We start from the raw sequence: 243,688 nt of genomic DNA, 5'->3' as shown, positions 1-243,688 counted from the left end.
TCATTTATTTATATTTTTATATATTCGTTCATTATATTTATATATATAAGTTAATTTATTTTCATTAATGATCTAGATAAAGCATTTTAAAATCTTAGAGTTAATTCAATAATATAAGTTACGCGTTTACAATTCTTTTACGTTTTTTAAGAACGTTTAAATAATTTATTTATTTCTTTATTTATTATTTTTAATCGTGACGTACATATATGTACGATTATATTCTTATGATCGGAAATATTTTTTTCCAAAGTTGGAATTCAATCTCTTACATCTTGAATTTAATCATATATAATCATTATATTCGATATTACGATCGGATTACGATTGAATTTATGAAATAAGTTTTACAAAGTCCTAAAACAAGAACAAAACATAAAATTAAAAATATGAAGTACTTCGTCGAATTTTAAATAAAGTTTTAATGAAAGAGAGTTCGATAAATGATTATAATATAATATAATATATCATGACGTAATATACCTCAGATGTATAAATATATATATATAAATAAGCACACATTTACAAGCACGCACACACTCATACTCATGTATGTACGTATTTCTTATAAGCGCGCAAATATTAAAAATCTCGTTACGTATTTTTTAGGTAATTATCAAATTCAACTAATAAGACATTTTTCTGTTTTTGTTTATTTCTTTAACAAAGCTTTATGAAAATAGAAGACAAAATCAGATTTAATTTTAATTTCCAATTATTCTTTTTCTTTTTTCACATTAACAGAACTTTATTGTCTTTCTTCTACTACCGATTATATATTAAAATTTGTTAATAAGGGAAGAGCGAGAGAGGGACTAATCTCATATGACCGTAAGTAGATAAACAAATTTCAAATTTTCGCGCCCAGCGCGGGATTTCAAGATGGACGCCGTCTCGATCGGTATGTCAGAATATATGTAGTCGAAGCAGCATTTACCGATGATCGTTCTCTATTTTGTTGATTATACGTCGATATACTAAGGTAACTACTACTACTATTATTGATAAAATGGTTGGTGTTAATGATAATTCCAAAATTCAATTAAAATTTCTTGAATGATAATTAATTTAATGGTAGCAATAGTGACAATAAAAGTAACAATAAAATAATATATTAATAATGATGATAAGGATAAGAGTGGTCGCTTATCAATTTTTCTATACTCGATTAGCAAAAAAAATGATCTATTTTTTAAAAGTTTTTCTTTTTTTAATGACTCCTCGCAAGTGGAATAAAGAGAAGATATATCGCGAAAATTTCTAATTGCAATAATAACACTAATCCTAATGCTATTTATAATAATAGTAATAATAATAATATAATAATTATTATTATAATAATGATAATAATAATAATAATGGCAATAATAATAATAATAAAAATAATGATGATGGCGATGATGATGACGATGATGATAACGATGATGATGACGATGGTGATGATGATGATGATGGCGATGATGACGAAGACGATAATGTTTAAAATAATAATTTACATAGAATTTATGTCATATATAGTAGTAAGTAGAGGAACTATATCATCGTAATTTTCATTCGAACTAGGTTATAAGTTTCTTCTCTTTTATTTTATTTTAATTTTTTTTTGTTTAATTATATATTATTATTTCTTTTGGATATTCGAAGCAGTCGTACGCACTAATTTTGTTTTTATACCGTTGAATATATATATTTTTTTTTTTCTACTTTTTTTTCCTTTTCAAATATACGCTGTCCACGTTAAAAACGTACATCATCAACGTATTTTAATTCGAACAAGAGTGCGGTAATATTGTCGTATAATACAAGTACATCCGAAAGAAGAGTGCTTCGAAAGAATATTAGACATACATGCATAACATCCATTCGGAAAATATCGTTATAGAAGAATTATGACGCTCATCCTCCCACGAGTATACAACACTGATACAAGATAAGGAGTTTATGAAGGGAAGGATATTATTTTTCAATCAGACAAGTACGTGCCTTTTAATAAAAGTACATTGTGCTTTCGTACTTCGATTAATCGTACTTTTATTTTTGAGTTAAAAAGTAGGAGAAAGAGAGAAAGAGAAAAGGATTTTTACTTGGTTTGCCCGGATAGTTCGTGCCTATTAAAAGAAAAAAACAAATTTAAAAAGCAACATTTCTATTTTAATATAATAATATATATATTAATTTATATATATATAAAATTATATATCGAATATATATTTATAATTTACGAGCAACCCAATATATATATATAAGTTATCCAAAATAATTATAGGATTACTTGTTGCAGTTTTAAATCGCTTTTAACGCGACACACAATCTATGGAATTTTAAATGCTTACAATAAAGCGACGAAAAATGAATTTACAGTTATCCTAGTCACATATTTTGTTCTCCCTTTCCCCTTCCCAAGTGATTCCCAAGTAATACAACCAGTAATTAACAGTAATGATCCTCTAATCGTTTAAAGTAGTATATTTATTCATCGATTTTTATCATATTTCATTATTTCCTTCTAAAGCTCTTCGCGAATCCAATTAAATAACATTTGACTCGGCGTGGCGAGTTCTCGAATCGTTTTACCTCGAGTATAGAAGGGTATATATCCACGTTGTAAGGTTTCTTCTTTTTCCTGGAACAGTTTTGAGACTGTCAGGAACGTTAATCGTTTGACCACGACAACGAGAAAATGCCGGCGACGAGAACTCGAAGAAGTTTACATTCCAGAAATTTGTGTTCTCGTGGGATAATCAAAGAAAAAGCAAGAGGGAGTTCGCGGAGTCTGAGAACAGTAGAAAGAGAAAGAGAGAGAAAGAGAGAGAGGGAGAGAGAGAGAAAGAAAGAGAAAGAGAGAGACGAGTATTATTATTGTGACCGATAAATTCCTCTCGTGAAACTTTTACCTCGGATCTCGACCGTTCGTAAAGTGTGTGCGTTGTTCTTTCTCTTTCTTTATTAGTCTTTATATTTCTCTCTCTCTTTCTCTTTCTAATATACTACGTTCGAAGAGATCGACGAACCATAATTCAATCGGCCGCGAAATATGCGTTCCTACTTGCAAATCGTCGTTTTTTCAAATGTTACTTTTACGAGCTACGAATAATAGGATAATTTTCGTGATATTTTGTTGTTGCTTAAAATCGATTCGATCGTTTCTCTCTCCCTCTCTCTCCCTCTTTCTTTTTTTCATCTTTATTATTCTCGTGAATATCATCGTTATACACAAAAAAAAAAACAGGTAGAAAGTGGCCCTCAGGTGCGTCACTATATGTCAGAAGACGAGTTCTCATCGTCACTGAAGCACCAGCATCCTGGGCGTCGCTAAAATTTTCAAACATCGAAATCTCATCGTTACTAATAAATTAAGTACGACGGCGATACTACTGTCATCACACACAAGAGAAGGAAGTGGAAGAAAGGAAGGAGGATGTGGAGGTGTTGTACTTACTTTGGACGATCGAAGTTGAGAAAAAAAGAAAAAAGAAAGAAATAATGAAAGTTCCATCTGCTCGCGTCAATTCCGTGCTCCGTACAGTTAAATGACGTATCTTAATTTACAAGTATATAAATATAATTTATAACGGCAATGAGTTTAACAAGAATCATCTAATATAGCTGCCGGTAATTATATATTAATGAGATTTAAGTGAAAAAAGTTGAAACAAGAAAAAGAAAAAGTAATTTTACTTTTTAATTTATTTTATATTACAATTATTTGTATTATAAAATAAATAAAAAAAAGTATAAATTATTTTACAATTTTCATGACTTATAATCTATTGTTATTACGATCAGGACATGGATACGCAAGATAATATATTTTATTGAATTAAAAAAATAACGATGATTTACTTTGATTTAAAAGGATAATAAATAAACGTGCGTGAATCGTCGAATCCTTTTTATTGTTAGAACAAATTTTCTTTTTTTTTCCTTTCGACCGTCCAATTAGTAAGTCGAGCGTCCATCCTTGTATAATAAATTGAAAGAATAAATATTGACTCGCGCTAAAATTACTCGTCTATCTAATGTTAATAGTAAACATGCAGCTAATCATCCTCGATAACAATGTTTGGACGACGAGGACGATGTGGGAGGAAGAATAGGGTGCTAAAATTTAACGCTTTCTTCGCGATCGATCATCTTCACATCGTGAAATTCGTGAAATTCACGTTCACGCGATATTTCGAACGACAACGACAAAGATAAGTGAATTTTAAGAACGAACAAGTATAGTATGTATGCGTATGTCAGCGTTAAATTGTATTATTCGTAATCAGTTAAATCGTGAAACATCAGGTTTTACTCAAAATAAAATTAAACATTTTTTCGGGAAAGTATATATAAATAAAATTTTGTCATACCTTTCAGTTAGTTGTTTTATATGAAATAATTGGGATAAAATATTAATTCACAAGAGACGAGTAGTTGAAGTATCAAATTGAAATTTGATCCGTCTTTAAAGTCTGTTTTTCTTGTTACAACAATGCTTTTAGTTATTTATTCTTATATCTTCCTGTAGTTTGAAAATAAATATTCTGTCAATCGTGCTGTTTTATCGGATTTCAATTTTATACCTTACCTATTCGCTTCCTTGTATATAAATTCATATATTACCTGGTTGAAATATATCATTCCGCCTTTTTTCATATTTAAACAGATCAGTGTAATTATTTTAGGGTTTAGGTAGTCGTTTCACGAATTAATGGATTTCACAAAATAACGCCAATATATATATATATATTACGTCGAGAAGAGTCATCGGTGGGACACGCGTGCGATACCTTTTATCGTCACTTTTATTTATCATCCTTCGTATTTTTCTCAAGCAAGTTTGTCGCAATTGAAGAATTCTTTCTCGTGGTGAATGGTGGTTGGTGGTGATGGTGGTGCATCGTCGCCTCATGACTCGACTTTCTTAAGATTTTATTTTCGGTGGGTGATTTTCACTTCTTCTTCTTCTTCTTCTTCTTCTTCACTTTTACTTTTGTTTCATTTTTCTTCTTCGTGTGTCCACGTTATTTGGGGATTTAAAAGAAGAGTCTTTTTAAATTTTCTTTCAAAAATCAAACGAGATCCTGTTTTTCTTTCTCACCGTATGAATATAACGCGAACTTCTCTTCAAGAGGCATACAAACTTACATACATACATACATGCATACATACATACATACATACATACATACATACATATACATATATATATATGTATTTTATATTTTCCCCTTTCACTCGTATCTTTTCTCACCGATATATAAATACATACTACATGTATACATCTATGTATGCGTGTATATGTATATCTCTATATACACACATATATACATATCGGACATGCATAGTCATGGAATTTTCGTGAAAGGGATCATTCGAGTCTCGAAAGAAGGGACAACTTTTATCTTTCCGATTCATCATTCGTTAAGACGATTCGACTTGTTTGCATTTTTATCTATCCTACCATTCGGGTTATGGTTGTTTAACTCGAACCGCGCTACGTCGATGCCAACGTATGATGTTGTTGGAAAGTCTTAGAGGATTCTGAATCTTCCTCCGAGATTTTTCTCTCCTCGTCTGCCAAATCTACGCCATAGTTGCTCGACGTGTTGTCCTCTTCTGTAACAAAAAATTTCAACATTTCGCCTCTTTATATCGATATTTCACTTGTTGTTTCTTTTACGAATGTAATAAAATATAATGAAATCAACAAGAAAAAAAGAAAATCCCTCTCCCTCCCTTTCCCTCCCACAAACAAGATATAAATAAATATAAATCGGGAAAATTAAATGAAACTAAAAAGAAAATAACGAAAAGAAGGATATAAGATAAGAGAGAATGAAAAAAAATATGTATAATAAATAATTCCGATAGAGGAAAACCTATAGTACTGTATATAGTCTCGTTGAATAGGTTAACACACGGATCCTAATCGCGTCAGACGACAAAAGAAATAGTCTATTATGAATCGATGCACGAACGACTTTCCTACTTCCGTGTTACACGCGCAACAGGTCCTTGCATCTCTCACCAACACACGGGTTCGCACCGGCGCGCAACGAGTGCGCTAGGTTGCTGTTAACAAAGTGGAAGGGGGTAGGGGGATGGGTGGGGGTGGGTGCTGGTGGGGAGGTGGAATGAACAGCGCGACGACTATTGTTACGTGTTTTGTCGTGCAAATCGATTTCCTACCTGTTCGTCCCGCGCTTTATTCGCCGATTGAAAACCTTCAAAAGATGTAGAATTAAAAAAAATAAAAAAAAATAAAAGAACAAAAACGCATCTAACAAAAGATACAAATAGATGACGGAAGGATAAACAAAAAAAAAAGAAAGTAAATCAAAGAAAAGAACGGAAATGCGTTACGAATTCGAATCCGATAGGTATAACGATTTAAAAAGAAACCTATTATGTATGACACGTTACGTCACATTTGAAAGATTAAACTAAACTCGTTAAAGGACATTGTGAACATATTTTCTACATTTCTATTGTTCGTTTTCACTTATGGTTAGACGAGCCTTTAAAAACAGTTCCCTTCGTTCTGTGCTCTAAACATAATCAATTGTAGCATATATTTTACAATTAGATTGAGTAAAATCCTTTGAGTATTTCATAGATTGACTGGGCAATGTACGAGAAGAAACATGCTTAAAAGATATATATTGCCAGATCTTAGCGGACAATTCTAATAGAATGCCTGGATTCTTTTACATTGACCGTAACGTATACACAGGTAACATGCGGAAATATTATTATCCGCAGTTTTGCGAAATGTAGGATACTTAAAACAAGATGAAAAAAAGATATATTAGCGAAAGTATTTGAGAAGGGGAAAAATCTCAATACGATTTCTTTTCCGGTTCTCCGATCTGGGTGCTGATTTGGACGTTTGGTTATTTCTTGGTGTTTCTTAGTGTGCGTTGCCTGGTTGCGTGGGCGCGTTTATTTGCAGACGCGACTTGAGCAAAGCGAATTCCACGCTGGATTACCCTGCCGATCGGTCGTTCGTTCGAGAGAACGGCGGCGCTTGAATGGCCCACGCCATATTCTGAGAGTACTAGAGTAAAGAAGAAGAGAAGAGAAGAGAAGAAGAGAAAAAAAGAGAAAAGAAAGAAAGAAGGAAGGAAAGAAAGAAAGAAGGAAGGAAAGAAAGAAAGAAAGAAAAAAAATAAATAAAGAAAGTAAGCAAGCAAGCAAGCAAGCAAGATGAATAGATCGATGATAGTCTAGGACCGAAAGAGATCTAGACAAAAACCCGAAGAGAAGAAAATTTTCTCGCGGCGATAGTTGGTGGTGGTGGTGGTGATGGTGATGGTGGTGATGCGTAGTGGTGGCAATGGCGATGGCGAAATCTAAAATAAACGATTCGTCGTCGTCGATCCGAAACGAGCTGGATAAAAATAAACTAATGTAAGCGTCCTTTATAGTTGAAAGCCTAGAGCACGGAAAATCGACGATTCTACGAATAGAGTCTTTACTTATCTTTACATGTGTATATGTATATTATACATATATACGTGTAAGTACGTGCTTGCTAGTAGCGTTCTAGCGTACGTGCGTGCGTGCGTGCGTGCATACGTGCGTGCTAGCGTGCGTGAGTGTGGGTAAACGTGTAGGCTCGAGCCTCGTTTGGATTGGTTGCTCACCGATATAAAGGGGAGATGTGTCGTAGGCGTTGCAGGGTCCGGCATGTCGCGTCTCGAGAACGAAGCCGGTGACGCAGGCGTCCTTGACGATGTGACACCAGCTGGGATAGGTGATGTTGTTGGTCGCGCACAGCATGGTCGTCGATGGATCTCGATCCCGATCACGATCGCGGTGCGTCCGGTTCCGGACGCGTTCCCGCTTCCGGGGGCAACGGTACGTGCAAGTCACGCAACGCGGCCGACCGGACTTTATCTCCGTCAGGCAGGTCTGCCCCTCTCGACAGCGAATCGTCGTGCAATCCGCGTTCTCTGCGGAACAAACAGGAAAACGCGCGACTCGTTAACCGTCAACACCTCCCACAAATATCAAATGATCTACTATCCTCCTATATTCGATCATTATTTTCTTTTTCTTTTTCTTTTTCTTGTTCATTCTATTTCCTACTTATAAAAAGACGCGAACTTTATAAATGTTTGATAATGTAGAATAAGAGAAACGGTCACCGATCAAGATTGTTCGTATCTCTTTATCTACGTACTCTTACGTCGTAATTTAAACGAGGTTTGCCTTACCACGTTGTAGCGTGTAGACGATTGCCGCAATAATAAGTCGTTACACCTACTTGGGTCAATAATCTATTTCTCACGGAGAGTAAGTATGAGAAAAGGGGGGGGGGTTGAGCTAGGGCTGGAGCTAGGGGGGAGGGTTTTAAGAAGGGAAAGGTTATATACTACGGTTTCTATGAGAAAATTTCTCGGTCATCATTTGTTTTCCTTTTTTCCTTTTATAGACGATTTGTCATTCTCGATAGAGATTGGTTGTTTGGAAAGGAAAAGAAAAAAAAAAGAAATACTTATTGATTAATAAATATTCTTGATAAAAAAAAGAAAAGAAAAACAGAAGAAAAAAAAAGAATTTAATCCGTGTCAGAAAGAAAAGAATAACTACTCGATCTTCCGACCGAAAGACGCCTAGTTCTAATAGAAAAATCGTTAATAAACGACGCGTGGAACGACCCTCGTCATCGTGCTATACTCGATTAGCCTAATGCTCGGGTTCTATGGTACATACGTCTAACGACCGCGAGATCGTTCCTAGCTACGACGTTATGCAATGGCTTGGAAAGAGGGGGGAGGGTCATTGAACGTTCAATCTCGCATGACATTGACACAGCATCGTTAACGTCGATTGGACTGCGGGTGGTACCACGAGCGTTGTTTCCTTTTCAATCGCGTGATTCACACAAAGGTACAATTCATTCTGACATGAGAGGGAGGGAAAGGGGAGGGGAAATGTCTTTATCTCCAACCCCTCGCTGTATAGCGTTCGAAAGAGAGAAGGAATTCGAAAGATCCGAAAATCTGGAATAGTAAACGTGTGCCGACAATTGTGATGAACGTAATAATTAATTATAAGTTACGAAATTGAAAATAAAATTTCATTTTTTTTTATATGATTTATTTAAATAATATATCATTGTAATGTCATCGAATAATTTGAAAAATCAATTTTTGTTTTATAGAATATTAGCTCACTGTCGTAATTATCGGCACATTATAGGTGGGGGAAATAGGAAGAAGAAGAAGAAGAAGAAGAAGAAACAAAATGAAAAGAATAAAGAGAAAAAATAAAAGAAAAGAAAAGAAAAGAAAACGAAAATTGAAAGAGGACGAGGAAATCACTCGACGCGTTCGTTGATGATGGCGGGTTATCCCTCGAGTGGTGCGAGAAGAGAATCTCGATGAGGGAAGAGAGCAAGAAAAGAGCCGGTGTAAGAGAGTGTGGAGTTGGAGAAGGAGTGTCCGAAAGGAAAGCTCGGATGGTTCGTTCCGAGCACATATTAAAGAAGGTATATTTGCAGACACGTGCACTTTCGCGCCTTGGATCTTCGAGAAAGACGATTATTTGCACCGCGACACCTCGTCGCGCTAAACCGGCTGTGGTTTGTTTACTCATTTACGTTAGCCTCCACTCTGGCGAAGTTGGAGAAAGAGAAAGAGAGAGAAAAATAGGGCCCTTTAGCGGAGAGGAGAATCTTTGGGAAACGGTAAACGAGCATTTCTTCTCTTCGAAATTCAGCAATGTTCATACGAGTAAACGAGCGAATTACAACAAGGAACGAATCGTATGATATAAGTTCTTATTTTTAAATTCGAGCATAAAACTTTTGCTTGGTATCCGTATCGTATTATTATATAACGATCGTTTCCTTTCACCAAAGAGCTTCCACCTTGTTTCCTCGAATCGTCTGTTCGAATCGTTTGCTTGGAGATCGGTTCACGCGCGTGCTCGGAATATCCTTCAACGTGGTAAGAATCTACTATTATTTTCGCATACTTGATACTGCACGTAGGGAAAGAAAGAAAGAAGAAGAAGAAAAATAAATAAAGAAAGAAAGATAAAGAAACAGGAAAAGGGAACAGACGCAAGAGCGACAGGGATAGGTAGTTCGATAGTCGGATAGTTCGTGAACGGTTTACGCTCGACTATAATAAATGCGAATGATCATTTTTTATTTCTCTTCCTCTTCATCCTGTTTCTCCTATTTTAGTTCCGTTGGTAGGACGACGACGACGACGACGACGACGACGACGACGACGACGACGACGACGACGACGACGACGACGACGACGACGACGACGACGACGACGACGGTGGTGGTGATGGTGGTGGTGGAGGATACAAGTACGAGGAGAAGCCAACGAGAAAGGGAGTGTGCAACACGGAAGAAACTAATTTTCGCCCGATAGATACGTCTGGTGATATTTGCCGAGCTGTCTAACGATCGTGCGACCGAGACCGAGCTCGGAGAAACGTTTCGCGGCTATGTCATTAGCTAAAAGAGCAAGAAAATAATACTGCGAGACGTTGCGAGACCCTGACGCAGGGTGCATCGACCTACCATCATTTCTTTTCTTTTTTTTTCTCTTTTTTGAAAAGTTATTTCTTTTTTTTTTAACAAGTATCTAGTATGCCGAGCGTACGCCTATGCGTTATTCTATTTATTTGTTTTTTTCTTTTTTTTTTCCACTTTTCCTAATCCATCTTTATTGTATTTGGTGTTTGAAAAAAAAAAATACATCAAATTTATTCGTTAACCGTTCGTCATGGTTCAGTTAAATCGAAAATTTCAAGTCGAACGTATTATTCCGTAACCCAGGACTATATATGTAAAACATGATCACGGAGAGTCCGATGCAAGCCATGGTTTGCATACAGCCGATACTTTTCTTTTCTTTTTCTTCTTTTTTTTTTCCCCCGTAACTTGTTTACGGTATAGACCGCATCCACGATGCACCGATGACAACGACAACGCGATTACTGTTCGGCATATGGAAGAAGAATTGAAAAAAGATGCGTGGAGTTAGGAGGGGGGAATTAAAAGAAATAGGAGAAACAACGCGAGGAAAAAGGGGGAAAGCAACTCGACACGCTGTTAAGAGCTAGCTAGGCTATTCGACTCGGAGGTATGCATCGATTAATGCGAACGTCCAAAGAATTCGAAGATGGCTGAGAGCACTCGGAGAGAAGGAAAACAAGTAAAAGAGTGAGAAAGAGATTCGTAAACCCTAATGTAAGATGGCTCACCTGTTTCTTTCTTTCTTTTTTTTTGTTCTTTAGAAAACGAATGGCTAATTTAACAGGTTTCAACAACGAACATATCCCGGGTAAGGTTTGTTGTCTTAGAAATATTCGTATTACCACAGATCTTTTGAAATCTAAATCGTAGATCGCTTCTATTATTCCCTTCACTTTGCATTAGAAGATCTGGTCATTTTCACGATACCATAACGAATGTGCTTTTAGTGTTGCAGCTACTTTTCTTGGGTATTTATAACAAACATTTTACCCTTCTATTTTATTCAAATCGTTTATTAATACTAGCTCGTAGATAATTTATCCGTTAGTTCTGTATAACGTAACTGACACGTTATATACAATATATATATATCCTATATAAATCAGCGTTTATGTGATACTATAATATAACGGATCACGAGAAAATAGAAATTTAGAATATAAACGGAGAGAGAGACAAATGAAAATTCTTGAATTTTATTGTGAAATATATTATAATACTTTCGATGCATCGTGTAACGTTCTTACGTTGCGTTTTTCGATATATTCCTATTTGCGATTCGATTTTCGTATCGTGATCATGACTTGATCGATGTACCCCGAATTCACGAAACGCACCGTCGTTATTTTTAGTTTGGTGGGCTGAGAGGTGGGCGGAGAAAGGGACAAAAAAAAGAGACTGTAAGAGAAAGAGAGAGAGAGAAAGAAAGAGAGAGAGAGAGAGAGCCGTTAATGTCGTAAACATAAAAGAGTGTGTGTACCGGGCACGAAAGAGAGAGAAAGACAGAAAGAAAGACGCGAGTTGCGTGGGCGCTTGCCTGGTACGTGCGTGCGTGCGTGCGTGCATTCGTGCGTTCGTGCGTTCGTGCGTTCGTGCGTTCGTGCGTACGGTGAACGACCGTAGGGCAAGGACGTCACAAGGACACGCCCTTACACACGTTCGTTTGGAGCTCGCTCACGTTTATTGCGACGCGTTTGTGCACAAATATATGTATACATATATAAAATATTTATATATATATTCTTTTTTTTCAATAAGAGAGAGGAGTAGTCGATTGGCACGTAACGACATTTTTTCGGGGGGGGGGGGGATTTTTGTTAATATCAATCTGCGTCAAATATATTTTGAAGGAAATTATTTACATTTTATGATAAATAATATTAAAAGATATTAAGTTAAACGACGATAATATTAATTATAATAATAATAATAATAATAATAATAAGGAACAAACGATTTCTAACGATGATCGAAGTGGGAAGATTTTTGATTGTAAATGGATGTAAAATATCGGTTTATCGGTCGGTCGGTGGTTGAGAAGAGGTCCACGCATTTAAAGCAAGAGCAAAAGCAACAGCAGGAACCGCTTGGGTCCCCCATTCTACCTCTGTCAGCGCCAAGTGCAAGCACCTCGCGCTCGCGATTCTTAAAATAACGCACGCATACGCTCGCGGCTGTTACATGCGGCACCTATCGAAAAGAACGAGATGAGAGAGGAGGAAAAAAAAAGAGGACAAGGAGAAGAAGAAGAAGAAGAAGAAAAAGAAAAAAATGTAGTGGTAAAAGAAGAGGAGGGAGGAGGAGGAGGAGGAATAAGAGGAGGCAAACGAAGTCGAAAAGAAGAAGAAGAAGGAGAAGAAGGAGGAGTCTTATTTTTTTCTTGCTTCTTTTTTTTTTATTTCCTTCCACTTTTTCTTTTTCTTACTTAGCATCTTCTACAGTACGAAGCGATAGGTTAAGAGTCGACCAGCTGCTGCCTTCTTGCCATTTAAATACAATGACGACGACTACGTTCACGACTTTAACTAATGTAAGACAACGACGATGATGATGAGGATGACGAGGACGAGGACGAGGACGAGGACGAGGACGACGAGAATTTAGCTGCTGCTATTGCTGATGCTACGAGAAGAAACGTAAGCGCGACCAACCAGCGTGGGCGGGGTTACGCGAGTGTAAGAAACCTCTTGGATTTTTCTTCTCTTTTTTTTCCTTTTTTTTTCTCCCCCCCTACGTTCTTCTCTCCACCTCCTCGTCTTTCTCATTATTAGCATTCCGCGTTACTCGCGCGAATCGGCCATCGAAACGGCCACAGGATTATATAGCTCGGAGGTTATAAGGGAGTGTGCAGTTATGCGAACCCCAAGATTTGTTTGCACCGTTCGCGATCGTTCGACGGTATGTCATTGACGCATCTTTTTTGTTCTTTATTTTCATACCTTATTCACAGTTTTGATCATGTATCATTTGCACGAGTCCATGGGTAACACACTTTAACTACTAGGTTTACATACGTATTTCTATATCCATTTCTACGAACACCATCCTCTGCGAATGGATAAATGAAAATACGCGTATTTTGTGAAAGAAATACGTCATAGAATTTTGCATAATTAAATAACCCAAGGGAAAAATAATTTTAAATGTATATTCGTTTCGTTTGATTATTATTAATAATAATAAAAAAAAAATAAATAGGTAAAGCAAAAATTGTTGGAAAGTAATAATAACGATTCGTGTCATTTTATTCCACGCGAAATTTGAACCCGTTCAATTGGACGGTTCCCCGCGATAAACCTAATGTTTATTATTAATACAATTTATATTTATCGAATTTCAAAGATAATTTTTACAAATAGATTCGTCAAAAAAGAGAATCGACTCGAAACTCTTTATTAGTAACTCACAGTGGAGGTTAACGAACGCCTTCTGACACTAGTCACGCGTACGGCTATCAGCTGTTTCGACTACGCCAGCTGGGACCGTTGACATGCATTTCAATTATTTCTGTTCACGATGGCATGCGCTTTATAAATAGGACTTGGTAATATTCCAGACCTTGATGAAATTATCTGGAGTTTCGATTTTGGCGCCCGGAAACAACGAGATCGTTCTTTCCAGAAAAAAGAAAAAGGGGGGTTCAAGATTAAAAGATATATTCACGATTTATACGAATTTGTCGTTGTTCTGTTATTTTTTTCTTTTTTAGTTCGTCGTTAATATTATACATACGTTAGAAATTAGGTCATGAATAGAAGCAACGAGTAAGTTGAAGTATTCGTCAATCTCGAGATATTCACGTATTAATATCTACTTTTCGACGCAAATAAATATTTCAAAGAATATTATAAAAATAATCGACGTAAGTTATTATCGTGCAAAAAATTCTATCGCGTGCGCTATATTGAATTTCTTACGAGATATTACGTAATCTTTTTTTTCTTTTCTAGTCAAAAAAATTTAACTGATATTTCAGTCAAAGAATCTGATTAAAAAAACCCGTCGATCTACAATACCTTTTTTTTTTCCTGAGAAGGATGTAATTTTGTTCGAAAATTATTTCTACGAAAAGAGAGATATACAGAGAGGCAGAGAGAGAGAGAGGAAAAAAGAGAAAAAGAGAGAAAAATAAAACAAGAGAGTTAAATACAGAAACAGGAAGAGAACAAGGGAGTATAATAAAACGAAAGGATCTACGGACGAGTGACAATTGTATCGCCAATGGCAAATAATTAACTAACGCGGCATCCGATCGGAAAGCTTTGCGTGACCGCGACGAACTGCATCATGATCTGGAATAGGAATACGACTATTCTATTTCTGTCATAGCGATTTCCAATAATTTCTATGGTTAATACGGAAGATCTCGAAAATTATGCTCATCTTACTACTACGATTCTTTTTCTTTTTTTCCTCCCTTCCTCCCTCCCTTCCTTCCTTCCTTCCTTCCCCACCGTTTCTGTCTTTATTTTTTTGCGTGCATACGTTTTTTCTCTCTCTCTCTCTCTATCTCTCCCTCCCTCTCTCTCTCTCTCCCTCCCTCTCTCTCTCTCTTTCTTTCTTTCTTTCTCTCTTTTTATAATTTTTTTGTTCTCCCTCACCTACCCGCCTGCGGATCGCGACTCGGTCGACGAACTTCCTGGAACGATCTTGCGATTGCCTCCTGATGTTTTTTACCACCGTCGTCTTCTCTTTTCCCTTCTTTCCTTTTTGGATCCTCGCGCGGGACGTTGGATACTCGCGGAATGCACCGGACCGACGTTCATAATCGCAGATTCCTCCTCGCTGCATTACTTCTCCTCTCTCTCTCTCTCTCTCTTTCTCTCTTTTTTTTTATTCCGAGCCAGCGTATCTCATCCATCAAGGATGGATGATCGTTTTAAGAACATATCCCCGCTCGTAAAAATATCTTTCCCGTTGATCTTTGTGTTTACTCGTTCACGCGAGTTGTTGCAAAGTAATACATACGCAAGCAGCAGCAGCAGTAGCAGCACCAACCAAGCGAGCGAGCGATCATTTTTTCTGTCCGTAAGAGTCGTAATAAGGCAGATAAAAAATTACGAATGGAAATGTTTCGAAACGAATCGACCTACTGGTGTCAATTTTTGAAAAAGTTAAGAAAATGTAGAAGGTAATAATAGATGATTTTAGATAATGATAAAGGTTTGTTTGTAGGGAAGATAAGGGATAAGAAAAAAAAGAAGAAAAAAATAAAACAGACGGATAAGAATTAATAAAAAACAAAAAAAAAGGGGGGTGGTAGTAGTATTAGACTCACGTTTTCAGTGGCCCTTATAGGCGACCGGAATGCTGCGCACGCATTAGATCATTTTTTCTGTCCGTAAAAGTCGTAATAAGGCAGACAAAAAATTACGAATGGAAATGTTTCGAAACGAATCGACCTACTGGTGTCAATTTTTGAAAAAGTTAAGAAAATGCAGAAGGTAATAATAGATGATTTTAGATAATGATAAAGGTTTGCTTGTAGGAAGGATAAGCGGTAAGAAAAAGAAGAAGAAAATAATAGAACAGACGGATAAGAATTAATAAAAAAACCAAAAAAAGGGGGGCGGGTGGTAGTAGTATTAGACTCACGTTTGCAGTGGCCCTTATAGGCGACCGGAATGGCGCGACCCGCGCGGCAGGCGGCGAGTCGCAGGTGGCAGGCACTCTTGTAGGTGTTTCCGTCGGCCCCGCAAACGGGCCGAGCGGTTGTGTGTTGGTGCGAGGGCGCTTGCGGGCACCTGCGGGCGCACCTCACGCAGTGAGGACTTAGGTTCTGGTCCAGCAGGCAGCTCCGACCTTGGCCGCACCGGACCCGTGCGCACGAACCTGCTCGACACTTTACACGTTATTACGCACGGTCGTAAACTGGCAGTGTCATCCTAGAACCATCCTCCTCGTTCCTTTTCCGTTACAATTTATACATGCATACATACATATATATATATACTTTGTATAAATATTTTTAAATCTATCCTTATGTTAAATTTTAACTTTAACTTCCTTCCTTCCTTTCTTACTTTCTTTCTTTCTATCTTTATTTTTCTCTTTACTCATTGTCAGTAAACGTGTCGTCGAGAAAAATGGATTATAGAGTCTGCGTCTCTCAATGCAGGTGAAAATAACGAGCCGGAAGGCCACGACGCCTCGACGACGTTAGCCGATTATCCCTTTCAGAATCATTGATCTTACTGGGCTTCGAGGCTTATGCAATTTGCGACGCTCCGTTTCGTCGAAACCACCGTGCCGCCGTTTTACGCCTTCTTACTATACGCGACGCGACCAACCAACCAACCAACCAACCCCTCGAGCGTCATAACCCGATATGCCTGCCGCATTTACTTTACCCATTTATTCCCTTTTCTTTTTTTTTCTTTTTATTTTCTTTCCACCGTTAATCACTTTTTGCTTTCTCGGTAATATCATATACCATTTTTTCTATCGCGTATTCGAATAAATTGCGAACAAATTTACACAATGGTTTTCTACGAAAATTCAAAGGAGTACGCGTTATTTTCTTTAATCCTTTTGACTGCTATGGACGCATATATGCGCTTGGTAAAAGTTGCCAGTGTAATCTATCGACGCTCATACGTGTTTGTTAATATTAATGTAAAATAATGTAATATTCGATTATTGTTTGGAGTTTCTTATCAAAAACTTTAATTACTAAATATTAATTTATTATCAAAATCTGATGAATAATATCAATCAACACTAACAAACAGTCATACTTAATAATAAACTATTCCATCTCTATAAAATACTTCAGTATTCAGCACTCAATAGGATTAATATAATCTTTTTGTTATTTAATTCCAATCGAAATAGATCGTACTCGATCGTACTCGTACGATGGACGATAGAATGGTCTTATTAAAAAATAATATAATATAATGTATTTGTAAAAAAATATATAAAAAAAAGTCTCGGTTTATACATACTCACTTTGGCAGTGGCCGGTGTAGGCAACGGCAAGCTCGTGGCTCCCCTTCTTGCAAGCTCGCTTCTTGAGCCTGCACAAGCTCTTGTAACTCCTTCCGTCCGTTCCGCAGACCGGGCCACCTCCTCTCGGAGCTTTGCATTCGGGGCTACAGACGCATCGAGGCCTTCCCCTCCGCACCACGCACTTTTTCCCTTCCTCGCATTTCACTTCCGCGCAACTCTCTGCGAACAAACGATACGTGCCCTTTTCTTTCTCTTTCTCACTCTCTCTTTCTCTTTTTCTCTCTCTTTCTACCTTTTTAAAGATCATTCCTCAATTCTTCGATTCGTCGTATTAAAATTTTTCTAATTTTTTAATATTTCAAGTTTATTTATATATATATATATATTATTTTTGTCTACTTCTCTTTCTTTCTCTCTCTTTTAAAGAATATTCTTCCGTTTCTTTCCGATTTGTCCCATGCACAATTTTCCAATTTCCAATTTCACAAATTTATTTTTATTTTATTTTTATTTTTATTTATTATTCAGATTTGATTTGATTACGTTGTAAATAAAAATTTTCTTTTGTTTACCTCTGCAAGGTCGACATTGGACACCACCTCCGAGAACTCGCCAAAAGAAAAGACTTCCACTGTCCAAATCTTCATCCGAGTAAGCCGTTGCAGCAGCTGCATTCGACGCGCAACAATCCTCTCTCGTGACACCTTGAGACAATAATTCTTTGCAGCGGCCATTGCTGATCGATGACCAACAGATACCACCTGTAATAAATCAACGACCGTTGTGCAGCGATAATGTAAGAATTTTTCATTTCAATTTTAATTCTTTTTTTTTTTCTTTTTCAAACACCTCGTTTGACTATCAAAGCGATCTTTCATAAATTCAATATATCCGTTTGATCATTTTTACGAATATTTTTCTTTCTTTTTTTTTTTAAGATAAAAGATCTGTCAGATATTAAACATTAGACTTTACTCTTAATAGAAAGTACAACACCACCACCTCATTGGTCTAGCAAATGTCACAAAAGAAATCATACAAAACGTTTGAAATAAAAACGTGGAAAAAGTGGAGTACCGGTGAACGTATTAATAAAGTAGATAGATAATAATCTTTCGTAAAGTAAAAGCACACTATGCAGTCCCAAGTTATATTGGTAACTTCCTACGGTTCAAAGTTCACAGACAGAACTCTCATAATTTTACTCGGAGCAATTTATTCGTTCACGTTCATACGCGTTCAATAGATTTATTTACATGGTTTCACCGACCATTTACTTGCTAATAAGTATTCTTATTTTAGAATCTATGAAAAAGTAGAACAAGGTTCTATTCTCGCCTTCCTCGAGTATATGTTATAATAGTATTAGGTTAGTAACAAAAATTATCTATTGTATAATAAGTATGTTGGTTCCATTCTCTTTTCCCATATATTTCCTCATTATAACGGATATTTGTTATTTTCATTTGATAAAATACTTTAATATAATGATAAGTAATGAGCATAATATTTCGAGAGAGAGTAGATAAACAAGATTTTCGATTGCCAAGCTTTGAGTATTTTTCTTCTTCACACGTGAAGTAGCCATACACGGATTGTCATGCAATATTCTAACCACAAGTTCGGAACAGACGACATTGTTTACCGAACTCTTGAGAAAGAGTAGTCTTTAAGAATTCCTATTTCCGATGTACGTAAACGCGCGTCAAGAAGACACATTCGCGACATTCCTATGAGAATCGTACAACGTCGTTTAATGTCGACATGTTTTGTATTTTTTAGTCGATGTATTATTACGATGATCAACAGAAAGTATTCAGAAATATGTTAGAAAAGTTTTCCTATATTTTAGAAAATATAATCATTGTGAAATAAACGATGATCCATTGCATACATTATTCCGATCAATATATTATACATAGTTCATTCTTATGACCCTTTTCGTAGATGTTAATCGATTGGTCGTGTATTCCAATGGGTTAATTCATTGGAATTGAAAGGAATAATAGAAAAATAGGTCGGTGAATAAGCAGTCGTGGTAATTGAAATGATTACGTCGCGACTTGACATGTTTCACGTATGCAACTAATGAAAAAAGATGTTTGAAAATTTTCACATGTTTTTCAAAAGATTAGGAAGATCGTTAAGGAAGATCCACGAAAGATTCATTTCGACTCGTTCGCGTTAGATTAGCGTTTTCCAAACTATATTAACACTGAACGCCGTTCCGTGAAAAATGTTTATTTTACTATTAACATTTGTTTTGTTTAACCTAATGAAAATTTAAGAATAAATATTTGTTTTCTTTTATCTTAACTTTTTTTTTTTTATATTTACTCGTTTAATTTATTTACAGTAGACTCTCGAGTTCGTACAACGCGTTTATGATTTTCCGACAATTATATAATACATTTAACGAGCTAAATAATAAAATAATTAAATTCAACAATTCAATTTACTTTAATTGATCACAAAAAGAAAAAACAGACAAAACTTCGAGAAAATACAATCGTAAGGAAAACTTTTCAAATTTTTCATTAATAAATATTACAAAACATTGCTCTCACAATAATTGATAACCAATTCGCACGAGTCAAATAAAATTCACACAAACAGACACAGAGAACAATGATTAATGCAGATTAACCGATCATAAAACCAATCAATAATAAAATATGTCTCAAAATAATTCATTAAAAAAATAATAATCGAAATATTATTCTCAATTATTCCGACGAACTCGAATCGACAATATCGAAAACTGAATAGAAATTATTCTACAGAAGTCTATGAATGATATCATTTTCCCGGACTCGAAGTGCTGGCGATCTGTCTCGAAATGTTTTCGAACGTTGGTGTTGTTCCTTTGAGAAACCTTCGTGAAAAGGCCGCGAAATGTCGGCGGAGAAAAATAAAAGAGAAGTCAGAGCAGCGCCGCGACGTCCCTGAGAGACAATGGAACACCTCGGGCGACGATTAATCACCGTGTACGATAATGCAATCGGAAAGCCAACGTTCCAAGTGTACGAAAGAAAGAGAACGAGAGTCTCTCGATGCGGTTTGCCAAAGCCGGCTTTATGTTGCACCGGCAAAATGTACGTAACTTTGTCCGTGACTCTTCTTTCTCTTTCTCTTTTTCTTTCTTTATTTTTCTTTCTTTCTCTTTCTCTGACACAATCTACCTTCGGGATAAAACTATCTCTTTCTCTCTTTCTGTTCGAGAATCAAGCATGAGTGGTTGTTCGTTCGTTTCTCGGTTCCCGATCTAGTCACGATCCGAGCGATTGGTTTAGCACGCGATCGGTACTCGATCATTCTTCGATTCTTCCTACGTTCTTGTTTTTCAAAACAATCCCTTCTTCTTTCAGGGGAAAATACGATCGGAATTTAAAAGAAACATTTACCCACCCCTCTTTTAGATCCAATATTATTCTTTCGATAACTCCTTTCTTCTTTCGATGTTTCATTATTAATAACCAGTTTGCATCGTGATTTATAAAATATATTATTAATTTTATCGATCGATAATCGATTATCGTTATCGAGTAGTGCATTTTATTTTATTAAATAATAATTTATACGTTTCTCTCTTTCTCTCAATTGTATTTAGATTTTTATTTTCTCGTTAAAAATTGTTCGATTCAATTTTACGAACGGGAGGAGAACGTTTGAACGTAAATTGACGTGACGTTAGGATTTAGAAGAAAATCGAATGCACCGGATGCATGTAAAATTGTAAAAACTAATTTAAGGTTTATTCATTTTTACATTATAGTCATATTTTTTATTTTATTGAACGGTAGAAAAATATTTCTTTGTATTTTCCAGATAAATTGATTTGAGATCGTATAATTTTAGTAATATTAATCTGATCTGATTTATTTTTCTATTAAAATACGAAGAAAATTTGTCACTCAATTTAATACATTATTTTGCTAACTTAATAAAATAACGTAAAATAAGGAAAAATATTTTACGCGTAAGATTTATTAATACTTTGACCACACAATGATCCACATTGACGTGATCTAACGTGCAAGTGTGATTTTATTTTACGTCGGTAATTGACGATTACCTAATCTCATCTAAACTAAATCTAAATTTCAATTATTTTATTTTTCTTTTTATTTTTTTACCTGCTTTCTATTGTTAAATGAAATTAAAAAAAAAACAAGTATTGTATAATAAATAATTGATATTAATATTCCGAGTAAATCGGTATAAAATATACGAACAAACATGTAACAGTTATATAATTATGATGATCATTAATGAGTCACAAAAAAAAAAGGTAGAAATTTTAGGAACGACTTGATAGAATTTTTTTACCGTTAAACATCAACACTACTAAATTTTTCTATATAATTATACGTATTGTTAACAAGACGGATTATTATTTCGTGCACGGTAATAAAGTGATAGTCATCGTACACGGATTATTCTGCTTGCGGATGCAAATGGGAATTAAAATCCGAAAGGATGTTTGTTTTATTACGCAAGGGTATTCTTCCTTTTTTTTTGATGGAGATAATAATAATAATAATAATTTAAAAAAAAACCAGAAAAAAGAATAGAGACTGAGAGAGAGTGAAAAAAAAAGAAAAAAGTAAAAAAAAGAACGTTTGAGTTAGCTCGCGTGCGTTAGTTTTAACGGTGGCGATAGGATGCCAGGGAACGAATATAAAACGGGAGCGAGTTTGCTGGCTCGACGCCCGTTTTTGCCACTGACCTCTCTTAACGCATCACGAGAATCTTTTCGCACGGTCGAAAACCAACTGGCCAAACTATTTTTGCATTAGTCGAAGCGTAACGAATGAGAGAAGCGTTCTTTGTTGTCCGTTGTTTTATAAATGGGGTTTTATCTCGAGATTTTTTCAATTTTTCTATTTACAATTTAACCTTTTCAATGCTATGGGCGCATATATGCGTCCACAAGGAAAACAATACGTGTGGATTAAGGACGCGCATATGGGCTTATCAATTTTTTTCTTCTACCTATTACCTCGGTTCGAAATTCTTTTCTCTTTTTTTTTTATCAAAATAGTTATCAACATTAGCAATAAAATCATTCCCGTTTCCAGCGATTGCAATTGTTAGGCATGTTCCGGTTAATTCAAAGGGTTAAGGGCTCACTCGCATACCCCCTGCCTCTCATTTGAACCCTCTTTACCAAGTAAATTTGAAAAATTATTGTTGGCTAGAGAGGTTTTTCTTTTTAATTTTTTACTTGAACAATTTTTTGTATAAAATTATTAAACACTAATTAGAATATTTCAAACTTTGGTATACAATTTTGAAAGATGTAAACAAATTAGTTGATTAATTCATTATTATTCATTATACACAGGGGATGTATGTCAGCCCTTAATTCATATTACAAGTATAACGAAACATGACGAGAAAGATTATTGGGTTTATAATAACGATAACTTTTAATTAAGAGTTTGAGATGATAAGTAATTCTATTATATTAATACGAAAATAAAACGATATTATCGATATCAATTTATTATACCGTTTAAGATGAGATATTATAGTAAGCGACTAGTTGCTTAACCACTTGGCGCGAGCATAGATCGAAGCCTATTACTTTTTCCAGACACGGTATTGTAAACACAACTGTCTGGCTTATGTTAGGATGCCGATGTGCGTCGTCGCATGGACGTTTATAAACGTTCCGGATCTTTTTCTTCTTGACGGCTTTATAAAAATTAAAAAAAAAAAGAAATATATATATAAACGTAATATAATTAGCATTAAAATATACAATGATTTTCATTGTAAGCAAAAAAATAAGTTTGTGTAATTTTAAATATTAGGCCGAACCAAAAGTTCGCGCGTTTTTAAATGAATATTTCACTTGCGTATAAAAAGTAATTTTATTGAATTGAAAAAAACAATTACACTGTCTGAAACAACACAATATATTCACGAACTTTTGATTCGCTCTAATTACGTTTCTTATTTTTTTTAAATTCGATCGGCAGAAAGAAAGAATGCAGAATTTGTAAGCTTTTTTTCGTTAAGTAGGAAAAATCAATAGTCAATAATAAATGATTTAAATCTTTCTTACGAAAGATTCGATAAACGAATGGTAAGATAGGAAGGAAGGAAGGAAGAAAAAGGTTCGTCCACCCTCTCGTTCGTTCTCCTTGCACAGAGCATCGAGCAGCTCGTAAATTATGCCAACGTACGTGGTGATTCACGCACGATCACACCGTGTTTAAGGTTTAACAGTTAGCTTAGCCGGTTGCGCAAGACTAAAGCACCGTTCACAATGATCTCATACTATGATCGTATATATATATAGGTATACGTATATATGTTATAAAAGAGAAACATCTCAACATTCTCTCCCTGACGTTTACTAATTTTGAGAGCAACACGAGGAACCACCGTCTCATCGCGAAGGAGAGAATCTTTCAAGGATCCTTTTCTTGCGCAAGAACCAATTCTCCCATCATCATAATCTTCACATTCGCCTACACGTACTCGCGCGCACAACTTCGATCGCGATATTTCGAGATTTACCTCGTGTTGAACGTTCCAACGAGTTTTCGCTTTCGATGTAAGCTAAATTGGTTTCTTTCTTTCTTTTTTTTTTATTTTCTCTCTTCTCTTTCCTTTCGTATTTTAACGTGTTACGATTTATCAATCTTTTTTTAAGAACTTATTAATCGAAATTTTTGCTCCCTTTTTTTTTATTTATTTATTTATTATAATATTTTTATAATAATTATATAATATTTTTATTTATTTATTATATTATATATTTATTTATTTATATATATCAAACGTGTCTTCTCTCTCTCTTTCTTTCTCTCTCAAAAAAAAAAAAAAATAAGGTAATTATAAAATTTCCTATTAGTATCGCGTGCATGACGATAAATGAAACCGTTGCTCGTAAGAGAAATTATCGGCGTCTTGTTACGATCGTCCAAGCCTTATTTGCCACAACTACTCCTTATGTAATAATCGATACGATCGATCACAATACGATCGGTACTCTACCGATATTTGAGATACTGATGAACTTGTATTATATATTTAAAAGAAAAAAAAAGAGGAGAAAAAACAAATAAAAGAAAAAACAACAACAACAACAAATAACAATCATAACGTTCGACGAATCCGAGAAAGAAAATTCATTCTATATAATAAACTTTAACTAATGTAAATGTGTTTATATATATATATACATATACCCGATGATATAAAGTATCGTGTTTTATGCTTGCTTAACTACTCATTAACCCTTCCAAACTTTTTGTCATTCCACTTTGAAATCCATAAAACGTGTATCGACCGAGGTTTATCCCTCGAAAAAGTAGTCACCCCTTAAACGGATTTACGATGTAATAAAAGTTTGACAATTACTCCTTGGGCTTTATTTCGGGAAAAGTAAATTGTGAATTACAACGTGATTCGTTATCGTTTAGATGAACATTATGGTAGTTAACGTACCAACCTTGTCAAATTGTTACGATGTTCAACTTATGAAGAGTAACGAATGTGTGTACGATGAGTAGATATATATATATGCGACTTATTACTATAGTACTTTCAAAATCTTCCCTGTATCTCTCTCTATGAAAAATAGAAACTTATCAATTACTCTGTACATTATTTTAAACTTTATATTCTTCAATTTCTATATGAAATTTCCAACATAAGTATATATGGATACACAACTATGCTATAATATAATAATATTTTCTAAATTTTCCTTGTATCTATAAAAAAGAAAAAGAAAATAGAAAAACGAATTTTAGTTTTGCAAATTTTCTGTACCAAGACTACACACTATAATAATAATAATAACAATAATAATAATAATAATAATAATAATAATAATATCAAAACCTTATTTATATTTTATAATAAGAATAAAAAATACCCATACGTAAGATCATACTTTGAACGTGATACTCGAGTTCTTTATTAAACAAAATTAAAAAACTATATCAATAATTGATTTAAAGTCAACTGAAAGGAAACAAAACGAGGTTAAAATTTGGAAAAAAAGGTGAATGACGATGAGTTCCTGTCCATCGTTTGGAAAATAACTCGAACATAACATCACCACGTAGGTGGAAGGAAGAAAGGAAGAAAGGAAGAAAGGAAGAAAGGAAGAAAGGAAGGGAATACGTCGTGTGTAGCGTGGCGAAGGTGACGGAACTTATACACCTTGTTACGGAGCGAAAAGGAAAGTCTGGCAAAGGCGAAGCATTAATTCCCAGCCACGCGGCGTGTCTAGACCGCGACACAGCCACCGTTTGGCCCAGTTACGCCCTTCTTCTTCCTCCCCCTCCTCCAACCTTCCCCTTACTCCGTCATCCCCACTCCTAAGTTCTCTCGCACACGCACCCTTTTACTCTCCCAGCCTCTTCTCTTGGCTACTTGGCTACTCTATCTTTCCCGTAGCTCACACAACAGACTGACTGACTGACTGATTGTATGCGTGTGTGTATCCCTGTGTCTCTGTGTGCGTATGAGAAAGAGATCAAAAAGAAACGAAGAACGTCTAAGCATACTTCTTCTTACTCGTCTACTAAACGTTCCTTCTCATCGAAAGGTTTCTATTTTTTAACCGTCTTTCGTAAAATCCTCTTTATCTTTACTCTCTCTCCCCCCACCCCACTTCACCCCCAACCCCATATTCAAATTCATTTTCTTTTAGACTCGTAACAAGAAAGAAATCATTTGAGAAAATAACTATCAAACGGATAGTGCAGTTCCTTGTTCGACAATGTTTTAGCATAATAGATAACTTAGTTGGTCGGGGGTAATACCTTTGGAAAAGGTAAATGGTGAATAAGGTCCTTTGAAATGCATAAGGATATCCATCTTTCCCAGGGTTGACGTTTAAACGTATGACGCCCACGTGTTTCGAATACTCGAGAGAAACGATTGTCAAGGTCGAACCATTCGTTATCGCGATTCATGGAGGTACATATCTACGTGCGAAACAACCGCTTTAGGGTCGTTTAAAGGAGATGGCGTCGAACGGGAAGAGAAGGTTCTCAACTGTGTGTTGTCTTACGTTACACCTCGAACAATGATCTTTTTCTTATTTTTTTTTCTATTATCAATAATGTTACAATATATCGAACGCAAATAAGATTATAATAGAAACGTTAGGTATATTGGGTATATTACGAATCGTACGAAAGGGGATCGTTATTAATTTGACAATTGATTTTAATACGATTGTTTAATGAATATAAAACAAGCAAGACAATTTTGTGTTCATACTCGTATAGTGTATAATACTTTTTTACGATTCATTTAATGCAACGTTATTGAATATGCAATTGACGTGATATACAGACGTATATAACAGATACGGGGCGCTAAAGGATGTTTTAAAAGGCACGTTTAAGTTTGTTCATCGAGCGTGCGTGCATATCGGTGCACCGAAGCACACCGGTGGCGACGAGACGACGATTAAATGCTAAACACGACGATTCCTTTTTCCCCTTTTAGAAAGCTTTACGCGTATTCTTCTTCTTCTTCTTTTCTTTTTCTTTTTTTTTTCTTATTCTACGACAATACCGATGAAACATTCATTAGGATTGTTTCGGGTGGTACCTAAATATCCAGACCTTAAACCTGCGAACAATTTATGAACATATATGTTTCTAAATAATAAAACAATCATTTTGTTGATGCGTTAAAAACATTTCAATGATAAATTTGATTAAGCAACGTCAATATCGTTGGCCTCGAATAATCCTCGATTACTTTTTCCGTTAAAGTCAGATGTTAAGTTGATCGATCTTGAGAATGCGTTTCGATAGCTTGCAATCCAACATTGCGGTTAAACGATCTATCCTATCCTATTTATCTAGATATATACCAAGCATACAGTTGCATATGCATGTATAATAGAAACGTGTGAAACCAGCTTTAGATATGCATATATATATATAAAAAAAAAAACAAATAAATGGATAATCTTATGCGTAGAGTGTGGAAACGAAACGATGTAATTTTAATATGAAAAAAAAAAGAGAAATAAATAAAAAAACATGTAAGTAAGATAAAGTAGTAAATATAATTCTGTCGTAAATATATTAGAAAACCTCGGCTAATTGGAACTAGTCTTGTCCAGTTGAGGAACACGAAAGCGAAAACAAGTATTTCCGGGGGAAGTATCGAGTCATACTCGGTTGAGCACCTGCGTCTTCTCGTCCGAGAACCGCTTTATCGTAAACACGAGGATAATGCGAGCAGTAAAGAAAAATGCACCGGAGACTTATGGGTCTAGACTCTTGAGGCTCTAGGCTCTAGCTTCTAGGCTCTTACAGGCACGTCGGTATGCAAGATACAAGCTGCCGATTAAACTGCCTATCCGTAGTTCATGCTCTTCTCCTTTTCTTCTTCGTGAACTAACTATCTCTCTCTCTCTCTTTCTTTATATATTTTCCTTTTCCTTTTCCTCTTTCAGTAACGTGACTTTCGTAGATCCTATATCCGTTCTACTCTTCTTCTTACCCTTAACGAATTTTTCTTTCAATAATATTATTTGATCGTGGGGTATTGTATTCTTGTAAAAAAATAAAAAAAGAAACATGTACGTTTAGTTAGGTTCGATGGTATAGTAATATTTAAAACATTAGTTTCGTCGCACGAAACACCGATTTCCAAGAAACGAGATTTTCTCAAACGGAATGTTAGAGCAGTGCGTAGCAGTATTTCCTTTCTCCTCGTAAAAGAGCAAACTCAGCGAGCCGTGTTCGAGATGATGATATGAACCACGAAACACTATAAAAAGTCTACTTTATACAAGGTTACAACTGCTTTTTTTCTTCTTCTACTTATTCTTCTTATTCTTCTTCCCATCTTTATCCATCTTCTAAGAAATTCCATAAGAATTGTTGTTTAACAATAAGATTTCACGAAAGTAGTAGAACCTGGACAATGTTGAACGACTTGAAAGAAAGAAAGAAAGAAAGAGAAAGAGAAAGAGAAAGAGAAAGAGAGAGACCTTCCTTTGGTCGTCACCCTTCGTTGACTTTCTCGGATCAAGACTCGAACACTGGTTTATAAAGTATTATCGCTTTGTGCCTTTTTCTTCAAGGACAAGTTAATAACCGTGATTGTACCTATATCGATATATATATATATTATATATTACATTTTCTAAAGGATCATTTTACCATTACGATTATTTAACAAATCTATAAAAAAATAATGAAAACGTAACGCTTACGACGAAATTGAGAGAACTCAAAGGGACAAAAGAATTTACGATTGGAAAGTCAAGAAAATATTTGATATCGTGGATAGAGAAGGAAAGATACGAAAGGCAAAGGAGAAGAAGAGGGTGGTAGGAGATGCGTTGGTTGTCGATGGCTCGACAGCAGGTGGTAAAAAGATCGGTACTCGTTCGAAGGGGAGCATCTTCAGGTTGGTGGAGACATTCGCGACGTGCCACAAGAGGGAGGCAAGTTTCTTGCCGGTACAAGACGACAACCACGCGGTTAGTCATCAAGGCCCGGAGATTGTCCCCGTGGACGGCGACCCGACCGGTTGACCAAAACCACAAGCTTCTCTCTTTCTCACACTCGCTGTATTTCCCTCCACTTTTATCTCCTACTCCTCCTCCTCCTCCTTCTTCTTCTTCTTTTGCTTCTTCTACATGTTCTCTCTCTCTCTCTCTCTTTTTCTCTCTCAGTTCTGTCTCGTCGTCTCGAAGCCGATCCCCTTCGTCGTCGTCGTCGTCGTCGTCGTCATCGTTGTCGTCGTCTTCTTCTTCGTTCTCTTTACCCTCCCTGTTGCCTCTTTGCCGGTGTTGCTGTTGCTGTCGGTTGTCTCTCGACTCGCGATCGAGTAACCTTAGAAAGTCCACTGGGTATTGGGAGGGTTATTCTGTTTCCATCGACCAAACTTGTTGCTCGAGTATACGCTGATGGTTTCCGAGGCGGTCGAACTGTTTCTCACTCTTTCTCCCTCTCTCTCTCTCTCTCTCCCTCTCTCTCTCTCTCTTTCTGTTATATACCGCACACCAAAGAACTTATAAGACTGTGCAAATCATGAACGACTTGTGGACTCTCTTTGTGACTCTTTGCTCGATTATTTTCCGATTCCGATGGTTATCGATTTCAATCGAGGATCGTATCGAAATAATATTCAAATGAAATTTTTCATTTATAAACGAATGGGAATTTAAGTGTGAATAATTAAAACGAGTGAATTTTTCTTAAGATATAATTCAAAATAATAGAACTCGAGAATGTATCTTCATGACTATGTCTTATGTATAATTTTTTTGACTTATGTATAATTTATGACTATACTTAATGTATAATTATTTAATAAGGCACAATATGTATTTAGGTATACGTATTATAATATACTCGATTATTTCGCCACTCATTGTGCTGATTTTTGTTCGAATGAATGAACGGTGTACTTATGTCGGAGCTCGTTTACTTCGTACATTCTAACCCGCCTACACGTAAGCACGATGCATGCGTACTCCTCGGTGGGTTACCATGTATTTGCATTGTAACGAATTACATTGACCAGTGATCCGAAACGTACGACACGCGAGCGCACGGTAAAAGTAGATAGAAAAAAATCATCTAAATAATCAATACCCCGTGACGCTGAAGGACACATCCGTGACAAGAGGCTACGTTCAGTAGTACCACCCAGTTGTTATTTTCTTTCTTCGATCTAATGAAAAAAATCAGATAACCTAGCTCGAAGTGTTTATTATGTGGAATGGAAACTACGAGATTGAGCAAACAAATAAAATATAAATAAAAAAGGAAAAGAAACTGCAACAAAAATATTTTATATCAAAGGTGCAAATTTAACGCAAACCCTACCGCGTTACGCTGTAAATCATATACTCATTGACGGTCCTTTCGGTGGACGTATAAAATTTATTCAACGGATACTCGAGAAGCATACTCGTTGGAGTTATTTCCTCGGGCATATGGCAATGCGCGTACAACGACGGCATTGGTTTTATCGTACCGGTCTCTTCGAATAGTCATTCTCGTTGTTGGAATATGAAACCAACCGCACGCGCGCGCATAACTCGAGTGTTTTATCGCAACCTCACCATCACCGCAGACTGCGCCTTCGGCCATACTCGTCGGGTTGTTTTTGCTACGATGTGACTCGCACTTCGCTAAGGGCGACAAAGCCGAGGCGTTAATCCGATACACGTATTATACAAGTATGTATACGCGACGCAGTTGTGTGTTTCTCTCTCTTTCTCTCTGTTTCTTTTACTTAAATAAGGTAGGGAGGTAGTTAGATAGGTAGGTAGGTAGGTAGGTGGGTAGGTAGGTAGATAGGTAGGTAGGTAGGTAGGTGGGTAGGTAGGGAGAGGTAGGTAGGTAGGTAGGTAGGTAGTTAGGTAGGTAGGTAGGTAGGTAGGTAGGTAGGTAGGTAGGTATGTAGGTAGATAGGTAGGTAGGTAGGTAGGTAGGTAGGAAGGTAGGTAGGTAGGTAGTTAGGTAGGAAGGTAGGTAGGTAGGTAGGTAGGTAGGTAAGTAAGTAAGTAAGTAAGTAAGTAAGTAAGTAAGTAAGTAAGTAAGTAAGTAAGTAAGTAAGTAAGCAAGAGTACGATGCACGAAGGCGTAGGTGTACGAGCCAAGTGCCGCCCTAGGAGGGTTTTGCAAGGGTCTCCGCGAGACGGCCATCCGAGGGGCCATCCGAGAGGCCATCCGAGGGACCATCCGAGAGGCCCTCCTGCTCGAGCGCTCTCTTCTCCTCTGCGGCCCCCCTCTCTGTCCCTTGGCCTCTCGGACAGGAGGCTTGGCTCCCCCTCGACGACCACGTCGTCCTTTCGCTCGGTGGCATCGTCCGCGCGCGTCTGGTGGCTGAAGCTCCTCTCGGTGATGCGGAGCACTGACCCGCAAACTGGTTCCTCCATTACACCAGACTTTCTCCCCCACCCCTCTCCTTCTTCGGCTCCTTTCCTCCTTCTTCCTTCTTCTTCTTCTTCTTCTTCTTCTTCCTATCCTTTCCCTTTTCCTCTCATTCCACCATTCGCGTCTTCGCCTTCGCTACTCGTCCCGTTCCGTCTTTCCTCTTCTCCTAAGTCCAAATTTTTCTTCGTTTCTAGTTGTGATCGTTCGAATAACAACACCCAGTGTGGGTGATCCCGTGAATAGAAGAAGAAAATCGAAAATGACGATACAGAAATACGTACTTCGACGTAATTCGGGATTATTATTATTGACAGTCTATAATTCGTATATCTCCTTTCTCTCTCTCTCTCTCTATCTCTCTCTTTCTCTCTCTCTCTCTGTCTCTCTCTCTCTCTCTAGTATATAAGTTAAATATTTGAATTTCGATTTTTTTTTGATATCGTGACGAGGATTCAGCCTTGAATGTTACGATATAAAAGGAAAGTATCTAGTCGGACGAGTATCCTCGATTATCCCTGGTGTGTCAATTAAATTAGTCGCGTCAACGTCGAGGTTTGCTCACGCGGAGTGATGCATATAAAACGACGATCGTTCTCTCGTTGTCATCGCTCGTTTTCGTCGTCGTTGTGTCGTATTCGTCGTTGTTGTTGTCATTGTCGTCGTCTTCGTCGTCTTCGTCGTCTTTGGCAACGTTGTTCGCCTTCGAATGAACGATAAACGCAGCTCAGTCGCTATCCAGACGTAGCCCAGACGCAACTCAGACGATAAAGTGCGAATTAATTCAGCGCTAATTCCACGTCTGGCATCCGACAAACGCCGAAGGGGAAAACCGCGACACATCGCGCCACGAGAAAGTGAGACAGAGAGGGAGAGAGAGAAACAAAGAGAGAGAAAGAGAAAGAGAGAGATAGAAAATACGTACATCAGCCGACTCTAAAACTTCATAAACGTCTCCGGGAAATTTCGAAACGTGTTTCTTACCCTTTTCGTCGCATCAGACATGCAGAACTTTACTCTAACTATCAACGATTATGGTACCAAGGGAGTTTTCATTTGGTACGACTAAATCCTCTGTAGTAGATTTGAATAACGGTGAGCATTAATATTTCAAAATAAATATACATGTATATACATACGTTAAAATTGATTTATTTGATTAAAATTTTATCATTGTGATTTGTATCTATATCGAATTACTTTACGATCTCAACGAGGGAAAAATGTGTTCGATAGATATTTATTTTTATTTAATTGGCGGAAGGGGGAAGGGGGAAGGTAACGAATTTTGTTGTTTTGTTAATTAAAAAAAAAACATTTCGACGAAGTTTAGATTTAGTTTAGAAAAAAAAACTGTGAAATTTCTATGGTAGTTGGCGAACACTATCGATACCTTTTCGAGATATCAAATGTCATCATGTTGGTTAAGCGATTTCATTGAGCTCGAAGCTCGCGGTGATCATATTGGGAATAATATAGTTTGGACAGTAATTTTGCTGTCTCTTGGACAAATATGTTAGACGAGTAGTATGTCTCGACACGTTGGTTGGTTGGTTGGTTGATTGGCTGAAGGAAGACTCGCGTACTCGACTTTCTTCGTTATGACGTGATAATCGTTGGCGCTTCTTCGAAATATAGATAGATAGATAGATAGATGGACATTGAAAAAAGTTATATAGAAAGAGGAAGAAGAAGGTGATGCATAATCCTTGAAAACGTACATAGGCAGGGTTGCTGCTCGATGACGAGAGAGAGAACGATGACGCACGGATTTCCAATGTCATCGTAAACGAGACGACGGTTCTCTTACATAAGCACGAACAAATCAGCGCGATGACATTCATCGAGCGATTATAGCGAGCGTAGTTTATGAAACTGTGCGTTGTGTGCGTCGTAGAAAAGAAGAGAGAAAAAAGAGAGAGAGAAAGAAAGACAAGTCATCCAATGCCGTCGGTGAATATCGGGGAGAGACATGCGCCTCTTTCGATGCCTTTTACCGCGCGTATCCTATATACAAAAAATTTATCGCGTTTGACGCGTCCGTCTTCTATCATAAAACTACTCTCTTCGTATATGACGTTTGACGTACGAAAATAATAAAATAATGATAATCAGGAAATTCTAATAACTCGTTAGCAGCGAACTTGTTCACGAGCAGTGATCGTTTGCTTTAAACGTGGGGGTACGACCAAAAAATTGCAAATTTAAAATAATTTTTATATATATATATATATATATATATATATATATATATATAGACATATAGGTAATAGTTCATATAGTTACCTATCTCTGTATACTAACGTAACTATAATTAAAAATAAAAAATAAAACAAATAAAAAAGGACAAAATGGAGAATATTTCATTGACATGGGAAAAGAATCGGTGAAAAGTGTATTCGGGACTTACCGGTGGTAGGGTTTATCCGTAGCAGCAAACCAATGAGGGATAGGAGGACGAAGGAAGTCTTGTAAGCGGGTGCCGCGAAGGATCGTCGCAGGGCCGTCATTTCAGGCGGCCCGCCCCAGTTTCGGCCGTGACGTCTCGTTGCCTCGACGATCACCGGCGACCCTGTCTCCGGCTTTGCGACTTCCGCTAATTCTACTCGGACTTCGACTTGGACGACGGCGGTGGTGGTGATGGTTGTGGTGGTGGCGGTGGTGGTGGTGGTGGAGGCGGTGGCGGCGGCGACAGTGGTGGTGGTGGTGGTGGTGGTGGTGGCAATGGTGGTAGCAGCACCCTCCTGTCCTCGTACTTCACATCTCATCTGCCTTCTCTACTTATTTACCTTCCGCCTTTTTTATTCCCCCGTTTTTATCCCCTCTCCTTGGTAGATTTTCACGTTTGCAGCCTATCGACACCAATGACACAACAAACGTGACGATTTTAATCGTAAACTCCGAGTTTTCTTTTTTCTTTTTTACACAAATCAGCGCTAACGCTCCCTCTCTTAGCTCTGGTTTTCCCTTCTCCCCTCTTTCGATAGGAAAGTCTCGATCGTATTTTTCCCCGTCACATCTCACTCTCGAGCGAACCGATCTGCCGATCGATAAAGTATTTTTTATTCGATTATTATTATTTATTATTATTATTATTATTATTATTATTATAATTATTATTATTACTCATTCATTCATTCATTCCCGTCGTTTCTCACCGAGTAGTTTCGCTATCATTCGCCTCGAGTTTTCTCAAAGAGTAACGTCGTCGTCCTCGACATACTTTTTCTCGCGTAGACAAGACCGGAAGACGGAGCAGATTTTTAATACGAAAGGAAGGAAAATCCGGCGGATATGTTGTAGGATGGACGAGCATCGCAAGATCGCCGGCACATGGGGAGGAGGTGGAGGAGAATGATCGATATATATCTCTCTCTTCGGTTTTTCTAACGTTTCTTCTTCCCTTACTTCGAGTATATTCCACGATTATATGAAAACAATACTTCCTTCATCGATTGACGCACGCCACGTAGCGAAAAAAGAGGAAGAAGATTCTTCTTGGTGCTAGAGGAGGATTCATCGCTGTGCCGACACGTGGAGCACGTGACGTGCAACACATCACCGGTCCCTTCTTCTTCTTCTCCTCTCTCTCTCTCTCTCTCTCTCTCTTCCTTTTCTTCTTTTTTTCCTTTGGTATTTTTCTTATTATTGGTCTCCTCTTCTCTTCTCTTTTCTTCTCTTCTCTTCTCGTTTCGTCTCTCACCGATCCTAAGCAACTGTTTTTCTCCTCTTCTTCTCCAAATACCTCACGACATTTTTTAACGTAAGGAATAAGATTTGATTGAAAAAAAAAACAAACACTATTTTTCTCGTTTGTTCCCCTTTGCTTTTTAAAACCCTCGTTCTCTCTCTCTCTCTTTTTCTGTCTCTCTAACAGAAAAGCAAGCGCGCGAAATTAGTGCGCGCGCGCGCGCGCGTTAGAGATCAAAGAGATGCAATTCGTGGAATATATACGCTTTGCGATGATATTTGGGAATAAGCGAGGTAACGCGCGCACGCACGCACGCACGCACGCATGCACGAGATCGGCCGGCAAAACTGATGTGAAAAAAAAAAAGGAACGGAACGACGACGACGACGACGACGAGTCGGTCGTCAGTCGACCGACGACGACGATGAAGATGGCAGTCAACAGGAGCACCACCAGCAATAGTAGCAGCAGCAACAATAATAACAATATAACAGCAACAGCGGCAGTAATAACAACCAACAGCAACAACAGCAATAGCAGCAGTAAAACAGCAGCAACAGCAGCAGCAGTAACAGCAGCAGCAGCGGCAGCACAGGCGGACGTTTCGCCGTGTGCCAAGCGAAGCTCTGCAAAAGCGGCCTGCACACGCGGCCGCGCGCTCTCTGTTATGTGTCCCCACTTCCCTTCTTCGAACACGGCGGCAGCGGTGGCGGCGGCAGCACCGAGACTATCTGCCCGTGTGCCGGCCTCCAGTCTGCATGCCTCTCTCCCCTCCCATTCCTCTGCTACTTTGCCTTCTTCGTCTTCTTCCTCTTTCTCCTTCTCCTTCTCCTCTTCTTCCTCCTCTTTTTCTTTTTCTTCTTCTTCTTCTTCTTCCTCACTTACTGCTTCCTTCCTTCCTTCCTTTCTTTCTTTCTTTCTTTCTTTCTTTCTTTCCTTCCTTCCTTCCTGCCACTGCTTCTCTACTTGCCTGCCTTCTTGCCCGTTTGCTGCCTGCCTTTTCTCTACCTCCTTACAGGATTGCGCTTTTACACTTTGCTCGGGACTTCCTCCTCCCCTCCTCCTCCTTCTCCTGCTTTCTTTTATCTTTTCTTCAACTCATTCCCCCCATCTCATCTCATCTCGATTATGACGTATATACTCGATAATCGATTCGATCTTTGATCTTTGAATAATTTTTGCATAAACTATTATACGCGATACTATTATATCTATATCCCCTTCTCCGTCTTCCCTCTTTCATAAGTGTGCGATCTTAAACTAATTGCAAGTGATCCCTTTACAAGAGTTCGTTATATATATTATAAGACTATAATAATGATCATGCGTCAAGGAACGATCGCGTTAAGTACGAGATTCACCGCAATTTTTATATAAGTACTTTTGACCGCCTTTTGAATTATCGGAAGAAAACTATCTCACATCCGGGTACTTGCCTTTAATCTTTCCAAGGTGTATCAGATCGAGCGAAATCGAAATAAAAGCGCGTTAATATACGCGGAAACGAAAAGGTGTGTAATAATAATAATAATAATGCGAAGGGGAAAGATTGAACCAAAAAAAAAAGAAGAAGAAGAAAAAGAAGGTGTCTTCTCGTAGGATATAAAAAAGCACGCGGAAGATTTTCCCGATTCTACGTTGGCCGTCGGCAAGGTGCAAGCGTAATTGGTGGATGCATCGCGGGTACGTCTCTCTTTTATACCGTAGAGCAGTCCCGACAAAGCGGTACCGCCCCCTGGGCACGTGACGATACCTTCGGTACCGGACCCACCACCCAACCACCCACCACAGGGGCTAATGGATACTCTACGCGCTCTCCTTACAGCGCACACCCTTACGTTTGCTGACAGAGAAACTACCCCCACTACCTACCCCCTAAACTTCCTTCCTACCTATCCTCACCCTCCATTTCCTTCTCCTTCTCACCCTCCTCCTCCTCCTTCTCCACCCCTCGACCCTCTTCTCCTTATCTCTATCCTCCTTCCTCTTTTTCCCTTACTATTTCGTCGTCCGAGAGATATGCTAATTGATATCGCACCACTACTCATTTTTCTCTTCTTAATCGTCCCCGTTCTCTTATTGTTTTTTTTGTTTTACTTTTCATTGACTGACATTTTCGAGGTGGAGAGGAGGAGGGTAGTAAGAGTTATTATCAGTGGTAGAACTTTGAACGATTCTTTCCGAATGGTGGGATCCTTGCTGCTGTTGCTGTTGCTGCTGGTGCTGGTGCTGCTGTTGCTCTTGCGAATGACTAAAAAAGATCCTGCTGGGATGTTAGGCCGCTGCATCCGGCCATAACTGACCTTGGATTCGCTTCGAACCATTCTTTGGCAATTGGTAGCAACCACCAAACACATCATTGACTATTTCGATGTTTACCACCTGTCGTGATGTTGCCGAAATGGCTACAGACCGCAAGATCGTGCGATCTAATTCAATCCCCTCTCCCTGCCCGTCCCCTCCCCCTCTTACAACCCAACCCAATCCCTCGAGTTCGAGGACTATATTTTCGTGTTACTTTCCTTTCCTTAGCGTTGTTCAATAAAAATCATCGTCGTTGGGGTTTGAGAAAGGGGAACACAACAAAAAATATCAGTAAAAAGGATCGTATTGAAATATTGGGAAAAAAAAAGAAAAAAAAGAATAAAAAAAGGGGATGACGACGACGACGACGATATTATTATGATCGAGTGAAAATAATCGAAACCAAAAAAGAAAAGAAAAGAAAAGAAAAAAAAGGGAGGTAAGAAAAGTACAGCACGGCGGTAAAAGGGGATTATCAATCGAGTAACAAAAATCGAAAATCCCGCCGCCGCCACCGCCGCCGTCGCCGATCAGTGGCTGGCGATCGTGGCCAAGATTCGTTAATGCTGTAATTTATCGGTCCGCTTTGGATTTCCGCCTGTGCGGATCCCATTAAGAGAGCTTCGGCGAGACGACGTGCGTTATATATCACGGTGCATCGATCAGTGCCAGGAGCATTACACGAGCGGTCGTATCTTTCAGGACGATATATCTACCTTCGAGTCTGATTCTCCGATTATTTTTCCTTTCAACGAACCTGCATAACTCCCCGGGACGCCGGCGTTGGTACCGAAAGGGGTAGGGTAGGGTGGGCTGGGGTGGAGTGGGGTGAGGTGGAGTGGAGAAGGAGAGTTGGGACGGTGGAGCGGACCGGCGGGGGGAAGGGTGATTCTTCTACTTGGATAAACGACGATCGGTATTATAAATACGATGATGCGAAAGTAAAAGTAAATGTGCAACGATGATAGTAGTAATACCAATATAAAAGGTCGTATATAGGTATACTATATAACGAGCTTTGATTATTTTCATTCGTTTCGCGTTTGAGATTGCGCGTAGTAGTCGTGGAACCGTCGTCGTCGTCGTTGTCGTAGTGTAGATGGACGACGGACAACTTGGATGTAGAAAAAGACTCACTTGGTGAGTGTGTAAGTGTGAGCGAGAGAGAGAGAGAGAGAGAGAGAGAGAGAGAGAAGGAGTGAGAGAGCAGGACGACGGTGAAGTGAATCTAGTCTGTATATGGTCGGGCCCAGGCCGTCTGCCCGGCCACGTCCAGTCAATGGATGTAATTCACTGTCCGCCAACGGAGTCTTAGACAGCAGACGACGGACGACGACGGATGGATGGCAGTCAACGAAAGGGTGACCAACGAAAGGAGGAGAGAAAGAGAGAAACCACCGAGCGAGCGGTTGGCGAGTGCTGATGAAGGAGAAGAAGAAGAAGAAGAAGAAGAAGTAGAGGAGGAGGAGGAGGTTGAAGAAGAGGAGGAGGAGGAGGAGGAGCGAGGAGGTAGGAGAGGGGGACAGTAGTAAAAGCACAAGACCGTTGGTCCGCGACTGCGAGTGATTGTGACTGGATATAGAGAGAGTTCCTCTCTATCCGCGTCTCTGCAGAGTGTGCGCGCGAGAGCGACCGGATGAGAGAGAGAGAGAGAGAGAGAGAGAGAGAGGGGAGAGAGAGAGAGAGAGAAAGAAAAGGTGCTCCTTCCTTTCGAACGGAATCTCGCCTTCCTTCGATCGTAGCGTCCGCGACGAACAAGAAAAGAAAAGAGAACGATCGATCGATCCATCTCGAGTGGGGCCGGGGTGGTGGTGGGGGGTGGGGTTATGCCCAGAACAGGTGAGCTTCTTTTAAAACGCACACTCTCTTGTTATATACCTTGAGAAGAATTTTCTGAATGAAGAGAACGAGAACGACGACGAATCGTTTCCCTCGGTTTGTCGTCAAAGAATTACTTCCCCTTTCGTTTCTTCTTTAAATCAATCGTTTATTCCGTATATACGTTGATTACTAATTCAAAATAACAAACGCGTTACTTTTTTTTTCTTTTTTCTTTTCTATAGGCACGTAGAAAACGATAAACCGTTGATGAATCATTCGAAGTGAAATAAAAGGTATATATATATATATATATAAATAAACTAATGCTAATCATTTTAGGTGATTTATTACGTTTACCCCGATTCGCTTTTCATTCGTCGGTGAATGATTCAGCGTGGTGCGATCAAAAGGGGAAGCGTGCTTTTTGCTTCTCCATACCGCTTAAAAAGGAGGGCTTAACCACATTTCTCGTGCTATACGGGAAGGATATATAAGGGTGAAAGGAATTAAGTAAGGAAGAAAAAAAAGAAAAGAAAAGAAAAGAAAAGAAAAGGGAAAAAAAAGAAAAGGGAAACTCTCACTTTCGTCGTTATCCGTTACTTATTCGTTGATCGTTCACATCTTTCAAGAGTCCCATTTTCTACATACACAACAAGATCTCTCCTTACATCGGACTTTCCTTTCCTTTCCTTTATTTCTTGCGAGCTCATCATTTCGTTGCTTTCTTTGCCGTAAGTAGGAAAAAGAATAAGAATAAGAAGACGATGGTACGAAAGAGAAAAAGAAGGAAGAAAACGGGATGGGATAGTTCGTTTCAAAGGATGAAGGAGAACTCCTCGATGGAAGAGAACTCGTCGATCCATTCATACTCGCTGAGAACAGAAGCGCGTTCTCTTGATCGGGCCCACCACTCGATATGGTAGTCCTCCGGTCCACCAATCTGTGCGAAACTTGGCAAAAAGTTGGTGGAAGCGGCAGCCAGGAATGGGACGGTGGATGGAGACGGGCGTACGTCGTACGAGGCTACGAGGATGTCGCCGATTTTGTCGATTTAAGCTGAAAGCAAAACGAAAGACAGAGAAAAAGAGAGAGAGAGAGAGAGAGAGAGAGACTGCTTGGACTGGATGCCCCTCGGCACCGGTGATCCTGAGCCTCGGAGTAATTACGTCTCGTGCGACGTTGCTCTTAATACTTGGAGCCAAGCAAAAACTCGACAGAACAGGACGAAACGGATACGTATCTGGCGTATTCGTCAATTTGCTTCGTTTGCGCCGCGGGTTATTCTCTTCTTCGTAAAGAGAGACTCGTGGAAGGAGAAGAAAGAGATCTCGCACAAACTACTCTCCCCGAACGTTCATATCGACTCAAGTTCAGTCCTTCTTCTCGATTAACACACGAGTTACTTACTTTATTCGTTCAAGTATATATATGTATAATATATTAGATTTACCGGAAAGTTCTATACGTTTTTTTAGAATAAAACAAAATAATATACATTTTTCATACCCCTTGAATAAACTTTATTGAATATCATTATTTATATATGACTTTGACTAATCGCCAATGTGATGGCAATTTGTATATCTTATTTTTATAAAAATATCTTATCTCTAGAGGCCCCAAAAATTGAATCAGTGTTTGTCTGAAAACGGACAAAACTTTCCGATAGATCTAAATATATTTTTTTTATTCATGAAATAACTAGGTTTTTTAGGGAAGGTATATAAAAAGAATTTTTGTCTTACATTTAAAGTAATTGTTTTACGAAGTAACTAGGTAATGAATTCATGAGAGACGAGTAGTTACATTCGATTGAAATTTGATTCGTCTTTAAAATCTGCTTTTTTGTATTCTGCAACAATGTAATCGCGTAGTTATCCATTCTTATACCTTCTTGTACTTTGAAAACCAACGTGTTCTATCGGATCTAATTTCAATTTCGTATCTTAACTACTTGTCACTCGTGAATTCTTATATTATCTAGTTAAAGTATATGATATTGTTTTTTTTTCATAGTTTAACAGACCAGTATAATTATAATCCTCGATTGAACATATTATTTTACGAATTATTTTACGGATTTTTCACGTTTATGACGATAGACCAAATTTTTCTACGCGCGTTTATTATTGACTATAATATATACTTTTGTTATTTTCTTGAAATTATTATGCATAATATTTTAACACTATTAAACGACGAAGCCATTTAAATGTCGTCTGTTTTCGAATAGAGGTTCTGATTGTGAGTCAGACTCGATTGTCGTGGGCGATGCACGCGAATAGAAATTTTCCATGACTAGCGTCGGAACGTATCATTCGCGGAATCATAGGCGTGTATTGATGCTTTTTTTTTTTAAATAAATTTGACTCTCACATTGGCGAAGGTTGATTTTCTTTTATCATCTTTCTCTCTAATTTAATCCATTCGAAATAGAATCTTCCGCGAATAACAACACGATACGTAATTTGAAAGTTAAGAAAAGGGATAAGAAAATGGTAATCTAAATCACCCAAACTGGATCCGTGCGATGCATTGATCCCAAAGTAATTATTTTAACATCTTGTGTGTGTATGTGTGTGACTAAAAACACGAACTAAAAGTGTCGAGAGCGTGCACACCTCGGAAACCCTTTTTCTCTCCCTTCGATATTACCGTGACACCAAATTAGAAAGAACCATGCGGGTTGCAACCGGACGGAGAAGAAGAACAAGAACAAGAACAAGAAGAAGAAGAAGAAACGTAAAAACGGGATGGGGAAAAAAGGAAAAAGAAAAAAAAGAAAAAAAGAAAGAAAAGAAAAAGAAGGAGAAAGAAAACGCGAAGAGAAAAATCTACCTACGGAGTATCGAAATAAAATAAGAGCCGAGCGAAGAAACGAGCGTGCCACAAAATAAGATTATTTTTATCCTAAAAACTATTAAACGCGTTACATAGCTTGCATCGTAATAATAGTTTATCGTAAGATTTTCATATTTTTAGAATATTTCTCATTCTCTCCTAGAAAAGATTTTGATTTATTTTTCCATGAAATTTCTTATACATATATATATATCCCATTCGTGAAACTTTGAATAAAAACAAAACCAATTTCATTCCGTTGACAGTTTACATTCTCTTTCGAATCGAAACTAGTACTTATCTTTCTAACGAAATAAGAAAATAACAACAACAACAATAAAAAACAGAAAAAGCTGGGAATAAGAAACGAGATGGAGAATGAGAAGAAGAAGAAGACAAAAAAAAAAGGAAAAAAAAGAAAAAATGTAAGCGGAAAGAAATCCCATTCACAGATAATTTTCTTATTACTGTTATTATTGGGATCCGCGAAGGCAACGGCCACGTTGTTACATCCGGCGTATAGCGGGCCGCTTAAAGAATCTAGGCTCTCACGGTGTCGGCCCGGAAGTGACGACGTGCGTACACCGGAAGCTGTCGCTAAGAATGGCCGGCTCGACAATCTCGCTCCTCGGGTCTAGGCAACAACATAGACTTTATTGCTCTCGCTCAAACTGGTGCAGGACCGTCGTCGTGTACATTGCAGCTGCGTTTTCTACCTACCCCCCTCGCCCCTCAACCCTCCTCCCGTCCTCCCTCCCTCCCTCCCTCGCTCGCTCGATCTCCTCTACCCTTTCTCTTTTTCTCTCTCGACCTGCCCCCTATCCCCCTGTCCCCCCTCTTTCCCCCATCGTGCTTTGCCCGATGCTCGTGAGCTGCATCGCTGGTATTCGTTCGTACGCGATATGCAGTTGCATATGAGCCCCGTTTAGATTTTATTCTATGCGTCTCTTTCGTCATATAGAAATTCAAATCGTCCCGCTGTATTCTTCCTCTTCTCTCTCTCTCTCTCTCTCGTTCTTCTGTCTCTTTCTCTTTGTTTTTCGTAGGTACCCTTCTTTTTTTATAAATCCCTTTTCTCGTCTTCCTTTTTCTACGTTAAATACGAAACGAACGTCCTAAGCGTGGATTATATATATATATATATATATATATATAAAAAAGAAGAAATAAGAACATTCGAGCAAATAAAACATAGATTATATATCGTTCATATCGATGCAGATGCAATTCGGTAATATAGTCATATCTCGCGTTGCGAGAGAGAGAGAGAGAGAGAGAGAGGAAGGATTCGATTTCGCATCCGTAAATCCGACGTAACGAGGGTTGCGCGCGCTGATTGGAGTCTGGGACGCGTTTCGGTAGCCGTTGATAGGCAGGCACTGCTGTTACATTACATATTCAGCGTAGTAGTACTCTCTGCATACGAAATTGCAAGCGTGTAATCGACGAATTTACGTCGAGACTCGTGAGTAGCCTGGGGCGAACATTATATACCACAGCACACTACCAATACCGTTGCGTAATTATGTTCGCGTTCAAAACCAGAGATAGATAAATAGATATATACATATATATGTAGAGACAGATAGAGATAGATAGATAGATAGATAGATAGATAGATAGATAGAGAGAGAGAGAGAGAGAGAGAGAGAAACTGATATACTCTTTCAGCGTTTACTTTTATTACCATAGCTATTAATTTAACGACAGGATATTTCCATAAAATCTAACAATTAGAATATATATTTTTTTTTTCAAAATAACTTAGACACTCTTATTAGTTTTAACGATTTCAAAATTATTTACTAGAACGCGAGTTGTTGGTTGGTATACCGTGTTTTATAAAAAGAAAAGAAAAAGAAAAGTATCCTTTCTCAAGAGTAAGAAAAAGAATCGTAAAGGGAGAAACAGAGAAATAGAAGGAGAGAGAAAAAGAGAGAGAGAGAGAGACGACGTTCACTGGCTCATCCACGGTCGTTCTTCCACCACACGACACGCGGTATACTCGCATCACTACGGTTTAGAGATTTACGTTGCACACGTGCGCAAACAATACTTTGACTACGTATGCTTCTTATGCGTCCTCGGTGCAACAAGACGACAGAACTCTTTATAAGGTCTGGAATGCGGAGTTTAAAAGCACGATACGGGAGGTATGACGCTATTCCGTATACTCGTCCAAGGAAAATGGAACTCGAGGTTAATAGGAATAAAATAACAATCGGTTCTAGGTTGATAACAAACTGTATCTACATGTCTTTTTTTATTGTTTTTTGTTTTTTAGATAAGAGAAAGGATAAGAGTATCTAGGATAGATAATTGATCTAAGGTATTAGATAAGTTTTACTTTTATCGATTATAGGTCCGGGATTATCTTATCTCATCTCTACTTTTGATATTTAACAAAAATAAACTTAAAAAAATGAACTAATTAAATCCTTTTTCCGTTCGTATTATTACTACTACTAGAAGTACGTTGCCCTAGTACGATCTACGATATGGTTTGTATTATCGCACGAAGTAAATCGAAGTCGGACCGAGTCGAAACATACGTAGGAATAAAAATTCGGAAACAATGCGGGTATCGTTCTTTCGACGCGGTAAAGCGAAAAGGGCCGACAGACGGAAAATATACCTTTACGTTTCAAAGGTAAAGCTTAAATGCAAAACGATCGTAACGGCAGTTTGCTTTTGTAGCGAAGTTGTTATGCAAATCTCAAATTCTCTGCGCGTCCGTAGAATGGAAAGCAGCAGCAGCAGCAACAGCAACAGCAGCAGCAGCAAAACGAACGTTTGCCTCTTCGATAGAGCCGCCTTCTTGGCAAGTAATGGACGTTAGGACGAGGAGATGCCAATCTCCTCGTCGTTGTCTTCGTCGTCGTCTTCGTCGTAGCTGAAACGTAACTGCAAGATATTACAATAGGAATATCTATCTATACATTTCGTTTTCATATACCATTAATCCCGTCGATTACGTACGATATAATGAATTTAACCGTTTCATTAACGTTAATACTAATATCTTTAATATTAAATTCGACTAGTTTAAAGAAAATATAAAAAAGAAAAAAGAACAAAATAATAAGAAATAGAGATAAAGTATTATCTGTGTTCCTAGAATTATCATCGTGCAGCTTCCAAGAAGATCGTTCAGTAAGATTGATAAGACAAGGGTAGGAGCAACATTGATTTTAAACTAACGTGACGTTGGATCTGATACGCAAAACTGCGAAGCCTCATCCCACATGCATAATGCATTGCCGTAAGAGGGGGAGGAAACGTGGCGGAGGAGAACGAGAGGGAAAGAGAGAGAGAGAGAGAGAGAAAGACAGAAAACCAATGGCAACAACAACTTACCTCTCTTACCTACCTACCAGCATTTTGCTTCGTACCCCTTCTCTCTTATTTTTATTCCCTTACTCTCTCTTTCTCTCTCTCTCTCTTCTTTATTGGCGTACCTTACGACACGAATTATTGCTCCTCCGCTTCTTTCCCGCCTTTTCACCCTTTTCTTACTATGGGAATCCCGTTTCCACTCGTAGCATTTCTTCTGTATTCGTTGCTGGTCGCGTGCAAGCGCGTGAATAAAGAAACTTCGTGGTCTGCTTTGACGAAAGGTGTACCGTCGAAACCACATGTTGACGGACACGTAGAATCTCTCAAGATCCTCTCTCTTTTCTCTCTCACTCTCTCTCTCTCTCACTTTCTTACTCTTATACAAATTTGTAAGAAAATATCTCTAGAAGATTAACGGATTTTTTATTTGATATTCGATTCATCGAAATATCTTAAGAATACTTGGAACGTTATACGATTTACTTTTATTTCGTTAATTAAATAATGATGATAATAATAATAATAATAATAATAATAATAATAATAATACTTGTTCATAGGATATATAATTATTTTTCTAACGATTTTTATTCGTTTATCTTGAATAATCGATTTCTCATTTCTAATATACGGTTTAATTAAATATATATAATTCACACACAATGTTAAGGTAAAATCGTGTAACAAAATCCATTCACGTATCCGTTCTTTTTTGTGGAAGTGTAACCGTCGACCGGTCGTCCGGTCGATTGATCGGTCGGTATCAAACGAGGTAAAGCCAGGTTGTATCTAGCTAAAGAAGAAGCGAGGGTCTCACCTGACTTCTGGCTTTCGTCGTTTTGCCAAGTCTGCCGACAGTCTAGACTCTTTCTCTTTTTCTCTTTCTCCTTTTCTCTTTCCCATTCTATCTTTGGGCCACGAGAAACGTTTTATCCGCATATGCGTCGCAACGTCATCCGATGAATTCTTCTTTAGGGCGCCGATAAACGATCGCGAATTGTTTTGTTGTTTTTGTAAAACCCCTCGGGCCCGCGGGGCCCCAATACCTTTTTATTCTTTTATTTATTTTCGATCGTTGAAGAACAGGTACCCCGGCGTTGGACATCCTGCAGAGTTTTATTTCTTAACGAATGAATTTAAATGTCAAGCAATATTATTATTTATTTGTGGTCTACTTTTCTTATCGTATCTTTTAAGATTATTATTATTATTTTTCTTCAAATGTTATATATATATTATATGATAGATAAAATGTTAATCATTAACAAAAACGTAAACGTTATTTTTGAACTTTGCTAATCTTACGTTAACAAATAGACCATAAGTTGTTGTTTAGCCTGGATCAAAGATATCTGTACATAAACGATATTATAGATTATTATTTTTCTTCAAATGCTATATAATATCTAACATATATAAGATAAAAAAATGTTAATCATTGTCAAAAACGTAGACGTTATTTTTGAACTTTGCTAATCTTACGTTAGCAAATAGATCATAAGTAAACTTTGTTGTTCAGCCTATATCAAAGATATCTAGATAAACGATATTACATGGGTCGTGATAGGTGAAGGAACGAATATACACGAGAAGAAGTAAAAGGCATCGCAAACTAGTCGGTGCGTCCTTCCATCCTTAGGTGCGGCCGCGAGTATATATCGTAGTCCTTTTGCAACGTCTGCCGGCAGTCTAGACCGGTGCTCGTCCCTCTGTCTTTCGATTCAGTCTCGCTCCTCTCAACGAGTGAACTAACCTTTAAGTGCGAGCACCATTCCAGACGCTATGTCGGAACGATATAAAGTGGAAGGACGAGAAGGAAGAAAGAGAGAGAGAGAGAGAGAATACTTGGAGAAATCTTAAAGAGACCAAAGATCCAACCGGCCTCCCCTTTTTCGCTGAAACTTGCGTTCGGTTGTGTTTTTCCCTTTTTTATATTCCATTTAAAATCATTCAAGTATTATCGGTATCACACGGGGTGGGGGGGCCTACGAATTCGTCGTTGTCGTCTTACCATTTTTCCGTCTTCATTGAGGACAAGAATTTAGAATGGTTTTAAGTAAAAGAGACAAATTAGAGATCGTCCAGATGGCGGACAATTGGAAAATCGTTTACGGGACGTGTTTTTGTAGAAGAAAAACCTTTACCCCCACCACCACCACCACCACTACCACCACCTCCCTCGTTTTCTTCACTCCTTGGCAAACTCTCTTTCTCTCTACCTTCTTTTATTTCCTTTACAAGGGTTAACGACAAAAAATGTCATCCTAATTCAGACTCCCTCGCGTTTAGTATTTTTCCTTAGATCATCTCTTTGTATACCTATCAAGTGTAGGTAAAGATTCCTTGGAAAAAGGATGCAAGAGTGAAGAAGGATGCAAGGTGAAAAAGAAAAAGAGAAAGAAAGAAATAAAGAAAGAAAGGGAAAGAGAACGGAAGGATATTAGCAGGGTATCTTGAAACGATGATGATGATGATGATGATGATGATGATGATGATGATGATGATGATGATGATGATGATGATGAAGAAGACGAAGGCGACGAAGAAGAAGAAGAAGAAGAAGAAGAAGAAGAAGAATAAAACGATGAAGGTGAGGAAGATGAGGAAGACGAGGACAACGAGGACGAAGAGACGGTGCACGCAGCCTCCCAGCTGCATCGACGATGCACCTGCCTCCCCTCATTTTGCGCCGTACGGCTCGCGGAGAGACTTTCCAAGAAACCCGACCACTCTCCTACCGTTTTTCATCAATTGTTCTTGCTGGCACATTCATGCATCCTTTTCTTTCCCCACTCCAACATCTCCTTCTTTCCCCACCCCCTCCTCTTGCTCTTACGCTCTTTTTACTACCTGTCACCCTCCTTATCTTACAGCTACCTACCTACCCCGTTCTCCTCTCTTTCTCTCCTCTCCTCTTCTTCTTTTTTTTTCTTTTCTCCTAAATGCGACCTCGATCCGCACGGCTCGCTTCGAGAGAATACTCTCTCTCTCTCTTCTTCTCTTTCTCTCTCTCTCTTTTTCTCTCTCACTCTCTCGCAATGATATTTCAGGCGTACGAACGGAAGCTCTACGATCCGATGATACGGCGAATTAGTCAGCCATTATAATTATGTCGGTTTTTCTAAGTTTTATTTGGAAATTCGACGCGGCTTGGTCGTCGTCACTCTTGAAAGATCGACTCCCCTCTCTGCGATCAAAAGAAAAGATCGATTTACGATTTTGTCCAACCGATCGACTGATCGAGTCGGAGATCATCGAAGCGTCTCGTCGAGACAGAACCATAGCGTGAGTTGATGGAAAATAATAAGGAAAGGTAGTACAAGAGAAGGGATTGAAGACAAATCTTGAACGTTGAATAAGGGAGAAGAAGAAGAAGAAGAAGAAGAAGGTTGATTGTTTGAAAGAAGAAAATAAAAAAAAGAAAGTTAGATCGTTTGGAAAACAAGTCAGTAGACAAGTAGACGAGTAGCAATATTCGTATTCGCGCAACCGCGATCAGATATTACTCGCCATTGACAATGGTTGTGTTGGCGGGTGGCATAAGCTACTACCGCACCGTACCGCACCGTACCTCACCGTACCGCATCGCACTGCACCGCACCCGTGGTCCTTCGAACGAGACGGAAGAGAAACGCGGAGACGGGGAAGAAAGAGAAAGTAAGAGAGAGAGAGAGAGAGAGAAAGAGAGAAACGGACCCTCTCTCGGCTCGGAGATCCTGAATAGTAATGATTATAGCAAATTGCTCTTGCTTGGCTTGGGGGTGCCTAATAGCCACTCAGTGGGCTTGTTGAAACCGTGCGCCCCCTTCGCACAACCTTTGATCCCCCCGCCCAAGTCAACCAACCCTTCAAAACTTCATTGTTTCTACCCTGTTTCGAGCGCGGGTGGTGGGACCCTTGTCCTCTCGGAGCCGTGCCCCGAGCCGATCTTCTCGATACCTCTCTCTCTCTCTTTCCTTCCTTCCTTCCTTCCCTCCCTGCCTGCCTGCCTGCTCTAGTCCACCCTGCTCGTTCGCTTACTCGTTCTTACCGCTTCAACTTTTCTCTCTTCTCTTTCTATTTCTATTTCTCTCTTACGCACGCACGCGCGCGTATTCTCCCCATCCGACAAGATATTTTCTTCTGAACTCTGTTACGCGTAATCGAAGAAAGAAAGAAAGAGAGAAAAAAGAAAAAGCAAAAAAAAAAAGAAAGAAAGATAGAATGAAAGAAAGAAAGAAAGAAAGAAGGGAGAAAATACACCATCGAATTTACAAACCGCTCCATCACCTCTGAATTCTCGTCGTCAGCGTTTCCGCTCGATCTAGCAGAATTGGCAGTGTGTTGAAGCATTCGGAGAAGCGCCCGCTGGCTTCCAACGAGAGATACCGAAGGATTGAGTATAGAGAAAAAGAAAGAAAAAGAAAAAGAAAGAGAGAGATAGAGGGGCGGACAAGTATGACCCGAGAGAGAATATAACCTACGACGCGAATTGCACGACACCAACTTGCAAAATGTCCGATCTCACGGTACGTAAATTCGCGACAGGTTGGTTGGTAGGTAAATCCTGTTGGTGAGCAACATTTTGAACGAAAAGTTGGCTACGCCACGAAGGAGGAGACGACGGCGTTCACCAGTGACGTTCCGACGGACATTGAGATATTAAACGTCGCTGAGCCCTTCGGCGGTGAGAGTCGTACATTGTAGGTAGGTAGATAGGTAGTTAGGTAGGTAGGTAGGTACGTACGTGTTATCGTGATCGGTCGGTTGGTCATTCCTTCGAATTTCCTGCTGCCGTATAACGCTGCTGTTACGCTCGAGTGTACGATCCATGTACATACGTGTATATATATATATATATATATATATATATATATATATACATACATATATAAAGTTTTCCCTTTCGAATTTCAACTTTTCACGTTGCTTTCGTTTATGCTTCTTTTTTTCTTTTTTTTCTTTTTTTTCCCCACTTTGAAAAAAACATCGAACCACTCGGCGAGATCTCAACGTCGTTATTCAACGTCGATTTGCGAAAGAAAGATAGTATCAATGAGCCGATATGCGTGACATTGTTGATGATTGCTCGTTTTAATTTGATTAATCGCATATACATGACGTATAGTCGATAGAATAAATTAATTATCTATAATACAGTGTTACGTAAATATGAAATTTATATAGAATACTTGTTTGCCTTATGTAGTATATACTTTATATATGTAATCATATCTACAGCTTACGATAAAATTTTAGCTTCGTTCCATTTTTTAGTTGTAAAAAATGTTTTTATTTGTTTCAAAAAAAAAGTATCCTCGTACCTATTCAATTCGAAATCACTCCCATAGTATATTTTATATATATATATATTCTACATAAATTGGAGAATGTCAAGATTCACACAGTGAAATGTCAACACATATCAAATACGTCGGTGAATGATCGGATATTTGAGTTTATTCTTATACAATGATATTTCAAACATATACCAAGGTGAATCTTGACATTATCCAATTACGGTATTTCACGGTAACATATAAGATATAAAAAAAATATTAGCGAAATATCGTATTAAAAACACAAGTACGTACGAGAAACCGGTGATGATCGGTGTCAGTAATTTTTCCAATCCAGTGATTGAAAACATATTAAATAAAATGAACGATTATACCATAATACTTGATTCGACTACGTGACTTATTGACAGCAAAGCTTCCAAATTAGAGTATAGATCAAAATAAGAATATGTAGGTAAAGGAGGGGGGGACGGCAGTGACCTAAGAAGTGACCGATGTGTGTCGTAAGAGTGAGTCTTCCGGGGCTTCGACTCGTCGTCAGTGGAATAGCCTTTTCGAATCGTAGGAAGTAGAAGTAGAAGAAGAATAAGAAGAAGAAGAATAAGAAGAAGAGGTGGAAAAAGACGATGGAAGGAGAGAAAAAAGTGGGAGAGAAGGAGAAAGAGGTAAACGAGACGACTGCAAAAGAGAACTTGCTTGCCTCCAGGGGCCACGGTCGTTGCTGCCCACGCCATGGCCCATGTATCCACGTCCAGTACGGCCACCTGCGCAACTTGACAGCCAGCCAGCCAGCCAGCCTCTAACGATGCGCGTACCTACTCTCTCTTTCTCTTTCTTTCTTTCTTTCTTTCTTTACTCTCACCTCATTTCAAATACGTTCTTCGTTGAACGTTAAATGTATCCGAGATTATCCTTCCAAGTGTTTTGACGTGTTACCCGTATTATCTGAAAGATAACGATATTCTACAAATAGTTTAACATTCTTTATTCATTGATTTCAAAATATAAAAGAGAATAGGAAGAGAATTTAGGTAAGTTCAAGTAAAGACCGACATTTATATCTAAATGTCTAATCTCTTTCTCTCTCTATGGGGAGTTTTATATTATATAACTGAGAAAAAATAAGCATTCGAAAGTTCGACTTTACTCGGTCGAACAGTTTGAAGATGACTTGTGCTCTCTCCGGTACAAGATGCACGTAACATGCTGACTAAAAAACTGAAAAGCACTTCCACGATCCACGGGACAATGGAATCTTTCTCTCTTTCTCTCTCTCTTTCTCTCTTTCATTCATTCGTTCTCTTTCTCATTCGGCGTTCCTCTCGGCGTCCAGTGGCCGAAGGTTTTCAGCAGCACCCTAGTGGTCAATTTCCCACTCAGACGGAATCATTAGTCTACGGGCCAGTCACCGGCAAGCAGCGGGGTTGCATTCGCGCTTTCTGCCTACCATCAGAAGTACACTCGATATGAACGAGAAGCCCGCGGTAGCACGACTCGAGCGTGACTAAAAGCAAACTTATAATCTACTATCGAGCTAAAGGGCCAAACGTTTCGATTTGTTCCGCGACGACAACCTAAGCGGGAAAATCGCGTAACCATGTATTATAGATATATGAATACACACACACATGCAATGCACACATCTCTACTTATTTCAATCCTTTTTCAACATGTGAACTTCAACTCGACATAAATATTATGAAAACCACCCGAGGAAGTGGTCATCATACTTATCGCGGTTATTTCTCATCTATACCTATACTAATTACCTTACCTTTTAATTTAGATTTATAATTACTCGATTATCAGATAAAGATATCTTATTCAGATATCGATTCTTGTTCTATGAGCGCGTCAGCGACGCGTTTAACATAGTTTCTATTCGTCTCGTGCCAGTTGTAAGTGAGAAAGTATAGTTGGAAAGGGAGGAAAAAAAGGAAAACTACTGATATACGCTGATTGGCTTTCAAGCATGCCGTTTACGTATGAATATCGAATGAATTACTGGTCGGATTAACCGATGAATAGACGTGTAATTTTCTTGTCTGTCGGATGATAAATCTACTTTAGCTATTGCATACGTACGTTTATTAAAACAAGCTAATATAAATTAAATTGCGAAGATAAGCGTCAAAAAATTCGTTAAATTCGATATAACGTCTAAGTACAATTAGAGCAATTAAATGGATCGTTGATCTTTCGGCATTAACGTAAATCGCACGTGTCACGATAACGTTTCGTTCAATGGATTTAATTTAAATATATAAATTGTAAGAAAGTTTTAAAAATTAGTCATGAAATCCTCTCTTAACGTTAGTCGATTATTTAGATCGTAATACACTATAAGATCACACATGGTTATTAATCGAAACGTACATACGTCTTTTCTAACGTCCCACACGTCAATTACATTCTAACACGCGAATAAAAGGATTCGAGGAAGAGAAGATATATTATCCTTAAAAGATAAGGAGAAAAAATATGCTCAGGATAGAAACGAGAAAAGACTACTCGCGTAAGTTGTAGGGTAAGCGTGTCCTTAGAAATAATTACGATCATTATCTATGTAATAGTTAAAGTCGTGCGAGTATACGAAGTATAGTAACGTGAGAAAACAACTAATAAAAATATAGAAAGATAAATGCTAACCTGCTAACTGGTTTTACGCTTCGTACGTTAATAAGTAACATACATACGTACGTACGTATTACTCGATCTAAAAAATGAAGAAAGAACAAAATAAAATATCAATCAAAGTAACAAAAAGAAAAGAAAGGGTTGGCAAGATAGTCTAAGGAGAGAAAGTAAACTAAACCGGTCACATCGTATGTAGCTTCTTCGTCTTCGCGATCTTATTTCTTTGGCTTGTGTCCTTTGTAATTCGCGTGAGTACTCTTCTTTCACGCTCTTATTCTTTCTCTCTCTCTCTCTCTCTCTCTCTTTCTTTATGTTGGTGTTCAAAAGAGTAAGATATTCATGTCCATCCCCTCACGCAAGGAGCACGATACGCGACCGAGAGAGGCAGGACTTTGGGATATTCGATTGGTCGGATAAAGAGAAGGAGACCCTTTCAGCCGGATCACGTAGTAAGAACATACATCTATCCGTACAATCCATGTATATACATATATACATAAATACATGTATGCATATACTATACATACGTATACAGGTATACGTATAAATGTACAAGACTACTTCGCAAACGCTGTTGCACAATTAAAGAAAGACGAAGAAGAGTAGAAAAGAGACACGTACAGTAAACACACACAGCACACATACATCCATACACATGTACACATATATATATGTAAACGTAAAGCGAGAAAAAAAGAGATAGAGAAAGAAAGATAGAGAAAGATGCGTGTCTATGTGTAACTCGGAAAACAGTGAACGCACGCGCGCGCGCGCGCGCGGGCACGTAAGCCAGTGCGTCCACGTAGGCCCGTCTAGACGGCCGTCAGACGTATTATTGGGTTCGCGTAACTCTGCGCTACATTGCTATCGTGTTACGCGCACGTACGCGCACGCACACGCGTTTCCTAGCGAGGGTGTCGCGTCACATTCTCTCTCTCTCTCTCTCTTTCTTTCTTTCTCTCTATATATATATATATGTATATATGTACATGGTTGTGTGTGTATGTGTATGCGTGCTATTTGCCCGAGCTACTCGTCAACGTATATGGACTGAACTACGGCGAGTTTAGCTGACATAACCGCCGCTAATTACCGGCTGGCCCGGACCGCACGACTAGATGTGTCCGTCGCTCGATGCGTTAGTACAAGCTCGTATCTATGTAAATACGCTTGTGGGTGTGTGTGTGTGTGTGTTGTTGTTGTATGTGTCTCTCTTCGTAAATACGTGCGTGGGTCGGAGCGCAAACGACAAGATTAGGATGCAGACGCGGACGCGCTCGTTTGTCCTTCTCTCTCTCTCTCTCTCTCTCTTTTTGCTGTATGTGTTTATCCGTCTGTTTCCATATCTATCTATCTCTCGTACTTTCCAAATCGAAAGAAAGGATAAAAAGGATGCTGTTTATTATTGATAGGATAACCAGATCGACGATGATACTTTGGTCAAAGAATAACTTGTAACAACAACCATCGACGAGGACATTCGCACGGAAGGAGGCGGCTATGCACAGTCCGTAATTATCCTCTCCTCCAATTTGCAAACTTATATGTAATTCAAATCGGTGCATGGCCGCCGGCTAATGCAATAATAATGACTTCGTGGAAATTACCGCGAGCTCGCGCGCGCCCGCAACTCTGTCGTATATATGTATGTATATATATATATATATATATGTAATCCTTGCGAAATACGTGACACGAACGCCCCTAGGAAATTTTCTCTCTTTCAATGTAACCCACCACCTGCAAATTCTTTTCGATTATTCTTATCGTAACGCTCGAGTGTCGCGAATATAATTTGTATCAATCGTGTTTATCGTGAAAACAAGAAGAAACAAGAAATTCAGTTTTGTAATGAATCCCTTTTTCCCTTACGTTTCTTCGTTATTTTCGATTAGAAAATGATAACGTTCGAAAGATATCTTTTTCTCATAAGGAAACCAGTCATCTGGTATGTTTCTTCTCTTCGATCACTTTACGCTATATTTTCGTCTCTGACAAAAGGGCACGGCAATCGTGTGCAATCTCTGATTGTTTTTCAAACTTTGGTGAATGGCTGGATTTAAGCTGAAGGATTTACTTTAGAACATCTACTATGAAAAGATAAATACTAGTACGCGTACGTAGTATCAATATTAAATTTAAAATATCTTTTTTAAACTAATGATTTTTCTCTATACCTAGGTAAAGATTAATTTATATCATTTGTTGTGCGTTTTATTTTATTTATGATTATTTATTATATTACTTGCGTAATATAATGTTGATTTTTTAATAAAATAAAAACGTTTGCAAATAAAAGAAATTTAACTAAGTTCAGTAATACAAATGTATCCTTCTTTTTGATTACATTACCTATAAAATTAATATAATTATACTCTAGAAAAAGAAATTTATATAATCAAACATACTTTATAATAATGAAACTAAGGAATAATAAAATAAAACAAAATTTTCCCCATCTATCCGGATTCAATCCGACGACATCAGGGACACGAGACCACGTTGCTGCTCGGTTACACTACCGAAGTAAAATAACAAGTGAACGTAAGCATTTTTTCGAAATTTCCAACCCCCTTTTTTTTCGCATATGGTTGCTTACAATTCAATTTTCAAAGCTTGCAATGTATATTTCTCGTAAACCGTTACAAGTGTGCAAAGTTTGACAAAAAAAATCAGAAATTGTACATGATTGCCGTGCCCTTGTGAGAAATAAAATAAGAGAGAAAGAGAGAGAGAAAAGAACAAACAGAAGAATCGTGTCGAAACTCGAATCTCCTCTCTCGTTTCTTCCTGGAACTTGTTTCATTCAACCGACACAAATCTATTTATAGTCAAGCTCACGGAGATGATAGAGAGTCATTCGTTTGAATGAAAGCGTTACCTATTTACGAATGTTCGAGCAAACGAACAACACGTTAATCTCGAAAGATTCGTTAAATCCTCCTTTAACATTTTATTCATATCATTTTGAACCGATAAATCATTGAACAGGAAGATTCTTAAGAACTCAATACTAATCGACAGATTCGTCATATGAGATTAATTTTAATCGCGATTGGTTATCCCCCCTTTGGCATTACTCAAAGAATCTACCACGACAGCAGAATGAACGTGGCAAAATTCCAGTTCACCCTTTTCTTTTATTTCCCTCTCCACCCCTCCTCCACCCTTCCCTTTCTCATCTTTCTTCTCTTTTCTTAGTTTCTTTTTCATTCGCATTTTCGTTCGATCTTTTTGCTCGACACTTTAATTGATACTTTAACTGCTTCTCTCCTCTTACTCGTTTCGCCCTTTTTCTATCTTTCCAAGAAGGAAGAGCGATGAAGGTGAGTGATATTCCTCGTCGTTCCTTCCTGGCAAACGACTTTATAATTGGTCCATTATTATCTTCCTCGTATATTTTATATCTTGATGAATATCAACGTTAAGCCATTGTATCTATCTTGGCATGATCGGTTCTTTGGTAATTATGATGCAACGAGATCGAAATGATCGACGAGCGCGACTTTACTATACCAAATTCGAACTTTACTCCTTTTTAAACAACTGGTAATTACCTATATAAGTTTGTTCTCTTTATTTCCCAAAATTTATGTTTCTTACCGTAGTTGCTCTCTGTATGTGTGTGTACAAAAAATAGGGAAAAAAAAGAAAAGAAATACTTGCGGTTGAAATCGATACTGCGACAACGTCGTTTGCACACGACAATCACAAGCTGTGGGACACGAGAGGTGGTATAGGCACGGCCAAGGATTTCCTGGAAACAAAATTTCCAAGCAACAACATTCCTTTGAATGCCCGAGCTAGTTTACTCGCATATCTTATTATCTCGGAACGAGTTCGCGAATGTTAATACTTGAAAATTGTTAGCGAGATAAGCGCGAGTCGTTAGATACGGTGGTGAGTCGATTTGTCGTTTAAATTTCGTCAAGCGTGTGTACATTTAGAACAAAGTCATTCCTAGAGGAGGATAATATTATGTTTTATAAAAGGTCTTAACTTACGACAAGGTATTGAACGTTCCACGTAACTTCAAGATTTCCTTTCAAGTAGCTCATGTGTTATTCGATACCTCAGATGATTGTGAATAATGCGTTATTTATTATCTCGCATCCTCTTTTATTATTGTTCAACGTGTCATGGATATTTAATGTTTTGTCTTTCAACAGACACAATTAGCTGATATTACAGTTGACACATACTCAGGATTACGATAGGCATCGATCACGTTCGCATTCTAATGAACGCTAACACCAAGATTGGATAACCAACTAACCACTTTGGAATTTACATAGTCTCGAACGATTCTCGAGTACTGAAACATCGATTATTGATCTTACGAATTCCAATTCTTTCGATCTGGATAGTTTCTCGTATTCGTTTACATAAATAACAGAAATGTTCTAACGATTAGAATGATTTAGATAAACATGATATAAAGATGTAACAACGAATTTATAAATTGAAATGTTATAAATGAAACAAATCGAACGAATTATTTTTATTAACATTATTATCGTCGGAATATGACAAACACGCGTGTGTATCTATGTATTCCTAATTGTCGCGAATACGTCACGTTTTACCAAACTAAATCGCGTAACAAATAAAAAACTTGACTCGAAGTAGGTAATCGATTTAAATCCGAGTGATACAACATGCAGATTATATACTTGACAGAATCGAAGACGATTCAACTTATTAACTCTATTTGTCGTTTCATTTGCACGCACTCGAGATGAAAGCACACGTGTCGTGTTGTGCTGTGGTTGCTGTTAAAAGAACAAGCCCTTTGAGCAAGAGAAAGAGAGATAAAGAAAAAGATAGAGAAAGAAAGAAAGAAAGAAAGAAAGAGCGATAGAACGAGGAGAGAGAGAGAGAGAGAGAGAGAGAGAGAGAGAGAGAGAGAGAGGGAGACAGACAGATAAAGAAAGATATTTGGTTGCGAGACAAAATATACGCACGCGTACGTTCTAGTTCGTCGTACAAAACAGGAAGAACCACTTGTCATAGATTAGGCGTGCTCTCCTGTCCATAGTGAGAAAGAGAGATAGTACACACGTGTACGTATCCTATGGGATACTGTTCGCCTACACGTTCTCCGTCGAAAAATTCGATTTAACTATCGTCTAACCTACTTTCGAGGATGTTGTTGCTCTTCTTCATATTCTTCATATTCTTCTTCTTCTTCTTCTTCTTCTCCTTCATCTTCCATCTAATCGAGAACACGCGCTTCTTTCTCATAGCTCTTTGCTTGCATACGGTAGGAATCAAAGAACCGTGCGATACATGCATATTAATATCACGTACGATCGATAAAGGAGTTTAATACGCGTACTACTCCTTCTGCCGAACGAGCGTGTTGTTGTACGTACGTACGTCATTACAGGTTGTGTATCTCTCTTACGTGCTTACCTTCTCTATGAAGTCTTAACTATATATGTATATAAGTATATAAGGACTATCAAGAAAATACTCACGGAAATACAATCTTATCGTTTCTTTTCTTTTTTCTTTCTTCTTCTTCTTCTGCTGCTTTTTTTTCTACATACACATCGTTTATATTCAGTCCATAGTTATTAATTAACATTAAAATGCTGATTCGAATTATTGCTTGGTCAAATAAATTTCGAATAAAAAAAAAAATTATATACTTTTTTACGAGGTAATGGTTAAATAAATTGAAAAAAAGAAAAAAGAAAGAAAATAAAAATACGATTAGTCATTTTTGAATGAACACGAGGAAGAATAAATAAAATATATTTGTTTTTTCTTTCTCTCGTAAAGATATAATCAAACGAAATAAAAAAAAAAGTTATAAAAGTAATGACAACGGGCAGAGAAGGGGGAAGGAGTGGGAGGAGGAGGGGGAGGGGGCGGAAAGAGTCTCTCGACTGATCGAAAGTTAACGTGACGGATGCTCGTTCTCGCGTACGTACATACGTACGTACGACGACAAGCAGCACTTGTTTTTGTAACGTTAATTAGAGCGCGGTTTACGCGTGTTCCTAGAGCAATGTTACACACATAGAGAGCAATAGGTTACACACATAGAGAGAAACTCGTGCGCTCACGCAGCAGCAGCAGCAACAGCAATAGCAATAGCAACAGCAATAGCAACAGCAGCAGCAGCAACAGCAGCAACAGAGACTCACAAACAGAGACACGCTCGAGTAAAAGGCTGGCACGTATATACGTATCCTGAGTTCTATCTCTCCTCTAGCTTTGTATGTACCTCTGCGATGGTGTGGTTGCTACTTCATGCGTGCGTCCGCATTCCTAGCCTTCAATTACGTACGGCCGTAGTTACGTATGTACCTTCGGTACATGCGTGTACTCTTGTCTATTAGAAGAGAACGCCGGGGCCACGAGATTATTATTCAACCAGAAGTACCGCGGACAGCACCAGCAATAGCACCAGCACCAGCACCAGCACCAGCACCAGCACCAGCACCAGCAGTCCGCACTCGCCCGGTTCGGTCCAGTCCGTTCCTGATGCCGTTGCTGCGCCTTTGTTGCTTCTCTCCCTCTTTCTTTCTTTCTTTCTTTTTTCTCTCTGTGCTCACAACTACGACGGGGCCTAACGTCCCATTTTATGTGCCTGGCCTCTCTTCCTCCTCTCAAGATCTCTCCTGTGTTTCTCTATCCGGCTTTTCCACGCTCGAAGAAGCTCAAGATCGGAAGTCTTATTCTTCTTCTTCTTCTGTAGGAATCGATTTCACAATTTCTCTTATCCCGTTCCCCCATTTCTAACGATTCGTGTTGCATCCTTACTGAATAATGAGATTCTTTTGTATCCTCGTCGTTATCCTATGCATTACGATAAACTCTGACGAATGTTGGTTACAAGATTCGTTTGTGGTTCTTTTTTTCTCTCTCTTTCTTTCTCTTTTACAATTAGATTAAATTGTAAGAAAAGAAAAGAAAAGAAACATTCGTTCTGATAGGTTAACGTAAAACCTTAAGATACGACGTGGCGAAAGGGATTTCTTCTTTTCTTTTTCTTTTTTTTTCCTCTCAATGGATCGGATCCACACACACACACACACACAATCGATCAGCTTTTAAATTATACACGAGAGAATATCGTGTCGATGCGTACTCGAGCGAGACGTTCGACGTGCAGTAGCGATCAATGAATTTGACCCGCGGCAAAATGGATTTATCGTGACGTAATGATCGTTTTACATTGCCTTGGACGATTAATCGATCGAATAAAATGCATCTAGATACGTTGTCAACTACACGAACTACGAACGCTTATATGAGCTATATATTTATAATCTCTCGGTCGAATTACAGTAAATAACTACTCCCTTAACACATAATTACGATTTCCGTTATACATATATCTGCCCATAATTATAAAAATGGTCTAATCGTAAGACAAAATTACAAAAAAAATGAGTTTATTAGTTATTTCACACCACATTATTTTAAACTAAATTAATTCAATGTAATTTTTACGATAATATCAAAAATGAATCGTTAAATAGGGTTTGTTATTTCAATATTATATAGAATTCATTTAGCGTTCGAAACAAGAGATATATGACTTAAACCATTTTTCATTAGGGTGAACGAAAAGTTCGTGCGTTTATTGTGTTGAAACTATACTGTGAAACTGCATAATGGATTGTTTTTGTTTTTTATTTTTGGTAAAATTTACTTTGGAAATATTAATTAAAAACACACGAACTTTTGATTCACCCTAATATATACATATATATACATATATATATTATAAATATATATACGTAAATATTTATTATATGGAATAATCATTGATTTTTCTGAATGGAATCATAAAGGGATGCACCAAGGTATATTCGTTCTGGCGCATCTGCCAGTACTACTACCGACTTATTCGCCGACTTCGTTTCCACGCACGGAAACGCATAATTGAAAGGCGAGGAGAGCCTCGTAAATAACTGCGCTAATTATTTCTAGCCCCGCCAATTTCCTGCCTCCTCCTTGCACTCCCTCTCGTTCTTCTTCCCCCTTTACCTTTCCCTTTCCTTCCTTCCTTCCATTCTCTCTCCCTCCTCCTCCTCCTCCTCCTCCTCTTCTTCTTCTTCTTTCTTTCTTTCTTTCTTCCCTTCTTATAGTTCTTCCTTTTCTCTCTCTCTCTCTTTCTCTCTTTTTCGAACACTGTTCCCTACCTATATGACTTCCCACATTTACGCGAAATATTTACACCACCGGTTAGATTAGTATTATATTTATCATTTTACGAGAGTCCCTTTCGTAGGATTATTCTTACCGTTACTGTCAATTTGAAACAATTCATATCTGATTGTAATACAATGTTTTCTAATTTTTATACGAAGAAATCATATTTTACGATTATTAATTTTATTACAAGAAAAGTATAATTTGACACATATATATATATATATATAATAAGAAAATTGTTCTCACAAGAGTATGCTTAAAAGTTAAAGAAAAATGTCAGCCGAGTATTATTCACAGAAATAATAATGGTATTTTTTTGTTATCTCCTGTAGATACGAATACTCTTATAAGATCAATTTTATTATCTTTATTCTTATTCTTTCTAAAAATAAAATGTTTCTCTGAAATCAAATTGAAAGTCGAATAACCCTAAAATAAGTATCTATGTATATTAATTTTCAAAATGTTTGCATTACAAATGAATATCAATTATTTCAAATTTATATTAGAATTGAATACGAATACTCTTTTGACTCACTAAACATAAACTTTTTCAAAATTTGCATCATTATGTTTTCGCTATACGAATAATTGAATCACTAACATGCTGGTAACTTTATCAGAGAAACAAAAATTCCTATAAACGTTCAATTTTCGCGATGTAAAGTATCGAATAGAAAACAACAATAATTTCAAACGTTTTATAATAATCGAAGATAAAAAAAGGTATTTAAATAAAATTCGCGGTTATATATATTCGCGAACGTTTACCATTGGACGAGTATAGGTTCGTCGTTAGTATCGAAAGGGTTAAAAACAAGAGAAAAGAAAAAGAAAAAGAAAAAAGACCAAAGTACAAAAAAATTGTTAAGAAGAGTCTGACAAAAAAATATATTAACGACTGTTGCCGATTTCAGTGACGAAGTATATATATATATATATATATATATATATATATATATATATACATACATACGTCGATAGGCGTACTTGAGACCGTTGCTTTTTATTTCTTCCTCAGCTTTATTTTTTGAGGTTAATGAAAGGACCTTGACTGATTTCACGAGCATACGCGCACGCACGAGTATCGCGAAACTTCTCTCTCTCGAGGGGAGAACTCGCGAAAAGAAAAGGGAGAAAAAGAAAAATATAGAGAAAGACTGTGCGCAGAAAGAGCAAGAGTAAAAGAGAGAAGAGGAAGGGCTGGGGGGAAATCGGAGGGGGGAATGGGGTGGGGGAGGGGGAGAGAATGAAGGAAGCAAAGAAAGATGGCGGTTGAGATTATGTGTGTGCTGTTGCCATGCAATTTGACTACCTGCTACGGACACGTGCGCACGGCTAACTTTACTCTCTCTCTCTCTCTCTCTCTCTTTCTCTTTCTTTTTCTTTTTACCCTTTCTTTTCTTTTTCCTTGACATCTTATGCGCTTTTTTAATTAGATCGTGTCGATGATAATAAGGAAGATTATTACATTTGGATCGCATTGAATAGATCTTTTCTATTAATTTTGGATATCGATAGTTCTAACAATTCCTAAATTCGTTAAAAAAGAAATTCGTCGACGCGATTAGTCCGGTTACCCGGTAGAAAAACGAGGGATGAAGAGTGCTTCGTCGAATGAGAAGACTCTCATCGCGAGTCACTTATCGTCTTGTTCTCCCTCGCAAGGTACTCTCCGAACCTGAGAGGAGGACTCGGTGCACCTCGTCGAGAGCTTCCCTACCTACCTTCCTATCTATCTATCTACCTACCTACCTACCTACCTACCTACCTACCTACCTACCTACCTACCTACCTACCTACCTACCTACCTACCTACCTACCTACCTACCTACCTACCTACCTACCTACCTACCTACCTACCTACCTACCTACCTACCTACCTACCTACCTACCTACCTACCTACCTACCTACCTACCTACCTACCTACCTACCTACCTACCTACCTACCTACCTACCTACCTACCTACCTACCTACCTACCTACCTACCTACCTACCTACCTACCTACCTACCTACCTACCTACCTACCTACCTACCTACCTACCTACCTACCTACCTACCTACCTACCTACCTACCTACCTACCTACCTACCTACCTACCTACCTACCTACCTACCTACCTACCTACCTACCTACCTACCTACCTACCTACCTACCTACCTACCTACCTACCTACCTACCTACCTACCTACCTACCTACCTACCTACCTACCTATCTATCTACCTACCTACCTAACTACCTATCGTCTTTCCTCTATTTTCGCGCGTATCCGTGAAAAGAAAGAAGAAGAAGAAGGGTGAGTGAGGTCGAATGCTGTTTACATAGAAATTCTTAGCGTGAAATCCTGTCAAATGGCAAGAGAAGAGAAGAGAAGAAAAGAGAAGAGAAGAGAAAAGAAATAAGAAGAGGAGGATAAGAAGAAGAAGAAGAAGGAGAAGAAGGCAAGCGGTACCTGACTCTTGCTCTCCACCGTCTCCGGGACCCCGTGCTGGCGTGGTGCCATTTTTATAAGGCCCATAAAGGCCGTGAACGACCGTCGAAAATAGTTTTGGATGTTCGAGCGAGACCTGGTAGACGCTATTAACTGTTCCTCCAGGTACCCGGTGGTGGTATAAAATTGACTTTTTATCGTGACTCGCGAACTCGAAAGACCGAGAGATATAGGAAGGAGAGGACGGAGGGGGGGAGAGGAAAAAGAGAATAAAAAAGAATATTTAAGGAAGAGAGAGAGAAAAGATGCGACTGGAAATTAGTCAGCGACGTTTTCGAAGATTCCTGAACGTCGTCGCCGTCGCCGTCGCCACCGCCAACCGTCCCAATGCAAGCGTGTTGTTCTTTTGTTCTCCTTTTGCGGACCCAAATACCGTTTTACCGTGGGCATACCGGTGCATTCGTGGCATCGTCCCTTCTTCCTTTCTTCCTTCCTTCCACTTATATTCGTTCCCTAGACGACTCCCCCTTTCCCCTTTACCATTATACTCATTCCCCTTCGCTACTTCCTTCGACTACTCTTCGTTGTCGACCACCACCACCACCTCCTCTTCATCCTCCTCCATCTTTTCTACCTTTTCGTTACTACATCGCAAAATTGGTAGGAATCCTTAATTCTTAAACGTCTAAACTAAATGAATTGTAGAAGTATTATATATGTTACCGGCAAAGTTTGAGATCCGGTATTATACAGAATGCCTAAAACTAGCCGGCAATGTATGAAATGTATTCATATTTCACACATTTCCTAGGCATTCTATAGGATGCCAAATGAGAAGCCGGCAAAGTATGAAAATACATCCCCGATTCGTTTCGAATATCACGTCTCTTATCATTTTTTCAAAATATAACAGTTGTATTTTTATTTTTTATTATTATTACATATATTATATTATATATATTTTTATTATTATATATTTATATTATATATATTAAATATTGATTTTTTCAGAATAAAACATTTGTATTTTTGAGGAATACACGTTATTTATATAATAGCCTTATCAATACCTTCTTTTCATACATTGTCGGTAACATATTTCATTAAGCTTATCGATAATATAATAATAAAAACGATCTTCACAATGAATTTTCTTAAAAGTATAATATTAGGGTGAACCAAAAGTTCGTTTGTTTTTTAAAATGAATATTTCACTTGCATATAAAATAATTGTATTCACTTCAAAATATTGCACTATCTTGCAATAAACGCACGAACTTTTAATTCATTCTAATACATTAAATCGTATATATTGTTGAAATATAAAAATAATGTTATAAGAAAAATTAGAAACTCTTCGCGTAGATAATAATAATGATCGAGAAAGGATCGAAAGAGAGAATAAAAAGAGATAGAAAATGCCCGTAAGAGATTTGGAAAATTTTCGTCGATAAATCATACCGTCATCGGTGTTGTTATCAAAGTCATAAGTTTGACCGTCGACGACGACGACAACTGCAACGACTACTACTACGACGACTACTACTACTACTACTACTACTACCAGTACTACTACTACTACTACTACTACTACTACTACTACTACTACTACTACTACTACTACTACTACTACTACTATTATTACTACTACGAAGAAGAAGGATCTACGTCTCGAGGACGTTTCGTTGATAGATGTATGTTCCTCCAACGTATGCGCGGTTATTATCGCAGATTTGTGCATCGGTGTGCCTCGTAAATTCTCGCGTAATTTCCTTCGGAGATGTTGACTTTGGGTCGGATAGAAGGAGAAGAAGGGAAGAAAAAAAAAAGGAAGAAAAAAACAAAAAAAAAGAGAAAGAAGTTGGCTCGAATAAGAGCCCGATTAATGCACCCGCCAAGTAAATCCGTGGAATGATGCACCGCCTGCGGTAGCTTAACCGCCTACGCATTGCAGCGCTCGGAAGCGCGGATCCGAGACGATGGCAACAGCGATGATGATGATGATGATGATGATGATGATGACGATGACAATGACGACCGGCCAACCGATCGACCGGCCAATCGACCATCTGATCATTTTATTTTCTTTCATTTTATTTTCTTTTATTTTGTTTTATTTTATTTGATTTTCTTAAAGACCTGTTGTACTTCTCCTTCCCTTCCTATCTATCTTATTCTAAAACCACGTTATACATCTATTGTGCGTACGAGCTATTGCCACTATGATTTGTGTGACGGTTAACTCGTTAGCTGTCCTAGTCTTGCACGATGAGCCTTTGAACAGCGGCTCAAGATGCTTTTGTAGTACCGCAGAACGTTCCACTCGACTCAAAGATGTAGTAGTACTCTACTTGTCCACGTGGTACTTTAAACTCGAACGAAAATAACATCATCGTATGATTTTAGTTGTTAGTTGGAACAGATTTGATAAGATGAGTTCGATACGGTTCGTTTAATGGGACTTTTTAGCGATAAAAACGGAGAAAAATATAAACCAATATACTTTATAGTTTTCCTAATTCATTATTCTGAGAAAAGAATAACAAAAAGAAGAAGTAGAAAAAGAAGAAGAAGAAGAAGAAGGTGGTTAATTAAAAAATAAAGTAAAGAACTTGAAGGCATTAACAAAGTGACCGAGTTCGACGATTAAAGCGTCCAATCCATTTCGTCGAGGCTGTCAACGCGCCGCTTCCTGCCATTTGTCAAGCAACTTTATGGCTTTTCTGCGCACCGCCGAGCAAGAAACACACGGGTACGAGCATTCGCGCGAGAAAACGGTATTCGCACGTCCCCGGTTTCATTAATTTTCGCGGACGAGGCCCCGGCAGCCGCATGACTTCCAGCAAGTTCATTAAAAACGGTATGCGTTGTCTCTACCTACTACTACGAGACATATCTTATTACTCTTGCGAGAACGAATAAAATCCAAGCATAGGTCAACAACTATGTTCCATTAGTCAACATTTCAATCTCTGAATTACCAATTAATTTCTCAAATCCCGTTGAAAGAATAATATACGAATACGTCATCGTTACAGCGACAAAGCTTAAATATTTGCACGATCAATTTAATAATATGGTCAAGATTGAAAAGATTTTGGAAAATGTGTAACTTACTGTATGCTTTTGGATAACGAACAATTAGGAAAAATTGTTAAGTATAGACATTAATTGGAAAAAAATTATAAATTTTTTAATTTATTTATTTAGGGATTTATGTTTAAAATATTGCCCTGATGTGAACAATAATTTATTTCCCTTTACAAAAATATAAAGAGAATACCTAACAAGATAAGGAGTCTTTACGCTTATGTAATGAAAACATAAAATGTTAGAATTCTTTTCTCAGTAAAAAACAAAAAAAAAAACATTTGATACGTCAGGAAATGCAAATGCACGAGAAGTTAGTCGGATTGTTTGCTTTGAACAAAAATATAACAACAGGAGTTACGATGCGTTAAGAAACACGCTGAAAATAACTCAGAAATTGTTGCAAAACGAAATTAATGTTGTATTATCCAAAAAAGAAAAAAAAAAATCAAGTATTAGTAAGCGTTTTATTCACACTTTTAATGCCGCGTCCTACGCAAAGGATATTAATACTCGACCTGCCGTTTGACGGCAGTCTTTGAGAAAGGTATTAATATCTTTCTCGATGAAAGAATGTTAACTTTTCCAATGACCGTAACAGGTTTTCATGGACCGGATGATTACTTTGGTATAATGTCTAAGTCTCGTATCAGATAAGTAACGATTCACAGTAGTGTTCCAAGCTTAATATACAGACAATAGTTGTTGTGCCAAAAGGATAAATCTTTTGAGTGAGAAACCAAGTTGTAATAATAGCAAATACGAAAAGTAATCTAACGCGATTACTAAACAATAATAATATCAAATAAAAAATCAAGATAGAACAAATAATTTATCGCGTTTCAATTGACTTTTATCGTCTTTTTCATAGTATCACGACGTATAAATTCGTTGTCCTTGGTTTAAAAGGATTAAAAGGTTGAAACTAAATTTACAACTTATTTCAATTTTTTCTCTTCCAAAATTATAATCTCAAAATGATGAATTTGAATTATTGTAAACAAATCAATTAGGAGAAAACAACAACAACAACAAGAAAATGAATAAAATACAAATTTGTCGAATGACCGTAATAGATTTTGATGGACCGGATGATTCTGTTACGGTGTCGGAAAAGTAACGATCCACGGTAGTGCTCTGAGTTTATTATGAAGACAGCGTTGATGTGCCAAAGGAGTTAAGGGCTTGGCCTAAACTTACAGCTTACTCCAACTCTCTTTTTCTCTTTCTCGCTCGCTCGCTCGTACTCCCTTGCGAGGTCTTTGCACCGCCAAGTTTGCTTTATAAATATCGTCAGAGAACGGGCGCGGACCTACTAGAGAAGAAGCTACGTTCGTTATGGATTCAGAAGCAATCTCTTCTTCTTCTTCTTCCTCGTCTTCCTCTTCTTTTTCTTCTTTTCCTTTCTTTTCTTTTACTTCTACCTTCCTCTTATTTTACTACTTCTTCTCGTATTCTTTTACAAATTAAAAAACATCTTCTTCGATAAAGTGTACGAATATTCGAAAGTTTTCCCCCGTTTGTTTTTTATTATTTATTTATGTAAAGAAATTTAACAATTGTCTTCATTAAAATCTCATTAATGAAAAAAGAAATATATCTAAAGAGAATCATTGAAAAATGCGATTCCCCTCCCCCTGATTTAGCGATAAGATTAAGATTGTTCGTTTTAGTCAAATTGATTCTTTTATTCCATAATTTTATTGTATCGTTGTTGTGTTTTACGCCATCTTGCCTGTTTCTTCTCAACGTTATAATCCAACTCGATCTTAGGAAAGTCAGCTTTAACCGCACCGAAGCCGCTCTTGTTTGGATTGTTCGATATAGCTATCTGAAAAAAAAACAAATCGAAAGAAGAGAATGGTTAGTTATTAAATAGACAAAATTATTATACAAGAGAGAAATGAACGACGATATAAATTGCAGTCGAAAATCCGAGTCGAAAGGAAGAAGAGTAGACACCAAAGGGGAAGCGGGCTGGGGGGTGGGGGATATCTGGGGTTAGTAAGAGGGCGGAGTAATCTCGTCGGTGTAAAGGGGGGGAGGGGTTGGAAGGCGCTAATACGCGCCAGCTGTAAAATAGAATGAACCTCAGTTCTTGAATATCTATGCAAATCCTTTCCTACTTGGACGAGAGACGTAGTTCGTCGGGGGTCTTGATAAACTGTCTGGGCAAGTTTGCACGATCAAAGTATTCGTCCGTCTGCCCTGCGATAGAAAATGCAAATCGTATCCCGACCTTTTTCCGCGAATGCGACTCGGTAAATTTTTAGTATCAGCTAGTTCCCTCGACTCTCCTTCCTTCCTCCCCCCGCCCTGACCCCGCCCCGCCCCATCGTAAGTTTCGTCCTCGTTATAATCTTTACCTCTACCCCCTATCCCTTTCCCGCCCCGACCCCCAAAGAACAGCAGCCAACGAAACTCGAAACGAACGGGGTTTTATCGACACGGCGGAGAGTTACGAGCTTGAAAGTTTAAATAAATTTCCCGCTCTTCCCGGTGGGATTTATGCTAATTCGAATTAGAGAGAGAGAGAGAGAGAGAGAGAGAGAGAGAGAGAGAGAGAGAGAGAAAGACTATGGTTATTTCATTTCAGACGGTCACGCTTCCGTGGATCATCCTCACGAGGCACCACGAATCTTATATCTCGGAGTTTGAAGAATTCAGCTCTGGTGGAAGAGAATCGGGTCTTCTAAAAATCATAGATTAAAAGAGAGAGAGGGAGAGAGAAAGAGAAAGGGTTCGTGTCTCTTTCGGCAAGGATTCTTATCGTCAAGAGGGAACCGTTTCCAGATTTTAACCAGCTCTACGGTGGAACCCACCCGGGTACATTCTCTCTTCAGCCGGTATTTGGGCCAAGTGTTCTACCTCGTCTGGGCTGTAAATGAGGCCCTATTCCACCGGCGCCGTCACTTGACTTACTTGGCTAAAAGGAAAGAGAAAAAGAAACGCCTAGTAGAGAAGAGCGCATCGTGGAAAATGAGAGAAATTATGGGTGGTGGTACGCCTGCTCCCCCCTACCCCTCCACCGCCTCTTCCTCCACCTCCTCCTCCTCCACCTCTTTCTCCTTCTACATCTCTAAAAGCAGCAGCAGCAGCCACCAAAAAAGCTCAGCCGAGAAAGATTTCGAGTACGTCGAGCACGTCGCAGCGTACAATGCCCTAGGATTAGAATTTTCTAAGCGAGTAACTCGTTATTTCGTTGGTAGGTAAATGCAGTAGTTTTCTTTCCCCGGTCAGTCTTGAAAACGTCGCAAAAAAGCGAGATACTACTCCCAAAACGAGACCAAAAACTTTGCCATTTAGTCCGCGAACTCGTTCGCGTCTCCTAAGTAATAGTATGAATAGTTAATTAAAAATGTTAGCTTCGGTAGACTAAGATAAAGATTCACAGGTAAAGAAAGGGTGGTGGTAGGGGAGGAAAAGAGATTAAAAAAATAAAAAGAAAAGAAAAGAAAGGAAAAAAAAATTCATTTCGGAGCTAGGTACCCTGGCAGTTTTAAGCCGACGAAAAGTCTTTCTAGCGTATTTGGGACAAGTACTGTACCCGTCTGGCTTGAAAATGAGGCCCTGTCTACTGCCGCCGCCATCACTTGACTTACTTGGATAAAAGAGAAAAAGAAGGGAGGGAAATAGGAAAAACTAAGGTAGTAGACGGAAATGGAAAAAAGAAGGGAAGTGGAAGAAAAAAGAACGAGACGGCGAATGAACTCGTCGCCTTTGATCGAGAAAACGAGAAAGAAGCTTGAAAGAAGAAATTAAATGTGCGACTGTTCTCAAGAAAAAAATCGTCATCGCTAACTAAGAATTAACAAGGTCCAATTTGTTCCTCTGAACCGCGTTCGAGAATAAGAAAATTGAATGAAAGATAATACGAGGGAAAAGAGACACGACGGTCAATGCGGAAAACCACTTGTTTCTTGGCAAAGATAACCAAGTCGTGTCAAGTAGCGAAATAGTCGGTATGGCCGACACTGACGTCGACACTGACGCACAAAACCGCCAACAACGAGTCAACGAGTCAACGGCAACTACGACGATGATACATACATCTCATCTGGATCGTCTAGACCACTTATATGCTATAACACATTATTGTCGCGGCCGCTCGTTATAATCTATGCCGTGACACAGTCGGCGTACAGTCGAATCACGATGAAGAGAAAACGGACCAGACTTTGTTCTATTCGAGACGAGACGAGACGAGACGAGACGAGACGAGACGAAACGAAACGAAACGAGACCAGACGAAACGAGGAGAAGAGAGGAGAGGAGAGGAGAGTTTTCTGCGAAAACATAATCCACCTTTCGAATGGAATTACGTTGAAACTTTAATACCTCGTCGGTTTGCTCTTTTCCTCTAAAAAGCTGACGAAGGAGATTAAAATACATGCTCCGTCTCCGGTATAGTGCACGAGACTAACGAGCTACGTTCTCCTAGCTTATATATTTACGTGAACCCGAACGAGAATAAGAGAGAAAGAGAGAGAGAGGGAGAGAGAGAGAAAGAGAAAGGACGATCGATTTTGTATAATAATAATGTATGATATATCTTGATATACTTTTCTTTTTCGGAAACGATAGAACAAACCAGACAACGTCTGGGTTACCTACTACGTCGATCGATCGATAATGCAAGAATTGCAAGAGAACAAGTATATAGATAGAGAGTCAAAAGAGAGGGAGGGGAATAGAAATAGACGACGAAACCGTCCTGATCGTAGTCGTCGTCGTTTCAAACTTTCATACGAAACGACGACCAATGTTAACCGTCTGCAGAGCAAAACTATTCTCGTTCCTTCCAGGTGTCACGACCCAGATCTCCTCTCTACGATTGTACCACGAAATAGGTTTTATCCGAATGAAGTTTCGAAAGTTCGGATCAGTCGGTCCTCTTAGGAAAATAGGCAAATAGGGCAAAACGTTTGGACGGGAAGGCAATGCACTGTTGACGATTACCGATTAACGCCCACCAACAACTGGCCCAATCGGCAAGTTACACGAACACGGCGCGACGTCTACACTTCTCGACATTTAACACTCGACGTCTAACTCCGCTAGCATCGTTTAATCTTCGTACGAGCTCTCTTGATGCTTGCGCGTATTCGAATGCGTACGACGCTCATTCGTCGCCTCCGTCAATTCATCCTTCTATTTATTCTCCATCGTCAACCTTGATTATGTTCTTCCTTTCTTTATTTTTTTCTTTCTTTCTTTCTTTCTTTTTTCCCCTCCCCCATCAAACTATAAGAACTTATTTCAAGTTTTCTCGAATCCTTTTTCTGTTTTTTTTTTTTTTGAAACGTTTCGATTAAAAGACCGAATATTTCTTTCAATATGCAAAAGTATGATCATCTTCGATGCAGCAGGACGAGCGGAAGAAGAAAATTCTTGGATTGGAAGAGCAGACTCTCCCTCTCTCTCTCTCTCTCTCTCTTTCTCTCTTGCTCAGTTACATTTGTTCTACGATAGACATTGGGCTTGGACAGACAAAACGGTGCCGACAGACGTACAATAACATATTGGAAATTCGCGGGTTCTTCTTCCGGAGGAAAAAGAAGAAGAAGAAGAGGAAGAGGAGGGGGAGGAGAAGAAGGAGGAGGACGATGGTAGTGTGCCAGACGGTCTGTGCCAGTTCGAAAGTTTGTCCCGGTTTGCCCGTCTGGCATTACCGGAGACGAGGGTGTAAGAGGTGGTAGCAGCACGTGTACACCACTACTGTGGTCCGTAGTAGTCGTAGTCGTCGTCGCACCTTGACAGGTTGAATGTGGGCTCCCATGCGGGGAGACAGCATATTGGGTTCGAAACTTTGCTCGTTTACAACGCCGCCGGTGTGTCCGCCGTCGCCTCCGGTAGCTACCAAGAGCCGTCCTAGCTCTCTGAAATAAACGTCACAGGCTTCTCTTTGCTTTAACTCTCTCACCCTCTCCTACCTTTACTTTCTCTCTTTCTCTCTTTCGGTATTTCAACCGACAACTCTAATTCTACATTCTACATTCTATCCCTAACATCGTGTCTCATCTCTTCACAGAACACTTTTCACCTTACACGAGTTTTAAATCAAAACCTTAGATTCTCAACACTCGGAATCCCTTACTACAATTAGTGTTCCTTGATAATCTCACATAAGAGACAAAAGGGAAAAGAAAAATAATAATAGTTTATCTATGCATCTGAACAAGATTAGCTCGGTAGGGCTTCTTCTTCTTCTTTGTGGGTGTGTGTGTGTGAGAGAGAGAAAGAAAGAAAGAAGACAGTAGACGGAGCTAATCGAGAGATCGTTCGGGAGATTACTGTGAATACGAATGGCAAGACTAGAGGAGAGAGAGAGAGAGAGAGAGAGAGAGAGAGAGAGGAGTCTATCGGATAGAAGGAGAAAAGGGATCTTCCGCTTGCTTAACGGCGTCCTCGTGTTTGCAGAGAATTAATTAGTATTTGGCTGTCTGTATAGAGTGTAGAATCCCGTAGACTAAACTAGACACATACATAGAGGATAGCATACGGCGCGATCGTCTGCGAGTAGACGAGGCTCCGAGAGATAGAATAGACAGAGAACATGTGACATGGAAGATCGGGTTAAAGGGAGAGAGAGGAAGAACAAGAGAACAGATAGAGATAGAGAGAGAGAGGGATGAAGGCAGACGGGTACAAGAGCCCATAGACGTATCGGAGACGCCAGGGGAACACGTTCCATATACTTCCCGAGGAAGAGGGGCACGCGTGTTACCACCGCGGTCGTGCGATAATCCTGTGATGGATGTCCCTAGATGCTCGTCGGTGAAACCTCGAGCATCCTGCGCGCTCTAACGTCGTTGAATATGTGTGTGTGTGTGTGTGTGTGGGTATACGTTTGCTACTGCTGTTGCTGCTGCTGCTGCTGCCGCTGCATGTGTGTTTACTCAGCGGAAGCCGTCTGGCGGCGATAGGGCAACCTAGATGACGTATTGTACTCGTCGTGTCTATTCGTTTCGAAGCTACTTCCATCGGGGGATGAACCTAAGGCTTGAGGAGAATCCGTGTTAGCCGAGTGGAAACCATCAGACGTCATCATATTCTACCATATACCATATCGAACAAGATTCGAACGAATCGACAAAAATTTGCGTCAACCAACGATAGGTATATGTTCCTATCTCTGGCGACGGGAAGCCATAGCGGCTTGCACTAATAACCACGCGATATTCCTCTTGTCGTTTTTCGTCCCGTCGCATCCTCTTTGCTCGACACTATTACTCTTTCAACATCTTTTACACAGTTACCTCTCTCAACAACCTACGTCAAAGTTCAGTTGTCCGGAACTAAGTAACATCGAGTGTACCGATCTATGTATCTCACGTACATATACATATATACGTAAAAATCTGCTCTTACGCGATCTTACAATGAACCTACATATGGAAATAAATTTTGATCCATCTTATTATTATCGACGAATCAATGATAATAATCTAATTTATAATACAAATTTTTTAAATAATCAATTTTATTCCTTTTAATATTACGAATAAACAAGTCGTTATATATTAACCCCAAGGATTCATATATGAAAGACAAGGGGTGGACGTGGGGGTGAGGGATCCTAATGAGCAAATGAAAGAAATAAAAGATCCTTTTTTTTTATTCTTTTTTTTTTTGTGGAGAGCAAAGAAGACAGGGTTAACGCATATCCGATTATCTATATATCGGCGGATCGTTTAATTAGTTTGGCCTGTCTCGACATACGTTCGACCACAGTCGGTGCGTCATGTACTGCTGGCGCGTTGTAATTAATAGATATCTCTCTCTCTCTCTCTCTCTCTCTCTCTCTCACTCACTCACTCACTCTCTCACTCTCTCTCGTACTAACCTTACCACCCATTCCCTCTCTCATTGTACATATTTGTGTGTCGGGTTCGGGCGATTGTTCGCGCAACGTGCGCTATGCGGAACGTGTACGCACACCTCGTCTAGACCGATCGACCGGGGGTTTGCTGCTCCTACTCCTGGATCGTATATTCCTAGTTAGTTAACGTTATGTGTAGCCGATGGTGTACACGTACGGGGCGGCGGCGGCGGCGGCAGCGGCTATGGATGGAACAGACGAACGAACGGACGGAAGGACGGATGGATGGATGGATGGACGGACGGATGGATGGACGGACGGACGGACGGACAGATAGACGGACGTTAAATCGAGACACGGTTATGCGCGCACGTGTGCGCTTACCCTCTTGTGTACACAAAACATTATACATCCGCGTTCTGTCTCCACTTCCACCCCTTCCACCCCCCGTCACGCCATGCAGCTCCTCCTCCGCCTCCTCCTTCTTCCCCCTCTCCTTTTCATCCTACTCTCTGACCACTGCGAATCTATGTTCCTACCACACCACACCATCATCACTATCAACACACCACCGTTTCATTTTCTTCTATCGCTTTGTTGCACCAATCGAAAGAATAAAAATACTTTGTCCCCTTCTATTCAGACCTATGCACTTATCTCAGCATGAAACGATAAGGATGAATAAACATTTTTATCCCGAGTGGCCTTATTTATCAAGATTAATATATATATATATATATATGTATATATGTGTCTTCTAAGGAAATGATCTATCTGGAAAATTGATCCGGTAGAATCCGGTTATGATCTAACGAACGTTTAACCACGCCGACACGTTTGACGTATCTCTTTTCTGTTTTTCTTGTTTTCTTTTTCTCACTATCTCGAAATAATACAATTATTGCTCGCAGATTCTTTCGATTTATTTTATGAAATTTTGATTCTGCGCTTTAAGATCAAAGTAATCGTTCGTAAAGGATTATCCAATTTTTGAACAAACAATGTTAACACTATTTTCAATCATTTCGTCTTCTCTCCTTTTTTCTCTTTCTCTCTTTTTCTCTCTTCGAAGAATAAGATTGGAATAAGAAGATTGGAACAAAGAAATGACACGGTAATCTTGTATCCACGGTTAGTCAGCGGATCGTCGTCTAGACGTTAGAGACGCTCGTGTTGGATTTATTTGTGACTGTGGATTCCCACCTGTTGCCTCCCGCACCCCTTTAGAATAGCTTGACAACGAAGAATCTTCTCTCTCTCTCTATATATATATATATCTACCCATCTTTCTCTTCTTTTTCATTAAATACGAACGTTCTTTCACTTTCTTTTTTCCCCTATAGTCGTTCTATTTTTTATATTACAAAAAATCGAATTATTCTAGAAGAAAATGATCCTCGAAAAAAATAATAATGATAATAAATATAAACATCTATGCCAAATTAAATTAATTATTAAAAGAAACGTGTTCTATGTAGTAAAGTTATAAGAACGATCGCTATAATGTTATAGCGTTGTTAAACTTGTGTATGCACTAATTTTTAGACGTGAAATTAATTGATTTTTTAATTATCTATCCTTCTTTGACTTTCAAAATTCGTTTGCAAAAGATAAAAATGACCCGTGGACTGATAAGAGAAATTGGACGACGCTGTTATAAAGAAAAAGAAAATACATAGATCGATCATTTGTTGATTCTTTACGAATACATTGAAGAAAAGATATTTTTTAGCATAATAAATACTTTTTCGACTAACAATAAATTTTAAGAAAATTGAAAATATAATTTTATCTTGTGCAAAGGAATATAAATTCGTTCGAGAAATTTTTGATAATTTGACTGGCTGCGAAATGATAGAAAATTAGAATACAAAATTTTGATACACACTCGTTAATTGGTCGGTCTTCTATTGATCACGTTTTATAATTAAAATATTGAAATGCACAAAGTTATATTTGACAAAGAAATAAATTCAATTTAAAACGTCTTACCGTTAGTTTACTCTCGGCAAGATTACGAACGAAAAGAACTTTCGTCGCTGACCTTCTCAAGACAACTGAAATGATCTAACTATTTCTAAACATCTGTTTACTTTTTTCTCCCGAGTTAAATGTAAACACTTGAGACAGTTACAGTTCGGCCGTCCTATCGTAAACAAGTCGAATTCAATACGCGTGTGCCTCGTAAGAATATTATTCAATTTAATATTTCAACGATTTTAAATGAATTATTTATAATTATTAATTGTTAATTATTATCGCAAGCTCATTTATCTTTCTCTCACCGTTTTCTATTAATTTCTTATCAAATCAAAAGAGTGAATTTTTCATAAACAGCCGATTTATTTTCGAAATTTTATTTAATATTTAATCCGATCATTATAATAATTACGTAGATTTTTTTCTCGTAGTATTACTTGAACTCCTCATCATCGTCGTTGATGATAAGAAAATCAAACGAAAATTTATTTTAAACAACAGATTAATCGTCCAAAAGTTTATTAAAAATATATAAAACGAATATAAATCTATAAATATATTTTTGTTTTTTTACAAACTTTCCAAACAAACCAATACGTCTCCACTTCATATGATATCTCAAAAATAAGTATCCCCCACAAATGCGTTAAAGCAAAGTTTAAGTTTCAATTTAATAAATCCGAAATCAATCGATATTATCAAATTAATTTCTTTAATGAAAAATAATAATAAAAAAGAAAGAAAAAAAAAATCTTGCGATTTAATCGTACACATATATATTTAAACGACGATCTTACTTTGTCGAACGAACAACGTAACAAAATTTTAAAAGAAGACAATGAGCGCGTTTTAGCCTCAGGGTAAGAGGAAAGAGAAATACAGAGATGAATCTTCCACGAGTATCCTTGCATATCATCCATAACTATACTCGAGGTCCTCTTTTCTCTCTCTCTCTCTCTCTCTCTCTCTCTCTCTCTCTCTCTCTCTCTTTCTCTTTCGTTTTCTCTCTCTTGTGGCATTATGTAATATCGAAACGACCTTGCATTTCATCGTACCGCCCGCGGCAGGGCTTTCCATGGATGCATAGTCATTGACTTCCGTTGAGTTCTCCAGACCCTTCCTCTTTCCTGCCCTTCTGGGACTCTTTTCTTCTTTTTCCTCTTCCTTCCTTCTCTCTTTCTTTCTTTCTCTTTCTTGTTTTGCTTTCTTTCTTTCTTTCCTCCTTTCTTTCTTTCTTGCACTCGCCAAAAGAAAAGGAAGAACGATCCAATGGAAAGTGAGAAAGACCGAAGAAGAAGAAGAAGGCAATGCTTGATGTACACCAGCAACAGGTTCGGCCGAGAAATAAAGTCGCCTTGTCAAGATCCACACTCTTCTTCTCTTTCTCTATTCCTTCTTCTTTCTCATTCTTACCAATCCTTACTACACACACGCCTCTTTTATTCACATCTATTTGTTTACTTCTTGTTTGTTGGTTTGTTTCTTTTTTTCTTTTCTATACGAAATACGTTGAGCAGCAAATCGTAAATATCGTCGTTGCATTTAAATTTCGATTGATTTTACGATTTAATTCGTAGATATTTTTCAATAACGAAATTTAAAACGTTTCTCATATTAATAATTATCTTTTTTATTTTTTTTTTGTATATATTACGTTAAATTATTTATATTATACGATATCGACCGAGAAAACAAAATTATTTCTTTTATATAAAATCGAAAGATGAAATCGTTATTTTAAAACGAAAATTATTTATCCCTGCCTATTACAAAAATAAATAGATATAAATAAAAATAAAGAAAGAGAGAGAGAGAGAGAGAAAAAAGAAAGAAATTTTATGGAAGCACCAAGGTACGGATTCATTGTTTTCGTTGAAATACTTTAGATTATTTACAACGTCATTAATCAAGCACCTTTTCCAAGATTCAAGCTGTAAAATGCCGAGGCAATATAGAAGTGGATGTAAATCGTAAAAAAGGGTGCTATCGAAGATAGAAACGACACTTTCAACGTCCTATCGGATACTGCACGTAAATGTCTATAAAATGAAATTGTTGTAGTTAACGAATGCAGTCTCGAATCAGATCTACTATTCGTTACGAAAGATATATTTATATATATATTCGATTCAATTCTAATACAATTTATTTTATTAAATACATAAAAATAAACTTATTTTTTTATTGAATTAATTCTAAATATCGTTTCATTGTTTAATTTTGAAATATATTTAAAAAAAAATAAAATAAATACAATTTATTGCATTAGAATATTTTGAATATTTGTTAATATTAAGTATTATATTAAAATTCGAATATCAAAAAATATAATTAAAAAAATTAGCTAACTCGATGATACTTAAAATAATTAAATGAACGATTCAAAAAGTTCCCCCCCCCCGATTCCAATAGAAATTTCTTTTTCTTATTTGTTAATGTCGCTTACTATGGAGACTATAAAGAGAAAAAAAAAATTTGTTTTTCAACCGAAGCACTCAAATAAATGAACCCTTCAAGGAAATACCGAGGAAAGTGTTGCCCTTTTCTGTTAAGGGCGATCTCTTCTCCCTTTTCACGATTTTATACTTTATCGCGTCTTCTCGTAGTTTACTGGCAATCGTTATTCCTCGGCTTTACAATGTCCGCTTTACGGTTTTCCTGAAGGAACACAAACTCTTCCCAAGAAGATCTTATTCACCTCTTCTTCTTTCAAAGAGTTACTTCTTCCTACATTTTCCGTTTACGATTTAGGTCAGAATTGTGCGAAATGCATTCGCGAATTCGTTTTCGTCTTATTACTCGATAAATAAAATGCAATTGTTGGTTTATGATAAATATATAAGTAAAGTCCCTTATATATGTAAAAACGAAAATACATCTTTGTCTAATTTGTCTAATAAAAAGAAAGAAAAAAAACAAAAATTGCGATTAAAGAAGAAAAAAAATGGTTAAAAAGACATTATTAATTCGATTAAATTACGTTTCTTCGTAACTCCAATCTCTTTGATGGTTTTTAATTTAAAGAGAAAAAAGAAAAATTTTTTTTTTTTAATTTTATTCTAAAGTACAACGGCACATCGTCAAACTCTCGATCTCGCGAATGAACGACGAAAAAGAAAAGAATGCGACGACGAGGCGACAAGCTAAAAATACATTCTCTCATTTATATGCCCGACCTACTGTGTTGTACATCTTCGATCGTCTTAAGGATCCACTGAGTTTTACGAGCAAATAAGAGGACAAAAAAAAGAAGAAAAGAAGAAGGAGGTGGGAGACAGAGAAAATACCGGTACTTTTATTCGTCGTCTCGAATAAACAAAAGTTTTCGTACATAATAACGTTGTTGATAAAAGATCAAATCGAAGAAACCTTCAAAATATGCAAAAACAAAAATCAACAAAATTAGGTTCGCGATCATGACGTTCAAGAGATAGAAGAGAGAAAAAGAGAAAAAAATATACAACTTTTCATCCTTTAATTCACATTCTTTCCATCGAGTAACCAGTTAAATTCTGCCGACGAAGAGTAAGCAAGCAAGCGAATCAGAGAAAAAGAGAGAGAGAGAGAGAAAGAGACAGAAAAAGAGATGGTCGGGGTGCAATAGAGCATACGATGCGTCTAGACAAAATAATGATTTGGATTTCAATACATTTGCATTCATTTCCAGAGTCCCTCTCAACACTACCGTTCGTCCCTTTAACATCAGGCACTCACTTTCTCTCTCTCACCTTACAGAGAGAGTAGTGTGTGTATGTGTGTGAGATAATTCTCTTTCCTCTTCCACCCTCTCTCTTTCCTGCACCTATTCTATACGTTTCACAGGAGTTACGCTCGTTATCATACGAATGCTTTGCTTGTACCGTCGGAACTCGTTTTGCTGCCGTCGTCATTGGCACCGTTGCCGTCATAGTCATCCTTGTCGGAGGAGGAAAAAATAGAGATAGATAGGGAGAAAGAGAAAGAGAACAAATATACAGTTCAAATTAAATTTGATCTACAAATGTGATGAGGATACATGACCGAAGGAGCGAATTTTTGTATTAAGAAATTAGATCATAGCTTTTGCATTTGCGGATTTTACATCAGGGGAAACATTAAATTGTTATTTATGTTTAACATACTGACCTATATTCGTTTTTAATTATCTATCATATTCCATAGGGATAAGAGTATAATTTCCTTTTTTTTCTAGGTTTCTCTCTTAACACGTTGGCTGCCTTGTCAAATATTTAATTATGAATTAAAATGAAATAAATATCGACAACTAAAATATTTTAAATATCATAGCTAATTGAACAGTATCATGAATTAAGAAATTTACTATTGGATACTTATACATTTTTTATTTAAAATATATATATTATATTAGAAAAGTTAAGTATGATTTTGTGACTTCCTGAGAACATCTTGCAAATCTAAAGTGTCAGTCAACGTGTTAAATTAAAGTAGTGTCGCTAGTACTATTTATTTTCAGATTATTTATTCTTACGCTTATCTCTTGTTAATTTACCCCACTATTTTATGATTCAATTTATTCAAAAAGTAAAAAGACTCACCGGTTCGGTTCTACCATCGCCATCTTTCCCTAAAGAACGACCTTCGGACCATCCCATTTTAGATAGTAACTTGAATCCTCGATTATCTTTTGCTATCGATCTGTGATAAAAATACGCAAATAAGAATGATATTATTAATTCATAATTTAATGTAACATTTAATCGTCTCACTCACGTTTCGATAGAGCTTTGTTCAGTCTTGGCATGATGATTTGATGAACCAACACGCTGTCTACGAGCTTGAGCTCTATCCTGATAACCGGTTGCTAATTGACTGGCAGACGCAGCATTATCTTTTTCTACTCCAAATTTTGTTTTTAATCTTCTTAATTCTTGCTTATGAATATTCTTTCTCGAAAATACATTTTCTTCTGTATTTGCATTGTGTTGAACTAATCCTGGTTCGCAGTGACCGCATGTTTCATTTCCGTTATGTATATGACATAACAGTTTTGTATTACCCACTTGAATTATTGAACCATGTACTATCTCATATGACTCTGACTCTTGTTTAGCCACAGACAATCTTTTCCCATTTAAATATGTACCATTCCTCGATCCTGAATCTACTATCCAATAAGAATTCGTTTTCTCATTGTAGAGGAATCGTGCGTGATACTAAAATTATTTATCATTTCATAAATATTATATAATCGGATTGTTATCTTGTTTGTTTAAAATAATATTTCAAATCTTACTTATTACGTACCTTACTAACATTTATATCTGGTATTATAACAGAATGATCTCCTTCTTTACCCATTGAACCACCTGTGTATGCTACGAGGAAGAGCGAGCCAACTTTTAATTTTGGAAGGCTTGTTTCTTTGACTATGATTCTCATACATGGTGGATACGTCTTTGCTATATCTGTGTGAAAAAAAAAAATTTATATTAATATATAATTATTTATTACTACATATTTTTTGAATGATAAATTTTTGAGAATAAAATTATTATTTGTATCTTAGTAAATATATTTAAACGTAATACGAAAATCGATAAAATAAAAAATAAAAAAACTAATAATAATTCAACCTTGTTCTTCCTCATTTTCAATCTCACTATTAGTGGACAATTCTGGTGTAATGTTACAAGAGCTCTGTTCACTATCGCTGTCCGAGCATTCACCCTCTTCAGACTCATCTCTTAACTTCTCTCCATCTTGAGCGAGCTTGCGTTTTTTCACCGTATCCTACAAGAGAGATATGTGTGCATATTAAAAGCTTAAGATAATTACCTAGAGCATGACGTCTGTATCTTTCAATTTTTATATTTGAAAGTCCACTTATTAACTCATTTATCTCATCCGAAACCTGAAACCGAATAAAAATCAAATATATACAGCAGATGGTAACTTTTACATTTTTACAATTTTTACTCTCTCATATTGTTGTATCTATATCATTGTTATTAAATTATTTATTAACCTTGTTTGCCTTTTTGCTATCTGATTTTTCTTCCGTTTTGATTTCTTGGGAATGTGCAATATTATTCTCAACTGCATGCGCATGACTGTGAAACTTGTACGTTTTACTGCTTTCATCGTAATAATAATATATTCCATAATTTCCATCATAATAAAGTCCTTGTTTCTATAAAATATATATTTAATATATATTAATTCCTATGTAATTAACTATTAATATGACTTTATATAATAATAACTAACAGCGTCATAATAATATCCTGTACTATAATCGTAATATAATCCAGAAGTTTCCTCATATACAAAACCATTCTGCAATAAAGCAGATTCTGCTACTTGCTTTACTTGCTCAACAAGAGTATTTGATTTTGTATTATTACTTAGATCCCAATTTAATGTTAAAGATTTGTTTTCGCATTCTAAAGGATCTGTTTGAGTACCATATTCTATAAAACTCTTATTCCGCATTTGATTTCGATTTTTCTATAAAAAAAACAATATTAGTAAGTAAGCGATAACTAATTAGATAGATTACTTTTAAGATGCTATCATTATGTTACGCATACCTGTTCTTGTAATTTATTACGTAATTTTTTTATCTTTTTACGTTGCCACTTGATATTCTCACGCATTTTACGTATAAGTTGTAATACATGTGGTAAGGATTGCAATTCTTCATCTAAATCTTCTCCAAAATCAGATTTTATTTCTCCTTCATCGCTTTCACTTTGCATACCATGCTCCATCATCCTTTTCTCTTTTTCTTCACCGCAATAAAAATCAGATATACTGCAGACAAAGTCTTATAAAATTACAATTATACGAGTATAAATATTATTTTCTAATAATAAAATCACTAAGAGCAATGCTTAATGTTATAATGTCAAAATAAACGATAATAATAAAATCATTTCAAAATCAAATGCAATTTGCTTGGATATTTACTTAAATTAATTAATAATAAAACCGGACAAATAAATATTATTTCCTAATAATAAAAATTAAGAGCAGTATTTACAAATCTTGTATAAAGTTGAAATAAACGATAACAATAAGATGTTTTTAGAATCAAATGCAATTCGTTCGCATATTTACTTTAACTTGGTTAACAGTGAATCTGGACGAATTTTAATGGAACATATGTAGCGACATCTAGAAACAGCTGTTTGTTACACCCCTGATTCAAGATGGCTGCTCCCAGGCCAACGGAAGTCTTGAGAATGACATTTGTTTGTTGAAAGCGCAAGAGAACGCGTTAAGATTTCATTAGTTCGCGCAGTTTAATTATTATCAATAATTACTGAAATTTAATTGACCTTACGTGTTGCACATCCGTATTATAGTATAAAGACTCACATACGATTTTTTTATTCCTTTTGCGAATGTTCTCTAATACTACTTGGCAGATGCAAGTATTGGGCAGTGTTTTGTTAAAATATTATTTAAAACTGTATCTTTGTTGCATCTTCAGGACATGAGACAATGATGCCACTAAAGGATAACCAGGATGTTGCATGCTTTCTGGTCACCAAACACTCATGGAAGGGAAAGTAAGTCTATAGTAGAATTTAGATTGTTAGATTTATTTTCTATTATTTCGTAGAGATTGTTTTCAATATTCATTCTTTCAATTAAATTATATGACAGTGTAGACAAATTATTTTTTACAATCCATTTTACAAAACTTTGTCAGCACGTATATTTTGTACATTATATCTATTCTATCATATTCAGATAAGGTAACATTTTATAAAATGTTAACTATGTTATTAATATTTAAATATTTGACAAAAATTATACGATATAATAATGTTTAATTGATGAAACTATTGAAAGATTATATTTTTGAATGTTTAACTTCTTTTAATTGGAAATTCATATAAATATAAATTATTATAAAATTTATATTAGGTACAAACGTATTTTTTCCATTGGATCCATGGGTATTACGACATATAATCCTGGGACCTTAGAGGTCACTAATAAATGGGAATACTCTGATTTTATTAGTGTACAACCTACAAACAAGCATCAGTTGGGTTCCTATGAATTTAGTATAACTATGCGCAAAGAACGTAAAGTTGATACAATGAAATTTAGTTCTGAACATAGAGCACATTTGTTAACAGAAGCACTCAAATATAGAAATCAGTTTGCAGAGAAATCAAAAGAAATTCTGGTGAGTCATCGGTTCTATATGTGTTTTCCTATACTTTAGCCATATGGTCATTGATATACCTACGTATGAGATAGTATCATTTACTATCAGTTTTTTATCATTGTGAATACATACATAAGTATATACATACATACAATTTTTTCCATGAACATACATTACTCACCCTGTTATATTAATATGTGATGTTTTATATAGCGAAAATTAAAGATTTCCAAATGGCATACTATAATTAATAAAAATTACAATTGAATATTAATAAACTTACTTAGTAGTGAGATATCTTCCTTATTTATAGAGATATCAAGCTTATAAATGTCATTGGTCCGATACAAGATTACCAGTAGTATTAGAAGTAACTCCATACAGTCTTGATCAACTGGATCCTGCAACGAATATGGTACTCTCCAGTTATTGTTATAAAGATTTTGAAGGCATTGCAACGATGAAAGATTATCCTAATGGATTTGTGATTGTTTGTGGTGGATTTGGACGTTTACATCTTTTTGCATCTATTCATATGGAGGAAATAAAAAAGAAGCTATTGGAATCAGCAATAAATAATTTAGGAATTAATATAAAAGTCTTAAAGGAACCAATAAAATTAGATGATTTTATTGCACAAAGATTAGGGAAATTTAGTAATGATGAACATATTACAAGTGGTTCAGAATTTACTGTTCATAAAATTTCACCCAGACATTCAGAACCACAAAAAAGAACGCTTTGTCTTTCCGATAGTTGTTTATTGGAAAGGGACCCACAGACATATAATATTTGTACACTAAGACCACTGTCAGATATTTTTGCCCTTATTCGTGATAATGCAAATCCACAATTATTTACGATACAATATTTAAATGGACAAACAAGAAGTTATACTGCAACAGACAGAGATTCTTTGTTAGCTTCGTTACTTGACGGTGTAAGAGCATCTGGAAATAGAGACGCTCATGTAAGAATGTATCCAATTGCAAGGGGAAAGAGGCTAGGACCTCTTAATTTACCCGTTGATGAAGAAGTAGAAATATCTCATGTTAAATTTTTACAACAACCACCAGGAGGACGTACTTTTGCAGAAATTCTGGAAAGATTTAATGCCAATATACCATATAGTGGTCTCAATTATTCGATTACTCAAGATGTAAGAGAACATTCATATTGATAATTATAATTAAGATATTTCTCAGTAAACAGTTTGTCTTAATATTTAAACTAACAATATAGGCCTACAGTACATTGAAGCGGTTACAATTGATCAAGACGGAAATATCTCGGAACCTATGCCTATATCAATAATGACATGGGTACTAAATAATTTGTAATGGGAAACTGCTATTACTAGAAACATAAATATCTCTGTGACATCATTAAAAAAATTGAACTGAGGTATTTCTGTCTGATATCAACATAGAAAACATGCAAACTGAGATTTTTTCCCTTTGTTCAGGATGGTACACCGCTTGAATGGACTGTACCAAGCTTACAGCTTCAACTGTACAGTGTGATGAATAACTACTTACAGGGACTTTTTACTGAGAATAAAGAGAAAATTATACTTGCTGCCTTAAGCACATTAGTCAATAAAGAACTAGAAGGGAATGATGAGATCGAAGCACAGTTTCATGCCATACGAAGATTGGTAGCAAGTAAAGTTGGATTCAATGCGTTCACCTCTTTACCTGGATTTAGAGAAGCTATCGGTAATAGAGTTGTAAAGGCATTAAAAAGACAAGATTGTGGCGTTACGCAGGCTGCTATAGATTGCATATGTGCACTTATGCAACCAATGCACGATGATTGTGACCTAAGGCAAGAACAATTAAACAAAAGCAGTCTTCTTAGTAGTAACAAATTTTTAGAAAGTTTACTTGAAATGTGGATTAATCATATTGTAAGTACTCCAATATATATGTATATATTTATATATAAAATATATATACATATATATATATGTTATGTACCTTGTTTAGTCTTGAAATTTAAAAAGAAACTTCAAGTATATACTTTGAACATTTCAGAATCATGGCACTGGTGCTTTAGTAGTTTCTGCCATGCTTGATCTATTAACTTTTGCATTATGTGTACCATACAGTGAAACCACGGATGGCAAACATTTTGACAACCTTTTAGAAATGGTTGCAGCAAGGGGTAGATCACTTTTCAAATTATTCCAACATCCATCATTGGCTATTGTAAAAGGGGCTGGTTTGATAATGAGAGCGATCATAGAAGAAGGTGCACCTGAAGTGGCTGCAAAAATGCAAGAATTAGCTCTTGCCGAAGGAGCTTTACCAAGGCACCTTTTATATAGCCTCTTTACTATTGGCAATGACAGTAGACTTCTAACGCATAGACAACTATGTAGACATTTAGTAGGATTATGGGTGACAGGACATCCTACTGCTATGGGATTATTAAAACGAATTATGGTAAAACTATTATCTTATTATAATTAAAGCAATTACTAACTTTTGTATTTGCTTTCATGCATTTATATTGTTTACAAAACTTATATTATTTATATATTATCTTGTATAGCCCGTTGGTTTGCTAAATTATTTAGACTCCAGCGAAAAAGTTCCTGATTCATTCCTCGAAGAAGAAAGATTAAATAATCGTGATAATTTAAAAATAGCAATAGACCATGCATCGAAAAATAAAAAAAGTCCGCAGTGGATTATGATCGAGCGTCAAATGCGATTAGTTGAGAAGCATGTGGAACATGCTCTTCAGCACTGGGGTGCACGTGTCGGTATAGAAAGACGAGAAAAGATCAAAGAACGTCCAATAGTCTTAAGAAAACGCAGAGAAAGAATTAAGTCTGAAGCAAACTGGAAATTGTTTTATTATAAATTCAATCAAGATCATTCGTTACCTAATTTAATATGGAATCATAAAACAAGAGAAGAATTAAGAACTGCTCTCGATCATGAAATACGTGCATTTACCTCGGATAAAGAATTAGCAGGTGGAACCTTGATTGCATGGAATTACAGAGAATTCGAAGTGCAATATCAGTGCCTATCAGATGAAGTCAAAATTGGAGATTATTACTTGAGGCTGTTACTAGAAAAAGATAGCCCAGACAGTCCAATTCGAAAATCGTATGTAAATAAATATACAAAAATAATGTATTAAGATGTTTTTCAAATGTAAGATTATATAGCAATAAAATATATATTAACTTATTTTATTTTTATAGGTATGAATTTTTTAATGACTTATACCATAGATTCTTATTAACAACAAAAGTCGAAATGAAGTGCCTTTGCTTGCAAGCAATGACTATAGTGTATGGACGATATTACGAAGATATTGGACCATTCTCAGACACAAAATATATAGTAGGAATGTTGGATCGATGCACCGATAGGATGGAGCGAGATCGATTAGTTATGTTCATAAAGAAACTCATTCTACACAGAAGAAACGTTAAAGAAATAATGGATCAGAATGGAGTACGATCGCTCGTAGATCTTTTAACATTAGCACATTTACATACTTCTCGTGCTGTGGTACCCACGCAAACTAATGTCATAGAAGCAGGTCCACAACAAGAGAGGATAATGGAAAAAGAATGGTATTATAATGATGGTGACACGCGTAAGGGTCCCATAAGTTTAAAAGATCTAAAAGATTTGTATACGACAAATAAGATAACTTATAAAACAAAGGTTTGGGCACAAGGATTGGATGGATGGAGAATGATATCTCAAGTACCACAATTGAAGTGGACTTTAGTTGCAAGAGGAATGCCAGTAATCAATGAAAGTGAATTAGCAACTTTGATTTTAAATATTTTAATTAAAATGTGCGAATACTTTCCAAGTAGAGATGCGGACGATGCTGTGATTAGGCCGTTGCCACGTGTTAAACGTCTTTTGTCGGATCTTCAATGTTTACCACATATTGTACAACTCTTACTAACCTTTGATCCCGTCTTGGTCGAAAGAGTCGCTACATTATTATGCGAAATAATGCGCGACAATGCAGATGTCTCTAAAATTTATCTCACCGGTGTCTTTTATTTTATATTGATGTACACTGGTTCCAATGTTCTACCTATAGCAAGATTTTTACAATTGACACACACTAAACAGGCTTTTAGAAGCGATGATGTATGTTTAATGATCATATTATCACAATCACTTTTTTCAATCTTAATGTACATTATAATCATATTTCTAGAACATATCTTCCGATATTATGCAACGAAGCATTCTTGGCCAACTTTTACCTGATGCCATGGTCAGCTATTTAGAAAATCATGGTGCAGAGAAATTTGCACAAATATTTCTAGGTGATTTTGATACTCCCGAAGCAATTTGGAATGCTGAAATGAGAAGAATGCTTATTGAAAAAATAGCCGCACATATTGCCGATTTTACTCCGAAATTAAGAAGCCATACAATGGCCAAGTATCAATACATAGCTATACCTGCTGTGAGGTATCCACAATTGGAAAATGAATTATTTTGTCAAATATTTTATCTTCGACATCTATGCGATACTGTCAAATTTCCTCAATGGCCTATACCTGAGCCTGTAAGTCGAGATTATGCATTTCTTTACATTATATTGTGATACATATACTATCTATTACTACTGATACAGGTACAATTATTAAAAGATGTATTGGATGCGTGGAAAAAAGAGGTAGAGAAAAAACCGCCCTTAATGACAGTCGATGATGCTTATAAAGTATTAGGTCTGCCTGTTGGAGAACAACACAATGAAGCAAACGTTAGGAAATCATATTATAAATTAGCTCAAATATATCATCCAGATAAAAATCCTCAAGGCAGGGTAAATACATATTTCTAGCATTAAAAAGTATGGTTTCTATAAGAATCAAAACTGTACGGTATATAATATATATATATATACATATATACATATATTTGTTTGCTTTAGGATAAATTTGAGGCAGTTAATCAGGCATATGAATTTTTATGTAGTCGCAGTTGTTGGACTATCGACGGCCCGAATCCTGATAATATAGTACTTATTTTGAGAACACAAAGTATTCTTTTTCATAGGTATTCAGAAGAACTTAGGCCATATAAATATGCTGGTTATCCTCAGTTAATTAAAACGATCAAATTAGAAACAGACGATGAACGTTTATTTTCAAAGTCTGCACCATTATTGGCTGCTGCTAGTGAACTTGCATATCATACGGTTCATTGTTCTGCTTTAAACGCGGAAGAATTACGAAGGGAAGGTGGTTTAGAGGTTTTACTTGATGCCTATACTCGATGTGTTTCGGTTTTGAACAAATCAAGTAAACCCAATGATATTGCGGTACAAGTATGTATGCACATTACCAAATGTTTTGCTGTTGCTGGCTCATTTAGAGGATGCAGAGATAAAATCATTGAATTACCACAATTGGTTAAAGATTTATGCAGAATATTACATTTCAGAGTAAGTATCTTGATAAATATATTCAAAATTTTAGAATATCTAGTATGATACAGTTTATAAATTATTTTAATATATTTGAATTTAATGATTATAAAATATGATCTAACATTGAACTGAATATTTTTGACAGCATTTGACAAAATTATGTTCGGTTGCTACCGAATGTGTATCATCACTTGCTACAGATAGCATTCTACAAATGCAGCTATTTCAATCTGGTGCTTTGTGGCATTTGTTACTATTTATGTTTAATTACGATTATACATTAGAAGAAGGTGGCGTCGAAAGAACTCAAGATGAAAATAGACAAGAAGTTGCTAATAACTTGGCAAAATTAGCTGTCAAGGCATGCGCTAGACTAGGTGGTTACATGACAGGAGAAAACGAAACACCTACTAATCCTGTCACAGTGGCAGCTTTAGAAAGTCTTTTAACACCTTATCTTGCTCGTCGGCTTAGTGAAGACAAGCCAGAGGAAATATTAAAGACATTAAACTCTAATTGTTCAAACCCCTATTTAATTTGGGATAATGGAACTAGAGCCGAGTTAAACGAATATTTAGAAGTTAAGCGATTAGAAAGATTGAACGGTAATGAAAACTTTGAACATGATTTCAGTGATTTTAAGTACAGTGCTCATGCTGGAGAATTGCTTATTGGTGAAATATTTGTTAAAGTATATAATGAACAGCCAGTCTTTCCTATAGAGGTAAAATTACTGTAATATGATTATTATCTACTATCTCATTCTTTTTTCATATGCTATAATTTATAAGATTTTAATATTTTTTCAGGATCCGAAAAGCTTTACAATAAATTTGCTCGAGTTTCTATCCAAATCATCGGATTATTTAGCTTCTCTTGGAAGTATTACTTTAGGCAAGGAATATAAAGAAAAATTAGAACACGTTGTAATGGCTCTAGAAGCATTGAGAAATGTAATTAAAAATAATCCTGGAATAGAACTACAGTGTATGGGTCATTTCAAATTATTATTTGGATTAGTTAATTGTAACAATTTCAAATTAGTGCAAAAAAGTGCACTTGAAGTAATCAGTAATGTAACTAAAAATCAAGAATGTGTCAGTGATATCGCAGCGAACGAAGTGACAGTACATTTACTATTATGCTTGCACAGTTTAAAGGAGTATCAACTTCTCGCATTAGAAACTTTATATGCACTAATGAGTTCAACAAAGATCGTAAAGGAAGCATTGGCCAAAGGTTGGTGTACACACATTTAAAAACTATACAAAAGTACATAAATATATTAAATGTATATAAATTACTCTTTGATAATGAATATTTTTAGGAGCTGTTGTTTATGTCCTTGATTTATTCTGCAATTCAAGTAATATTCAGGTACGAGAAACAGCGGCTGAACTGCTCGCCAAAATGTCTTCAGATAAATTGGCTGGACCAAAGGTGAAATTAGATCTATCTAAATTTTTACCCAGGTTATTTAGTGAAGCAATTCGTGATGCACCTAAACAATGTGTACACATGTTTGAAACGAAACACGAAAATCCAGAATTGATTTGGGACGATGAATCCAAAGGACGAGTTTCAAGAATTGTTGCAGAATTAAAAGATGAGTATGTTCTATATAATTAAATTATAATATGGATCATTGAAAAAGCTATATACTATTTAATATCTATAATCATTTTTTAAATAGATACTTCGCATTGCAAAGAAGAAATCCTAATGCGATATTGAAGTTACCAGACACGCAAAATAATATTGATGTCACTACAAATGAACCTGTAGTGGGTGGCGTATACCTCAGATTATTTATAGCTAGTCCTGCATGGGCTCTTAGAAAGCCTAAAGAATTTTTAAGCGAACTTATGGACACTATTCTAATATTTATGTCTAAGGAAAAGACTGACGTAAGAATTACAAAATAATTAACTGGAAATAACAAGAATTATTTTATCTTATGTAAAAATCAATGATTAAAATATATAGTTTAGACCACTTTCATTATCATCACCAAATAATATATGAGTGTGCTTATGTGTGTATAATAATATATTTTTTCAGTCGGAAATGTTAGAGCTTACAACACAAGCTTTGGTATGTTTATTACAAGCGCAACCCATGTTAGCAGATCAAGTACCATCGTTAGGCCATATACCACGACTATGCAGACAAATGGCAATGCAGAATAATCAACCTTCTGTATACAAAACAGCAATATTAATATTACATCAATTAGCTACTAGCGAGGTAAATTCATTTGATATTAAAATATAACGATCCTAATTAAAATCATTGTATTATTTATATTTTTTGTTTTCTTTCATTTTAGATTTGTATATCATCTATTTGTCAAACAGAATGTATAAGTCCATTAAAACATGCTATGCAATCCAGACGGGATATGATAGCAATAGCATGCGAAACTTTAAATAGATTATTTTCAACGAATGAGGATAGACTTATCAAACAGGTTTGCTACATTGTTTAAGCATAGATATAAAATATACTTTATAATTAAATAAAAAAATTAAAATAGAGTCTATGTTGAAATTGTATTTAGGCACTGGAAGCTGAAATGGTGCCATATCTCTTAAATATATTGGAGGGTCGATTAGATGCTATCGATAATGCTGCTACGACAAAAGCGCAAATAGTGAAAGCTTTAAAAGCAATGACGAGAAGCTTACTTTTAGGTGAAAAGGTTAATGCTATATTAGAAAAATCTAGTGTCTGGGCAGAATACAAAGATCAACGACATGACTTATTTTTAACAAATGCCTCCAACTCAGGCTTCATAACAGGTGAGATAAGTTTTTGAGATCTGTATTTATATTTAAATATAAATATAAATATAGTTAATAAAAAAATATATTTTTTAATTATTATCCAGCTGGAACACCAGTATCCGCTGGTTATTTAACAGCAGGACCCAGTACAACAATTACCACAGGTCCACCACCGGTTGACAAGGAAGATAGTTTAATTAGAAACGATAGCATCTGATATAGGTAGCATCGAAAGTCGTACAAAAGGCAGTGAGATTATCAATGATAAAATTCCTGTCGGTCTATCTTACTGATATAGAGACTATGTTGTCTGTGATTTTTGGCTATTTAAAGAAAGGAATATATTAATTGAATAATATTCGGTTGAGCTACTTTTTCTCATCGTTACTATTTTTTAAGAGCACGTCATTTATTCACTCTATAAGAGTTAAAAATAATGTATTATTATAATTTACGTAGTTATTTTTAAAATTATTTGTTTAGTCAAACTATGCCAATCCGTATAATTATATCCATTTGTTATATCAAACGTTATTCGAAAATAACTTTCATGCCGTACTTGATAGTCACATAATATGATTTATTTTTATTCTAAGCGAATGTATACTTACTAATGATCGCAAGTTATGATCTTGTATGAAATATTTATTAATAATATTTCTTAGATAATCGCATATCTAGAATTGGAAATATTATTGATGAATAATATTGAAAATATATATGAACAAAAATTTTGGCCTGTCCATTCTTCAAAGTTATCTCTATGCATTTTTAATTATTTGCAGTAAAATCAAAATAAAAAAAAAATTATACAAAAATATTTAAAAAAAAAACATAATCATTTGTAATACAACAATTTCCTCTGTGATACCATTCTAACAATAAAAAGGAAGATTGAAATTCACAGATTATAAAAATACATTTAACGCAATAACATTCCAATAATACGGAAAATGACATATTTTTTTCAGCATTGGTGTAATTAAAAATTTAATTATGTGAATGTAGAATCTATGTTATAAACATAGAAGAAATCATAAATTGACCTAATTTACAGTTATTAGATATTATAAAATATCTATAATACATGATTAATATTTATTTTTACGGCCACTATCACTACATACTACCATCATCGTTATTTGTATTATATATAATATAATATTTGTGTTGAGGTCTTCTTTAACATTTTTTTTACGAAATAGTCGCATTTTAGGCGTTACAAAGTATTCTCGTTATTCCTCATTGTAATTATTTAGATGTCAGCATAAATTTATGCGACATAGATTTATATTATATTTGATTTATAAGTTTTTAAAGTTTAATAACATATTTGATAACTTTCAAAACGAAGTCCAGAAAAAAAAGAAGGAAAAAGAAAAGAAAAAAACCTGAGCATAAACGAGAACACTGCTGTCTATATTCATTTAATACATCTGATGTATGATTGACTTTTTTTTAAGATATTTTTTTTTCTTTTTCTATAAATATAAAAAAAAATGTACATTTTTAACTGTATATCGTAGAACTTATATAAAAAAAAAAGAAAGAAAAAAAAAGATAATCGTTGCATCGCGAAAAAGATATCCCATGTAAAACAAGCCTAACGATTGATTAAAGGAATTTTCCAATTAATAACTGTACATAGTTTTAAGGAAGGATAAAAAATATAAGATTCGTACGGGATATTGTAACTATTGTTCACAGATAAGATGTACTTCTCTCTCTCTTTCTCTCTTTCACTTTCTCTCTCGGCCATGCTACGAATTTTTTCTCACGCGTTGCGAACAGAAAAAACATCTTAACATTAAAGAAAATTTGGAGTTATATATATAATAAATTTTTTATATTATTCTCCAAATATATAACTCCGAGATTGTGCGTACAAAAAGTAAGAGGGATATCTTCTATTGGTGATAAGATCTGCTGTCCGACACATATTCAGACACGATCTCTGTTTCATATCAATTATTAGTATATTGTAATAAAGCGATATATTAAAAAAAAAAAAAAGAAAAGAAAACATGTCCAACATATTTGTCCGTACTTTAAAAGGTACCATATAAAAATACGCGTTACTTATTCATTTGTCATCTAATTAATAACGATCCTATTCTTTACTTCAGATTGATTAGTCGATTTGCGTGGATTATTTAACTTTTCTTTTTATCTCTGAAAAATGAAAACGCAAAGTTCCTCTCGCAATAGCAAAAATGTGCCTAGCTGACGCAGTTCATGTTGTATACATATAGAAATGTTATATCTCTTAAGTATTTAAGATACAATGTTATTGTACGAATAATCGAATTCTTTGTAAACATTTTTTCAGCTTTTTATCTTTTTTATCCTGCATCAATTATTTTGTTGTCTATCTGAACGTAGAATCGACTTTTCAATCTTAATGTTATCGTGAAGAATAAAAAATATTAATCACATCATTAATTAATAAAGGAAAATTTCAGATAGTAGCGCGTATATTATGTGTGTAATGTTATTAAAAATTGCACAATTGAAATTGAAGAAGTACGAAATAAAATTTAAAAGTTAGTTACATTTTTCGTCAATGTATATTTGAGTTATCATGATTAAAAAATATTGTATATATATATGCATATATATATATAAACATAATATTATGAAACATATACACTCACGCTCTCATACACGAAATCATACACACACGTACTCACGTATATGTGTAAGGGATTATATCACAGATTATTGTACGTAAAAATTCTTACGAAATAAATGATTTTGCACATGGTATGTATAACTTTCTCAAAAGATAATACATAGTAATAACTTGAATACTCGATGGTAATAGTTATTCTTATTTTTTTTGTTATAATGATAACAAAAGAACTATTTTAATCATTTATATAATTTCTTTTAGTTTCTTGTCCAAAAGCACTGATCTTTTTTTTTCAAGTTCTTGTAATATTTAGCTCAAATTTAAATATTTATTATCAGTATAATTATTAAGTAACATATCCAGATCATTCTTTAATTCCGTAAAAGTCGGTCTGCTTTGAGGTCTGATATGCCAACACGAATACATTATATTATATCTAGATAAAAAATTAAAACACTATGGTAATAGTCTTATTAAACAATTAGATTAAAATATAATATGTATGTATTTCATATAAACTCACAAATTTTCTCCACAGTTTGGTGGCTTTTCCATTCTATATCCTGTTTTTAAAAGCTTCAAGATATTACTTGTGGGAACCCCAGGATATGGTGTGCAACCTAACGTGATTATTTCCCATAAAAGAATACCAAAAGACCACCTGCAATTAAAAAAATACTTTGAAGAAAAACAGTTGTAACATTTTTTCCTATTAACATCAATTATTTTACGATAAAAAAAATATTGGATATTATTAATATAAATTAGTATTTCATAAATTAAAAGTATTACACGTCACTGTGAGTTGTATATATCTGATGTGTCAAAGCCTCGATTGCCATCCATTTTAATGGTAATTTTCCGCTTCCTTGTTTTTTATAAACATTTTCTTGATAAATATCACGACTAAGACCAAAATCTGATATCTTGACAATATTGTCAGAGCATACTAAAACATTTCGTGCAGCCAAATCACGATGTACTATTCGATTGATTGATAAAAATTCCTACAAATAATGATTTAGTGTACTATGTGATATAAATAATTAAAAAAAAAAAATGTTAATATTTAAATAGATTATTGAAAGTTACCATTCCATTAGCGATTTGCCTTGCAAAATTCAATAAATCGACCGCAGTAATATATTCTTTAATCAAATATTAAATAAATATTTATTTCATTATGTGATATTTAAAATCATAGTTACATATTATATTAATTCGACTTACCCTGTCGAATACCATATAAATGATTTTCAACGGTTTGATCAGTCTGATCATTTTCATAATTATGAAAACACTGTTCGAATTTAAATTGCGATTTATAATCAAGAATATCGTTTATCGTATTTTTCCATATCTGAAAAAACATGAAAAAGAAAAAAAAATATTTGTATTTAATTGTTAATACTAAATTTTTTCTTCTTTACGTACTCTAAAAGAATACGAAGAAAATATTTGAAGTCTCAACCTTTCTCAAATACGTTTGCAGATCTCCATTACAGCAATATTCAACGATCAACAATGGTTTGTTATACATCGTACAATAACCAATTAATGAAACTATATTTGGATGTTTACCAGCTGATTTCATTATTTGAATTTCTTTATAAAAGTTATTTACGTCATCGACAGTTGGATTATCTTTATAATGAATAAATATATTGATTAGATGATTAGATAAGTTTATGAATTTACGAATATGTAAATGAATATGTGACGATAATTGTGAAGCCAAAAAATTGAAAAATATGATTTTATAATTTATTTTATATTATAAATTAGAAAATAAATCATATAAATAAATAAATTTTTCAATTTTTTGACTTATATTAATCTACTGTCACAATTACCAACACTTATGTGTATATTTATTAGATATTTTTAGATGATTTGAATACTTTTAAGTCCTTTAACTGCTACGTTAATAACAGCACCGAAATCATCCCGAAACAATCCAAGTCTAACGATTCCATAAGCACCACTTCCAAGAATATCTTTTAATTGTAATTTTTTCGGAGATAATTCAAACTTATCCAATGGTAAAATAATTTTATTATTGTTGGATATGTCCTTATTTTCTTCTAATAATTTAGGCACACTAGTAGGAAATTCCTTTTGATTTAAAGCCTACATTCGTACATACAAAGAGAAAATATAAAAATCGTATTATTATATTCGTATTTGATTTGCACACGTGATTTGTTAAAATATTACCTGAAAATGCGTGTATTGTTTATGACATAAATTTTTTCTTCCTTTAAACAGAAACATACAAATTGTTACCAATATAAAAATCGTCATTATAATCACTAACGGTATCATGATGTTTTGAAAAAGACTGTATTCATTAACTAAACGTACCAAGAAAGCAAAAGAAATAAACGAATTAATAGTTAATTAATGAAATAACATTTTATTAAAAAATGAAAATCCATTTTATTTACCTAACATCACATTACAATCAGTTATTATTTTAGATACCGGACTAGAACCACCAATAGAATCAGCTATAATACTGACTTTATATTGTTGTTCCAATTTGATATTAATAAAACGAGCCTCGGTCGCATTCTAAGTAAAAAAAAATTTCTGAAAATTTTCTAAATAGTATTTTAACGAGATCCAACGAAAAGAAAAATAGGAATTGATCGTAATACAAACCCCAGGTACTATAAGTAATATTTTATCTTTCCGAAAGGTTTCTAATTGGATCGTATAATTATCTGGTTCTTTGCTAGGTTTATCCCAGTTAACGATAACATCGTAAAGACCATCATGTTTGTAAATATCTATCATGCGTAGTCCCTCGACCTTTTGCGGAGCTGTGATAAAATATCGTAAATCAAATTTATTTTATACGACACGATCAACATCTAATAATATATATATATATAAAATCGCGTTAATATAGTATAAATGATTTAATAATCTATCGTTTACTAACAACAAATCTTTAAATTATTATGCATTTCCAAGCAAGAAGGTGTAACAAATGTTAAAGTTGTTTGATCGCTGACGTTTTTATCGATACCATTCACAGAAGAAATATATACCGTTGTGTTCCGATCAAATTCTAAATTACGAAGATGGAAACTAAAAGTAGGAGCCTGGAACAAATTCCCGTGTAAGTAATCAAAAATAAATTACAATCTAATTTTATATTACCTTCCGGATTGTTAAGTATTTTAAATCGTGTTCGTATTGCCAATACAAAACATTATAATAACAACTTAAATCTGAAATATAACAAATATTATTCTACATACTGTGTTTGTGTACTAACATGTATATACAGAGTGTCTCAAAAGTTTCTTTAATAAACTGAAAAATTATAAATTACTTTGGCAAATATTTAGAGCGAGGGCAGATCTTGGGCCAATATTTGTTCTAACAACATTCTAACTGAAGATTGATATATTGATATAAAAAACATCGTAAATCTATTAATCAACCAATATTGATTTTTTATTATTCCTACTTCGGTAATGCAACTTTTGAAATACCCTTTATATATATATATATATATGTATATATAAATAAATGTACACAATGTCATGTTTATGTCATTACATTTAAATTATTAATAATAAAAAAAAGTCATTTGCATTTATAACACGACATATAAGTACATTAGCATTACCGTCCGCTGGTTCAAAACGAATATCTGCAGAAAGTTGACACACATTGGTTTTATCTATTTCCATTTTCAACAAAGATACGTTAGAAACTTTCTTCGGTACATAATCAACTGAAATTCCATTGAAATATACATTTGTTAATGGAATTCAATTCAGACTGACATGTACTTGAAAAATAAACAAAAAATTGGTTTACCATTGTAAGTTGAAAACCAATCGGATATTTCTGGTCGAGATATACCTTTCTCTGTTAATCTTCTCATACGAAATCTATAAGATTTGTTTGATATTAAATTTGAAAAGAAAGAAAATTTACCTTTGCTCTACAAAAATAATAAATATATTATTCATTGTGGTATAATTTTTTTTATATTTGTTCTTATCAAAGTATTATTAATCTATTTAATTACTATTTTTATTGTTTTCCAAATATGATCATTTGTACTTTGCTCGATAATATACGTTCCTGTATTATGCTTGATCATAATAGAATCCATTCCTCTACAATTTAAATTGATGTTTGCATTCGCATCTTCGTTTATCTGTGAATATAAATTATATCAAATTATAAAAAAAAAACTTTTAAAATCAGCTGGATCATTTCTTCTTGTGAAAATAATTTATTAAAATGATTAAATAATGCAAATAATAACAATAGTATCTCAATTTTTGAAACTAAAGAAAAACGACGAGGAAAAAAGGGAATTATTAACTCAACTATGTTTCGAAAGAACGAATATACTTTATATCTTGTCGAAAGCATAGCTTATCGCGACCTTCTTTTAAAACAGCGTACCTTTTGAATATTTATTATGGTTCGTAGTCCCCATTACTTTATATTGTTTTGTTTTGTTTTTCTCATTTTTTTTCGTCTATTGGAAAACATGAATAGAAAAATTAAATGTTACAATGTATTGCCTATAGACAGTTCGCGCAGATCTAAAAAAAATTCAAAATCAATGACAATATATTTTGATATATATATATATATGTATTTAAAAATATATCAATATATATATATATATATATATATATATATGTATATTGATAAATCGATAGAAATTTTCTAGACAACCCAATAAATTTTTACAATTTTTTTACAGATAAATATATACTTGGTATATTTAATATTATATATCGATCACATGAAAAGTTAAATACGATCATTAATAATAATAATGTCCTTTTTTCTTGTCTCTTTCTGAACAAAAAAATTACGAACAATAAAAACGTACCTTGTGGTAACAGGAATTTCCACACGATTCCTGAAAAATAAATAAAAGGGCTCCGTTATTGGTGATATCTATGATAATGATAAATATTAATAAAAGTAGAGAATATGAGAATAAGATGTACATATATATATATATATCTAAAGTAAAAAATTATGGAGATAATATAATTTTTCATCGTTGTCCTACGAGACACGTTTCGAGATAACGATTTCAATGACGAAAGATATTCGAAAGAAAATATGAAATTTCTTTTTCGTCGTAATCTAATTTAATTCTTTTAATGTATTTTTTGTTTTTTAAATTTTATTTTCTATAAGAGAAAAAGAGATCATATTTGTGCAAAAAAATATCGACGAATTTCATAGCATTTTTTTCATTTTTAACTTTTTCTCTCTCTCTTTTATTCATTGATTCTTTTCTATGTATATCCACATCGTGTATGTAAAATATAAAATATGCATTGACGTCGAAAAAGCCGTTGCATTAATGGATAGAATATTTAGTACGAAAGATTTCTCGTCTGAGACAATAAAATTTACAATACATTTAGTTGCAAAAGCTGAGAAAAATGATGCAGAATCATATATCTCTTACACAATATTTTCTATTATTAAAATATATATATATATATATATATTTTTTTTTTTTTAATTTTTTTTCTTTTAAGATAAACAAAAGATTGCAATCATTGTCAAATTTCAAATCCTTTTTAAACAAAATGTTGAACTATATCTCGTAACACAATGTTTTTTTTTATGAATTTCAATAACTTTTACAATTTAGATGAATTTCAATGAAAATATAGGAATAAGAATTTTATATAGAATCTTTTATTCTACTGTTTTAATATGTTATTTTACATGTATATAAAAATCATTTTTAAGATGAAATCATGATTGATTCGTTGTAAAAATAATCATTTCTATGCATATTAAAGTAAAACTTAATTTTTTAATTTATGTCTACATTATTTTAATATAAAAAGAATTATCAATATAAACACGAAATAAAAAGTTTAGATTATTATACTTCTCGAGACGAAATCATTACGCGTATTCGATACGTCCTATAAAACGATCTTTTTCCATACAAATTCAATCAAATTCTATTTTTAAATCTTAATTTTGATTATATATTTTGATATAAAAAAAAAATCCTGACTCCTCCTTTTACGTCAAAGCAAACAAGAAAAATGATCAGACTATTTGACTTATTGGATTAACGCGATCGATAATTCGTTCGAATAAAAATAATAGTTCAATAAATGTTAAAATATCCATATGTTCGTTGTTTACACTTTCGATATTTAATAACAACCAAGTCACGTGACAAAACAATTCTAAAAGAATGATGTTTAATTTTTACACGTGTACCGATAATTATGATAGTTTATGTAAATAAACAAAAAAAAATAAAAAAATTGATTACACGAATTATTTTACAATATGAATAATTGTTGACTTAACACACTATCATAATTACATTATAACAATAATAAATTATTATTATTATTATATATTTATTTATAATTAAAATGATATTAAATATAATTTATATATTATTATTTTATAATTCCGATAAAGTAACGATAACGTCTGATATCGACACTATTTAATATGCGATACTTTAAAATGTTTCTTCATCGATCCTAAACGATCTACGATCTATTTACATATGTAAATATACAATAATTGATCTGTTTTACAGCTTAATAAACAATAGAATAAAAGTTTTCAAAGATTCCAAGACGGGTTATGTTGACGCAGGTGTCGAAGTGCAAAAACAGATATTTTATAAATCGTATTTAAAAAAAAAAAAGAAAAAAAAGTAAGAAAAGGTACGGAATAATATGAAAAACAAACTAAAAGAGACAATTATTATATGTTATCCGTGGAAAAATTATTTCTAAATTTCTGAATAATTCAATGACCGTCTTTTAACTTGATATCGAAAAATATTTTACAACGAAATTTTCTTAAATTCAATTTAATTGAAGAATAATTATTCTCAATAAATTCGAACTTTTTTCTTCCTTTCTTCTTTATAGTTTTTTCTTACACCTTTTTATTTCATTAACTTACGTTTAAACAAAGTGCCAGACAATCATTAACTTCAAAGGCATTCACGAAAGATGATGATGGTTGATAATAAATCAGTATAGTCGTCGATAGGAATATCAAAAGAAAAATATTATTATTCATCATTGTCATCAATATGTCGTCGTTCTAATTAATGATCCAAAAAGTAATATATTAACTCGCATTTGTATTTCCATGCGAACACCATGACTCGAGTTACACAAAAAGAACGTGTTGGGAGAAAGAAAAAAAAAAAGAAAAAGTATAAACAAAAATAGAAGTAAACAAAATAAAAATGATCGGTGCGTGTGATTTATCGATTTTACTTTGATCTACCTATACATTAAAACTATCTATTTTCTCTCGTTTAATAATTTAAAAAAAAACAACATTCGTAGACCGTTTTCCGTATATCTCCTTTAACGCGTGAATGCTTACAAACTAAAAGGTATTCGCGTATTTCATGCAAATTAAGAACGCGATTCCCCCTTTAAAGAAGCACGAGCAATGTTTTATTCGAAAGTATGTATTTGTAGTAGTTATCCCCTACTACATACTACGCTTCGTAGTATTACTTTTAAAACACTTACGTGTTAGAGCTTCCTACATGTGAAAACCAAATGAAGGCTATTTTTTTTTTTTTTTATTTATTCCTTTGACGTATTACCCTTATTTATGCGATCTTGATATATCCTTACTTATACCATAGTTATTCTTATTATACCATTGTCTTTATTCATCTTAAGAATATTCAGTCAAAATATTATAAAATTTATATGTATCTTGAGAGAATCAAAAATAAACCAATGGAAAGTTTGAGCTAACTATTGATCATTATGTTGGATAAAATATTTAGGAATATCTGTTACCTTTACGTCATCTGTTATTATCTGTTACCTAACGTCATCACTATGAGTATTAAGTATAAACTGTAAGAATTATTCTCATAAAGAAAATGCTAACGTATATATATATATTTTCATTAGTACATTTATCTTTAATAAATAAGAATATTATAATTATAAGCCATGTTAGCATATATGTCAAATTGATTGAAATACTCTAATCGATTTTAAAATATCAAAAATAGGCAAAATTGATACAGTAATATAAACTATTATATCATTTAATGTAGAAACGTCAAAAAAATTCTCACTTAGTGGTGTTAAGTTTAATTATTCCGGAAACAAGTTTTAGAAACAAAATGTTAATTATTGACTAAGTGCTTTGATAATAAAATTCTTGGAATAGAGTTAATCACTTTAACTTGGCCACGACTCGCATGATAAATATATTTACGGAGTTGCCTAAAGTAAATAATAACGTATAAATTATAAGTACATTTCATTTTAAATAAATAAAAATATGATAAATATATAAAATCCATAAATTATATATGCTAAAGTTAAGTCTGTATTTAAATAAAATATGTTCTATAACAGACTAATGTTCCCAGTCGAAGATCGATGAATTTAATTGTTAAGGGAAAGAATAATATAAGAATAAAATTTATTAATGTCGTATTATATATTATCAAAATGATTTACATCGTATGAAATCTAATGAGTGGTCTGCATAATCATCGACTAACCTATAAACTGTTATAATGTAGTCTCTTGAAATGATATATAAATATGCCCACTCATTTTGAATAATTCGCATTTATGTAATGAAATAGAAACACTAGACAAAATAGCATAATCCCAAGCATGTTACAGAAAACAGTAAGTTGTACATCGGTTATCATCTGAAAGAAACAAATACTCTGATAAAACTGATTTACTATTCTAAAAGAATATTATAAGTAAAGTATATATAATTTTTTAATATAATTTATCATTTAAGTCACAATGTAATATATAACATTTAGATACCTTGAATGTGATATTATTTACAATTTGTCTAATGTTTTTTTTCTATTGTCTTTTTATCTTTTACCAAACTACACGTCATAACACAAACGTACATTAAGAATGATTTTCATAGAGCTTATGATGTACACGATGAATGATACTTTATTTACGACCTGTTAATATACTGAAAAATGATTAGTCAAGAATAAAGAACGTTGATTGGTTCATTACACTTGACACTACTTTAATGTTCGAATCAGATGCATTCACGAACGCATTTACCTATCTTGGCGTTGGTCGCACAAACTATTCAATTTAAATTTTGTAACGGAAAAGTTGTGATTAAACACGCGTATATTATTACAGAAAGAAGGTCTTACAACAGAAAGTTTATAAATACAGAAGGATTTATCAAACGGAAAATCTACGATTATTAAAGGTTAAAAAGATGAATGAGACGCGCACTGGAAAAAAGGATAAAAATCAACATATACAAGTGTTTGTACGAGTCAGGTGCGCGAAAAAAAAAGATAATATTATTTTATACAAGATTTATACTAATTTTTACTTTTATTTTTATTATCGTGTATAATCATTTATTTTTATATTTAATCAGGCCGATAAACAATGCAGAACGAATTGGAAAATCAGTGTCAGTGGTGGATGTACCATCAAATAAAGAAGTAATAATACGCGAAAGACCACAAGACAAACTTTCAAAAAAGTTTACATTTGATGAAGTATTCGGTCCATCATCAAAGCAGGTATGCATATTGTTTTATAATTTATGTTTTCTTTTTTTTTTTTTTTTAAATATTTTATCATTGCAATTAATTTAATTTTATATCTAATTTAGATTCATGTATACAATGCTATTGTTAGTCCTCTATTGGAAGAAGTTTTGGCTGGATATAATTGTACGGTGTTTGCTTATGGACAAACTGGTACAGGAAAAACATTCACTATGGAAGGCGTCTGCAATGATCCAGCTCTACATTGGCAAAGCGTAATTTATTTTATTATTAAACATTAATTACTTTTAATAATTTATTTACTTTATTAATTGAGCTACTCATTTGCCTAATTGATTAACTATGTAAAACAAAAAGTAAAGAAAATTTATAAAGGTTCATATAAAATTTTATTGTATTATGGTGTTAACATATTAAATGCTGGTTCTTCCGGACCAGCTTTAGACTTACCGTCCTAGCTACATCAGTTATCAATGGCCAACATTCTTATATTTCCTACGGCTGGCACACTACCATGGCCTAAATGAATAGCTCAACAAAAAAGACTTGCTGCTGAATATGTTAACTTCATTATTAAAGAGATTAATTTAAAATATGAAAAGTTAAGCATTGATTAAGTGTTTCAACATGCAAATTTAAAAAAATTCTAAAAATGAATCTAATTGCTTTAGCTTGTAAAAAGCTCAATTAATTCATATACTATTTAGGACACAACTGCTGGAATTATACCGCGCACTTTAAGTCATTTGTTTGACGAACTACGATTATTAGAGGCTCAGGAATACACAGTACGAATCAGCTTTCTAGAACTCTATAATGAAGAATTGTTTGATCTTTTATCACCCAACGATGATGCTTCAAAAATAAGGTAATTGTAATACGCTTTAATTTATAAATTTATATATTTATATGTTTTTATATGTTTTTATTTTATATTACTATATTGTTATTAGATTATATGAAGACACATCAAGAAAAGGTGCTGTTATCATTCATGGTCTAGAAGAAGTAACTGTACACAATAAAAGTGAAGTTTATAAGATCCTTGAAAAAGGGTCAGAAAAAAGACAAACAGCTGCAACATTGATGAATGCTCACTCAAGGTTGGTACAATATTAAGCGTTGTTATAATAATTGTCTTACAAAATTTATGATTTCTTAAAAAAGAAATGCTTCTATTCTCTATAATTTGAAATATTAATAATCTTCATGATTATTTTTTAGTCGATCGCATACAGTTTTTTCAATCACAGTACATATCAAAGAGAACACCATTGATGGAGAAGAGCTTTTGAAAACAGGAAAATTAAATTTAGTAGATTTAGCGGGAAGTGAAAATGTGGGTAGATCTGGCGCAGTTGATAGAAGAGCTAGGGAAGCTGGAAATATTAATCAATCTTTATTAACTCTTGGACGAGTCATAACAGCATTAGTAGAAAGAGCACCGCATATACCATATAGGTATTTATAATTAAAATAATTAAATTCTATGTTGCATTATTACATTTAAATAATTTTCTTATTCATATATAAAAATGAATGCTTTAAACATATAGAGAATCTAAGTTAACGAGACTTCTTCAAGAATCATTGGGTGGACGCACAAAGACATCTATAATTGCAACGATATCTCCTGCCAGCATAAATTTGGAAGAAACCTTATCAACATTAGACTATGCGCATAGAGCTAAAAATATTACCAATCGTCCAGAAATTAATCAAAAGCTTTCAAAGAAAGCATTACTTAAAGAATATACTGAGGAAATAGAGAGATTAAGAAGAGATTTATTAGCAACACGCGAAAGAAATGGTGTTTATCTTGCACAAGATAATTATAATGAAATGCAAAGTTTAATAGATTGTCAAGGTAGAGAGATAGAAGAAAAAATCAATCATATTAAAGCACTCGAAGAAACAATGCTAAATAAAGAGGTAACTAAACTATTGGAAGTAACATATTTTTAACTTTTTTATAAATGCATTATATCTTTTATATATTTTCTTTTATTTCTCAACTTACAGAAATTATTCAATGATTTGCAAGTAGAACACAGTATACAGACAAATAAGTTGCAAGAAGTGGAAAATAATTTAACTAACACAACCAATGTATTAAAGTCAACTAAAGATCATTTAAAGATGACTAAACAGGAAAGAGATGAACAGAAATATCTTGTAGAAAAACATGCATCGACTGAAAAAATATTATTATCCCAAGCGAAGACACTTTTGAATGTTGCAAATGTAGCAAGTACAGATACTTATAAATTACACGATAAAATTGGTCGTAAGACGTAAGTACATAATTAATATGTGTTTGTTCTTTTTTTTCTTATATAATAATTATTTGACAAAATTACATTTGTTTTATATATAGGAAAGTAGAAGAAGAAAATCAAAATCTTAGTCAACAATTCCAAAATAATATTAAAAATCGTTTTCAAGATATTGAAAATGATATATCTGTTTACTCACATGAATTGGTACAATTTTGCATGTCTCTGAAGACACAAATTGGTAAAAAAACAATTCTTTATTCATCTTAAATTGTGTTATAAAAAATGCATGTACTTATGTAAAATTTTTGTATATTTAGAAACAGTTACCAATGAAGGACTAACAGCAACCAATCTTCTTACTAATAAATTAGCAAAAGACATAGACAATTCTGTAAGTTATATTTAACTGCATTTCTTAATACATTAAATAGAGTAATCATTAATAATACGTTTTTTAGTATAATACTTACAAAGAATGGTTAAGGAAAGAAATAGAAACTGTTACCCATGTAACCGAAGATGAGCGTAATCGATTAGATGAATTTTCTAGAAAATTAGTATCTAGAATTGAAAGCTTAGTAAATACTAAAATTGCTGAAAACTTAAACGTTTTAAATGAAAGTGTTTCGCAAAAGCTTGATCACTTAGCAACATTAGCAAAAACATCTATAAACGAAATGTGTGTTTATCGACTTGGGGAATGCAATCAGTTATGTGAGAACATAGAAGAAATAAAACAAACCGTTCAAAATGTACTTCATAGTCAAGATCAAACTATACAAGAAAATCGACAATTTGCAAAGGTATATTAAATGACATATTTATGACACTTTTTTGAAATTTATTTATAAATATAAAAATTATAAATACATTTCAACAATTGTTTTAGATGTTCGAAGATGTATATCTTCAATTCAATAATTTGTGCAAAAATGAAAATAAAAGGTGTACTGAAGTTTCTGATATGTTAAGTCGTGTAAATGAAACATGCAATAAAATTAGTAATAACGTTAAAGATGAATGCAATAATGGCATAAAAAGGAAACAAAGTTTACAAAACAAATTAGAAAATGATATTTCAATAATTGGAAATGATGTTTTCGCGAGTACAAAGGAGGTAATATTAAATAAAGTTTAATTTTATAAAGAAACAAACTTTTTTAAAATAAAAATAAGAGATACGATAATATTCTTTTATTATAGAATAGGACATTGGCAGACCAAATTTTAGAGCAAAGTATTGTTTTAACGGAAGAAATACAAACAGAATTATCTGCAAGGTCTACTGCGTTAGAAAAATATAAAAATCTTTCGGAAGATCATGCGCAAGTATTGAAACATCAAACAGAGAATGATAGAACTGTTCTTTCCACTTCAGTTAAAGTAAGTTCAATGATTAATATATATATATATATATTACAATGAAAAAATGTATATAATTTTTATCCCTATATTTTTATATAAAGTTGCAATAACTTGTTCTTTTTTTTTTGTTTTTTTTTTGTTTTTTTTTTTTTTTTTTTTTTTAAATAGGATATCAACGAAACTGTAGAAACTACATATGCTAATACACAAGTTGGAAATAAGTTGGAAGACCGAAGTACAGAATCGATAGAGTGCAATAATAGGATAATTGCACAATTGCATATGACAGAGCATGAAATCGAAAAATTCCTCATTGAAGATTTACGGCATGACATTGCAACAGGTTTTTACTTCTCTTTCTCTTTTTCTACGTATCTTAAAAATATTAAATTTTTTTAAATAACTTTTTACGATCATTTATTGTTATCCTCCAGGTACAACACCTGCAAGAAAAGAATTTCAATATCCTCGCCATTTGACTTCAACTTCTCCTCATGAACGTATTCTTCAAAGATTTAGAGAAATTAGAAAAAATATGGACACATCGGAAAGTGATGTAAGTTATCATTTTTAATTATTATTTATATAATTTTAAATAATTTAATTTAATCATAGTAATATATATGTGTATAGGTATAAGAGACGTAATATTAATTTAACATACAATATAAATATATATGTTAGCATTATTTTGTGAAATCCGTTAATTCCTGAAATAACTATACCGACCAGGTAAAGTGTGAGATAAGGTATATATATATATATACACATATATAAATAATTTTATTAATATCATTACAGGAAGATACGATTATGAACAAATCACCCAGAAATGAATCGATCGTTTCATCGACTTTATTTGAAGACGGAACAATTACTTCGTCATCACCAATTTGCAATACAATCGAAGAGTCACCAAACAACCAGAATGAAACGATTAAATACAACATTGTCAGGGCTGCTTCAGCATCAGATATTTCCTTAATTCCAAGGCCAACTTTTGAAACCAATATTCAATCGGAACCTGATTTATCTATAAAGGTGAGCATTTATTATTACATTTAGAATAAACGATTGAACCTACTTTTAATTATTAATTATTAATTATTAATTATTAATTATACAAAATTGTGTATACATATACAGAGCCATGATAAGGAAAACGACAAAGATGAATTTTTAAAACCAGACATGATGAAAAGCAAACGATTATCAAAAACTAAACTTACGAATCGAAAAGTGCTTGGATCATACAACTGATAATATATTTATACATACATTCTAGTAAAGTGAAACTGAATTACTTGAAATAAATGTTTTGTAAAAAAAAAGAAAAGAATACTACGAAATCGTACAAAATAACTTTGTTTTTATCTTTTTTTACATATAGAGAAAGTTAGATATATTTATATATATATATATTGTATTTCACTAGAATTGATCGTATATAATCCTTCTTGAGCATATGTATTGTTTTTAATTGATTTGTACTTTTTCATCATATTATTATAACAAATATAGTACATATTAGTGTATGTGTACAGGTGGATGATGTCAATAAATTAATAAATTATCATATACGCGAAAAAAAGATATTGTATTATTGTTAGACATAAAAATAGTATTTTTCTGATTTTCTATAAGACAAAAAATAATAATACTAAAACATCATTGTTATTATAATTTCCTGAATTCTACAAGATGATAAATAAAAATCGTTAATTTATTAGAGTTTGTCAAACTTTTTGTTAAATAGATAAATTTTAATTTCAACAAAAAGAAAAAAAACAAGAATTTTAGTGTTTTGCTATGTATTTTTTCTATTTTCTTATAAAAAACATAATATATATATCATTAATGTGTTAAACACTCATCAAAATCAAATGTAAGGTGATACACATATATATAACAAAATTGAAAAATATTTATTTTAAAAATCGACCATTGTCTACATGTCAATTTGTAGTTTATTCCAATTTCAATATTTCTTATTGAATGCTATTACAAAATATGTTCAATGTATATCAAATTTAAAATTGCTTAATGACTAAATTTAATATGGGCATTTACAAGTTCATCCTACCTACCTCCCCCCTCCTACTCTTTATTATAAATCAATATATCAATTTCTTAACGATAAAATTTAGGAAGATACCTTAGAAAATTAGGGCAGTAATTTACAAAGCACTGTTCTATGAAACTTTCAACTCTAGAGAGAGAAATAGAGAATATCTGAATATAAATGGAAAGTTAATAATATTCAGAGCTCTTTCATAATGTAATAATAAGCGTAGATAGCTAATTTACATTATGTAATTGGAATATTCGTCAAAAAAAAGAAGAAATAACATTAGTAAAATATAGATTATATCTCTAAAGAAATTATATATATATATATATATATGAATACCGAGTTAAATTATTGACAATTTTTACTATAAATAAATAACTTTTTTACGTTACAATTTATTCTTATTTTTTTTCTTTCTTTTACTTTTTTCTTTTTTTTCCTTTTTTTGTGTTTTAAATACATAGAACATAAATTTAAATTATTGCGTGTACACATGAGCGCACAAAAAAGATATAAATTTATCATGGATCATCGAGATTAGAAAAATAATATTTTTCTTATCGTCATGAGTATGCGAAAGTATATAGCACACTTGCGTTCGTCTAAAAACAAAATAGGGGACTTTCTTTATCGAGCCTCTTGTTTACTTATTATTCAAAAATCCCACGGAGTTAAAACGCATACAAAAAAAAAAAAGAATTAGCTTAGCATTTTAATAAAATATAATTTTTTGGCACAGGCATTAAATGCGTTTCCGAGGATGACTTTAAATAATTTATTCGTGTCATCCTCGTTGCGCGTACACCGCGTCGTTGAACATATTACAACGCAATGCTCACCAAAGTGTATCAACGTTTTATTAATAATAAATAAACGTCTCAGTTCTATTGGACAATTCCGGTAGTATGTATAAGACGATTAAAGATTATTCACTGATATGATTTGATTTATCCAACCGATGAAGGCGGATACTTTAACATAAACACCAGGAACATCCAACCTTCCACAGCCAAAGCCCCATGATACTAATCCAGCTAATTCGTAAAAGCCATCATCTTGACAAACTAATGGACCTCCTCCGTCACCCTATGATATTCGAGGACATAACATATTAACAGATATACCAAAAACATGAATATTGTCATCATATATAAATATATCATATACCCATTGCTCAAAACAGTTAAAAGATTTCGTAATTAAATGGCATATCATTTCTAATATTTAAATGTGTGTATACAATAAAGAGATAAAAAATTTAATTCAATTTTCTAGATAAATTTATTCTTTGTTTTCTTTTGTTCCATTCACTTTGTTGTTAGAATAAAATCAGTTCACACAGTAGTGATCCTTCAATTGTTTTGAACATTATATGAGCCGTTCAGTGCACACATCGATTACCTCTATAAAACAAAAAGTTGAGAAACGCAATGAAATAATGTACATTGTTTTTTAAAATTCCTGTTATAATATAGATTCATATATATAATGTAGAATGCATAAATACAGATATAGCTTTCATTTAATGGTGTATAAAATTAACAAGAAAGAATAGCCAAAAAATAATCAAAATGGTTTCTGAAATAAATTACTTATTTTTCAATAGCCACAAAAATTTTGCCGTTTAATGGTGTTAATCTTCATTATTCAGGAAAGTTATTATAAATATAAAAAGTTATGATTATACCAAGTGCTTTGACACATAAATTTAAGATTTTTCAAAAAGTGGAATTAATCGATGTGTGCACTGAACGACTCATATATACATATATATTGTTATAATAAATCTCAATTATAGTTTTAACAGTGTACATACCTGACATGCGTCATTACCCTGTTCTCCACCGGCACAGAAACTACTAGCTGGAAGTATGAAGATTTTTTCCGTCACTGCGTTTACTTTTCTAATGCATTCGGCGTCGCTAACGATCGGTATTTCTGCTTCACGTACTCGTAGAGGTATGGGGCCAGCTGTAAAAGCAAAGATACGATGTTGCAAGAGAAAGTAACGGAATATCATAATAGATATTTAGGTTTTTACCTTCACCCATGTATCCATAGCCAGTAACCGTACATCGTTTACCAGCTGTATGACTAACTCCTCTAGCAGGTAAACAAACTAGACAAACTCCGTCTTTTAATTCCGCTTGACCGTATAATTTAAGAAGAGCTATATCATTATCTAAAGTCTGACTATTGTGATTGTGATGAATGTAAGTCGTAGCGACTCTTAACGTTTGCGCACCTGGACTACCATACTTGCGAGTTAAATCATGATCTCCAACTCTTACGTAAATCGCATCACCCGATCTCACGATACTGTAAATACCATTTATTTTCATTACTCTCATGGAATGGAAATATTATACACATGCTAGTAATTATGACAGTGGACTAAATCAAAAAATTCGCACAATTTATATGATATAAATATAATTGTAATATAATTATATGTACCGATCACAAATATTAGGTTGATCAATAAAAATAATGCCGATATTATCAGTGAAATATATTTAACACAATATTGTTTATTTCTATATACAAATTTGGGCATTATTTATTGACCAGTCCACAATAGAAGAATTTATATAAAAATATTTTTACTTACTTTGTGACACAATGCGCTGCTGTAAGTACCCATTGAGTACCGATAAGAGCACCACCACAAAGGTACTGATTAAGAGAATTAATAAGAGCAACTTGCCAACACCATTCGTTGGCATCTGCATCTTCTCCACCAACTACACGAGCATTTCTTTCGAAGCTACGAGCTTGAATCGGCCCACGAGAGGTTCCTTTTACACCGCATACATATTTACTGTACACCGGACTCTTCGTAGTCGTTGTCATCGCCATTGTTGTCGTTTCATCTGCCGAAGAATTTTTGGAAAAAAAGTTTTTGAAAAAACATTAGAAAAAAAAAAAAGAAAGAAAAAATTCTTTCTGCAAAATATAATAGCTTACAAATTGTCGGAGCGAAGGTTGTTGTATGTGGTCTAACCGTAACGATATTGCTGTAAGTATCATTCCTGTTAGTCAAAATCGGTTCACTGCTATTACCACCGTGAAGTTCTCTGATTAATGATTTCGGTGCGCAACATTGATGTCCCTGTTTCTTGCACTTGAACAAACTCGTTAATTCCGCATTTCCTATGAATCAATTGATGAAAGGAAAATGTAGATTTCTTTTTTTTTCTTTCTCTTAATAAGAGACAATGGTAAAAGATGATATTTACTTACTAAAGCAAGTGAAGGATAAGTAAGATACGATGCAAGAACCAGGACACTCCGGACGTGGATCAGGTGGTAAAGTAATGGTGGTTGTTGGTCTCGTGGTAGGTCTCGGTCGTGGTCTTGGAGTCTAATTTGGAAGAAGTCGGTCGATGAGTCTCCTTTTTGAAAAGATCGTGTTATCTATTTAACGCTCGATTCATATTACATTTTTCCGAAATCTTTACTTGCCTCGACTCTTATCTTCCTTTGGGGAGGAGGGGTTTACCGTAAAAAAGAAATAGAATCACCTGCGGCGGACTTTTCGTGTTGTCACAGCAGATCGATCCAGATTGACATGTGGACGTTTTAGCGATAATCAAGTTTGGTCGTTCACAGAATGCTGCCATGATTGTCAACAAGCAGAAGCCAGGGCAAGGTTGTAATTTAGGTTGAGGAGGCGAGGGCCTTGTTGTAGTTGGACGGACGGTTGTTGTTACTTCCTAAACATAAATTTTATATAAAACTTATTCTTTTTGTTTCTAAAATAATTAACAAAACAATTAACTTCACTTTTTTTTTTAAATAAACGTTTCAAATAATTAGGCTTAATATTATTCAAGGGTAATACAATTGCAATTTGATTTATTATTGATAAATAATAGGATAATTTATATAACTATAAGTGGAATTAATCGATTATGGAAATGAGTGGGTCAAATAAAATCTTTTTTAAATTTATGTACCTCTTTTACAGGTAATTCAGTGATACAACAAGATCCATCTCCTGGACAATCAGCTTCGGTATCAATGTTATCACAGAATAGAGCATATAGGCCGCTGGTACATTCGCCTTTGCACGGTTTTCTCAAAGTAGGTTTTGGTCTTGTTTGCATCGTCGTCGTACTCGTCGTTGTTGCAATAGCCGTTGACGGTCGTTTAGTCGACATCCATGTAGTACTTGTTGTCGTGGTCGTGGCCATTGATGGATTCGTCGAGTGAATACCAGGTCTTGTACTCGTTTGAGAAAGTATACTACTCTTGTTAGACGTATTGTTTCGACTGGAATTAGTACGATCGATAACCAATAATTCTGCGGGCGGAGAATCACCAAAGGCATCTCTCGTGACGCAACATTTGTGTCCCAATTTGCATAAAGAATCTATGACAAGTATGGCATCGCAATAATCGGCTATTCTTTCCGGCATACATATTCCCGAACACATTTGTCCTGTTAATTACACGATAATTGCGTGAGAAACGTTTTTAAATTCCCTTTTTCCTTTTATTTAAACAAACATTCGATTTAACGTACCTTGAGATTTATCTGCCGGCTCGTTTTGCTAGAAAAAGATTCAGTTATCTGAATTTATTAGGTAACTACGTTTGATCGAATATCGTTAACATCGATATCGGTATCAATAAACTCACTTTATTCGCAGTAGTAGAAGCCGTAGTAGTAGTCGCTTTCGTCGTTGTCGTCGTAGTTGCCGGTGTTGTTGTCGTAGTCGTCGTCGTCATAGTCGTCGTTGTCGTCGTTGTAGACGGGGTTGTGCTCGACAATACGACAGGAGTCGTAGTAGTTTGTTCGACGAAATTTTCATCGGAAGACGATGAAGAAGAATTAACCGGCTCAATGACACAGCATCGCATGCTACTTGTTGGACATTGAACATCCTCTAATACTTCATCGCACATCAATGTTGCAAGTGCGTGCACGCAAACGCCAGGACAATCCGCACTTTTAGCCGTGCTTGTTATAGAATCCAAGAGACCTAAGTTTTTTTAAATGGAATCATTTTAAACAAGAAAATAATATTCCTCCGAAAGTATAACGAAAAGGTAAAAACTATCAATGTTATGTAGTAGTAACCATGTACATTTCCCTTATCCTAAATCCCAAAGTTAAAGGTAACTGTATATCGGGTGCAGCTGTCTGAACACCATAGGCTGCGAAGAAATTCCTGCATACGTAATTCTACGATCGGCTTACAAAGTGGTCAAGGATGATTGAACTTGATCTTGACATTAGGTATCGTAGGAAGAAGTTAACGACCCCGTTGTTGGGAATTTATTTATCAAAGTATTTTACTGATCATTCTCCCTAACATTGAAATAATTTAACATCTAAATCCATTTCGTTGAAATTTTAATCGTGTACTTGGAAAGATATAAATGTAAATCTATACACTCTACAATATATATATATATATATAGAGAGAGAGAGAGAATGGAATGTCGTAGTTTAATGCTACCCAAGCAAGAAGAGGAACTCGCGTGATCCGTTAAGCGATAGGAGCAACAAGGGAACTTCCGGTCAACTCGTATAAACTATACTGTTATTTAACGTGACCAGGAAAAGTTTAAGATTTTCTTTCCTATTTCCTTTAAATTTCCAAATAACTTTTCTTACGTATTCGATCTTTTCGAAAGACAACAACAACAACAAGAAAAAATAAAAAAAATCTAAGAAAGTCACAGAAGAAAAAAGGTTCGAGGAGGACGTTTAGCTGTACGGGGACGGGAGAAAAAAAAAACGGTTAGTAGTATCCGTGATATTCGCATGCAACGTATCGAGGAAAGCCAGTTGGTTTCACTTTGGCAGGCATAACGGCCCAAACAAACATAACGGTAGTTAACGAGCGCCACAACTCGTCGCATGTAGCCAAAGACGACGGCTCTTACACACGTGCCTCTTCCTCCTCCTATCCTTCCGTATCTAACGTAATAGTTTTTTTTGAACTTGACTATGACGTAGAAAATACTTTGTCAAATATTCAATCATTACCAATAGTTCGAACAATCTATCGTGTCGTATCGATCTTCGTTTAATCTCCTAAATCTCACGAATTCCATTTTATCGCGTCCACTTTATTTAAATTCTATACTACTTCTTTCTATTTTAATATAATATTGGAACATAAAAAGAACAAATCAATCAATAAAACAGGGGTATAATATAGAAACCGTTATGGTAATATATCGATTATATATTATAATAAATATCATTGATTATTATCATTCTTAACGTTGATGATACTTAAATCAACATTTTTTTGAGATTAATTAACATTCGTTTTATTATTTATAATATATACGTTATCACGTTAGAAAATAATTGTCCACGTATACTACTTTATCCATTTGGCAGGCAGTCTTCATACCCGCCAACGAATCCGAACGTTATCCGCATAGCACGCTATAACGATCCTAAGTGGGACAGTCGCATCCTTCCAGATTCTACCTATAAAAGCGTGCGCCGCATACTCGCGCGCGTATGCGAATTTCTATTTCTCGAAACCTCGACTCGTACCTACACGCATATAAGTATATATGTATATATCTTACAGATACTCGCTTTCTTTATTTTCTCGATCATCTTACAATTAGAGTCATCTTTTACATAGGATACACTCTAAATACACTTTATAAATACGTAACGTTACTATGATATTTTGAATGTGTGTGTCTGTTTTATATATATATATGTGTGTGTGTGTGTGTATGTATGTAAGTATACGTTTTCAGATAAAAAGATTTCTACTCGTTCCGGATTTCTTACAAATCGCTTTCTTTTCCTGCTCGTAAAAATGGGATCGGATATGACACGTTCCGGTATATGAGCTTACAATTTGACGAAGATCTTTAATCTAAAATTTATAATAATATATAACGCAAGAGAGGAAGAGGAAAAATTTATTAAACATGAATATTTACCTGATAAGAAGCTGCCGGCTAAAGAGTCATCGTCTTGGGCATCGACCGATCTTCCGATGAGTAGAAGGAAAAGGACGATGCCCCCCCTTAGGGCTGTTCTTAGTATCATCTTTGAATATTTCTTCTTCTTCTTTCTTTCTTTTTCTATATCTTTTTGTAAATCTCTCTGTTTATTTCTCTCTACAAATTTATTTTTATCGTTAAAATAAAATTCTCTTCTTCTTTGATTCTGGGAGAACGTACAAAATTGCGATGAGGGGGGGAGGCAAAAGAAAAAAATGTTTATACTTTGTTGTTTTTTCTTTCAAATACACACTATCCTTCCGACGAATATATCACGCGAACCTTAAAAAAGAACACGAATTTCATCACGTATAATTCAATGATAATTATTGTAAGAAATTTTAACAACACGGAAAGTAGAATCCGTCACTTTACCGTCGGTGTCCGATCGACTAACTGACTGACTGACTGACTGACTGATTGGAGTGAAAGAAAAGCGATATCCACTTGTGGGTCAGGGTGCGAACTATCTCTCTTTCTTACTCCTAATGCCACTCGTCGTCTTTGGTACAGTACATGAGAAGGACGATGCCTTCTCTCCTCTGACCGGCCTCAAGGAGTAGTATTCGGAAAAAGGAAAGGTGGGGATAAGGAAACCTTTACGGAGAGAAGAAGGTCAATGAAGAACGAAGAACGAAGAAGAAGGAGAGATTATGAAAAGAGAAAGAAAGAGAGAGAGGAGGGTTGATGGCAGGGGATATCTCTGATGTGTATTCCTACATCTTTAATCTATTTTTATTGACTTCTCTAAATGGTCAATCATTTTATAACGCGTATCCCATTTCTTTTCTTGTTCTACTTCCTCGATCTATTACACTCCTATTTTTTCTACCTTCTTTTCTTTTAAAAAATCTAAAGAGAGAGAAAAATAATAGTTCTTTTACTTTTTAAATAATTTATTTTAAACGATGAAAATATATATATTGTAATATATATACAATATACAAAATAGTCAAATAAAATGTATATACATACTCTGTCTGTCAACATTTTCGGAATATATTGAAATTTTAATTTAAAACAAACATATTGACAGATAAAAAATTTATATATTTTATTGAGTTCTTCCCAACATATATATATATATATATACAAGATATATCAAAAGTCACTTTACCGAGCCGAAAAATTATAAATTTTGTTTAGTAGCTATTTAGAGTGACATCATCACCAATTCGTACTTTTTTTACCGTAACACTTTAATCGGAAATTTTTACCATTAAATAAAAAAAAAAGCATAAAAATATTGTTATTCTATCAGTTAAATCAATATTGATATTTTGTTTTGCTTTTCTTTTCTCAATAAAGCGACTTTTGGAACACCCTGTATATAATATATACACGTAAATATTCATTTAAATCCTATCGCGCGCAATGCGGATAGTCTTACGAGTGTGTGGCAAAGACCTTTCTCTCTTGGCTTTACTACTATGTTCTTTGAGATACCATACTACGCTTACGAACGAACGTTTCTTTCTTTTTCATAACATGTAATTTCATTGGTACTCAATCTCTTTCACTATTTTTTTTCTTCCCCGTTTTTTTATCTTCTTTATCGCTACTTTTTTGCTTCTCGGTCATCAGATTCGTCCCTACCTACCCGCTTCCAATTCTTTTACTTCGTCCAACTGTGTGTAAGACTCGCGTCTTGTATATATAGATACATATAATACAATTCACATAATGTGTAATACGTATAATACACATGTACACAACTAACGGTACTTTATCCGTAAACGTACCAACATTATACCGTACGATATTTTTCTTCAACAATTATCGTTGCCTATGCAAGCTGCATATTTACTATAAGTTGCGTATGTATTAGGGGCCGAAGGAAGGGGGAAATAGGGGTGAATTGTACCCTATATCTTATTGTACATATAAGAGTAGTGTTATTAACGTATATATTAAAAGACGTAATCAATTACTACTTATTATTTTCTACATTTACTACTTTTATCCAAGAAATATAATAATATAAATAAAAATATGTTTTTTTTAAAGATAATAAATATATAAAACAAAATAATTAATTATATATGAAGAATTTTCATCACAATGATGATATCAATATGAATGAAGGATACTGACAACAAAGAGGAGATAAAGAAACATTTTCAAAGTATTTGATAAAGATGTTAATGGTTTTAAACCCTCAGAGAACATACATATGTAATGACAAATCGTGGGAAAAATTTTATTGACGAAGAAATCGACTAAATAATAAACATCGATGACCGAATAAATTATAAAACAGAATTATTATATTATAAACCTATATATGAGGGATTAAGTAAAGTAAACTTTTCTATACATTCAATTAGCCATATCAGAGGAAGACTTTTTATGTGAGACATGTTGTACTTAATACGTGGTTCGTCATTACCAGGAGCATATATAATGTAGTGCGTACACTTGAATAAAGGATGACGAGGATTACAAGCAATATGAAATGGAATACATTGCTCCTTGTCTTTTATATCTTCTGGATTTGGTTCTCTAATAAGGACAGTTCCATCACCAGCATTTATTAGCTCCGTTATTTCTTTTTTCGTTAAATGAACATCGCCAATAGTATAAACGACGTCAACTTGTAAAGCAAGATAAAAGAAACATCGATTGAATAATCGTGGATTCTGAAAAATAATAATATTTTTATATAATTATTAATAATTAGTACAGCGCCTAATATACCTAATTTTAGGTATATTTTGCTATTATTGAATAAATAAATAATAAAAAAATATTTTCATGCAATGTGTGTACTTGATGTTCTTGGTTTTGTCTTGCTCGCTTAGGTATTCCCAAAATAGGACAACCACTGACTTCAAATAATTCTAATTCCATTTGATGTACATCTTCCAATTCTAAACACATTGAAATCCCTATAAAAAAAGAATATATATAAGTATATAAATAAATATTTAGAATATAGAAATCTTACATTCGCTAGTGAGTAACCATTTGCCATTGAGTATAGCAAGCATAACATCATAAGTGAGATTAGTAATATTTTTATTGTTCGCTTCCACTATTACATGAGTTACGCTTGATCTAAAATATTAAATTAAAATAATATTTCATATATAAATATATATATTTTAGAAAATATAAGGTTATATTATTCTGATTTATACGTACTTAAAGGTAGGTAGAGATTTTATTTTATGTTTCGAGGCAGCTTTCTCAAACAATTTTTTGCTTACTTCATTTAAATTTGATAAATATACAGTCAAATTGGTTTGGCATAATGTCTGATTCAGAGTGCAATTTAAATCATATTCGCTTTCTGCATTATTAGAAAATAAGTCTCCGTCTGATAAAACTTGCTGCATTTCTTTAGAGATACAATAATCTCTGAGATAAAATATATAACATTTTATTAAATTGGTAAAAATCAAATTCTTAAATGTTAAATATGGTATTTATGATAAATAAATACATACATAGGTTTTTTACCAAACTGATCGTAAACATCCTTATTAGCATGATATTCAAGTAATAATTTTGCTTCTCTTATTCTATCATTTAAAACTGCTTCATGTAAAGGTGTCCTATTATCAATACCTGGTATATTAGGATATGCACCAGCTTTTAAGAGTAACTTACATATTTCATAAAAACCTAAATTAATACATTCTTGCTGTGGAAAGAATTAAAATAAATCAATAAACAAAATAATTGTTACAATTGCATTTGAGAATGAATAAAACTATGTTAATTTACCAATGGTGACCAGTTAGCGTTATCCTTTGTATTTGGGTTTGCACCAGCATTAAGCAGAGATTCCACTATTTCTTTTTGTCCCTGTAAAAGAATAAAATTTATTTTATGCAAATTTATTAAAACAAACATTTTTTTGTTTTAATTTTTTGTATTAATGCTTAAGCCTTCTGAGAAGAATAACTATTAATAAATAAATAAATATACCTTTATGCAAGCTGCATGTAAAGAAGTTTCACCCTTCGGATTGCGTTTATTTATATTTTTGGCAACACTCCTTGGTAATTGATAATTGGTAATTTTATTATCAGTATTATTGGTATAGGAATTATTCGGTAATGCATTACTTCTTAACGATATATTTTTGTTGTTAACTTTCATATCCCATAAATTCCTGTTAATGTTATACATAAACAAATAATGTAATATTTAATATCGATATAAACAAATATATGTGTGTACTATTTTTTTTCTTATTTTTTATAATACATTAATAAACCTTACTCTTCTTTTATTACATTTGCAATAGTATCACAATCACGTATAAGATTTAATATTGTATGATCAGTACGTATTTCATTTGGTCTAACTGGTACACCACATAAATAACATTTACCATCACAGTTTCTTGCACAGTTTGAACAGAAAAAATCTCCACAACTGATATATCTAACTGGAATTATCGGTTTGTTTCCACTATAAATAAAATAAACAAAAATTATAAAGAAAAAGAATTTTGTTAATATTGTAATTATTTTGTAAATAAAAAAAATTAAATTTGATTAACAGAAGTTACCACTTTCCACACATTAATATACTTGCAAAATTTTTTAAACTTTTACGAGTATTTGTCCACGTAATTTCCATCTTGGATATTTTTCGTTATAAAATAAAACATTTAAAGAAAATATCAAATCATTGTTATCGTTATTACACACAGTTAAAGTTTAGAAAGTAGTAGCAAAATGTTACTCATAATAATTTTCGCACACTTTGAAGATTCAATTTTGTCATTGACATAAACAATATAGAAAAAATTCGCGCTTAAATTATTTTATCAAAATCTACTTTATCGACTAAAATATGAACACGTTTCCATCAACTGTCCGCAATTGCATGCATTATAAGTGTAACCATATATTATTATGACATACATACGTACATGTAATGTGTATCGTGGTTAATAGATTTTGAAAGTAAATAACAAATTCGTATTGTCTATTTTAAGGTTATAGGAAGTTTAAAAATTTTTAATGATATTACAGTGACATTAAAATATCAAATAAAATAAGTACTAGCTGATATTGACTCATATTTTTAAGCTGATGATAATGTGATTTTATATGAATTCAAATAATGATACAAATATGAACCAATATATAAATATTATTTGTTTAAAAATATTAAATATTTGTGTTATACATTTACGTATATTTTAAAACTAAGTAGAATTAACTTTTTATAAAAACTATGTGTTAATTTTTTAAGTATGAATACTTTAACACGATGTCCTGGTATTTATTGCGGAAGAGAATTATTATCAAATGAAAATTGGAGTGATTGTGGTGCTTGTCCTCGTGGATTTAGAACAAATGGTTCTTCCGCTTGTATTCTTTGTGAAGATACACCTATAGCCTATGATTGGTTATATCTTGGATTCATGGCATTGCTAGCATTAGTTTTACATTGGTTCTGTATCGATGGAGTTTCAATGAGACGAAACATACCTAAAGAAGTCATCGCATTGCATCTATCAGCATTATTTGAAGTTTTGAGTGCATCACTCATTACTTTACAATTAACTGATCCTATCGGTACATTTGAAATAAGATCTTGTAAAACACGTCGTCTTTCAGACTGGTATACGCTATTACACAATCCTAGTCCAAATTATGAAACAACTTTGCACTGTACTCAAGAAGCAGTATATCCTTTGTTAGTAACATTCTAATTGCATATTTCAATTTTTCAATGAGATTTCTTTAATCAAACATTATTTACATATATAAATATATATATGTATAAATTAATCCATATTTTATTATTTTGTAGATATACCATGGTTTTTGTTTTTTATGCTCTTGGTGTAGTTATTATGCTGATTATAAGGCCAATGATAGCAAAAAAATTCTTGCCTAAACATGGAAAATTTTCAATATACGCTGCTCTATATTTCTATCCTATTTTAGCACTTTTACATGCTGTCGGAGGAGGTCTCATATGTAAATAAGGAATAAATCATAAAAAGATTTTTATTAAATTAATAGAATACTTTTAGAATTTATGTAATATTATTTTACAGATTACTCATTTCCTTATATCACTATTATTTTGTCAGTCTTATCTAATGCAGCGCATTTTGCTTTCAAATTAAATCAGGTAAATAATTTTATAGATTTTTATTTACTTTTGTATATCATATATATTTTATTAATACTAATCTACTATTTTTTTACAGACTATGAAGTCCCTATTACTTAGTTCAGTAAAAGATGTGAAAAATGCAATAGTAATAATTGGTCATTGGTTGTTACATGGTTACGGAGTAGTGGCTGTTGCTAAACTACGTGGTATTGATTTTCATCCTGCGATGCTTGTATTGGTTCCTTTGCCTGCATTGTTTTATATTTTCACAGCAAGGTTTACCGATCCACATAAACTTGATATACAATAAAAAATTTAAACTTGGACCAGTAAGTGAAACAGTTTCAATTTTAAGTGTAAATATATTATTCCTTATTAAACAAAGTCACTAATTTTTCTAGAATTTGATATCAATTTTGTTTATAGTTATTTATACATATATATATAACTTATGTTACTGAGTATTTAAAATTGTTTGTTGTTGATCAAAAAATTTGTACATAAGAAAAAATAAATTAATAAGATTGAATTACTGTATAATCAGTTGTAAAAAAGCAAACTTTTCTATTAGATACAGATTTATCATTATTCGCTTATGATTTAAATTAGCATTTAATATTCTTTAAATGCAAATATGTATGAAAACAGAAGTTCTATTATACTTGATTTTATTGGCACAATATGTAATATTAAATATTTCTCTTGAAATTGTAAATAATATTTAAAAAATATACAACTCTTTAATACTTTGCAACACTTTTTAATGATATAGTAATTGTAATTAACATCAAGCAAATCATTTGCATAAAATAATTACATTAATTATAAATATTGAGTATTAAATGCATTAATTGTTATCATCCTTGGGAACAAAAGTTAAAATCAATGTACTTTTAGGTAATATAGGTATCATATTTGAAGATAACTTTACCCTGAAAAATCAATGAATAATTTAACAAGATTTTGTAATGTTTTAATTTTAAATATCCTAGATTTTATGTACTTACTTCAAGACACCTCCTTGTGGAGCATAATTAGGACTACACGACAGTATAGTCACTTCTTCGGGTATTCCAGGTATAGATGATATATCTATAATCGTAGGATGTTCTTCACTTTGATATGCTACTAGGTACCCTGGATTACCACTTTTTAGCCTAAAAGTTAATTAAAAAATAAAACTAGTGTATATAAGAATTTGATAGTCTATTGATTACATTAATCAACTCGTGCATGTTATTAATAACCCATTGCACAATAATTTAACTCAATTTGGTGCTTGTGTTTAATTTGCAAGATTCACCACAAGTAGTATTTATGTTTCTCATATTTAGGTCATAAATTATCACGAGTCTCGCACGTTGTTATAGTGCAAAAGGTTAAACCACATAAATTATAATTACATATACTAGATAAAAGATCTACTTGAAATTATATGCAAAGAAATGCATGCAGTATGTTAGTAAACTCACCAACTCCTATGACACATAGAAGGTAGCATGAAAAAAGGTAAATTAATCTTTGGTTAGTTTATTATATGAAAGTATTATATGAAATTATATACCTCAAATATCAATGTAAAGACTAAATTTGAACATAACAATTGAACTTTAAATGGATCAATTTGTGTTATGTTAGGATATGAATAAAACCAATTGGTCTATTCTTTGTAAATTTATTAAGCAAGTAGTTATGTTTAATATTCCCTATTACTTGTTAATAATTTATCAGCAAATATTTAACGATTATTATATATTAAGTAAATTGCTATTAAAATATTCATATACTAAATAACTATTTAACAAGATCTTACCTTGTATAAACAAAAACAGTTCTATTTACGACTCTAGTATCAGTTTCACCGTGAAGGAATGTCGCACTCGTTCGAGCTTTAGCTAATATTGCAAATTCATTTTTGGCAGATAATGTATCATTTAATCTAAGAATAGGTGTTCCTGGTAAAAGCATAGACATTAGGGTTATGCTATCGGCTATATCTGGTGCCATTCGTTGTCGTAAACTATATTGTTCTCCATTTAGCTATAATCAGTAAATATTGTTATATTTACAGAAAAAAGTATATATATATTAGATATTTTTGTTTATTTTAATAATGCTTACATCCCATCCAGGCCAAGATGAAATATTTATCCACTGTGAAATACCTTTATTTAAAGTAGTTGCATTTATGCTAGCATTTGCTGTAGTCAGAAACTGTGAACTTTGTGGAAGACTAATTAATGTTTTTTTCTCGTTGTAAACTTCTAAAATATCTGCTCCAATGTCATTTTGCAATGCAAATAAGCTGTGGAAATTTTATTAAAATCTCATCATGTAATAAAAATAAATAATATATTTTTTTATATTTTTAAATATTAAAATTAATTACCCTTGTCCTTTAGTTTCATTGTAAACTATTTCTTGCCATTTTGTTAAAATTTCTGCATTTTCTGGTCTATCTCGCGTGTATACATGAACCAATGATTGATAATCATCAATTTCAGTTGGTATGGAACTAAGAGATTCATCCCGTAAAGAAAGATCTTCTGTCAGATATTGAGTATTTGCTAAACGGAAACCACTAATTCCCAATTTCAACCAATGTTTCAAAATATTCTGAAATAAAATAATATTAAAATAAATAAATTTATGTTAATCCATCAATAAATTCATGCAAGATAGATTATTAAATAAAAAATAACTTACTCCAAATTCTGCTATCACAGATGAGCTAGAGAAATTCAAATCTGGCTGAGCTTTTTTAAACTGATGAAGATAATATTGGCCTCTTTGTTCATTCCATTCCCAGGCAGAACCTCCATTTACGCTTAGCTATATTAAAAATAATTAACATAATAAGTCTAAAGATTTTATATAACAACAAATACTTTTTAATCAAAAAATATATAAATAACCATACAATCATGCATATGGAAAGGATGAATTTACTTGAGGCTTGCAGGTAACTATAGTATTCAAATAATTATAAGAATATTATACCCAATTATTAGGAGGTTGTCTTCTACCATCAGGAGTAGTTTTTCCATCGGCCCAAATATAGTAGTTTGTGTAGGGATCTTTCTTATTAACAGATTGTTCAAACCACGAATGGTTCATGGAAGAATAATTAGGATCTAATTCCAAAATAAGATGCTGATCTCTTTCCTTTGCAGCTTTTACAAGATCTTCTAAATCATTTAAATCACCTAGTTGCGGATCTAATTCCATGAAATTATCCGTATACCCTAAATAAGTAATGATACATGGAAATAAAAATAAGCATCTATCTTTCTTAAATAATTATCAATAGCGAACACAATTATCACTCTTTTTATTTATACCTTGTAAACTTCCTTTCATTATCGGCGGTAAAGAAATAGCTTTAATATGCTGTTCCTTTAATTCATTCAAGAGCGATTTGAAACCTTTTAAATCTTTAGTAGGCGAATCAGAAAATTGTAATTTAACGATAGGACTTTCTTCCCACCATTGTTTAGGTTTAGGTGATACGCACTTTGGTGCTACAACAATAATCGCTATAGCACCAGCAAGCATAGAGACCCATAATACCCAAAAACTAATGAATAAAAACCATCGTAGGCGAACCCAAAATGGATCATTAGCAAATTTCATTAACTCTTCTTTTCCCATTCCAGAAAGCGTCTGTTTAGGAGTTTCAATATCGATTTTTGCATCTCCATTTTCTGATATAAATTTAACCTATAAATGAAAAATAGTTTTATCTGAATCTAACAATGACAAAAATAATTAATTATGATTATTTCTTGATTTAAATCTATGTCACTAAGCAAAAGCATGACGTAATTTCGTATAATTCTTTCATCTATCAAGTATTTTTTTTTTTATTTTTTTACCAAGTTAAGTGAAGCAATAACTTAAGTCATAAATAATTTTTATTTTAAATTTATTATTTCTAAAAATAAAATTGCACTCGATGTATTGCACTGATTGATGGATCAGAAAAAGGTTAAGGTATCCAAAGATTTTTTTTTTACTTACATTTTTATAGTTCTTAATCCGTACAACATATCTCATAACCAATCAAATAGATGAAATATTTGTATTTAAAAGAAATTATTGTATTTTATTTATTTTTTAAAACAAGAGTAATATGTTTTATTCATATTGTGAATACGTCATGGTAAACGCCCAATTATGTTGGAAAAACCATGTACTTCTTACGTAAATTTCATCCTAATTTCTTCGAAGTACGAAGGAAAAATATCGTATAAATTTAAAAAAAGAAAAAAAAAAAGATTAACTTTTTTTATCGAATATGCGAACAATCAATATGTATATATATATATTGATTTTTTAACTCTCTAAGAAAAAAAATCTGTACTAACGAATGTATGTCAAATGTGTATAAATTCGATACAATGGTTACAACTTTGTTATAATTTGTCGCTTTGTTTTTTTCTCTCTCGAAAAAAAATAATTTCCCACTCAACTGTAACAAATTTCTAAGAGATTTAAAAAAAAAAGAAAAATTACCTCTGTGGCATCTTTAGTCGGCGAAATTTTACTCTCGTCCGTTAGCATTCTCTCCTTTGTCCCGTCATCGAGATCACTTTCACCCCCATTTTGTTTTCCCATGTTTAAAAGTTCGTTAGATTTTAATTGTTGATCAAAGGAAACCAAATTAGTCTCGTCCGTCTCAGACTTATACGTTGGAACGACTGAAGACGGTCGAGACGACTGCTTCGTTTCGTCGTTATCTAAATTCTGTCTCCCACTCTCCATAGTTACACTGTACGATTTTTTCAAGGCCGTAATATATATGTATACATGTAGATCATAGAACAAATAGAGAACTTTCAACTCTGGAATAGAATTCTTTGCTTACTCTGTACACTCACCCCAAACTATCTCTGTCTCTGTCTCTCTTTCTCTCTCTCTTTCTTATCCAGCGTAGCTTAATTCGAATCTACACACACAATCTTAAAGATATAATTTAATTTATTAATAAACATAGACAATGATATTATATATCTTTTTAGGGATCGTGATATTTTTTTGTTTTTAGGATAGAAATTATAAAACGTATAATATAGATTTATAAAGAAAAAGAAATAAATTATTTTTTGTAACTCACCTTAAGCTTAAACACCACCCAACAGCATCCACTGACATCCCTCGAATGAGATCGAATGATTCTTTTGCGCAACTCCCTGTCGAACAATTCAACGATTCTTTTTATTCCTTCGCTTTCTACTTCTTGAAATTAACAAAAAACAGTATGAAATATGATCACGTTATGAGAGATAAGAGGGAGAACACGTAGGAATTCAGGGCTGTATAATATATTTTTTTTCTTCTGGTATGCTTTTTTTGTTGTTATTTTTTTTCAAATTCGAAAGATACAAGTTTTCGAAAATGTTTTCTATCTGTCAGTTAATTTACGTTGGCTTTTTTTGTTATTCAAAATTTATATTTTGTTATATTGAATAGAATATATATATTTATTACGACGTAAATTAAAAAGTTTTAATGAAAAATAAATTTAATCCAGGCATCCTTGGGAACGATGGCTTCTTCATATTCCATAAAATATTACTTAATTTTTATCATTTTATTTCTATTTTCATTTATGCTAGTATTAATTGTTCGCAAGAACCCTACAGATAAAATGCGTTCTATTTTTTTGTTTTGACAATCCTTTAATAGAAAAAACTTTTAACTTTCTTGCAAGGTAAATTTGTTAAATTTTTATTAGAGGCGTTTTGAGAAAAGCTGAATTCAGCAAGGGTGCTTAGAATAACAAATGTTTTGGAATTACTGATTTAATATATTATTGTATTTTATTGACTCGGGGGTTTACAATGTCTAGATTCGGTACTTTACTTCGGTTAATTTGTTTAACTCCATAATCTGCATGTCATACACCATTGTTTTTGGTACACATCGATTTTTATCGAAACGACTACTTCAACAGATATAATAAGGCGCGAGATTTAATTATTTATTCTTTGTTTTTATATTGAAATTCATCTTAAGATTAAAGGAAGTTAATAAAAGAAATAAAAAAATTTTCTATATATATACATTTACGGGATGTTACAAAAGAGAAAAAAGAAGCAAGCCAGGAAATAAATATTGATTTATTAATACGTGAGTGAAGTGAACAATATTGTTTTTATATTAGGCTGAAAAATTTTCAATCCATCCACCCAAAATTACTACATTTTGTTTTTTATTTGAAGATATGAATTTTTACTTGTAATGTTGTTAAAAAAAATATGGGTCATTCCGAAAATTTGTCAAAACAAATGTTATAATTTTTCAATATTAATTTAAACAATTTTATTATACACTTCTGTATTTATTTATAGATATTTCTAGCTGTTATTACGTTAACGCGTGATCCGTTCTTGTATTTAATCCGATCACACTTATTAAGGATTTAGCTTTGTGTGATTATTATAGTATCATGTTTCCTGCTATGCTTATAATATAACAGTGAAAGTAACTGCAAGAACTTTGTATTCTTGATTTCTTGCTTTCTATAAATAAATCTTTGACTGGGGACGCTGATATATTTGTTTATTGTGTATTTATCTTAAGTTTCACTTAAATGCTATATTATTAATAAATAATCTTTCTCGATTGTTATACAAAATAAATTGGAAATATAATTTTATTTTTTATCTATGTAATATATGTATATGATATTAAAATATATTTCTCTTTCTCTTTTTATATAATATTTGTTTTATAAATCATTTGTAAATCTTGTTATCATTACTTTCCGCGATTACAGTTTTCTTTACTCAGATAATTATAAAAGCATTACTTTAACAAATAAGTTTAATAAACTCATCATATTTTATTGAACATTTTTGATCGGGTTAGGACATGTTTGCCATGAGACATTGCAATACATAAAAATAGAAGTTATAAGAGCCAGTACAAGAGTAGCCCATAACATCCAAAATAAACATAATCGTGTTTTCATCCAAGACGGTGTGACGTTGTAATTGTGGTAACAGTCTGAAAGAAAGAAATTCCTTATCATTATTATTATTTTTTTCTTTTATATATTTTATTTTTACATTCATAAAATATCCAAATACTATTATAATTGCAAAATAAATAACAAATGTAAATAAACGTATTTAATTAACAAATAAAAGAAGATCAATCGGCGTACCATTTAAATTTGATTGTTCGATTATGTTTATACTCATACTGTCGTAAATCTTCTTGCAAGAATAGCAACAAATCTTTTCGTCGCGTTCCATTCTTTTATATTTTTAGTTTCGATGTTTCTTCGTAGGATAACAGTAACGAACTAATAAAAACATACGACGAGATAATATATATATATATATATATATATATAGCTGACTAGGATTCACTCACTGTCAGTTAAGAATGACTGTATATAAACCGACTATATATATAAACACATAATGTCGCGTGAGTATGTATGTGTGTATATATATATATACGTATATATGTATACATATTCAGACAATCTATAAAATATGTTTTAGTTGACTGTGTTAGAGCGCTGGAAGGGGGGCATATTTTAAAATTTTCATAGTTTGTTTCACTTACAATAGCTTGAGATCACTTATCTTCCCTTTCCTGTGCTCTAAACACATCCCACTGAAACACATTTTATAGATTGACCGAAATCCTGTATGTGTATTAAGTGCATTATTGTTATAGGATAATACAAAATGCCATAGTTCACTTTCGTAAGTTTACGAATAACATGAGTCACGTATTCTTGTAGTAATTAATTTTTATTTTTTTTTAAATAGTATTCTTATCCATATGCATATAAGTTAGCATATATTCATTTATGTTTACCTCTTTAGGCATCTATTATAAATAGTTCCTTAGGACAGAAATATTTTTTTGAATACTTTTTTATGAAATTAGAAATTTTTTTATGAACTATTTCACATATTAGTCAAGTTTATTATTTAAGTTATTCTTTTTTTGATAAAATTCTAATTTAATCAAATTGACCACATTTGTTATTGAAATTATCAGAAGACTTAATATAAAATGATTGTATATAGTTTAAAAAATATTTTGGAAACTATTTATTTTTGCGTTAACGCAAGATAAACTCGTTTTGTTCTCTTCTGAACGAACGTATACCTTCAACTGTATCTATGTTATTGCTAGTAGTCTTGCATATGTCATCTGATGAAGTCAATTTATAAATCACAGCTGAACTTGTTTTTATTAACTCGATGTGATTCATCTCGTACATTGTTACATCTCGATACATGTGAATATTTCGTTATTGATAAAGTATAAATTCAGTTTTTAAGTTTTAGGATTAAAATAAAGTAATATATATTTTATGTGATTTCTTATTTTATTAAATATTATTGTATAAGATAATTAAAAACTTAGGAAATATTATAACAGTCAATGTTGTAACTAATATAAAAATAAACGTAGAAGTGGTGGTTACTTCTGAATAGTTATTTGAGTCTGTAGTTGTCTGTGGCGTTTTTGGTGTCGTTGTGTTTATTGTTGTACTATTTGTTTGTGGCGTTTTTGGTGTCGTTGTGTTTATTGTTGTACTATCTGTCGTTGTTGTTCCTGATTTTTCGGTCGTTGTGCTACCTGTGTTTTTAGTTGTGATTTCTGTACTATTCGTCTGTGGCGTTTCTGATTTACTAGTCGTAGAAGATGTTGTTTTATCGCTGGGTTTAATACTTGATATAGTTGTATCTGTAGAATTGGAAGCTGTATTGTCTGTTGTACTGATAGTAGATATAGTAGGTACAGTGGAAGTAGGATTGGCTTTTCCTCTTAATACTAAAGCAGCATTTGCCGTAAGCATAAAATTGCTTTTTGGTACAGTATTTCTAAAAGAATAAATTAATATTATTTATCTCAATAGTCGGGTAGTAAATACTGTTTTTCAAATTTATATATACTCACGTAGTATATATGGCGTTGCTCGAATATACTACAATTTCTAAATTATCATTTATATCTGGATATAAAGATGTCAGATTTATTTGTTCTCGATGAATCCACAGGTTCACAATAATTATATATATAGGATGATCTTGCAACGATCTGCATATAAACGTATAATAAAGTAGAATAGAAAAGTAGAATAGAATGTCATGAATATATATGTTCTTAATAATTTCGAATATACAAACCGTTTTAAAATAAGTACGTTGTTGTTATTAGTTGATTTAAGTTCATAATCTCCGTGAGTAAAAACTGGTTCTTTTCTAAGTTTAGCTAATTTTTTATATGTTTTTAAATTGCTCTGTTTTTGCGCTTTTTGATATTCCACATTTCTAGTGGCATACTCAGGATGTACAGGAAGATATGTAGTTTCATTTGTAGAGAAACCAGCAGATAATTTGTTATTCCATTGCATGGGTGTTCTCGCTGGATCTCGGGAAAAATTTTCATATGTGTCTGATGTTTGACCGCAACCCATTGGATCAATCGTTCTATCCCACGAAATTTTGGAATCTAACATTGCTATTTCTTCGCCATAATATGTATATGCTTGTCCAGGCAGAAGTAAACTAAGCATATGAAGTCCATCGACTCGATTTAATCCAATTCTTGATGGTACTCTTGAGAAATCTTGATTACTTAACTGCAATAATAAAAAACTTATTCAGTATAAACGATTTATTTTCTCATGAATAATTAACCATTCTACAATGTATGCATTTTTTTCTTACCATCCAATTAGTGCTTGCATTTTCTGGTAGAAGTTGAAACCATTCGTCTATTACATTTTTAATATAACTAGCATCTGTTTTATTGTGAATAGGATTGATGAAGCGTACATTAGTAGGCTCAATTCCTTCGTGTGTAGCATTACCGTAATAAGCTATAAGATTATAATCAGAATCATATGATTCTGCTATTAATAATCTGAAAAATAAATATATGATTGCATTTCAATAAAATCATTTTGATATTAATTTAGTGAGCAAAAAATAAAACTTACTTTGAAGACGCATTATTTACTTCTACCCAATTGTTGATATAGGCACGAAATACATAAAGAAGCTCGGTACTTTCTTTGAGTCCAAAAGTATAATTACCACTCCCCACAGATGGTTCATTTCGTAATTCTTTATCTTCAAAGAAATATGGTACCGAATCTATATGAAAACCATCTACACCTTTTCCTAACCAGAATTTGAAAATATCCTGTTACATGGAAAAATATCATTTACTATTTATTTTTAAAACAAATAAGATTTATATAGCTGTTTGAATGTTTTTATCATACCAGTAATTCATCAATGACATTTTTATTTCGTAAATTAAGATCTGGTTGTTTCTCATGAAATTTATGATAATACCATTTTTTTTTAGTGTTATTCCAAGTCCATGCAGATCCTTTTTTATCTTTATTATACGTGCTTACCTAGTTAAACAATATTATCTCTTATATTATTTGTTTCTTATATTATAATAATATTTTCAAATATCCCTTTGAATTATACTTACCCAATTATTGGGTGGTATCCTGTTACCTTCCTCATCTTTCTTCCCATCTGACCAAATATAGTAATCATCGTAACCATCGCGATTATTCACAGATAAATAAAACCATGGGTGCTTGATGCTAGAATGATTTGGTATTATGTCTAGAATAACCTTTAATCCTGAAAAACAAAGTTTAAAAATGTTTATTATATAATAAAAATGTAATGAGATTTATCATGGACATGTATGTTAAGAATAATCAAATAAGATAGAAATACCTAGGTTATGTGCTTTTTCTACCAACGTATCAAAATCTTCAACATTTCCAAATAAAGGATTTATATATTTATGATCAGAAACATCGTATCCACTGTCAACCAAAGGAGATTCATAAATTGGATTAAGCCATATTGTCTCAACTCCGAGTTCTTTAATATAATCAAGCTTATTAATTATGCCTGTAACATTAAAATGTGTTGTTGTGCATCATTTATAAATATAATTATTATATATTTCTAATATATACTTGTTTTATGTTAAATTTCTATATAAATAGGAATTCGATTAATACAAGTACAATATAGCTAGTTACATTTTTCAAATTTCGCGCCTAAGTTAACGAAGCGGAAAAGAAAACAATATGACCGACAATGATTAAATCAGTTATCGAAGCTACCGTATAATTTATAAGATAAAATCGATAAAGGTGTATATTTTTGTTAAAATTGGTAATTATAAAAATTAACATTTATTATCTTACAACGTCTAATTTTCTTTAAGTTTATTAAAGAACAAAAGTATAACTTTTTTATTGCATGTATCTCATTGGTCAAGAATACAATAGATTTTAATGTATATAGGATTATATTTGAGAAATTTTTTTTTTAATTTTTTACTTTATGAATCAAATTTATGATAATAACATCTTTCTCTCGTAAGAATTGTTCGTATAATATCGACAATAATTATAATTATGAAGCGTTTTAATTGTTAGTAAGTAACTACGTTTAGATTTAATAATATATGTATATATAACAATCAGTACTTTTTTAAAAATAAAGTCGTTGACTTTTTGATATAACGTAGATTATAAAAAAAGTTTCTTCTGTCGATAATATAGAGCGCATTATTAAGATGATCAATAGAGGCGCTGAAATCGGTCATTTATTCTGTCGATAAAAAATTGATCAAATGTAAAACAGATTCATTAGGAGTAGCAATTGATATTCGGTGTCTTTTAAACAAATTTATTATTTATTTATAAAATAATCATACATCCGTTATTACTCGAAATAGTCTCCGTTATTTTCAATTACTTTGATCCATTTTTCAAATCAAGATGTTGATTTTGATACAATGAATTTGATATCAAAGTATCGAATTAATTGCCACACTTGATATGTATCTTTGGTAATAAGATTACATTTGAAATTAAGTTAATTATATATTGTTTTTTTTGTTTCAGATGGTGTAAATTTCAAAAAAACGTTATTACTATTCTACTATTCGAAGTTTCTCCAGTATAAAAGTTTTCCAATACGGTGAGAAAAAGATTTATTAATATTTTTTTTATACTCGATTTATATATTTAGGGTGTAGTTTTTTTTAAATTTGTGAACATAAAAACGAAAGGATTTATCCAAATTTAGAGAAAGGGATATACGTAAATTGATTACGTGTATTAGATAAATAACGTACCTTTCAAATCACCTTCACCATCGCCATTGCTATCTTGAAATCCTCTTGGCCAGATTTGATATACGAGTGTTGTTTCCCACCATTCTTTATTCGGTAGATCGACAGATTTTATTCCTCTTGTTAAAATTCCCAAGAGCAAAATCAAACGTAACATCGTGCACATTGACTCTGCCATAATCGCGATTTGTTATAGGATTGATATGATATTCGTCCGTATAGTGTAGCTTTTGTTTTTTGCTTGTTTTTACATATCCGGATTATCGACTGTTTTATCGGACGTTATTGTTCCGATGTTTGAGTTTTAATCATCGATGGATTGCCTTGTAATCTGCCTGCAACATGAAAAATGTGTTTTTTTTTTTTCTTTTTTCGACATTAGAGTTTCTTTTTTTCGACGAAATGAATATACTTATGTACATATTTATACATCCAGATGTATTTTTATTGAAAACTCGAAATTGTTGAGAATATTTGAATGCTTGAAAAAAGAAATGAAAGATACGAGATATTAAATGTTACCAATAAATAAATTTATATAACGATAAACGCTGTGATCAAATTATTTGTAACATAGATCTAAAAAGATTCCCACGAGTATTGTTAAAAAAGCATTTGAAGCTGTTTATAGCTTGAATTTACTTTAAAAATATTTTAGTAGTTTCGTAACTCTATACACAAGTTTAAAAGTATACGTGTTAAAAAATCAAGAATATCAGGTTGAGAAAAGAATTTTATCAGTTACTCAATCCATAATCGTATCGTTAACGGTATTATTACTTTATCGTGTTTTCAATGATATTACAAAGTTACGAATATATTTGTTACAACAAAATATGATATGAATTGATCAGATTATTTAAAGCTGTAAAAATATTTATAAAAAGATTTTATTTTTATTCTATACGATTATTATTATTATAATAATAGTCTTGCATTCATATATTAATAAATATATAAGAATACATCAAGGAATGAATAACGTATATAAATTATTAGTATTTCTATTTTTATTTCATTCAATTATAATTAAAATAATATTGTCAGTAAAAGGTTGTTCAATTTAGAGTAGAAAGAGAGTCAGGAGCAATAAATGGTAGTAAAAAAGCAAGCATAAGATGACACGCTTGTTAAGATGAAGTTTCCTTGGCATTCTCGATCTTGGCATTCTTCCTAAGTCGTTTTGACGCGCGTTCAAACGATTCTTCTCTCTCTCTTTCTCTCTCTCTTCTCTCTTTCTCTTTCTCTTTTTCTATTCTCAATCAAATACAATGTCATGCGATAATAGCTTTATAAAATAATATTTTTCTTTCGCCAAAGATGTCAATAATTCAGTTAATACACATTTCTCGATAACGTATATTAAAACATATATTTATAAAATAAGATAGGAGTAATGATTTCACTTACCTTGAAAATTACCCAAAACAATTTTTTTTAATTAAAACAGTTTAAACATTATTTATCAATAATTTTCACTTTAAAATGCCGGCCAATTTCAATTATTAAATTATTTCATCACCTAATCACTTGTCAGTAAATAAAAACCTTTATTGCATATTTCAAGAACGCGTTATAAATGTTATATCAATTAGATTGACAAAAATAAAACAAGAGAAAGAAGCGGAAAAAAAAAGAAATTTTTGATATCGACGTGATATTCAGCAAGCCAGAAACGTTAATGAAAACGAAATTGATCGTTGTGCTTAGCCAAAGCTTGAGTTCTCCCCACCAAATGATTTTTGACAATTATACCTATCGGAAAACGTTTAAACGTGAGATCCTATTGGTACGTACTAATATATAGATAAATTTTATTTTTTTTCTTAATCTATAAACGATTCTCTTTCATATACGCTTTCTTTTTCTCACCTATGATTTTATCGTGTTTAAACTAGTATAATATCATATATATATATTATTTTATTCGCAATTTTACAGTTAGACAAATAATTAAGCACATTTTCTACTTTTAGCCAATTACCAGATTACGTCATGAGTTAATTTGATATTTTATTGTACCTATATGAACGTTTGATATCGTATATTTGTGTTTTCTGTTTTTTACAATTTAGATTTTATATTTAATTTAACTATTTATTTATATATATGTGTATATATTATTTTTTAAATAGATCGTAAAGTTTTAATTAATTTTAATAGCGTATTGTTGTAGTCGCATAAAAACGAAAATTATAGATATGAATAAATATTATTATATATATTTTTGTAAACTTTTCTAAACGAGAACGTAAAAAATCACTTAACAGATAATCTCGAGTAATTTTCCTTATTAGGAGGATAGCCCAAATAAGTTTGAATCGATCGATTGCGACAGAAAAATAAAGAAATGTTTTTCTTTTTTCAAGAACTCACGATTTTGATTATATTAGTAGATTTTGATAAAGAATGATGTCATTACGAATTTATGTGATAGATTTTTTTTAAAGATGAGTTATTTTTTATCGCCTATATTTATATTGAACTTATTTATATATAAAACAAGAGGAGACAAAACTTATAATTTACCTTAAATAAATATTATCTGTCTTTTAATAATACAGGGTGTTCCAAAAGTCACTCTACCGAGAAAAGAAAAACTCTAACGGAACTTTAACGCGACTTTGACACAACTCTCGAAACAAAAATATCGTACAATTTTTCAGTTGGTCAAAGGAATTTTTAAGTTACCCTATATAGATATTAAAGCACCCCTCTTCTCTCCCCGTATAGTAAAGCAATAAAGCAACCGTTCCTCTTTGACGGGTTACACGATTTCAATTATGATTATATGCTTCAAAGAAAATGGGGAAAAATGACATAAACATGTACTTGTGTGTGTGTGTGTATGTGTGTGCATATTATATGTAAATATTCGAAAAGTTTCAAAACAAATCTATATCATTTTAGTTTATCGTGTAATAGATAAAACGTTGCAGATTAGAAATACGTAAGTATATTGTATTTTTTTATGTGTTCATTTGAAGTAATGTTTTTGTTTCTTCTTCACGGATAAGAATATGTTATTAATTTTATCGATTAGAAAGTTCATCATTTTCCATCATCATTTAATCTGACAATGAGTTATTTCTCTTTCATAACACTTATGGAATACTGCAAGTAGAGCTTTATCGTCGTATAAAAATATTATGTATGCATATGAAAGGCCGTGTTTACGATCATTGAATTTTCATATTGCCTAGTATATCCGTTCTCACATGGTGAATCTTCGTTCTCGTTAATACGAATTTCGTATTGGTGAAAGAGAGCACCTATTGGAGGACGATCGTTTTTGACTCGTTAATATAAATCCATAAATATGTGTATATATACATATATATTTACGTATGCATATATACGTTCAAAAAATCATACGTTGCTCTTTTCACTCGAATATCGATATGCGATTATTCGCGTTATACGTTTTGACGTTGACTTTTTTCAGTTTATTATATATATATATAGTTATTTATATAGGTATCGCGTCGAGTTGTGGCTACATTTTTCATTAAAATCGCGACTATCGATTTTCATTGAATTTGTTATATTTTTATTATTATTGTTTTCTTTTCTTTCTTTTATTTTTTTATTTTTTTAATATATAAAGTAGGTATACTTATACGTTTATTATTTTGTTTTGGATTTTTAATTTGTTTTTATTTCGGTCTAGATAAAATTTACGATCATTATTTAGCGTGCAGACAAAAAAATAAATATCCGTGACGTGTTCGCATTGATTTATCTTATTGTTAGCTTTTGTTGTTTAAGTCAGACGTGATAAGAAATATTATTATTATTTCGTTTCCGCCGTGATTCTTTTTGTTGTTATCATTTATCTTTTCAAAATGATAGAATAATTAATTACGATCGGGGATCGAGGGGTACGGGAATGCACGTAGAAACGTTAAATGTTTGACGAAACGTGGTATAAACATTTTAGTGTTCGATTAATAATTCGCGGAACTCTTGATGGTTCACTTTAAGCCATTACCAACACCGTGCATACGAACTTTCTTATCGATATCGCATGAATATAACATACACACATATATATATATATGTATGTACGTTATTCAAGAAAATGTTATCATAGTATATATGTATATATATACGTATATAACACTCTCTAGAACATATTATGAAAATATTTTCCCTATGAAACTTTCTACTTAAAACTAGGGAATGTGAATAAGAAATAAATCGATATCGATGTTAATTAACGTTAAATGTGTTGTATATTTTTGCACTTTTGAGTTAATTACAATTGATTTATTACTATTATTATTTATTTTTTTATTTTTAATTTTCTTTCCTCATCGTTTAATCGTTCGCATTTGAAATGTTTGATCATTATAGATAAAATGTGTGACTCTCATCGTGATTTAGCAGCGTGAAGCGTAAAATCGATTGACGACTACTCCATACGATAAATCTAATAATCGATTTTTAAACATCGCCTAATAGCATGAATAAGATAATGGTCCTTTATCATTTTAGGTTGAATTTTTCGATCTTTCTTATTATTTATTAATAATCTTGACCGTTTTTTTTTAATCATAAAATTATAATATATATATATTATATATACTACATAATAGAGAGTAGGTATTCGCCTTAACTTTAAGCTGCATCGTTAAAAACTACCGAAAGCGTGAAATTTTCATGAACATTGATCATCACGTGGAGTCACTTGCCTTTCTATTATTTCCTTTTTTTTCTTTTCTTCTTTTTTTACAAGGGGAACTTTTTAACAATTTTTTCTTCTATTCTTTGCCAACAATTAACACGGCATCCGTCTCATAGTCTTTCGCACGAGATTTGGAATAAGTATAATCAAAGTTGCCTTTTTATCAACTGATTTGCATTTCTTCTAGTTTTTCTTCTTTTTTTTTTTGTATTTAATTTCATTTTCAGTAGATTTAATTATTTCAAACATGCGAACGGCGAAGACGGATTGATAATGTATAATAATAATAATAATAATAATAATAATAATAATAATGATAATAATAATAATAATAATAATATATAATAATGATAATAATAATAATAATATATAATAATTATATTCGATGATTGTGATTATAATGATGATGATGACGACGATAATGATGATGACGATGACAACGATGATTTTAATAATAATAATAATGATCGTTATTCGTAAAATGATTTAATCTCTTAAAAGTTTTACATTACGGGATCACTTTTTGTATCTTCTTTTACAACGTCTGTATAATAGTTAATTACAATACACATAACATAAGACGGAAGATAATAATAGAGAGTTTTGTTTGCTGCATCGCATTTAAACATATAAATATATATATATATGTATATATGTATATATACACATATGCAAATTTAAACGACGGATAAAAGTCCTGGCATTTACACGTATACTTACATGAATAATTTCAAAGTAAACGTATGTCGACTAGATTCGTTGTCTTTTCTCGCATGGGGTATGATTACATGTATGTATTTAAAGGTATTGAGAACGGAAGATGCGTGTAGAGGAATAAAAGCTTTGTGATACCATAACGATCTTTTTTTCGTTTTTTTTTTTTAATTTCTTTTTTTTCTTTTTGGTTATTTTCCACGGCGAATCGAGTATCGATTATATGGTAAATAGATAGGTAGAGAGAGAGAGAGAGAGAGAGAGAAGAAAATACATGATCCGTCAAAAAAATGTATACACACACTTTAATCACGGGTATTAGCACCCAACAAGTGATAAAGTTTACAATAATGACAAAATTACGTTAGTACGGTTGTATATGTATATTGAGGAACGTAAAATCAATTTAAAATTGATATTTCGAATAAAAAAAAAATATTGTTAAAGTGCAATGACAATGGTATATCATGGTTTTTTGAAGTGTGAAACATATACATTTTTTTGTCGAACACTATAGATTGATTAGGTGGACGATTTTTTGTTTAAAGAAAGAGAGAAAGAGAGAGAGAGAGAGAGAGATAGGGATAGAGAAGGATAGTGTGCTATTGTTTTTTAAATTATAACTCGTTAAATTATAATGTATATATATACGCTAGTTCGGAAATTTTACAATTTGTCTATGTTTTTTTTTATTTTGTTATTTTCTTGACTACTCGAAGAAAAGTGTATCTTAAAGTTATATTATTATTATTATTATTATTATTATTATTATTATTATTATTATTATTATTATTATTATTATTATTCGATAACGTTATTTTATCCTTTTCCTTTTTTCCCTTTTATTTTTGTTTTTCCTTTTTTTTACGCCCACCACGGGGATCTCGGCAATCGATCGAACAACGAGAATATTCGAGGTCTATATAAATAAGACCTGCGAGGTAAATGGTCAACGAAACGGCTTATTATAAAATGTTGGAGAGATAGGTATAGCTAACTTTGAAGATTAAAAGAAAAAAAAACAAAAAAGAAAGAAACTAAAGAGAAAAAAGGCGCCAACTCGATCGTGATTACATCTAATGAATTTTATCTTTTCGATAAACGCGATTAACCCTTTAGCCACTATAGCGGTTTTCTGCTAACAATGAGTCTTTTATTTGTTAACCTATTAACCATTTGCATTACGTTGATTTGTTTTTTGTTATGTGTCAATTAATATTAGACGAAATAGAAAATAATTAATTATTTTTCTAAACGAAATGAAACATTATTTTTTTTCTTTCTTTCGATTTGACGTATAAAAGATAGCACGTATAGATAATATAAAAAACATATTAAATTAATAGGATTATATAAATATATGTATATATTATAATTTTAATTAGCACAATTGAAAAGGAACAATGTTGATAGTGGCAATGCAAAGGGTTAATAATACTTGTCGATTACTTTGTTTTCTTATATTATATCATAAGTGTTTTTAAATGCCATGATGACTGTCACGAGGACTACCTAGGTATATATATATATAGGTATATATACATATATTAAAATAAATATATGATAATAAAAATATTATTATTCCCCTTTAACCGATGTGTTATTTTATATTAATGCAGATCCAACAATAAGTTAACGCACAGTCAGAAATTTTTCATAGTAGCTAAAAGGGTTAATAATTAACAGTTATAGTTCGGTCGGATGAAAGTGATTTTTTTTTTTATTTTTTCTTTATAGAAAACGGAAGCCCGAGAATTCGCCGTATCTTTTTCTCATATATATATTATTGTTCTATATGAGACCTAATTAAAAGCAAAATCTCTGATGTTGAATTTTATTTTTCTATGCGATCTCGATCGTTACCTTTTTCATTATGTATATATACATAGGTGGAAAGAATTATTATTTTGAAAATGTCGCAACATACAATTCACAAGATCTATTTACAAAGAAACGATAGATTAGGTTGGATTATTATGCATTTTTATTGAAAGATAAGTTGCGATCTGCGTTATAAACGGCGCGTTTACATTTCCAGATAATTTCTCATATCTTATGATATATGTATATACTATCCCACTCTTTTCCACCATTCCCCTTCCCCATCGTTTCCCATAATTCCTCTTCCTCACATTCCCTTCTCATCCCCATCCCTATCCCTATCCCGATACCCATACCCATACCCCCTTCCCCCTGGGCTTTGAGCACAAACCGAGGCTTATTAAAGTATTTTTCGTATGATTCATTCATTGAAAGAGTACAAGAAAGAGGAAAAGAGAGAAAGAGAGAGAGAGGATTGTGAACAAATCTTACAGCAAATTAGTATGTTATTTATAGATCATTGAAAAATTTTCTGTATTATAATCATTTTAAAACTGCAGTTTGGAAATGAAAGAAAAAAATGAGTGTTAAAAAGTTAGTTGATTTTATTCTTTTTTCTTGATTTTAATAAGGAATTATTTTGCGGGTAAAATAAAGATTATGTTTATATGTTAAATAATGATAACGTTATTTATAGCTAATTTATATATATGATTAGCTATCAATTTATTTAATTATATTTATTAGATAATTGATTTAAAAAATTTGGCTGAATAATTAATTATTATTTTCTTTAAATAAACTACAGGGATTTTGTGTGTAATTGGTTATAATATACGTTGAGTAACTTCGTGTAAATATATATATATATATATACACATATATATATGTATATATACATTATTATTTTTCTTTTTATGCACAATACATTTTGAGAGAAAGAGAGATGGATGAAAAAAAAGAGAGAGAGAGAGAGAGAGAGAGATGAATTAATTTTCAATAAAAACGAAAAAAGAAAAATTATTTAAGGTCTTTTTTTTCTTTTTAATTTATTTTTCATTATTTAAACAAATATTATATTATAACACGACGATTTATAAATATACAATATTCTGTTCATATTTCTACGTAAAAAAAAAGTATTTATCAGTTAAATATACAAATATTTAACCGCGAAAATATAAAACCTGATGAATATTTTATTGTGTGTGTTTATTTGTTATAAAATTATATATCTATATTTATTCCTTTTATTTCGTACTATTCATGATTCTCGTGTTTTTTTAATCTCTCATTTCATTTCTTTCTCTCTCTCTCTCTCTCTTTCTCTTTCTCTCTTTGTTTTGTATATTTTTTATTTTTTTTTTATCTTATTCGTATTTACCTATCGTTTATATAACATTTAAACATTTCTAGGGAATACTACGTATCGTGCATCGTTTTTATTATACTTTCGTTCCTTACTATTATAATTTTATTCTCTCTTTCTCTCTCCTCCTCTCTCTCTCTCTCTCTCTGAAGAGATTAAGTTACTTTATTTTGAATTTCTTTTTAATTCTTCCTCTTTTTTTTTTAAATAGTTACAATCAATATTATTTATCTCTTCGAATACTTACAACGTTTTTAAAAAATGTGGGAGTATGCTTCTAAAATATCTACGCGCATTTTCATATCTAGCATCGATAATAATTGTTTAAAACATGCATAATCATATAACGTATGTACAACATTCGTCAATGTTATATGATTTATATATTATATAGAACAAAACACATATGCTTATAATATATTATGCATATACGTGTTGTACTATATATATTTTATTAACGAGTACGCATAGACGACAAAATTCTATTGTTCTAAGATTCAATGTGTATGTACAACTAATTATATATTGGCTTATCATATATGTATATAATATACATACATATGACTCACTTATATATTATATATTGTAACCTTAGGAATAACAATTTAATCTAATTATAAATCTTTGCAATAGTTATCGCCACGTTTCTAACGTTTTTTCATTAACGATAGAAAATGTGTATTGCTCCGATGTAAATCGTATATTAGAATTTTCCTTTCTAATCTTACTCTGGCAGACAAGCAAGTGGTATACGATTTATAAACATTCATTTCGTCGTATACCGTATTTTGTGTGTGTATGTTTGTGTATGTTTGTGTATGTGTGTGTATATATATATACGTGTGTGTATATACGTGTGTTATTAAATGTTAATATTTAGATAGAAAAAAAAAAAAGAAAAAAAAATATACGTTAAAGTAAAAAAAGAATAAAATAAAAATAAAAGGATAGAAAAGAAATGATAGGATAAGGGTAAGGGTAAGAGATAAGGATAGAGATAGATAAGGAGAGAAAGAGACAGAGAAAGATGCATTATATAGAATTTTCATTTAGTTCAAAGTTTGCGAAAAAAAATTAGGCATTATAGATATTACAAAACGTGGCCAGCCCTTTGTCTAAAAAGATTTTTTAGTTTTAAGAAAGATTAGTGGCTCATAGAAACGACACTCTGCCTCGGAATAGGACTAATCCACAGATGACGACCCATGCAAGGAAAAGGACATTAGCAGAATGGACAACAGAAGAATCGTCAGAATTGCACGGGATAAGTCACCGATTGGTCGCATAAGTACGGGACGCCCACGAAAACGATGGTGCGACAATTTAACAGCGCAATAGGCAGAAAAACGTCGTTACGAAACAGGCAACTTGCCTAAACTAAAGAATGAAGAAGAAGAAGAAGAAAGATTAGTATCAGTTAGGGTTTCGCAAGAGGAACACCACGAAGGTGAAGATATTTATAACAACGAATCCCTTTTTCCACGGAATAAATTTTCATTTTGATTTTATCGTTTTTTTTCTTATTTTCCTTTCTTTCTTTCTTTTTTATTTTTCAGTAATCTGTTATTATTTTGTTTCTTTTTGTTTTTTTTTGTTTATAATACTCTCCTTCTTTTACGAACATTTTTTTGTGCGTATCAATAACCAATCATCGCGAGCAAGAATAAAGTTGATGATATTGAAAATTTTATTTGGAAATTATCTGTCTCTCTTTACTTTTTTTTTTCCTATTTTAGTTTCCGAAATTTTGATCCTATAATATAAGATAAGAGAGCAAGATATGTAGAATAATTTTATATTAAAATGATCATTTTTGATAATATCGATTCTGCTAATTTCGTCGTATTTATTTATTTATTTGGTTTTTTTAATTTCTCTCTTGGTCCGAATAGAAATAATCTAATTTTTATTTAAGAAAAAAGAAAAAAAAACTAAAACTATACGCGATGTACGTTTTCTATTAATTTTGATGATTTTCTACAAATCACATTATTTTGTTCCTTTAAACTGTGCGTTGCGCTTCTGTTTGGTCAAAAATACCTATTGAAAGAAATATTTTAAACATAATTATAGATTTTTCTTGTGATACTGTAGATAATTTACGCGATTAGAAGTAATCATATTTTAGTCATTAGAAAGTAAAAAAAAAAGAGAAAATTATTCAACGCGATCGCGATACGTACCGTCAATAAATATATTTTTTTTTGTAAAATTTTCCATGATTCTAGATTTTTTTCCTTATTTTTTTTTCTTTTTTTTTATTCATTTCTTAATTTTTTAATTAGACAAAAATTTAATTGGTCGAATTGTAATAACAAATTTAAATGAATGATTGGCATTTTGAGTCTTAAAATGTACGAAGAAGTCTTATTTAAGTAAGTTTTTGAAATCTGTTCTAATTCAATAGAATAAATTGGTTCCATTATAATAGTCTTTTATAATCGACGTGTTTTTCGATACGTAATATACATAAATATATATTTATGTATAACATTAAAATAACTAGAAAGAAATCTAATTGTAAGTATGTTTCACAATAAATTCTTGTAATGTAAAAATGTATTATTGTTCCTAAGGAATAATCTTTTTTCAGCTAAATAGTCAAGTGTAAATATTAGTTAAAGTAAATACGTTATGTATATTTCTCGTCTGTCTTGTCTCTAATCTGTAAACTTGTATTTCTTTTTTCTTTTTTTCTTTTTTTTCTTCATATTAAATCCAATCATAGGAGTTAGTTTCATTTAAGCATAGTACTCCTTTGTAAGATAAAAATATTAACAAGCGCCTTAGCCTTCCCAATGAAATTGCTTTTTTTTTTTTTTTTCTTTTCTTCTTTTTTTTTATAATATCGAATCTATTTGAACTTTAAATATTTATTTCGAATTCTAATAATAAATAGAGAGAGGGAGGGAGAGAGAGAGAGAGAGAGAGAGAGTGACTAGCTATAAATTTTTAAGTATTATATTTCGTGGAATAAGGAGAAAATTGAGAAGAATTATGATGCAGATTATATATATATATATAAATACGAGAGAGAAAGAGAGAGAGAGAGAGAGAGAGAAGAAAGTATGAATAAGATTAAAAAGAGCATATAGTATACCCCGAATATAAATTGTCAAGGTCATCTAAAAGTAAGTAAATTTAGGATAATTCCCCCCTCCACATTTGACTATGTTATATATATGAAAATTGATTCTGTCGTTTAATCAATTTGCAATTAATATCACGGTTTTGAATAATTGCATTCGTATAAATATATCGCGAATGTAACATTCATATCCGATGTTATTAATCATTTCATATTCTTTATTGGATTATCAATGACTCAATATGCAGATAGAGAAAATATTAGGGCTGGCCATTTGAATGTCTTGCGTTTCCTTTTTCAACGAGTTAACAAAATGTCAAGCTATGATAGGTAGATCATTTAGTATCATCGATTGACTCGTAGATATACATCATTTTTCTTTTCTCTTTGTTATTTATGATATTACCATGAAATAATTTTTCTTTAATACGATTATTTCTTCGGTAAGAGTTAATATCAATTTTAGTATATATAATAACTTTTATATGTAGGTATATATATATATGTTATCATATTTTTTATTATTATTATTATTATTATTATATTATATATATACACCTACGTATACACATATATGTATTTGTATATATTTTACTCGAAGATTAAATTTCGACTTTTTTTTATTCGAAAATGGATAAACATTAGCTTTGCTAATTCATATTTTCTTAAGTTCCATTTTTTATTTTCTCCGTTTATTTTATTTTCTTTTCTTTCCTTACTTTTATAGATTGTTGCAATTTTATATACGCAATTGTTCTATCTATGCTTAAAATTTATTTTACAACGTATTATTACTCATGTCTCATCGCTATAATGTTATATCGTGTATACGGTAGAAGGATACTTTGTCTGATTTTTTTTATTCTTTTTTTTCCCGTTCATATACTTTAGAAACATCTTAAACTAACTAATTAATTAATTAATTAGCTAAAAATCTAGTCGTTCCGCGAAACGCCCGAATTATTTTTTTTTCTTTTCTATTGTTTCATTTTGTCATTTGTTTGTTAAAATCGTTATCACAACTCTATCTTTTCTTTTTTTGTTTTCTCGTCAAGATTTTTAGAATCTTTTCTCTTAACGTTTATTAAACACACCAATCGCGTGACAGACGAAAGATTATTATTAAAAGATATTCTAGTTTTCATTAGTTATTAAGAAAATCTAGTTAAATCGATGCAACTGTGCAATGAAATTATTCTGACGGACGACAAGCACGATATTGCTATGCGGGAACGGTATTTAACACTAGATTGCCTAAGCAAGTCATTTTGACTGCTTTTGAATTTCAATTTAAAAAATAATTATTTAAATAATGACATAGCTTCTTATAATTTTGTGACTTTTTCTACAACATATAAATGGGTTAATTAATCATTGTTGTTGCCCCCCTCTCCTTCATTTCCGGTATATACATGTGTGTTATACCTATATTGCCGAAAAGCAGTCATTTTGACTGCTTGGAAAAACCAGTTCGGCTCTGGATTGGAATAACATGATAACATACAAGTTCATGATAAATTGTCGATTACGATATATACTTGATAAGTTGCAGCATTTCAATAACTAAAGTTATTGTTATTGTTATTCGCAATTGTTATTCGAATCTTTATGCCAGGCCTGGCTACGCGCTTTGTTCCCTTTGAACGCGCTGTAACGTAATTCAGATGGGAAGGAGGATCACTGAGTGTATGATCAAATACTATAATCGATACGGCTCGTCTTTTTTTTTCGACGATACGTGTCGACTTTTGTCAGGCTTGCTATATGCACTGCCAGTCGTTCTAACACGTTTTTAGCTGATTTCTTTTGCGCTCTAAGTTCATAAAAGAAATGTCCAACAGAAGAGAACTACTTGAAAAGCTAAGAGAGATAGGTGAAGAGTGTTCCGATATAGAATCAAATGCAACGAGATGGGAACTATCATCTGAAGATGAATCGGATCATATTCAAAGTGAGACATCTGATGCTGAAGAGAGCGACGAAGAGGCGATCACCAACGATGAAAATGAAAATGTCATCAATGTGCCCAGGAATAGGCGTAGGGTGCTAATTAGTTCAGAAGAAGAAACTGAAAATACCTCTGAGGAGACCGAAACAGCTGCAGATGGTACTGTGTGGTCGAAGATTGACGAAGGCGGTATTCCCGGAAGGCTACCATCTACGTGTATTTTCAAGGGTGTGACAGGACCAACAGGCTACGCAAGAAGAAACGTTATGGCAAATAATCTTGTCAGTGCATTCTCGTTGATAATAAATGATTATATTATCAAACATATAAAAAAGTGCACAGAAGAAGAAGCCAGCCGAATTTTGAATTACGATTGGACAACTACACTACCGAAATACGTGCATTTATTGGCATTTTATATGCTCGTGGAGCCTACGAGGCAAAAAATTTAAAACTAAGTTATTTATGGTCAGTCAAGTGGGGTCCCGAATTTTTCAGAAGAACTATGTCCCGAGATAAGTTCAAGCAAATTCTACGATTTATTCGTTTTGACAAACGAACTGAAAGAAGTACACGTATCCGAACAAATAAATTTGCCTTGGTTTCAGATATATGGGACAAGTTTATTGAAAATAGTCAAGCTTGCTATCAACCAGGGCAAAACATAACAGTTGACGAACAATTATTTCCAACAAAAGCTAGGTGCAGGTTTATACAATATATGCCTAATAAACCGAATAAATTTGGCATCAAATTCTGGCTTGCATCAGACGTTACTAGCAAGTACGTGTTGAATGGTTTTGCTTACTTGGGGAAAGATGAACAACGACCATCGTCAATGCTTCTAAGCGAATACGTTGTTCTGAAACTTATCGAACCATATACAGGCTCTGGAAGAAGTGTCACGACCGACAATTTTTTTACGAGCATGTCACTAGCGACGAAATTATTGAACAAAAAAACTACATTAGTTGGAACTATTAGAGGAAATAAAAGAGAATTACCCAAAGCAGCCAAACAATCGAAGGATAAAATGCCTCGTTTTTCCACTCTCCTATATAGATCAGAAAATTGTGTCCTTACATATATAAAAGCAAACAGAACAAAAGAGTGGCTGTTCTAAGTTCCAGGCATAAATTTGTAAAAATTGATAAAAGTAATAGAAAAATGTTACCAGATTCTATTCAGTTTTATAATCAAACAAAATTTGGAGTTGATATGACAGATCAAATGGCCAGAAAATATACGGTGAAATCTAGTTCTCGTAGATGGCCCCTCCAAATATTTTTTAACATTTTAGATTTGGCTGCAATAAATGCTTGGATCCTTTATAAAGAAGTGACCGGAATAAAAATAGAACGAAAACAATTCCTGTTTCAATTAGCAGAACAGCTTTCCGCCGATTACACAACTGAAAGAGAGAAACATTCATCACAACAGGAAGACCCACAAGTATCAACTGCAACATCTTCAAATACAACAGATTCTACCAAACGAAAAATTTGTCAAATACGACTTTGCCACAATAACAAAACAAATAATATTTGTCAAAAATGTAAAAAGTATGTTTGCGGAAAATGTACATCCAAAAAGATTTGCACTTTCATTTGCTTAAAATGTCAAGATAATGTATAAATTATTTTTTTTCGAACTAAAATACATTTTTTTATTGTTAATACTTATTAATAACTTGTTATATGACTGTTAGTGATATAAAATATATTAATAATTACTGTTAAACAAATTTCTTTGCGCATTAGTTATTTTTTCACAATGCAGTCATTTTGACTGCTTTCAGGCAATATAGGTATATACTAAGCTCCCGTCTTTCTAGTGTTAAGGCACGGATGATGATAAAATAATTCATTCTATTAGTAGAAGAAGATTTGTATATATGTATATACAGGGTGGTGTTGTAAAAAAAAGAAAAAAGAAAAAAATATTACCACATTTTGAAAATTGGAAACACTTGACAAAAAAAAAAAGGAAAAAACACTGAAAAATTGAAAGCAAATTTTACGTCAATTAATGAACGCTTTTTATAAACGATCAAGGTGTGGTAACATTTTTCTTTTTTGCGACACTCTGTATTTATGCATATATATATGTATATATATAATATATTGTATGTACTATTGAGAATTACTCAAAGGAGTTACATACAATTGAATTCACTAGATGATATTTATTAGAAATCGTTTATAACGACGATAATAAGAAATATTTTTATTATATTTTCGTACGGTAACGCGATTGGACGTGTCCATTTTAAATAATTTTTTGTTTGTTTGATTTAAACAATTTGTTTAATTTTTTTTTTTTTTTAAATGTGGACGGTGCGTTTCGGGAGATGCGAACGCAAAATATAAAATATTTAGCTTACGATTTAATTAATTGTAGGCTTTCTATAATCGGCACGATCTTTAGGATTCAAATTTCGAACGTTAAATGTAAACGAAAGAAAACAAAAGAAAATAAAAATAAATAAATAAATAAAAATATATATATATAAAAAAAAAGAGATCGCTCGTTTCTTCCGTGAATTCTGTTCGCCGATGCTTTGAACGAACAATCGCTGAGGTAATACGTTGCATACTGCTCTCCTTTGATGATCTTTTCATGATTTTTTTGTTGTTTCGTTAATTAATATCCGTCCATCTTTCTGTTTTTTATTTTTCGCGGTTTTTTTTTAACTTTTGTTTTTTTCTGTTTTGTTTTGTCTTATTATTCTCGCAGAAAAAAAGAGGAGAAAGTAAATAATAAAGTATAATAAAGTGTTTTCCTCTTTTTTCCGAGAATAGAAAAAAAAATCTTTTTTTTTCCGTTCAACAATAATTCATTATTTCGATTGATAATTAGGGTATACGTTTAAATTGTATCCCCATTTGTTAAGGGAAGTTAATATTGAACCAGTTGTAAATTCAAGATCGAAGCTTAGCGGAGAAATAAGCCATTTTTCATTCGGAAAGTTTCGTTCGAAATTTTTCTTTTCTTTTTTCTTTTTTCTTTTTGTTTTTTTTTTGTTTTTTGATCGAACGATTTCAATTATATATTATTAACGGGGGGAATTTTAGGCGTTAACGCATTAATTTAGTTTAATATTGTTAAATATAAATATATATATATACACATAAGTATATATGTACGAAGCAATATACATTCGTGAATGTATATGTGTATGTGTGTGTGTGTTAACGGTCGTGTGTGTTCCCGATTCTATATGTATATTTTTTAACGTGCGAACAAATTTTTTTTCGTTCGCGCATATTAATTAATCACTTGTTTATTGTTATTAATTCTTTTTTTTTCTTTTCTTTTATTTCTACAGCGTTTGATCATATAGCAATCGAACGACGAGAAATCGGAAACCATCGAGATCTCGTTTACGGTTTATCACTTTAGTGCTTTGCTATTGAGCATATATCTCCGTATGTATATGTTCTAATGATACATGTAATTTATATTTAAAACCTCTTTCGAATCTCTTTACTTTATTAAAATATTTGTATCGTGTGTGTATATAACGTATATATATATATTTTTTTTTTATTTTCTTTACACATACGTATATCATTGGCTGTCAAAAGACGACAACGTTTAAGTAATATGTTAAATTTTTTCCTTGCAAAAACGCACATCTATTTTCGTCAAATGTGTTTGGCAGATGAACAAGTACGATTGAAATGATTGCTTTAATGATTTTTTTTTTTCTATTTTTTTAAATATTTTTCTTGTTTTCGTATGCTTCCTTTGTGCATCTTTTTATCTCTGTCTCTGTCTCTGTCTCTCTCTCTCTCGGGACGATGAAAATTTCGGACATTTTTTAACGATTTTTTTGATAATATTTATTTGAAACTGTGCAAAATCTTTAGGTACGATATTTTTAAAAAGAATTATTGAATATTTTCGAATAAAATGTAAAAGTAAAAATATATAAATGTAATCGATCATCGTTATTTTTATTTATTCTGTCTCTTTTTTTTTCTTATGATTTCGCGTCTTTATTATTTTTATTTTATTAACGGGTAATATGAAACAATTTTGTTCTAATCATAAAAAGATCGCAATTTGACTTATAAATCAGTTTACTATTAGACCAATATCTATGATTTCTGTGATTGATTTGAAAGAATAAAAACGAGGATTAGAACAATCGTGAAAGCATATTGATGTTTTAAATAACTTTTAGATATTTGTTTTAGATATTTATCGTTTGTTTACGTCGGTACGATCGATCGATCGCAACCAATCGCATTTACCGATTTAACTCTTTGATCTTTTCTTATCAAATCGTTAGATTATCATTTGAATCGTACTTAGTACTCGCATCTGTATTTTCTCTTTTTTTTTTGTTTCTTTTTTCATTCTTCTTTTTTAGATAAAAAAATTATTTCGATCGTTCTAAGAAAAAAATTATTTCGATAAGAAATCGAAATAGGACGTATAAGAAGAATTATAGATATTATTAAGATAATAATATATTTAACTTAAGTAATATATCAAAAAAAAAAGGTTAAATACTATTGCGAGCATTCGTATTCAACCATTTGGCATCGAACCGATGACTATTACGTTCGCCTATCGGTTTCAAGAAATTTATTGATTTTATCATTTTTATTTTGCGTTGATGCGCAGCCATTGATATCAGTAGCACAAGAAATTACACTTCACGTGTATATATATATATATACATATAAAGAGTGATTCAGAAAATTTCTAATAAATTTCATAGGAGAATATTTCTATAATTAAAGTAATGAAAAATATTTGTACAAATATGGCTCGTGTGTGGAATACACTTTATTTTTTCAGTTACAATTAGTCAAATATTTTCCTTCTTTTATCGTTTGAAAGTAAAACAATGGGTCATTGCATTTATTCGAATCCAATTAATAAATCTATATTTAGTGATGTTCCTTTATATAAAGGATTAAATCAAAAACAAAATAAATTGATCGCAATTTCTATAAAATATTGTAAAACGTGAGACAAGATGTGAACATTTTTACGCGTTCGTGTTAAACGTAAAAAAAAAACAATGACAGAAAAATGTGTTAAAATATGTTGAATATTTCTATGAATCTTGTGAAATATTAATTCATCGCGTAGAAATTTATGTAACAAAATTAATCGGTAATACGTCAAAGAAAACGAACAAATTGTATTTTTATAAAAAAACAATAATACATGTACAGAAATAAAAATAAAATAAATGTAATTACGCGTAAATCGTTTATTGATATTTACAAAAAATAATTCAATAATTTCTCGCTTATCAAAATATATTCACTAAGAGAACGATTGACGTTATATCATAAATTAATAATTTACATCAAGAAATGAAATTTTTATAGATCGTCAAACGTTACGAATGAAAGCGTTTTTCAGGCGAATGTTTGTATAAAATTTGTTCAATATTTTAGTCATAAAAATCAATGAAATTTAAAAGAAATCTTCTGAAATATCCAGTATATATAACTTCGAACTGACATTGAACGTATTTTCTCTCTAACAATTATATATATATATATATATATGTATATATATGTGTGTATGTATATATATAATATATTTCATTTAAGAAATTGTTTATTTTCATTTCTTATTCATCTTTTTAAATCCTTATTTCACGATAAGGAATATAATCGGTATAGTGTAAGATCGATTTATTATATTTTTTTTAATACCTCCAAAAGTATAATTAAGATAAGATCAATGCGACCCTCGATCAAAGGCAGTGTGAACATTAACGAAAACTTTGACATTCGAACGAAGGCCGCCCGCATTGTAATGCCCTCATTTTTTAAGATTTCCTTTTATATATTTCGTCTAATTATAAATTCTATCTAATAATTATCTTTGTAACAACAACAAATATGTTTCATTTCGTTTATATAATATGTATATGTTACAATCAATGTACATATAATGTATATTCCGGAGATTCTATAGAATGCCCAGAAGGTTTTGGTTAATCTACAAAATGACCTTCAGTTGACTGTATTTAGGAACACGGGGATTGTGGCGGAGGGGTAAGGATGAAGTGATTTTAAGAGGAAGAACAGCTAAACTCTTAACAGAAACCGAGCACCACGCTGATCTTATAGTAATAGAATACAGTATACATCTTTAATTATTAATTATTGAATTATCGTCATTTTTTATATAGTAGGAAGAACAATTCTTTTCTCAGGTTTTCTGAAAATTGTGTCAGGATTTTTTTTGAGGGTTGTGTCAGAGTTTTTTTTTAGATTTTCGTCAGAATTGAACAAGTATTTAGCTTTTAACAAACTTTACACTTCTTTATGTTTTTTCTAATACTTTTCCGATTACTTTTAAACATCATATAGATTTACCGGGCAATCTGTAGAATGTTCGTAGTAAGACATTGAATGTAACATATATACATATATACTTACGTCTTATTTTTAATCAAGTTTATAACGATCTAATTTCTCATATCGACTCTTAAAGAACTTTTATCGATTTTGTACGCTGACAACTTACCATCTCGTTTTTCAAATTGAAAATAAATGTTTCTTTTCTTTTCATATTTTTTCTAACGAATAAAATAAATGTCTACACTTCTTTTTGTATAATTTTCAAATAAAAAAAAAAATTCTTATGTAAATATATTTCAAATATAATCGATCGTTAAGATTTTATGTTTATTTGTTTTCTTTTTCGTTCTAATTGTTGTCGTCGTCGTCGTCGTTTATCTTTGAAAAATATAACTCAACAAAATAATTTAGAATTTTTGTTTTGATATTTATAATATTATAACAATTGCTCGGATATAATCGTTTAAATAATTGATAAAAATTTTGCCAATTTACTCGAAGATAAGTTTTATCTTTTTTCTTTATCTCGTATAACGCGATTTACGCAGTGTAACACAGTTAAATGCGTATTTTTCTTGCGTTTATCGTGACGAGTGTATATATATATGTATATGTTTATATAGAAAAAGGAATCGAACGAAAAATTTCCTTTCGAAATCGCTGAGAAAAATGGTACGCAAGGAAATTGAAATGGATAAATATGTTATTCTACTGTTCGAAATGTTGATGGATTTGTTTAAAATAGAAAAAGAATCAGAAAAATGGTACAGGAGGATTGGGGGTGGGATGGAGGGGGTGGGATGCAATGGTTTGCGATGTAGGTGTCGGCAAAGGGGAAAGTTGAAAACAAGGATTGAAAATGAGAAAACGATTGGAAGAAAACTTTCGTAAAACTTTTATCGACCATCTCTAGTATTTTTCTTATCTTTTCTTTTTGATTTAAATCGAACTTTGATGAAAACTTAAAAAGTATTTCGAAATCGGTCGGATAAAAAAATGTTATCCGTTATTTCTTTTTTTTTTTTTTACTTTTCCTATCGTTTATTTCTTTTTCAGTTTTGTATTTTTTCTTTGGTTGTTGTTTGTTTTTGTTTTTTCTTATTTAATCGTCGCGAAACGGCACATTGTCGTTCATCGTCTAACGTCGACACAACGAATAAATTCGATCTTGACAAGTTCTTTCTTTTTTGTTTTTTTTTTCAATGACGATGAAAATGTTATCGATAATAATATGTATGCGTTATATAAAATTAGCGATTATCGTTTCTCTGGCAAGAAAAAAAAGAAAAAGAAAAAAAAAATAAAAAAGAAAAAAAAAGAAAAAGAACATTTTAATATACGATTCGCTACTCGAAATATTCCTAGAATTTTGTGTGTGTCTCTTTTCTTGTCAAATAATTAAATAAGTACGGTATGTACCTATACATATATTTATGTATATATGTATGTGTAATATATTATTCTTCCTTTTCTTCTTCTTCTTCTTCTTATTTTTTTCTTCTTATTTCTCTTCCTTCTCATCTTCCTTTTATCCTCCACTGTTTCCTTTTTTTTATCTTTTCTATTCTCTTCTGATTTTTGTATTCTTTTGTAACTTCGACACACATGTAAACTCGTTCAACCCAATTTTTGTTGTCCCGATTAATAAGAATTAAAAAGGGTTGAACCTTGACTAGAATTACAATTACTTACTTATCTAATCTTTCATTCCTTTTTCTAATTTTTAGTTTTAAGGCAAACTCGCTTTTTTTTTTTTAATACTCACACAAACATATACTTATTATTTTCTTCTAATATTTGTTTTTCTTACTTATCGTACGTCACCACTCCTTTACACGATTTTTCTTTTTCTGTGTTTTTTCTTGTTTTTTGTCTTTTCCTATCTTTTAACTTCCTTCTTTTTTCTTCTTACTTCATTATTATCCTTCTTTTCTCATTTATTCGCAGCAATCATACTTCATGCTCGTTCACGTGTTAATCCCACTCACCCGTAGTACGCACACGTATGCACGCATTAATATATATTTCACGCAATCACGTTCGTTGTTCATTTTATTCCTGGGACCAGGAGGGGGTGAATATCCTTCCTCTTCGATGCACTTTCGCCAGGGGTGTTCTCGTTCTTTCATTTTTTTTCGTTCTTTCGTCCGTTTGTTCGTTCATTCGTTCGTTCGTTCGTTCGTTCGTTTGTTCGTTAGATTTCACTTCCTCTGTCCTGAAAACAAAAAGAAACATTATAAATACGAATTATTCTCTCTATAGTGTTTTACTTATTTATTTATTATTTTCTTTGTTGGTTTTTTTCTTCTTTTTCTTTTCTTTTTTTTGATCAACGAGAAAAGTATGAATTGTGTGTACCCATAAAATTAAGACATTAAATGTTATATTTCTCGACAGACTCAAGAGTATTGGCTGAATTTATCTTAAAAACATTTAAAATAGTAAAAGTATATTTTTGAATAAATATCAAATTTGGTGTGCGTATACAAAATATGATAATGTGTAATTCTTATTAACAAAAAGTTATGAAAAATAATAATACATTTTTTTTTATAGTAAATGAGTTAAACGTGTTAATCCTTTAATGTATGATATTTGTAGAAACTATTAAATAAATTTAAAAAGTAATAATAATTGGAATAATTACGTTATGCAAAATTTTCTAAAAAAAAAAAAGAAAAGAAAAGAAAAAAACAAAATTTAAAAGCATAATCACAATAATATGTAAGTATATGTAAGTACAGTGGGTAGGTACATGTAATGATTATTATTTAATACATAATTTATCATTAACTATTAAGACGAAAAAAAATATATATTACGAAAATGACTAAACATGTAAATTTTAACGAAACATCGACACATTACAATACTGCAAGCACATGCATTTCAATAAATATTAGATGTAGCAATAAATTCAATGCTCTGATAGTAAATAAATATATTGCATCAAAATCCACATCTTTTGCCAGCAAAATAAATCGAAAAAGTTTTCGAAAATAATGAAAACTTTTTCGAAGAATAATAGATATATACCATAACCTTATAAAAAATATACTAAATTATATTAAAAACGTATATTGAATTAATTGCTGAACTTAAAATCAAACGTAAACTATGACCGATCATATGATCGATTGCAAAATTTTTGGCAACATTTCTTATAAATTATAACGTTATTCATTGAGTTACAAATTCTTATTGAATAAATGTAATATTTTTGTCTATACATAAATCATAAAATATACACGATACAGAAATATGATAGAAATATATATATATAAAGAGGTATCGGTACGTTAAGTGTTAATATAAAAAACAAACAAAAAATTACGAATATAAAATAAAATTAATTCGTATAATTAAAATGATTAAAATGTAATTACCGATAGAATGTTTTCTTGAGCGCACGTCTTAGGGGGGACGAATGCAAGATCGAATATAAACGTGTAGCTTCGGTAGGCCAACGTTTGGCAATCGCTAAATGCGATGGCGAATTTAGAAGCCTTGGATTATGCCATAGGCCTCTAGGGTGGACATGATGAGGTAGAATAGCCATAAGGAAAATAGAAATGCGGAAGTTATGAGTTTCGGTACAAAAGGCCCACCGAGCTCACCGCCGATGCTTTTCGTCCGTCTTAACAGCAACACCAGGATCACCAAGCAGGCTTCCGTACAGAACAACGTTACGGAGAAGGCCAAGCTAATGCCAAGAAGAAACAAACATATTGCTACTTTTTTCCTTTTATTTCTTCTTCTTCTTCTTTTCCTTATAATTTTTTCTTTTTTTTTTTTCATTTTCAAACCAATTTTACGACAAATATATATATGTATGTATGTATGTATGTATGTATTTAAGTTATTATTACACTAGGTTGATTCACGTATTATACTTCGAATAACTTATCAATTATGTCTTCAATGAAATATTGATTAATTGTTATCCAAAGTTGCATATCAAGGTTTGTATGTATTGTTTATATATAGGTATATACGTGTGTATGTATGTATTTAAGTTGTTATTACGCAAGGTGTTTCACGTATTAACACACTTCGAATAACTTTTCAATTATGCGTTCAATGAAATTTGATCAATTATTATCCAAAGTTGAGTCAAGGTTGCGTTAGAGTTTCGTCAAGGGTTGTATGTATTGTTTCTATACAGTTATGCATGTATGTATTTAAGTTGTTACTACACTAGGTGATGCCGTATTAGCACAGTTCGAATAACTTTTCAATTGTGCGTCCAATGAAATATTGATCAATTGTTATCCAAAGTTGTGTGCTTTCAGGGGTAACATCGATGAGCATGAAATATAGGTAAGGTAAAGTCACTTCTATTTATATTTCCAATTTTCACTTTACTCTTTTGATAGTTTTACATTCGTAGTTTTCATTCTCGAAACAATTTATCGTTAAATATATCGTCAATCATTTGATTTACGATACAAACTAGTTAAATCTTTTTTTTACTTGACTTATTTGTTCTTTTAAAAATTGTAGTTGGAATATTTTCAAATTTTTCCACTTAAGAAAAAACCTGATACGTGATCATTACGATCATTTGAAAGCATCCAACTGTAATATTTAATTATTTTTTATTAAAGAAATAATTTCAAAGTCATTTGAGATATTGGATTTACGTGAATCAGCCTGTAGAAAAAACGTTCTATTTAAATGGATAACACGAAAAAAGATTTAGTCGGTAAAACGATTGAACAATTGAACTATTGAACATAATCTTTTAATATATCCATATTTAATATCATTATATAATACGTCTGTTAGTATTTTTTTGATGATGAGATTTTATATATAACAGAAAGAGTATCTACTACAAATGTATTATTATTTCGATATTGTTTTCTCACGTGTGTTATATATATTACTAATAATTAATCAAAATAAATTCGTCGTTGTAATCTATTTTCGTATTCCATTTACTTGTATATAAACTACCGTCGATATACACTCGCGAAAACGATTTCAGTCATTACGGTGCCATCTGTGCTTACATGCTACCATAGTAATAGTAGTAGCAGCAGTAGCAACACAGTATAGTTTGCTTGATGCAGCTTCTATGAGCGCAATTCAAATGATGTATAATGTATAGGATAGGCTAATAACCATAAACATATCCTTCTAACGTTTCTCTTTGTCACGAAATTTGCATAAATATCATATACATATATGTAGAGTATGTTGTTCATCACCATTTCTAATTAATTCTTGAATCTTTTTTATTTTTATTATTAATTAACGAAAGTTTTGCAAATATTTTAAAAGAAATTTACATGTTTATATATATTCAATTAAAAAATGATTTTAATTTTAACGAGATAAAATGTTTCTACTCTTCTCGAGTTATAAGATATAACCTAAGGAAACGTTTAAGGTTGATATCCAAAGGGTAAGAAAATAGGGTAAGGAAATATTAGTAGAATCTCGATATTCGTTTATTGCTTCACATTCCTTCACGCGCGTGCGCGCGCGGGATACCTAAAGTTTCTATTATATCTTATTTTCGAGTATCCCGGAATTGTATCCTAGGAAAAGAGTAAAAAGATGTTTGCAATGAGAAATGAGATTGTCTCGTTTTAGGTCAAATAGAATAACATAATCGAGAGATGGATCATTTGTTTTTTCGATTATTGCGAGCTAAAGATTAGTTTCTATCCGTTTTCTTTCCTTTTTTCTTACGATCAATTATTATATTTGTTACGATGAAGCAAATATATTTTTTTTCTTTCCTTTTTTTTTTTTTTAGGGTAGACGTATCTCATTAATATGTGTCATCGAGGGTTTAACTATTCGAGAGAACGAAAGATAAAGGTTACTTTAAATGAAACAAAATTGTTTCTATGTAAGGCTTAAAACTTTTCAACTCAACATTCGAATACTACCAAATTTTTCGTTATGAATTTAATCGCTTTTTACAAACGAGTGACTCGCGCGAATGTTTCCCTTTTAATACCGATTAATTTTAATTTTGTATATAAAATTATATTAAAAATACTGTAGGTGGGGGTGGGCAAAGAGAGTGATATAAAGGACAGTATTCCTACTACGAAGAAATTTTTCGTGTTTCTGTTGAAAGATGATATTTTTTTATGTAAAGGGACGATAAAATTTGCAAAAAAATCGAATGGTTAAATCGTAAAATGAATATTAAAATAATGTAAATAAAATATGTATTCGATACTGACTTGCCGGGTTCCACAAGGAATTGTTCACCATGGCAGGCATGGTAAATGGCTGCGATGCTCCACGCAATACCGATCCCCAGGAAGACATTTACCGCGTTACTTCCGGTCACATTTCCTACGCTCGCATCAGCGTACTTGTCCTGGCAGGCAGCCACCTTGCTCGCGAACGTGTCTGAAATAAATTCGTCAAAATCTTTCAGAATTTTCTTTTTCCCTTTCTATCTCAGTTATTTGCTTTCTCGTGCGATTGAAAATGCGAGTTTTCTTGCTTTTTTTTTTGATATTCCTCTTTAAAAAGGATATAACGTAGGTATAATAAATCTAACCATAGAAAAAACTCGCGTTACGTGGATTTAAATTTCGTGTATGAAGCTCGTTAAATCATTTTTTATATTGCCAAGCATTAATCGTTTGAAAAGAAACTTCGTGTCGTTTATCAAGATATATCTAATTGTAATACTAGTTGTTTGACTTATAAGTAAGTATTAAAGATAACTGGATATTGCGCCTGAATATAGGCAACGATCTGTACCAACGGTCGTTATTGTATGCGTGGTTGCATACAAGTAGGGGCAACGATTTATAGATAGGATCGTTGGTATAGAAGTAAAATTGCATGGTGGTATAGTAGGCTGCGATCGTTACCGTAGTACGTATGGTTGCATACAAGCAGGTGCTCAATGTTGTAAAATTAAAAAAAAGAAAAGAAAAGAAAATAATCAAGGAGAGTCGGTTACAAAAGATAAAGAGAGAGGGAGAGAGAGAGAAAGATCAATAAAGTAATATTAATTTTCATTCTTTTTTGTTCAATATTTGTTACGTATTTTCTCGCGATTTTTTCTTTCGATATTAAACTAATCTAGCTAGTCGTCTATGAATATATGTATATATATATTTATGTATATTGTTTGCATCTTTGAAAGTGAAACTTCACGTATGTTTTGCCATGGTTGGTTCGGTTATTACGATAACGTAAATATTGAGCACAGGTATGAAGAGGGCAAATGTTTGTCAAATGTTTAGCGGCTAGTAGGATTAGTGAAACGACAGTTTCGCACTGTAGATGAGAATTAACGTGAGCAAACAATGTACGTATATAACGTTCGATCTTACACGATCGTGGAACATTTGTTGATATTACAGCGAAATGCATTAATGATGTTCTGTATATTATACGATTTATCGTGTATTCTATCTTCGTATCGTATCAAGAAAAGTATCGTTATCGCGTTGAAAACAATTTATTATTATTAAAATAATGAACATTGATTAATGAGATAATCATTCGAAGAAACATAATTACAATTAAAATGTAACATTGCTAATATATTATTAGGATCTAATTGGTAATATCATTTATCATTACTTTATTTTACTAATAATTTATTTGATTTACTATTATTCATATATTTTTAAAAATGTTGATAGGATTTTCAATATTCATTTTAATCGATTAATCGTTATTTGATCAAGATAACTGTTATCAATTAAATGTACTAAAACAATTCACGATCCTAATTGTAAGTTTAGAGAAATAGAAAGATAGAAAAATAGATAAAAGAAAGAAAGAGAGAGAGAGAGAGAGAGAGAGAGAAAGAGAATCTTGATAAAGCTTAAACACGTATTTTCGCAAAGTTTATTACATTGGAAAAGAAGGAGTGCTGTGACCGATAACGCTCAACTTCCTATCGTTTCTATTTCTTTTTCGTCGATATTGACGAGCTAACGTCACTGAATTAACTAGCATGCCGGATTCTACGTGCAAGGAATCCAAAATGATTTCGGGTTATATTCTCTCGTGTATTTGCTTTTCTTTTTTTATCTTCAAAAAGTCGGCTCTTCTCTTTAGTTTTTATAACTTTATACAAGACGTATTTCATTTCAAATCGAATACTTTTTTAATTATTTATCTCATATTTTTTCTTCAAATTTCTCATCAAAATGAAACTATTTACTTTTTTATGTTATCATAGTTTGATAAAAGCATTTTCGAACATAAATTATGAACTTTACTTTTTCATCTATTTGATCTCGGTAATACGTAACAGAATCTTGATTTCAACTAATGCGGAAATCCAGTAATATATAAATGAAATCAATAAAATGGGTAATATAAAAGACAAACGATTATAATTAAAAAAATAAATCTCGACACACGAATTCTATTTGATTAAAAGAAAAAAAAAACACAAAAAAAAAATAACGTAAACTTAAATCCGTAAACTCGGCCGATGGTTCCTCTAACGATGGATAATCGATGTTGGTAAGCGTGCACATCGCGATAACGTGCTCAGTTCCGCAAACAAAAGTTACTTTAACTTAATTTAATTCGTTGCTTAACGATGGGGGTTACACGCGGCTTCGCGTTCAAGTTTCAAACTCTTATCGGATAGATACCGTCCGTTCATGGAGACGATGATGCACTGAACCTTGATTGAAAATCAAATTGCATTTAATTGACCTCGTTTTCCTTTTCCCTTTCTATATATCTATCTACCTATCTCATTTTCCCTTTTTTTTTTTTACCTATCTATCTCTTTCTTTCTCTCTTTTACATCTTAATCCCTAACATCCCTTTCAATCTCCTTCCTCTCAATTAAATTTATTCTACTCGAGAAAAATCGTTATTCTCTATCTTTCTTTCTCTCTTTATCCGAACGTTCGAAAAGTATTATTTTAGATCGAATTTTTATTTATCGATGTTATTTTATACTTGCACAGTATAAAATTTATTTGAAATATAAGAGAGACGACTCGTTTGTAAGAAATTAGGGTTAACCAAAAGTTCGTGCGTTTATTGTGTTGAAACATTACTTTAAAATTGCATAATGGATTGTTTTTGTAAAATTTAATTTGGAAATATTAATATAAAAAACGCACGAACTTTTGGTTCACCCTAATATAATTGATCGTTAGAAATGTTAGAGAGAGAGAGAGAGAGAGAGATAACAGTATCTATCGATATTTTGTATCTGACATCAGAATTACCATGTACATGGGTTGCTAAACATCATGTAAATTTGATGATTATCCTTAGGAAATTGGTTAGACTCAACTTGAAATTCGGTGACATATAAATTGAAATACGAAATTACATCTTGTCATCGTTCGACTAATGGTTTGTGAATTATAAACGATAATTCGATAATAATTTTGATCTTTACGTTTATCGATCTCGCTTAAAAGATTGGAACGTCAATCTGTCGATTGACGACTATATATATAAGTACGAAGAATGTTTTAAAATATATGGTTATGACTTTAAGAATGGTTACAATTTAACAATTTAAGAATAATATTCATCTAAAACAGTCACGAAAAAAAAGAATGTTCGTGATTTTTGTTATAACAATGGAACTTTTTAAAATTAAAATAGCGAAGAACATCATAGAGTTTGAACCCTTTGACTGTTAAAGGCGCCCTGCCATAGTCATCAATATGTACAAAAGGCGTATATTTACGCCACCCAGTATAAATGAAATAAAAGAAAAAAAAAAGAAAAAAAAAGAAGAAATTAAAATAATCGTCGTATATATTGATTGTTCTATGCTTGCATGGGACGCAGTCAAAGGAATGAATTTAAAAACTTGTAGCCGCCCTCAAAATTTGAATAATATTATGGTTATTATAGATACAATATAGGTAGCCCTTTTACAACACGACATCCAACACAGTTTAACTCTATTAACGATAAGAAAATTGCGAGAAACAAAACTTTGTACAAAATTGTACTTCTACAGCGCACTGTGGATAACATGACTTTTTACTTGACATATATTTAAAAATTTACATGCCGATTGCAGCGCGCATTATACGTGATTTACCCATGGTTTCCAACATGAATTGTTTTTATTATACGACGTATATTACGTTGAAATATTATTTACAGTAGATAAGGTGAGTTGTATAATGATGTTTAATACATTTTTTGTGCAGGCCCCTTTAATGCATTTTTGTCACCGATGATCCCCACCCCCACACGTGGTTCACGTGTTAAATTAGTTTAAAATAATGACGAGAATGAATAATGAACATTCTAGATCCTCGTAGAACGCGATTTCACGCAATACGGTATTTTTTCTAGGTATCTATCCCTACCGTATTATAGGAGGGTTACCTGTACTTATAAATAAATAAATAAATATATATAACATAATTAAATAATATATAAATATAATAATATAAAATTAAATAAATAATATAATATATATATGTTAAGTTGTGAGATTTATTATGTACTCACCAGGAATGCTTGTGCCAAGAGCAACGAAGACGACCGCGGTGACGGAATCCTTGATACCAAGAGTACATCCGAAGTAGGATGCGATATCACCGATTACTGCCGTCACCACCCCGATTCCAAATATGCTGACAGCAAAGCACAGATAACCGCCGGCGATATCTAAAAGCCATTAAGTCGAGTGCCTACTTTAGTCGATGGGTGTCGTTAGATTCTTAAGTAACTTTTTCTCTTTTTTTTTCCTTATTATTCATATAAAGAGAAATGGAACGAAGTTTTCTAGATAGAGATTAAAAAAAAAACTATTTAATTCTCTTTTTATTTTCATAAAACATATTAACGCATAAATATGTAGATGTATAGGTGTACATATATATGTTACGGTCAAAATCCGAGCATTCCATAGAATCCTTGGATTCTCTACATTGACTGTAACATATTTATATATATATATATATTTTTTTTTTCTCATACGTAACAGTAGATAAGTAAATATAATATATATGCACCTAGTAAGACTAATTTTCTTACAATTTATATCAAATTATATTTCTCTAAGAATAAAATATATTTCCTTGCAATAAAATTGATAAGATTTAAAAACTGAATAATCCTAACATATATATATATATATATTTATGTGTATAACAATTTAGAAATATTGTATTAAAAGAAAATATTGATTGGTTTTAATTGACAATAATTGTACGAATAGTCACCGTGAGTATTCTCACTGTATTTAAGTGTATTTAGTGGAAACGTTTCTAATGAAGGATTGTGTGCATTATGTATTTATGTATATATATACACATATACCTGTATCATCGTTTCTTCAACGCTACGAACTGTCAGATATCTTCGCCGTTTGATTAGCTTACTCCAAGCATAACTGTATTTACTAATGTAAACGAACCGAACCTATCTTGAATACGTTGAAATTAGATTCATCTATGAGAAGATGGATTGGATAGGTGAAGTATAGATTATAGGCAATACGTTGACGTTTATGCATCGAGAATATATTTGCATTGACAGATATCTGTTGTTTCAACGAGATTTCAAAACGACCAGAGACACATTTGATCATTCTAATCTTCGTGTCTTGTTTCCTAGTTTCGATAGTTTAGGTATGTACACTTAATGTATGTACATAAACATGTATGTGTTTATATAAGTGATAATGAGATAATGGATATGTCAATATATTTGTCAGTAATAGTTAAACTTAATATACAAGGAACTTTTAATTTAAGTTACATTTGAGATAATAAAGGGAATACGTCGTTTATCTCATTTGGTAATTCCATTCATCTAAGTTCAGGAACACGAAACACGGTACGGTTTACCATAGAATAATCGCGATGAAACGTAGGATATCCCACTCGAAGTGAGTCTCCTCCATTTCATTTTAATGCTCCAACCATTTGCATTCTAGCCAAGGTCTACTAACGTTTCCCATCTCCTTTTGGTACCATTTAATACGATCACACAAAATTTTAACACCGGTTAAATCGTTTAAATATATATATATTAACCGTTGATATCTTTCGTAATGGATTTCATTAAAAATTTGATTATTTTTATTGAGTTGATCGAATATTTTGTACAAATTTATATTAATCTATACATATATATATATATAATGCAAAGTATTAGGTAGGTGCATGAAAAATTCATATCGATTGCCAAAATAAATCTACTCATATTAATAATATATATATATATTTATTAATTTGTTTGAAACTTTTCGATTAATCCAATATAATATATTGAAATGAAATTTCCATTAAATAAAGTTTCTTCGAATTATTTTTCTCTTTCAAATTTTGTTTTCCCTTTTTAATGAACATTTCGTTCGTTCGGAATTCTTTTTAATTTTTTCAATCAAAAACTCGTTTAGTTCGATTACGTACGTACATACGTATTAGCCGTTATAAATTAACGAGAGTATGGATTTTGAACGGACGACGCGATGTCCAATGATGGTTTAACGATGATCAGAAAACGTTGTTTATCGATAAATCCTAATTAGCGATATGATACCGTTGACCTCTGCTTTATTCTCTAAATGTAATCTATTCAGCCCCATTTCCATGACCCATGCATGGATACAAATGTTTAATCTGTGTGTATACTGTTTGCCAACGTATTTACATAGAATTATATACTTACAAAGGTAGAGAGTGTGTTAAGAGAGAAATAGAGAGAAATACAGAAAGAGAGAGAGAGAGAGAGAGAGAGAGAAAGAGAAATGTTTCCTCATTTACAAGAGAATAAATAATAATACAGTCACGTCATTAGCATCTTACTATATACGTACAACAAGAAGACGTTCTAGCAGATTGTTTCGCATAATTACTTTGATTTTTTTAGGAAAAAGAAAAAGAAACATAAATTTTCCATGCAAGGATTTCGTGCTTGTTTCCTTTTTTTTCTTTTTTTTACCAGCCCTTAAGAAAATGATTATCGTTTTACCGAAGGTTACTATGTTCGATAAATATAGAAGAGAAAAAGGCCTTAAGTGTTCACGTTGATGTTATATTAGGAATTTATTTCTCTCTCTCTCTCTCTCTTGATCTATCTAATCTATCTATCTATTTATCTATTTATCTATTTATCTTTTTACTCCTGGTCGAGTAAGCCTGACGTTTTTGTACACGCGCACCGTATAACGATCGGTTAGTTACGTGGCACGTTTTGCAAGAAGGTCTCGTATTATGTAAAGAAAGATTAGGATTAAGGTTACACGCATTACGAACAAACCAATAGTATAAGCGGGAATGCAGAAAATTAAAAGTTAATTTTTTACTTCCTTTTTTTTCCTTTCTTTATTTCATTATTTCCCTCAACGAAGATAATAATATCAGTTTCGTGTTAATGGTATTAATATAAAAATGAAAAATCTGTTGAATCTTTCAAAAATAATTAAAAAATAAATTGTTAATCCAAATAATATAACATTAAGCTTTTTTTGTAAGAGAAATAGAAATAATTAATATTATATATTTATATTTATATTATAAATATATAGTATTATTATATTTCCGATCGTCATATATATATATTTATTTCTATCTATTGTTTAATTCGTTGAAAAAATTCGATCCTCCTATATAAAATTTTTTTAAACTTTTCTTACGATACGATTAAATATTCCGACACAAAAAATGACAAATACGTTCCCAACGATTAGGAATAATCATAAAAATAAAATTAAAGGTACGTATGGGTGATCAGTTTAGCGATTGTTCAAGGAAAACAAGAAGACTCTTTTCCTTTTTCTTTTTCTTCTCTCAAATCGACGCGACGTATCGCTCGTTAACTTAACATCGTTAAAGCGCATTTAAAGTTCGTGGTATTTATAACTCCTTTTACTCCACCCACCATTCCGCTTCGATCGGAATGGGGCGTATCGAAGTATGCTGAATTTCTATTTTCTTGATAAGAAATCTCTTCTATATATTATCTCATAAGTGGCTTCTTTTCTCTCCAATTCTTTTTTCTTCTTCTTCTTATTTTAATTATTGTCAACATTTTCGTTCTTTATATTATTATTCAGCCTTCGTCAATTGAAAGAATTTTTTATTTTAACTTTTTAGAAAAAAAAGGAAAAAAAGAATGAAAAATATTTTTTACATCTATAGTTTTTATAAATAATTTCTTATTTTCTTCTTCTTCTTCTTCTATTTTTCGTCATTATTTTTATATACTAGTAAAATTATTATTATTTCTAAATCTTTTCTTAATTAATATTAATCTTTATTTTCCCAACGATCTATCAGATATTTTCGTATACCTATTTCTACGCAAAAAGTATCTTTTTTGATCAAAGATGTGCTGGAGAAAAATGATATAAATGAATTAATTTAATAACTATTAAAAATATTAGTTGCGAAATATATAATTAAATTTAAAGAATAATTCAATGTTTAAATTTGTCAAAAGTGTCTATTGATACCGTTTGGTGGTGTTAATAATTATTCTTTATCTTTATACTCTGCCTTTTACTGGTTCATTTCTGTATTACCACATTCTCACATTATTCAATACTATCAACAAAATTGCGTCTTTTTCATCATCTATCTGAAATGAACGGCATACGATTTTATCTTTGTTTTTTCTAGATGGGTCACCAATCCGTGTTACTTAATTTTTCACGTAAACAAAAATTATAAATATTCCTAACGAATTAGATGAATACATTCATTTTTATCTACCTTATTATTTTACTTACAATTTTGTAAAGAAAACGAGCATGGAAAACAATTATCCGATAAATAACGAAATCGTTTCATCTTACTTATCCTTCTTTCAAAAATCTTCAACCCCTTATAAAATGTATTATTTTATTATAATAAATATCATTCGAAGAAATCCGTGCTCCAATCATATGATGTTTAACATTGGCCCGCATTCGTTTCCATGAGTGTGACTCGTGATATTCGTATTTGGTACAAAATTGTTATTACGAGTCAAACTCGTCGAAGTACGGGTCAAGGGATTAATAGAAAAATAATATGTAGGATTGAAAATAGAAATTAGAGGGTAGGAGGGAGGGGGACGAATCCGGTTATTTTGATGTAAAGTTTCACGGATGGAAATGGGTGGAAGGGAGGGAGTGGGGGTACGTATGTACCCGTGGGATAAACTCGAAACCACGAGCATCCTGATCGGTGCTCGAAATGATTTTACGAACAGGGTAAGGGCGGGAGAAGGGCTGGTAGCTCGTCAATAAATCAAACGACCTCTGCTAGCCCTATGAAAGTCACCGATATTCAGAGAACCCTGAAATCGACCTAAATGAGCTCATGCTCTTGGTACGTTAAAGGTACTAATCAATTAATGTCTATATATTATATTATATACTTCTATATAAACACGCACACGCATGCATGTATGCATGAATATATAATATATGTACAAGTTATATAATTATAGTAATATTCGTATTTGTTCACATTATTTAATTAGAAAAAATTGATATTTGATGTAAAGGAAAATTTTAAAATTTTTATACACTGATACATATTTGTGGATTAACAAACTTTTAAACTGATATCAATTTTATTTGAAAAAAGAACATATTATTTTGTCGGATAAATATTATTTTACTTAAATGATAAGAAAAAAGTGGTATTAAAAGATTATTTACATCTATAGAATGATCTGTTACATTTTGTAATACTTCTTATACAATTGGGAGATTATATAATTGCGGATATATTTTATATTTATATGAAATATAAATATAATATTTTTTGTTCGCAAAACAAATTATACAATCAAAGTTTTCAATTGTATGTAATATGATTTATGCAACTGTTATAATTACCGGAATTATATATATACTTTTACTTTTCCTTTTACAATTTCTGTTTTTTTTTCTCAATTTGACAATGGAAAAATAAATTAAAACGTAAGATTTTTCCTTATAAAAATTAAACAAATAATTGCATCGAGTCAAGTTTATAACACGTGACGATGAATTTCTTTGATTTAAATAATATTATGCTACATATTTTAAAGTCCATATTCGTATAAACTAACACTCCCACGGAACTACACGCACACTAATAACTTGTTTTATTTACTTCCGATTTCGTTTCGAGTGGTTGTAAATGCATAATAGATTGCTAACAAGCGGTTCGTAGCCGGTGTCGATTCGTTTAGCGTTAAATACGAACCGTAAATACAGTTATAATTGGCTTTTTAGAAAATTGATGCAAAATCGTATCTTACGATTTTCCCTACCTCTAACATTATATAATACATATTCATTTATTCGATAAATTAAGATTTATGGTAGAGAAAATATATACATATATATATCCGTTTTATTTTTATTTTTTCCTTTTCTTCACAATTAACGAAACAGCTAATATTTTTAATAACGATACCCATTAATTACAATTGATAAGAAAATTGATAAAAAAAATTCAGGATAAAGAATAAAAAAAAGAGAGTTTCTAGGTGAGACACTAAATTTCAAAATGTCAATTTTTTTCAATCTTTTACAACGCAATTTATTAATAAAATAATAAATAATTCAATAGAATTTATATAATTTAAATCCTAATAACTATCTTTTTGTTATATTATAAAAGCTTATAAAATTAACATTTTTTTTAAATTATATCTTAAGGATTCACGAAATATATTAGATTATTAAAGTAATATACATACTCTAGTCCCACCCCCTGTAGTTTCTCAGATAATCATTTCTTATGCTTTTCGTTATTTTGAGATTATAAAAAATAAAAAAAAAGAAGTTCCTTCAGTTTCTTTCTAATAAAACGGACTACATCGATTACTAAACATTTGCTGAATATTTCATAAACTCTTTCGAGTAAGTTTCTTCTGCCTTGTGAATACAACTACAAGTTTAACAGATTATCTTTCAAACTATTCGAGATAAATTACTTTGAATGTTTCATAACAAAATATATGAATGTATGCTTACCTACGTCTAACTTTAATATTCAAATGCTCGAGAAAGATAAATTTCAAATTATTTATTATTATTATTGTTTCAAATATCAATTCGCATAGTAAAATTCAAATGTATACGTGGTTTAAAAAAACAAAATCACCGATTCGATTATTCGATAACGTAATTACGAATTTCATTAAATCTTGCACACGAGACGTTACATATTTTTAACTATGGAATTATACCAATAAGTAAGAATATTTAACAACTTGACGTTAGAGTTTACTTTGAATTTTTTTGGTATAAAAACAATTAAAAATGTCAAATGATAGAACAAATTTCAATAGATAAAAACTAACTAAACGAAATATTTTCGTTGCATTTTTAAGATTATATTACAAAATAAAAGGGATATACTACAATTATTAGCAAACATTTAAATATATATCTATTAAAATATATGTATTATATTTATACATATATATATAAAAAAAAAACAAAAGATGTTGAACGTATATGAAATATCAATTACTTAAATCATTGAATCAATAAATATATATAAATGTACAACATCGTCTATTAGAAAAAGATGAAGTTATCTTGTTGGAACATAAACTGAGATTCATTTACAAGCTCTTTACCCTCATTCCCCCCCCCCCTTCGTTTTGAAAGGATTCCATAGGGAAAGATCATCGTATATTCCCCCATTCTTGTGGTTAAAATGCCAGTATAATTAATGTCGACGAGACGCGTGTCATCTCGTTTATGAGTGTACGTATACATATATATATGTATATGTGTATATATAAATGCATATAGGATGACCATATTCAGCGTACGTATTCCGCGATTACAGGTATGCCTGGCAGCTGTAGTGGAGACTAGTCAGTTTTGTCTATGGATCGTGACCTGATTCCACTGTATAAATTATGGTTCTACACGTGACACACATCCTTGATATACGAGCTTCATCGTATACCACAAATACGTGTGAGAGTAGATATTACGTGTATTAGAGTATACTCCTCTTTACGGAAAGGATTTTAATAGCACTTGGAATATCCACCTGTCGGTGTTAGAGGACTCATTTTAGTATTTTTATCTTACCTATATATATATACATAATTAATTGACTATAATTTACTGCGTATACAAGAAGAAATTTTGTTGTTGTCATTTACAATTAGATAATATTCATTATTATTTTATTCGCCTCTCGTTTATATATATATATTATTTTTTTTCCTTCCGTATATGTTTCCTTCCGTTGTGTAATAAAACGATGTTTACTGTTGTGTTTTATAGACACACACACGCACGAACAAAAATATAAAATTCGTTTGAATATCAACAAACAAAATTTTCTCATCGGAAGTGGTTTTCTTTTTCTTTTTCTTTTTTTTTTAATAACTTGGTTAAAGTCTTCGTTCAAAAGCTTCTTCGCAACGATCGACTTACCGAAGTTATAAATATAACTTGTATAGTATGTGAGAATGAGTACATGGTAGATAGAAAGAGAGAGAGAGAGAGAGAGGGAGAGAGAGATAGAAAGAGAGAGTAAGTGAGAGTATGAAAGTAACAAACTATGATAAAATAGACATTGCATACTTAATAATGATATAAATAGATATGTATATTAAACATTTTAGAATTCGTTGATTCTCATATTAAAGAAAAATTCATCCTAATTTCGTGATTTATTTTCCTGGATATATGATATTATAAATTATCATACTTGATTATAGAATAAGATATTAACATTTTCTTAAAATGTGTGTTAGATTATAATATGAATTGTCGTAAATTAAGAACTGTTAGTAGAAAAATTTTAAGTAGAGAGACAGAGAGAGAGAGAGAGAGAGGGAGAGAGAGAGAGAAAAAAGGTAGGAAAAATCAGACAAGGTTAGCACGTTTGAAACGATAAAATTGGGGCTAGGCACCAAGAGTGGGTGGGAGGGAAAGAGGGTGGGAAAACTCGACGTTATTGCCGAAGGACTCGTCATAAATCTCTGTAGTAAAAATTACGTTTGGGAAAAAAAGGAAGGGGAAAAAAAAAGAGAAAAAAAAGGAAAAAAAAGGAAGAAAAAAAAGTAGTTGGCGATACGCGACCGAACCCGGGTGATAATAAATCTCCGGTAAATTTTTCACCGCCAGGATCACGCTACGCCGATTTCCAAGCTCGGAAAGAGAAATCGCATTAGCGGATTTTCATGAGACCTTTCTTTTTATTATTCCGACGCGTGCATTTTCAGTTTGAAAAGAAGGTGGGGGGTGGGGCGGAGTTCAGTTACGCTTGTCTGACGGTAGAAAAATCAAATTCAAATTCAATAGGACGGCGAATCCGATACGTTACAACGGAATATTTGTTAATGTGTTTTAGCATGAAATAATGTTGTTTGTATAATAGTAGTAGTAGTAGTAGTAGTAGTAGTAGTAGTAGTAGTAGTAGTAGTAGTAGTAGTAGTAGTAGTATTAACAGTGATTTATAATAATCTCATCAAATAATTACTTTATTCGTATTTTAGAAAAATAAATATTGTTACGATTTGATTTTGTAGATTCTATAAGGATTACCCTAGGATATGTAGGTTTCATGCATGCATGAAAATGTGCCATAGGGGGAATACATTTGACGATAAAACAAACGCGTCGACGATACGTTTACCTGTGTTTCGACGAAAGAACGTATTCTTTTAATTCGTCATAAAGTAACAACGTTAGGACTTGTTATACGAGTAAAAATATTTAACAAAAAACGAAATAACAAATTTTTCAATTAAGTATTTCACATAATAGAAGATCCCTTTTTCGATTTTTAATTGTAAAAAGTATGTTTAATAACAAAAAAAAAAGAAAATATGAATGATCATAACTGACTATTCTCTTGACTATACACACGACTATCGACATTTTCAAAAACAGAACGCAGTTATTTCTCATTTCGTGTACTCTCCAAAGAAGGGAACTACGAGTTTTGCATCATGCAACGAAGCATTCACTGCGACGTTGATTTAGAGTCAGATTCTCGAGGGAGAAAAAGAGTAAGAGAGAGTGAAAGAGAAAGAAGGAAAGAAAGAAAGAAAGAGAGAAAGATAGAGAGAGAGAGAGAGAGAGAGAGAGAGAAAGAGAGAGATAACAAGTTGGAAGGGGTTTGGTATAAAGAAAGTAAAACTGTAGGAGCTTGATACAGTACTTTCGCGAGCTTTTGCCAGTTCAGCAGGCTTCCGTGCTGTGTTCCCAATTGTGCTCAGTGAAATAAAGCGTATTCTTTCCTTCCATCCAAAGCTCGCCTCTGGCCTTTCGTTCTTTCCTTTCCGTTCCGGTGTTTTTTTTTCTTTTTTTCTCTCCCTCTTTTTCCTCTTGAGTTTCGCGCAGCTTCGTAATCCTACTATGAAACAATATATGTATATAGATATTATCTATATCAAGGAATCCTCGTTAATGGGTCTTGTTAGTTCGAATAATGAAAAATTAACAATTAAAATCCATTTCCTAGTTTTTTTATTTCACTTTTGCGAATTTTTCGAATGATTAATAATTTTCGATAACTGTTTTGTTTAATTGTTTCGATTTAATTTCAAATATTTCAACTCACGTAATTAGAGTTTTTGTTTGTTTTTTAGAGTGTTAGGTAACTACCTGAACTTATATTATAATATTTATATATTATATAATAAATGAAATATATATATAGGATATTTAAAGATTTGTATGTAGAAATTTTATAGTATTGTGTAATTAAGAGATAAACGTTTAACGTTCGGAATAATAGATAAAAATAAAAAATGAATCTTTTTGAAAAATTCATCAAGATTAAGACAAGATTCGACGTCAAATGAAAAATCGAAAATTGAACAGACATAGGAATAATTATTTATTATTAAATATATTTTGTTAACATACATCAGTTTTTCGTATTCCTTATCTACAACCGCGAGCCTAGAAGCACCTTGTCGAATTGTTTTGGATTCCATTCTGTTTGTATTGTATATATACGTAACTGCACTTGCGTTATTTGAGTGTGTGAGTCACACGAATGAGAATAAGAGATTGCTCGAACAATCTCAGTAGGATTTTCTATTTCGAAGAAAATGCATTCTATTAGAAGACATCTTTCGAATAGAAAATGTAGAATATTCAGAATTTTCTTCGTGTGAGCTATACGAAAAAGATTCTAAGGTAATTGATTCACTAATAAATAAATGTGATAAGTTGAATAAACGTTTATAGATATTTCGAGAACATTAAATTCATTAATAATGATACCAATTTATGTACAAGGTTTGATTATTGTATTATTTATTAGTTTACACTGTATTAAAGTAAATATTTAAACGAAAATTCTGTATCTGTTTTTCCAAAAATCGAGACATCAAAGTTTAAAATTTAAAGTTGCAGTCAAGTGTGTTCGCGTAATGAAACTTTTAACTCAAACGCGAGGCAACTTGCGTTGAAGCACATCTTTTCAGAGAAAAAGGTTTTAGAAATTGCGGTATATTTCTTTTTCTTTTACTTCTTGCGGCTTGTACTTTTAATAAGGAATTCACATGCCTCTTAAAAATAATACCTTATTAGTCGAGCAGACATTCTATTTTATATCCCTCCCTTTTATCTGTTTTTCATCTATTTAGAACGATCTTTGAATTTCGTCGTAAGCAAAATCAAGTACCTACATAGTTCTAATTGGTAAGATAAATTTTATTAAACTAGGTCGAGAAGTCTCGGAATATCAATAACGCAAGATCTATCTTATAAGAAAGATAAATTAATATAAATGTCTTATTAAACTAATTTCAAATACTTTTCTATGAAAATGAATGTTTAAGTTTGATCGTTTTCGTGTAAATACAGATGTATGTGTCTCAATAGTTGCTTCAATCGAGAAAATAACGAAAACAAAACGAATGTTTTATAAACTTTTTGACGGAAAGTTAAATTATAATATAATAATCTAAAATTGTAATAATAACGACAATGGTAGGTTGAACATTTTAACAAAGGGTTAATAGTATCACAATCTTTTGTTTTACAAGATATAAATTTCCAATTATAGTATTGTACCATATAGTATGAGCCCATTAATGCAAATTCTTTGTAAAAAAAAAAAATAAAAAGAAAGAAATCAACTTTCGAATTTATCAGTTAAGTAAAATCACTTTAGGGACACCCACTATATATATATACACATATATACTATTATCTACACGTGAACTTGTAAGTTATATCTTTGAAAGAAAATCTCAGAGGCACAATTGTTATTGCCAGGTATAGTGATACACGAAGAAAGCTTCAAGAATATATCTGTTTCCCAAGTCGACCAGTGTCATGCATGCAAAGAGACACACAGAAAAGAAAAAGAAAAAGAAAAAAGAAAAAGAAATAGAAGAGACATGTTTCGCACCTGTGCTTCGAGCAATCGACTATAAGTTCTGTCGTTGAATTGTAACTTCCTGAAAGACGAAGGATACAATTTCAACTAGTGTAGAAATGATAGTAGCGAAGAAAGTTTGTTTTATTTTTCTTGTTTTTGTTTTTTTGTTTCAACAATTTCCTTTAACAAAATGTTCGTACCAAAGTTAACGGGGAAAACACAAAACGAAGTTTTATTGATATTTCTAGTAACCAGATAAAATTAGAAATAGAGAAACTTGATCTTACGTTTGTAGTCGAACCAATAGTCAGGAACTATCAAAGGGTGGCGGGGTGGAGTGGGGTAGAGTGGGGGTATTTGAGATGTGTACAAAAAAAAGGGGAAGACCATATTGTTCCTTTCAGAATCCCAAAAAGACGAAAAGTTTACGTTAGATGGGCGTAAACACGAGACTAATTGCATTGTACACATTGGACGAAAGTTCTCACGCCCTTATCTTATTATACCACCCCTTCCCCTCCATCCTTCTTATAATATTTTTTTTCGTTTCTTTTCTCTCTTTTACCTTTTTTTCTCTTTTTTCTATCTTATGTGTGTGCGTGAGTTTTTTATTCCCCTCTATTTTTCGTAAATTGAGTAAGTCCCGTATCGTCGAATTTCTTTTTCACCGGATAACAAACAACATATTGTTACGTTTTTTTATCGCAAAGTGCGAAAGCACCGCATGAAAATATTTTTGTATAAAATACAACGACGTTTATCCGCAAAACGCGTTTGTGAAATATGTTATATACCTTTCTACCAACATTTCTATACTCTCACTCACTCACTCACTCACTCACTCACTCACTTGTGCGGACAAAAGCTTCCTTTGTTTCGTGGTTATGATATACATCTATATATATATATATATATATATATATATATGTATACGTGTATCACTCGTTATTCATGCCATGCGAAAATTTCACAAACTAACTGAACTAATAGTGAACTGACAAATTTGAAATTACTCTAAAAGAGATATAATAGATCTCACCTAAACCCATCCCTCCCCCAACCCCTATATTTACCCCTACTTCCTCTCACACACATACAAAACAATGAAGAAAAATAGGACAATTAACGAGCCGATATTTCACGTTACCAATCTACCTATGTATCTACCTATCTACCTAACTCTACATGTATGCATACAAGGTCGAAATTAGTGTTTGCGGAAATTACAGAAGGAAATAACATTTTACCGGTTAAAGTCATGACGTTGGCTAGAAAATCTATTGCTCTGTTGGTACGATATCGTAATTGAGAGATATGGTGATAGAGAACTTATTAGATTATCTCTACTTATTGCTTTTTCCCATCCCCTTCTCTTCCTACCCCCTCCCTTGCCATGTTCTTTTAAGTATTACAAGATGCTGATTATTATTGATTATTGTTGCACAAAAGGGTCACAATATGATAATGTTATTATTTCTTACCTTTCTCAAAATATACATATAAATGTTGTTGATGTTTCATAAATGCATGATAAATGTTTGTTCGAGTGATATAATATTAATGCACAAATATAAGCAAATATAATAGTTTTATGAAAGGAAAGAGAGATAAATTGAGAAACAATATTAAAACCGAATTTTTATAATGGCAAAATATCAAAAGAGAGTTTATAGTTAATATATTAAACGTAATACTTTTTGTACTTTCACTTTCTCTTACTTTAATATTATACTTTTTTGTTAAGCTTGTAAATAATGGAAACTAAAAGCTTCGTTCGATAATAATAAGAGTATAATCGATACGAGGGATATTATTATGATATCATTATTACTCGACCATTAAACCGGGTAATGTGTTTAATTTTTATTTCGACATTTACATAATAATATACATATATATTATTATTATTTTAATTAAATTTAAAAAAACTAAAAAAGAAATTTATACAATCGAATTACGTATTGATAGGTTAATAATAAATGTTGTCAAACTCTTGATATAATTAATTTATATTTAATATATATATATTTAATATATATAACTATATTAATATATTAAAAATTATTATTTATACAATTAAATATTATATTAATGTATTTAAATGACCACTAAATATGCTAAACATTTTGCCATTTACATAATAATATATATATTAGACTGTGCCAAATAAATCGACTATTTTTTTTTTTCGGTCCCATATCAAAATTTCGTTGAGAGTGACGAAAAAAAAATTGTGTCAAAATTTGAGCCCTCTATCTTCATTTTTCAGTTAGCGCTCGCTAAAATAAGAATTTTCGCCAAAAAAAGTTTTTTTTCACTTATTTTTTGGTTATAGACAATTCAATATACCAAATATTAAAAAACCCTTGGTATGGTTTTGTAGGAAATTAAATTCTCTACAAAGATGATTTTTTATCTAACTTAAAAAGTCCACAGCTTTTTTTTTATAGCTGATTAAATTACATTTCGTTCTATAATTTTCATTTTTAATTATTGATGAACACTTATTAAACTACTTCCTAACGAAAAGAACATACTAATGCAATTTTTCTAGGAATATTTATGATCTAAAAAAATAGTTTTTATGCCGTAATGAATGTAAATACTGTTGAGTAATTTATATTCTTTACTTTTAAAATAATGAATTACATGTCAATTCTATTTTTTTTTGTTTTTCACCTTATTGATTCACACAAAATTCGGTGAAATTTTTCTGTTTACAGTGAGAATTGCACAAACCTATGATTGTATAAAAAATCATTAGTATTTTAATAGAAATAGATAATTACTAAAAACGAAATATCTTAAAAAATTTTAATAAATTAAAAAAATGATATGCTAATCTAAAAAAAGAAGCTGCATCAACTAAATTTCTTAGACATCTCTGGTACTTGGCCGAAGATCTTGTGGCATTATCATTCTTCGATGAAAGAATTCCATCGGCCATCAAGATAAAAATGGTTCAAGCAATAAAAAATCGACAGAGTACAACAGAAAATACGAGAAAGTTATGTTTGAAACAAGAAGATTTAAAATCATTCGGCTCAAAAGATATAAGTGATTTTGTTACTCAAAAGTCGATGGTTTTATTCGAGAAGTTCGGTTTATCTACAAGTTTTCTTGATTTACCTGTAGATCAATGGGAATTCGATGACGAGTACCAGGCTTCTTTAAAAATTGTTCGATCGATAAAAGTTGTAAATGATATTGCCGAAAGAGCTGTAGCGTTAATTGATAAATATAATGATAGTCTCACTTGTGATGAAGAACAAAAACAGTTTTTATTACAAGTTGTTGCTGAGCATCGCAAAAAATATCCCAATTGTAACAAACGAAATTTATGTGAGTAATATGTTTACTCGAATCTCATAACTGATTTTAAAATAATTCAAGTAAAGATCTTATTAGTTTCATTTATATATAACAAGATTAAAAGTGTGTCTATCATAATTATATTAATGTTTATTTAAAAAATGTAAGCTCTTTAAAACTAGTAAAACATATGAATAAAGACAATAATAAAGATTAGCATATCATTTTTTAATTTATTAAAATTTTTTAAGATATTTCGTTTTTAGTAATTATCTATTTCTATTAAAATACTAATGATTTTTTATACAATCATAGGTTTGTGCAATTCTCACTGTAAACAGAAAAATTTCAACGAATTTTGTGAATCAATAAGGTGAAAAACAAAAAAAAATAGAATTGACATGTAATTCATTATTTTAAAAGTAAAGAATATAAATTACTCAACAGTATTTACATTCATTACGGCATAAAAACTATTTTTTTAGATCATAAATATTCCTAGAAAAATTGCATTAGTATGTTCTTTTCCTTAGGAAGTAGTTTAATAAGTGTTCATCAATAATTAAAAATGAAAATTATAGAACGAAATGTACTTTAATCAGCTATAAAAAAAAGCTGTTGACTTTTTAAGTTCGATAAAAAATCATCTTTGTAGAGAATTTAATTTCCTACAAAACCATACCAAGGGTTTTTTTATATTTGGTATATTGAATTGTCTATAACCAAAAAATAAGTGATAAAAAACTTTTTTTGGCGAAAATTCTTATTTTAGCGAGCGCTAACTGAAAAATAAAGATAGAGGGCTCAAATTTTGACACAATTTTTTTTTCGTCACTCTCAACGAAATTTTGATATGGGACCGAAAAAAAAAATAGTCGATTTATTTGGCACAGTCTAATATATATATTATTTTAATTAAATTCGTCTAAAAATAAATTAATATAATAGAATTACATATTGATAAGTTAATAATAAACACTCCTAAATTCGACATAATTAATTTATACTTTTAAATGGACTATTAAATATGCTAAAATTTAATTTTCTCGAAACAACAACAATAACAATAATGGTAAAAAAATAGTTTTGCACCACCCAGTTCCAAAATAAACGGTCCATATATTTATATAAAAGCCTTTGATATCTGATCGATCAGAACTGATTTTGTATTTACATCGTTGGCAAAGGTAATAACAACGTTCACCGATAATATCGCCAATTTACTCTTCTAGAAGCGACGAAATTTCAGGGCGACTAAACTAATTGCCGGCCACGCTGTGTTCACGCCGGACTTCATTACCTACGTTAGCTTCTCGCTTCTAGGGTTATGATAAACCAGCGTAGTCGTAAACTTTGTTAAAAGCAGTGGTAAGAGGAGTGGAAAGGAAAGTGGAACGCAGAGAGAGAGAGAGAGAGAGAGGGAGAGGGAGAGAGAAAAGAGTAAGAGTAAGAGAGACGGCTGATAAGTCACCGATAAGCCGTGTCCTTGATTAAATTCACCCTCGAGTGTTCTATGTATATGTACATGCACATATATGTGTACCCGTACGATGTCGTACATTTTACGATTACATTGTACTAGAAAGATTTACACACGTTTTGCATAATACAACCGATTCTAACCCGGAGTAACTTATAGAAATATCAGGAAACAATAAATTCGGCAAACATATTCGTTAAATGATATATTATATATAAACGGGTTAGTTTGACAAATGGAGTTAGGCCACTTTCAAAATAAACGGCTCATATGATAAAGTTTAAAATAATTTTAATATACAGAATGGTATATTATTACATCAATTATTAGCACCTAAATATTTCCGTTATTATATTATATATGTATATATTATTTTTGTTGTGTACGATAAAATTCTACTGATGATAGTTATATTGTTTTCCGAAAGGGTTATTATACGGATAATGTAATCGATTGATTGATATTTCGATGATAATATTAGAAATGTTATACGATAATAATGTTTACAATGCGTGCTCGATGTAATTCTTACGAGAGTTAAAATATTATACAAACAGATAAATATATATAATCGTAATCAATTCATCGGTAATTTAATTTTAGACAGATTTTTTTCTTTTAGTAAAACTGTTCGTAGAAAGTGACAAATTTTATCGAATAGAATAATATCGTAAAATTGTAAATTTGTAGTAAACGTACGGTGTACGGAGATGTATGATAGGGACCTTGATTAATTAACGTGATCAGTTGGTGGGGGATGGGGAGGTGTGAGGGAGGGGGATAAACTATGCGGCTAAATATATACATGTAAATATAAACGAGAAACGAAAAAGAAAAGGTAATAGAATTTATTTACGACGCATTAAGTAGACGGAGATATGCCAAGGAAAAAACGTTGAAAAAGTTCGTCCGGTATTTTCTTAATGACTTTATAACGTTCATGAAGGGGTGTGGGGAGCGGGGGGAGGGGGGTAAACGTTTTCAATCTTTTCGAAATTTTATTCAAAGTAATTAAGCAACGTCGTCGACAGAATCTTTCGGATCGAGAAATTAAGAGAAAAATCTTTAACAAGTTCTCTTCCGTGATTTTTTATTTTTGATATTGGGATTATATGGGTAAAAGTATAATATACAAAAAAAAAAAAGAAAAAAAAGTAGGGAAGAAAGAAATAAAGATACGCTGGATTTGAAACGTTAAAAAGTAAAAGAAAAGTTGTTTTTTTCCAACGTTTTCGTTTAATACCGCTATTAAACAATTTTTCAAACAAGAAATTAAGAGAGTAAAGAAAAAGAAAGATAGAGATAGGAACGTTTTCCTTCGAATGAATATGTATTTAGGATGCGGTTAATCAATGGACGATTTTACGAATAATACATAAAAGCGAGTTAATAATTTTTTTTAAGAACACGACACGTATTTTAATAAAAACCTGTGGTCGAATTTGATTGAATAAAAATTTTTTATTAATTGTCGGAATATTTGTAATTTTGTTTATTGACTAATAATTATTGTTTAATAAATTTTTATTAAAATAATTAAAAATCGTAGATTATCAGATTACCGTTGTACATGCTATATATATATGTATGTATAATTATAAAATATTATATAATATTTATATATTATAATATATATAATTATATAAATACTTATATCGACGAATTAATTCGTAGAATCATATTTTTTTGTCTCTCTCTTTATCGTTTTAGTTCATATTTAATCAATTAAAACTGCATTCGACGTGTATACGCGACAATAATAAAAATTCATTTCGATGCGTTTGACGTGTATGCTCGTTGTGTAAAATCAAAAATTACCATTAAAAACAAAAACTACAAATTGCAATATGTTTATAATTGAAATAGAATTTCGTTGAGATGTCTATGGTCGTCTGTAATATACAGCGAACGTTGAATATAAGATAATTACGGTAATTTGCACTAAGGAAAGGGTTAAAAAGGTTCAATGTATCAAGACACGAAAGAATCTTATCATCGAATCTCAAACTGGAGTATGTATTAACAAAATTAACATAAATGATAAATTAAAATAAAAAATTAATGGTTAGGCGAAATGAACGACGAATTGTCAAATTAATTCATTCATTCAGTCGATAATGTAGGTTTTGCATTTCGATTTTCGTAAAATAAATATTATGTATAATAAAAACATTATGAATGAATTTGAAAAAAAAAAAATTACAAGTTTATATATTAAATTAACATTTTTCATTCTTGGCAAAATTTATCGGTAAAATTTAAGATTGGATAAAATTTGTCAAACGTGGAATTTTCAAGAGAAAATTGACATTGTTGGCAACCCTGCTGAATAGTCGAGATATATAATATAATCGTACGTGGTGGATAGAAAAAGTTTCGTATAATCGTGTGCTTTAACGAATAGGGCGATTGCTTGGACCGAAAGGGAGAGTTAAAGTAAGATACTATTACATAAAGGGGTTTCCAACAAGAATATAATTCTCCCCTAAGAAGAATATGTAAATTTTAAGAAATTTAAACCACTATTCGAAATTTTCAATATCATATCTATGTATAATATATTATTTTGTATAAAACTTTTGAGTTAGATTATCTTAGAAATGAATGAATAATATTCTGAACAATGTATGCGAAAAAAAGGAATGAAGAAAAAAAGGTTGAGAATCACTGTATTAGATGTTTCCTAGGAAACCCTGATCGAGGATGAGTCATCTATAATGAAGAAAAGTAAAGACTCAGTTTATTATCTTCGATGTTATCGTCTCTACATTTCTTCTTTTTTAAATAATTTATCAGAAATCGATTAAAAAATAAATCAATTACTCTTTTGTCTTTGCACAGAAATGTTTCATTAAATTTGTTTCAATTGTGTCAGTAGATATTAATGTTATTTCATTTGTATTTAAACAAAAAAAAGGAAAAAGTATTATATTAAAACGATAAATATTATTATTAATAAATACGTATTATAGGTATAAAAAAAATTATCTAAATTTTTCGAGCCTTCACAGAAAATTTCGTTTGCTAATTTTAACTTCGATTCATTTGATACGTTAACAAGTTTATTGTTACATGCGTTATTAGCGGCTTTTTATTCAATCCGTTTTAATTATTTTATAGAAAATGAAACATAATCATGAAATGCTTCATAATATCATTCGTTAGTGCATATTATCATGTATAATACAATTTCCATATTGTGAAGATACATATGAGTTACACGATATGGTGTACTGTTTCTGAATCACAATATTTTCAAATTATCAATTGTGTTTTTAATCCTACATTTTTTTTATTTCTAATAAATAAAGCAAGTAAAATATTGTACCCAATCAATAGTCTCATTTACAAGTATAAAATACAAGTTTATATTATTCTAATCAAATTTGAAATTATCAGCTTTAACGGTTCGTTGGACTCTCTTACAATAAAAATTGTAATATATTTTAATTATTTATTCATATATAAAATATATACCCTTGAGAAATTCGTTGGAGATATACCTGTTAAAGGATTAAAAATTAATATTTAATTGATAATAATTAAATATTATAATATGTCTTAAGCCTATTACGTATATTATATTTTATACCTTTCTCTTTCTATTATAAATTATATTTTATTTTTATTATAAAATACCACTATTTATGCAAGTGTAATAACATAAGTTAAAAAATTAAAATAATTGATTTAACGAAGACTAATTATATTATAAAATAAATCATCAAATAAATCTTTGAATTTTTTTTTTGTAATTCAGGTCACTTTTTTATGAGCTCAGCGCAAATATTATAGGTTATGTTTGATAATATAAGGTTATGTACCAATAACGTAAGGCCATGCATCTGAACAGAAAACGTCGCGTGACAATGGTTCAACATCCGACGTATTAATGATATTATATTATTTTTTTAATATTTTTTTTTTTACTATAACTATCGTTTATTTCAGTTAGATATCGGATAAATATTTCAACGACTTAGCGTAGCTGAATAATACATGAGCTTTATTAAGCGGTTGCACCTTGTATATCTTTGCATATTTCTTCAAAGAACATCAGGAAAGTGTTTCGCAGACAATCTCAGAGGCTAAGGAAGGTGAGATCCTTGATAACTCGTCCTCGAGAAAGATACTGGGAAGTTTGTCGAGCACAAACGACGTATCCTCCCTTTATCTGTTTCTTTCTTAAAAGAAAAGAAAGAAAAAAAAAAGAAAAAGAAAAAGAGGGAGAGAGAGAGAGAGAGAAAGAGAGAGATAGATAGAGAAGATCAATTTAAAGTGGGTAACGCCAACCCCAAAGGTTTTAATATGATATCAAGCTTTGAAACCTTTTATAGAATTAATGAATAACCATTTTTGGAAAGATAAAAATAAAATCTTACTTTTTACGTATATCAAAGTAAACAAATATATTAATTAAAATACAAAGTAGATAGACATTTTTAAGAATATCAATTTTTGATTAAAATAGTAGCAAATTTAAAATAAAAAAAAAATCATCTCTAGTTATTAAAAAACTTGTTTAGAAAAATTGTAATTGATAATAAGGTTTTTAAAATTAATAGAAAAAAAAAAACAAAAATCTTATGTACTCGTGATTGCATCTGAAAGTTCGAACTAGTCTGATAAAAATTGCGAGAGAAATTTTCTACGGAAAGTTGGAAAGAAACTAATATAAAAATAAAAATGTTTGTTCAAAAGTTTGTTCTCAAAACGAAACGCACGGAAATCGTTGAATTTGGTCGCCTCTATGACTATGCTATATTTCGAGTATCATTGTGAAATCATATTTATGATTAAAAACTCATGATTTTAAGCAAAACAACAGATATCGATTTTTGTTGTCAAGCCTCTGGGGTTAGTTTTATCCCTAAAGCCAGGGGGTTGAAATACTTCCGAAAATAACTATTTTCAAACTGTTAATATAAATAGGGTTTTTGCGTGAAACAGTTATGAGTACAGGAAAAAAAATGTTATAACTGTCATGAATATTCTTGCCTATAACGATTTAAGTATTTTAGAATTGATATTATATCGATATAATATTACTATTATAATCGTCAACACAATTTAAGAAAAATATCAGAAAGGTGAGACTTACGATAATATAGCATACTCTAATATAGTATACTATATATACCATACGATATTCTACATAGAATATAGAATACGAGAATCAGTTATATAATATAAAAGTAGAAATCAAAAAATAAAAATGATTATACGATTTGGGGAAGGGGGGGTTCAGTGTTTGTGAAAAAAGCACACGTTTTCTTCTCGAGTATTCTCGTTATTCCAGTAAATATAATTCTACGTGGTAAAGAAAGACAAAAGATATTTAACTGTTAGACAATGAGAGAACCACAAATCCCACGAGTATCCCCCATAGTGTTTTCTCCTTAAAAAGGGTCTCATACTCTTACTTCTTTTTTTTTCCTTTTATCCTCTTCTTCTTTTCCTCTTCTCTCTCCCCCTCTCTCTCTCTCTCTCTCTCTCTCCCTACTCCATGATTCGAAGCCATTAACCGGCAAAGTTATTTCTCGAAAAGATATACGGGGTGTCGCAAAAAAACAAATTCAGTGATGAAACGTTGAAATTGTTATTTTTGTAGTAGATTTAACGATTGTGAAATAATAGCCCAATATGAAAAGTATCTACAAATAAAGATACGTTAATATAGTTCGTGAAGAACATCGAAAACAAATTGTACGATATTTTTAACGAACACTTTATGAATAATCATAATGAGATAACATTTTCTTTGCAATACCTTGCATACATTCGCATATAATTTATTAGAAGTATATACGAAAATCTAGACTTTATCTTTTTCACTTTCTAAGCTACTTGATATTGTTCTGCAATAATAGTAATAATAATAATTATTATTATAAAGTGAATAATAGAAGACAAACAATGGCAAAGCAGCTTTTCTATTATAGAAAGGTCGGATTTTAATATTATATTTAATGAATTTTTTCGTATCTTTTCAAAGTTAGTTTTACCTTTTTCATTTCTTTTATATATATAAAAAAAAAGATTTCTTTTTTGATTTATAGACGGCAAAAGGTAAAAAGTTGAAGATGAGAAAAAGATATACATTTTTTATTTACATCACGAAGAAAAAGATGATATACGAACTTATTGTTAATGCATAAGTTAGGAATATATATATATATATATATTTCTCTAATTTTTTTATGGATATTTTCTAGTTTGAATTTTTTACGAGTTTTGGTTCCGGAAATATTCTCATATAAATAAAGGATGTTTACGTTGACACACTGATCTACATAATTTTTTTTTTAAAGAGACATTGACCTACATAAATCTCGGGAATTACACGCTTGGTTGGCAAGCTGATGTAAACACTTTTTTTTCTTCCCCTCCCACTTCGTTACCATTACTAACACGTATACTAGAATATACCATATACATCGTCCTACACACGAATAATAAATTTATTTTACATATTTTCAAGGCGATGTCTATATTATGCAGTCAAAAATGATAAAAAAAATTTCAAAATAAGAACTTGTTTTAGGATGAACAAATTATTTCCCTTCATTTTATTCGCATATTATGATATTATTATATCGTCGATATAATATTACGATAAGAACAATTTCATTGATATTTCATTAATCAACGTTTACTTATTAAAATACGTATTCTCATAATTTATCATTAGAAATAATATCCACTTTAATATACCAGTTACAAGAGATTGTAACTTAAAACTCATAATGTCTTGAAAAAAAGAAAAGGAATATTATAATTCTATCGAATAAATAAAAATATATATTATTTCTATGATTTTTATTTTATCGGTAAAACAATATTCGTTAAATCACATACACCTATAAGAATATAATTTTCTAATTTTAACGCATCTTCGACACACACACACACGAGTATTCTTAAAATACAATTAGATATACACTTGTGTGAGATAAAATATTAAAAAGAAAACCACAAAGGAAGTTTAAAGTTAAAGTTTTCTTTTAAGAAAATAAAAAGAAATCTTCCATAAGCTATTAATGGCTGCTAGTATGTGTATAATAGATTCGTAAATTATTATCTGGAAATTTAAAAAGATGAAAAAAGGGAGAAAGATAATGTATGTGTCAAAAACACTCTTTACTCTCGCTTGAGTGTTTATCGAGTGGCTGTCGACCCGGTAGCATCTGAAACGCGATTGTAAACCACCCCCACTTCTATACCACCCTATATAACCCATTCTCGTTACGGATAAACATTCGATAGACTTGAGAACTTACGATAAGTTATTACCTTTTACACCTTTTTATATTATTTTACATACATGAATTAAGATTTATTACCATGACAAACGTTCAAATAAAAAAAGAAAAGAAAAAAAAACGTTCATCGAAAGATTTTGAAATATTGTTCTATAAACCACACCTCACTTATATACCACTCTATATAATTCATTCTCGTTACGGATAAATATTTGATAGATTTGAGAACTCACGCTGAGTTACCACTTTTTAACTCCTTTATATTATTTTACATACATAAATTAAGATTTATTACCATGACGTAAATTATCATCTTGTTATCGTATAATTATTAAAAATAAACGATTAATATTATCTGTCAGAAATGTTCCTGATTTATACAGATTGTCGCGAAAGTTATTTTATGGAACTGAAATATGATACTTTTTGAATAAATTAATATCGACTTTACCCCTATATTTTATATTTCTTGATGTTATTTATAAACAACAACAAAATTAGATTAATACAAAATATATTTTAAGTGATATATTTAATTTTTCATAATTGAAATTAAAATAAATAATTTTTACAATGGACCAATTATAAAAATAATGTAACTCCATTTACAGCCCGTGAATATATATTATTTTAATTAAATTCGCTTTAGAAAAAAAAACATTTATATAATCAAATTACATATTAATAAAATAATAATAAACATTGCCAAATTCCTTGACATAATTGATTTATATTTAGGAATTGATTACTAAATATCGTAAATTTTAATTTTCTCAAAAAAAAAAAAAAATAACTGAAAAGAAACAACAAGCAAAAAACTGACTTGCACCACCTACTTTCAAAAAACAAAATCACTTTCAAAAGAAATAACAAATTAAACGTGGATCAATAAGTTATTTTTTCTTTTTTTTAAAAAGAACGATAAACGATATAGTTTTGATATCCATTTTCTACTATCGGAAAAGAAATTTGACGGTATATAACCGATAGATGATATTTTTTTGTTCTTCTTTGTTCTCCTCTCGTTCTTCCCCTATTTCCAACCATCTATCTATCTATCTCCTGTTTCCTCGGTGATCATAAACCACCATTGTTTGAGCAGTCGACACGTTACATGCATTTAACCGGTTCGGAAGCTTTACGGTCGAGTGGCGGAGGACGATTACAAGGCGAAAAACCACAACTGGTTTTCAACTGCAGTCAGTTCTCTTTGTTATTACGAAAACCACGGGTGACGTAAACGTGCCGGATTTGCCAGCACCCTCCACCCCCTTCCCACACCCATCGCTTACACGCACACTTTTACGTACACAATTAAATCCTTATTCCTATTTTTTCTTTTTTTTTGTTTACTTGTTTTTTCCTGCCAAATACAAAGAATCGTTTGGATTTACGTGCTTTTTTTTTTTTTTTTACTCAAACCTAAATTTTATTTCTTCAACCCCTTTGTTATTTTATTTATTTATTTTTTACGTAACGAGAGAGAGAGATTCAGATATTTATTTATTATTTAGATAATAAAATAATATTGTAATTATATTATTGGAACAAATTTCTAATTATAATTATGTTTTTTTTTTAATACGAATTGTTAGTTTCGATAGGTTACTATTTAATTGGAAGATCGAGTTATTGCATTCGTGATAAATAAAATATTCTTAAAGATATAAATAAAATAAAATAAATAAAAATATATATATAAAATACTTATTTTTGTCTCACAATTTTGCTTTCAAAGTATACGTGAAAATACTTATATACACACGCATACATACGTGTATTTATAACAAAAATCGATAACAGATAATAATTGTCGAACAAAAATAAAAATAAATATTATTGCAAAGAATCAAATATTAATATCTGCGATTGGCAGATTTTTTACATTTCTAATAATGAGTGCCATCGAAAATAATAAAATTCTAAAACTGGTTGCCGTAAATTTATATCGTTGTGGCATAGATAAAAAATTATTAAATATATTGAGAAATATCACACACAATATTGTAAATAATAATTTGTATAATTGTTTTTAAGTTAAATAATATAATAAATCGCTCGATATATTATTTTGCGTAGTTTAATTAGCATAAATTTTGAGATTACAAAGATGAAGAATGAAATTTTCAAAAAAAAAAAAAATAAAAATAAAAATAAACTCATTTATTAACATTAGGTAATAAATAACAGGAAACGTTTGAATTCACATAAACAAGAAGACAACCATAGAAGAGGAATAGAATTTGAAATGATCGTGAATACAATAAAAAACCGCAACAAATCACAAGTATAATATAATACTAAAGGCAAGTTAGGTGTGTGTAGTGACTTACCGGTAGGTGGAACGAAAGCGAAAAGTACTTTCCAGAAGATAGTGATAGAGTGCATGAGATAATCAGCTGGTGTTGGAGAAGATGAGGCTCCACCACCACCACCACCACCTTCTGCATCGTCTTCTTCGTCACCACCACTAACAGTCAATGCTTCCGTGAACTGTTCCTTCCAGGAGCTCGTACCTGTAAGTAATATATCAGGATTTCTACGAGTTTACTTTTCAAGCGACTACATATGTATGTAAGCGAGCTTTACGTACTTCCTAGAACATTGGCCGAGAAAAAAAGCCACTGGTAAAATCACCTCGAAGGAATTGAGGTATGGGGAGAAGGTTGAGGGGGAGGGGGGAAAGGAACTTGAGTTACGATCTCAATACGACGAAGATATCGGAAACTTCGAAAGTATCTTTTTAACGACGAGAATTCGACATGGTTTTTCTTTCGTTCTCGAAAGTGTTTTTGAAAAATTGGAAAATACTCGGGTTGAACAAAAGTGTGAGAAGATTTAAGAGTAAAAGTATAGGTTAGATAAAGAGATAGAAAATAGTTGTAAATAGATAGATAAATAAAAAGGAGAACTAGAGAAAGAGAAAAGTTAAATAGAAAGAAAGGGATAGATAAAGATGATGGTAAATAGATAGGTATATACATGTATGTAGATAAACAGATAAATTAGATAGAAAGAAAAAGATAGTTGTATATAGATGGTGATAGGATAATTAGATAGATAGAGATTAAAATAAATAGATAAAAGAAGAGCTAGAAAGAAATATAGAAAAAAAAATTAAAAAATAAAAGTCAAACGATTTATTGATATTTTCTTATATTGCAATTATATTATATTACAATAATAAAATATCAATAATAATTGGTTAACTCTTTTTATTTCTCTCTTTCTCTTTCTCTCTCTCTCTCTCTCTCTCTCTCTCTCTCTCTCTCTCAATATAGTGTCTATTTAAAATTGTATTCACGGTTAAGGGATACGTAGTAAATAAATAGATTAAGAATAAAAAAAGAAAAAGAAAAAAAGAAAAAGAAAAAGAAAAATATAAGTCAAACAATTTATCGATGATATCTTCTTATATCGCAATAATATTACAATAATAAAATATGTAGTAATTGGTTTAATTTTATTTTTTTTCTCTTTCTCAATATCATATCAATTTAAAATTGTGTTCACAGTTAAGGGATACGTGAAATCGTACTATTCAAGAACCCATAGATACATCCACGTATCCTGGGAGATACACTCGAATACTACCGCATTGCAATGCCTTACCAGGCTATTTGCATATCGTTCAATAAATCCAGAGAATCGTCTTGAGAATTCAAGATCTTCAAAGATCTGCTAAGGGACTTAGAGGCCAATCCTATCTGTTCGTTGAACGATCAATATTTTCATTTTCATCTCTACGTTCTAATATACAAGTTCTCTGCATCTTCAATTAAGCGAATTAATAATACATTTGTTCTTCCTTTGTTCTCAATAGGGACAGGTAAAGGGGGTGGGAGTGGGGGGATGGTGGTCTGTCTGTTCTTTGTCTCGCTCGCATAATTCTCATTGTCAATCGAAAAATCCTTTTATTCTCGTGCCTTGTAAAAGAGACTATTATAACGTGTAAGTAATTAAAAGATAAACCGTATAAAATTTAACGAAAGGTATAACAACCACCAATGTTTCGTTTATTGGGTGCTTTTTTACTTGCGGTAAAAAAAGTTATACATATATATATGTAATAATTTGTTTGTCAAAAGGGAAAATCATATGAAATGAGAGAGAGAGAAGAGGAATTGAAACTGGTGAGTGAGTTAACGAGTTGCATAAACTCTTAGTAATGGGCGGGAGGTGGGGGGAGGGAAGCTGCTAACGCGTTCATTCACTCTCTTTCTATTTTTATTTCATATTTGATAAAACTTTTAACAAACGCATTCGTATCCGCAACAAAGTTATACTTGTTGCGGGGAGAAAAAATAAACTCACTTTAAACCGAAATTGCGACGTTAGAGGAAAAAAGAGATAAATTATTGTACGAAAGTGTAATACAAATAAAATCGTATAAAATATTTCGTTCGGTCAGTTCGTCGTTCGACTAAAGGATTACCTTTCGAATAATAAGTTTGTTTTATATACTCGAACGAGAAAAAAAAAGAAAAGTAATCATCTTTCTTTACCAATGCCTATATTATGCAACTAGGAACCTTTAACAGTTCCTTAATTGTGTGTCGTACAAAGAATGGCCCCCACTGCTTCTTTTTTAAAACGCGTCACTTCGTTGCGAGGAAAAGTAGTAAAAGAAAATAAGAAGGAGAAGTAGGTGGAGGAGAAGAAGAGGTGGGGTAGGTTGGTGGGAAGGGGTTAGTGGGAGGAAAGAAAGAAAGAAAAAGAAAAGGGATTCAAGTACTACGGGGAAACAATGCGTAAGGTCTTTAAAAACGGACAAAGGGTTCGTTAAAGAGAATAACAATGGTGTATATACCTCTTAAGTTCGATAGAAGAAACAACACATAGAAAATTCTTTCATATCTCATAAAACGAGTAGATTTCTAATGTCATGTGAAGAGAAAAGGGAGACCAGCACTACCACCACCACGATTACCATCACCACTATCACCACCACCACCACCTCTCAAGGCCATTCTCGATAATCGGCATCGCTTTGCGGAAAACTCGCTATCGGATTGCCCTATTATACCGGTGTGTCTTTTGTTCGTCGATTCTAGCTTCGACGACCCATTCTCTTTCTCTTTCTCTCTCATTCTCATTCTCATTCTCATTCTGATTCTCTCTTTCTGCTTTAACCACCCTCACTCTTTGTGAAAGCAATCATTTCAGCTGCTCTCCTTCCCTTCCCTTCCCTTCCCTTCCCATCCCTTTCCTTTCCTTTCCTTTCCTTTCCTTTCCTTTTCTTTCCTTTCCTTTCCATTCCATTCCTTTCCTTCCACGTGGAAACGTTTGACTTTTCCTCGTCCGATTAAAAAGCTCACAAGAAGAACTGAATTTCAAATTACTTCGAATTTCACACACATGATTCCAGGCACCTGTGTATGCCATTAGGTAACCATATTCTAATACGTTCGAAATATTCTCGATTGTATGAATTGTGAAATATATACGGATTTTCTTTCGTATAAATCAAACATTTCTATATATGAAATTTTTATTTACGTAAAATATATTCAACGATCAAATTTTATATTACTTTTCTTTTTTATATTTTTGTAATATTTGATTTAATAATGATAATTATATTATAATTATATTATTAAATCAAATATTTCTCTATATCTATCAAAACTTTTATTTATTTCAAATCTATGCAACGATCAAATTTTTTATTATATATTTTTATAATTTCGTAATAGAATATTTCCATAATTATTATCATAATCATATTATGAACCACATGAATCATACCACAGAACATTCATCAGAACATCTATACACAACATACATATAGCCACAAAAATTACTTATTATCGATTTTCAATACATGTTCAATCACGCAGAAATTCCTAATTACATTTACCCGATCCGATTATTTGAAAGGAAACACGTATGATCACGATTTTCTACTATCAATCGGACACAAATTTTGAAAGACAATAAATAATAATAATATTAATTTTTAAATAACATTTGTTTTTCTTATAAAAAGTTTCTAATAACAATAATAATAAAAAATCTAATACAATATGATTTCTCAACCGTGACGACAAGATTAACATGATGGCTTTCAAGAACTAATGGTTCTTGCGAACTGTAATCTCAAGGAAGATGACGATTCATTTTCTTCTTATAAGAACTCTCTTCGAACTATTTTCTAGTTGGAAACTTTCCTTTTCTATTATTCTTTTTCTCTTGCTTTTTTTTTATTCTTTTTCTTTTACAGAAACAAATTAGAGTCCAACCATGTCACAATCATTAATTGAATTATACTTTGAAAATATATAACGTAAGTGTTTTGCATATATTATGATTTTAAAAAAAGCTCAATCAATTTTATTAAATACTTCACGAGCATTTTAAAATTATCAAGATATAGGAAAAAAACCATAAAACTTTTAACTTTTTTTTTCAAACAAAAAATTTTAATTGTATAACATAAGAAATAATATTTAGCTATTAATTACGAACGTTATTAGACGTACACACACACGCGCGCGCGCGCGCGCACACACACACACACACACAGAGATAAACGAAAGAATCAACAATTCGTTAGGAGATTCAATAATATTTTTAATAATTATAGAAATAAAATATATGACTTACCGAGCAATATCGATGCATTAGCCCTTTGAACGAGTTTGTCCACGGTGTTTTTGAACTCCTTCGATTCTTTGATTCTAATTTGCGCTTTGGACACTTCACCAAGTCTCGGTTTACCCAAGAGTGCCATTTTTTCTTCCTCTGTCCTATCCTCCGGTTGTTTCAATTCCGCAGCTACAGCGATTCCTGCTTCGGCTAAAAACAAAAAATTACGTCTTGCTGTTTCAGTAGAGTTGAATACTGTTATTCATTTCGTATTATTTAATTCGGCTCGGTATTTGATCATTCGCAAAATAGATTTGTTTTTAATTCTAATAAATCGTATTAATTCATTGGTGGCATATTGGATGACATTTGGGAGATATTACTTATTTTTTTTTTTTTCATATTTTTGCAAGAACTATTATTTTATTATTTAACAATGTTAACTAATTGTGTTGATAATTATTTCAATGGGAACTTACAGAGGTTTGATCAAACCTTCATTTCCCTACAGTTTCCTACATTTTAGTACAGTTCCCTACAGTATAATTCTTCTACTTCCTAGAGTATAATCGTTTAGTTTAGACAAATTAACAAGTATTTTGAGATTATATTAAATTTTGTTTCATTCGTATGTCAAGGATTTTAATAAAAATTTTTTTTTGAAAACATGAAACAAAAGTAGATCTATCAAGTTTTTCAATTTTGCGTTTGATCATATACCGAGCTATACTACTTGCAGTATTTCGTATTACCTAGCTTCGACTATAATAACATGTATGCATATATACATATATATAGTACAAATGTAAACTATAAGCAGTATGACCGATTGCCTACGTCATTGTAGAAGATCGAAAGCCAGAGCTTTAAATCGATTCTATGGTTATTTTACACAACGGAAATAGCTACTGTTGTTTCTACGTTCAACTTTATTTACACGTTTTCCTGTACTAGAAATATGTAGACAGTTTAACTCGTATTATGTAACTACCTTATTTACGTATAACTCTATATATACATATAGGTATGTAAGTAAAGCATGATAAATTTACTAAATAATCATTGGAAGATTTTAAACTTACATTTAGCTAATATTAACAATTCACTTTTATTCAAAAGCATTTAATTAAAGTTGAAAGTATCTTTGTGGTGGAATTTGTTTTTCTTATCTGATGGACTCTAATCTATTATCGTATTTAAACAGTAGTAGAGAATATTTAGAAATTTATCTTTCAAAGGAGAAATCTTATCTGCAGGCTAATTTCAATATCAAAACGAGGAAAATGAAAAGTAAAAAAAACCCCGTTTTTACACATTTTCGATATGAAACTACGAAGATATTGGCTTCTCCAATTTTCACGATTATTATAATTCAAAAGTTAATTTGAATATCGATATTTGAAGAACTCCAACAAAGAAAATAAAAAAAGGGAAAAATAAAAATAAAAATAAAAAATTATCTTCACATTTTGATACGAAATCATTGATATTACAGCTCCTCCAATTTTCACGATTATTATAATTCAAAAGTATTTGGATATGGATATTTGAAGAACTCCAAATGAGAAAATAAATAAAAATAAAAAATTATCTTCACATTTTGATATGAAACTATAAAGATATTGGCTTCTCAAATTTTCACGATTATTATAATTCAAAAGTTGATTTCGATATATGAAGAACTTTAAAATGAAAAGGAAAAAAAAGCAAATAAACAAAAAAATTGGAATAAAAATAAAAAGAAAAAAATTATCTCCACATTTTGGTAGGAAATCGTTTAATATTAGCTTCTACAATTTTCACGATTTGCCGTAATTCGAGTAAGGTTGTAGTAACTCGATAGTAAGTCGTTCCTGTCTGCGATAAACAGTATACGCCAGGATATTACTCTTCAACGTGGGTAACGTTTTACGTCCGTAATAAATATTCTAAAGGATTGCTTCCTCACACACACACACATATATATATATATATATATTGTGGAACGTAAGAGGCACACAGTATGGGTATTAAAAAGCTTCTATTTCTTCCGACATTTCTCTTTTAATTTTTTGTTTTTCTATCGACGTAAACGCAACTAAGTTCCGATCTTTAGTCAAACATTTTTTTTTTTCTTCTTCTTGTTACTCATCAAACCTACAATATAAAAAAAAAACACAAATAATTAATAGAAAAGAACTACAAATAATCGAAACCTTCTTTATTGATAAACAAATATTTTGTACATAACGGTTTATTCACGTTCGTTTCGCAACTAAGTTCCGATCTTTAGTCAAACACTTTTTTTTTTCTTCTTCTTCTTACTCATCAAACCTACAATATAAAAAAAAACACAAATAATTAATAGAAAAGAACTACAAGAAATCGAAACCTTCTTTATTGATAAACAAATATTTTGTACATAACGATTTATTCACGTTCGTTTCTGGCAGAAATAATTTCGAAAAAAAATGCATTTATCAGAATCTATAGTTTTAATTGAACGATGAATATACAGAGGATGTTTCATTTGTATTCATTCGAAAATATTGTTAAAATATTCTACGATTAAAAGTAAAGAAAACATTTTTATGTTTTTTTATGCAGAATTTGATGTTTTATCAGAATCCAGAAAAAAAATTAGGCATTCTATTTAAAAAAAAAATAACGATGACCTTCATATCTCATTCAAAAAGTACCTATTGTCCCTTAATTTAGTTTAACTATGTAGGAAACATTTTTTCATACAATGTATATTTTACGAGTTATTTTGAAATGTCACGTTCCCTGACTCACCCTGTATATATAAATCGTAAATCATTTAATACAAAGTTATAACAAAAATACGAAAATTTATAAATAATTCGAATTATCCTTGTGTTTGGAATTTTTATATTATATAATTAACTATTATTCGAAAAATATTTGTTCGAATCGTCTTGCGTTTTTTTAAATATACAACATAAACAGTTGTTTCTATGCAGAATAACAAAAAGTAACAAACAAATTGATTTATAAGTTTGTTATGTTTTTTTCTTTTTTTTTTTTAACTTTGCATATAGATTTGTATAATATATAGTTATAGCTTTTGTAATAAAAATTTAACGAACTTATCATTTCTATAAAGAAATTATTTTCCTTTATATTTTTAATCTGAAAATACGACGACGTTGTTTAATGAGATCAAAATGAAACATCCTGTATATAAAAAAGGAAAAGAGAAAGAGAAAGAGAAAGAGAGAAAGAGAAAGAAAAGAACAAAAAGTTTTGAAATGGTAGGGAAAAGTTTAAGTGACTTCTCGATGTTATTACGCGTTAGAAGAGTACGCAGAAAGAAGTTGACGATGCGTTCAGAAGCGACTGTATTCTTTTTTAGTCCTTTTTTTTTTTTAGTCAGGAAGTTGCGACACTTTTGTGGAAAAGTCTTTTCTCATTGTACATAAACTCAAAGAAGTATCTTAAGTACTTTACGCGAAATCGCTTAGACATTATTCTTTTTCTTCATGAAATATTTATAACAATCGGAGGACTCTATCTATTATTTATCTTCCTCCCCTAGTTTTATTCCTTTTTCCTTATTTGATCAAAAATTCGATCTTAAACAGGACCGAATTTAAGAGGGGATACCAATAGGATTCGAATTAAGTTTTTTTTCTTTATACTTAATCCCCTCCACAAATTGTATATTTTTTCTGGATTTCGTTCATAAATCATCGTTAAATAGAAAAATTGAAAAGTTTTGTTGCAATTTTCTGAAACTTTTGCCTAAACTCTTAAATAATAATTAATACAAAATTAATCGTCGTTTGAAACGATACGAAATGTTTCATAACACTTATATACGTTTACTCGAATACAAATGTTTAGTTAGGTTATCAATTATTTAATGACTAAGTGTACATTAGTTGTCCTCTGAAGGGCCCGCCACATTTTTAAATACGATCCTGATTTCAAATAGCACCGTGAGTAATTATTCCCTTTTCATACTTATAACTTTGTATTTACCAATGAAGTTTAACAACAAGGGTAATTCTCTTTTCATTACTTGAAAACTTTGTCCGAGGAAATGTTTTATTTACTCGCGTAAAGGAAGTTCCTTTTGTATGATTAGAAGAGGAAAAAAAATTAAAAAAAAAAAAATAAAATAGAATCATGTCTAGTAAGTAACTCCATATAAATATCTAAATACATATACAAGTACCTAGTAAGTTTCTTTGTTTATGAGATTCTTGGTATAGTTCTCAACAAACTCTATCCTCGTTTAGATGTTTAATAAGCCGATAAAGACGCTAAGTTTAAGGAAATTCGTACGTACTAAATTAATTTCCACTTTCTTAGTGGCTAACAATAAGAGTAATTAAATTCCTATTTTAGTGGGATGCAATTATTGCGTTCTGAGTTAAATCTAATCGTCTAATGTAATATGATATGTGAAATAATCATTTAACGAAACAATCAGACAATATACATTTCTTTTCATTTTATCGTTGTAATCGTGAATAATGGATTTTAGTTTGAAACAAAAATTATTGTAACAATCGATATTACGTTACGATTTTGATAGGATAATTATTATTCGTATTATCAAAATAATTTTTTCGTTAACGATCAATCCAACTGCCGTATATTTATCGGTTAGATTATATGATTTAATAGGTTTTCGAATTAAACAAAATTATTAACATAATCGTAATTAACTTAGAAATATATTTTAATTTGCTACGATCATTTTCCAGGAGGTACATTTATTATTATTATTATTATTATAAATCGATAAATATCGGAACCAATATCGCAAACTGAATGACATCTGCTCTTCTCTGCTCCGCATTTATCAGGAAATGTAATTACCTGTATTCCCTCCTGCTTCACCTCGTTTTTCTACGGTAACCGGTCATTTTCATCGGATGCAGATTGACATTGAAAAACGAAACTAATTTCCAAACCTAATCGACTTGTCTCGCTTTAACTTTCGAATCGATTCTTCGAATAACAAATCTACCTGGCGTTTTATTTCCTCTTGTTTTATTTTTATTTGAATCACATTTAATTGAACTTAATTTCGTTTCTTGTTTTTTTTTTTTTTTTTTTTTTTAACAAAATTTAGGACAATCATTTTATTATTATATGGAAATAAATTGATGAGCTCGAATATATAACATTTTGTTGTCTTACATTTATTGAAATTATTTTCTACATTTTTTTTAAAAACATTTCCTCATTGCAAACGTTTAACCCCCCCCCCATTTTTAATGTATATTCGTGAGATTCGAGGAAATGAGTTTATTTAGTTTGCATTTAGTTTTGGATATCTAGTTGTTATGGTTAACCTCTTGACTGTTATAGACGTTATGTAATATGTATATTCGTCCAACGAAATTTCGCAGCTTTCGAAATGTGTTATCAAATCGATATTTGTATATATAACATAATATAAATTGACCGCGACAAATAAAATAAAAAAAAAACAAATATCAATCGAAACTTTTCGATATGAACATTATTACATAAATGTTTAATATACATTTGTAGGATTAATTTAAATAAAAAATAATATCTTTATTTAATTCGGTTTTGGTCTAAAATTTAATATTTTACGAAAAGCTTTAATATTAAATTCAAAAATAAGAAAAGAACTCGCGCAGATAGAAAGCTTTACTATGGCAAAGAATAGTAATGGAAGTGATTAACTTAGGATTCTTTTTTTCGTAAAACGAAATCAACTTTTACCTGAAAGATGTATTTATGTCATGGTAATATAAAAGTAAAGGAGGAATAAAATTTGTTGACATAAATTTACGTGAAACTAATAAGAGAACGAAATAGTTTTAAAACGTGATTCTCTTAGCCATTATTATAGTTCTTTCTTAAACTTAAAGTCTTGCCGTTTCAATCTAATCAAGCAAAACCGTTTTTACGAGAAAACTTTCATGCAATGACGTTAATACTATCTTGACGCTCAATTCGTCTTTTTTTTTTGTTGTACCTTTTATCTATAATTCGTGTTACATACTAATTAAATTTTAAAACTTTTTTTAAATTACTTTATCTTCGCCATCCGAGAAACGATATAAAAAAAACAACAACAAAATATATATATATTATATATCTTCTTTTTAAAATGAAGAGAGAGAGAGAGAGAACAAAAATTTACAATGAAAAAAAACAAAAATATAGAATTGTTGTGGAATAAAAAGAGTAAAGAAAATGTAACATAAACGGAAAGAGAATTTTGAAGAGACAAACGTTTAGCGAGTATATACGTATATACTAAAAAAACATTAATTTCTTCCGGCTAACGCAGTATTACTTTTACCCACGTAAATTATCTTTTACGTGAGAAATAAAAAAATTTATTTAAAATCGAATGAGATAAACGTGAATCGCACAGAATGTATATTACAAACTATAAAAGTCAAAATTTTATTACGAAAAGGAAAGTGTAGATCAGTACTTATAGATATAATAAGAAAAAAAAGGTAGTAAATTTTAAATCAGATCAAATATAAATTATATAATCTACGTATCGAAAAAAATCATTATATATATTAATTCGTTGCAAATCAAATTTTGTTGGTGATTATGAACATGGTTTCAAGATTATACACGACTATAGAGAATACATATATATGTACATTAAATATATCTATATATTACTAAATCATATAATGTATACATTATCTGATCAACTATCTATTTGAGATAAATTGACATAATATTACCAAACTTACAACATATAAACAATTTTTACTGATTTTTCTCAATAAATTATACCTAACTCTAAAACCAAGATCGGCGTGTATTCTTTTTTTAGAATTTTTATCGACCATCATCATATCGACACGAAAAAAGAACGATATTAGGTCTGTAAGATTGTTACTTAATTATAAATAAAAAAGAAAGACAAAGGTGAGAACAGAAATGGTATGTAACATAATAAATAGATTCCAGTAAGGATAAAATATAAGTATACGTATATGTCTCTATATACACACACATATATACATTTAACTACATAGAGTACATTATATAAGCATATACATACGTACGTACATATATATACACACACAGACACATATATGTATATATAAATACATAGGATACGTTTGTATATGGATCTTTTCCACGAAACGAATTGCAGCGTCGAGTTTCCAAGGTGTCTATAATTCAAACGAAACAGAAGGCAGAATTCTTTCGGTCTTTTGTACGTAGTTAGGTATAGTATATATACATATGTATATTTCGAAAGAACCCCTAGCTCTTTCTCTCTCACTCTCTCTCTTGATATTACAGCGAAACGACTCTAGAGTACGATTCGAAAGCTTTACAATCCGCAATCCGACAAGGCGAATGATATATTCTCATGGTTCTTGCTAAAGTTCAACGTTGCGATCAATCTGGAAGAGACGTAAACTTGTTTCTAAAGCACCGAACTGTCGTCGTTAAGCTTGGACTGTTTGGTCTCCTCGATCGATCATCTAATTTCGTATGTGCAACGTACAAAGTATTATAATGTATACGTATGCTATAAGTAAAAAAAATGTTGAAATTGTATAAGAATATACGCTAACAAGGACTGCTCTAGGATTTCTAAGCTCAAATTTTTGTTCAAACTTTGTACACTTGTTATGGTCAATGAGGACTATATATTGGGATCTGTAAAAAATTTAGATGACCATCCATTTACGAAAGAACAGAAGTGGAAGTTTTGTAAATATTTTTATATTTATTTATATAATTTTGTTTCGTAATTTACTTTTTTTCTATCAGTAGAGTAACGGGTAGCGGCGTGGTTTCGTATTTGTGATATCGCCGGATCGAATCCTCGACGGGGAAAATTGTTTTTTCCTTGATTTGTTTTTTTTTTATATTTTTCTAAAGTATGTTATATTAATTTTATGGGGAATATAACCAAAAAAAGGATACATTTGTATTACAGAGCTTAATTAAGTTTCTTCTATTTACAAACATTTTTATTTTATTAAAAAAATCAACATTATTACGCAAGTAATATGATAAATAATTGTAAATAAAATAACACACGATAAATAACACTAAATTAATCTTTTGACATGCCTAGCTTCATGTAATTCGCTTCTTTGATTTTTCTTTTACTTACAAAAAAAAATTTTAAAACTTTGATATTATTGTATATACATAATATGTACATCTATACTTTTTGAAATATTCAATAATTACACGGTCTTATAGATAGGAATGTTTAAATTGATTTATAACAGTGTAAGTTTTATTTCAACGAGATATTCAGGCATCGAATTTGTTGCTGTTAAGCTTCGATTGTTCGGTCTCCTCGATCGATTATTTTGTATGTATTACGCATGTTGTTGATAAAATATTGACGTTTTATGAAAATGCATTCGCTTCAATTTGTATCATAAAATAAAAAAAATAAAACGATGTAGACAAAACAGATATCAGATACCTATCAACTATTTTGTAAATATTCAATAAATCACACAATATTGTACACGAGAATGTTCACGCTATGTTACAAAGGATAAAAGTTTCATTTCAACGAGTTCTTCTGTTCGCGAATAATCGTTTATATCATTTCCACGATCGATCATTTTTCATTTTAACTGGATATAAATTATAACGAAATGTTGAAGTTATCTAAGAACACGTTGATTTAGATTTTAAGCAAGAAATTCACGTTATTTGTATTTTTTATCGAAAAAGAGATCGATCGATTGATGTATATGTAAGTATTTAATATAGAATTTTTTGAAATGTTCAACTTTAGCAAGAATTTGAACGTAGGAAAATGTTTACGTGCAAATTATAAAGATGAAAGAAAGAGAGAGAGTATGATTTCAACGAGTTCTTCAGCTTTAGTGAGAAGATAGAAGTGGGGTAACTTTGCGTGTATGTAAGTATGTTGACGCTGGAGAAAAGGAAAGAGAAAAAGCAACAAAAAAAAAAAAGAAAAGAGAGATAAAAGCGAAACACTGACGCTATTCTTTCAAACGTTTCAATGAAATAGAGAAAAAGACTTACAGAGATCCAACAATGCAGATTCTTCTTTTTCATCTATCTATCTACCTATCTATCTATCTATCGATCTATCTATCTATCTATCTATCTATCTCACCATCTCACTCTTTCTTTTCTTTCATCTTTCAATAGGTTTTAGTCGATTTTTAACAACCGATAGGAGAAAATTTTACGTTTAAACCGCAACAGAGTATTTCGATCGACAAAGAAGGCAACTTACTATGTCAGAATTCAATCCCCCAGGAGAGATAGTGAAGTAAATATCGTACTATAGTAAGAGAATTTCCGCCAGTTTCTAACCTAACCTTTTCCGTCGATGTTTCCTTCATTTTATTCTTTTAACACCTCGTCAAAGGATACCTCAACTCAATGAAATGTTAATAAAAACAATAAAGAAGTTGTTATTTTTCTTTTTCCTATTCGTATTATTTTAACACAACTACTATGCTATACTAAAATAACTTATATATTTGTTAGTGATATTTGTTCGAAGAGTTATTCAACTGGTTTATTTATGTTTTCTTACTGAAATAAAATTACAATTAATATCGATTTTATTTATTAACATGTAAATAAAAATATATTCTAACTTACATTAAAACGATTAACAAACGAATTCAAAGATCATAGCATTTAGCCTAAAGTTCAAAACTTACGAGGAACAAATAATATCTTGCAATTGTTTAGAAAAAAATGTTTTTTTTTTCGGTAGTCTTGACTAAACCCTAACACAAATCTGACTTGAAACGAGAAAGACATTTTTTTATATTAGATAAAATATTATTTTTTGTGTCCTATAGGACACAAGTATTTGATGTTCATATATAAGACATTACTGACTCACACCAATGTTATATCTTAATTTTAACGCAAATATGGATAAGTGCATAGTTAAAGATACAAAAACAACAATAGCACTGTAATTTCATTTAGATTCGCTTCGCAGTAGAGTATTCCGCACAGGCCAGTTCCACCATATTTAAAGGGTTAAATTTAAACGTCAACTCGACGCGAACGTTTTTATTAAAATTAGAGAACTCGGTCATTTCTCAAAATACGATACCATTCCGTCCCCTCCCTTTCCACTCGTAATTGCTTCCACTCGTAACATTTTTTTAATCTGACATCGGCAAAAGTTACCGGCCAATAAAGAAAAGTAACTTACAAAATGGCTCGTCATTTTTATTATTATTTTTTTCTTTTTTACCATATTGCTCATTTCGAGTTGCAATTTAAAACGCCTTTTTTAATTGGCCAAAGCCCTTCAACCACCTCATTCAACGCCTCCCCCCTCCGCAAACCCCTTATATCCTATCATTTGTCTTTTTTTTCCCTTCCTTAAACGAACTACGACTTTGTGATAACTGCAAAAGAAGAGATCCCTTTTTTTTTTTATTTAACCACGAACCAATTACCTCTTTTAACTAGATGCAAGAGATCACGCTTCTAACGAGACATTTTTTTGCTAAGTCAGACGAAGCGATGTTTTCAAAGGAAAATTAAAAAAAAAAAGGAAAAAAGATGTATGAAACGCGTAAAGAGTAAGGTTGAATATCATTTTACGGTGTTTCCTTTTTTTTTAAAAGTAAAACGAAAAAAATATAATATAAGAATATAAACTTATCGTTAGCCCCCTTCCCCCGCTTGTAACTTTATTGCTTTTATTAAAAAAGAAATATATGTGTGTGTGTGGTAAAATTTTATAACTAGTAAAAGAAAATTTTATTCTGATCGAATTTTTTTTTACGATTTTCGACTCTTTATATTTTCACGCGGTTTTTGTAAGAAGAAAAAGAAAAAGAAGAAAATATAGGTATACTCGGGTTGAATGGTAAATAGGAAAAAAAATAGTAAGGTAAAGGAAGAAATTTGAAAAGGTTAGGAGAGTCTCTCTCTCTCTCTTTCTCTCTCTCTCTCTCTCTTTCTCATATCAGTAGACAGTTGCAAGCAGGCATGTGCGCACGAAACATACCTACTTTAGCTCTCGGCAAGGTATTACGTTCTTCTCACTCTACTGCAGATTAGTTTAAAACAAATTGTCTTGCCATCTGGTTTGTCATCGAGTTTGGTTGGTGCGCATAGCATTCACAATGTGCATCATCCATGTTTCAGGTAAATTGAATTTTACCGCTATTATCTTGTTCTTTCTCTCTCTCTTTCGTTTTTATTTTTATTTTTATTTTTATTTTATTTCTTTTTTTATTGCTGTGTTGCAGATTTTAGAGAGATAGAAAAAATATCTACGGATGACAAGATCACGAAGATTAGATAAAAGGGAGAACGATCGGGATAGGGGATTTCTGCTGTTTTGTTATACTGAAAAAATCATACGGATTATAGTTTATTTATGTCAACCAGGTGGCAGTTGTGTTGCGGAGGTCTCCATTTTGCTTTTTACTATCTATAATAATTTTAAGACGTTTATAAGTGACTTTCTTATAGTCGAGACTATGATAAAATAATAAAATTTTCAATAAAATATATTTTTCAAATAATATTGAGTGGATGAAAAATTTGTATCTATTTATTTTAACAATAAATATGGTAAAGTGTTATGCCGTTATAGGTTATAAGAGTGATAGCAAAACAGAACGTAATTACAATTAAATTATTAAAATGTAAGAAATACCTCAACGAAAAGTTATTAATAATTAACGATAAATTATATAATGACATAATGTTGTATAAATAATTTAAACAAATTTTTTTTATTTTAATATCCTTTGAAAAAAAAATATTTACTTTAGAAATTTTATTTACATTTTTTAATTCGAAGTGGGGGGAAAACTTCCCACGATAATGGCGCTATATATACATTCTCCTTTTATCTAATTTTTGTGTAGAAGATAGAAAAGTGACGAATAAAATTTCTTTTCTTTTTATTATATTATTATTATTATTATTATTATTATTATTATTATTATTGGACGTATATAATAAAAATGAAAAAAAAAAAAAAAAAGAAATTTGTGTATTATACCATTGGTTGAAGATAAAAGTTAGTAATAAAATGCGGAACGTCATGAATCCCTTTAGGACCATACAAAAGGATTAAATAGACTTCGGAACCGTCGATGGATTTTGAAAATTCTTTGCAAAAGGTAATTTAGAAGTTGGAAGTTTACAAGGATAAAGCTGGCGGTTGATATTACCGTGTCGAGGACGTACCGCAAGGAGGTCAACTGGGAATTGGTTCTATGGAGGCGGATAGGAATCTACGACACTGAAGGGAGGAGCTCGATCATATGATTTACGTAGACGTGACCTTTATCTAACATAAGATCGTTTCGAACTTTAACAATTTTGAAAAAAAAATGTCATCGTTATAAAGTTTCATTTTTTACCTACGTTTAATCCTACTAGATTAAACTATCCTTTCTTGATCGTAAAATCTTTTACGATTATTATATTCATTATTATTATTATTTTTTTTCTAAATCACTATAGACAATGAATATATAAATATATATATGTATGTATATTAATATAAAAATATTAATTGATTGATATTTTTATATATTATTTATTATAATATCTGTTAATATACAAATTATGATAGAAATTGTGTTATATATATATTATTTGATTATAAAATAAAATATTGTATTAAATTTTTTTTCCGTTATACCGTAGTATCAACATGACCATATTTTATTCTATATTTTTATGATTAATAATTAAATGTCTATTTGTCGAATATATATGTATATATATATATATTGATTTTAACGTAATATTAAAGTTTGGTTAAAGTATAAGAAAAAAAATATTTAAGTCGAGATTTCACAAGTACGGAAGAAGATACTTTAAACCAAGAATGGGGAAACAAACTTAACTTTTAAAATATTAGAAACTTTCGAGTAACCCACAAAAAGCTTAAAGAACCTGTAATATTGAAACTTTTCTTTGTACTGCTACATCCTTACTTATTTTGCTTCTTACTTAAAAGAATAGAATTACTAATGTCCGCATTCGTTAAATTTGTTTATTAACTTTTTATTTTTCAACGGGATGGGATATCTCAACATTGACTCTCTTTTAAATCCTGATTCTTTTTTATCTCGAGCAAACAAAACAAAATTAAAAGAAAAGAAAGTTCTTCTTCTTCTTTCATAGTGATAATTTTAATTGACGAAAGATTTAATTAATCCTTTCGTCTTTGAAATACTAATTGAAATTTAATATCAACAAAATTAAGAAATAAACCAACAATAAGTACAAGATTGGTAGAAAATTTCTGAAAGAATTCAACAGATTCCTATTTATTATTAAAAGTCAATTTTATTTTATTTATTATAGAAATCTTGATTATAAATGTATGTAAACATATACGCGTTCTAATTTATTAAATTTTCAATACTATTAGTATTTATCATAATCATTTATCTCATATGTCATTTCAAATATACTTAAATATTATTATATCGAACAATTTTCTAATTAATTTTCAAAAACAATATATTCATTCCGCAATTTCATTCATAATAAAATCAGAATAATTATTTAACACTACCCCTTTGTATAGCAGTTAATTAACATTTCTTTTCTAATTGACTCATAAAATAATACATTAATTTTAAATTTTACTCATGATAGAATATTAACGTGATTTATTTTATGCTACTCTTTTAAGGGATAATTAAACGCAAACAAAACACTTAACGTTAATAGGTAATTAGTATCAGCAAATTTTGTGATAGTTTAAAGTATATATATATATATATGTGTGTGTATATAGAGAAAGAGAGTTTTCTGTTTCGAGGTAAAACTTATTGTTGGCTCACTTTTCTTTTCTCTCTCTCTCTCTCTCTCTCTCTTTTCTTCCCCTTTTTTTCTTCTTCTTTTCCGCAAAGAATTCTAGTTTTAAAGACATTTCAGGCTTCGAGGTCAGGCTGTGCAAGAAGACACACGTGCATCGTATATTTCAAACGACAGGAAACTCGCGTTTTTACGAAGCCAGCGTACAAAATAACCCCCTATTGGGATAGACGAGGGGAGGTGAAGAGAAACAGAACAGGGCCGCCGCAAACCCGTGGTAGGACGTAAAGCTTAAGGGCTATTGAAGTAGATCGAGAAAGAGAACGTGACTTAAGTGTGAAAATATACTCTTCTTGTTTTACGACTAGGTGTTATATTATACTTTTTCTTTCTCCAACATCTTTTTTATTCTCTCTCTCTGTCTCTCTTTCTCATTGTTTCTTTGTTTAGTAAATGTGTCGATTACTATGACAATGGGATAAGTCAAAAAAATGAAAACAATTGTAATACAATTATTTATAATAATCAAATAAATTATACTTATTACACTTTCGGTAATAATTTAATCCAATGTTGTAATTATTTGTACAAATTTACAATACAAAATAAAAAAAAATTTACAATACGAAAACCCTCATATTACAAATTATCAAACTTCGGATTGAAGATTAAACACACACACACACACAAATGAAAAATAGAAATATTATTCCATTTAACGATTAATTTTGATTTCTATATAACAATATAAATTTTAAAAGCGAACAAACAATACAAGAAAAAAACGACATTTTCGTATATAAGAAATTTGAATTATTAATTGAATGTCTGTAAATCTACTTCTAATTACTGGATAGTAATTATCTCACGGTTTAATTAGTATTCAACGATGCTTTTCATTCGATTAACCTTCTTTGAATAACTTGGATAGATCTTCTACGTTGAAAGAACACTCCACCTCCCAGTCCCAAGTTTTATTACTTTAAACGAGTTTGAATGAAAATTTGACATAATGGAAAATGAGAAAACGTACAATGATTATTGCTGTTGTGAAAATGGTTCGTCATCGGTGCGTTATTAATTGCTTCACACACACACATACACACTTACTCACTCACACTGATTGTATATATATGTACATATCAACGGTACTTTTCGGTTCTTTCTCTCCCCCTCTCTCATCCCCATCCCCCTCTCTCTCGTTCTCTCCACTCATTTTAACGAGAACATTAAGCGTTGATTTAGGTTGAGATCGAGTTCTCGAAAGAAAGGTCCATTCGTGTAAGCATCTCTTGACCCGACCTATAATACTACTTGTGATACGTACAAAGATCACCGAGAAATAAATCGACCTTTTAAAAAGATCACATCTTAATAACGAAACTTATCGCATTCTCTTTGGTGTAAACAACGACAATTCATATATCACGTCCGTAGAAAAATGTGTCTTCCATTTAACGAAAATTCCAATATATATATATATTATATTTTACTTTTAAAGTATTTAAAACGTCATCTCGAATTATTGGACAATTTTATCCAAATAAAATATAAAAAAGAAAAACAGAAATAGTAACAAATCAGAATTAATTGGATATTTTATTAGATATATTTAAAGCTTCATCTCGAATTGTTGAACAATTTTATCGAAATAAAGTATAAAAAAGAAAAACAAAAATAATTAAAAATCAGAATTAATTGGATATTTTACTAGATATATTTAAAACCTCATCTCGAATTGTTGGAAAATTTTATCGAAATAAAGTATAAAAAAGAAAAACAAAAATAATTAAAAATCAGAATTAATTGAATATTTTATTAAATATCAGGTAGTATTATTAGATTTAGAGAAAAAGTGTCCTAACTCAACTGGACACATCTCCTTGTTCATCCCCTAGAGACCAACCCTCGTGCAAATGGACGTTCACGTGATCTATGAGATTTCACGGTTAGTTCCGGTAACATACCGCAATCGTCTCTAGGGATAACCCTACTTTCTGCAACAACTAGACGAGTTTACTCTAAATGGGTATTAAAACTATGTATTACAAATAAAAGTGGAATCAAATGTCCCCTTTAAATACATTTCGAGTAAATCGTGATTGAATACGATTCAAATTACCCGGAGGATTTTTTCTTCTTTTAACTATTTTTTTCTTTCTTTTCGGAGGGGGGCGAGGGGGGGGGACTTTTCTTTTCTTTGCCCATTCATTTCTCCCCATCCGTTAATCCGTAAAAGCAAAATCTAGTCACGTTTTGCTACGAGAGAGATTTTACACTAAAACGATCCATCTAAACCAGGAATGGAGTTATGGTTACTACCGACAATGAGTGTTCGTTACTTTTCAATCCTTAAATTGGTCAGATTATTTTATCTTTTTGGAAGGGAAAAAGAAAGAAATAAAAAAAACGATTCGATAGAATTCGATGAATTAAATTAACGATCATATTCACCTTCCCCACCATCCAAATTTTTTCTTTTTTTTTATACTTTTTTTTTATTACGACAAGCAAATCATACGGAAAAATAATCGTATTTTTCATACTGTTGTTTCGAAATATTTGTAATAAACCAAATCGTTGTTAAAACAAATGTTTCCTTTTATTTAATTTCTTCTATAATAATATGAACGTGCAAGTAGGTATTGTGCAATTGGCAGATTAGATTCTTCCCTTTTCCTTTTGATACACCGTAAATACTGATTTACTGGCTTTCGATGTAACAGATCGGCAATTTCACGTTATCGAATGGCTTCCTACACCATTGTGAAGGTTCCAAGGGCAATTAACTTCGATTGAATTTTTTCACGACGAAGATCTTAATTGGTTCACTAATGTTTATCAAGTTTAATCATAATCGTATGATTTTCACGCGAATGACACACTACGAGTTATGATTATTTCCTTTTTTATTTTATCTTCTTTTAAAAAACTCAACAAAATTAAAAGAAGAAGAAGAAAAGGATGAAAACAAACGATTTACAATTATTAACAAAATTGTCACGAAAAACGGACGATCTAACGTTTAACATTAACACCGATTGGTTTTATTGCAAAAAAATAAAGGGAAAAAGAAACAAAAAAACAACAAACGAAAAAGAAAAAAGCCCTATACATTTTTCAATACAAACGTGTTAGAGTTAAAAGCGAAATCCTGTTTCAAGAGGCTGCGGAACCCTTCTGAACGAAGTTTTATTGCCAATTGTTCGGGGATCGAAAGAAAGGAAAAGAAATGAAAAAAAAAACGAAAAAAAAAAAAGAAAAACTTTTTCGTTTCTTACGCTTTTACCGGTAAACACTTGCCGTTTTACATTCAATCTCGTTTCCCTGACGCAACCTTGGACCGTGAAGTAGGTCTCCTTGTGCGTTTTACAACAGGACTTCTTTTAAGAAAAAAAAAAAAAAAAAAAATAAATGAAGAAGACGAGGAAAAAACGATTGAAAGAGAGAGAAAGAGAGAGAGAGAGAGAGAGAGAAAGGATTTTTTTAAATGTAGGTCAACGCTAGGAAAAAAGGGGGAAAATATAACAAAAAAAAAAGAAAGAAAAGGGAAAAAAAGGTAAAGAATAAATAGAAAACAAACCAAACGTGGACCTCAACAAGATTGGCAGCACCCGACATTTTCACTTTAACTCGTTGAAAATCGAAGAGAGAGAGAGAGAGAGAGAGAAAGCTTTTCACGAATAATCCATCAAAACTTAGGGGAAAAAATTTATTTCAACGTTTATATTTCTCTCTTTATATCTAAATATATATTTCTTTTATCTATTATTATCTTTTTATCTTTCATTGGAGAGAAAAAAAAATTCGAAGAATAACATATAAATGAAAGTTTAAGCAAAGCACGAGAATATCTGTTTTCCGTTATACAAAAAAAATATCAAAGAAAAGGTTATAGGGATTAAAATGTAGATCGATTATTATATGTTCGATTCGATGTCGAAAGTTCATTGCCAATGTCCCTCCGTCATTCGGCCTTGGCCGATTCGAAAATGCAAAGCTTTATGTTTTTCTTTCTTTTTTTTTCGTTACCTTTCAAACCCCTTCCCTTTCTTCTCACCCCCAAGTTCTTTAACTGTTCGTACACTTTTCAGTCATTTATCACTCAAAACCCATCCCCGAGTATGCGACCTTGCGAAGGTAGGAATGTATGTATGTATGTATGTATGTATGTATGTATGTATGTATGCATGGATGTATATACGTACGTGTGTGTGTGTGCATGTATATATATATATTTTTACGGCTCTTTTGCACCGCAGTTATAAAGTGTGTAGATAAAGAGAGAAAAAGAAAGAAAAAGAAGAAGAAAAAAAAACAAAAGAGAGAGAGAGAGGGAGAGGGAGAAAAAAATATGCGTTTGTAAAATGTGGGTCAGTGGTGGTATGGGAAAAACTAGGACCAGCTGGTAACCACGACAAAAGAAAGAAGAGAGAGAGAATATATATATATATATGTAGGAGAGAAACGAACGATCCATTATCACGAAAGTATCAGTGTGCTCGCGAGCAACGGGGGTTAAAGAATAGAGAAATGGAATGGGTGGTAAAAAAAGGAAGGAAAGGGAAAAAAGAAAAAGAAACGGAAAAGAAGGTATAGGAAAAGAGGATAAGAGAAAACAGAACCACCGTGCCCGCGTAAACGTACCGATAAAGAATATAATTCTTTTTCGAAGGACGAGACTAGACTAGACTTGTAATCTTCGTTATTAAGGGGAGTACCCTATTCGTTGGTATTTTTCTTCTTTTTTTTTTGGTTTTCTCTAAATCATGAGATGCTTCTTCGTATAATTATCCATAGGTCTTTATCTATTTTTTAGTTTTCACGTTTAAATAACATTTGATTAGCATCAATTTTTCTTCTTATTTAATTCTGTAATTCATACTTAAATCATTTGTCTTTGTAAATTGTTGTAAGTAATAAGTAACAAATTTGAAATTGTTAATAATGTGTTAGTAAAAAATTGGACTTTTGTAATTGTTGTTCAAGTATTTTCAATTTTCGCTAACTCTTAATTGTTATTGTTAATTTAAAATAGCGATTAAATAAAACAATTTTATTTTTTTTATCTTTATATGAAATACGCAGTGATATATGTTGAGTGTTTTTGATTTATAAAGTCAGTCGGACGTTTTTAACTATAATGAGTTTAATATTTTAAAGTAATTTGTTTCTTCTCGTTATATATATATTGTACACATATGTATATATATGTATATAATTATACGTAAGTCTTTCGAATTAGACTTCATTTTGAGAAACTCCATAAATGTAAAATATTCTAATAATTATAAAGTTAATTACGAAAAAAACATTATACTTATTTTCTTTTTGGCAATCTCGTATACTGTATGCTTGGTTTTTTTTTTTTAAAGTAATAAAAATACATCTCGTTAATGCAACAGAGGACAATGTGGAAAATACAAAGCGTAAAATTTGTACGAATATACTAAAACACATATGTACACATCGATATATATATATATATATGAGTATTTAGAAGAAAAAACCATATGGCTTAAATTAAAAACGTGTCGTATACATTATGATATTATTATCCTACGTTTAATAATGTTTTATCGTACTCATAAAAAAAGAAATTACATTAATAAATGCTCGCCTTTGAAATTGCCTTTTTTTTATTGTCTCAACGCCATTTATTTTCTTAAACTAGTTCCCAAAGTCAAGAACAGTACGTTTAACCTTTCAGATTACGTCCTTTATTAATGTCATGGTTATTTATTCATTTTTCTTTAATATCATTTCTTTTACTACGTTTTATAAATTATTACATATGAAAGAGAACAATGAACGATGAAAATACATACATATATATACATGAATATACTTATACAATTACCGTCACGGTCAGATCTCTTCCCTAAAATATTTTGGACTACTGATTGACGAGAGGCTGCGTATGAATGCATGTCTGCAAAACGCCAGTGATAAAATAGCAACGGTTGCAACTATTCTGGCACGCGAAATGTTGAATTTCGAAAACCTTAAATCAGTGTTGCTCAACTTACATAATGAATTCAGTCTAACCATGAAACAAGTAAACATTGGTTTTTCAAAAATATATTCTACAATGTTAATTAACTTTTTTGCTTAATAATTAACCTAAATATATATATATATATATCTAACTTAGTATTTCTACTATTTAACGCTGAAATATACACGTGTGCACATATAGCGACTGTCGATTAAAATAATACACCGCATACTAGATTTTTCCTTGAAAATTATTGATATAGTATGTTTATTATGAAAACAATCTAGAAATAAATACGTTAGTATAACCTTATTACAAATATTTAATAATTTTAACTTGAAATGATTATTTATAACAAGTGAATTTAAGCAAATACGAAAATAATTATATACAAAATGTCTGTCACTAAAAATCATCCTTTATTTTAACTGTTATTTATATGCCTTTTAGTATTAGTTTAATACAAAATAGATTTTGTTTAAAAATAGACATATCTATTAAAATATACTTTGAATATTAAACAATATTGATCTGATATTTTATTTCAGATGAAAATTTTCAATTTAAAATCACCCCTAAGCAGAAACGTTAAAACAAATGTATTATAGTTTAAACAATTCTAAATATTAATAGAATACATTAAAATAATAAAATAATTGATAATTATTCAAAGGAAATGTATATTGTAGTTTAAAAACATGGAATATAAGTTCTACGTACCGTCCTCTTCAAAATCCACAATAAGACTGGCTCATTGTCCTCTGTGAACGTTCTTTTATTGAGTTTCGTTTATATTACTTTCGAATTATCGATAATAAGAAAATTTTCCTAGAGAGGTCAAAATATTGTATACTTTTAGTTTACCATTGGTAGTAGATATGAAATTTTAATATTTCTAGTATGTATGCGTATATGTATGCATGTTAAATGTCAAATATAATCAATCAAATAAATATACGTATAGTACGATTATTAATACGTTTACGTAGAATTTATATAATTAATTAACATTAAACCTATATTCTAATACAGTAACTAATATCTAATACCTATATTCTAAACTGACACTTCATGTATACCTATTCTCCTATCGTAAAAAAAGAAAAATAATCAATTTAATTTAAACGATCAATTTTTCAGTCAAGAAATAATTAATCCTTTTGCGTTTGGTATTAAATTTATTACATATTTATTTATATACACAGGTGTCATACCAATTGAAATTAATTTTCATTTGAATCGAACAATAAATACGTAATATACAAAAATTATGAAAGGAAAAAACGAAACAAAAGAAAGTTTATTAATTCTTGAACCTAATGTTAAATACGTAATACACAAAAATTATGAAACGAAAAAACCCCCAAGAAAAACATTTATTAATTCTTTTTTTAAACAATCTTTTTTTCCCCAATAATATGATTTTTTTTTTTATAAATTTGTCACGCGTCTTCGCATTAATTCGAGGTTTCAAGGTGAGACAAAGTATGAGATGGAGGTTTGAATAATCCGAGGACGGTATGGTGTGAATGCAAGTTGAATCGAGAAACAACGCCTAGGCGCATTCAGAAACGCCAGCAGAAATAATAGGAACCTGAGTCATGCTAATAATAATCCAACCTCCACTGCTATCATCGAGTCGTTCTGCCTAGTGCCGGATAATAATTTGTCTTCTCATTTCTCTCTCTTTCTCTTTCTCTTTCTCTCTTTTGCCTACGTGAGATGACATTCTAAAATCCGGATTAACAGATCTCGAGACAGAGAGATATCTTGGAAACAATTTGCATTACTTCTCAATATTCACGTGATTAATCTTAACAAAAGATCAGATGTAATATCAAACAATTAGTATATACATCGTGTAAGTATTATCAATCGTTCTATGAGAATATATCTATCTCTTTCTAATAATAATTTATTATATCAAATAATTAGTATGTACTTGTATAAGTATTATCATATGATCGTTCATGAAAATACACTCAGGAACCCCTTTCACGCCAACCTCTTTGAAAAATAACGATTAATTGATCCGTTAATCAAAGAATTTATAAGATTGTATTATGAAAAAGTGTATTTTTATTAAAAAAAAAAAAAGATAATAAATGTTAAATGAATTTATAAAAAGAAAAAATCCTAGATAGTATAATATTTGTATTATTAATAGGTGTAAGAAAAAAAAAATAAGAAATAATTGATTTATTATATTATCATAAAAGAAGGGATAGAAATGATGATGAAATTTTTCACAATTTCGGTTAATAATTCATATTAACTTCATCAATTTTATTTAATAATTGTTAATCGTAACTACCGTAATAATCCGCCAACCAAGGAAACGCGATTATGCGAACAATTTATTTTCATTATTAAAAAAAAAAGTTAATAGGGGTGGTACGGAAACTGTGGATAAATTGATTAAAATCGTAAAAAGTAATAGGAAAAAAAAACAAAAAGTATATATATAACGACTTTTTTTTTAACAGAAGCGAGAGAGAAAAAGGTAATGATTAATTTATTATTTTATCAAACGAAAAATAAAAAAAAAAAATAAAAAGAGAGAGAGAGAGAGAGAGGGAAACGACGAATAAAAATTTTACGATCAATTTTCCTCTTCAGTTTTGTTTACCTTCATAAATTTCATTCGGTTATTGTGAAATCACCGCTGACGACGAATGAGTTTTCCTCTTTTTTTTTATTTCCTTTGTTTCTTTCATTTTATTTTCTTTGTTTCTTTCATTTTATTTTCTTTGTTTCTTTCATTTTATTTAAAATACTTTTTATATTTTTATTTTATTTTAATTTCGAAACGATTGCAAATAGCAGTCAAATGTCGAAGGATATTACAAATATTTATAAATAAACATTATTATTTAATAATACGATAAATTATACATAAATATTATATATTATAATATATCAATATTTATTTAATAAATTAAATAAATTATTATATAAAAACCGCGTCGTTTCGTTTGAAACGATTTAATACATATTTGTGTTTTTCTGTCTCTCTCTTTCTATCTATAAGCATGTCTTGCAAAGAAGAAGAGCGGATAGTACGAAGGATGGAATAATTATAAATAAAATAAGGCTATACATATGCATGAACTAAAGAGCGAGTGTTACGAGTGAGCACGTTAGGAAAACTCGTAATATGCAAATCGTAGTGGCTAGACATCCACCGAAAGCAAAGAGTTATAACTCTTGAAAAGGAAATCGGTTGACGTTTTTGAAGCAACATATATGTATGAACTACGATGCTAATCTTTACGAACTACAAAAAAAAAACAAATTAAACGAATATTTTTGCATCTTTCCTCCTTTTTTGTTTGTTTTTGTTTTTTTTTTTCTTTAAGCTTTTGAATTTAGAACACCCTAAAATCATTCGACGGATCAAAAGTTTCGAAAGGTTATTTTTAAAAATCAATTTTATTCTTTTACGAGAAATCGTAGATTTTAGATTATTTCATAATCTTTTTTTTTTCTTTTAAATCGTAAGAAAACGAGCCTAACTACAAGCAAGCGCTGTAACATTAGAAAAAAAATGTTTCGTAAATGAGTAATTTGTTACAAAAACTAAATACACATTTTTTAATCCATCTTTTGCATTACATATTCAATACGTTTTAAATCTAAATATAATATTTAACATTATTTCAAATGTGTATCATCGATACTTGTAACGAGGTTTTTTTTTCAACAACTTACGTTCAGTTAGATGAAATCCAAGAAGAATATAGACGATTGCGTGATCAAATTAATAAAACGAAACGTAATAGAATACTATATTTGTATATATATATATATAATAAATGTATTTAAATTTATTGCTTTTACTAACAATAAAATAGAAATATGTATATATATACATTTAATCTATTTAAAGAGCAATCCATTCGTTAAATATTGATTACGAAAAACAATTTGAAAAGAAGTTTAGAAAAAGACATTCGACGTTCTCCAAATGCATGGAAAAATAGAAAAAAAAAGAAAAAAAAAAGAAAAAAAAAAGAAAATGAAAAAACAAGGATGAATGCGAGTATTGTCACAATCGAGTGCATCCTCGTCCTTTATTTCATCCATTCGTTCTTTTAGAAAACACGATGAAACAATAAAAGGAAAAATCTTTTTCTCGTTTATAGATTCAAACACAAAGACGGATGAGTGTGTGTGCATATGTATATCTATATATATATAGATGAAATTCCATGAATTTCAACCTTCCCATTCCGTGCGGTTTCAGAAAGTTATGAGCCACACCGATCGACGAATTAATCTTCATTAAGAGGAACAAAAAATAAAGAGGAAAAAATATTTAAAAAAAAAAGAGAAGAAGAAGTAGAAGGAGAAGAAGAAGAAGAGGAAAGATAGATAGAGAGAGAAAAAAAAATAATTTAAATTCGCGAAGAGTATAATCGGCTCCATTCATCGTCAGACCACCACCACCACCAACACCATCAACCACCACTCACATTCATCACTTGCATACCTCTTTCTTTCTTTCTTTCTTTCTTTCTTTCTTTCCTTCATTCTTTTGAAATTTTTTTTTTCTTTTTTTTTTACCTTTCCTGTAGAAACACGTAGTGCTAATGATGCGTGACTAATCAATGGTAATTGAAATTTAAAGTTTAAAAAATAATTTGAAAAATATTATTATTAAATATATATATATAATAACGATATTAAAATCTTGATATAACTTACCTCCTTGCAACTGTGGTTCACCAAGTTCAACGTAAAATAGTGCATCCTTCTCGTAAGAGTCCTCCTCGACGATCTCCAAATTCACAGTTTTTCTATAATCCAAGAAAACAAAAGAAAAAAGGCAAGAATTATGACAAAATTATGACCCAAAAATGTCGCGACAGTGTACGAGGAAAATATCGAGGAAGTATATGTGTGTGTGTGTGTGTGTGTGTGAGGTGAAGAGGGAGAAGCAGGAGGTAGGAGGGGGTAGAAATTGAAAGAAGATTCTTTTTTTCTCGCGTGCGTACGTCATCATTTATTATTTTATTTATGCAAAATCCTCCGGAATATAACGAAGGAAGGGAAATAGAAAGGAAAGAAAGTGGGAATTGGAAGGGGGTGGAGGGGGAGGAGGTCGAAGGTAACACGGTTATCTCTAAAATAACTCTGACCTTAGACTTGAAGCCAGGCCGTGACGATAACCAACTCGTCGTTTGAGAAGATACCCGAAGAAGAGAAGTTACGATACCGTGCACAATTCTCTAAAGCATTATGCCACTACTATAATCGTTGATCGATCGATATTCGCGTTAATCCTTATTCGTACACTTGTTCGTTCGTTTATAATAAAGTAATTCAACTTTTCTTAACTCTCTTATAAACGTTTATTAACATTGGACAAAGATTATAATAATGAGATTATATAATCATTTTCAATAGGAATCGTGCATGTTTGTTTATTTCGTTTCTACGAACTGATATTAATAATGGTTCCTTAGATATAATCTGAAAGTTATTATACTTTTATTCATAATAAATTATTCTTATTGTTTTTTTTTCCAGCTGGAAATTTATTATCAATTCTGTCGTATTCAACTGTAATTTTGATTTACTCCGATATAACAATATATACTACAATGAATATTTATTTTCAAATATTTCAGCATTATTTTTTCTTTTTTTCTTTTATCAAGGATTCCTTAAAAGAATGACAAAAAAAAATTTAAGAAATAATTAGTAAATAATAATTCACATTTGCGTAACAAAATTATTCGATGATATTTAACTTTTCTAATTAAAAAAAATAGCCACGATTCTTGATAAAAATGAAAATTTAACTTCGTAACATTTATTCGATGACTCCGAGCGACGATACAAAAGAATTATTACTTCAATTTTGTTCGTAAAAGTGTATTATATTACACGGACGATACATCATCATGCTACGGCAAACAAAAAAGTTTAAGAACAGTTTAAAAGAATATTATTACAAGGAAATATTTAACGATAATGACCAACAATAAAAAGCAAAAAAAAAAGAAAAAAGGAAGAAAAAACTTGTTTGCATTATTGTTCTCTGTTTTCTTTTTTTTTTAACAAATTAAGTAGCTAGTAAAATTAGCAAGGATAACATTTTTTAATATTTACATTTTTTTCTTTAGAAAAGATTATATAATAACGTTTGATAACGCGTATTACATCAGATTATATAATATTATAATTAAAATATCGATCAATATGTATACACAATAAGAGGTGTGACATAAATAATGAAGACGTGGGCTAACTATGTATGCCGTATTAAGTATTATCTATTTTCACTACCTCCTTCATTAATCCTAATTGATTGAAACATCGTAAGTAAGCGGCTTATGGAAAATCAATTTTTCTTCCTGTTGAAATATTCTAAATCGATATGTGGATCAATTGAAAGAAGAAGAAGAAGAAGAAGAAGAAGAAGAAGAAGATTAGAAAGAAAAAAAAAGTTATGGGAAGGGGTAGAAAGGGGGAAGGGGGAGGGGGAGGAGAAGGGTGTCTCCTTCCTTCCTTCTTTACTTTTCCCCCTTTCGTTCTAACTTCAGTCATTTTTTGTTTGTTTACTTGTTCTTTTTGTTTTTCTCTTCCAGTTCGTTTATCTTTTTTGATCTTTTTAATTTTATTTTGCCAATCTCATCTCGTGCCATCCCACTATTTCACTCTTTCTCTTTCGAATGGGTACCCATCCATTCGACGAACGTAGCTCGTTATAAATCGAACGAACTAGGCAATCCAATCTAACGGTGCTAGTAGATTTTTTCGTTTGCCGAGAAGAGTCGAGAACGAAAGAAGGAGGAGGAGGAGGAGGAGGATAAATAAAGTGAAATAAAATTAAAAGGCCGGAGACACTATGGAAGATAACTGTTCGAGTGTGAAAAAAAAGAAATGAGAGAGAGAGAGAAATTAGAAAACAAAAAGAAGAAAAAGAATATTATCAATTTAAAATTATTACCAGAGGAATGCGAATTAAACGAAATAAAATATGATAAACGTTTAAATGAAATCCACGTGAAACGTGGGCAAATGAATTTTGTTCGATTATAAATGTCAGACTATCGCCATTTGCCCTTAGAAAAAAATCTAGCTGATGAAAATGTTAAGCCATGGAAAATAGAATAGCTGACGCGTACGTATGCATTATGCTTACTCGCAGAACGATAAAATTAGAAGAATTAAACCAACCGACTAGTTATACATCTACATATATAATATATATAGATATATTATACATATGACATTTTCAACATTTTATTTTCTACGTATGTATATATATGTGTGTATATCGTTATGGAAATTTCTTCTACGTTAAAAATATTACCTTTTTGATTTTCTTTTTACTTTCTTTTATCTCTCTCTCTCTTTCCTATTTTTTATTTTAAACTACTTACTTATCTAAATGTTTATTTAATGGAACTAAACAAGGACTGAGAATTTAATATAAATTAGCATATATTAAAAAAAAAAAAACAATAATAAATATTCTCAAATACAAAAGTATAGAATTTGGATAAATAATAAAAAAGATGATTTATAAATTTGTTATAACCAGACAGTACAAGTTCATAATGTTTTCATGTAACATATATAAATCGTTGGAAACAAAAAAAATCTCCTAATCGCATGGACAAACGATCGTCTTTACTATTTACGTTGGTTGAAAAGAGTCCAAAAAAAAGCAAAAAAAGCAAAATAAGGACGATATGAAAAATCAAGTTTCCAGTGGTGGTAGCCTTTAGTAGAGAAACGGAAGGCCGACTGTGAAATATGCGCAGACATTCTCTATACACGCGCCCTCGTATGTTTACACGGTTACGTAACATAAACTACCCCTCTTTTGCTGTCGCTTCGTCGCTTTTCATCCGCGTGAACTAAAAGTAGTACGAGGGAATGAGTCGTGGTAAAAAAGAAAAAAAAAAATGCGAAAAATGTTGAAAAATCATGAAAATTGAGCAACCAAACGATAACGGATCAAATTTATACGCATTCGTTTCGATACCAATACTTTTAATTCGATAATTTCCCTCCTCTTCCTCCTCCTCCCTCCATCCCGCTTGAATGTTATTTGTACCTATTAAATGTGATTTTTGTTCGTTTTTTTGTGTTTTTACATTCTAATGAAACTTTTTATTGGCCATTGGAAAATTAAAAAATAAAAACAAATGATATAATCGACGTGTAGCCTTTTTTCTTTTTTTTTCGATTATTAATTATATTTATATAGATATACAGGTAACCATCTTATAACATGGTTTTGAATTGTCGTATAACACAATTTCGTTCTATTCACGATAAAAAAAATTTGCGACAAACTTTTATACAACACTGTACCTCTGCAACACACTGAATAACATGACTTTTTACTTAACGCATATAATTAAAAACTAAATTACCTTTAAAAGAATGACGCGACGGAATAATGAACTCTGGGTCTCGTATAACACTTTGGATTTCATACAACACGGTATTTTCTAGGTATCTATCATAGTTATCAATGTTATCGGAGGGTTACCTGTACATCTAGTTTTGTAAGGCTTGCGTCCCGGTTTTCGTTCCTACGTAAATACATATATACATACGGACGTATTACTTACATATGTAGTACATACAAACATACACATATATATATATACATATACATATATATATATATATATATATATAGGTATCGCCATCTTCTTTTATCTGAGAGCTTTCGATAGATATATCAATGTCTACTGCTGTGAGCCGGCCGTGACATATAAGTGGCGTAAGAAGGGTCGTTGTGAACGGCTCGATTCAACTTTTCAATACCCCTCTCTCTACTAATACTTTGGCCTATACATTTTCTCGAATGCACACACTACGGAAGAAATTAAAAAGATAGAAAAAAGAACAAAATCTTTGATACAAAACCGATACAAACAGATATTCGTTTATCGGAAAGAGATATACGGACCGTTTATTTTGAAAGTAAGTGCAAGTCCATTTTTTTTGTAGTTGTTATTGTTGTTGTTGTTTTTTTTTCGAGAAAATTCTAGGTTAGCATATTTAGTATAATAAATTCCAAAATATTAATTTTATTATTAACTTATCAATATATGTTATTCGATTATATTAATTTCTTTTTTTAAGCGAATTTAATGAAAATAACTATATATTTTTACGGGGCTATAAATGGACATACATTATTTTCATAATTAGTCAATTGTAAATATCATTTAATTTCAATTATGAAAAATTAAATATCACTTAAAATTTATTTTTTGTATAAATAATAACGCGAAATAAAATAGACGTAGTATCTTTTATTTTTAACGTTAATTATATTTATATATGTAATTAGAAATCTCGTTGAAAAATATTAAAAAAAAAAAAAGCCTTCACCATTTTCAAAATAAACGGTCCATATATATAATATAACAAACGATCATTTAAAAAATAAGAACGTACCGATCGTTAATCGATTTATAAAATGGAGAACAGTGTTAATCGTTTGATCGTTAAACGTTAATGATATCGGTATATACCTTTCAAGAGAGATTGAAGAAAAAGTTAACATTCGAGAATCTTTCGAGTATAGGTTAGGTACTCGTCAACGATAAAGATCACTGTATAAACGTTTATCGTTAAAACGTTAATCGATCTCACTTGAGAAAAAGAAGAAGAAGAAAAAAATGATAGAAGAAAAAAAATCGTTGATCACGTTCAAGTTTCTGACGTTCTAATCTGTTTCTATAATATCCTGGTTATATTAGAAACACGATCTATTAGAACCGTTAAATGTGATATCAAGCTCATCTATTTTCTCTCATCAACGTTGTCAGGGTTGCGTCAACAACAAAATTAGGACAATCTCTTGATTATAAGCAATCGTTTTTTAAACCTTTCGATATCCGTACGTAAATATTTATTTATTATTATTTATACGTTTATTTTTTTCTTCTTTTATAGCTGAACATTTATAGATATTGCGATCAAGTTTTTTATAAATTGATAATAAGTATTATATATTCCCTCGCGAATTTTATTATTTTAAATTATATTCGATAATTTTACTAATTTTTTTATTAAAAAGTGTGATTTAACGTCCATTGATATTACAATCAACGAAATAATATGTATTTTATTTTATTCCTAGACACCTTTTCATTACAATATACCTCCATTTTTTTTCTTTTCATTTTCTATGTTACATTTGTATTATTTTATATAAACAATATTCATGTAATGTATGTTAATATTATTATTTATATTATTATAATTATTATCAATTAATCTTTATCCCTCGAAAGAAAATGAAAGAGAAAGAGAAAGAGAAAGAGAGAGAGAGAAAGAGAGAGAGAGAAATTAAGTATCGTTTAATGTTGTAAAAATAAAAAAATTACAAAGCAAAAACAAAAAGTAAAATAAATAAAGAAGAAGGTTAAAATGCTTTATGTGATCATTTAGTCATCTCCATTCGCATTTACTATTATACTTCCCTAATCTTCGTCGCCCTCGACGTCAACTACGATGAATTAATTTCCCCTCTTTTTTTTTTTTAATATACCTACTCTTCTTCGCACACGAGAACGTTTCCTAATTAATCACGCTTCCTATGCGCGTACATCGAAAGTAGTTAACGCATACGTACGAACACGACGACGAGTAACTCACGTTTGCCTGGTTGTTCTACTTGCCAACAAATTTATTAATCGACAACGACAATGACGACTACGACGATGATCAACTTCTATGAAACCGATTAAACCCCATTAGAAAATGATGGAAAGGCGTATGTAAATAAATACACTAAATAAATATGTACAATGTGTAACAAAAGTATTCGTATTCTTCGTTATCGATCGAATGTTACAATAGATATTTTCTCGTAATAAGATATTTCTACAATTTTTGTACTCTATTATTTTTAGATTTAAATTCATATCAATTTGTTTGGAAGAAAGTATTTTATTATAAGAGATAATATAATGATGATTTATTATATATCGAACTAAATGCATCACACTTGTTATGGATATTTTAGTTGCATTAATAGAATACTTTTAAATACAAATACTTATTATAGATGCATAAATATATTTAATAAATGTATATTATCTATAAAAAAAAGTAGCTTCTTAATTATCTGTAATATAATCATTATTTTATGTTCTTACCCAATCTAGTTTATCTAACTCTGTATTAATAGGTTTATTTTTCGTAAAATAAATAAATAAATAAATAAAATTAGACATAAAACTGATAAGAAAATTGATCTCAGGGGATAGGCTCGATCGTTTCAAAAATGTTATAAAATAGGAGGGAAGATTGATCTTTTACTACTTACAAAAATTATCATCGTATTTTTTATTATATCTCACGTAAATGCAAATACTCTTACGCGAGATCAATTTTTTGATCGCTCAAGTAAAAATTAGAATTACTTAATAAAATGCATCTATCACGATAAAATTTATATCAACACGAACAAAAGACAAAAATTGTGTGCTGTTGATTTCGAAAAAGTGGTAAAAAAACTTTGATCTCTTTGGTAGTATTGAATAATATGAGAAGGTGTAATAGAAAAGTATAAATCGTACTCGTAAAAATAAAAATAATCTTAAAATAAAGATTTGCTGTGTATACAAATTTTTATAAACTTTGCATTATAAGCACATAAGAATTACAAATAACCCTCCTATAACACGATAGGGTTAGGTACCTAAAAAAAAAAAATGTCATGTTGTGTAAAACCATGTTAAACGAGGACCCAAAGTGTTCATTATTCCTTCGCGTTATTATTTTAAAGTAATTTAATTATTAAATATCTATATGTTCAGCAAATATCACGTTATCCAGTACTGTAGAAGTACAGTGTTATCAAATTTTAAAGTAATTTAGGTTTAATTTTTTATGTTAAGCAAAAATCATATTATCCAATGCTGTAGAGGTACAGTGTTCTACAAAAGTTTGTCGCAAATTTTCTTATGGTGTTATAGATCGAAACCGTGTTATTGGATACCGTGTTGTAAAAGGGTTACCTGTATTTATAATTACAGTAAGGAACGGGTTACGAATATTTTTATGACTTTATTCATATCCAAATATAAAATAGACAGATCTTTCTTCGTCTTTTATTCCTCCTTTCTCCGTATTTCGAAAGATTAGAAAGAATCGTATCTTCTTTTCGAACTTGGAAACATTAAACGAGACACGGTATAAAGGAAAATATACTACGAGGACATTCCGTTAGGAGGAGAAAAATAAACAAAAAAGAAAAAAAAACAGGCGAAAGAGAGAAAGAGAAAGAGAAAGCGGGGGGGGTGGAGATGGGAATGGGTTGCATTCGAGCTTGCATCTTTTATTCGCCTTTTTCTCGGAAAGAAAAGAAATCTCATTCGAACGGCGAGAATTCTCGCAGCTTCGTTCCCCATGAAGCACAATTTCTATTTCTTTCTTTTTCACTCTCTCTCTCTCTCTCTCTCTCTCTTTCTCACTCTCTTACTCTCTTTCTCTCGTTTTCTTTCTTCCCTATCGAACAGACAGACTCGTCGTAAAATACTTCGAACGAATTCCAAAGGAAAAAAGAAGAAGAAGAAGAGGAAAAAAGAAAACAGAGAAGATCATGGTAGCTTGTCGACAATTTCAATGTTAAAAAAAAAGACCATACATCTTACTTTTAAAGAACTCGACATTGATACTTTACAAGAGATTCTTCTTCTTATTCTTCTTATTCTTCTTCTTCTACTTTTTCTACTTTTCAGTTTGCATTAGTCGATAATTTCATTGACAATTTCGGATATAGGTTTATATATTTGTATAAAAACTTTATATGATGTTTCTTATCTTATTTGTCCAGAAAATTAGAACAGCAGATATATATTAAGAAATTGAAAAAAAAAAAAAACATTCATTTTTAATGATCTAATATATAATATTATATCTTATCTTTTTATATTTTTCCCTTTCTACTAATTCGTTTAATGATCTAATATATTATATTTTGTCTTTTTATTTTTTCCTTTTTACTAATTCGTGTCACGTCTTTAGTAACACTTTCTCAACGATATTCGATACTACCAACCTCTCTGGAATCAACAGCACACTAATTTTTATCTTACTTTTTTTAAACATGTCATCCATTCATGTTACTAACCATGTTACTAAGAACGTGGTTATTACAAGGCACATAACAATATTAAACAATGTAAGAAACAACAATAATAAACGAAAAGTTTGACAATTACCTTTACAATACATATATCTAATGTATATTAAGGAACATTAAAAAGTTTGAAAACACTTTAACTTGGTATTCGTATAAATAAAATATTTTATCTCTATCAAAATGATATCAAGTATATATAACTTTGCAATTGGAATTACGTTATGAGTTTGCATATTAAATAATCAAACGTGATTAAATCGTTTAATCCAATATCATTATATATATATCATATTGCAGTATAATATAAATAATTGTAAAATGAAAACTAAATAAATCATAAAATGAATTTTCTTTAATTTCGTTGACCCCTGTTCTTAACTTCTCAATCGTAATATTATTGGTACAATTTTATTCGTTCAAATAAAGCGTTAAATCTTAACGATTATATCGGCAGGCTTTCAAAGTTTAATAGCCAAACCATTTTATCAAGGTAAAGTTTGACCTCTAAAAAGCTTCGAGACGTTCATCTCTTTTTACGGGGATTTACGTCTGAAGAATTCGTACCCTTCTCCTCCTCCTCCTCCTCTTACCCACGCCCCCTTCCCTTAATCTTTTGTCTTCGTAAATGTCCCTCTGGCTCTTTCAACTTTTCTCTTAAACCGTTCAGGAAGGCAAGTAACATAGAGGTAGTAACACCCTTTTGGATAACGTTTCACGCACCATAGACGACACAAACGTAACAATGTCAAGTTAGCTTTTCGTATACTTGCTACAAACCCTTCCTCTCAAGTTTTTCTCTTACCGTAAACATCGAGGAAGCAGAAGAGGAGGAAGAATAAGAAGAAAAAGAAGAAGAAGAACGTGAAATGCGAGAGAGAAAAACACAGCAGTCCGAACGAAATGGAAAGGTCGTCGTTATCGAAATCGTTTCGTTACACGTGGTTAAACATTTCCAAAAGATTTTCTTCCTATGAATACGATTTAATCTTAAATTACTATTAGCATCCTTCCTTCTCTCTCTCTCTCTCTTTCTCTTTTTCTTTCTCTTTATTCACCGAAACGTTTCAAACTACGAGACACGTATAATAAATATAATGAAACTAAAAAAAGATGAGAGAGAACGAAATGCGAGAGAAAAATAAAATAAAAAAAAAAAGGACCATTTCGTTTATTAACACGTTTATATCTCTTTCCTCTGTATCATTGTGTTGCAACACGAATTTAAATTAATCGAAAAAATACATCTATATACATATAGCTATATATACAGAGTGGGCACTGTATACTGAAATATTTCCCGAAATAATATTGAATTTAATTATCATTCTTTCCTAAGATTTTATAGTTTCGAATGACAATGTTGTATATAACATGGGGAAATTGTTGTTCAAGGTAACTGTATAGTTATATTTTTTCTACAGTAATTATCTTATACCGAGTGAGAACGTTAATTGCGATGTTTTTTTTCGGTAACATATAACAAATAGCGTACAGATAACGGGAAAAAGAAAATTTAAAATAAATCTTCTTTACAAAAGATAATAAATAAATAATTTTAATTTTAATATTATATATATATACGTAATACGTATATACGTAAAAATAATTGATGATAAATATAATATGTGGCTATTATTATTATTATCGAATAAAATTACTCTGATTTATTATAATAACTATCTATGATCAATGATAAGAGCAAAGAAAAAGAAACAAATAAAAATATAATAGAAATATACAACAAGAGAAAGAGAGACCATTTCGTTTACTTGACAGGTAAAAGCAAATACCAATAGAATATCGATACTTCAAGATTGGAAAGTTGTTTATAGTATAGTACGTTGAAGATACAGAACAGGAGTATATCCATCCTTTAACATTAGTACGGAACATTAAATATACAGGACAAAAATGTCTGCCATTGATATATATATTGTATATCTTGTTTCTTTCTAACACACGTTCAACTGGACATATAAGTATCCGATCGTTTCTTCTTCGATCATAATAGAAACATCATAAAAGACGACGATATAAACTCATTCAACATTAGTTAGATATATCCCCTCTTATCGATAACACAGAAATATATTCTTATTGATACGATATCATAACGTTACAGACGTGGATATTTTGTAAATAATAACCTAATGGAAAAAAATATCATAAATCGTATTTTTTCTCTAAAATTAATCTTATATTTTGTAGCAACATATAACTCTCGTGTACCTCTAGAATACTTATGTTATTCTGTAAAAAAGAGTACTACTCCATTAGAGTCCAGTTTGGTTTAGATGCATGTATCTACGTGAGATGTTTCACGATGAGAAATAAGACAAGATGGATAAGATTCGTATACTTGTTAGATAGAACGAATCGTAAGAGTAAAATGGTACATATATATTATATATGTACCAATGTTGTATACTTCACATATATACATATATAGCTTCAAGTTCTTACAGATCGAAAGTTTGAATTACTTGAAATGAAAATAATTGATCATACTTCTCTTCGATTACTATTCGCTACGAATATCACATAAAACACTAAAATGTGTCTCGTTTCTAAATTCCATTTTGAGAATATATCCCTTCATTTGTATATAGGAATGTTCCATATAGAAGGGCTGTAAGCATCCTTCTAGTAAAGGGGGGTTGACATATTCTTAAGAAACGTAACAAATAATTCAAAAAATATGAAAATCCCCTGAAACACCCTCCTTATCGTGATACGTAAAACCCAGTTCTTTCAAAAAAAAAAAAAAAGGAAAAAACTCGAGAGATAGTATTTTCAAAAACGAGCATGATTACAAAATCTATACTATCTAACTATAATATTTACCTATATCAATTTCTTATTTATTTCCCGTTTATTCGATTTAATTTTTCTTTTTTGTTTCGTTTCTTTTTACACGCTTTTATATAATTAAGGAAAATTTATTATTTTTCTTTTGGTTGGCCATGACTAGGCGCATGATTATAACCTAACGTCATTAGAATTCATTCTGGGAAATTATGAAGAGTTATGATCTAGGCAAAAATGACCCTCGTAAATTTGCGGATTGCAATCGGAGGGTAAGAAAGCGGAAGCTGGGAAAGAAAGAGGTGGAGTTCATGCGGGAAGGGTGGGCAAGGGTGGGCAAGGGTAGGTAGGACACGAAGAAAGAAAGAGAAAAACGGACAAAGATGAGAGAGATAGAGAAAGAAAATAATGGAATGAAGGGAAAGAAGGGCGTGGATCGCGTTCATCGATTAATTCTTTCGAAGTTTGCAAATTGTTCAAAAGTACTACCCCTTCTCTACGATTGCAATCTCCAATCGCGTGACTTATTACGAGAACACCAAAGACCTTTAGCGGCTTACAATCGTACGTATTAAGTACATACCTATTTACATACGTCGTTTCTTTTTTTTCTAATAAAACCCATTTACCTATACAATTCTGTTTATTGATAGTTCGATAATATTCGCAAGGTAAAAACGAACGCAATGATTTTCATTTTCTTTACATTTGTTATATATATTAATGCTACTATTTATATATTTTAATTTTAATTATATTATTATTATTATTGTTATATTATGTTTGTATATTATTTTTATTTAATATTGTTCGTATGTTAAAAATTTTTTCTTATTTTTTCCTGAATTATTTAATTATTCTTAACACCGTGTAGTATATTGGACGCATGAAAATTGTGTAACTTTGAATGTCTGAAGTTTATTTTATCAAATCTAACGATAAGTTATGCTTACTATGATGCAATTATATTAATATAAGTTATATGCTATAATAATTTTGGTTTTAACTTACTACAAAGTTTAATTATCGCAGGATTCAATCACTAATAATGCATACATAACATGATCATATATATACAAGAATTTGTTAAATATTACAAGATAATGCAATATAAGAAAAATATTACAAGAACTTGTGTTAAAGGAACAATAAATTATTCATTGCAATTTTTACGTGAACGCAAAATAATATGAAAAAAAAGATAAAAATTTAAATAGCAAATATAAGAAAACAAAAATACGGATTGAAAATAATTCATTTGTTTAACCAACAAACAACGAGATTCTATTAATTTGTAGATATAATTTGGAAAATCGTATATACCATCTGGGTTATAATAAATTCCATTTGGAATCTAGGTAGATAGATATAAGTTGCATTCGTAGAAAATGAAGGACAGAACGTGAGACTCTTTCGTGAAACGAATACCGAAACCGCCGCGTAGTGGCACGTTTCATCTTCTTCTTTTTCTTCCTCCTGCCCTTCCTCCTCTTCTTCTTCTTCTTCTTCTTCTTCTTCTTCTTCTTCTTCTTCTTCATTCGCTTTGAACCAGGACGAATTCCAATTTTCGCGATGAGCACAAGCGTATTCGACTTTTAAATGAGTTTTCGCGGCGGAATTCGCAATTACCTGTTTTACCTGTTAGACAGACGAATTTTCCCTCCGAGAGGAAAGAAATTTTTATCGTATACACATCGCGTATCGGTATTGAAACTTTGTTTTTTTTTTTCTTAACAAAGCAACTCAGTTTATCGATCTATCTATGGCCACGTATCTAACTATCATCTGATCATATTTATCTTTATTATTTCTTTTTATTAAACATTATTTGATTTGTGTCTTATACTTTTATTTTATAACATTTTGAGTGCTGAATACTATCAACTGAAGCGTATAGTAGAAACGAAATATTTTATTACTAGTGTGGTTGTATCGTTGATTTACTCTAATCACATTTAATAGTGAATTAAATTTAATGATTACATTTTTTCTTTCTTATACACACACATAATTTTTGTAGATGATAAAGCTCAAAACAGTAATCAATATACAAAAAAAACATTACATAATTTGCATTGATATTGACAAACACGTATATGCGTCAATAGTTAACGCTGGGAACTTTTACCAAACGCATATATGCGTTCATAGCACTTGAAGGGTTAATTTTCTTGATCCCATTCCAAATATATCTATCTATCTATCTATCAATCGTATACTTTTTTATTGACCTATCCTCTTTAGACCTTTATATTAGGGTTAACCAAAAGTTCGTGCATTTATTGTGTTATAAATTGTGTTATAAATTGTGTTATAAATTGCATAACGGATTGTTTTTGATAAAATTTATTTTGAAAAGATTAATTTTCAAAAACGAACTTTTGGTTCATCCCAAATATTCAATCTGATATTTGCATTTGTTTTCTTATCGAAAAAATGAAAAAATAAAAAGAGAAATAAATAGAGAAAGGGAGGAGGAGAGGGAGAGGGAGGAATACGAAAAGTGTTTAACGTTAGCTTAGAACTTGGAAGCAACAACGGGGCCGTGGAAGCGAACAAGCTCATCGAGGACGTGGAAGTGAAAGCTCGGAGACAGAGGGTGGAGAAACACAAGGGCGTAACGCTCTGCATGCTCATAGGGCTTCCCGCCCCTCTATTGGCCCACTTTACTAGTAGCTCCCGCATGGTTTTTCTTTTTTTTCTTTTTTTTTTCTTTTTCTTTACGCTCGTTACAACTCATCGTTTTCGAACTACTATTACTACTACTATTGTTATTGCTATTACCATCCCCTTTATTTTGTTTCTTTTCCTATCTTTCTTTCTTTTTTTATTTTTGTATTTTTTGTATTTTTTGTATTTTTTGTATTTTTTGTATTTTTTTTTGTTTTTTTTTGTTTTCTCGTATATTGGCGATCGGAAGTCGAAGGAATAAAATGAAGGGGGAACAAAGTTTTGAGAATGGAAGGTAAAACTTGGCGACTATGGACGCCATAAAGACGCCCAGACGCAACCCTAGGACTTTCTTCCTAAAAGAGAAAGGAAAACTATCGACCAACAACGTTCACGTTAGATTCTCTTCGAAATTACTCCACCTCGATGGAGCTACTTCGATCGACTAGCTGTTTCAGTTTGGTTTAGAGTTTGGATAAACGTGACTAGAAAGTTTGTTTAGTTTTCTTTTTCTTCTTCTTCTTTTTTCTCTTCGTTTTTATTTTTTATTTTTTCTTACAATTAATTTCTCTTGCATCGACCTTGCCCAGTGTTCGTTTTACGAAAACTCAACGAAAACGATGAATCTTATCATTTTTTCTACGTAATGCAATACTTTTTACTTTTTACGATAGATAAAGATTGTCAAAAGATCGGTAATAAATCATAACGTATATAGTTAAGTAATAATTATCTTTTTAACACTTTTACATGTATCTAATTTGCGTTAATTTTAACGTTATTTTCAGATGAATATTAAATATGCAAGTTTTCGTACATTGGTTGAAATATTTTTAACTTGACACACGGAAATATATCTTTTCGATAAAACTTACTTTAAAAAAATAACACAACAAAAGACTTTTTTTTATTGGAGATCTGAACTATTCAACCACATCTTCGTATTGCAAATTCTTTCTTCTTTGTAATAATAATATGATTATTTTGTTATTACGTTCACAAGCGTATATATATATACCCGCAATGTTGTTTAGTAATTAATAACAACTTTTTACTTGCTTCAATCGTTAAATATATTATTTTAATGTTAAAAAAAAAGAAAAATATAAATAATTCGAATTCTGATATTTGTAAAATGAATAAAAATATGATACATACAAAAGTGGAGATAACTTAATGAATAATAATTCAAAACCGCATATTAATATTTAATTTTTCCGCAAATATTTAATAAATTCGTCAACAAATGGAACGTAGAGACACGACGCGTATCTCAATATTATAAATATATACCCATGACAAAATAAATTTGTTTTCCTATTATCATCGATAAAAATAAATTTTCTTCGATAACATTGAAATACTTTGTCGCTAAAGTTAAATAAAGAGAAAAAAGAAAAGAAAAAGAAATCGTTGTAAAAAATGAAATTATTCGCTTTTGTAAAGAGGAGTATAGTAAATCTTGAACACGGTCGTAAATTCGATGAAAGAGGAAGTAAAGAAAAATCGGAAGATCTTACAACGTGTGTGGGTGCTTTGTCAACATTCTTAGCGAATTCTAAAGAGAAGAAACAAGGGTAAGAAAACGTCAAATATCGTGAAACGGTGGCGCCAGAAGGGGGAAAAAAAAGAGAAAAATAAACGAAAAAGAAAAGTAAAAGAAACGAAACTAAAGAATAACATAGAAAAGAAAAGACATAGGAAAACGGGGGTAGCTAATGGGCTCGTAAAGGTAAAATCGCACGTACAAACTTCGTAAGGGCGAATCCTTGAGCCACGATCTTCATTATAGGCACCCACTGACCTGTATTCTTTCTCTTAGATTTTTCTTAACATAATTTCCCGAAAGACGGCACATTATAATTTCGAATCTATTATTCTAATTGTTAAATGCAACTTGTACTCGGATATAATATATCACACATAAATATACAATTATATATATAAAATATAATATAATGCGTTCGTATAAAATTTTGCATACAATTTTGCATACGTCTACAAGACGTGTAGCAGTAATCATAATGAAAATATAATTACAATCAGTGAAATCAGAAATATTTTTATATATAAAAATTGTTTTTTTTTAACTATCTATTAATTCAATAATACCTATATCTCGTCAGTGTTAAATTTTCAATTCCTATACCATTCGTATACCACTATCATGTATAACGTATGATCCATTGTATCTATAAGAATAAATACTTCAATGATACGTAGGTTACTATAAAATATTTATCATCAAGTATCAAGAATTCTATACGACTCTTTTTAAATCCTCTTCTACCCTTTTTATGGGGTGCGAAAGGAAAACATGCGAAAGGTTCGAATTAAAGTTCCTGATATCACGTTCTTACATCTTAATTCTTTTTCTTTCTTTTTCTTCTTTTTTTTTCTTCTTTTTTTCTCTTCTTTTTTTTCTTCCTTTATTTTAAGCTCGAAGCAATACGTAGTGATTTTTATCGATCTTCCTTCCTACTTATCGTTCGCTTAATCATTGCACGCTAAGTCGACACGTCAAGTCGCCAACGTTTGATCAAACTTACTTACTCACTCTCTCCCTCTCTTTCTCTTACTACTCGACAATTTCTTATATTTTCTCTCTTTTGAAAGAAAAGAGCAATTCGAGGCGAAAGCAAAGGAATAAAAAAAAATACTTATCGTCGAGGATCATTAACATCGCGTGATCTTTCACGATTCTTCTCAACCCTTACCTTATATATGTACATATATTCACATATTATATTATATATATATATATATACATATACAGGGCCGAATTTAAAAGTGTGCAGAGACCCTCTTAATTATTTGAAAAGCTAGATGAAATAAAATACGTGCACTAGAGAGTGCATCGTATAATTAATTACCTTTAACGAAACATTTATATAAAGTAACATATATGTATATATACTATAAAAAATGTTCATATCATTTCAAACGACGATTCATTCGTTATTATCAATTTGAAAATAAAAATTGTTAAGATTAATCCCTCTATACCTACTCTCCTTAAATCCGACCTCGTATATGAATAAAACCTGTATGCTCATTTCGTTGATCATAAGTACAATACAAGAAAGAAGCTTTTCACGTTACGAACCTGTAATACCAAGGAAAAATCTCTTCTCGCCCACGTAATTGCCGATTGTGACGCGATAAATCTCGATTATCCTATTATCCCTCCCCCTCTTTGACGTCATTACGTCGTTTGGATAATTTATCCTTAACGTATACGTATACGAAATAAAAAGAAGGAAAAGAAAGAACGACAATGAGAGAGAAAGAGAGAAAAAGGGAAAGAGAAAAAAAAACTGATGAACTCACTCGGTTTGATTATCCTCAAAGGTGAGAGATCCTTCGGTATGAACATACTGCTTTCCCGGTTTCGCAGTTCCTTCGATCGTACGATAAGGAACGATGACGCGTCCTCTGGCGCCACTGTATCTCACCACCCTCAAAGGATATTGTCCTACGCTTTCAACGAGTTCGATGTCCCTCTCAGGAAAGCCAAATATTCCGCTGTGATCATCATCCAATATCATAACCGTTGCCAAACTCGGTGACACCAACATGGCTGGTTGCGAAACGTTGCTCAATCTGAAACGAAAAATCATAGAAATTTATTTGATTTTGTGTTTTTTTTTGTTTTCCTCCTCTTCGCATTTTCTATCACGTCGAAAAAGAATTTGAGATTTTCTTTTTTTTTTCTTTAATAAGAATTCTTTTTCATTAACAGCGACCGAATAAGCAGAATTATTTGACTTATATTTATTTATTGTATTTAAGAAGACAATGAAAACTATCGTGTATTTCTATTCGTTTATCATTTTCATATAAAGAGAAGAATGAAGAAGATGAAGAAGTAGGGAAACAAAAAGTGTAAAAGTATTCGTCTCTCGTTAGTGAGAAATATGCGTCGGTGGTGCGAAAGTGGCTCGTTCCACAAACGAGCAATTTGGTAGCTCTTAATCCGAGTAGGAAGTACTCGTCTGAAGCATCACCGCTACACTCTACTCATCTCTACTCGGCTTTACTTTGCTACTACTACTACTTCTTCATTTTCATTTTCTTCTTCTTCTTCTTCTTCTACTTTTTCTTCTTCTTCTTCTTCTTCTTCTTCTTCTTCTTCTTCTTCTTCTTCTACTACTACTACCTCTTATTCTTCTTTAGCGGCTAAAACTAGTAGATAAGGAGTCGAGTTTTCGCGGTTACAAAGTGTCAGGTAGTCGAGCTTGATAAGAAAACAAGTTTAAAAGTGTTCAAAAATAGAACGAAATCATGAAAAAAGATATATATAATATTATCTTATTTCTTAAAAATGTCTTCGTTTATAAAGGTAATATATTAAAAAAGTGTATTCGAATTGTCGATGGTTTACCTGACGTAAAAATGTTCGTCTTCTTCAAAAAGTTCATCGTCGATAACGGACAGTTGTATCGTTTTCTTGGTCTCGCCGGGTTCGAAGGTCAAGGTTCCTTTGGCACTGACATAATCAGAACCAGCCTCGGCAGAGCCGTCTTCGGTGGAATAATCGACGGTGCAAGCTTTGTTTAGATCTCCGCCAGCTCTGGTAACACCGATCTCAAAAGTACCGACGTTCTCCATAACCGTGTAATGTCCTGGCTCGAAGAATATTCTCATCGCGTTAATGTTTTCTATGTCGATACTCTCGGCCTCGGCCTTCTGTAACTCGGCCTTGACCTCGCTCAGATCGCTTTGAGCTCTCTCGCTGATCTTTCTACTGAGATTACCTGCACCGACCATTTTCCTCGTAGCTTGGACCCTATAGAATGCTCTACTCTTCGGTCCTTTACCTAATACTTCTTCGTGAGCCATAACTTCGAGTTGTTCCAACGGCAATGTTGGATTCTTCTTTCTTAATTCTCTCAATGTATTAATATAATCTCGCCGTGTTTGTTCAAACTCCCGCGCTTCCGGGGTATCAGCGTCAGCCAACCGATCAACCGTATGAAAGCTATCCTGTTGAGGTTTAATCTCGAGTTCGACTCCGCCGTCGGAGTCGCCAGCTTCTGCTTGAACGATCACACCTCTCTTGTTCATTCGGTAACCCTTTTGGAGATACTTGTAGATGAGCAAACGTCGATCGGCTACGTAAGCGGTTAACACAGTGGCCGGAAAAAATGTAAAGGTCAGTATACCTTCCCATACCTCGAGAACACCCGGACTCGAGACCGCGAGTATCACGTAGAGCCACACGTAGGCAAATATGCTCCACGTGGCCGTCACGAAGAAGACCCGTAAATGCTTAATCTTTCGCGTCTCGCCGCTTGGTATTACGAACACGCAGAGTGATATGATCACGAAAAGATTGTACGCGGCCGAGCCGACGATCGTACCAGGACCCAACTCCCCCGCTTGAAAGTTTTTCGCCCATATCTCGATGATCGAGAGAAGTATTTCGGGCGCGCTACTACCAAGCGCCATCAGGGTTAAATTCGCCACCGTTTCGTTCCAAACTCGGACCACGACTATCGTTGGCTCTCTACCCTGTCGTCGTACAACCAATTCCTTTTCCTTTGACGTAATCACCTCGATCGCTGCCATAAATCGATCGCTGATGATCGACACACCGATGAACAAATAGAGAAGAAGAAAGAAATAAACGAATCCTCGAAAGATCACGTCTATCAGTTGTAGGTTTTCCAAGGGTGTCCATATCGGTATCACCAAACCCGGTTCGCAGCGCACCGTATAATTTCCTGACATCTTGCTTCCTTCCCCTTCTTTTCCTAACTTCTTTTTTCCTCTACTTATTTCCTTCTTCCTTCCTTTCTTACTACTATTATTTTGTTCCTTCCTATCGGTCGGACAAGGATGATTTCTTCGAGACGCTATTCAACGCTCCTCGTTCTACATTTCTACACGTTCCGAAATAATATTAGGTTGTTACAACGAGAGGGGGTTGGAGGGGGTGGCCCCTCCTCGTTGATAAGCAAACGACACTTTTACTCGCACTCCCTAAAAGCCGACCGACGGACCGACCAACGAACCGATCGCAAAAGATCGCGCACACCCCCGCGCGCGTTCCTCTTTGCGAAGCCCCGGACTAATGTCCGATAGCCGGTCTCTTTTGTAGATGTGTATACGTGTTAGTGTGTATGTATAAGTGCTATAATGCGCGCGTGTAAGAGTATGTGTGTGGTTTATGTGTGTATTTAATGTGCGTGCTGCGTGCGTGCGTAAGAGTGCGCGCGCGTAAGCGGGATTAGCTCGGTTACCGAGGACTACCCTCGTCTTTTTTACCACCGCGGCAGTGTGCTCCCATGGCGAAAAGAGAGAAAAAGAGATAGATAGAGAAAAGGGAGAGAAAAAGAGAAAGAAAGAGAGAGAAAGAATTTCTTCGGCCACGAGCCGGCAAAACCGTACGGGGCCGCGCTCGAACGAATACTGAAAGAGCTTGCTGTGCTGCTGGTGGTGTGTGAGCGAATGAACGAACGAGAAAGAGAGAGAGAGAGAGATAGATGTGTGTGAAAGAGAGAGAGAGGGCAGTGGGAGGTGGTACAGTCTCTGTCTCTCGACAATCCCGAGTGGCAGCAGTGGCGGCAAGCCTTCGTCGGCTGGCTTCCCTTGCGCGCTTTCGTTCCACTCGCATCTTATCGTCCCCGTCGCTCTTTCTGCGAGCCGCGAGCTTGCGGAGCCAACTCCCACCCTTTTTTCCTTCCCTCTTTCTATCTTTCTCACTCTCTCTCCCTCCCTCCAACCGTTTCGTAGCGCGCGTCCCTGCCAACCACCCGATGCGACGGAGAAAGCGCATGCGTTTCCCACCTATTCGTTCTCGACCACCCTCTTTATATACCGGCCAAGCGACACCCAAGTCATTCGGCTCCGCTCGGTCCCGCTCGGCACTACTCGGTACCGCTCGACTCGAATTTTCCACCCGTTCAACGACGTCTACCACGACCCGCCCGGAACTCTTGCCCATTACTTACTTCGCCTTGTCTTGTCTACTACCTATCGTCTCTTAAACTTTTTTTTACTCTATTCCTACTTGATTTTCCTCTCGATAAATCCCCTCCTCCTCCTCCTCCTCCTCCTTATCTTCATTTATCTTTTTATCATATTTTCTCCCTCGCTCTACTTTTGGGGTCAATTTTTTATTGCATAAAGAAATTATTTTGCGACTTTTTTTATAATAGATTCGTAAGAACGTTAAAAGATGAAGTAACATTTTTTTTCCTGTTATTATTGTTATTACTTCTATTCTTCGACGAGGCGTAATCCCTACGTTGACGCGAGATTTGTAATATCTTTTATATGTATATCTAATATTGTTGAAATGTTTATATACTAAATTTCGCATACTTTTATTATATTATAAAATCTTCTTTCTTTCATTCTCTCTCTCTCTCTCTCTCTCTCTCTCTCTCTCTGAAGTAATTATACTAAATAGAAATTATACTTATACTTTTAATGATACGATTATAATGTATATACTACTTTCTTTTATAAAAATACAACGTTAAATATATGATATATTTCGATAATTCGAATATAGAGCATACTTTGTTTTCCTCTCGTTTCTTTTATAATATGTAGTTCTTAAATATAATGTAATAAAGTTAAATTTATTTCATCTTAAATTAAACAATTACGAAAGAGGTTTCAAAATATACATTATTTTCGGCGAAAATTAAATAAAAAACAAAAAGCGCTTAAGTTAAGTGCAGTTATTTTGTGTTATGTAACATTGTCTTTCTATTCCATCTTAGGATTTTCAAAGAATGAAGATACCGAAGATGCATACAGATATCTACATGAACCTACGAATTAAGATTTATGGATAAAATATTTCGTTGATAACATCTAAAGTATTAAAATTTTTTAGCATTATACAGAGTCGATAATTTACCAGTCTAGAACGATACAAAATTGACCCTAAATTATCATCAGTGTTACAGAGTCGATAACTTATCGCCTTATATCAAAGAAGTTAACAAAAAAACAGCGTGTTTGATTTGATTTTTTTTAAAAAGATAAAATTTTGAGCGCAAAAAAGTTGGCACACGACCACCAGAACTAAGAAAAATGAAGATATACATTTTTTTGTATAAAAATTGTAATTGCGCAATTTGTGGTTGCGCATGCGCGTAACATATAACCTCTTCATGACGTTTTTTGATTTTTAATTAATAACTAATTAAATAATTAATTAATAAAGTTAAAAGTTATGTATTTTAAATAA

The 243,688-nt window shown here is 32.0% G+C and overlaps 12 protein-coding genes and 2 long non-coding RNA genes across 34 annotated transcripts; 3 read left to right on the top strand and 11 right to left on the bottom strand.

The window, feature by feature from the left end:
• Nucleotides 1-3,875: 3,875 nt before the first annotated feature.
• Nucleotides 3,876-46,447, bottom strand: LOC122520827 (follistatin-A). Of its 8 annotated transcripts, none has more exons than XM_043641159.1 (7): nucleotides 46,149-46,447; nucleotides 33,749-34,190; nucleotides 18,019-18,207; nucleotides 17,447-17,665; nucleotides 16,091-16,327; nucleotides 7,635-7,943; nucleotides 3,876-5,604 (listed from the first exon to the last, which is right to left on the bottom strand). In XM_043641159.1, exons 2-7 carry the CDS (start codon nucleotides 34,104-34,106, stop codon nucleotides 5,483-5,485), a joined length of 1,434 nt encoding a protein of 477 aa, XP_043497094.1. In that variant the 5' UTR covers nucleotides 34,107-34,190; nucleotides 46,149-46,447; the 3' UTR covers nucleotides 3,876-5,482. The 8 variants fall into 8 exon arrangements, with proteins under 8 accessions (XP_043497094.1, XP_043497071.1, XP_043497087.1 ...); XM_043641136.1 differs by lacking the exon at nucleotides 46,149-46,447 and adding an exon at nucleotides 38,050-38,643 and having other exon boundaries at nucleotides 33,749-34,378; XM_043641152.1 differs by lacking the exon at nucleotides 46,149-46,447 and adding an exon at nucleotides 38,050-38,643.
• Nucleotides 46,448-51,449: 5,002 nt separating this feature from the next.
• Nucleotides 51,450-83,897, bottom strand: LOC122520803 (angiogenic factor with G patch and FHA domains 1). Of its 4 annotated transcripts, none has more exons than XM_043641106.1 (9): nucleotides 83,753-83,878; nucleotides 83,301-83,523; nucleotides 82,978-83,217; nucleotides 82,736-82,900; nucleotides 82,344-82,500; nucleotides 82,015-82,175; nucleotides 81,481-81,923; nucleotides 81,306-81,405; nucleotides 51,450-51,555 (listed from the first exon to the last, which is right to left on the bottom strand). In XM_043641106.1, the coding sequence occupies exons 2-9, from the start codon at nucleotides 83,481-83,483 to the stop codon at nucleotides 51,502-51,504; spliced, it is 1,503 nt and encodes a 500-aa protein (XP_043497041.1). In that variant the 5' UTR covers nucleotides 83,484-83,523; nucleotides 83,753-83,878; the 3' UTR covers nucleotides 51,450-51,501. The 4 variants fall into 4 exon arrangements, with proteins under 4 accessions (XP_043497041.1, XP_043497033.1, XP_043497024.1 ...); XM_043641098.1 differs by lacking the exon at nucleotides 51,450-51,555 and adding an exon at nucleotides 68,615-68,778 and having other exon boundaries at nucleotides 83,830-83,897; XM_043641089.1 differs by lacking the exon at nucleotides 51,450-51,555 and adding an exon at nucleotides 68,615-68,778 and having other exon boundaries at nucleotides 83,680-83,878.
• An 18-nt stretch (nucleotides 83,898-83,915) lies between these two features.
• Nucleotides 83,916-93,929, top strand: LOC122520781 (dnaJ homolog subfamily C member 13). Of its 4 annotated transcripts, XM_043641044.1 has the most exons (18): nucleotides 83,916-84,284; nucleotides 84,646-84,913; nucleotides 85,209-86,054; nucleotides 86,436-86,804; nucleotides 86,932-87,342; nucleotides 87,452-88,017; nucleotides 88,116-89,031; nucleotides 89,102-89,458; nucleotides 89,528-89,719; nucleotides 89,828-90,340; nucleotides 90,471-91,049; nucleotides 91,135-91,564; nucleotides 91,653-91,935; nucleotides 92,019-92,232; nucleotides 92,387-92,572; nucleotides 92,655-92,795; nucleotides 92,886-93,126; nucleotides 93,216-93,929. In XM_043641044.1, exons 1-18 carry the CDS (start codon nucleotides 84,217-84,219, stop codon nucleotides 93,326-93,328), a joined length of 6,693 nt encoding a protein of 2,230 aa, XP_043496979.1. In that variant the 5' UTR covers nucleotides 83,916-84,216; the 3' UTR covers nucleotides 93,329-93,929. The 4 variants fall into 4 exon arrangements, with proteins under 4 accessions (XP_043496979.1, XP_043496996.1, XP_043496987.1 ...); XM_043641052.1 differs by lacking the exons at nucleotides 83,916-84,284; nucleotides 84,646-84,913 and adding an exon at nucleotides 86,138-86,217 and having other exon boundaries at nucleotides 85,969-86,054; nucleotides 86,361-86,804; XM_043641069.1 differs by lacking the exons at nucleotides 83,916-84,284; nucleotides 84,646-84,913; nucleotides 85,209-86,054 and adding an exon at nucleotides 86,207-86,299 and having other exon boundaries at nucleotides 86,361-86,804.
• Nucleotides 93,930-96,052: 2,123 nt separating this feature from the next.
• On the bottom strand, nucleotides 96,053-103,034 carry LOC122514693 (tyrosine-protein kinase receptor torso-like). Its single transcript, XM_043631664.1, has 17 exons — nucleotides 102,701-103,034; nucleotides 100,620-100,649; nucleotides 99,795-99,926; nucleotides 99,581-99,707; nucleotides 99,387-99,494; nucleotides 98,912-98,982; nucleotides 98,691-98,853; nucleotides 98,408-98,568; nucleotides 98,191-98,317; nucleotides 97,961-98,001; nucleotides 97,645-97,873; nucleotides 97,215-97,387; nucleotides 96,974-97,103; nucleotides 96,836-96,891; nucleotides 96,536-96,750; nucleotides 96,267-96,404; nucleotides 96,053-96,179 (listed from the first exon to the last, which is right to left on the bottom strand). Exons 1-17 carry the CDS (start codon nucleotides 102,827-102,829, stop codon nucleotides 96,053-96,055), a joined length of 2,157 nt encoding a protein of 718 aa, XP_043487599.1. The 5' UTR covers nucleotides 102,830-103,034.
• Nucleotides 103,035-104,205: 1,171 nt separating this feature from the next.
• LOC122513230 (dolichyl-diphosphooligosaccharide--protein glycosyltransferase subunit 4) lies at nucleotides 104,206-104,689 on the bottom strand. Its single transcript, XM_043629500.1, has 2 exons — nucleotides 104,572-104,689; nucleotides 104,206-104,444 (listed from the first exon to the last, which is right to left on the bottom strand). The coding sequence occupies exon 2, from the start codon at nucleotides 104,442-104,444 to the stop codon at nucleotides 104,340-104,342; it is 105 nt and encodes a 34-aa protein (XP_043485435.1). The 5' UTR covers nucleotides 104,572-104,689; the 3' UTR covers nucleotides 104,206-104,339.
• A 124-nt stretch (nucleotides 104,690-104,813) lies between these two features.
• Nucleotides 104,814-110,252, top strand: LOC122518231 (kinesin-like protein Klp61F). Its single transcript, XM_043637030.1, has 17 exons — nucleotides 104,814-105,063; nucleotides 105,167-105,314; nucleotides 105,407-105,556; nucleotides 106,010-106,170; nucleotides 106,256-106,405; nucleotides 106,527-106,763; nucleotides 106,859-107,234; nucleotides 107,325-107,596; nucleotides 107,680-107,819; nucleotides 107,899-107,972; nucleotides 108,040-108,384; nucleotides 108,471-108,698; nucleotides 108,785-108,964; nucleotides 109,115-109,289; nucleotides 109,381-109,502; nucleotides 109,748-109,987; nucleotides 110,093-110,252. The coding sequence occupies exons 1-17, from the start codon at nucleotides 104,999-105,001 to the stop codon at nucleotides 110,204-110,206; spliced, it is 3,177 nt and encodes a 1,058-aa protein (XP_043492965.1). The 5' UTR covers nucleotides 104,814-104,998; the 3' UTR covers nucleotides 110,207-110,252.
• A 1,325-nt stretch (nucleotides 110,253-111,577) lies between these two features.
• LOC122518879 (protein masquerade-like) lies at nucleotides 111,578-116,348 on the bottom strand. The gene is made up of 10 exons (XM_043638003.1): nucleotides 115,662-116,348; nucleotides 115,546-115,573; nucleotides 114,977-115,461; nucleotides 114,542-114,733; nucleotides 114,261-114,381; nucleotides 113,985-114,170; nucleotides 113,629-113,890; nucleotides 113,059-113,336; nucleotides 112,834-112,988; nucleotides 111,578-112,103 (listed from the first exon to the last, which is right to left on the bottom strand). The coding sequence occupies exons 1-10, from the start codon at nucleotides 115,926-115,928 to the stop codon at nucleotides 111,936-111,938; spliced, it is 2,142 nt and encodes a 713-aa protein (XP_043493938.1). The 5' UTR covers nucleotides 115,929-116,348; the 3' UTR covers nucleotides 111,578-111,935.
• Nucleotides 116,349-117,568: 1,220 nt separating this feature from the next.
• Nucleotides 117,569-118,022, bottom strand: LOC122518934. The gene is made up of 2 exons (XR_006304199.1): nucleotides 117,948-118,022; nucleotides 117,569-117,880 (listed from the first exon to the last, which is right to left on the bottom strand). It is a non-coding gene; the product is annotated as an uncharacterized LOC122518934 (long non-coding RNA).
• A 76-nt stretch (nucleotides 118,023-118,098) lies between these two features.
• On the bottom strand, nucleotides 118,099-118,544 carry LOC122518926. Its single transcript, XR_006304188.1, has 2 exons — nucleotides 118,386-118,544; nucleotides 118,099-118,292 (listed from the first exon to the last, which is right to left on the bottom strand). It is a non-coding gene; the product is annotated as an uncharacterized LOC122518926 (long non-coding RNA).
• A 1,592-nt stretch (nucleotides 118,545-120,136) lies between these two features.
• Nucleotides 120,137-122,743, bottom strand: LOC122518905 (BRCA1-associated RING domain protein 1-like). Of its 2 annotated transcripts, XM_043638055.1 has the most exons (9): nucleotides 122,533-122,743; nucleotides 122,241-122,432; nucleotides 121,944-122,130; nucleotides 121,740-121,820; nucleotides 121,460-121,656; nucleotides 121,155-121,370; nucleotides 120,958-121,067; nucleotides 120,780-120,898; nucleotides 120,137-120,649 (listed from the first exon to the last, which is right to left on the bottom strand). In XM_043638055.1, exons 1-9 carry the CDS (start codon nucleotides 122,601-122,603, stop codon nucleotides 120,281-120,283), a joined length of 1,542 nt encoding a protein of 513 aa, XP_043493990.1. In that variant the 5' UTR covers nucleotides 122,604-122,743; the 3' UTR covers nucleotides 120,137-120,280. The 2 variants fall into 2 exon arrangements, with proteins under 2 accessions (XP_043493990.1, XP_043493997.1); XM_043638062.1 differs by lacking the exon at nucleotides 122,533-122,743 and having other exon boundaries at nucleotides 122,353-122,432.
• A 137-nt stretch (nucleotides 122,744-122,880) lies between these two features.
• On the top strand, nucleotides 122,881-124,433 carry LOC122518918 (JNK1/MAPK8-associated membrane protein). The gene is made up of 4 exons (XM_043638073.1): nucleotides 122,881-123,671; nucleotides 123,789-123,958; nucleotides 124,039-124,115; nucleotides 124,195-124,433. Exons 1-4 carry the CDS (start codon nucleotides 123,226-123,228, stop codon nucleotides 124,408-124,410), a joined length of 909 nt encoding a protein of 302 aa, XP_043494008.1. The 5' UTR covers nucleotides 122,881-123,225; the 3' UTR covers nucleotides 124,411-124,433.
• A 411-nt stretch (nucleotides 124,434-124,844) lies between these two features.
• Nucleotides 124,845-129,298, bottom strand: LOC122518884 (maltase A2). Of its 4 annotated transcripts, none has more exons than XM_043638027.1 (12): nucleotides 129,217-129,298; nucleotides 128,981-129,061; nucleotides 128,616-128,871; nucleotides 127,442-127,820; nucleotides 127,101-127,345; nucleotides 126,807-126,932; nucleotides 126,490-126,716; nucleotides 126,222-126,405; nucleotides 125,914-126,140; nucleotides 125,573-125,578; nucleotides 125,108-125,257; nucleotides 124,845-125,032 (listed from the first exon to the last, which is right to left on the bottom strand). In XM_043638027.1, the coding sequence occupies exons 3-12, from the start codon at nucleotides 128,862-128,864 to the stop codon at nucleotides 124,948-124,950; spliced, it is 1,878 nt and encodes a 625-aa protein (XP_043493962.1). In that variant the 5' UTR covers nucleotides 128,865-128,871; nucleotides 128,981-129,061; nucleotides 129,217-129,298; the 3' UTR covers nucleotides 124,845-124,947. The 4 variants fall into 4 exon arrangements, with proteins under 4 accessions (XP_043493962.1, XP_043493971.1, XP_043493952.1 ...); XM_043638036.1 differs by having other exon boundaries at nucleotides 128,981-129,048; nucleotides 129,217-129,292; XM_043638017.1 differs by having other exon boundaries at nucleotides 128,616-129,061.
• A 1,629-nt stretch (nucleotides 129,299-130,927) lies between these two features.
• On the bottom strand, nucleotides 130,928-136,504 carry LOC122518871 (maltase A3-like). The gene is made up of 11 exons (XM_043637990.1): nucleotides 136,266-136,504; nucleotides 134,846-135,025; nucleotides 134,589-134,746; nucleotides 134,368-134,505; nucleotides 134,080-134,285; nucleotides 133,808-134,003; nucleotides 133,265-133,719; nucleotides 133,035-133,175; nucleotides 131,940-132,958; nucleotides 131,272-131,412; nucleotides 130,928-131,111 (listed from the first exon to the last, which is right to left on the bottom strand). Exons 1-9 carry the CDS (start codon nucleotides 136,438-136,440, stop codon nucleotides 132,463-132,465), a joined length of 2,145 nt encoding a protein of 714 aa, XP_043493925.1. The 5' UTR covers nucleotides 136,441-136,504; the 3' UTR covers nucleotides 130,928-131,111; nucleotides 131,272-131,412; nucleotides 131,940-132,462.
• Nucleotides 136,505-136,522: 18 nt separating this feature from the next.
• LOC122518839 (sodium/calcium exchanger 1) lies at nucleotides 136,523-242,819 on the bottom strand. 4 transcript variants are annotated; one of them, XM_043637967.1, is made up of 10 exons: nucleotides 239,864-242,818; nucleotides 238,810-239,082; nucleotides 221,577-221,668; nucleotides 197,138-197,329; nucleotides 192,865-193,047; nucleotides 176,300-176,494; nucleotides 166,680-166,838; nucleotides 162,437-162,608; nucleotides 159,617-159,933; nucleotides 158,027-158,445 (listed from the first exon to the last, which is right to left on the bottom strand). In XM_043637967.1, the coding sequence occupies exons 1-9, from the start codon at nucleotides 241,210-241,212 to the stop codon at nucleotides 159,729-159,731; spliced, it is 2,820 nt and encodes a 939-aa protein (XP_043493902.1). In that variant the 5' UTR covers nucleotides 241,213-242,818; the 3' UTR covers nucleotides 158,027-158,445; nucleotides 159,617-159,728. The 4 variants fall into 4 exon arrangements, with proteins under 4 accessions (XP_043493909.1, XP_043493902.1, XP_043493903.1 ...); XM_043637968.1 differs by having other exon boundaries at nucleotides 176,300-176,491; XM_043637974.1 differs by lacking the exons at nucleotides 158,027-158,445; nucleotides 159,617-159,933 and adding an exon at nucleotides 136,523-136,597 and having other exon boundaries at nucleotides 239,864-242,819.
• Nucleotides 242,820-243,688: the final 869 nt, after the last annotated feature.

The sequence above is a fragment of the Polistes fuscatus genome, unplaced genomic scaffold, assembly GCF_010416935.1.
Source record: "Polistes fuscatus isolate 324 unplaced genomic scaffold, CU_Pfus_HIC Scaffold1, whole genome shotgun sequence".
NCBI classification, from domain to species: Eukaryota; Metazoa; Arthropoda; class Insecta; order Hymenoptera; family Vespidae; genus Polistes; species Polistes fuscatus.
Note: the sequence above shows the minus strand (reverse complement) of the source record. Positions and strands in the feature narration are given on the sequence as shown.

Bases quoted from the DNA above. Each gene is read 5' to 3' on its own strand.
- LOC122520827 (XM_043641159.1), bottom strand. From the start codon at position 34,106: ATGAGATGTGAAGTACGAGGACAGGAGGGTGCTGCTACCACCATTGCC. The intron at 18,208-33,748 runs GTAAGTCCCGAA...GATTTATTACAG, and splicing joins ACGGATAAACCCTACCACCG to GTGGTATCTGTTGGTCATCG. The intron at 5,605-7,634 runs GTGAGCAACCAA...TTTTTGTTACAG, and splicing joins CACATCTCCCCTTTATATCG to AAGAGGACAACACGTCGAGC.
- LOC122520803 (XM_043641098.1), bottom strand. From the start codon at position 83,483: ATGATGGAGCATGGTATGCAAAGTGAAAGCGATGAAGGAGAAATAAAA. The intron at 82,176-82,343 runs GTTGAATTATTA...TTTTTCACACAG, and splicing joins TGAAAATGAGGAAGAACAAG to ATATAGCAAAGACGTATCCA. The intron at 68,779-81,305 runs GTGAGTCTTTTT...TTTTTTTTTCAG, and splicing joins GCGATGGTAGAACCGAACCG to ATAGCTATATCGAACAATCC.
- LOC122520781 (XM_043641044.1), top strand. From the start codon at position 84,217: ATGATGCCACTAAAGGATAACCAGGATGTTGCATGCTTTCTGGTCACC. The intron at 90,341-90,470 runs GTAAGTATCTTG...TATTTTTGACAG, and splicing joins GCAGAATATTACATTTCAGA to CATTTGACAAAATTATGTTC. The intron at 91,936-92,018 runs GTATGTTCTATA...TTTTTTAAATAG, and splicing joins GTTGCAGAATTAAAAGATGA to ATACTTCGCATTGCAAAGAA.
- LOC122514693 (XM_043631664.1), bottom strand. From the start codon at position 102,829: ATGACAATGATGAATAATAATATTTTTCTTTTGATATTCCTATCGACG. The intron at 99,495-99,580 runs GTAAACCAATTT...ATGGAATTTCAG, and splicing joins TTGGTTTTCAACTTACAATG to TTGATTATGTACCGAAGAAA. The intron at 98,002-98,190 runs GTAAATAAAATG...TTCTGTTTAAAG, and splicing joins TGATTGTAATGTGATGTTAG to GAAGAAAAAATTTATGTCAT.
- LOC122513230 (XM_043629500.1), bottom strand. From the start codon at position 104,444: ATGATAACCGATGTACAACTTACTGTTTTCTGTAACATGCTTGGGATT.
- LOC122518231 (XM_043637030.1), top strand. From the start codon at position 104,999: ATGAATGAGACGCGCACTGGAAAAAAGGATAAAAATCAACATATACAA. The intron at 107,597-107,679 runs GTAAGTACATAA...TTTTATATATAG, and splicing joins GATAAAATTGGTCGTAAGAC to GAAAGTAGAAGAAGAAAATC. The intron at 108,385-108,470 runs GTATATTAAATG...CAATTGTTTTAG, and splicing joins AAAATCGACAATTTGCAAAG to ATGTTCGAAGATGTATATCT.
- LOC122518879 (XM_043638003.1), bottom strand. From the start codon at position 115,928: ATGTGCGATGAAGTATTAGAGGATGTTCAATGTCCAACAAGTAGCATG. The intron at 115,462-115,545 runs GTACGTTAAATC...TGTAATTAACAG, and splicing joins GCCGGCAGATAAATCTCAAG to GACAAATGTGTTCGGGAATA. The intron at 114,171-114,260 runs GTAAGTAAATAT...ATTGATTCATAG, and splicing joins CTTATCCTTCACTTGCTTTA to GAAATGCGGAATTAACGAGT.
- LOC122518905 (XM_043638055.1), bottom strand. From the start codon at position 122,603: ATGGAAATTACGTGGACAAATACTCGTAAAAGTTTAAAAAATTTTGCA. The intron at 122,131-122,240 runs GTAAGGTTTATT...TAACATTAACAG, and splicing joins GCAAATGTAATAAAAGAAGA to GAATTTATGGGATATGAAAG. The intron at 121,068-121,154 runs GTACGTATAAAT...TTAATATTTTAG, and splicing joins AAATCTCTACCTACCTTTAA to ATCAAGCGTAACTCATGTAA.
- LOC122518918 (XM_043638073.1), top strand. From the start codon at position 123,226: ATGAATACTTTAACACGATGTCCTGGTATTTATTGCGGAAGAGAATTA. The intron at 123,959-124,038 runs GTAAATAAGGAA...ATTATTTTACAG, and splicing joins TGTCGGAGGAGGTCTCATAT to ATTACTCATTTCCTTATATC. The intron at 124,116-124,194 runs GTAAATAATTTT...ATTTTTTTACAG, and splicing joins TTGCTTTCAAATTAAATCAG to ACTATGAAGTCCCTATTACT.
- LOC122518884 (XM_043638017.1), bottom strand. From the start codon at position 128,864: ATGGAGAGTGGGAGACAGAATTTAGATAACGACGAAACGAAGCAGTCG. The intron at 127,821-128,615 runs GTAATTTTTCTT...TTTCATTTATAG, and splicing joins CGACTAAAGATGCCACAGAG to GTTAAATTTATATCAGAAAA. The intron at 126,717-126,806 runs GTAAGTTATTTT...ATTTTATTTCAG, and splicing joins CTGTGATAGCAGAATTTGGA to AATATTTTGAAACATTGGTT.
- LOC122518871 (XM_043637990.1), bottom strand. From the start codon at position 136,440: ATGGCAGAGTCAATGTGCACGATGTTACGTTTGATTTTGCTCTTGGGA. The intron at 134,004-134,079 runs GTAAGTTTTATT...TTTATTTTTCAG, and splicing joins GTAAATAATGCGTCTTCAAA to ATTATTAATAGCAGAATCAT. The intron at 133,176-133,264 runs GTTTGTATATTC...GTTTATATGCAG, and splicing joins AACGTACTTATTTTAAAACG to ATCGTTGCAAGATCATCCTA.
- LOC122518839 (XM_043637967.1), bottom strand. From the start codon at position 241,212: ATGTCAGGAAATTATACGGTGCGCTGCGAACCGGGTTTGGTGATACCG. The intron at 166,839-176,299 runs GTACTGTATCAA...AATGGCTTTTAG, and splicing joins ACTGGCAAAAGCTCGCGAAA to ATATCGCCGGCGGTTATCTG. The intron at 162,609-166,679 runs GTGAGTACATAA...AATTTATTTCAG, and splicing joins TCTTGGCACAAGCATTCCTG to ACACGTTCGCGAGCAAGGTG.